Raw genomic sequence first — 288,358 nt, 5'->3', positions numbered from 1 at the left:
TGTTACACAGCCTGATAGTTTCTACATCTGATTTTTCTTTTCCCACGTTGTACCCTCAGGTAATCGTTTTTGCATGCTACAGACAAACCTGTACAGTAATAGGCGTAAGTTCTACCTTCTGACGCAGGAGTTCATTCTGATTTGGACTTGGATTACTTACATGGTAATTATAGTGCAGTTAGAAATCTTTTTAACATTATTTTTTTCCTCATGTCTGTATGATGTACCTTCAATTTCTACTGCAAATTATTCCAAGTCACATTGTGATATAGATGAATATTCGAACATACCTGGAAATGGGACATGTACATCTCATTTATATTTTCAAAGGCCTTTAGATATCACTGTCACTAGAAAGGCAATTTCTGTCGAAGTGTATCTACATACCGCTATTTGAGACACTTTAGTCATCTCATCATCTTTGTAGAAAACGAATAGGCATGAAAAGCAGCTCTATTTTCAAGCAAGGATATTCAATGTAGTTTGATTGAAAACAAAAATTCAGTGATATGCAATATGTTGCATTTGTAATGATATGTTGTACTTGCTAGCAGCATCACAGTTCTCCAGTGTCGTAAAAATTAGAAGGACTTGTAATGACGAAAGGGCAAGATTTACAAACATGTAAAGCCCTATTTAATCCCAAGGAAAGCCTCCCTCAAAGCTGTTAGATGGGAGACCGTACATTTAATGCCTTTGAAATATAAAACCACGTCGGAATTAGCCATGTGCCCTTTGGGTACAAATTACCTTTCTTTCTTTTTTTATAGTTCGTTAGGGACTTCTTTCATTTTTCAAAGTGACATAATGCATGAGATTGCTGGACTTATGGAATTCATCAGTCATGTTCAAGTAAAGGGTGAACTTGCATAGACCAGTTGACCAGAATGGTCCATCGATTAACACTCAAGAAAACATCCATTTCATTGTTTTGCATTGAATGAAATAACTTTTTGGTTCCATTGACAGGCTAAATGACACTTTTGCTGTCAGATGGATGTGCTGGCAGGCACCATTAATTATGATTATAAGGATTACTTGAATAATTAGGCCTATTACATCACAAATGCTTATCTCTGTGAATTTAAAATCCAACATACCCTAGCTTGATACAGTTTACCCTTCTTCCGCTCATACGCAAAAAGGAGCCCCGACTGATTTATCGGTGCAGGTTCTATCTCTTCGTGAGAGCAAAAGGTCATATCATGAATATCCATCGTCACATTCAGTAGTCCAAGGCAGATATGCATCACGTGATTGTACAGAACTCGTGCATGTAGCGACCGACATGCAACGCTTGGAAAGTTGCCTCTTTATACGTCGTCGTACTCCTATTACCAGTGTGATTCCTGCTCTTTGAATACGTGCATTCTTCTTTGAAGTGTATTCTAATATTAGTATAAATACATGTAAGGCCCATTGTTTCAGTGCACCATGAACCTGATGCACTTGTGTTAGTCACGTGAATGTCATATCCCTTGCATTAAATTACTTTGTAGAATATCATTGTTGGTATATCATTCCCCATATATCACACTACTTCCTCGAAAGACATGCATATTTTTACCTTTGTTGACGCTAACGTGAATGCTCATCGCAGGAAACTGAAACTATGAAGAGTTTGGTCGCAAAACGACTTCATTCCATTCTTGTTTAATTTGAAATATTTGCAATTAAAGCTGCTTGAACGAAGAAAATAATAGAATACAGAATTTCTTAAATCATAACTAATAATCATGATAATTGTATAAATTTACGTCCTGTATTGCCCAGTCTCTATTATATAGGAATATACTCAACTACGAATGCCCAGAAGTATTCCATTAATTTTCTTCGCGGAGAGAAAGCAAGAGATACGCTGTAGAGATAGAGATAGATAGATAGAGAGAGAGAGAGAGAGAGAGAGAGAGAGAGAGAGAGAGAGAGCGAGAGGGGAGAGTGAGGGAGAGAAGAAAGTACAGAACATAAAAAACGACCATTATAGACCAAAAACCACAAAGGCGACAGCGACAGATTGATATGCGTCTTGGTGTGTCGCGTATTGATAACAATTTACGGCGAACTATTATACAGATAGTACAATCCACTGGTCTTGTCTTATCTAACCCTCAAAGTACAAAGCGCGGAGCTGTCGGAACCATAACGAGAGATTTGCCCTTGACAAGCGCTGTCGGGAAGAGGCGAGCCACCGAGGGAAGTGGTCTACATTTATTGACTATTATCACACCTCACCTCAGCACTTAGCAAACAATAATGAATTGTGGTTCAAGTTCAGATCCAGATCGTGGTAGAAAAGAAAAAAGAGTCGGATCCCGGTAGGCATGGCACTTTTTCTCAAAGCATTGTTGTCCTTGTTGGGTTGTTTTTCTTTTTCTTTAACTTTTTCGGGGGGGGGGGGGGGGTTGTCGGCCGTTTTGTTCCCCCCCCCCCAAAAAAAAAAAATGCCTTGCTGTTGACTACTCAAAACGAAAGCTCAGTTCAGCTGAGCTGTTAAAGGTGAGCTGAGCTGTTAAAGGGGCATTCCAGACGATTTTCATAATTTCACATCACGTAGTATAATAATCATAAATCGACAGCTCCATGTATAGATTCGTGGAATTTATTTTGGTCCTAGAGCAGAGAAACCAATAAACTGAAAATCTTCAACAAATTACACTGAATAGTGTTGATATGACATCAGAGTCTCACATATTTCAGAAATGTAGCAGTGTAATTCCATTACAATATCTCCTGCTTGACAAGTTCACCTGTGAAGAATCTATGCATGCCTTATTCTTTTGTTCTGCTTCCTTGAGCCCCCAACTCATGCATTCTTATGGTGAGGCTGCCATGTCAACGTCCTTGTTCATTGCAATTTGTTATACATTTTGAAAACATTCTTCTTCCTCATCCTAATCACTATAAATTCTGCAACTCTATACTCAGTATAACTAATTTATAGTTGTTCAAATGTAAAAGTCTGAAAATCATCCGGAGGTCCCTTTAATAGCGGTTCATTCTGCGTACTTACTTCGTTGTGTAGGCCTATAATATTATTGGCCTTTCCCTTGCCTATGGATCGGGGGGGGGGGGGGGAGTAAGCTAACAGCGATACATAAGGGAATTGTTAACGGGGGCTTCAAGAGAAGTAAGGACAGTTTCAGCTTGGGTGGACATCGACGGTGAGGTTGATTCAGGCTCCTATTAGAGCTGAAATTAAACCTGATCAACATAAATAGTATCATGAAAGAACATTCCCAAGTCTCCTCGAATAGCAGTGCTAATTGTAGGAACTAGGATTCTGGAAATAATCATTGTGGTTATTAAAGTTTCTCTAACTTTTTGTAGTTTTGTTTTGTTTTTTCATGTAGGCCTACGTGATCATAAATGGAGAGAAAATTTTTCCAATTATGTGAAATTCAAGAAATGCTTGTGTGTGTGTGTGTGTGTGTGTGTGTGTGTGTGTGTGTGTGTGTGTGTGTGTGTGCGTGTTGCATAAAATTAGCTTCACGGTACATAATGTGCACTACTTTAACACATGGATACTAATGAGGGTTGAAACTTAACAATTCAGACGATCTTTCTGTCGTGTGCGAATATTGAGATGTATAAATAATACACACACACACACAAATATTTTTTTCTTTTTTGATTATTCATGTGATTAAGTCAGTTCTTTATGCGTTCATTCACATCTATACTGAATTGATTAAAATTGATAACACTTACCCAAAAGATTAGAAGTATTCGAAGCGGACATCAATCTCGATAAACGTTTCCTTACTAGTATACATGTGTATATTGTATTTTGTGAGCTTCATCTCAAAGTTACTCTGAGATTCTCCACTTGGCCAGTTGTAATGTAACTGTACTTTAAAATACGAGACTTTGACGGTTGATCAGACTTTGCAAAGAAAGACGCCCTCTTCAGGATAATTATAGTTATCTTCAAAGTTCAACTACAAGAGATACAAAGTACAAAGATACTTGTTCCCTAGCTCCTGTCGTAGGGAAAAAAGATCATTTTATGGTGTGATTCACCAATCATGGGGATACGTAGGAATAAACAATTTGGAACTTTCTCACGGTTTTCAATTTGATTTTCTCTTTCGGCCCGACAATCTCCTTGAAAATTAACTTCCAATCACTTTCAATAACTCCAATAATTGTCAAAATAGTCTTTGATCCAGTCGTCATGATTCGGTTAGTTACAAACTTCGTACCTAAGAAATAGTACCCGATTTTTTTTTTTAATTAAAGTCTGAGAAGATAAGAGTACGTTACAGTTATGGAGTGGATTTTGATAGCGCAATATTTTTTTTTTCTTTCGTTCAAAACAATGAAGGAACGTAAGAGAAAGAAAGACAAATAGAGAGAGAGAATGAAAGACAGAGGGAGAGATATGAATTACGAAGAAGTGTACATTCCGTCTAGACTACTCGCAAGCCTCAATATTTCTCAGTCTTAGATTAATTTAGCTTCTCAATATCTAATGAATATTTTACTCTCACTTCGACCCGGAAGAACGCCGTTAAATCATTTACTCAAAATACGTCTGCCAAAGTCATTGTCAGCGGGATAATGACAATTGAGTGTTTAGTTTCCCGTTCTCGATGCCACGTGGGCTTAAAGAGTGCAGTACTAGGAGTGACAGTAGCCGATCTGAAATTCTGTCATTCATGGTTCACAGCAATGAACAGGGTTTACGGGAGCTACGAGCCAAGCTTTGAAAGCAAACACAATGTCCTATTGCATTTCTCACGACTTAACAGGACAAAAAGTATGATGGCATTGGAAAGCATTAAAGGTACTGTATACCTTTTGGAGCAGTGATTTTAAAGATGTTAAGGTATCACATTATGCATATGACTGTGTAGGTCAGTTGTATCACAAAACATCTTACCATACAAAAATTTCGCAGTAAAGCCTAAAATATAAGGAGATGTCACTATTTTTCTCAATAAAACCATAACTGTAGATGGTTTAGTATAGAAACATTCTCATTATACTTATTGTTCACATTTTGTATATTTAAGAATACTTAACATTGATTATACTGATTCAAATTTTAAATTGGTTGTAAACTCACATTTTAGAACTGTTTTGAAGCACTAAAGCTGGGTTTTTGGTTCATCTGCAAATGGTAAATTATGCCTTTCAAGGACAATTCTTTGTCAGTTACTATTAAGTCCGATAAGAAAGAGTAAAATTAACAAGCACAACAGTGAATACTGATCAAAATAAAAATATATTAAGGTAGGTACATTTTCATTGGATTGTGAAATTTAGCCAATTTCACAAGACAATTCTTCAACAGCCAATACGAATTAGTCATGCATCGCCGCACAACTTGCCATGATTATAATTTTTTCACGATAATCTTGATTTTTTTTTGTCACACACAATATATGCCTCAGTATAAAATCTTTTACAGGTGACTGATCATTATTTTGAAGTTATTCAGCCAGTAATAACAGTACATTTTACATTTTTATAGAAGATACATTCTTTTACATAATGGAAAATATATGGTGATGACATCGTCAGCTCATTCATTTGCAAATTCACGTCAACTGTTCGAGAACTTTTTTGTGCACAAAACTAGCAAATATTTGAAATTTCATCAAATCTGATTGTGATAAAATTTTCATTATTGTGTTTACAAATTTTTTTCCCTTTTTGGATTATTTCTATTCCAGAATTATCCATAAATTTATATAGAACACTTCCTCAATTTGTTTTGTCCTCTGCTGCACAGACGAGAGACATAGTTACTTTCTTAGCATAATATGTATGAATCTCGGAGAGCAAAATCGTGATAATAAAACTTTTGTTTTACCATTGTTTATGCCATTTTTCTTCTGCCCTTTTTAGTTTTCTAGTTTTCATCATTATTATTACTTCTCATCCGCCCCCCTTTTTTTGGGGTGGGGGGAGGGGGGGTGGGGGTGGGGGATGGGTGATCCGGAAGAGGGAGAGGAGGGGGAGGAAAGAGGAAGGGGGCGCGTATTCCATAATGAATTGATGCACCAATACAGAAGCGCACTCAATTAACGAGGATGTTCAAATAAGACCCTTCCGTCAGTCAACTTGGTTAATATTCAGTATTTAATATAGGGAGCGGAGAGGAGAGTGAGATTTCTGAAAATTCAACTGAAAATTCAAAATAATTCGTGTGGCAGAGCGGGTAACAGTATAAAGTAAAAAGATGTACACAAACACATCTGTCTCGAAGAATCGTTTCTAGTGGTGAGAGTGAGAAGCTGGCAGCGGAAGTTAGAAAGTTGACACATGATTACAAAATGAAATTCCATAAACCTATATAAACACACATGCACACAGACACATACTCTCTAAAAAAAAATCGAGTGAAAATATTCACTCTCAAAGTAGTGAATACAAAAAAAAAAGTGAATTTAGAGTGAAATTGGAGTGAATTTTGAGTGAAAATGTTCATTTTCACTCATTTTGGAGTGACCTCAGTGATCACTCGAAGATTTAGGAGTGATCCCTGAGGTCACTCTAAAACGAGTGAAAATGAACATTTTCACTCCAAATTCACTCCAAATTCTCTCTAAATTCACTCTTTTTTGTATTCACTCCTTTATTCACTCCTTTAAGAGTGAATATTTTCACTCGATTTTTTTTAGAGAGTACGCACGCACAGACGCAAACAAACAAACAAACAAACAAACAAACAAACAAACACACATGTTAGAACCATTGCAAGTTATGTTAATTCCCTTTAATTCGCCGGTTTTTAACAAAGGAAGAATCTGCGAGAAAGATTTCGTTGTTGCACTACAAAATCCTTGGGTGTGGTTCAAGGCGGGTGTGCGATATACATTTCCACCCGACGGAATAAAATATTAACATTATATGACTTACCTGGTGAATCGGATACTGAGGTTGTTGTTTGTTTTGTTTTGTTTTAGCACTCTTACACGTTATCAATTTCACAAGTAACGGAAATGAACAAATCAGAATGAAATAAACCTGTATGTTGTAGAGTATGATAGACATGCTATAACAAGTGTGGAATTCCCAGGTACAATGGAAAACACATTTCCGTTACCTTCACTACAGGTGATAAAATAACTATTTTCTTTTCTGTCTGTGTGTGTGAGTTTTTGCTTTGTTTCTTGTTCTTGTTGTACTTGTTCTTGATGTTGATGTTGTTGTTGTTTCCTATTCAAACGGAGGTCCCGAGTTCGAATCCATCGAAGGGCTTACGTCCGTGCGAGATGTCCCTTTGGACGCATGCAGGTGGAAAACGAGTACCTTGACATTGCTGAGGTATGCGCCTCACGGCAGGTGTGAGCCTTAATGGAAGAACAGTGCTATCACTGAAGGTTATACCCTCGATTAATACGACCATAATCATCATTATGTAACGAAGAAAAGAAAGCAAAATTAATGTTAACACTAGCTAGGACAGACAAGTGAAAACTTTGAAAAAGAGGATTAAAATAACAATAGGAAAAAAGTTGAGAGAATTCAACGAAATCACGGTAAGACGTATAAATTATCCAGTCAGCCACCTGATAGAGCTTCTTGTGAACATAATCGAGACTGCAGTCAACTTGAAGTGGTCTAAATTAGTAATGTCACTATAGAATGAGCTTCTATTTCCCTTCTAAAGTTGTATACCATCTGTATACTATAGTTGTATACTATCTTGTATAGAAAAATACTTACTTTACAATGTCAAACTGACTCATAATGCGTATCATGCAACTGAGATGAGTGAGTTGTATCTTATACATAGCTTAACATTGGAAATGACCTGCTCATAAACGAATGAGATAACTCTTAAACTTATACCCTTCTTATATGAAATGCGTTGATTTGGAATCATGCTGCTAAATATCCCCGAACATTCTTATGCGACAGTATTTTGATGTTAAAAGTGCTATGGAGAGTGCGTTTCACCTTTTGTAATACACCAAAAAAAAAAAGTTTAAGAGAAATGAATACAGCTTTAAATTCAGTTATATGAATGGAGAGAAATAAAAAGATGTTTGAGAAAGTGACGAGATTTAAATGGATAATAACTACATGACCATTGTCTTAAATAAACAAATATGAATATTGGTGGTGTTGTGTAGGCCTATAGATAGTCCATAGGGAAGCCTGACATTCCAGAGTTACAGTAAGGATCACTTTGTGGCCTGTTAGATGATTATTTGTTTTGTGTTCTGTTCCGTTTGCCTGCTCGTTGTTAAGTAAATAATGTCTGCTCGAAAGGTTGACGCTTAAAAATAATATTATAAAATCATCAAATTTTTTCTCCCATGGAAATATTAATCAGAAAGTAATATCGGCTTGAGAAAGTGACAAGCGACGAAAATGGGAACATGATGAAGAAGGGGTGATAAAAAAGGAGAGTATAACACGTTAAAGAAAAAGGCTGAGAACTAAAGAAGACCAAAAAGGGGGAAAAGATGAGAAGAGAAATAAAGAACAAAAAAGGGTTATGGAAAAAGGATGGTGCAATGAAAACAAAATAATGAGAGGAAAACCTGAAAAGAAGTGGCACTTGATAATTTGGCCGTGCTCATAATTAATACAATGAATCTTATCTCACCATAAAGTGCAGTCACAAAGGAAGCAGTATATCGTGTCTGAAACGCAATGGTGGGGAGAAAAATACGAAAGTCAATGTCAAATGTTTAGGAACATTTTGCCCTTCCATGCTGCCACATTGAGGTTCAGGAGGTAGTTCCCGCCCTGAAAATTAAGTTTATGTATGTGAATGGAAGCAGAAATAGTAAAGGAACAAGGGACAAAGTTTGAGCAAATTATGATCGAAACTAAGAAAGTTATGACTACTTGAAGTTGTAATCAATCAAACCCAAATTAGCAATTGTCACAAGTACTGGTATGAGCTTACTCTTATGTGCTCTGTAACTAGTGAAATAAGATATTTTCATATTCCCGTCAAGTATACTTTTATAATTCCCTTCGTGTGATGTAATCGTTGTATACAATCCCTGAATGCAATATTATATAAATCGTCATTAAAAGATACAAATTAGAAGAGAAAGGAAAGAGATTTTCAGTACAGGCACAGGACAAATAGAATAATATGAGCTCACATGCTACATTACAATACAGTTTCATTTCATTACTTTCTTCTCTTAAATCATAATTTCGTCAAACTTTCACTATCGTGATCTTGTCATTTTTTCTAATTCTATTAAGCCTTTCTATGCCAATGAGTTAAATATGCACAAACTTTTCATACATATATACCAATGGACAAAAAGTAATTGTGGCACTCAGAGGGTTAAGCGACTTTATTTCAAGGGTGGACTTCCACTTTAAAGGAACTGTACAGTTCTGGTTGAGGTGAGGATTTAGCTTTTAACGTTTTGCGAGATATTCAGAAACCGCTCTATGAGATGTCAAAGAGAATGCAATTTTAAGAGGCATCAAAGGTTTATTTGATGAAAATCGGTTTTGAAATGGCTGAGATATCCAAAAACAAGGTGAAACCAACTTGAGATCCTATCAGTAGTGGCCTGTTGCCTTTTATTATTATCACCTTTTTTTTGATATCTCAGCCATTTGAAAACCAATTTTCATCATAATAAACGTTGGATCCTTCTTAAAATTACATGCTCTTTCATATTTCATAAGAGGTTTGTCATTATCTCACTTAGGAATGTTGTAAACCTGAATCCTCACCGCAACCAGTACTGTACAGTCACTTTAATACTGTTTTCAACCCTACCTGCAATGACTGAAGTAAAACAGTATATAGACTTCTGCAAAGCAACCCGTGTTGCGGTCCACTGTCCTGGATAGCCTAGATAATATAATCAATCAAGCATGACTGCTGCGGCTGGGATTTCACAAAATTTGAAGAAAATAACAGTTTTATGGAATTGTAAAGATTTTAAAGATACACTGACAGCAACACAGAAAGAAAAAAAAATCAGATCACAATATCATTCCAGTCCCAGTGACCTGTTCACAAACCTTAACCAGTTTTTCTTTTTCTTCTTCTTCTTCTTCTTCTTCTTCTTCTTCTTCTTCTTCTTTGAGGGGGGATATATTTGATCTACACTGAAAACTATTGTAGGTCTGTATAGAGGTTTCATATGTTAAGGAGAGTATTCGTCCTTCACCGAACTTAGAAATAATGACTTTCCTGAGGAGAGGTTACAGTTGCTATCAAAATTATCATTATCTTTAAAATTTCTTTCTAGTAGAAACCCAATCAACTTATTTTACGTCTTGAATCTTGAATAACATTTCTCACCATTCTGCTTGTGTGATTCGTCATCTGACTTGTGATATTTGACATCGCTGGAATCTTCAGAGTTGTTAAACTATTAAACGCAAGTTTGCTTCGGAACTTTGGTTGTTGTTTTTCTTTCTTTCTTTCTTTCTTTTTTTTTGGGGGGGGGGTGGGTCCATGAAAGAGGAGAACAATGCGTTCAGTGACAGGTTATTTTTCTAGACAATTGTAACAGACGGGAAAAAGCAACGCGTTGCACCCATGACACATGTCACTGCTGCAGTAATGGTTAGCCTAACCCAAATTCACGGCAGTCCCGGCAAGACCACATCCGCAGCCTTTCTGCGAGTGGGGACCAAGCCTTCCCCTTAATAATCCCAGATATTGGTTTGGGTGTGGGGGTCTTTTGTCTGTTTACTACACGGGAAACACGTCTTTCGATCAGGCCTGTCCAGCCTGGCAAGGCTTCCCCTTTGGAGGGTGATCACTTGGCAAGTCTTGGAGCGAGAAAGACTCAACGTGTCAAATGTCGCACGCAAGCCAGGTGGATGGGAATACCACTCTTTCTTCATTAGCCCGTCCCTCACTGCCAAATTCAAATTTAAAGGCACAACTTCAAATCTTCAAAGTTTAGCTTTAAATGTAATGGTGCAGGCCATATAAAGTTGAATATTTACGCAAGTAAAAGCTGTTTTCATCATTTAATGCAGGAAACTACTTGTGCATGACAATAAACGGACAAATCAAGGTCCTTTATGGGAGTTAAATCATTTTTGTTTAGCTATGTTTAAATGCAATGACGACTACAACTTATCATCTAACAATGTTTCTGGGTTGTTGTAGTTTTTTTTTTCCACAAAAACCCCTAAATGTAAGATAGGTCTACATATTATGAAAAAATGAAGCTATAGAAAAAACATGCTTCAAGAGCCGTAAATATTTCTTAATGACCCGATTAGTCTTACGCAATTTTCCTCTTAAACTATTATCATGTGAGAATCAACAGTTTCGTAAACGGAATTTATGTAATCGAATTTTAAATTTACGCTTACTTTAGTGCATACGGGAAAGTCAGCAAAGTTCAACGATACTTGATAAGGAGACAGCACAAAGTAGAGATATACAGAGTGATGTTCGTTATTCCCAAGGTTCTTTTAATAATCCGGAAGTAAAACGAGGTTCGTTATTCCGAAGGTTTCACGACAGTTTTTTTTTTCCAAAACGCACAAATTTCCCGTAACTATACACTGTTCGTTAATCCGAAAAGGAAAAGAGGCTTCATTAATCCAAACATTTATGGCGTTATTCCGAAGGTTCGTAATTCCGAAAGAGAATTATAGGTTCGTTATTCCGAAAGTTTGTTAAATCCGAAAGTGAAAAGAAGGTGCGCATTAATGAACCTTCGGCATTAAACGAACCTTGCTTTGTTGTGTCTTTTATAACATTTTCCATTGTAGAAAACCTCTATTAAATTTCAAACAATAATAGCAGAGACAGGAGATTATTGAAATGTCCAATGCTTAAGTTATAGCCTCGGCACAGGGGAGGATCTCTTCCTTGATTCTTTCGTCGTAATCGTCACTTCATGTTTTCTCATTCAAGACACGTCTTCTTTAACTATGTATAGGTTCATACATCCCTCTTATTTCATGGCCAAAATATGTGTGTCATGGCTCAATTTTTCAATCTGGTATATCGGTTTAAGTTACAACTAATGGTTTTCATGTAGGCCCTTCTGTGATACTTCCACAGTATTTCGCGATTAGATAACTTCATTCCTTTTTACCGGTGATTTGTAAAGCAATTTTGACTCTCTTTTACCCAGGCATATTATTCAACAAATAATCAGTTGATTAATTGAAACGCTAAAAAGAAAAAAAAAAAACATAGATATGATTTATAGTAAATCAGACTCGCTGCTGATACAAAATAATTTCACCAATAATCCTTGCGGGAAAGGACACAGTGCGCATGAATCGAAGTGATATTAATAATACAGCATTCATAGTTAACAGTGTATCTCGGTGTGTTCACACAGTCGCTCCGTAAACACACTTTGCAACCATATAAGGTCCAAGGATCGACGCAGAGTGTTCACATTGTCAACTACTACAATTATCATATAATATTATGAACATGAACATACTATTGTATACAGTTCAAGAATAAGACACACTTCGATTTGCAGTTTATTGGATAATAAGCTACATTTACTGTTAGAGAAATGAATTTTGTTTCTTCAAACCCACTTCCTGATAATCATTCGGTGTATAATCAGTCTTGTACATATTGTAAGTTGTGTACTGGTGTAGTGATGGGTAAACTTGTGTGTGCGCGTTTTATCGAGTACAGGTATAAAGAGGAGAAACTGCGGATGACGTAGAGACACCGCGAGACAAATCATCGTTTGTGTTGTCAGGGATGTTGTTTTTCTCAATGTAGCACTTGGAATTCCAGAGAGTAGCTATACTTAACGGTACAGATGACTCCAGGTAAATTGCAGTGGCGGATCCAGGGGAAGCGCAACGCCCCCCCCCCCCTCCCCCTTATCTGTTGTTGTTGTTGTTGTTGTTGTTGTTGTTGTTGTTGTTGTTGTTGTTGTTGTTGTTGTTGTTGTTGTTAAAAGAAAAGAAATACAAAATGGGGGCGTTCGTTTTCTCATTTCACATTCACATTCATTTCACGTTAACATTCTTCATTTTCTCCTCTTTGTCGATGTTAATGGATTCTTCTTTGAAGGTCTAATGAGATCCTCACGCATGTTACTTCACTATAAAAAAAGGGAAAAAAGATGCAATTTAAGTTTTTATCATATAATGTCGTGTCAAACAAACAGTCTGAGTAAGCAGTAACCCGGGAGAGAATATTATACACTATTCTTTGAACGTGGTTTGTAGGCCATGCATAACATAAAGTATGTTCCATTTTTATTTTTTTTGATAGGCCTACCATTTCACAGAAAGATAATACGCGAGAATTAGTATAGATTTGTTTGTTTCTAGTGCAAATGATATTTTTAAGGGATATCAATCTTCCTCTCAGCTTTATTCTTTAGCCATAATGAACCCAATAAAACACCGATTGTATCGTTATCTAACATCTTTTACTGATATCCAAGCTACGTAAGTGATGTCTTGCAAAAGACCTGCAGATACTGGCAGTCTCAACGTCGAAGAAGTGTCCAAACACCCACGATGACAGGGGAAAGGACTGGAGAAAACAACCCAAACGACTTTTGTATCTGTTCGTTCCCTCCTTTCACAGAGATTTAAATTCCATCTTGAACCGCCGCCGATGATAACACGCTCCATCTCCGCAGACAGTGCGCACGTTGTTTTCGCCCGAGTGAAGAATGTCCGTGATGATTCTGAAAGAGTCTTCGCGCGATGCTGCGTCGATGGTTGTAACCCTCAAGGGTTCATACAATAACATCCGGGTCAATCCCGGTCAATCCAGGACAAGTCAAGTACATCGTTGGGCAGGTGAGCTCAGGCGCTTACTGTTTAGCCTGAATTCAAGGTGTGCAGCAGTTCTCTTAACAATGACATACATAACATTTTGTAAAGCTTCTCTTCCGTTCGATTTTATCCTTGATTTTCTCGTAATGATCAGATCCTTCTGCCTATGTTATTTTTGGTATCACTCAGTTGCAGAGGAGGGTTGTTGTGATACCAAACAGCGAACGGCCTTTATTTCCGTTATCAATGCTGATTGATTCGGTGGGAAACTTTGTTTGCTGTCCAGCAGGCAAAATTAAAACCATGAGATTCCGTATATTCGAAATTTGTATTCTGAACGAAGCGTGCATATCAGGGGGAACAGATCATCCACGGGTGCCCTCTTCACAACAATGTTGTTTATTAGAGCCCTCCGGAAAACAAATTTTAATAATAAACAACCGAACACAAAAACAAAACTCAATTATCTCTCTGTTAAGCCCCCCCCCCCCCCCCCTACAGAACCAATTCAATCACTGCAATTACTCGCATTCATCACCACTACTCGTTAAAATAATGTTCTGGGTTTGCAAGATTAATCTCTCAGTTTGAAATCACCTGCATCTTCTATTGTTATTTGCTCTCAAAGTCTGAAATAGAATGCCCGACCAGCAGTCTTTTTTTCAATACTCTTTTTATCCCAAAAGACTTGAAATGTCTTTGACTTCTTAAAGATTTAAAACCCCAGTAAAAAGTAGTTACCTCTAAAAGTGCCCCCTATACTTTTAGACGTGTTACATGATTGTATTGTATGAAATAAGAAGAAACAAAAACAGGACAGAAGAAAGATAAACGTGCGATTCCCCTATCATGGTCTGACGTCACAAACGAACAGAAATTTGAAGGTTTCATCGAGATCATAATAAATGGCAAAGGATAACGATGATATACGTGAACAAGTTGAGGTAATGAGAGCACAGGCTCATACCTCTTCCACTGTTGTCTGCTCACAAATAGAGTCCTATTATCTTTAAACAGATTCTTGTTTAATAATGTTAAAGTAGAAATGAACTACAACACTTTCGTTCCTGAACATTGCTGAAAGTCATTCTTTCCAGGCTATTTGTAGAACAGTATTTTATGCGAAGGGTATATATTTTTTAAATCTTATTCATGCCGGCAAAGAATTTCACAAATTTGAATGCAAAAACTGTTTTTTATCGGCTTGAACATTTGAGATTAAAGTTTCTGAAAAACAAAGTAAATAATTGCAAAACATGTGATAATTTATTTGTATATCTTCCACAATATTTCTTGTTATGCAACGGGGGCAGTATCATTGAAAAAACGAATGATTTTCTCTATTTAATGATGGCCTCACTGAAAAAAAAACTTTGAAAATGGCGTTTATCTGTTTTTGCATTCAAACTCTTGATAATTGAGGGGATCATGCTTTTTGATACAGACATAGGCCCAAAACTTTGAAACAATCTTCCAATATCTCTTCTCATCTTCTCATTGATGCTGTCGCATTGAACCTCAGAGCCTACCTTTTTAAATTGCATCGACAATCGTTTACATATATATTGTGTATATGCATATATCGTTTGTTTGTTATTGTTCTTATATTCTATCTTCTATGTTTTTATGTTGTACCGTAGCATGCCTATTCATTGTGTTTCCACAGCGTCATGAGTATCTTCTTAGGTAAAATGAGCGCTTTATCATTATTTTCGAGTTTCATAATTATTGAGCTTCATTTTGGCCTATGGGTGACTTGAACGATGCCATGAAATTTCTCCCCATTTAATTCATATATCGGCATGGTTGTAGATAAATTCAATGTTTTACGAAACTTGTAAGGCTATAAAATTCCACGTCAATTTTGTTGAACCATCACATTATTATGTTAATTTGGATTTCACTAACTTCATGTATACAACACCAACTTGAACACGGTGCGGAATTGTACGTCATCAGTCCTGAATTCAAAACTCAGGTTTCCCCCTCAAAAACACAATACGGGGGAGGGGGGAATTGTACGCGCCCCGGTTACACCCAAAAGAAGAGAAAATTGACGTGGTGGACTTGACACGTCGTCGCCACAATAGTTTTTATGAATTTTGACAATGATCAGATTTCCCGTTATAACTCGTTCTCTACGGGAACCTGGTTACCTGCGTATCAAGTCAATGGGGATTTAATAATTCAGTATGGAATGGGATAGCTCCCTTAATCATCGATAACCGCATTCCATATCCTTCGAAGCAATTCTGATTTGCAGATTAGGCTCTTTACCTATATGTGTAAAGGCGTTGTGAAAGAGTCGGGATTATCCTTTGCAGAACTTGGTATGTGCTTACTTGTTATGAGTATAATGACCGAAAACATACAGCAACAACTCTCAGCTATACGCATTATTAGTAAAAACAAATCTGTAATTAATTTCTTTATTTCAGATATATAATTCTAGGCTATGTATATGTTTCAAGGAAAATGCTTCGACCTGCATTGAATCATAGTCAAACAATATTTCAAATACTCTCATAAGTTGCGCCATCCCTAACCTCTTCAACACCTTGCCGAGGAGGAAATGTCTGTTATGTTGTTATATCATTATAATATACAGCATTCTTGCTCTGGTTTCCAGCGTTCATTCATGTGATATGTAGCGCTATCAAATTTGATTACCACAGTATCTATCCTTAATTTACGAATTTTGCTGCTCAACTCTGTGTGGATTATCACGTAAGCTTTGTCAGTCATTAAGTAGAAATATCTCGATCCAACATCTTGACTCGCCATGGATTAATAACAGAAAAATGATTTGCTGAGAGTCATTATTACTAATTTTGCATTCATGGAAAGTTCCACTACCTTCCTCCTATCCGGGAAGCCGCCAATACTATAGCTTCACGTCCTGGTTTTTTTTTTTTCCCTCCCCGCGCACCTGCAATAGCACTGGTAGCGATTTGGCAGACGACAGACGGTCCGGCGCCTGAAACATTTCCGACATCCGAAATATCGACGCCAGCCACATCCATCGCTTCAGTCGAAGACCATGCAGTCCTCCACCATCGCAGCGTTATGGTTATGATATAACGATGAATACTTTTTTTTTTCCTATGGAAACTACACACCAGATGCTGCAAGGATTATACAGCCGATGGATAACCTCCCGGTAATGAGTATACCAAAGGGCCGCCAGTCGTGAAAGATGTCGAAGATTCCAGGTGTCAAGTCAGCAACCCTCCATCCTGCAGTTCGCAACACCAAAGATTCTTGGGAGTACAACATTTGCATTAGAGAAATCTACTATTTCTCCGTTCTACCAATATCATTTTTTCCTTCTTGGGATTTCTTGTCAAAACGGTGACCGAGGCTGAAAAGAACAGGAATCTATTTCGGAAGTATTTAGAGAGTAAAACACATTAATTATCTATTATATGAATAGAAACACCAGTATAAAGCGCCATATAAATGCAATTATTATCATATATATATATATATATATATATATATATATATATATAATTATATATAGTATTACTGGTCGACCAAAACAGTATATATATTTATGCAGACAAAAGATTTGTATACTATAAGGCATAGATAACTAATGTATGCCGAAGATCCCTTCCTATTTGAATCCCTTCAAGCATGGCGATGGCAGGAAACAAACTAACACAGTCATGAACAGATAAACAACAAGAAGAAGGATACAGCGATTTTTCATGCTACTTCATCACTTTCTGCATCATGAATGAGCCAGTGTTCGGTGTCAGTTCCCGAACATCGCAGATACCTATCTTCTCGATGGTTTTCTACTATTTCCGTGACTCTGCTCTTATAACTATTTATATAATTATTATGTTTGCTTATGTCATACCTTCCCCGCAGATCTATTATGAACACGCTCTGCGTTACCACTGTGCCTTGAGTGAATACCGCGTGTAAAAACGACGACTAATGAAATAAATTGTAGTTTCTCATCTTGTGGCCCCGCAGTGTATAGAATACTGTATACTACCAAAGTGATTCCGCTGGTCATCATTGGGAATTTTGCTTACAAAATGTAATTGCAAAAAAAAAAATTACTCTCTTAATGAGTTTGGTGTTGAGTATGATGTCAATTCAAATTTGCAAAGCACTGCAATCGTTATTCCATATACTGTGAGCGTCTTGTATCTGTATGTGTGTGTGTGTGTGAGTGTGTTTCCGTACCTTTACATTTATTCTATTGTAGGTTTGATGTATTGAGTGGCCCACATTCCTACAAGCTTGTCTTTTACGTGGGTCCCTCTCTTCCATTAACGCAATTATTTTGAACAATTATTAGTTCCATAATGTACAATTTGTCATATTCATTTGTTAAGATACATTGTACGTTCTGTTTTCTTTGAATCTGTATCGATAACAAACATTTGTTATCGGAAATAAAGTTTCATTTGAGTTGAATTGAAAATTGAATTCGAGATGCCCTACAAAAGTCAACATGAACATGATGTGGCATAACACTTGAATGGTATAATGTTTATCGTATATTGCACATCATCATGATCGTTGTATTATTTGAAATTGCGTTGACACTGTATTCAAGAAGAATGTAATGTGACATTCGGAATAAAATTTGAATTGAATTTGATTCAAATAATTATGTCTCCATACACACGAGATATCAATAAACAACTCCTCGATGGAAAGAGAAGAAGAAGAAGAATAAGGATCTGTGGATGCCCTTCGTGGAGGACCAAATAATTCCCTCGGAAGGACTTATATGGAGAGGTCATGGTCTAAATTGAAAGGAAAAAGATGTCCTTCAGAACTACAAAAGACCGGAGCAAACTCTTACCTCCATGCAGACAATCAGCAGAACTGTTGGTGTTTATATCTTTGACAACTTTACGGGAAAGGTAAATGAGCAGCAGCAAACCACTTGATTAGTGTAATTGGGGACTCTTCCTCTTTAATATGCAGCCAAATGCAGGCCATGTCTGAATTAGCTATTTTGTGCTTTTGCACAATTTATACAACAGCAGCGACAACAACAACAACAACAACAGCAACAAAAATGCCATGCATATCGTATCGATAGAGGATGAAACAAAGTATTGTAGTAATCAATGACGAAAATAAATCAACTAGACTAGAGAGAGAGGGGGGGGCGTGGGGGAGAAAGAAAGAATCAAAATCAAGCTTTCTTTTCACTCCTCACAACAACCTCAGGAGAAATGACACCCATGTGCGGTAGCTATTCCTCTGTATTCATTCAGGGGAATTTAATAGTTGGTTTCATTTCGATCTAGTAATTACAGTTGGTTAAAATCTAATCCTCGTAAACACAATGGAATCTCTATATTCGGCTGGGCATAACTACGACTTCAATCACCATAACTTCGGCGGGTCAGAGTGATTACACGAAAGGTAAGTGCGTTTAAACAGCAGCAGGTCTGGTTCATTAGACACAAAACTGATATTGTCCGCGGTAGCATGAAATAAAGCTACCCTGCCGCCAACATGCGGAGACGTATAATCCCATTTAAGCCAGGTTTGGAGCTCATTCCAGTATTGGATCATAGATATCCAGTAGCGCCGTGGAAACTACAAGTTAATTGAGTGACAAGGAACTTAATATGCTACTGCACAGTGCTAAGGCTGCGATATTTCGCAGATTTACAGGCCTTTTTTAAACAACGGTCGTATTCATCTGTGTTTTATTTCATTGCAACTCTTTTCTTTTGACACAGCGCCAACCTTGCTCACAGTGTAAAGTGTAAAGGACAACGTATTTCATTTTGTAACTTTTGGTCCTCAATACGTTGTTATTCCTCACTTTCACGTGGATCGTACAGCCCACACCCGAATCGAAATCTCAGTATAAATCGATATGCTTTGCCACCTTATATGAACTCGATTGTTCACCACTTGCGTTGTTAGTTATAAACGGCCAACGTCAGAGCCCACCCCTCTCAAACCCAGCTACATTATTTGTGAACTAAGTGTAAGTTCAATATGTTCCGTCAAAACACGCGATCAATGCATTATAATATTGAAAAAGAAAATCTGTCATGATCCTATAATGTAAAAGAAAAAGACAAGACTTGATATCCAGAGAGTCAAGTTGGTCGTGAGACGCAGTCTGTTCTCTTGGAAATGAAGTGTGTGTTGTTTTTTTTTTTTTATTTGCCATGACATACTATTATTGTTTTATTGTACATAAGCTGGAAATTGCATACCATTAAATCCCTTCACGTACAGATGATTACAACAGCGTATCTTATTAATTGGTCTTTAGAGTACAGAAATTAGAATGATAATGATGTAATGTCATTTCCTTCGATGGTCTAAATAATATGAAAACAACCATCAGAACTTATTGTATACATTTTTAATAGATTGCTGTTGTTGGGTTGGACTTTGCTTTTTACTCCGTTGTTGCGGCGTTTTCGTTTAGTTTAGTTTAGTTTAGTTTAGTTTTTGTTTTGTTTTTATATGTTTGTTTTGAGGTTGTTTTTTTTTTTTCATTAGCTAGAACGGACATTGCTGATAACATACCGGCAAATGCGATAGATACTAATTTCAATCATTCAGCTATAACGAGTTGCCACGGTCTCGGGATTATGAACATATTTATGCTTTGTATTCATCATTATTATGGCAAGACTGCGAGTTCGACAATTTTGTGTTGGCCTGTACTTTCATTATAGATTTTGGTTATTTTCTGTAGAGAACTACATATTTTATAGGTAAATATACTGACATCACGTGCACCAGTACCACCATACCTGACCTCCAAGCTCATTCAAATGAAATGACTTTCCGTGTATAAAAATGTAAATGTTTCATCGCAGTCTAAGTTACAAAAGAAAACGTTTTAGATGCTTTTTTTTTTCAAATAAAAGCAGAGATACTGATATTTGTCGCAAATGTTACATAACCTCATCTAATTTGCATAATGTGGTTGCACCCAAAACTCACTGCTTCGCGCTAACAAGTCAAACGTTTCGATTCCATTCTTGTCATTAATCTTAATTTACTGAAATATCACTTTGTCTATTTTCTTTCTCTCTATACGCCTATTGTAACTTCATAGGCCTACATGAAATGGTAATGCTGCAAAATTACAGTCATTGAATAGTGTACGTGTTGCCCATCTTCTGATGAATGGATATTGAGAAAAAAAGCCTAAACAGTGCTTCCTAGGATAGAAAACCACTCAAATCTCCTCTAAGATTTGCTCTAGTACCATACTCCACCTGCTACCCACCCCCATCCCCACCCCCAACCAACCATACACACACACACACACACACACACACACACACACACACACACACAAATACACAAATCCTAAGCAATCTCATCAAACCACATAACCGCAGTAATCCGAGCGCGTGCCCGGAAATAACTCAGAGATACAGCTTGACTGGAGGCTAGCAGGAGATCTCTGTCAGACAGTTGCCTTTTTCGAGCGGACGAGCCTGATGTTGCACCTACCATCAGCAGCAGACATCTGCGTGGACCTGATTTATGGTCACAACACTTGACTTTAGACGGCGGGGGATCACAGTTGGTAGGAGTTCTCCTTCCATCTATATCGAGCACCTAGTCCTATAATACCAGCTCGCTCTGCTGCCAGAGAGAGAAAGTCGGCCCCAATATTTCGGACGTGGAACGGTAGCTGGGACCGTCCAAGGCCGCGGCATCTCATCATTAAATCGTCTTTACTGGTGTCATAATACCACTCGATGATATCTGTTTCATTTTCAGTTTTTGTTTTGTTTTTGTCACATTTTATTATCGCCAGCCTCCAGCCGACGCCGCACAGTACAGAAGCGGATCAATAAATATTATCTCTCATAGATTAGGACAGGTTTTGAGGCCAGCGAAATCTCGGACTCATTCGCCTGGTAATAGCTGGCCACATATCGACGACGAACGGTGCTTAGGTGCATTCTTGCCAAACGTTGCAGTTGTGACCACACTTCACCTCCCTTACTTACCATACCTCATCGATTACGGGAATACCTTGGTAACCCAGTCCACCTCATTCACGTGACTGATCGATTCTCGACATTTTCGTTGAAAAGCTAGCTTATTTTCCTTAGGATCTTATCAGGGAAGAAAATCGCGACTTGTGGAGCGGAGTTTTCAAACCATGCCAAAGCGTAAGGTCCAGGATGCCTTCTCCGGAGCGAGTGGGGAGCGAGTTGACTCCGACAGCGAGAGCTCCTCATCCACGGATAGGTCCGATGCAGATTGCTACCGCCGGGACGTGGCGGAACACGAACGCCGAATGTCTGCCGTTGGCAACTTTAGCAGCCCGTTGATGCAAGGCGGCTACGAGATTGATAGTGTCACAAATATGCCTCGCCAGAGACATGCAGCCAACGCCCGGGAGCGCGACCGCACTCACAGCGTCAACAGCGCGTTCGTGCAACTTCGGGACCTCATACCAACGGAACCCCGTGACAGAAAGCTGTCGAAGATCGAAACTCTTAGGCTAGCGACGAGCTACATCAACCACCTCGGGACCCTCTTGCTCGTCGGCGACGAGGAGATCGAACAGCCATGCATGCACAGGGCCATGCTCCGGCCAGGCAGTGAAGCGGGGCCCAGGATTATCTGTACCTTCTGTCTGCAAAATCACATGAGCAACGTGAGGAACAGGGCTGCCATGAACGTGCATCATCAGGTAAATTCTGAAAGATTATTTGTTTGTTTTCTTTTTATCATTTATGTAAAATTCCTTCAATGAGAAGCACATATTTCTCTCTTCTATCTCGATCATCATTTGCTCCTATTGTCGGATTGTGCCTAAATAAAAATCGATAGTTTTGATTCGTTAGATTCGTCTATGCTTGTCGTTGGCGTACTAACGCACGTTGAAAGTTTCAAAAGGCATTCAAACAAAATTCCTTCACTCCCAACATGTTTTGTTGTGTTGTTGCTGTTTGTTTCTTCCGTTTTTAATACTCGAGAGGTCTTCTTGTGAGTTCTTCTCATTTATTATAAGTCGACTACGTCTAGTTTTGGTCCCAAATGGCAATTGGGAATATTTTGTCACTTGTGTATGTATAAACGAGTTTGCAGATATGATTTTCACACTACCGTTTCTAATCTGCATCAGGTGTATATTGACTATAGGCGCATATCATATTGATGATTTGCGTGATAGTGTTATGTTATTTCATTTTCCCACAATGTTGTGTAAAGAGCTCTTGTTCATCGTTGCTGTAAATGTCATATTTTTCACTCGAGGTCTCGAGTGTAGCACTGAATAGCACAAGGCGATAAGTGCCTAGCTTCTCAATATAACAACCCTTATCAATGTCGACTAATTAAATCTATAAAATGTGTCCTGGAACACGGCATATGCACGCGGTTGTGATATATAAAGAATTCAAAGAGTAATTGAGTAAACATCAGGTAGAGAGAGAAAAAAACACGTAAATTACCTGATCCAAATATATATACTTGTCTCGTGTGTCAAGCTAATTTAATTCAGTTCAGTTCAATTCATTTGAAATGAGATTTTAATAGCCACATTTTTGTTGATACGATTGAGGGAAGGTCATAATAAGAGCACGGTTAACAGAATAGGGCTGCAATTATCTAAAAATTCCCCTAACCTTCAACTAGTTAGATAATCACAGTTCACTGCTGTCAATGTATAAATGTCTTTACTACAACAACTGTTGTTGCTGTGACAACATGTAAACGCGCTTGCCCACCCCATACCACCGCAATCATTGCCACTTATGCTTCTGATATTCGCTTGTTGTCACGTTGTATTGATAGTGATTATTACTGCTAAAACAGCTGGTATTATTGTTGATAATGCTGCAACTTCTACTTCTACTACTTCTAACACTTCTTCCTCTTCCACACACTGCTAAAACAGCTGGTATTATTGTTGATAATGCTGCAACTTCTACTTCTACTACTTCTAACACTTCTTCCTCTTCCACAAATATTTCTTCTGATACTACTGCAGATAGTACTATATAACAGCGATTCTTACTGTTTCTTACCACGTACTGCCACAATTGCACAAATTCCTCAAATATTGTCCACTGCTTTCTTCCATTTCTTGCTCCACGATTTTGTATTCTATACAGAATTGCAAATGTAGGCGTCCACATACACAAACACCACAGTCACAGCTCAACCGAGTTAAGTTTATCCCTGACTCAATGTTTGTTTTCATTTGAAACAGTTGTAAAATAGCATGTGACACCTCTCAGTGTAACCTTGTGTAAATTCCCACGGTCTCTTGGTTTGGTTTTTACCCGATTTCTTTCATATTCACTTTTAATAGCGGTGTTGTATTGGCACCTTTTTCCCGACGCCAATAATGGGTGACCGTAAAACAAACTGTAGCAACGTAAAGTATATACTCAAATCAAGAGGTCTCCGAACTAAACACGTTGTTTCATTGGTCAAGGATTTATGCCACACGACGGATAAAGTCTGGAAGAACATACCCGGCAGTCTCGCGACCTTCAAGCGTGCAAATACCTGAGTACTCAGAGTAGAAACACGACGTCTGAATTAGGTCAAATTGTCTTGGTATGCAAACAGGTATGATTATGCTCAAACCTCATAATAACCATCATATTCATAGAGGATATTTCCTGATTAGATTTTATCTCTGTACTTCTTATTATTTTTTCTTTTCATTTGCAGAGCATATTTGGAAGCAGAAGATTGTAAGAATGTTTCTCTTTTGGCAGAATTTATCATCACCATTATTGTTATTATTATTATTATTATTATTATTATTATTATTATTATCATAATCATTATCATTATTTTGTATGCTATTTACAAGTGCGAAATCAGGGACCGAACACTAAATTGTAAAATGAGGGACTCGATAATGTCAAATATCGGAGGAAGAGGTTTGCTTTCTAGTCCCAGGTGACAAGGATTTGCATGTCAGATATGTAATAAATTCGTACAAACAACGAAAGATGTAACTTGGGTGTGACATTACGCATAGCCGAAGCTTACAAGATGAAGTATTATTAAAGAGAAGCATGTTTACTGGAAAATGCACGAGATAGTGCAAATAGAACAGAGAAAATAAATCGCCAATCACAACTCATACGTATAAACTATAACTACAATTTGTTCAGTATAAACTCCACGTGCTTATCATGACTGTGCAGTTACGAAGGCGCCGAATTTACTGACAGTCATGGTAGCTTCAGAAAGTAAAACAACGATATCGTACATTGACTGGCGAGTTCTTGAGAAATCCTGGAGTAACCCGCTCTACTCTCATCCGATTTCGATTAGGCCAGAAAAAGACCGGAAACCACAATACATCGAGTTAGAGGTGCTTGACCAAATCTTCTAGAAAAAAAAAACAACCGATGAGAACCGATGAAAAAAGAACCTATGCTGAGGCGCATGCGCACGGCACTATTTCTCTTGTACTCCATGATATTTGCATGTCCCTGCTGTATAATGTGGTGTGTGTGTGTGTGTGTTTGTGTGTGTATGTGTGTGTTCAACGTAATTATGCAGGATCAGAGACGTGCAACAAGGACAGGAATGTGAAACACAGTAAAAGGTTTCCACTTTCCTAGTTTACCTCTCTTTCTCACATGCGCGTACAATTTTCTGATTTTTTTAGTGATATTCTTTATTTGAATTCCATTCAATATCAGGCCCTTTTCACAATGAAAGTAGTTCGAACAAGAATAGGCAGCTATTCTTCTCACTTGTGCTGCTGAATCACAGTCTCTATTTTTTTAAACATACAGAGATAAGTACACAGATTGAAATGAAAACAGTTTGTCAGAGAATAATATAGGGCCTTATACATTATATATACATGAATGCATGTGTGTGTGTGTGTGTGTGTGTGTATGTGTGTTTGTGCAGCTGGAGTTGTCACGACCCTGGTTTGTGTTTATGTGAGTGTTACGTATAGGTACATTGTATGTATTTTATTACACTCTTAAATTTTCCTCCAGAAACGTTGCCACTTCTGCAGAGAGAGAAATTTTCATTTAGAGTATAGATACCCGTAATATCATATGGGAAATGCAATACCACCATCTGGCCAGCTGCTCACTTCGAGGCAAATGTTTCTAACCCTAGAGCTGGCTTTTTGTTCTAACCAGTAGGCCTACACGAAGTCGGACGGACTAGAACCAATCTAATAGACATTAATGAACTATGGGATTCATGCAGAAACAAGCTGACCACAGTCACTCAATAGTAAATTCACCAGAAACTCACTCCCCTCGCCCAATCTTTACCTAAAGATGAATAAACTATTATGACAAATGTGATTAGAATTCGATTGCGACTGATGTGACTGTGAGATGTGTAACTTGTGGAGTAACTTTTGTTTCTCAATGTAGGGCCTAATCTTTCACTAATCGTCCTATAGTATTGTCTCGATCATTGCCTCTCGCTTTGGATATACAAGCACAATTCTTATAATTATGTTCCGGGAACTCTGGTTGCACATGAGAGAAGGCTGATCTAAGGCCGTTCTCCGGACCGGTCCCGGTCCGGTTGGGTTGGGATTGACAGCACAAGGCTTTCCGGGGGTTTTGACCAACGAGTTTACACATCATGTTCCTTGCTTTGAACCACTCATCCTCACCAGTAAACATCACAATTTTTGTAGTTTTGTGTGTGCTGGGGGAATTGTTTATCGAGTTTTTACCTATTCTACCGTGACCTGCTTTATTACTACTATTTCATTCTTGGTTGGACGAAATAGCTGGGAGTCGCAGGCATGAATAGAGGTAGCAATTATTCCAGCCATAATCCTGTTCACAATCAACGATTCGACAGGGGTCTCTAGTATTAGATTTTGTAAGGGAAAATGCAAAGAAATCATCAGAATGAATTCCATCTCCCGTACCATACCTGAGGAAAAAAAAAAGAACAGACGAAAAGAGGAGTTTTGTGTATGATTGACTGGGTCGGCTGGATGATGGTGTCAGTGTTACGTAATAATGTTCTGATATCTGTCCCCCTCGTCTTCCGCCCGTGGATACTGGCAGCGGCGACTCTCTCCCGAGCCGTGTCTCAAGGGTTGTCGCCACGGTGTCGGAAGTCCTTTGAGCAATGTGCGGTGGAGATAATTTAATTTATGTTTATAAAAGCGCCGAACGTCATATCATGCAAACGGAGCTCGAGGGCTATCGTCCGTTATCGCATGTCTGTAGTCCTTTCTTTGAGCCGAAGGTATGGGGAAATCCTCAGTTCGCTTCCGGTGATAGCAGCGCAACGTGACACTTTACACAGGTCGTCATCAATGCTCCAATAATATTGGGCACCCCCCCCCCCCCCCCAAAAAAAAAGAAAGAAAGAAAGAAAGAAAGAATAGAAAATGATCGTGGAGTTAGGAGAAATATTACGTACCCGCCCCCCCCCCCCCGCCCCACGCTACTAAATTTTACAAGAATAATATCACGACATTTTTTTCTCTATGAGGGGACTGCATTCTACAAGCTCTGCTTTTTAGCAGTCCCCTCCATTTCCATCAATATTGTTTATGCATTTACCACAGTGACGTAACAGTTATTTTTGTTGATAATTTACCTGTATCTCTTTTACATGTTATTCTGTTCGTCGCATTGTGGTACTGATTTCATGACGTCTGTGTATATGAGCTTTTCTTTGTATTTCTTATTATTTGTTTGTTGGAAGTGAAATAAATCAACTTGAACTTGAACTTGAACTTGAACATCACATGCACTCGCAGAGTTTTTCACTGCAGCAGTTTTATGAGATCAATTTTGTGAAGAGGTCGTTAATTTGGACCACTCTCCGCCTTCCCTTCCCATGTCATTCTTGGTCAAGGGGAATTCCGGATCAGTGAGAATGTAGGGCCTACTTTGAAATGAAGGAGTAGAATTGTATATGGGTACAGCATTCAAAATTTTAATCGAAAAGGATCAAAATTTTAATCAAAATGGATCAAAATTAGGGAAGTCATTAAAATTTGAACTTAAAGTTTCGCTGATTTTTGCAAAACAGTTTTCGAACAGTTCATATGAATATGCAAGTGAGATAATCATAATGCTGTCATTATCTTACAATTTGGCATTGATCGATCGTGTATTATAAACATATATTTTCTGTTTCAAAAGCGTAAATCATGATGTAGTACTGGCTGAATAACTTCAAAATAATGTTGTGTCAGATGTATGAAGATTTAAAACCGGCATAATAATTTGCGTTAGAACAAAATATCGGGACATTACAAGACTTTGAGCACAAACTAATCCTGTTCGTGTAGATTATGGCAAGTTGTGAGAGGTTAGATGATGCTTTTAACGAGATTTCTCGCGAAGACTGCATTATTGTCTGAAGGTCGCATTTTCACCAGACGCAGACAAAGGTGAAAAACATGGAGATGTGAAACCACAGAAATACATATTGTTTTGTAGCATCCATGGTGAAACCAATTAATGACTGACTTCATTGGGAAGAAGATACAGTAGCTTCGATTCCCGAGTCTCTTTCCACCTCCCTGGTTCGATAGTTGAGAAGCCTGTAACTATAGCTCACATGCATGATGGCACCATATTGATAATCTCGGTAATAGCCACATTGCTATAAAGGGCTCACACGGGTAAATAATTCCCCATAGAGACGTGTGTTAAAATTCAAATTTCAAAAAATTCTGTAAAATAGCTGGGAGAAATGAGGTGTTTCATCTTCACTAACCTGAATAAGTGAGATATACCCTTTCATCCATCAGATTTCCAGGGTGGATTGTTCTGCTCTAATTCTGTCCAAGGGTCCGCAAAGCCAGACTACGAGTTCTTGTCACTCAAAAAATCACCTATTTTCCGTACACGTACCCAATGAAATATAGTCCCCTCAAATTCCATCAGAAAAGCTTTCATCTTCCAACCAAAATGCATTTTGTAGAGGAATTCATACTCAATGTCTACAGCTATTCAGTTTTTTGCCAAACTACATCATTGATTTTTAATTAATATTTTTCTTCATTTATTTTGGTATCTTTGGTACGAATTTGTGAAGGGGTCTGGGACAGTCCATTTTATTTACAGGTGTGAGCCCTATAGTATGATACGGCATAAAAAGTGTGAACTGCCCTATTACGTAATGACAAGTGCACAAGTACATCTAACGTAGCATGATGAGCATATATACGTTTAAACTTTCAACCACAACTATGCAAGCGCGGGAACTCAATTCGAGGAATTTTCTCACTTCCCGTAGCTAAGTCTAAGGTACAGCGAGGGAAATGAATATTTCACTGATTTACTTGTGAAGTAAATTATAATCTTCTCTGAGCGATGTTGATTAAACTCCATGGGTTTTCATTTGAGTAACAGTCTTTGATATAGTAAAGAAAGTCCGGAACCGCAGTGTCATACCAGGTAGGTGGAAGACCCTCCCTGGTCATACCATGTGTCTTCTTAGCTCCATGGTCATATACACTAAGGAAGTACTGCCTCCTTGATCATACCATGGAGCTATAGTAGCTCCATGATCATACCATGGAGGAGACAGTCTGTATGCGATGGCCCAAAACGCCATCTCTGAGTGAAGGGTGGTCCAAATTTACCAATTAGTGTCGCCAGAGCAGTATGTCGACAAGGTTTCATCGGGGTAAGATATCTCGTGTAGCATCGGCGACGTCGCTCGGCAGGCCTGTTCATGTTTCTTCTATTTTTGAAGACGCCATAATGATCTACAACATCATGTCCCACGCACATGCTCAGTCTGTCCGACGGAAGGTCTTTCGTCCTGTTTCACTGTCTCTCTCTCTGATTTCACACACACACACACACACACACACACACACACAAACACACACATTCGCATTCTGATTTAAAGATGATAAAGTCACTACATTCAAAAATGACTACTCTTCAATGATATTTGATGTCATCGAAGGAATATAGGAGACAATTGCATGTGAAAACTGTATACTTCTGAATGTGTGCTGCTATAATTACAGCATCTAAACTCCGCAATTGCTTTCTTGTACTGTCGATGTCTAATAAAACATCATGTCAGTTAAATTAATAAGAAGCATGATTGCTTGAAGAAAATTGTATGATGACACATTACAGTGTAGATATTGCTGATATATTTATATTTTCTTTACACATGTTATAATGTCGTTGTCCTGCAATTACGTCACAAACTTTTGTAGTCTTCTCATCCACTGATTGGTACGTGGCACTGAAGTTTAGAAATTCACGACTTTTGAGTGGAGGTTGTCCAATTTTCATCAAACTTTCACTGATGTGTTCTACAACTATTCTGCATTCACTCAGTCCACATAATGTATTTGAGTGAACTTGTCCTTTATGAAAAAATATTTTCAGTGTGGAAAATTTGAGCTGCATGGTCCAACATGCCTCTAGTGCCTCTAATATACCGTGTAAGAATGAAGCTTATAAAAATAGTGGTTGGACGTTAAATGTGTTTAAAAGAAGGTGGACATCTGTATAATATAGGCTAGTGATGTTGTGCTCTTCCAGTGAGCAACGTTTGTCCGTAACATGTTTTCTCTGGTTCCGCTCTCGTTGCACACGTGAGCGCTTGGCCGCGAGCTACGGATCCTCCAGGGGCCTGCTGTCCACCTCTCTTCCCCGAGACATCCCCGTGTAATTACTGCCGAGTCCCGCGAGCGTGAAACTCGTGTGTACCCAAAACAAAGTCGGTCCGGATCTGTCTTCGACCGACTGATGACTACCGTCTGTGCCCATATTTGATATTTTTCGCACGATTCTTCCCGCGACCCGAATCATCTCCATATGTCGCAAGTTTTAGCCATTAAAAGCATGATCTTTGGGGTCAACGCCCTGGAACAGGTGAATAAAAACTGCAAGATTCCGCAAGGCAATACGTAGCATGATATCAATACTGTGAATGAATAGCATGTAAACGGTGAGCATCAGCACTGAAGGTATTCTTTCAATTTCACTTTCTATTTCAATTTATTTCTGCAGATTTTTTTTCTTTCAAGAACGCAATTTACAAACGAAAATACAACAATAATATTGAAATTCTGGGTCAAAGTATTCTCAAGCGTTACTACGCTTAGTGATTTTTTTTTCACACGCTTTAGTTCCCTCAACTTTAATAATTCAGCTTCCTTTGAATGACGAAAGCACATGTCTATCTGGTTTCATGTTTGTAAGTTTTTTGTGTGTTTTTCCCACGTAGCATACTTTACCCGAATTATGTAGAATTTATTACGTTTAAAGTAGGCACGCTTGTCTACAAACATGTGTCGCCATCACAGCTCACCTTTCTCAATCGCCATTCCCGACCAGTTCAGCCCTCAAGCTCCAGTACGTCCAGTACAGTTTCGGTTGAGATGGGGTTTGTGGTTTCCAATTTTGTGACTTCATATATTATGTAGTATGACAGAGCATATAATTCTAAGATGAATTCAAAGTTTATTCGATGAAAATTGGTTTTGAAATGGTTGAGATATCCAAATCAAAGCAATCCTAACAAAGGTGGAACAGACCTTTCATAATGATCACTTTATGCTTTGATTTTGGATATCTCAGCCAGTTCAAAACCAAATTCCTCTAGAATTGCATACTCCTTAAATTTTCATTTAAATTTAAAGCTGAATTCTCACCTCAACCAATACTATATATAATACCTTTAAATCCCCGTTGTAAAATGCATGTACCACATCCGGTGACATGCCTTCATGTCATAATTATTAGTCATGATGTTAGTATACCCCCAAACTTAGGAATGCCCTACCACTCCCTAGCCGGTAAAGCTGCTAACAACTTACTAGCGAGCAAGCAAGCAAACAAACAAACAAACACATGAAACATAACAATTCCATGACTTTCCTATTGAATGTGCGCTTTCGATTTAGATCAGTATTTATTCATTTAAGTTTACTTGAACATCGTTTGAAATGGACTACACATCTCTATCCCACCCTTATACCTCGGATCAGGAGAATTCCTAAAGCAGAAAAGAACCTGTCAAACGGTGTGTGTATGTGCGATAGGAGCGTCTGTCTCCAGAGTGATATTCATTCAGTCACGGGGTTATGTTGGGAATCGTGAGGCAAAGATGAAAATGACCATAGATGTAAAAACATGACTAGATAAGTCGCCACATGTGAGACTTTGATCCCAAAACGGGATAAGCGCCATTTTGAAACAAGTACGTCCATCATCGATGGAGCAAATAAAACCTTTCCAACATGATCGATTACAAAGAAGATTCTTCGACGTTAGTAATAAAAATAATCCGTATTTCCTTTGTTTATTAGCAAGTCTAATCACAAATACAAACATTAATACAATGTATAGTAACTAAAATTGCAGCATGTGGTAAACACACCATGACCTTACTTCTTAGCCATCAACTAAAGCTATGACGCAGATGCCGACCAGCCGACTGCTCCTTTGAAACATTCGTCGACTAAAAGTTAACATCGCCGTTTCATGCCCCCAAACTAGTGTCAAATCGTAATGTTATCATATTAATTTATTTTACGAGCTAGACAGATAATTAGATAAGTAGATAGTGTGTGTGTGTGTGTGTGTGTGTTTGTGTATTTGTGTGTGTGTATGTGTGTGCGTGTGTGAGAGAGGGAGGGGAAGTTCGACTACTAAACAGACCCTCTCCAATAAAACACAAAGAATGGACAAAGCAAAAAGACAGAACTTTTCATTTGCTGAATCCAGCAGGTGATTTTTTTTTTTGTCCTCTATTATCTCTTCGTTGCTTGCTACAATAGTCCGCACTACAACAAGCATCAATGTCATTCATGGAGCGATCACTCATAATCTCTTTACTAACAAAAATATAGGGGGCCTATAGTGGCATTTCCGGGTTTATTTCCTGATAACTCAAGATATTCTAACTTTTTGCTTCATGAAAGGAAGGGGCAAACACATGATGACTTGGTGTTTGGTAGAAGACAGACCGAAACAGGTGTACGGTTCGGCTTGAGAGATGATAATATTCGAAGTTTATCCTCCGTTGACCAAGATCTTGCTATCGCCCTGCTTGAAGAACCACATTATTGCTCCCCATTGAACCGAAGCGGTACGGTAAGGTTCCTCTCTGCATCCCCAGCCCCAGCGCGGCAGTAACAGACGAGATCGGAGCTTTACGAGCGTTCGCAATTTGTTTGATGTGCGCTATGTAATGAAACATAAGGTCATCGTTTTCGATTAAATGCAGGTCCATAAAATGCAATTCTAGTTTTCGACCGATGTCACCCTCAGATCCAATACCCTTCAACCCAACACAGCAATACAGAACAGTTCATATTTCGAAACAACAACACTGGCAAAGGGACAAGAGCGAAACCCTGATCTCTCCAGTCAAAACTGAAAAGAACGCAATCAGGCCTTTTGAAATGAGATTCTTATGATAGCATGCAGTGACGAATATAGTGTCACTTTAACCCTGGAATTTAAAGTAAAGCTCCACTTTAGTTTCAATTCATTTCTTTCCCCCTTTTTTTTCAAGAACACAATACACAACGAAAATACAATATACTATAGAGATTGTTGTAAAGTTTTCCAAACAAATTCAATGCATGATTTAGATTAAAAAATATAAAGTGCAGTAAATTATTACATTTTCTCTTCCATCACATACTAGTAGGCCTATAGGTGAAATTGAGGGTCCTATTTGACACTAAGTAATAAAAGAACACTCAAATTTTTGAACGGAAACCAAAGTCTGCGGGGAGGGGGCTTGTCTTCTCTGCAAATTTGGTAAGTGAATCCATGGCTTGTAATCACTTTAGGTACTAACCAACACATATTTATTAATTATTTGTATTACATTTCTAATGAGAAAGAGCTCTTTACAAGTGTTTCAGTATTCAAGTTACTCTCTAAAAAAAATCGAGTGAAAATATTCACTCCTAAAAGAGTGAATACAAAAAAAGAGTGAATTTAGAGTGAAATTGGAGTGAATTTTGAGTGAAAATGTTCATTTTCACTCATTTTGGAGTGACCTCAGGGATCACTCGAAGATTTTGGTGTGATCCCTGAGGTCACTCTAAAACGAGTGAAAATGAAATTTTCACTTAAAATTCACTCCAATTTCACTCGAAATTCACTCATTTTTGTATTCACTCTTTTAGGAGTGAATATTTTCACTCGATTTTTTTTAGAGAGTAATCAGTTATACCCCAAAGTCAAATAGCTTGTTGACGAAGGTGTTTTCCCATAATTTCATTTCACTTCATTTCTTTTCATTTCATTTCATTTCATTTCATTTCATTTATTTCTTTTCATTTCATTCATTACATTTTCCAAAACGGTACAATTACTACGTAACATTTACACATGAAACTTATGCAGCTTATGTCTTACAAAAAGGGAAAATACATTGTAAGGAAACACATATACTGCGACCTTACTATTTATATATTTATGAAAGAAAAGGTGTTTTTGGAAAAATGGTGGTGACTGCTTCATAGCAGGGTTTGTAGTTTGCAATTCCCTCATGAAAAATAAGTAGGCCTAATAACTGAACAAAAAAAAAAATGTGAAAATAGATACGTAACGACATATATAGGCCTACGTTCTTTATAACAAATTACGTTCGAGTTTGATTTGATCTTACCCGCATTCAGTACTTGAAGTCAACGTGAACATCGTGTAAAATTTCACCTCGAAGACTCCATTTCCAACAGCTTTTATTTCGACAGTAAAGTCACAGTATGATTGTGTGTTCTTACAGTAAGATTATTTATATTCCTGTGACAAATGAGCTGCATTAATTTCGTATAACAATAAACTTATGTTTTGGTACAGTCACATTATGCAATTTATGCTATCTGATTGGTCAAACATCCACGCAATTTATCCCGTGTTATGTGAATGAGGTTATTGCTCCCGCTGTAAAGTGTTTCCCAATTCGGATTCATATATTGTGCATGCACATGCTTACAGATAACGTACATGTACATACGCTGATCAACCTTGTGCAGACACCATAGGGCACAAAGCCGGTGATTTGAACATCTAAATTCCCCGGAAATATTGATCAATATGTGCAGAATTTATCTAGGGCCTATCTAAATGATACAGTCGTTGCCTCCCTTGCTTGTTCTCACGTAATACGGGAAATATACTGTTTGGGTTCCTTTTCCATTCGCCCTTCGGCCCCAGGGAATGAGGATAATATGATGGATAATTGCCCAAGTGGAATATGGCACCAGACCGTATAGATATTTCCCGTATTACGTGAACAAGCAGAGGGTAACTAATATTATTTCCTTTCGTAGTAATTATATTCCTTTGTTACGATTCTGTATTGATTCTGTTTAACCATGTAAGCCTATAGGTATATAAAGTTATACTGTAATCGCCTTTTGTTGACAATGATATATTAATGAAATAAAATAAAATAATAGTGAAATGAATTGAAATGATATTAATGAACCCCAATTTCAAAGAATAGTGATATTGGTCAGTTACAACCTTATGCAATAAAGAGGGGGATCGTGCCCTCACCAGACAGAAATGTCATTGATGAGGTGAACTCAAATATAATTACTTCAGTTCCTCTGGAATCCAATTCATTGTAGACTATTGTATCTTTAAAAATTACGAGTAAATGATGAAGAGATATGGAATTAAGAAGACGATGTGAAATTTGTTACAATTCACTTTTACTCCAGTATGACTTAATGATATCAGCGAGGAAAGACATGTATTGGCCCTTTCACTACATTTTGGCCAACAACATTGTGGCAACAATCTCATGATTGCCCTTGTTATGTGGGAAATAATGATCACAATATGGATGGTATGAATAATTTCATTATGTAATATTGGTACACTGTTATTCATGTTATCAAATAGTATTGTATTTTTATCGCTGCTATACTGTTGGTATACAATGATAATGATTGTTATTATTCATACTTTTCCCCATCAGTCTCCGTTTATATCTATTGGATCCTTGAAATAGACTAGTTCCTTTCCTATCCTTGAACTTCTTCGACCGATCTGTATATGGCTCGTTTCACATATACGAAAACAGTTCCTGCTTTCCTCACTATTTACGATGATCTGGGGAGTTTTGAGAAGACAAGCAATAAATTTCCAGTGATTCCATGCCTCTCTAGGTGGAAACCCACTCCGAACTTGGAATTCGTACCAGTCGGAATCAAGCTCTCTCTACATCTGCTTGTTTAAAGGGGAAATTAACACCAGTGAAAAATTAGTCTGTAAAGAAAGAGTGAAACCTTCTAAGCACAATAGGGAAAATTTGATCAAAATGGGAGAAAAATCAGGGAAGTTATGAAATCGTGAAGTTTTGCTATAATCTCATTTTTGCAAAGCAGCTCTGGAACAGGAACAATGTGAATATTTAAGTGTGTGAGCTGATGATGTCATGATCTCACAATTTTCATCGATAACGGAAAAAATAAGATTTTTTTTTTCTTGCTAGAAAAGTGTAAACCGTGATGTAATTTTGCTAAATAGCTTCAAATAAATATCGACTCGAGATGTATTAGAGTTTTAGACTGGGGTATGTTTTAAATTTGAACAACCCCCCCCCCCCCCGAAATTCGAGGATTTGTTGACAAGCTATAATGGTGGCAAGTTGTGAGGCGATGTCATTATCAACTCATTCATTTACATATTCATAGTAAACTGTTCAAGAACCGTTTTGTGAAAGTTAGCAAGCCTTCAAAATTCCAAAGCTCTTGTAAAATTTTCAGCCAACTTTGATCCAATTTTCCACTTTGTACTCATAAAATTTTACTCTTTTTGGCCCGGAATTCCCCTTTTTATGTACACTTTGTACCGGTGTTACTTTTCTGTTGGATGGAAATATAAGGTCAATTGAATTGAATTGAAATGGCAGTCAATTTTAAAGTCTGGTGTTTTGGATCATGTTTTACGATCATATAGCTCAGTGCGTGTGGTTATATCGCTATGTATTTTTTTTTTATTATGTGCTATTATTCTACTTATTTTATGATGAGTTCATGCCTGTGACGTATGTATGCATTTCATTTCCTATCATTCTATACATGCTCATGATGCTGATAGCGGTTCATTCCCTGTCGTTTGAGATTTCGGTACCAGCGTTTGCGGTATCAATGATAACAATATGGACATTAACTTTGGAAAACCAAAAATATCATTCTGTGCCACTGCTCAATATCGACTGTAGGTTCTAAAGTGTTACTCTTCAGCATGACTCAAAATCGCTTAGATATTTTTTCCCTTCGATTTTTGCGCAAAAAAAAAGTATAAGTATATCTATAAAAATGGCAGACCATAATCTTTTCGTACTCTTGTGTGATAAAAAAAAATCGATCGTTTGTTCTTGTAGTCACCACTTTTAACAAAGGGAGGGGAGGATGCTCTTGATGACGCCTATAAATGTTCCATTTGTCTTAGTAATGTTATTTTGTTGCACTAAAGTCAACTTAAGCATAGAGTAGAATAATATTGGATTTTAGAGAATTTTTATATCGGTATATCAGAATTTCGTGATGAATGTGCGAGGCTTGGTGAAACAATAATTATTGTAGTATATTCAAAAATGGCAAAATTGGTTAGGCCTATATAGTCAAACAGAGAGGACTATGTAATTTCCCTACTCAGAAGCTAACGTATGGGACTGGGGCAGCAACACATGGCAAGATCCCAACGAAACCAGAGAGATCGGTTTCCTTCAGCATGCCACGCATTTCATCAGATTGAAAGCTTGCCTTGTTCAAATATCGCCGGACACACTCGTGTTGATGTATTGCCGTGCAACATGAGAACGAATAATATATTCATAATATTAGGTTTTATTTTATCTAGGTGAGCTAGCAGTCTTGTACAAGCCTCGCTGTACAAGTCGGATGGATTTCTTTCCATTTTTGCTTTTGAACGCATTTACGAGACTTTTGTTTTCTCACCATTCGGCAACCAGTGATGATCAGATGATCATATCAAACTTGTAATGCCCGTTCATTTTACTTAAAAAAATAAAGGTAATATATAGCAAACAACATGATAAAGTAACACGATACTGGATAAGTCGTTAGGGAACAGGAAAAACAAAAACTTCAGTGAGCACGGATCTGGTTGATTAATGTCCTTTCGTCAGAGCGTCAAATAAGTGTTGTTTGCATCCTTCGAGCTGCATATTTGCATTTTATGTCAGTCTTTTCACATACCCGAAGATCACGTCGACCACCCAAATTAAGTTGAATCGAATTCAACATTTAGGATACATTATACACTATACGTATCTTGTCAAGGCATCATTTGTGAACTCGTTCTAAACAGTTGTTTCACTGTCTCACGAGTGAGTATTGGCTTGCTGCCAGTGTGTGCAAAGGTTGTAGATTGAAAGCTTGTCTTAGAAGTTAATAGAATCTTAGAAACTTAGAATCTATAATGTGGTCAGATGAATCTGAACAGGCAGAAAAGGATGAAGGGATAAACTAAAATTACGAGAATTCATTCTTTTATCTGACATGCTCTTTTATGCGTTTTCACCATGAAATTATTCTGAGAAGAAAACCGAAAAAAGTTGAAGACAGATTCCATCAAGGCAACAAAACAATCATACACAAACTTAATGACCATATAAGGACAAAATACCAACTGCTGTTTGATTTTCAGGATTTCTTTTGTAGTATCTTCTTTTGCTCGTCTTTCACTGACATCTCTTATTTTCACTGTCCTCATCCGAACAGAAACCATTGAATTGTCGTCACTGACATATCCCATGAGGAAGCTAGAGCGTCGCAGCCGCTGTGAATGAACACAAACAAATCACACGGGGGGGGGGGGGGGGCGAATTCCAAACTGTGTCAAAGCAGTGTCGGCCATGATTTCTACTTCGAATTACATGTATTTCTATCTCGCGTTCGCCTTCCTACCCCACCCCATCAGCCTTTGCCCCTCCCCATTTCCCCTTCTATCCCCTCCCCTTTTCATTCTGTTTTCTCCCCTTTTCTCCAACTCCACTTCCCCTCCCCTCCCCTCCCCCTCCTCCAATAGCAAGGAAGTTGCGCACCCCCGATTTCTCTCGACACGAAGCTAGGTGTGGAATACTTCCCCGGTCCAGTCCCGCTAAGTGGCGGTGTAATGGAATCTTGAATGAAAGCACAACACCCGATGACCCACGGGGTCAAGTGAAAGCAAACAGAGAAGAAACTCACACCACGATATCTGCCTCTCTCTCTCAAAAAAGAAAGAAAGAAAGAAAGAAAGAAAGAAAAGAAAATAGTAGTAGTAGAAGACGAATGCTTGTCATGTGACTTGCTGTCTAGATGATGTCGAGTTATCAAAGCATGATAGTCAAGGGTTACCGTATCGACTGTGGTCAGTGTCTGGCCCAGTTTCTAAAACTTTTAAGACCCTGCTAAGTGTGGATTAAGCTATCCCCAGAAAGTTATTCTGGTGTGTAGGATGCGAGACGAAAGCGCAAGTAACCCTCTCGACCGAAACTGTCAGAATAGTAGCAGCTAGGTTTAGACATAGATATTTAATTTCTACTGTGAACAACAGACAAATAAAACCTGTATGAAGTACATTCATACATGTACTGACTTTGACTTCGGTTCCTGCACCAACAACACAGATATCATAATTAAAAAAAAAATCAGTTTTTTGACAATTATTTTTACCACTTCTTCCATATACACGACAGTGTTACAGTAGGAACATGCCTATAACGTCTCTATTCAAGTGCTACATTGCTATTATTAATGTCACAGCTTATATAGGGTCTTGTACTTGCTCCACTAGGTATACTGCTCCATCCACCTGCTGGTAAGTTACCACCAGTAGTTTTTCTTACCAAGGAGGTACTACAGGCGAGCTCCTACCAGGGAGGTGGTTCCACCTCTGTCCTACAAATTTCAGATTCTGCCGTTACCACCACTATAGTTCTACCCGACGGCGACGCCACTGCTATACTTCTTCAACTGCGCCAGTCACCCCTGGCTAGCTCTTATATACAACCTTTTGCTACAACAGTGTTCCTCGTATATTTCCAGTGCCCATAAACATGTATAGACGGCTTTTTTAGTGTATTAATCCTATTTTAATGAGCAACATTATTCAGTAACCATTCTTTTTATTTCCACTGTCTAATTCCGTGTTGGGATAGTAGGCCAGGGAGGTCTTTTCACCTCCCTGTGGGATAGACTATTTCATAGCCTCGAATATATGGCTACCTTATCTCCTTCGGCTGCTTACAGATATGAGTCTACAATCTTATTTCCTTGTCGGGATATTTCCGTTGTTTTGTTTTGTTCTGTTTGCTGGTTGTATTTGAATATGGAGTCGGAAATAGTTTGTTGAAGCACAAATTACATATTAATGGAGAAAGATTCCGTAGTAAATTGATAGGCAGACACAGATAAGATACATGTAGCAGTGGCGGATCCAGAGGGGGGCGCAACCGGCGCACGCCCTCCCCCTTTATTTCTCATTAAGAAAATAATAAATAAATAGGAAAAAAAAAGAAATGAAACCCGGAAGTGGCACCAGAAATATTAGTTGCGCCCCCTTTACAGAATTCCTGGATCCGCCCCTGTGTAGTGTTATGTCCTACTGTGTGTGTATGTGAAACAGAGCTGGAGGAAGTACGTTTGTGCAAACGTGTTTGTATTTGTTAACTCTTTGTTGTTGTTGAAGCTACTTTGATGTATTTTGAGCAAACGTCAAAGGGTTGATTTGTCATAATAAACGCTGACAAAAAGGAATCAAGTATATATGACGGTCAATTTGGGCCAACAGCTCATGTTGGCCTATACGGACTATTTGAACTGTGAGAGGGGAATTCATGCATAGGTGACATGAGTATAATACAACAATGATGTGCGACATCGTAGACGGGCCTGTGTTTAGGTGTACCTCCACCGTTTCCATCACTAGAACGATCTTTGACAATCGGAACACTTTCACCACTGCTCCGACACCACCTAGACGTCCTGACAAGTAATATATGGAACGCGGAAAGCATACACGTATACTCCCTCCATCCCAAGGAGATGGGAAGCCCACCTCCCGAGTCACTCTCATCTCCCCCCTCATCGCCAGCTCTCTGCGTGGTGAGGCGACCCGGGCGGCCTGGCGCTGTCGTTCTCACGGTAGATCAGACGACGTAATCTCCCGCCCTAATATCTGAAATCCCTCCTAAATTAGGACCAGAAGTTCCGCCCCGATAGCCATCTCAGGTCCCCAATTCCCTTTGTGGGACCACAGAGCATTGGACGGGGTTCCTTTCCCTCATTAAGTTGAGAGAAAGGCTTAATTATAAATCACAATAATCGGGAAGGAGACGATGGAACAAGGGTGCGTCTACTGTTAAAGGAACACGAAGGTGAACATACAGATGTTGTACAGAACAGGTTCCACACTCGTGTTTGAAAATGGAAATAGTGAAGCGCTTTATGCTGTTAATGTATTTTGTTCTGAATATTTATTTTTACTTTTGAAATAATCTTGTATTATCGTGTATGAGATTCTGTGTGATAGACAGACAACGACGTAAAATGGAATCGAAAGAGATTTGTCCATTGCCTTTATAAGTTGATGCCCCTCGATGAGGGTTAGGCCTACCAGGGAGGTGGCCTACAGCTCTCGGCATGGCTTTGTAATCGTATTACTGTAGTTTTGTCAGGTTTGGTTGCTCAAATAATGAAATAATGCAGTCTTGAAATGTGCATTTATCTAAATTTAATTCAATTCAATTCAACGTCCATTCTTTGTTGCGTTTTGAAAGCATTTCTTTTCTTTCTTTCTTTCTTTCTTTTTTTTTTTTTTTGGGTTGCTTTGCTTAATGGAAATAGGAAGCACCGGTAGTCAAGTCCTTAATTCGTATCATTATCTTTCATCTTCATCTCTATCTTCAATTCTGTCACCACAGCTACCGATTATAATGCATACAATGTCTTCTGTATCTTTTTTTTTGATTGTCCTGAGACTAACGAGGGGGTTTGACCGATTCCCCGAACATCAGTGGGATTTATCAGCTACGAATTTTGAATTTATTGAAGCGATCAAAAACTCCTTGCCTGAAAGTTGCGATGTTTTTTTGCAGTGACATTTACAAGCGATTGTTTACGTATTTACTAGTCACCAAATAAACGGTACGTTCAGAAATTGCGTGCATTCATCAGTTTTGATGATATTGTAAATCATTATTGCCCACGGCGTTGTTGAAGTACGCAGGATAAAGCGCTCGCGTCCTCAAGCGCCGTGCTCCATATGTAACGTATTACTTCCTGTGTGTTGATACAAGCCATAAGCCCCGCTTCCTCTATTGCCTAAATCGGTGGTGCTCTATCCACACCTCATCGCAACTTAATTTCGGTCAGGTCCCATGCAAATGAATAGTTTCCCATAGAATAGAGATAGGGAGAAAAGAAAATAACTGCATAACAAACAAACAAACAAACAAACACTGCGTGTTAATGAAGAATTTGAAGAAGAGTTCCTCATTTTATGCCTCATTTTCTTTTATTTGCTGATTGATCAATTGACAAAGAATTTAGCCCATCTTTTTAAATGATATTGCCCTTGTTCAATACTTGCAAAACTTAATTTAATAATTATCATTGTAATATAAACACCCATTAAACGTGACAATTGGAATATCAACTGAGCATTCTTGAGCGTTTGTATGAAATGCCAATTGCTGACATTATTCCTGAAAAATGGGCATCCGAGCCCTCAATGAAAAGAATGTTGTAAATCAAACCTTTCCCCTCAAACTCCGTTTGTATTTTACGCTCAGCTACCAGACTTGGACTGGCTCCAGATGCAGCACGCCATAAGTGAAAGTGTTTATTCGGAAGTAAATATGGCGGTTTATACATCTTCGATATGAGATGCCTTTCCATCAATAGTAAAAATGATATTATAATCATACTATAAGACAGGATCTATTGTGATATTACGGAAGTGTTGCTGTCCTTTTTTAATTTTTGTATGCCCCGATGACTGTGATTTCAAGTTTCACCTGTTCAGCTAACTTTTTTTTACGCTATAGAAGTGAATCACTCCGTGACACCAATGGAATGGTTAATTTTTATTCATTAGGCCTACCTGCCCTTGTGCGCCCGCTTGACTTCGTAAAATACTGTTCACAATACTAGAATACGAAGTAAAAAATTATAGAATATTCTTATATCGTAATGTTCGGGGGAAAAAAAGGTTTACGGTAGCGCCTGAACCAATTTTCCTTAGTCTCGTTCCTGGTACACTCTACTCTATGGAGATAAAGCTCACACCATCAAAAAATGAGTACGATATAAAGTTATGATCGCTAACGTTTTCTCAACTAGAGTGATGTTGGTTTGGATGATAATCACTTCAAAGCAGTAATCCCTTCTGTTTCGAAATCTTGTTTTGTTTTACTGTGTGTCCTTAGTTAGTTTTTGAGAGACGTTTTCATATCCTGTAGTTCTGGAGATAGCGTTGCTCTGTCGCCGAGAAAGGAAGTGAAGGAAGCCGGTGATCACGCCTTGGGTTTCCCGTCAACAACCGCCCAGGTGCCCGTTGGGAGGAAAAGGAAAAGCATGAAATGCCATTCACTCAAACATCTCATAAATAATGATGATTTCAACCACCGGACGCGTTGCAGTACCAAAAACAACAATGACCGCGACCCTTACAAAGAATTAGGTTATTCTGAAAAGTTGTCACCTACACGTGTTTCCAGTGATGCAAGATATTTGACACCAGAAAGCCAAATTATAGGAGATTTCTGAGAACATACGAGGAAGATCACTCATGTGACGGATTGTCGACGGTTTCAGCTTTTACAGTAAATCACGAATTTCTCTGTACCGTACCGGGCAGCGCCTCTTTCTTGCATCCGAAATCGATATTGATTTTCCAATTGAACATACATCTTTCAACAAATTTTTGTTTGTTTGTTTGTCCGAATGACTGTGGTTTAATCAGCTATTCGCGGTTCCTGCTGTTTGTTTTGTTTTCGCGGGGTTGCAAGTACTTATTAGGAGAAATCTTCGGCTCCTCTGAAAAATTGCACCGGAACCATGACGAAGCCTCGAGGATTTTGATTAAAAGTATTTAAGTGCGATCGGATGATATGCTCTTTTGCTTTAAAACAAAAAATCTATACATGAATTGTTCATTCTTCTTGGTATAGGGTTGGCTTCTGTGACCGTTTTAGTGGTTAAAGGGAACTCGGTATTCACTGTTGTGGACGAACATGCCATCGGAACGATTCTTAGATAGTTGCATGAACTCCCTGAAGCGCTCCGTCAAGAGAAAATGAACGATGAAATTTTGATCCAAGTTTGAAAGATGTAGGCCTAAATAGTATGATAAAATGTAGATTTTAAAAATGATATCTTTGTGAAGAGAAAGAAGAGAGGCCATTGTAGCAAAAATGAAGAACTGTTGGCATCTGTTACGGAAGTTGAAATTTTTTAACATGAATTATTTTGGAAATTCATATAACCAATGATTAGTTTGTTGTTGTTGCTGGTTTTTCTTTCTTTCTTTCTTTCTTTCTTTTTTTTTTTTTTTTTTTGGGGGGGGGGGGGTCATGAAATGCTAATCGAAAGTAGTGAATGGACTTGTATGCCAGTATTCATGCATTTCATTCATATCGCACCCCAGTATAGATGAGAACGTATAGAGAAATAGCCATAGAAACCACCAACACCTACCCCATGCAATGATTAAGCTTGAGTCATCCTAATTCCTTGAAATTATCCAAAAATGTAAAAACAGTAAATGAAAGAGAAAGTGATAATGGTAGAAAGTGATAATTGAATTATCAGGTCCTCAAGTCTATGCATTTTGCCATGACTATACATATATTTTCTAGTTTAATTGCGTTAGTACCCTATAGTGGCATGCAGCGTATTGTTTCTTTCTACTGCTGTTGTTGATGATGGTGTCGAGATAAAGTAGAAGTGGACTTTGGGGGGAAAGTGTTGTGACCTCATTTGACCCTCAGGGTCACTGGAATGAGTGACCGGGTGACGTGTAAATCCAGCCGTCTGGTTGGCGGGGGAAAGTGCAGTGAGGTCGGGGCGGAAGGACCCGGCGACAGAAGAGAGGAGCGTACTGTTTGCAGTTTCAGTCCCGTATTTTTGTTCGGAGGCTGTAAACACCCTCTTGCACATTGCCAAGCGGAAACGGCTTTGGAAATCAAGTGCTTTGTGGTGATGACATCAGCTACAATCACGCTGGAAAGAGGTTGCAGGCCTTTCTTTCAGGATTCCTTAAAGTAACGACGATCGTCGAGGATGAAAAAAAAAAGTAAAATGTGATGTTTACTCATCAGCAGATGGAGGAATTGATTATTGTTATTGTTATTATCATAACTTCTGTGTAGACACATAAGAAAAAGAATATTTCTTGGTTTACTTTACTATCGGAAATGGTCTTAAGAATACTGGGCATACACACGGGATTCTTTGTCTTTATTCATTACCTCGATGGGTACACCAGAGACACAGCAACCAGATGTACAAATATATAAATCTCTATTCCAAACAAACAACGAAGACGGAAAGAAGGTTGTGATTGATAATGATTAAGGTGGAAATAGAAGGAAGTTTTTATGAAAAGAAAAAAAAATCGTTATTAGGCCCTATAGTATTGTCTTCTTACTTTGGTAGAAATGATTTACATGTAGAAATAGAGTATATACTTATGAGATTGGCCATGCTGAGCAATTAGAATGTGTCTTCATCGAAGATGACGATTATTTGCACCATTTCGGTACGGTGAATGAACACTGGTTTGAAGTAATTTGTTAAGTGCTTCTATACTCTTTTAAAGTTGTATTGTACTTTTGTGATAAATATATAACGTTTCGAGGGATTTCCTTTTGTCACATACTGTAAAGTCTTCATAAAGTTTCACCCATTGTGAAGTGCTCAGCTTTATGCATGTATATTAGCAAATCAACTCCTCTTGAATTATCTTCACCTTCCTCGGTCTGGGACCATACCTATGAAAGTGGGATTGTGGTGCACATTTGTTTTTTCGAAGATGAGTTATTTATTTATTTATTTATTTATTTATTTATTCATTCATTCATTCATTCATTTATGTATTTATTTATTTATTTATTTATTTATTTATTTATTTATTTATTTATTTATTTATTTATTTATTTATTTATTTATTCATGCATTCATTCATTCATTTCATAATAATTTGATAGTCCATAATATAGAGTTCCTTAAAAAGTGCAATGATCCAGAGCCATTAGGCATAAATAAATTCCACCGAACTAAAAATACTACTTGCTTTACCTACATCGTGTGATGTTTCCATTCGTAGTTTGGTATACAATACATTGAAATGAAAGCCAACTCTTTTTCTCCGAGATTCTTAAATTCCTAACTGGTAAAGTTATAACTGGCAACGGGTTGAACTAAGAAAAAAAAGAAGCTGTTGGTGCAATATAGCACTAAACATACCAAGGAATCGCAAGTTAATCTGAAGGAATGTTGCCCCGCCGAATAAACTGTATGGAGGGATCATATTCTTTTTACGTATTTATATAATGGATTAGCCTCTTTGCTTGTTTACTTGTTCGGAGATTACTGTTAAATGCCATACACTCTGAAGGCATTCCACCTCAAAAATCGACGGTGGTATACAGAGTTATTTCAATCAGACATAACAAATAAAGTTTATTAAAGTAGTATAAGTGTACATGAATCAATTCCTATGATAGTTGTGGAATATTAGGGTTTCACATGATTTCACACAACAGTGTTATCTGTAGCAGCCACGTTGTATAATGCATATCATGTTTATATTTATGTAAATATTCCATGAATGATATTTCGGAGAGATGACTTGGGAACAACATCCACTTCTCAACAATATAATAGATTGCCAAGTTATCACAAGTATGCACCATTTAATATGATACGAAACATGATTATTATATCATCACTCAAGGAAGAAATTGTGATAAATGCTTGCGTGTATTTCTGTTCGAGCTTGTGAGGCTATATGACGTGATTACGTCATCAATTTACATACATGTACTTCGTACAGCTTTGACCAATATCAGTGCTGCGCGAAAAAAAAATTAAAGAAATACCATAGCTTCCTTTCTCCCTGTCTGGGGCCTGTCTTATAAAGACTTGTGATAGAAATCAATCACAAGTTTCTTGTGAGCTGCAATGCAAGATGCGATTGATTTGGGGACTTGTGATTGATTTGAAGGCTTTATAAGACGGGGCCCTTATCTCGATGAAAATCGATTATTCACTTCCTTCATAATATCATTTCGAACATAGGAATAAAGGGGCGATTCTGTTTGTGTATCTGTTTTTCTTTTTCAACATTTCCCAAGCTCGTTTTAACGATACATACAAACATAAACTGAAAACAGAGAATTTGCTTTGCTTTTCCTTTAGTTTTAATATTCAACACGATTATATTTAGCCTTGTTACAATGTGCTATGACCATGTCCTTTATGTTTATTGTCAATTGTGTGTGTGTATGTGTGCCACATTCCTATCGTGTCCATACATGCTGACATCATACCAGTACTTTCCCCTTGTCTCAGTATCAGTCTCTACGGACCAAACACAGACTCTGTGAATAATACATTTATCATAATAAACAGATGTAATCATGTGTTATTATTCATTGTCATTACACCTGATATTGCTAACCTTTCATTTGCTTTTGTCTTCTTCCGGGTCACAGCACATGCGCCCGATGGACATGGAGGCCATGATGGCGCATCGCCACCCCGCTCACATGATGAGGTGAGAAGGCTCCGTTATCTACCAGTCATCATGGAAAGCGGGAAAGGGAGACACCCATATCACGTGACCAATGGACACCTCCCACTATTTCCACGTACAACAAACTTTCGTCTAATCCCATGGCTGCTCTCCCCACGTTTTCGTGAGCGGCGTATTCCGGTCCTCATTCACTTGTGCAGTACTCCGACTGGCTGGAAAGGGGCGCAAGAAAACGCCCTTAGCAGGAACTAGACAACGTATCTAGACTGACCATTGCACCTGTCTTTTCGTCACGTGATCGCATGACACTTAGCTGCCCGGATCGTCTCTTTGGCTACTACTAACACAATAGTTGAGGAATATTTCTATCAAGTCGCGATGGCATCAAGCAAAACAAAGGACATGACGTCACGGTCACAGTATAGTAATAACATTGTACATATTATGACGTTATGAGTGGTTTTTTTTTCTATGGTACTATGATGTCATCTGAAAGACAAATTTCAGTCTTGTAGTTGAGGCTTTGTTTCAAGAGCCTCCTTGACTGATCTCATATTAAGCTACTTTGTACTTCAAATCAGTGGTGAGGGGAAATCATCATTTCGGTGATTTCTGTACATTTTTGTTACCTTTTTTCCTTTTTTTCCCGCAATAAGCAGCTTATATAGTTTTGTAGAGATACAAGTACATCTTAGCACACGTGATTAGCAAAAGTAATTGGAAGTGTGTTTTCACATCGTCAGGTTGAAAAAACCGTGTGATCTAACTCTGTACAGTTTACAGAATATGATAATTATGTTCTAAACATTCAAAATTTTCTGGTGATGGAATCTAGGTATTTTTTTTTTTTGTTCGTCATCAGAATGTCAAAAACCCCGATTACATTTCTGTGCTTAACTCTTTCCTTTATGGTTTCCGTTATCTGTGCTGTAAAATCATACTTCCTATATGGTATCTTCAGAATTTCCATATTTCTTTACAACCCATCCGTGAGTAGGTCCAACATGCAGCTACAGACAAGTACGCGTTACCACAGATGAGCTAACCATACGATGGACCTTTGACACTCATTTCTTAGGTTCGTCATAGCAACTGTGTACGTCTGCTATGCAAGAAATATTGTATGAAATCAGTAACACTCAGTGCTATGTGCAGAAAAGTAATGTCTCAACATCATATCGGAGCTTAACTTTTTTATCACTTACTATATCGAAAATAAGTTTGCGCTTTCTCCTAACCTGCAGACGAAGAGGGACTCGCACTAGCTTATTAAACAAGACGCTCTTGTTTGTCGAACCTACACAGCCTCAAAAGATCACACAAATAGTTCATTTTCAGTTCTTGCAGATCTTATGTAGGGTGGTTTTTAATGAGCTTAACATTTGTATTTCGCCCTATTTATTTTCTTATGTCTGTATAGGGAATGTTAGGGTTTGTGTTAGCTTGAAACAATGTAATGATAATGGTGAACATGTCAAATGTACAATGTCATCATGCACGATCACATTTTGTATGGTGATATTTTCATGAACGCTTTGGTCATAAGAAATAAAAAGTTATCTGGAAAATCCTAACAATCAAACGCAAAATGTCTTCAGTGGTAAAAGCAGTGTGAGAAACAGGGTATTATGTAAATGTGAAGGGAGGTTTTTTTTTTTTCTCTCTCTCTCTCTCTCTTGAGTGTCGTCCATATCTTTGATACTATTCAAACTTGCACAAAGTCCCGTTCTTCATGACATTGTTCAGATATCTAGTCAAGTGGAGGCAAGAGATTAAAGGAATATTGGAGACGAGTAGAAAAAACAAACAAACACCCAAGATAGAAGTTAATGGCATCAACTAAATAATAGTATTTCCACAATGTCACAAATAATCAATACCAGTACTGGCACACTAGTATTTTTTTTTTTCATGTACAACAGTTAATGATGAGTACCTCAGTATCACGTTGTTTCTTTGTGATGTGTATTTCAAACAGTACTTACGATTTATCCTAATTATACATGATTACGCCAATTGTTCTACCTGCAATCTAAGCATTTCTCTACATTTTTATCGTATTTTCTTCTTCAGGCAAATTCGGACTTCAGCAGGGTAAACTTACCTGGATTTCAGATAAAAGCTCTTTTGTAAACTTTTGAGACTAACTGCACTTACGCTTCTTTGCGTTTAAGCCTGATAGTGGTGCTTTCGATCTCAGAACCATGGTTATGATTAAAGGGTGTGTACAGTTTTGGTCGAGGTGTAGATTTAGCTTTTAACATTTTGTGAGATATTCAGAAACCACTCTATGAGATGTAAGGGGGAATGCAGTTCTAAGGGGTATCAAAAGTTTATTCGATGAAAATCGGTTTTGAAATGGCTGAGATATCCAAAAACAAGATGAAACAAAGAGATCCTAATAAAGTTGTGGCATGTCGCCTTTTATTATTAGCACTTTTTGGGATATCTCAGCCATTTGAAAACCAATTTTCCTCAAATAAACGTTGAATCCTTTTTGAAATTACATGCTCTTTCATATTTCATAAGAGGCTTTTCATTATCTCACTTAGGAATGTTCAAAACATGAATCCCATACCTCAACCAGTACTGTACAGTCCCTTTAAGGTTTTGTGCTGCTGCGGAGCGAGTCTTGGTACCTTTAATTGTCACTGGTATCTTTCACGCAGCAAAGCTGTAAGTATGCTATCATGTCTGAAGTATATCCCACGTGCATGTCGTGGGAGTTTCTTATACAGTGTAGTATGAAAAAGTGTCAAACTAACGTCTCATGAAGGCAGTTTGTATGCCATGAATAGGGTTTAAATAGTAACAAAAGGTAATGACGTAATGGTGACGTTATCTTGCATCCATAAAATCTACATTGAGCATGAAGGTCAGCATAGTTATATTTGTGATGCGACATCAAAGAAAAAAAAAAGGTTCTTTCTCCATCCGAACGATTGCTTCTCCGAATTACGAGTAGAAATAGGTCAACGAACGCTGGGGAAATTTGGGGATATTCCCTTTAAGTTAGTCAGTGAAATTAAAGCAAAACAAAACAAAACAAAACATGGAGGGATGATGAAAGCGTAATTTGACAAAATACCCTAGAACACGATTTGGGGGATGAAAAAAAGAATACAAGAACCCTGCCAACTCACATAATATGCAATTGGGCTTGTTTGCTGTTGTTGTTGTTGTTGTTGTTGGTTTTTGGGGCATTTGAACATTCTTATGCAATAGGAAGTCATACCCTCATGAAAGCTGTTCTTAAAATACAGGTAATAATCTGCGTATCGATATATCGAATGATTGTTACCAATAAAATCATTCCTATGAGCTGCAACACTAATTGTACGTTTACAGCGTTTGCATACATGTATACCATATGCTAAGGAAGAGTACGGAAATATAATTTGTAAACTGCCAAAGTTTGTACTTACGTCACTAAAAGCAGTATTACTCCGTAAGTATACAGTCACAAACCAAGAAAGCAAAGCTTCGTGTATTTGCATCGAATGTGTACCGATATTTTAAAGCACTTATCAAGTATACGTTTCCACGTCTTTATACCTAGAGCTATCTGATCTGTGTCCAGTTCAGATCGAGCGTAATACGAGATACTGTACACGAACACTATAACTCAAATTAATCAACTCAGAACCCCGCAGACATTTTGCGTATTTCTCAATTTATGATGAAGCAGAAAGTTTTGTCTCGATTTGCTTTCTTCTTAAAGTCAGTGTAATGTGTAGCGTACTGGACACACGAGGAAAGATGCAATTGTAAATAGTGTCAGTTTATTGTGATCATGTTTAAAAGTACTCGAGAAGTTTTGTAAATATCTTTGCGCAAATGTAGTTTCTCTAAACTCGAACTATTAAATGCAGTGTTTCTTGTGACATGAAATTGATGGAGTTCAGCTGATGATTTGCCTTCGCTGTGAGATATGGGGAAAGAGGAAAATTGTACTGGCAGAGAGAAGAAAAAAAGAGAAGTGAGGTCGAACAATCAATGGCAGACAACTCCAAAAGGAGTTTGGGAGAAAGAAAAAGAACAAGAGAAAAGAAAAGGGCATTTTTATCTATTTATGTATTAATTTATTCATTTTATCAATTTATTCATTGAATTTCTTTATTAATGTGTTTATTATTTTATTTGTACATTTTGCTCATTATATCTAATTACATTTACTTAAACTAAACACGTGTTTTCATTTTTTCCTTCAATTTATTCTCAAAGCAACTACAAATTTGCAGAAATACTATTCATGAATAAATCCTTTTTAACTACAATGGAGAAAATAATATGAGAATAGACTACTCACAGTCTGTGTTCATGGATGAAATGTAATTTCTTTGAATTTTAGGCAATGTTGTATAGATATCCTCTCTCTCAATTCTGTCCCCTGTTTGATATACTTATTCACTTTCTTCAGGCTAGTCGGGAAGTAGATTTTCTAAAGTGCATGTTTGTGTCGACTTTCTAGTATGGTAATAAACTAAAATAAAAGTGGCCTCTCAGAAGTCCCTCGAAAATGATACTCATTGCACTGCTACATAACCAACAAGACCTTTACATTATACAATTATATGAATATGAAAAACAATAACTTATTCGAACAAATTAAATACAAAGACAAACTAAAAGTACTTATACATAAAGAAATTGATGTCAAAACTAATGATACAATAATATGTGACAAAATTGGATAAAAAGTAAAAGTCATACTTCATTATTAGTCAGGAATTAAGTATTAATTAAGTTATTAACAATTAAGTATATGTAGTTCTTAAAAGATAATGTAAGAATCGACTTTCACAATATCATTTGGTGGTATCGACCACACCCGAAGTAAGTGATATCGATGGACGATGCTTTCTGAAATGGTGATCAACATTTACCACACCGTCCCTCTTTCAACAAAGCTCCAGTGTATGATGGGATGACGAGTATAAGACCCTCTCCTCACCACCTCTCTCCCCCTCATCTGGTGGAGGAGAATTAGGTCCAGCGACTCTCATCCGTCCCTGTCGTACGTTGCCATGGCAGCAGGGTCGGTGATGATTTAACCGGCTGTTATGGTCAGAGTGGTAAGATTGTGAGAAATGCGAGAAGCCAACATGATGACAGATTACTATCATCTGAACTGTCACGGCTTTCTTGCTCATCAAGTAACAGCCACATGTCGGGAAAAGTACGTAAGATACGACTTTGAGTGTGGATAAAAAGTACAAAGCGAGACGGTTATACCAGTCAAGTATGAAGATCTCAGGCTGAAAGATTTATGCCTATATGCATGATATACATGGCTTTGTTTACAATGCATCAAGGAAGAAATCAGAGAAGTTTTATGTGACTGAGGTATGGAGGTGCTAGTGATGTTTATGATGATGGTGATGATGATAATGGCGTGTGTGTGTGTGTGTGTGTGTGGGTATGTGTGTGCATGCTTGGATGAGACACTGATGTCATTTATGTTTATGATTTGTGTGGAATTTAAGAGCGTATATGATTGGAATCTTTGTAAAAATAAAAACAAAATAGAAACCCACAATAATAATCAATTTGAACGACGATGATAAGGGGCAATTATCAGGCTAGTTTTTAGTTGTTTGGAGTGAATATTATTATGAAATCAACTTTCAGAACAGTGAAACACATGTTTAATAATATCAAGGTATATTATGTTGCGTCGACGTGTCGTAGCTTGCCCATTTTAATTTGATTAAGGATTCAACTTGCCCTATGAACCTGATGGAGCAGGCATTGATGACGGACGTACGAAATGAAAAGTCTATTTTATTTGATGAAAATAATATGAATACTACTACCACAAGATAAAATAATGATAATAATGATATTAACGATTACAATGATAGAAGTAATGTGTATCTACATATTCGTTTTTCTTTTGTACAATTCAATACAATGCGCTGTGAAACAACGTGGCGCTACGTGAGAAATGTGGCTTTCGCTACGACTTGGCGGCCCAAAGCTTGCCCGCTGCTACAGCTGTTGCGAAGGCAGCAGCAGGCTTTCGACGCGTGCCAGCAAGGTCGGTCGTTAAAAGTAGAGTCTTCTCGATTTCAGAAGGGTATTAATTCTTTTGGTGGCACATGGGTACTTAAATACACACATAATGTTCCAACATATCTACATCATTATATATATATACGCGTACAGTAAGTCTTTTAGTTGAAATCTAATGAAAATCGGTGACACAACCTCGGGCATCGAAAAGGTACCTCTTAGATTGATAAATATGGCATTAACCATGCAGCCTATGATGTAAGAAAAGCAGAAAATTATGTGCATATATTGACGATACAAAGGGTACATCGTATAGTCTTAGATTACATCACGGTCAATAGCGATGACGACGTCGAAAAGAAATGAGTATAAAGTGATGCTAATGATCACGGTAGAAATAATTTGATGAAAGGATGATAGTTTGGTTACAAAGATGACAGTGCTTTGTTGCCCACTAGTGGTAAGAATGATATGGAAGTGAAAACTGACTGTAATGTGCGAATAGTCGATACAATATTGCCAAAATAGGCGAGGTTGTACATTATCTCGCTATGTTGTACACAAAATTTTATTTACAACCAATTTTAGTTCGCCATTTAAAAGCTCAAGACGGACAAAACTAGCAGAAACAAAGGAAAGTGGTAATTCCCATGTTTCAAAATAAGTTTGTAGATGATTTGGAGGGAGGAAAAAGTTTAAAGCAAACACTTGACGCAGTTTAAAGACAATTTCATATCAACGACGCAATTCAAGGAGAGAAGAGGGGATCAAATTCCCCAAGAAACTTGAACTGAAAAGTGGTAATTTGATCCCAAGATTGTATATTGGAAACCACAATTAATATCCTCAGGAGTTCTAACAGCCTCTCGGATTGCATGTCTTATGTGGGAGTCATTTTCGCTGCAGCATTGTTGGAGTCGTCGTCAGGAGTGCCATATTACAAAATATCTACCTCCTCAACAGTCTGTGAAACAGTATAATGCAGGGTATGAAGTACTTCGACTGACAATGCTGGCACCTACTCATCATAAAATATTATTCCGAATCATAACATGTCCATGACGTCATGGTCCAAGATGAGAATACCAGGAGGTTGGCGGATGGTGTATGTCGACACATATTTGAAACCGATTCTATTCCCTCCCCCTCCCCTCCAGTCGGCGAAGACGCAACCGAAGCACTTTACAGCGCGACTAGAAGCAGAGCAAGATTTTTTTTATGGCTTTGTGTGTAAGATCTGTTTTGTCTCCTCTTCAAATTAAAAAAAAAAGGATTAAAGAACGAAAAAAAATGTCTTTCATCACAATTGTCTGTCAATATTGTGTATCATTTGCTCTGCAATGACTTTGGTGGACCGGAAATTCTCCATGATGCTATCGATTACTAGTACCTTTTTTTTTTTTTCAAACAAAGTATTTTCTATGTTGTTCTACAACATTCTATGAGCCACATTTGAACTGAAAGTAAAGGTGGTTTCAACTTTACAATCTTATCGACAACAACAACAGCAGCAACAACAACAACAAAAACAACAACAACCAGCAGCAGCAGCACTTTAAAAGTCTATGAGCATATATTTTGCGTCACATAAGTGTTCAGTAGCATGCTTCTTTTTGTCAAGTTCCAGCATGTCGTAATGATAATTAACAGCTCCTCCTTGATTTAAAAAAACAAAAGCAAAGCACGCTTGACAAAATATGACTTCACAAAAAAAAAAAATGTTCTCTGGCAAGTACAATCATAACACTCGATGATGTGTGTTGAAAGAAGCGTCATTTCCTCGACATTAAGCAGTGACATATAAGATACTATCCAGTACTTTAGTACGAAATGTTTTTGTATTTTTTTTTCTCTCTTTCTCATGTACACGTAGTTGAGATTGCCGGCATTATTATAATTTCTGATATCTAGCGTATGGTATTGATGGGAAAAGTAGGGGAAACAGATGGAAAAGCAGAGCTCGGGCGGCAGTTGTTGGCAAAAACAGACACGCTTGATCATGTGGTTCTCCCATTACCGCTGTCGGCTGCAGCGGCGGGGCGGCGGCAGCGACGGCGGCGGACGCTGGCTGGTCGTGTTCTGAGGAGGAAGGTGGAGAGGCACGTCTGTGCGATCGGCCAGAGGATGGGACATGGAGAGTCTCGCGTTATTGGTGGTGGGTTGTCATCGGCTTTGTGCCAAGCAGTCAGTCCAGTCAATGTCTCGCAGTGTTCTTCTCGTGGGTGTCAAAGGTCATGAGGAAGGTTTTGGCGTCCACCCCAGCCCACAGAGGAGTGCCAAATAATAACTACCCTACACAATAAACATCATGACACAAAAGTAAAGGAAACTTTGTGGTGTGAAAAAAATGCAAGTGAAGAAGAAATAGTTACATATCAGATTATATTCCACATACTATACCTCTATTCTGTACGTATTTCGATATATTTCCCGAAATGTGATTCTATCCCAAATGGGCACCTGCAGTAGGCGTACTGTCTCTGGGGCAGATATCACCAGCTTCTTTTCTATTTACAGGTTTTGTATAGGCCACACTTACATAGTTTACATAAGAATGAAGTCAAAGTGTTGAAAATGAAAAGCGATCTAACCCTCTTAGCAGTATCATATACAATCCGTCATGAACGTCGATATGCATAAGTGAATAAGATCATTTGGTCGCTGTTTCTTGTGTTGTTGAGATGTTTTAAAAATAAAGATACTTTTTGCGCTGCAAAAATCATGAATTGTATTTTGGTTATCTTTAGCAATATAGTTAATGAAACACCACGTAGTATACATTATAAAATCTAATATTATCATAAATATTCTGTGGTATATCTCGTCTAAACAAAATTTACAAATACAGGACAGTGTGATTACTATTGAAAAGTGAATCTAATTGTTTATTTTCTAAATATTTGGCACATCAGACGAGATTTACGCAAAGCTTGTCAGACACCGTGTGTATATCCAATTATGTAACTGCAACAGATGTATCATATATACATATGACCATGTATATATATATATATATATATATATATATATAGATATATATATACCTGTGTCTATGTGTGCTCAGGAAAAAAAAAAACTTTTGGACGAGCCTGCTTTTCAGTTTCCGTCGACAATGCCATGTACACATCTACCGCCGACAGCCCATCTCCTCGCGCGCATCTTTCCCAGTCAACGAGTTTGATCGGTGAGTCATAGGCTTTCCTCTAAATTGACCAACTTTCCAGACCTGAGACGAGTTTCACGCTCTTCTCGATTCAATCAACCATTCTGAGCTCTATCCATGGCACCACATAAAAAAATAAGGAAATTATGCCAAATGAATTCCCCCTGCGTTTCCACGTTTGTGTGAGCGTTTGCATGTGCATAATATAAAGGTGTTGATCCAAGGTGAAAATCTCCCAAATAGTCTAGGTATTTCAAAGGGAAGTTCTTCTACAGTCAGATCTTACATTGAATAGTAATCCACTCAAACAGCTGCTTTAGGTCGTAAATTTTCAAATCCAAACTTTAATGAAACACGATAATACATGTACTATTTACACAGCACATACTGCACATAATTATTATCATTTTGACGCTCTATGATAGTTTATACATAAGTACAATATGTATATTAAAGCTCTATTATCATCATCATTGCTCGTTTAATTTCATGATTATTTCCTAATCATCCTAATCATGGTCACTATTATAATTATCATTCACACCACTGTAACAGTTTTTGTAGCATCGTCATTGTTACTATTAACGTGTCTTCAAATCAGAATTGTTGCCAGTAGGGCGTATAGTGACTTTGTTGAGTCCCGACGGAGGCTTAGAATGTGCAAAGGAGACTAAGAAGAAGTAGAAAAAAAGGGGGGACTATCACCTCCCCTACCCCTTCTCGCGACCTGATGTTTATCAATACATGCTGAAGAAAGGTTATCCCAATGGGAAATAGCGTCTAAACGTAAGAAACTGTTACAAGAAGTATTGAGCACAAACTTTCGTAAAACAATGCCAGGAAATACGAGAGTCAAATAGCCAACGTCACTAATGTCCTCCGTTTGCAATGGTATAGTAGAAAAAAAAATCATTCATGCTTACAAAATCCACCTGCTGAACCTGTTGGTATAAAAAAGCAAGAAAGTTGGAATATCGGTAAATGAATAAACGCAGAAATGAATTCACTAGAGGGCGTTTTAATCTCTGAATGTCCACAAAGCGAACAGGTGATACAGCTACTTTCAGCATAAAACGCCCCCTTACACGGGGTCATTATAACTGGAGGGGCGTTGTGGGAATGATTATTCAAAATGGTTTGCCTTAACTAATTCATGCCGTTGTCATTATTCGTGGACAGGATGCACAATCGAATGAAGAAAAAAAATAACACTGTTACTATCTTCTTCTTTTCGCTTTCTTGTCTGTTATTTAATATAGTTAATATAAATCAATCAGACATAAATTGAACTTATTACACTTTTGGTGACTGGAGCATTATTCGGTTGGAACAATAAAAACGATAATTACAAAGCTCTTCTCCTTGATTTATGACAAAACAGGAAATTAATTTTCCAGATCAACGGAAGATTTATAAGTGTGTAACTGACTTATACATAGATTTACAGTTATAGTGAACTCTTCTTTTCAACACACGTTGTTCAAATCAGAGGGGAGGGTGAACCTTCCTGTTACCTCCCTGTGCAAAGTCAGCCTGAACATCACAGAAAGGTGAGCTTTCATCAGGAATGTCGTTTCATACACACAATTTATTGTATGGCATTTCACAAAAGTGTACACTGGGGCCAGCAATTATTATCCCAATCCCTAATTTGTACGGCCAAGGAGGTACTAGGCAAAGTACCTCCTTGGTACGGCATCCGTCCCGAATTACAAAAGTCCAGGTACATTGTACCAGTCAGCTTGCCGCGACGATCGTGTGTTTGTATAGCTCCACGCCTGTACCATAAGCGTGGAACTCGCTGGTGACCTACGGGTCAGATGAGAACTTCGGGTCTCCTCCCGAAGTCTGTGAACAGGTGTTTGGCGTGGGTGATGATGATGACAGACTGGAAAAATGCGGGATAATGTGCGTTGATACATCGATGTGAACGAGAATAGGAAAACGAATGGGGATTTGGCAAGAGAATAGCCTCTACTCCAGGCGTCTGAACCTTGTACAACGTATCTCATCCTTGAAACACGTACGTGTATCTCTTTGTCTATCTATTTCCTGTTCACATATTCCCGCCTTCTTTCTTTGGCAGTTAGCCATTAAGATGTCTGAAACGCCAAACTGAAAACAACAACAACAATAACAACAATCGACCAACCTTTAATGACACAGAACTGCGCCGAGAAAATAAATGCAGCATTATCTTAATATGGCAACAATACAACGACAACAATAATCGCCCTCTTCAGGAGGCACAAAACCTTCTTGTCCCAGGCCTCCGTATCCTGGAAGACAACACTCCCAAGAGGACTAAGAATCACAAAGCTTTTCAAGTTATCGTACATGCAAACTAGGCCTATAAGGAAGCTAGCTGGGATTTAAATTTTTCTCATTATAATGACATGTGTCGGGTTATGTGATAAAGTGGAAATAACTCTTCACATTAAAACGGAGATACAGACTTCGAATACCTGGCCAAGTTATACCAGGGAGGTGGAAACTTTCCACCTCCCTAGTTATATACCTAATACATCCTTCACTGAGCTGTTTTTATCCATAATGTCCATCGCGATCCAGGTGTCATATAGTGCGTACCTGGCAATGCTGCATGGTGCAGTCAGACACTAATCTTGAAGAGACCGTTTACCCTGGGTATAAATTATATGCGATCGAATTCTCTAATATTCTTATCTGTCTCCTGTGAAGATCCCTACAGCTGGCATAGCAAGGACTTCTTCACCCGTCTTCCAGGTAAGTAGGATGTTGAGGCTTTCTCCCACGGGACTACCCTGGATCATAAGAGAAACGTGTCAACATAATCATATTGTTATTATTACCCCATAATAGCAAATATGACCGTTATTCCATTGGATTAGGCGGGATAGAGTGGATTATCCATCTTCTTGAAGGGTGAAGGGGGGGGGGGGCTGGGCGGAGTCACAATTTCCCGCTCTTTAGAGTCCAAAGACTGTCTGTGAACATGTCATGCATGTGAGAACTTCGATGTCGTTACAAATAATGTTTTCTACGGAGTGTTCCACTCTATTCATGATAGTTAATGTCAATATAAAAGGGTGTGGTCTTCGTAAAGAAGATAATGAAACATTTTCTTCTTCTTTTTATTTTTTTTTATTGATAACAAGAAGAAGAACAACAACAAATATTATTGAATTTGATTATGGGAGCCTCTGCACCACATCATATCACTAACTTTTCTAATTTCCTTGCTAGCACGCTTATACGTAAGCGTTCACGAAAGAATTAACACACACAGAGATAAATCGTTATCTATTTATTTGACTTACTTGTCAAATATTTTCTATACCAGCGAAAGGTTGTATACATAATATAGAATTCGCATGCAAAATTTATATTCAACAACCTTAGATCAACAGATTTATTATCGGAAATATCAGGCTTTACGCAGTCGTCCAGCAAAAAGAGAAAATTTAAGAGGAATGTCGAAAGTAGAGATGTTTTAAGAAGGGCAGGGCTAGATTTCGGCAAATACTTGGTGCAATGAGTAATTTATGGATCCTTTAAGATATCTGATGTTCTAAATTGCAAACTTGGCGAACAACACCGTCCGGCAACTAACAGCCGCCAGCTGCGCTATTGCACGGATGAGATGCGCTTAAATTACTGAATAACTGCTTGGTTTCCCATCCAGAGAGCGACGAAGAAGCCGGGATGTCTGCCGTCCAACACCATGACGAGTAACTTCTCTTTATTTGGACCCAAATATGGGGCTTGAATAACCAGCCCCGGGGGTAAAATAATCCCCTAGCAAGAATTATGTAAAAGCCCAATTCACACAGGGCAATTTATTCACGAAGTTCTTGATCCACTAAAAGTTAGGTAAGTGCATAACCTCCGTTTTGGCTTGTAATTATTATGATATTTGTAGAAATGCGCCTGACAAGCACAAGATTCATGCGCCCGCATGCTGTCACGCCTGATGACTGAAAGGACATAAATGCCATTGAGGTAGATAATAAAACAGTGTGATACATCACTGTACCGTTGTCATTACTGTCCAAACGAGTTGATGAGAATGATAATAATGATGATAGTCAAAGACATATTAATATCATTCATTCCTCTCATCTCCATAGTCATTTTTTATGATTATTTCATAAATTATATTTTTGGTATCATTGTTAGTACCATTATTCTTGCCAACATTATGTTACAACAGTAACATTTTTAAGATGCTTTTCTGCATTTATTTCAAAATAAAATGACACAGTAACCTGGTAATAAAGACACAAAATATACAGTGTATGATACAAAATCGTGTTTGATAAAGATAGATACAAATTTGATTCGTGCAGCAGGCGAAAGTATTATAAGCAATTGCTTTAAAGGGATCGTACAGTTTTGGTTGAGACTTAACTTCAGGTTTTTATCACTTTTTGGGTGAGATAGTGAGAAATCTCTCATGAAATATGAAAGAGCATGTAATTCCATGAGGATTACAAGCAGATGCTTGAACACGTGGCAGCACAGAAAAAGTCCTTTGTTAACGATGTCTGTAATTCAGCCTCCGTGCTGCGATGGATATTGATGAATAAAACACCTTTTCAATTCAATTTAATTGCGGTATATAAGTAGGCCTAAACGTCGTGATTATATATACGATTGTTGTCCACAGGTTTTGCTATGCATGTTGACACGCAGTGTCATCAACGATACATTTGCGAGGCCTATCTGCTGGATTTTTAAACATAGTGTATAACTCGGTTCCCATCCGTCATAAAGGTAAAACTAGATTTCCAAGGCATGCGAGTGTAGGAGCGCTGCACAATTAACTAACCTGTTGCCTGATGAATGAATGAATGAATGAATAAATAAAATGACTTATTTTTTGGCAGTAATGTTGCAGGTTTATCGCGATGTCAATACGTGGGGATGTAGGCCATGAGGAAAGGGTGGATCGCGTCGTATTGTACAAGGTTACATCGTCTAAAGGGCTTACACCCGTAAATACAATGGAATATCCCAGACCCCTTCACAAATTCGTACCAAAGATACCAAAATAAATGAAGAAAAAAATTAATTAAAAATCAATGATGTAGTTTGACAAAAAACTGAATAGCTGTAGATATTGAGTATGAATTCCTCTACAAACTGCATTTTGATTAGAAGATGAAAGCTTTTCTGATGGAATTTGAGGGTACTATATTTCATTGGGTACGTGTACGGAAAATAGGTGATTTTTTGAGTGACAAGAACTCGTAGTCTGGCTTTGCGGACCCCTGCGGACAGAATTTGGGCTGAAGAATCCATCCTGAAAATTTGATGGATGAAAGGGTATATCTCACTTATCCAGGTTAGTGAAGCTGAAACACCTCATTTCCCCCCGCTATTTTACAGAATTTTTTGAAATTTGATTTTTAACACACATCCCTATGGGGAAATGTTTATGGGTGTGAGCCCTAAAAATGCGACGTATTTTTAGCGGGCATTTTTAGCCATGATAGTCATTGAACATCCGTCACTAGATGGCGCGATTTAGACCGGGGGCCCAGAAGATTTATTCAGCTGAAAAGGGTCACACTTTTTAATGGTCTCATCATATAAGGATGTGTCCAAGGGTCAATAAAATGAATTGCTGGCAAGTCACATCCTGTACCGTAAGCCTAGGGACCACAAAAAGGGACCCCGAAAAATGGATTTATTCAGCCGAAGGGGGTCACGGACAAAAGTTGGTTGATATTGTTCCTTTGGGTGTACTTATCATGAAAACAGCAATGCCAGCTATTTTATCCTGTACGGGGCCCCAGACAGTAGCCCCAAAAGGCCCTACAAATGTGGTGTTATTCAGCTGAAAAGGGTCACAGCTAATTTCTTTTGCAATGGAAGTAGTTCCCATCAGAGATATCCAAAACACCAATGCCAGCTATTTTATCCTGTACGGGGCCCTAGACAGTAGCCCCAAAGGGCCCCACCCCCATAGGCCTGCGTACAAACACACACAAACATTGATTTTATTCAGTTGAAAAGAGTCACGGCTAATTTCTTTTGCAATTGAAGTAGTTCCCATCAGAGATATTCAAAACACCAATACCAGCTACTTTATCCTGTACGGGGCCCCAGACAGTAGCCCCAAAGTGCCCCCCCCCCCCCCATAGGCCATACGTACAAACACACACAAACCTTGATTTCATTCGTGCAGCTGAGAAGAGTCACGGCCAATTTCATTTGCAATGGAAGGAGTACCCATCAGAGATATCAAAAACACCAAAGTCAGTTATGTTATCCAGTACGGGGCCCCGGACAGTAGCCCCAAAGGAGCTCCCCCCCCCCCAACACACACACACACACACACATTACTTTCATTCAGCTGAAAAGAGTCACAGCTAATTTCTTTTGCAATGGAAGTAGTACCCATCTAGTAGAGGCTACTATGTAATCCCGTGAGATTTTCGTGCCAAAATTGATTTTTTTTTTCGCTAACTTTGTCAGTTTGGGGGTGCTGAATCCAAAAAACTTTGGTTCCATTTTTTCTGACCACGTCTTCAGCCGCCATTTTGAATTTCAAAATGGCCGCCCTAGCAGACTGTATTTTGACCCATATTTCACAAAGTGAGCATTGTAGAAGCTTAAAATTTGGTGCGAAATACATGGGTGCGATGTCACACACTCTGATAATTCTTTGTCTGATATTGTGGATTGTTTTGATACAATTTGTAGGCTGCCATTTTGATTTTCAAAATGGCTGCCATAGCAAGCTGTATTTTTACCCATATCTCATAAAGTGAGCGTTGTAGAAACATCAAACTTGGTGCAAAATACATCGTTATAATGTCAGACACTCTGATGTATCATTTTCTGATATTGTGGCTTGCTTTGTAGAGTTTGTAGGGCGCCATCTTGAAATTCAAAATGGCCGCCATAGCGTTTTTACCCCTATCTCAGTTTGCAATTATTGTAGAAGCATCAAATTTTCAAGAATGCACATGCTTGTGGTGTCCAACGGTCCAGTACAGCTGTTTCCTAATTGTGGATCATTAGATAGGCCACCGTGTTGAAATTCAAGATGGCCGCCATAGACGACATAATTATAATACTGTGCTAAGCGCCTTAGATGAATGTGCCAAAATTGTCCTAGTTAGACTGAATTTATTTCCAGTTCACGCAGAATGACAGCCATCTCTCAATTCAAAATAGCCGCCAGAAATTCAAAATGTAAGGATGAGGTTCTAATTACGTCATCACGAGATGCTGAGGGGCAAAAACTGCGTAAGGGGGGAGAGGGCATACCACTGTCCGATAGTGTGGGCAAGCGTATAAGCGTTACATCCCGTATAGCCAAAAAAAAACCCGCTAAAACGGTTCGTTTTTACCTCTCGTGCAACACGCTATTTTGCGTTGTGTAACCTCGTTAATGATTATAATCCCAATCAATGAATATTTGTACAAAAGCAAGCATTGATGCAATTACGAAGGTGATCTTCAAAAACTTGATGCTGCCTCAAGAGAATGAAGACAAACAAGGAAAAGTCTCGCAATGGCAAGAAATGCTATGGTCACCCTACCATTCATCCCATTCACAAGCTTGTTTGTTGGCCATAAACTGAAACACTTAAGGTTTGTTTGATATATTTCTGGAATAACACAAAATGAAGAAGGAATATAGGCTTTTTCCTGATTGCCCTTTAGTGGGTCACCTTCAATAATCAAGACTTCCAAGATGCTTACTGCTGTACAGCCAATGATTCTAAAACTACAAAGGAGTAATGATAGCTCAGTTTTGTGGCGCTTGCATCCATCAGAATTCCTCCACAACTTAGAAGATCATCACACGAGGGTAATGTAAGAAATTGTCACTGCCTTGAAGCTGACGAATGTGGTGTTTGGCAGTCAGGTGTCAGAAACATTCAAGGGAGATACTCTAGAAAGAGATGAAAAGGGCAGTTTTAATGTTCTGTACTAAGAATTTGTATCTGAGAGAATTATAATATATTAATCTCTGGATTATTGTGAGAAAGGCCAGACATTCAGCTCGTGCAAAAAAAAAAAAAAAAAAAACACCATGTAAGATTGGATCCAAAGTCATTAAGCTTAAGGGACGACCAATTCTTCATAACATTTCTACTGGTTCTACAGCCTGATAGACTTGTCATTATCCAGTCATTTCTGAACGATACAATTATTGAAAGGTATAAGTTCTGAGCAATTCCACAATCACTCTTCATCTCATTGTTTCATGGCCTTCTCGTCATTCCTACCCATGCCTTAGAAACTCACAAAACTGAGCCAAATAATCAGCCTGAAAGTTGAAATACTGAGCAGTCAATTCCATCTGACACAGAGACCACATCATGGAAAGAAAATAAAAGAGTTAATCAATGATGCCATGGGAATTACTGTCTCCCGTCACTCACAACAGATCGTACCATTGTATGTATTCGAGCAACGGGAAAATCAGAGATATTGATGATTATTACGTAGACTCTAACATTTCAATTATCCTGATGGATCTTGGTGGTTCGCTTCACTTACTGCATTGCACGTTGTCTGCTCCATCACTGGAAAAATAAATGATAAAGGTACAATTGACAATTTTGAGAGATTATGCTCTGCAGTTTGTTGCGAAAAAACAGGAACAACTAAAGGTCTGCTTTTTCATGCCTTTCATGGTGCTGGCTGAAGTTAGAAAATTTGAGGATGTCTCCAAGAGCAGATGGACCAAGAAGTATCTAAACCTTGAATCATGCAGAATGTGCTATGACACAGTCTGTTCCTCGAGAAGTTTGGCGTGGATGACTTCAATCAGGACAATTTCCTGCTTTACCCTCGTAGAGACTTGATACAATATATCCAGAGAACGAACCTCGTAAACTCTCACAACCTAATTTGTGCCTCTGAATATGATATATTAGATTGTAGATATTTCCAAAGGGTATGCATAAATCGTTCAATTATTATAAAATGCTTCGATCTTCCTACACCAACGGTAGCCACAAAATTCATTATCATGCTCAAAAGCAAGAAATGCAAAAGTCATTATTTCTGGAAGAATTTAGAACTAATTCTCCCCTGTGTACAGCTTTAGGGTGCTGTTTCTTTGAAAACATGTGCAGGGAATGAGCCTAGAAAACATTTAATTATTTTTTTTTTTATTCAATAATTCAAAGGTTTTATTTTCACTTCTTTCAACAGAATGTACAAAAAATATAAATTCGACATACGTTTGAAGGAATGATACATAGATAGCAAAGGATAGCATTTGTCAATAATCATTACAAATTTAGGCATTTTTCATACAGACATATTTATACATTCTGCCAAAAAAAGTGGAGGTACCCACTCAAAAGACTATGCTTGTACAACGTGGGCACCTCACAGGAAGAAAAAAAAAGGTGAAAACTTAACTACAAGTGTGCGGGATGAAAAAAGAAGTGGAAAAGGGAAAGGGAAGAAGCATAAATACAAGTAAAGAGACGAGACAACTAAGAACAAAAAGCCTAGATCAATCGGTACATTCAAGATCAAACCAACAGAGACTATTAGCCATATTAGAAGTGTAGAGCATTAAAAGCGACGAGAAAGTGATATATACAATTGTATGGAATTGCTGATAGCAGAACGCATTATCTGTTCTGTGAAGGCACGTAAGTTTGCAATAGGAAAAACAGGGGATGCGATGCGGAATTCCGCGAAAGACGCGACCTAACAAGCCTATGAAAAATCAATAGCATCCTGGTGCTTACAAAACCTACTTACTGAAAAAATAAACAAACAAAATTAATTTCTTTCTGTTGCATTATAAGACTTAAAAAGGAATGATTTCAATCTTTTTTTGAATGAAAACAAAGAAGGAGCATTTTTTATGTCTGGACTAAGGGAGTTCCAGAATCTTGGGCCTGTATATATATATGTCTGCTGAGCTAAAACCGTTCTAAGCAGGGGCAAATGAAATTCATTAGACTGTCTTGTTGGGTAACTATGGTATGTCAGGTTACGAGGAAACATAGAATCGAATATAAGCGGAAGACAGTTATTATTATAACTATACATAAATTGTCCTAAATGAAATAAAAACAAATCCTTAATTTTCAGAATCTTATTTTCGGAAAACAAAGAAGCTGTATGAGAGCAAGGAGCGGCATTACAAATGATTCGAAGTGCCTTCTTTTGTAACAATAAAACCCTATCTAATAATGTTTGATGCGTGTTTCCCCATGCCAAGATTCCGTAATTTAAATAAGGTAGTATCAAAGACGAATACAGTATGAATAATGAATGTTGGGGAAGAAACAATTTGAACCTGTTAATGACGCCTATATTGCGCGAAATAATTTTACAAACATAATCTATATGAAATTTCCAAGAAAGTTTATCATCTACTGTGATTCCAAGAAATTTTGTATATGAAACACTTTCTAAAACAGTGTCATCAAAATAAATATCCATATTCAAATTATCTAAAGTGTTACTAAAAAACATATACTTGGTTTTATTGATAGTGACTATCCCATGAATTATTAGAGTATATAGGTCTAATATTGTAAGTTCTTACAACCAAATCGTCTAAATGGGGCATTATTTAGTCACTCAGACACAGTCTTTTTTTTTAAGTCATTTGTGTTTAACATCAAAATCACTTGATTTATTTCCCATTCACAAATTTTACCCAAACGCTATGCTTTTAAAGGAATATTTCACATGGCAGCCTTTTTGCATTTCAACACAACGGTGTACCTACAGGACAGGAAACACTTCCGCTCACGCAATATTCAATGAAGTGATTGACTTATACATGATCGTTTCACCATGCTTGGGTCATTACAGATCTTACAGCACCAAATATGGTCAAAACACTTCTTGAATTTCAAGAGTGGCGACCAATACAAATAATCCAATATTACAGAATGTATAGGCCCTATGTGTGTGGATGTGTTTTAAAGAATGTACACTGTACACCACCATAAACAATGATATGTCTAAAAGTTGCTTGTAACCAGAGATATTAGCTGAAAAACAGCCATTTTGAATTTTAAGAAGGCAGCCTTGAAAATGATCTGCAATTTTAGGGATGGGAAAAGTGCATCTGAATGTTCAACATCATGAGCCCGGTTTATGCCCGAAATGTGAACTGTCTGTATTGCGTACAACATGAGATATGGGTCAAAATATACATTCAGTTATGGCGGCCATTTTGAATTTCAAGATGGCCACCTTTGATATCAAAATGAACCATCGTTTCAGAAAAAGATGGTTCAGAATGTCTGACAACATATGCATGCTCTCTGCCCCAAATTAGAACCTTACACAATGCATACGATGTGAGATACCGGTCCACTTACATTTGTTGTGGTAGCCATTTTGAAATTCAAGATGGCCGCTAAGGAAAAAGATCCATCATTAAATAAAAGAATGTATATACTAGCATGACTGACATCATATGCATGCTTTTTGCCCCAAATTTATAGTCTACATAATGCTTACAACTTGAGATATGGGTAAAAATATATTTAGCTCTGGCGGCCATTTTGAATTTCAAGATGGCTGCCTAAAAATTGTATCAAAGCTATCTACAATATTAGAAAATGGTATATCAGAATGTCTGACATCACAAACATGCTTTTTGCATCAAATCTGAACCTTCTATGATGCTCACATTATGAATATTGGGTCAAAATACAGTTTGCTATGGCGGCCATTTTGAAATTCAAAATGGCGACTGAAGACGTGGTCAGAAAAAATGGAACCAAAGTTTTTTGGATTCAGCACCCCCAAATTTACCAAGTTAGCTAAAAAAATCAATTTTGGCAAGAAAGTCTCACGGGACCCAATGTTTCGACATAGTAGACTGTACTAATCAGAGATAACCAAAATACCAAAGCCAGCTATTTCATCCTGCACGGGGCCCCAGTCAGTAGCCCCAAATTGCTCCCTCCCCCCCCCCCCCCCCAATACACACACACACACACACTGATTTTATTCAGCTGAAAAGGGTCATGGCTACTTTCTTTTGCAATTGGAAGTAGTAGGCATACTCATCAGAGATATCCAAAACACTAAAGCCAGTTATTTTATCCTGTACGGGGTCCCAGACAGTAGCCCCGAAGTGCACCCCCCAACACACACACACACACACACACACACACACACACACACACACACACACACACACACACACACACACACACACACACACACACACACACACACACACACACACACACACACACACACACACACACACATATTGGTTTCATTCAGCCGAAAAGGGTCACGGCTAATTTCTTTCGCAATGGCAGTATACCCATCAGAGGTATCCAAAGCACTATTTAAAGCCAGTTATTTTATCCTGTACGGGGGCCCCAGACAGTAGCCCCAAAGTGCCACCTACACACACACACACACACACACACACACACACATATATATATATATATATATATATATATATATAGGTTTCATTCAGCCGAAAAGGGTCACGGCTAATTTCTTTTGCAATGGAAGTAGTATCCATCGGATATCAAAATACCAAAGTCAGATATTTTATCCTGCACGGGGCCCAAGACAGTAGCTCCAATGTGTTTTGCTTTATTATCTTTATTGTTTGCATCTCTTCTTCTTAAATATGTGCTCCTTCGTCTTCATTTTCGCGACAACGACAAAGCGTCCTCCTCCTCATCATCATCAGTAGCCCCAAAGTGCCCCCCTCCACATACACACACACACGCACACACACACACACACACACACACACACACACACACACACACATTAGTTTCATTCAGCTGAAAAGGGTCACGGCTAATTTCTTTTGCAATGGAAGTAGCACCCATCAGAGATATCCAAAATACCAAAGCCAGTTATTTTTATCCTGTATGGGGCCCCGCACAGTATAGCCCCAAACACGGGTAATTTCTTTTGCACTGGAAGAAGTACCTATCAGAGATATTCAACACACCAAGGCTAGTTATTTTATCCTGCACAGAGCCCCAGACAGTAGCTCCACAGTGTCCCATCCTTTATACATGTACTGTGAATCAGCTGAAAATGGTCTTACAAATTCTTTTGTAACGTTAATATCAGGGCCTACTGAACAGAGATATCACAAACACTAAAGCAAGTCATCTTATCCTGTATACGGGGTCCCATAGGTTACAGTAGCAAAACACTCAAGAAATTTGCACAGGAAGCATACTTCTGTATAGTGCACAACCAAGATGAGCATATTACGAAAACCAGTCATTTCATCTTGTACTGGGCCCAGGTTACAGTAGCCATAAAGTGCCCCTCCCCCACATAATTATTATGACATCATTTAGCTGAAAAGAGTCATAGTTGTTTTTCTTTTACAATCGAAGTAGGCCTTAGTTTACATCATAGATACCCAAAACATCAAAGCCAGTTAGGTTTTCCCAGCCAATTTCGCACTTTTGTTGGTTCATTTGATAGAAGGTTCGAATTCGTAAAATGGGTATTCAAATTGGCTGGTACCCTACGTTCATTCAAATTCGCCTTGACTTGCCGAAAAGGGTATTTCAGTCATTAAATTTCGCGAAAGACAGTCAAATTCCAAACGTGTTCATTCAAATTCAAATCATGCTATTTCTTTGTTTCAGATCATTTTAACATGTCTTTCTATGTGTGTTTTCGTTTCATCTATAAATTACTGTTATAAAGCAGTATATGTATCATATTTCTTATCTAGTATAACTGGATTTGGTTATTCTGTAACCAGACTGGTAACGCTCCTTCTCTTTCATATACATGTCATTATAGGCCTATACGTGTACCAGTAATGCAGATTAACTTCATTTTTATAGTCATGACAGCACAATAGATACAGACGTATATCTCTAGAAGACATAGAAAGAATTATTTAAAAAAAAAAAAACATTTGAGGATCATAACCTTTACTTCTTGGAACTGGCCGACCGCTCGTAATAAAGCGCTCGTAACGGCCGGATAATTTGTGGCTTCTTACTTCTTTGGATTCAAAAAGCACGTTTAAAAAAAAATGGTGTCAAAGTCTCTTAAACGAAACATGAAATGCTATGATGCTTACAAAACAATAACTACGACGAAAGAAAATAAGGAAAGAGGCCAAGCATGAACATATCTGTTTAATTGACTGCAGAACATGTTAAATTAGATGGCCAGAAATCAATTTGAATGAACGAGCGCAGCATGTAATCACGTGACTATATCATTATGAATTTATGAATGAACGGACAGAGGAATGGTACTTGTCTTATGGATTTCAGTTGAAAAAGTGTTATTTAGAATAAGGTTAGAGGTAATGTAAATGTTTCAAAATAAATTTGAATGAAGAGATTAATATGACATTGAACTACCATGTCATCTAGGCGAAATTTTTGCTAAATTTGATTCAACATTAAAGAATTCGATTAAAAGAGGTGCGATATTGGCCCGGATGCAGGGCCCTTGACAGGTATAGCCCCAAGGTATTCCCACCCCATATGAATTAATTGTTTTTAGGTGAAAAGAGTCATGTATGCCTATTTTCCTTGGCAGTGGAATCAACAGCTGAGATATGTAAAACACAAACCCATCCAGTTAAGGGGCCCCCAGCCAGTAGCTGGAAAGTGCTCCCGTATTATTTTATTCTAAGTGAAAAGAATCACTGCTGTAATTTCTTTTGCAATGGAAGTAGTGCTCAAGGAGGTATCAAAAACACCGAAACTAGTTATATAGCTGTACGGGGCCCCACGGAGTGTTCCTAAAGACAGTGTCCCCACATGTAATTCCACTACCAAGATCTGCATCCCGATCTATTCAATCTGTCAGATCGGGAGAGAGCGGCAAAAGTAGTGTACGGGGACCGGGAGCATCGTAGCAGCAGCGTTTGGGTGATGGGATTGGATCTGGCAATTTTACAGATCGGGAAGAAATTTTGAACTGGTTCAAAATTTTTTCCTCATCTCCCCATCAAGATTGACCTATTTTGAATCGTAGCTCAAACGGGGAGAGAGCAGTGACAGTGTAAATACCGCGGGATGAGCGTAACAATTCCAGGTTTTTCTGACCGTAGTAACAGCGGCACAAGAACGGGAAATAAAGTCTATAACTAGACACCGACGACATGGTCCCGCTGCTGCGCCGCTTTCTTGATCAAAGCACGACCTTCCCGCTTTAACGACGCTCTCACTATTAAAGTTCTCTACTCTCGTATAAAATCAAGGCCTGTTCCTACGACGCTTCATTCCTGCTTCGATAACGCTGTTGGCCGCTTTAGCTACGCTGTTCGTACGCTTTCCCAGACTCTTATTATGCACGTCTTCCACTCTCGCCGCTCTAAAATCGAATGTAGCGGATACGCTGGAAAATATTTGCCAGAACAGCAAAACTGATGATGATGAGGAGGACGCGTTGTCGTCGTCGCGAAAATGAAGACGAAGGAGCGCATATTTAAGAAGAAGAGATGCAAACAATAAAGAGAATAAAGCAAAACACTTTGGAGCTACTGTACGGGACCCCGTGCAAGATAAAATATCTGACTATGGTATTTTGATATCCGATGGACACTACTTCCAGTGCAAAAGAAATTAGCCGTGACCCTTTTCGGCTGAATGAAACCAATATATATATATATGTGTGTGTGTGTGTGTGTGTGTGTATGTGTGTGTAGGGGGCACTTTGGGGCTACTGTCTGGGGCCCCGTAAAGGATAAAATAACTGGCTTTAGTGCTTTGGATATCACTGATGAGTACTACTTCCGATTGCAAAAGAAAGTAGCCGTGACCCTTTTCAGCTGAATACAATCAATGTGTGTGTGTGTGTGTGGGGGGGGGGGGGGAGGGGGAGGGGGTAAGGGGGCAATTTGGGGCTACTGTCTGGGGCTACTGTCTGGGGCCCCAGGCAGGATCAAATAACTGGCTTTGGTATTTTGGATTTCTCTGATGGGTACTAATTCCATTGCAAAAGAAATTAGCCGTGACCCTTTTTCAGCTGAATGAAACTATTGTGTGAGTATGTGTGTTGGGGGGGGGGGGCACTTTGGAGCTACTGTCTGGGGCCCCGTACAGGACAAAATAACTGGCTTTGGTGTTTTGTATGTCTCTGATGGGTACTACTTCCATTGCAAATGAAATTAGCCGTTACTCTTATCAGCTGAATAAAGTCAATGTGCATGTGTGTGTGTGTGTTTGTACGTAGGGCTATAGGGGGTGGGGCACTTTGGGGCTACTGTCTGGGGCCCCGTGCAGGATAAAATAGCTGGTATTTGTGTTTTGGACATCTCTGATTGGTACTCCTTCCATTGCAAAAGAAATTAGCCGTGACTCTTTTTAACTGAATAAAATCAATGTTTGTGTGTGTTTGTACGTAGGCCTATGGAGGGTGGGGCCCTTTTGGGCTACTGTCTAGGGCCCCGTACAGGATAAAATAGCTGGCATTGGTGTTTTGGATATCTCTGATGGGAACTACTTCCATTGCAAAAGAAATTAGCCGTGACCCTTTTCAGCTGAATAACACCATATTTGTGGGGCCCTTTGGGGCTACTGTCTGGGGCCCCGTACAGGATAAAATAGCTGGCATTGCTGTTTTCATGATAAGTACACCCAAAGGAACAATATCCACCAACTTTTGTCCGTGACCCCCTTCGGCTGAATAAATCCATTTTTCGGGGTCCCTTTTTGTGGTCCCTAGGCTTACGGTACAGGATGTGACTTGCCAGCAATTCATTTTATTGACCCTTGGCCACATCCTTACATGATGAGACCATCAAAAAGTGTGACCCTTTTCAGCTGAATAAATGCTCTGGGCCCCCGGTCTAATTCTGAGAAGCTGTTCGCCACTGTGGCAGTCGACCGTCGGTAGACCTAGGGAACTTACCTTTAGTGGGCCCTATAAGCTGTTGCTATAAACCGTGATAATGATACTCTAAGGAAACTTTATATCTGCGGCATAATCTGAAGGGGAAAAAACTGTTCATCACATTTACAAGACCGCTTATATTATCAAAATCGATCTTTCGTCGTCTGAGGTTTTTTTTTTTTTTGTTGGTCACAACGGTTATGTGCCATTTTAGCGTCCGCTACACATTTTTAACACTGCCACGAATGACGGAATGGGGGCGCTGTTTTACTTTTTATAGATTACGTCTTTGGGATATCTCAAACTAAAGTCTATCATTAATTATGTGTACAATGCTATACATTTTATTTTGTTATTAAAAACACCACGATGGATTTTGTTTTTTCACCAAACTGCGTCCGTAGTATCGCTAGGAGATAAGGATATAAACATTAAAATGCGCAATATGCTTCCAATTAAGGAATAAAACTATTAACAGTATATTTAGTATGAGTTAGTGCATTGATGACTGTCAATATAGCTTCCGAAGTCTGTGTACAAGGCGGATCCAGAGCCCACCTTGGAGCCCCCCCCCCCCCCCCGAAAAGAAAAAATAATAATAAATAAATAAATAGAATAAATAAAGAAATAAATAAATAAAAAATGTATATACAATATATATACTTTTGAGAATGCATGGTCAAATAATTTTCACCAAACTGAAAGGGGAAATCCAGTCCAAATATAAGTTAGTCTGATAAAGAAGAGTAAAATATTATGAGTTCAGCAATATAAATTTGATCGAAATCGGATGAAAATAAGGAAATTATGACATTTTGAAGTTTCGCTATTTTGGGGGAATAATTCTTGAATAGTCAATATGAATATGCAAATGGCAAAGTGAGCATGTCATTCCCTCACAAGTTACCATATAGTTTGTACATAAAATTTTGAAATTTCCAGATTTTCATTAAAACGCAATTATTCCCTGGGCTCAAATCCTCGTATATCTTCCCTGATCATTATTCTGAAGTTATTCAGCCAGGAATAACGTCATGTTTCAGACGTCAATGACAGAAACAATGAATTTTTGTCATTATTTATTTTGTACACTATCAATAGAAAATTGTGAGGGTATATATGACATGGTTGGCTCACTCATTTGCATATTCATATCCACTGTCAGTACAAGAACTGTTTTGCAGAAATTAGCTAAACTTCAAAGTATCATAACTTTCTTATTTTTCATCTGACTGATTTCAGTCAATTTTTTACCATAGAAGTCGTAAGATTTTTTACTCTTTTTATCAGACTAACTTATATTTGGACTGGATTTCCTCTTAAATTGGCAAGTATACAGTAGTCGTTTAGGTGATATAGGTATTTGATACCCTTCCTCAAGGGTCCCCTGGAGCACAATGCCCAAGGTGAAGGGGAAGGGAGTGGGGGTGGGGTGGGGATGAGGTGGAAAAAAACACACAAAAAAAAAACAAGGGCCATGCAAAGTGAGGAATCGTTAAAAAAAAATATTTTCTCAAACCTTAAAGAGGAAATTCACCCCAAAAATGAATAAACTTCAGAAGAAAGAAAAAAAAAATTCCCTACAGAGCGATACAGAAAATGACAAAAATCGCAGAAAGATTTTGTATACAGAAAAAACACAAAATCTCATATTTCAGATGTAAGTTTATATGAAATCCACCCAAATAAAACAGAACAGATAAACTCTGATGTGTTGGTATGGGAACGTGCTTTGACTTGTAGCTAAAAATAACTATTTTTCCTATAATTTTCCGAAAAAAAGTGAAGTTTCAAATATTATCCAAATTTTGTATTTGTATTTGTATTTTGTATGTTCTGTATAGGGAATATTTTTCTCTTCCTTTTAAATCTAAAATTTCCAAGGTAGTGTCATGAATTTGATTAGTGACGGTAGTTTCTAGTTTGTTTGTGGCAGATTTGGGGGAAGGGATAAGCGGAAGCTGGAGGAGGGAGAATTGAATTGAATTGGAATTTGGTAGTGGTTATCCCCAGGGTAAGGGGAGGAGGGGGGTGGCACACTTTTTTCTCTTGAAAACACTTGGTTATAAATTCGTGACCAAACCCAGCCTAGAATATCAATGCGTTTTCGAAAGGTTATCAGTTATGAAGAGCTTTAAAATACTTGAACCCCCCCCCTCATTTCAAATGAAAAAAAAAAGAGGGGACAAAGTACTTTTAACTGTTTATGGAAACACTCTGAATGATTTATGATACTGTTGCGGGAAAATGTGTGTGTTGTGACACTGATCGAACTACTGGGGGTTTTGCAGGACGTTTACCGAGCGGGAATTACCCGGCAGTAGACAAGCAGATTTTCCGCAATGGAGGAGAGTAACTTATAGTAAGATATAAAGTTGCATCAGGTACATTCACGCAATTCACCATCACGATGAGAGTTACAACATATTCCGGGCACACTGCTAGTTTATTGGCAGATCTATGCAAGTCCCCTGATTCAAGAAGTCGCTCCCCATGAAGTAAAGTTCTCTTCGTCAGAGCAAGCGATATTTATACCTTGCTTAGTGTATTTCTTTAAACTTACAAAAGTATTCGGGTGATTCAAATGATTTATGTGGAAGCTATATGAGAAACATAAAACATTGAATTCTTCAGTGGACTATACAGTATGTCCCCCCAAAAAATTACAACGGGGCCCTCCGCAATGATATCTTTAAAAATAGAGAAATCAATCTAAATACAAATTCAGAGTATGAAACTATAACTCATTGCCCACATCTTACAAAAAACCCCACTCGATTTGCTTCAGTGGTCAAAGAGAAATACCAAATTTTGTAGAGGATGTCGGGAATCTCTTCTGTCCAAGTTCTGTCTATCATTCACACACAAGATCATCGAAATGCTAAACTCGGAAGAATCCGATTCTCTATAGCTCTATTTTGCAGAAAACCCCATTCAATTTGGTTAAGCGGTCACAGAGAAATATGGATTGTTGTAAAGCATGTCATGAGTCTGCTTCTTCCAATTTTAGCAATTCAATGCTCTTGTATGTGAATAATAGACAGAATTTGGACAGAAGAGATTCCCGACATCCTCTACAAAATTCCATATTTCTCTTTGACCACTGGAGCAAATCGAATGGGGTTTTCTGTAAGATGTGGACAATGAGTTATAGTTTCATACCCTGAATTTGTATTTAGATTGATTCACTATTTTTAAAGATATCATTGCGGAGGGCCCCGTTGTAATTTTTTTGGGGACATACTGTACACAACATTGAATTCCAAACGATGAAGTGCGAGGAATGGACAGAATTTAGGGAATGTGTAAGGAATGTGAACAGGGCCCCATTTCATTAAAAAAAAAAAAAAAAAAAAAAAAAAAAATGATAATATGGCGGGTATGACAGCAACTCTTGCTGAAATGGCAATTGTCCTGATTGGCTATTGCTATGGGAAGTTGACATTCTAGCAAGAGTTGCCATCCCAGCATCTTTTATGAAACGGACCCCAGGGCCCTGTTTCATAAAGCTATTCATAAAGTTACAAACAACTTACGAGCGACTGGTGATCAGTTCTTGTGCTCACTTATGGAAATTCTGATAAGTATAGCACATAAAAACTGATCACCAGTCGCTCGTAACTTGTTCGTAAAGTTACGAACAGCTTTATGAACCCCCCCCCCCCCCCCCCCCCCCCCCCAGGTCAGTGGTTTTCTGCTTATCCACATTCGTTAGTAGTGAGTCAGTGCACAGGAAACATACAGACGCCAACAACGTGTTACACGCGACAAAGCTGCTATCGCGACTCTTGTGTTCAGCGACGTTACACTCACACTCACAGGTCTAGATTAGCATGCTCACATCCAGGACCTGTGATAGGAAGGGAACGACAACTCCTGTCAATTGTAAGTACATGACATTAATAGAAAGGGAATATTACTATTACAACTTCAAAGTTAAATGCACTGTTCTCATTTATGCGTACAACTCGGAAGTAATTTGCGCAGGTGATACTTTAATAGTCCCGTGCACGCATTTTGAGCGGACATGTATTTAATGCAGACTATTTATTGCAGGAGCACCGGTTAGGTTTTGCGCACTAGGCCAAAATTTGACCGACAAGTTTGTCTAATTCCGCGAAAAACTTCTCATTTATAATAATGACATTTGCTGGGTCAGTTTTTCACTGACCCAGCAAATGTATAAATTAGAAGTTTGTTTTTTTTTCCGCGGAATTAGACAGACTTGTCGGTCAAGGCCTAAATGAATTAGCTAGAGCTAACGTTTACATTTCAGACCTCTGGCTGCTCTCAGTTCGGGAAACCCACTCACAAGGGGGGCCCCTCCTTATAAGTAACCCGTCCCCCTTATAAGTAACCCCGTCCCCCTTATAAGTAACCCCCGGGGCACCCCTTATAAGGAGTCTCCACGCTTTTTTGCAATGCAACGCGAAAATGAAAGGACTGCGGCAATTCGCTTGATTATGTCCATAAAGCTTCACAAGTTTCCTAGTTACTCACGAAATTTGAGCAATATCGGTTTGAGGCATCATATCTAAAATCATGGATTTAAATGCGATGTCAAACGACCCATGCGAATGCTGAAATGCGAGCGATTACTGGCGTGAGTGTCTCCAGGCGCGGCGGCGCGGCAATGCTTGAGTGCAGACGTGGCGACTGAGTACGGAGACTTTCGTACTCAGTCGCCACGTCTGCACTCGAGCATTGCCGCGCCGCCGCGCCTGGTGACACTCACGCCAGTAATCACTCGCATTTCAGCATTCGCATGGGTCGTTTGACATCGCATTTAAATCCATGATTTTAGATATGATGCCTCAAACCGATTTTGCTCAAATTTAGTGAGTAACTAGGAAACTTGTGAAGCTTTATGGACATAATCAAGCGAATTACCGCAGTCCTTTCATTTTCGCGTTGCATTGCAAAAAAGCGTGGAGACTCCTTATAAGGGGTGCCCCGGGGGTTACTTATAAGGGGGACGGGTTACTTATAAGGAGGGGCCCCCCTTGTGAGTGGGTTTCCCGAACTGCTCTACGCCGCCACGGCTCGATCAGTGTACAATGTAAGTTTCGAATCTAACGTTACTGGGCTGTGCTGTGTGTCGTTAATCAATCTCGTGAATGCGTGTACGTGTGTGAAGTCCTGTCTGTCAGGCTGCCTCCCGAGGCCTACACTACAGTGTTTACACCCTTCGGCACCAGCAGTTGGAAAGACGTTCTTATGACACTTTTTCCATACTGAAACCACTCCACACTACCTAACCTACCCTTGTGCCCTTGCTTGGCCTTGCTTTAATTATTGCAATATTGGCTTCTTTTTTTTTTTGATTGCGCCAAGATGGATCTTCTTCTTCCGGGTGAAGTACTGACCTCTGGAAAGAGTATTTTCGTACTTTGTGCAGTGCTGAAACTAGTGTGCCACGCTGCATTGTTTGATGCTTTTTTTGTTGTTGCAATTGATGTAATATACACTATAAAAAGTAAAAAGTGCTCTTTGTGCAAGTAAAATGGATGCATGCATTCACACACGCACACTTTCAACAAGTGATGGGGTACAATGTACATATATGGGGGGGGGGTACCCTGTGTATGTAAGGAGGTCTTGCCCCCAACGCAGTTTGGTAGGGCCTATTATTTTCCTTTCTTTTCTTTTTTTTGAATTTTTAAATGAAAACTGTAAACATTGCTTTAATTTATAATCCTAGTTAAGTAGAGGAGATTAACACCAGGCCTACTACACATCTGCACCCTACTGTAAAGATGGAATGAGAATATTTCTTGATACCATTAGTAATTACTTGAATAAATTGTTTATTGCTTCCTTTCAGCCGCAGCTTCCTTGCCATCATAAAACAGATCAACATGGCAGTCTCGGTGATAAAGATGGAGGTAGAAGATGGCGACCAAGAAGCAGAACATCCATCGCAGTCCAAGGAGGTCCTTGGGAAATACATCGCTGGAGCAGGTGCTTTTTTTTCTGCCACACTGAAGCAGTTTCTGTCAACTTTTGTTTGCTTTGCAGTACTGTTAGTTATGATATCTAGTAGTTTTTGGTAGAAGTATTAAAAGTAAAAAAATAAAACAGGGTTTCTGCTGTCATGAAACAGCTGGAAAAGTCATGGAATTTTGAAAATGTGTTTCCAGGCCTGGAAAAGTCTTGAGGAATAAATTATATACAGTATGGTTGGGGCACCACCTATCGGCAGGGCACCTTCCCATCGGCACCCTGCGTATCATGGCTGTTTGCATATAGAACGAAAAGGTACGCGCGGGATTAAGTGTCATTAGCTATAAAGACAATAAAAACGAAGAAACAAAAATCAAACTCAAACAAACCAAGCTAAAAATTACACATCTGCTCAGTAACGACGCGTGGCTGTGAAATTCACGTGTATTACCTATATGGCCTGTGAAATTCACGTGTATTACCTATGCTGTGAAATTCACGTGTATTACTATGGAGGGGAGGGGGTGCCGATCGCAAGGTTCCCTTTTTTAGCAGCGCGAAGAAAACGGAACGCACGCACTAAAATTGCGCTATTTTAAAACGGAGATTCATAATCAACGAGACGGTCTCAACATTCAAAACTGCAGTATTTATGGCATATTTGAGGTAAGAATTAGGCGGATTTGTGTTATATTTTTAGAATAAACAAGCTACAGATCCTTAGGGTGACGATAGGTGGTACCCCCAACCCTACATATCATGGAAAAGTCAAGGAAATTTGTATGTTTTTACCTTTTTAGTGATATTCTTTCTTTTTAAATGTAATTTTGTTTTTGAGTAAAACATTTCATTGAATAAAATTGGACTGACATGTTCTTTACAGACAGTGTTGAGGTAATATGATTGTACATACTGTTCCTTTACTGTACATGGACACTCCTACCTAATAGTAGATTTTAATTTATCTACCACTAACCTCTTAGGTTTTTTTGAAGTTATTGTTTGGAAAATGTCCTGGATTTCAAATTTTATTACATGTATGGAAATGTCATAAAATTTATTTATGTAAAAGATGGAGGAACCCTGTAAAAAATCAGTTATTAAAATATCATGGGCATTGCAATGGTAGTTGTTAGCTTTTTCTAGCTGGAGTATTTAGTGAAAGCATCCTTTCTTCAGGACAGTTCATCTCTGTTTTACCCACTTCCCAGGTCTGTATATTCCAATATTGAAATGAGTGGGCTAAATGATGTACATCTCCATGAATGGTGCTAGTAAACTTCTAATTCCATACAATGTAGGCCTACATGTATCTGTTTCTCCCAGTTGCAGAAGAATGTGATGTTACCCGCCAATGGTTACCTTCCTCCATTCCAAAACTTGAGATGGAAAAAGAAGTCGTGGTCAGGACTTACAAGTTACCTCTATGTGAAGATTGTGGGGAAGTGTTTGAAAGCAGTGAAGATTTCAGACAGCACCTGATGACAAGACATGGATCCAGACACGCCCAGGAGATCCACACCCCACCAGGTGATGGTGATGATCGGAATGTATGCGACAGACTTCATTCTCCTACCGCATTCACAGTGTCTGATGACAAAACAGTTGTCATGCAAAGAGAGCAACTTCCTATTTACAAAGCTGATGGTGAGACCATCTCCACTGGAATGGTAGAGTATCCCATGGAGGTAACTATCAAGGTGGAATCTCCATCTGGACTGGTAGGTTATCCCATCAAGGCAATCATCAAGGATGAACCTCCATCTCAAGGAGACCCCCAGACACAAGCAGTCAGCCTTGACAACAATTACAGTGACTATGATGGTAATGAAAGAGCAAAGAAATACCCCTTTTGTGTAGTGTATATGATTCCAAATTGTAGGTACTCGGAAGAATTTCAGTAGAAGGAGACGAAGAGGCCCAAGTTGACCCAGAATGCATATATTGCGACATGGTTTTTGTACTCGAAAATTAAACTCTGTTATGACTTTTTAAAGAAAGTGTTCATTCCCTTGTTTTGAATGTTATCTTTTGTGCTAAAGGTATCATATGTTTGTTGTTTTACACTCAACAAAAAAAAAATAAACACCTTTTCAAACCCATATTTCTCATTGAATTTTAGGTTAAATATTGGTGGTTTTTATCCCATATTAAAAGTAATTTAATTGGCTATCACCCTGGTAGGTCAATAAAAAGGGAAACGTTACACATTCATGTGTGAACACTTTTTTTTTCTCTCTCCCAAGGCACAAAAGTAGAAAGTGCAAAAATGGACACATTCTCATTGATGCGTATGTGCTCTTCCATATAACAAAATGAACAAAAGACTTATCCAAAACGATAGAAAAGCAAAAATTGATGTGAAAAATTACTCATTGGTGTCATTATTTAGAAAGACAGAAAATGATAGAAAAAATGAAGAATTTTCTGTCAAATCAAAATTCAAATGATAATAGAGAAGAGGCAATATCAACAAATATGGTAAAAAATTTATTTACTTTTTTTTTTTTTTGCTATTTGTTCATGTCTCTTATTGTGTTGAATCCATCTTTTGTTATTATTGCTATCTTGAAGGGTATTTGCAAATGAATGACTAAATGTCAAATTCTGCAATTTTACTTTTGCGCCTTAAGAAGACAAAATTGAATGTGCTCACTCATGCATAAATCTCATTTTTTTGTACCAGGTCAATAGCCAATTGAAAAACATTGATATTGTTTTTTATATGACACAAAGATTTTTATCAAAATCTTCTTTGAAAAATATGCAGTGAAAAAAGTGATAACGTTCTTTTTTTTTTTCCTGTGTGTATATGTTCTTGGACTTGAGCTCTTATGAAATGTTTACTCTATCTTCTAAAATAAAAAGATAATAAATGTTTTACAATCATTTATCTTGTGTGGTTCAACAGAATTATCTTCTTTAAGTAAGCACATGTTCGGTATTGTTACCATCAGGACTAATGCTCAGCACAGCCCAACAGACACAACAAGCTCCATCCAATGAAGGTGGCCCGGGAGATGCCCCTCCTACACAGCTCCAGCCACAACCCCCTCCAGACCATCAGCAGCAGCAGCAACAGCAGCAGGATGAGGGGATGTCTGGTTTGGCAAGACAAGTAATTAGATATTGAAATTTTCACTTCCATGAACACTTACAGTAAAGATTACCTTTTGAATATTAGAAAAGAATTAAACTTCAGGGTGCCCCAGAATCATGCCATTTGGCCCCTGGGAAGAGTACAAGTGTGGGGGAGGGGCCTCCTCATAGTGACAGCTACATTTTTTACCATTTATTGAATAAACATGTCTGGATTGTAACAAAAATGTGCAAGAATTATCCTTAGGGTAAGGGGGTCCAAGTAGGGTACTGTATGCCACCCCCCCCCCCCCCCACCTTTTTTTTTTTTTGGGGGGGGGGGGGGGGAGGGGAGGGAGTTCAGGGGCAAAGTCTCTTACAAAAATACTTTAACAGTGATTTTTAGAAATCTTCTCTAGATCCAGGCATGCCAGAGCCTATTTTATTGTGTATCTGATGATGAGGATTAAAATGGATGAAAAAATGAAAGATGTTTATGGGAGCTGCAGGGTCATGCTGTTTGGCCCCAGGTAGGGGTGCCTGTGCATGTGGACGAGTGGACCGTAACAGCGCAAAATGCATTGATCATTGCTGCTGGAAAAAGCATGGCCAAGTGTTAACGAAACTTAGAAAGAATCACCTTTGGATATGAGACGGGTTATGTCATCATGCATGAATGGGGTGGGATGGGGGTGGAGGGTTAGGGGTACATGTCCATGGGCAGTCAATATCAATCAAAAGCTCCTTACGTAACTCTCTTTCCTATATACCTGTGTTCCTGCCAAAACATTGTATTGTATTACTGTATAAAGTACTATTTGGTTTGATTGACAGCTGGAGGAGTACAAGCTGAAAATGCAGGAATATGTGGAAACTCAGAGAAATCTTCAGCATCAGCTAGAAAAGGCCCAGAGAGAGGCTCAGGAAGCACAGGCAGAACTTGCAAGGGTGAAGCAAGATGGTGGACCCAAGGTCTCAATGGAGGTAATATAGAAATAGCGCATGGCACGGAGTGCGATAGTGTAAGTGCAGTGCACGCGAGGTTTCTTTAGATAGGTGCCGCCTCTGCGTAGGAGTCGCTAGGCGAGTACGCAGTGCGCATCATCTGAAGAAACCGAGTGTCCACTGCACTTACATTGTTGCACAACGGAACAAGTAAGTGCGCTATTTCTTTTATAAAATAGCGGTGTTTGATGAATAACCCCTCCCCCACACAAAAAGCAGGGCTGCCAACTCTCATGCATTGAGCGTGAGACTCATGCAATTCAACCAATTTTGACTGTCTCACTCTGATAAACGAAATCTCACGCTCAACACCGAAAATTGAATATACATGACTACAAAAATAAATATTTCTCTAAATTCTCTGATATTCCGAATATCGATATGCTCAAGCCCAAAATTTCAAGATTTTCCCCGCGCGGGTGTAAAGCTTAACCAATAATAATTGTTTTCAGTTCGCGCGCAAAGACGAGCTATTGGATTACGATTGGTTTCTACCTATACCACGTGAGCGTAGCTTGTACTTTTGGCAAATTATAGTACATGTATGGCAATGACGTGTGCTTTACATCGCTTTACATACACTGACTGTGTACGTAGTACGTACGTACGTACGGCCGCACAGCAGGCTGCCAGGCGCTAGCCAGGAGGTCGCTCCGCTCCCTCGCAGTGTCTCACGCCAAACTCTCACTCAAGGTTGGCAGGCCTGAAAGAGGAAAAAAAAAACAGCATTGAAAGCAATGAATTATTTATTGACACGCAAAGGTAAATTTCGGCAACGCGATAATGCCAGGTAACAGCAGTCTAAAGGCCACCTCACGCTGCGCGATGCGCGATCACGCTGCGATTACGATGGGATGCATGTACGTAGCATCGCAAGCGTTCGGTACGGCATCATTACTCCGTTAGATGCACAAACTCAACGAAACTTCACGAGCGTGGTATATCACTTTTTTTGTGCGACATCTGCACTCCCATGTAGTGCGCCGAAAAAGTTGAATGCCCCGTGACGCGTTTTGACTAGTTACACTTGTACCATGCTTGAAATCTGCTAGCTATATTATAACAAGTATTCCTACATGTGAATGGTTTGCTGATTACAGAAAACACCCTGGATGCATGAAAAGATGACAAAAAAAATGGATAAAGCGAGCAACTATCCTCCAGTGGATGCTGAAATGTGATCAATATTAACTCTTTGTGTCAGGCTTTGCATGCCCGACTCAGTCAACGGTGTGCCAACTTCGCATATTCTGCTCAAACGCTCAAAACCCACCCAAACCGATCGATAAATCGCGAAATGCCACAGTGCAATGAAAACGTACGTCGCAATTTCATTCCTCTCACACATACAGTAGCGTGCATTTTATGTAATGATTGACCAACAAGCAGTATATCCTACTGGATTTGCATGTAAATTCTAAGTTCCTGTCACTGCTTTGTATAAAAGCTTTGTACTCCAGTAAGTAGCTACTGGTCATTTGAAAGAAAAACAATCAAATTTTTTAATGCAATTTATGTCAAAGCAAGGCTTGGTATTTTCTCTACAACTTTGCTCACTACATGTTTAACTTAACAGAAATCTATTGAGGTTACATAGATCATGAAAATAGAATAATTTTCTCAAAGCATAACTGCGTTGGTGTCCCAGAAAAACACAGGATGTTTCCACCATGGCACATTATAAAGAGTTGACATGTTTAATGTACATATAGGGAGAGAAATTGGTGGACATTATGTAAAATAATGGGATGACCATGACTAAGGCCTCAAGGATGTTGAAATACTGCAGTTTGTGCTACAAATATCCATATAACAATATTTCTATGTGAATTAGAAAATTTGACAATACTGGCTAATTATTGGAGATAATTATTGTTATCAAAACTGTAACTAAGAGATAATCTTTCCCCCCAAATCATGACAGCATATGATTGATTAAGAGCTCTAGCATAATGAGAATGAAGAATCTTCTAGTAACAGCCAGTGTTTGATGTCACAATATTAGTCCAATTTAATTTTTTATTATTTACAGTTATAACAGTTACTTGTACCATGGACCTACTACACATATGGACTATGAGCGGAGGTCTTTCTTTGATCAAATGTTCACCACCCCACCTGATTATGTGCATCTTAATGAGTACATTCAGACATTTGGACAATGATGATCGTGTAGTCATGCATCATTAATGACAAAAGAACCATTTCCCTCATTTGGGTCATATTTGGCTGAGGTGCCTTTTCAGACCCAACTGCCTTTGAATAAACACCAATGATGGGGAGCAGCAAACCTCAAAAAAGGACAAATTTTGTGTCACAAAATTGGTAATTACTTAATAGCGGCCACTTGCGGCCACGCATGTAATGTCCCCAAATGGCGAGACAAGCATGTTATCTCCTGTTACTGTCCATGTTTACTCTGAAACAATGTGTGACAAATAGGGAAAAATAGATTACAAATCACAGTCAAACTGCCTAATTATTTCCTTTTTCGTGTTAAGTACCGGTACTTGTATTTCGCAAATGAAATTGCTTTAGCTATGATTTTTGCTATATACGCTACAACTGCCCATGCATTTTTCTTGATTTAAGAGAGTTATTACCTTCTGCGCATGTAGTTTTTAAATTTCTCACAGTGCCGTCTTGTTTTTATCCAGGCTGGCTGTCGGTGGACAACACTGGATCAAAGCAGGAACGCATGTTCAAAATGTTTTTGTGATGCTTTTGACAGAAGCATGTGCACAAGTTAATTAACGATGAATGTCCATGTGTAGTAGGTCCATGCTTGTACTGGTATGGTCATGATAGTACTTTCCCTCTCATTTGATTCCTTTGCTATCAGTTGTGTTGGCATTCATGTGGGCAACTCCTTTTCACAGATGACAAAAGAAACAATTTATGTGCTTTAAATTTTTGTATAATTTGAACTGTATAGGAATGTCAATTTTATGCATATTTTGCATAGTGTTTTCGATTGTCGTTTTTAATCCAGCAGATGACAGGGACGTTAGATAATGGCAGATCGGGTAATGAGACATCTGGCATTACACTGGTACCACCAGATAGCCCGTCTGATTCCGGCGACTCTGATGATGACCTGCCAGATCTGTCAAAATCTAGAGAGGAGAATCATGATCTGCCAGGTCTGTCAAAATCGAGAGAGGAGACACATAGTCCTATGGAAGAAAGCATGCAGGGACTTGACAAACAGGCAACCAGTGTACAAGTAAGTTCTAGTTCATTTTTTGTTTTGTTTTTTTGTGCATAGCATTTGCCAATAAAGTAAAGTTTGCATAAATATTCATACATTAGAAATTTCTCTTTGTTTTGACATTTCATTTGCCGTCCTGAGTTTGAGTCTGTAATGTACATAACAAAATTGATAATGCTGTGTGTACTAGACACGCAGGGTGTGTGCTACAGTACATGATACACATACAGCACAGGAGCCCGTAGCAAGCCATGCATACATTTCCCCTAGCTCAGTGTCTGTGTAGGTAGAAAGCTGCTGTAACCAGAGGAGTGCATTTAATATGCATACAGCACAGCAGAGACACATGCATAGGAGCTAGCCGGCTAGGGCTAGCTAGAGCTAGAGCACAGAGAGTTGGTGATAGGTTGGCATGAGGAGAGGTTGTACCGTACATTGTATGCTGTCCCTGCTCCCACAGCCTTTACTGTACAACTGAACATTGACGTGCAGCTCACACAGCTGTTGCACAAGATCATTATACTCAGAGATCGAGATATAAAAGTTGGAACGGTAATGTACACCTGTGGGCCCGAAATCACAAAGGTGGTACAATTGAAACCATGGTTTAAACCATTGACAAAGACCATAGTTTTGTATGAGGCACCAAGTGTCGCATTGTTTTTTCATTACAAAATGTTAACATGATTACATTGGCGAAAGGAGCATTTCAGTGACGAAATAGTCATTTCAGTAGAAATGAATTATTAGCTTGAGCCAATTAGGTACAGACTTCGCAAGGAGCCACATATGTCTATAAGCCATTTTGTGACAGAATTAGGTTGTGAGTTGCTCAGTGTTGATTCAACACTGGTCTACAGTACAAGTAGCACTGGACCAGGAACTGTTCGGTAGAATTGTTGAGTCACCATGAGTGAATCGGGTACTGTTGTAACGAGCCATTCGGGTCCATTTGACGTGAGAATAAGGCTGTAAGTTGCTCAGTATAGATGCTGTACAGGACTAGGGCCTACAAGTAGCCGTGAACCAGGAACTGTTTAATAGAAGTGGACAGTGAGTCAATTGGGTAGGTGTAGATGCAGCAAGCCATTTAGGTCTTTGAGCTATTTTGTGTGTGAATAGGGCCATTTGCTCAAGAGTGACGCAGCAAGCTTACACGTAGCTCTGGAACAACGCGTGTTCAGCAGAGTTTTACTGAGAGTCAATTGGGCATCTGTACAATGATGAACGTGGGCTAGTAATCCTGTTTATGAGCCATGTATCATTTCTTGTGAGCCATGAGTCATACATGAGTTTTGAGCTTGCGCTAGTTGTGAGCCATGAGGCATTGATTAATTAGGAACCATATGCTTTCCAATGTGAGCCAATTGTTTCCGCTAGTCGTGAGCTACTGTTCAGTATGCCTCATGTCATTAAATTTGAGCCACATATCACTGATTGTCAGCCATATGCTGTCTAATGTGAGCCAATTGTTCTGCTAGTTGTGAGCTGTTGTAGTACAATGCATATGCTATTAAATGTGAGCCACAAAGCAACAATTCAAAATTATGTGCTATTAAATATGAGCCAGAGGCTGTTCGGCAAGCTGTGAGCCATTCAGTAGACTGCATGCGTGTAAGTGTGAGTCATATTAAGGTATTTTATGGGAGAGCCTGATCATAGCATCAGACAACAGTGGAAAATAAATGCAGTGGAACAGATGAAACAGCTCAGTTTCTGAAGTTGAAGGATGAACTGAACTGTTCCCGAATGGAGAAGGATCTTCTGAAGTGGCAGAATGACCAATTCCACCACTACAATGAATGAGTTGGGAGATACAGTTGATGAGCTTCAGGTAAATGCTGGTACACCACCAGGAAAGTCTTCCAGACAAAGGGAAAATACTGATTCAGAAATAGGGTTGAAGTTGCCTAACCAGAGGAAATTTCATGGAGATGAGACATCAGGGCCCCATTTCATTAAAGATGTTGGGATGACAACTCTTGCTGGAATGACAACTTTCCACAGCAAACAGCCAAATAGGTAGCTGTATTCTTGTCATTACCATGACGATAGTCATTCCAGCAAAGAGTTGTCATCAAATAAACTCTTTATGAAATGGGGCCCAGATGTCTGGTCAAGGGATCCCACTGTGCCCTTTCTTGATGACCTACCTATGGTCCATGCTATTCCCAGAAATGATGGATGTATGGAATTCATTTCCACGCCCTCACAAAGGAATCTACCTGTAATTATCCCCAAGTGAATCTGAGATCTTTCCGATCAGGGTGTTAAACCCTTTTGACAAGGACCAAAGGTACAAGAGGGTGTAATGGCAGCAGCCATATCTGTTGTTGATGTTGAATCCATGAATACAGGTTCAAATCATGTGAAAGCAGCAGAGGTCTCTGAACATTTGGAAGAGCTTTTCAGCATATGCAAGGAAAATATTGACCCAAGATGCCACAAGGATGTCGAGAAATGTCTCATCAATTTCAAGGATGTGTTTTCAACCTCCAGTGATGACATTGGACAAACAGATATTGTCAAGCACAGTATCGACACTGGCGATGTAAAGCCGGTCAAGGAGAAGCCACGTCATCATCCAGCATGTAACCAAGAAGAAATAGACAGGTACAAGACCTACAGCGAAGAGGGGTTATTGAATCCTCAAACAATCCTTGGGTAGCGAATGTTGTCTTGGTGAAGAAAAAAGTTGGTACAAAATGCCGTATGTATTGACTTCAGACGGTTAAATGATGTGACGATCAAGGACGCCTACACTGTATCCTGTACTCAGGATTGATGAAACACTAGATGCCTTAGGATGAACCAAATGGCTCTCCACCTTGGACTTGTCCTCTGGGTACTGGCAAGTTGCCTTAGACAAGGATGCTCAAGAGAAATCAACATATTTGTCATGAGGGATGGACTCTACAAATGGAGAGTGATGCCCTTTGGGCTTGCCAATGCCCCTGCGACCATCGAAAGGCTCATGGAAAGGGTTATGAAGGGCCTACAGTGGGACATTTTGTTGATCTATCTAGATAACATCATCATCTTTGGTAGAACAATTCAAGAAGAGATTCAGTGATTGTGCATCACATTTTCCTGACTGAAGGAAGCAGGACTCAAATTAAAGCCAAACGATGTCACCTTTTCAGAAAGTTGGTGCTGTACTTGGGACTTGGTACTGAGATGACAAAAGTGATTGCAGACTGACCCATCCCCAAATACAAGTAAGAAGTTGGAAGTTTCCTCGGACTCGCATGGTATTATTGGCGTTTCATTCAAGTATTTGCCGACATTAACTAATTAACTTATTGTATTTTCGAGCATGGTGCTCAAATCGAAATTGCAAACATCACTATTACAATTGTATTTCCCGATTAAGCGTGCGTGGACAGCGTAGACATGTCACAAATCTTTTCACACTCGATTATAAATATTCTGAGGCCAAAATGATTGTTTGCCCAAAGCAATACTAATACACAACTTGCAAGAACAATCCCCCACACCTACAGTGTACCTACACACGTACACTGTATGCACATAGCATCCTTCTAATGTAGCGCCTATACTTGGCGCTACACTCTGCCCCAGCATCTTCTTTTCTGTAACCACTGTGTTAACCACTGTGAAATAGGCAACCAAGTCAATATTGGGTTTTTGTCATTTTCTGAAAGGGCTATCCTTCATCTACATTATTCTTGAGTTTGGGATTATAAAATGAATCTGGGAAAGAGCATTTTCAGCAATTTGTCTGTAATCCTTTTCTGGTGTAGAGTAGTGACATCAGATATTTCGTAGAGGATCCCTATTCATTTCTTTATTAAAACCTTAGCACACTCTTCACTTTCCAGTGTATTATCTATTGAAGCGATGAGTATGACACTACTGCTTTGAAAGTTGGCATTACTCATGGACAGAGTGTGTGAAGAGAGCAAACATGTTCAATTTCAGCTTAATTTGATAATCTCTTCATTGTAGTTGCTCCGGTAGTTTACACTCTGTTTTTTTGTCCCATTCATTGCTCAGCTATGTATAGCACAGTTTGGTAAAGATTAAACTCTTGAATAGACCCTGTCAGTATGCTTCATAGCCTCTTTTCTCGGATTACACCTTTCCTGAGTGTGTGCTTTCTTTCCAATATTTAGATAGGTGAGGAGAGTCCATTTCAATTGAGCTATACATCATTTTTAGAGCATAGAGTCTGCTCTTTCAGAACCTGCCTTTAACTAAAAATCAATGTCGGGCGACTTCTCGTTAGTTTTGTGATGCAGAATAATAAAGAATTCTATATGATTTAACAGCAGTTTAACCCTATTCTAACAGGGGGGGGGGGGGGGTCAATTTGACCCCGCCTCGACATTTCGCGATGTGATTCCGCAACGCGCAAAGATTTTGTCGCGTCGTTTCATGACTTTTTTCTTTGAAATCTCCCGCATATTTTGAGACCAAATTTGCAATGTCCGGGTACATCGTTCTGAAGTTATGTATATATAAATGTTTTGCGTATGCATGTCAACCCGTAATGGCTCAAATTCATGATATCATGCGCAAATCCAATGCAAATTGTGTTTTTTGGTTAAATTGATATAAATTAGATTATGTCAACTTTTAACCATTGAAATTAATCAATTTTAATGTAGATAAGCTTGATAAAGTGCCTGCAACAAATTTTGGCCAAAAAGCAATAGAAAACAAAAAGGTCAAAAAAAATGAAATACATAAGAAATTAACAAAACAATTAGAAACAAAAGAAACTGATTTTGATTGTGCTATTTTTTTACGAGAAAATTGTTTGATGTGTCTTGAGGAACTCTTAAACAAAAATTTAGCAATCAGTCAGTTGTTTTAATGGAGTTATTACTGTGAAAATATGATTTCATGCATAAATTTTCATAAATAATTTACTAAAAATAGAAAATCAAAATTTTTCTTTTGTATGACCATGTAATGTTGTAGTTGACATCCGGCTCTGTGTTTAGGCAAAATTTTGCGGCGATCGTGCAATCGGCGGCCAAGATCTGAAGGGGGGGTCAAATTGACCCCCCCCCCCCCCCCCCTAGTAAAAACTTGGTCTCAAATAGCCCAGTTAGAATAGGGTTAATAGATTTAGATGTTATGGAAAGATACGCTGCATGATTTTCACCCAATTATCATTTACATTACCGTTGTTTTTACTTTAATTTTATTTGAGTTTTCTATAATTTCAATTTTTCCCCTTTTCTACCACAGTCATATCGGCCCCCTAAGATTGTTTCTCTTTTTTTTATGCAAACAATAATCTTCAGTAAATGTTTATGCTGGTATTTTCTTTTTGTTGTCATGGTGAAAGGCGATCTAATTATGCATCAGGAAATAGCGTTGAAAGAAGAACATTGATTTCCATTCATTTCGTTCATATTCATTTTGATTCAATTCCAATTCACAAGCATGCAAACAGTCGGTATAGGCACTATAACAGAAACCGTTTTTAACATCGATAAATGTCGGATAAGTCGAAGAAAATTTGACGAACCATTTTCTTCAGTCCCGATTACTTCCAGGTATGCGAGGTTGACTGTTTGCTTATGCTAGGGCGGGAAGTCTACAGCCCTGTCGACCTTGCCATGCTCTCCAAACCATCCGAGGATGAGACCTTGAGTGATTTTGCAGAGGATCTAAGGACCCCCCTCCAGACAGCCTATTGAAGGGCAGAAGAATCATTGAAAAAAAGCGCAGTCCGCCAGAAATGGCAGTACGATCGACACTCCAAACACCCAGGGATCAACGGAGGGATGTATGTTTGGTTCTATGACTCCACTTGGAAGAAAGGGATATCGCGAAAGCTCAAATTGAGATGGACAGGTCCTTATTTGGTTGGGTCCGAACTCTCGGGTGTGTCTTTCAGAATACAAGCATCTGAAAGATCCAGACCAAAGGTGGTTCACAATGACAGACTTAGCCCTGACCAGGGGAAAGAAAGGTCAACTTGGAGGTATCTCAATCCTGCAGATGTGGTGACACATGATATTGAGGAATTGGCTGGCTCACAAAACCCAGGAAACAGTCTAGCAAGTAATGATGTGGGCTCATCCATGGCTCCTCCTGGTTCTCAGTTTATATATGACGAACCAGAAGGAGAGTCCATCAAAATTGTATAGGAGGAATGTGGCAGGTCAAGTTGATACCCCTTGTGGCAACGTTGCCAAATGAAATTTTTTAAGTAATCCATAAATTCTTTCATTTTGTCCTGTCAGATGGCAAACAGAAATGGACGTCGTCGCAACTATGCCTGCTGGATGTGTGGTAAGGATTACCGCGAGAAGAGGAGTCTGAATTTTCACCTCCGGAAGGTCCATGGAGTCAAACGCGGCAGAGAATTCAAGTGCCAGGAGTGTGACTACATATGTGGTAAACTCTTCAACCTGAAGCGCCACATAGCCTTCATACATGGCACCGACAGTGACCAGTTCTCCTTTTGGGAGAAAATGCCTCCCCGCTTCCCAGAGCCTGAGAAAAATATGGTATCGCAAACAGATCCACCATCTACTGCACGTAATCCGCTTATCCCATCTAACAAGCCCGTCAACATTACAAGTCAACCTCAGGTCCAACCAAGTCCACCTGCCCTCTCCGTAGCTGCTTCATCTACACCCCTCCCCATTTCTACTCCTGTGAGTTCAGGTATTAATCTGGCACCTCACCCTCAAGGGAAACCTTGTGCTATGCTCGCACGAACTGCACATAATGATCTCAGCTCTGCATACAACTCAGAGGACAAAAAGGATTCTGGCAAAGTCCCCGTCCCCACTGCAAGAAAGAAAAAGGACAAAGTCATCGCCTCAGTGGTGGAAAATTCCTCCATCACCTACTACATTGGCGGGAAGATAGTTCGCCAGTGCAAGCAGTCTGAGATATACACAAAGCTTGTGCCTAAATCGTGGGACCAAAACATTCAGTATCACCTGCCTAAGTAAGCCTAACGCTTACTTTGCTGTCTTCATTTTGTTTACCTACTGGTAGTTATTGCGATAAGTCTCGCATGTTTTATTGAAGAATGGTACACCATTTATTCGTGCCTTTCTTCCCTTGTTTCGATGACCTACAAAGTATGTTTCTATGTACAATCTTAACCCTATTCCCACCCTGGGGTGGGGTGGGGGGCAATTTGCCCCCCCCCCCCCCCCAACGTTTCATGTGATTATTCTGCATGTCAAAGAGCATGCAATTCTAATGGGTATGAAAAGTTTATTCGATCAAAATTGGTTTTGAAATGGCTGAGATATCCAAATACAAGGTGAAAAAAAGAGATCCTTATAAAAGTTGTGGCCTGCCGCCTTTTATTATTATATATATTTTGTTGATATCTCAGCCATTTGAAAACCAGTTTTTATCAAATAAACATTGAATCCTTCTTAAAATTGAATTCTCTTTCACATTTCATAATATAGGCTCCTCATTATCTCGCTTTAGAAAGTTCAAAACATGAACCCCCATCTCAGCCATTACTGTACAGTAATGATTTAGATACTTATTTCTCTAAAGATAATTTTATTTGAATACTGGGTAATGTATGTGCATTTATACAGTGCCTAAGCATACTCTTCACTGTATGCTATGCTACGCGAATATTAGATTGTGAAATTGCAAGGCAATTAGATGCGTCTGCAGAGTCCAGCGAGTCTGGGGTGACATCTGAGAATGCCAATATGAAATGGGTATGACTATAAACTAACAAACTAATGGTAACGAAAACATAACCCCCCCCCCCCCCCCCCCCCATTGATGGAGGTAATTAGAGGGGGATTTGTGAAACAAAATTGATTATGAGATAAAGTAACGTCAGTATTGGTCACTATGGTATACATCTTTTATTTCTGATGCTTTCTATCTCTTCACTCTCATTTCCTTTCCATCCCTCTCTTTCCCATTCTATTAACTCCCTCTTTCCCCGCTGTTATCATCTCTCTCTCTCTCTGTGATGTATGTGAGTGGCCTGTCAATTTGTATGCCTGGAATGACTAGTACATCTACTAGGTGTTACAAAAAACATTTCCCGCTTTTGATCCTTAAATTGTTCAAAAACTATATAGGTCCTACCAGATAACACTGATATTGATATGAGCAATAGCTGACTAGTGTACAATTTGTTGTGGATACTTTAAAAATGATAGCATAAATCAGTTTCATGAAATCTAAAATTTATTTTTAAGTTTGTTTTCAGCCCTCTGTACAAAATTTTAATTTTGCAGAGGGGTCAATTGGTGTGTATGGGAGTGTGTGGTTAACATCCTGACAATGGTCCTGAACAATGACCATGATTGGAATGCTCTATGTATTATATATTCATGAGAAATTCCACTGTCATACATGTAGCTAGTATTATATTCATCCTGACATGTAGTGTAACTGTATGCAAGCACACTGTACTCTTTTTTTTTTTCATGCATGCATTTAACCTTTTGCCATGAATTCAAACTAGCAGTGCCCGGGGCAATCCTTCTTAAATTATTAATAAAGCATTTGTGTGCTTTGGAGCAAGGGTGTGTGCTACATGATGCACATACAGCACAGGAGCGTGTAGCAGGCCATGCATGCATTTCCCCTACTAGCTCAGTGTGTGCATAAACTGTACAAGATACACTGTAGCTTCAGTAATCAGAGAAGTGCATGCACACAGCACAGCAGAGACACATAGGGCTATGGTTTAATAGCTATAGCACAGAGAGTTGGTGATAGGTCGGCACTAGGAGAGGTTGTATGATGTCCCTGCTCCCACAGCCTTTACCGTACAGTGCAGAGACTCCAACCCAAAGTACCTTCTGATCTGGAGATTCTCCCGCCTGAAACCCCTAGCAAACGGGAGACTCAAAGTTGATGTGTGCGAAGCGCGAAATTCCCAGGGTTCTAGATGCTCTCTGGTGTTATCTAGGGCTTATTTTTTCAACATATGATAGAAATATGTAAGAAATCCTTTCCAACGGGAGACAAAGAGCCAGAGCGGGAGAAATTAAATCTCAAACGGGAGAACAGGAGATTTTGCAAAAATGGGTTTTCGACGGGAGATCTCCCGTCGAAAACGGGAGAGTTGGAGTCTCTGACAGTGACATGCGGCACATGCAGCTGTTGTACAAGATATACTCAGAGATCAAGCAATTAAAGTTGGAACAGCAATGTACACTTGTGTTGATCTATGTCATGTATTCTGGAATCTGATTGGAATGGATATGTGAGGGAAAATGTGTGGAGATTTGCAATGGCATGACACAGGGTTTTGTACTTGAATCCTCGACCCAGTTCCATTATGTGGACACAGCGATGAAAGTATTACAAATGTATGTTAACTAAAAATCACAATGTACGGTACTGTTTTCCTTAGATTTGATCAAGCAAGTTTAATTATAATATGCCCGAAGTGTCTCAGTATGGTATGACACGCATCATCCATCGAGTGGCAAATTCTTATATGACGATAAATTCTGTTTTGTTTGATGAAATTTCTTAACCTTGCATAAAAATGGATGAGACCAATCTGGAGATGTGCGTGAAATTGAAGTAACTTTGGTAGGTCTGTTGTCAAAGGTCAATTGAACAAAGGTCAAATTTCATATTTCTGAAAAGTTAATGCACATTTATTAAGATAGCGCAAATCCAATTCAAGACATTAACTTCAAGCATGATAAGGTATGCAGTGTATACTTGGTATGAAAGAGGAAACTATGAATGTGATGATTAAATTATGCACTTAAGAATTCAAAGGACGCATAATGATTCATATGCATACCTGAAAATACACTGTCTTTGTGATGTATTAAGAACCATTTGAGATACTAGCTTCAAGCATGGCAAGTGCGCTTTTAGTATTAAAGTCTGAGGTAAGGATGATATTATAATATCATGTGGTCAAAGGGCATAGTAGGTATTCAAGCATAGTACTGGTATACAAATACAGTCAAACCTGTCTATAGCGGCCACCCAAGGGAGACGGAAAAAGTGGCCGTTATAGACAGGTGGCCGCTATAGACAGGTAATCCAACTTTGTGTGCATTGCTTACATGTACATGTATCATCGTTGTATCCTTACATGTACATGTACAGTGTATGTGTGTACGTATGCATACACCGTGTGTTTCATGCATTTAACCATGCCGGTGTATATGAAATTGTTGCACAGTAGCATGTTTATTGTCGTGAAGAATCGTGCTGAATCATGCTGAATGAGGAATGAGGGATGAATGCAGCGGTGTCGATCACTGAACGTTGCTCGCACGGCTACCAAACAGAAAAATACGCTGAATTATCGGCTTGGCTACGGCTCCATTGGGTTTTTGGCCGCTATAGACAGGTTAATATCTCCCGCGGGAAACACAATTTGTGGCCGCTGGCCGCATTAGAGAGGTGGCCGCTATACACAGGGTCTTTAACAGGGCTTTTCTCTCGGGGGGATTTTGCAGTGGCCGCTATAGACAGGTGGCCGCTAAGGCAGGTTTGACTGTACATAAAAAGAGTCATTGGTAAAAACTTTCATACCGAAGGCTACATGGACTGAACCATTTACAGTTGTACCTACAATGGGGCGCAGCTCTGAGGGGAAATGGTGTGTCAGAAGTATGTTTTTCAATTTTATTAATTGATTTGAAGTTTAATAGTGATAAAAGTCAGCTTATTATATTCAAATATGATGGAAAAGAAGTTGCATAAGGCAGGATAACATTTAATGGAGAGTGAATCTGTTAATAGACACAAAGAATCAGATAGTCTCCGAACTGAGGAATGAGTAGATTTGGTGCATATTCTGTACTAGGTGATAATAGATTTTTGAATAGCAGGTACCCCTTAGATATGGTGAAGATACAAATGTAAATGAAAGATGGATTATAATTATGTGGTGAAATTGATGATGCTAAAAGGAATGTTGAGCAAATTAAGGAATTGATAGGCCAACATATGAGGGACTTCAAAGAATTGTTGTTAAGTTCTGAAGAATATGTGACCCGCTACGACAAAAGGATCTGAAAGTCGGGATAGGGCAATTTTCTGAAAATGACATGAAATTTTTCCCTTACTCTTCTACTTTAATGTCATATAACATGACTCATAAAAGTACTCGGTTGCGGAGATATGGACGTTTTTATTAGCTCACGTCAAGTGGTTGAGGAAATCAGAGTTTCGAGAAAAATGCCTTCAGAGTTTTCTTTCCGATGCTATCATGATCAAGGGGAGGCGAGACAGTTTTCACCACTTGACAATAGAAAGCATGCTCCTAGCTACCTCCGCGACGTTCATTCAAGCTTAGCGCCAGCGGTCTACGCACGACCGAGCAGCAATCAGGATGCCACGCACTGACCAATAAGATCACTCCCTCGTTGCTAGGGGCGGAGTCTAGCTGCGGCGCTTTATCCAAATCTTCGGACAGGTTTCTGTTACGTTGAAAGTCGAAAAATCATGGCCCAGAAAAATGCTAATTTCTTGTCTTTCCTTTGATCATTTAGCTTCGAAATTTCAGCAGATGACAGACAAAACATTGGACTACAAAATTATGCCAAAAACAGAAATCCAGTTGTTTTGACCAATTTTGATGATGTGACTTCAAACTTGATTTTCTCGGCTCAGCCGTCAGGGACTTTAGGATCCTTTTGTTGTAGCGGGTCACATATAATGAGTTGATTTCTTATCTGTGTCTGCATTAATCTGACATCCGACATAATTGGAATGGAATGCTGTTACAGGGAGAAGGTAGCTTTATTTGACACATATACAGTATATGCTGCTGTAACAGCAATTTTACTTTTCATTATCGTGGTTGTTCAGGGGACAGATATGGAATTTGTGCCCATGTCATGCTGCATGCATGTACATGTACTTCATGCACATTGTAATGATGGGTTGTGTGTTTGTGTGTGTGTTTTTGGTGTGAAATGTGGGCAATTACCAGAATACACACCAACAGAATGAGGATACACCTCTAGTACTCACGGACGTCCATGCTGTGATTCCAAATAGTTTGGCTTTACTGGGCCTGGTTTCATAAAAAATTGATATGATAGCAACTCTTGCTTGAATGGCAATTGTCATAGTAACAACAAGAATCCAGCTTCCTGGTTGGCTGATGCTATTGGAAATTGCCATTCCAGCAAGAGTTGCCATCCTATCATCTTTCATGAAATGGGGCCCTGGTCTCTAATGACCTCTAGAGGGGGCTACTTTGATATGGCACTTTTTGGAGTAAAATCCTTGGTGGCCGGTTATGCAGTACATGTATGCTATAATGCATAATTTCATGTTACTCCCAAAGCTTTGGTGACAAATGTTCTTTCCTGGAAAGAGCTTTATCTATTGTTGTGCCAGCTTGTGACTGCATGTATTTCAAGACAACGGTATCTTCTGTGAAGGTACCGTAATTACATACAGTGGCAACTACAATGTAGGTACTAGTGGCAAGTACCTACGTAGTAGGTTGTAGCTTGTGGGGGCATGTGGGCGGGCAGTCAGTCATCTGTTGAGACTGCAGCAGCTAACGTTAGCTGGTTCGATGCTGTTTAGGCCAACAGGGCTTGGCGAACTGTGGTCTTGTGATGGAGATTAGCAAGCAAATAATCATCGTTGGTGACGGTGATGGGACAAACTACAATTGTATCACTTCGGAGTCGATCTGGATGTACAGTGTAGCAATCTTTCCGAAGTGCAGCGTGCGTACACATTCAGATTGCCGAGGAAGTGATAAGTTGGGATGCGTTACAGCTGTATGAAGTTGAACTGAAGAGATCAGCAAAACAAAAAGGACTATCACCATAGAGTGTAGCAAACTTTTTATTTTGATGTAATGGGCAAAAGTATGCTTTATCTCGTGATCAGCTCTTGACCGATCCTATCACAAGAGTAATCTTAGTATGTGGAATATACATGTAACATAAAATAAACAACTGTATTTAAATTCCACAAGTTGTCAGCTCACTGACCAAGCTAATAATATGTGTGTTCATATCCATGTGGTTATCTCAAATTGTATGCAACAAAATTACACCAAAATCACAGAAGGCACTCACTGACTTTCTTCCAGTGACACTTGTAAGTGTGAACAAAATTAATTCTTGGAATATGTCGATTCTTGTCACTGATCAGTACATCTCACTTTTGCATGGACAATCAATGCTGTCATGCTGCCCAGATGAGACTGAAGTTAACCATTAAATATTATGCTACACACCATATTTGAAAGATGTCTCGCATTCTAGTATTAGTTAACTTCATATTCAGATTGTGCATTGCTATATAGCAATGTTTGCTGTGCTAAGACTTGAGCACGACATGATAATTGACGTTGATATCAGCAATTTTGGTAATTTAACTTATGAAAATATGTAATTTCGTAGGAAATGAGCTATAAAGTATTTCTTGTAAATGTGATGATGTTGTTCAATTCTCGATATCAACATGTACCAGTAGACTTTAAACATACAGGAGTTTGTATTAAGAGTCAACTTGCGTCTCAGGGGATTGATTGTTGCATCTCAGTGTTTTTAAAAATTTTTCTTTAATACCATTAATGCAGATACCCCATTCATTTTTGCTGTTGTTGGCTACACAACTCTTCAAGCTCTACACTAAAAACTTTCAAAATATGGATAACAGTCAATATCTAGTACGACTGCTTTTATACTGTTTCTGGGCTTATGCAAGATCTAGTGTTGAAAGACCAGGCACTTTTAACTGCGCAGCCACCTGTGTGCTGATGAAATAATCTTAATGCAAAATTGGAGGTAGGACATAACACTTACATGCATGCTCTGCATATACCCAGTTCTTTCCTTTCGACAAGTTGAGTAATGGCTGAGTGACATCATACAAGCCTCGTCTATAGTGCAGTATATTAGCAGACCTGTATGATATGATTTATATGATACATCTCAAAATACAAATTTCTGCCATACCATATGTGACCTTGCATCACAAAACCAACAAAAAATCTCCAGACCAGGATTTTTACTTAAAGGACTGGTCACTGGAAAAATAGCTTGATAGGGCCTATTCATAAATTAAGTGAAATATATATTTCTGGAAAGCTTATAGTATTTAGGAATATGAATAATTAAGTTTAAGAATGTGAACGCTGGAGAGATAGTGTTTTGAGAATTTTTTCTGAATGCCAGAACCCGATATGACGTTGAATTTTGGGGCCTAAAGAATTGTGACATCATGCAAGGGACGAATCATCAGCCCTGCACTGATGCGCTGTTGCTACACAACAAATCTGTTGCTGTTGCATCGTGGTTCAAAATGAAATACTGCATGATCCATAGGCAAATTTCAGCCAGGTGTCTTATTTCCTAACAGAATCAGGTACATTGTATGTGAACATTGTTCGAGCTGTAAATAATTCTTTTAGATTTTTACTCATTGAATCTATCTTGCGTTAGAACAAAGAATGAAATTACAGGATCTTCCTAGACTTTTGCGTGTGCTTTTGTGTCTCGATGCAGGAGCAGTCATTAACTCCTCCTAGAACCCATACTCACCTACTATAGTGTACCTTACATGCACCTCCGCTACGTTTATTACACAGACCTCAACAAGGAGGCCTACATGTAGTAGGCCTACACGAACTGTTAAGACCAGTTTTACTGCATTTCCACCATCATTTAGATATAAAGTCGGCATAATGTGTAAGGTGATTATTACAATTGTACGTATTACGCATTATGTAGACCCCCTAAATAACCTTTAGGTCAGTTTCACTGCATTTCTGCAATCATTAAGACATAAAGTCAGCATGATATGTAAGGTAAAATTAGATTTCTAGTAGGATCTAGTCCCTTTTGCACATTACGTAGACCCCCTAATACCGGTATATGAATACGATGGGGTAGAAATGGTCTACATGCCTCTTCCCGCCATTATTACAGTAGATCTGTTAGTAAGCAAATAATCAACGTTGGTGAAGGTGATGGGATAAACTATCACTTCCGATGCGATCTGGATGTAGCTATCTTTCCGAAGCGCAGCTGAGGAAAGATAGTGTACACATTTAATCGCCAAGGAAGTGATAGTTCGTCTCATTGCCTGAAACTAAAAGTTGATTATTTGCTTTATATTCCACATCTAGGGTCCTAGAAATTCCCATTTTATTCCACATTTGAAACCGTTTTAGCTGTCTTTAGGTATCCTTAGGGCTTAGGCTACGTGTGCGCGTAGATGACAAAACAATGAATTTGCTGCGCGCTCCGCGAGGCACTGAAGTGAAAGTGAGTTGCACTGTGTATTATCAAGTGACCTAGTAGGTCACATGATAGTCCACAGTGCAATGCACTTTTATTTCACACGTACTCATCTTGCGTTAGGACTGTGTGGACTGTGTGGAGATTAGCGAAACAAAAGGGACTATCAACATAGAGTGTAACGAACTTTTCTTCTCAGGTGATGTGATGGGCAAAACTATGCTTCATCATATGATCAGCTCTGGACCAATCCTTTTGCAACATTCTTAGTATGTGGAGTGAAATTATCCAGCTCACCAGCACATCATGGGTAGATTGTCAGGAGCTCCAGTATGAGAGGATGCAATGTATCAGAATCAACCATTGTATTTGTCAATAAAATTGTGGTTATCAGGAATGTTCAAGTTCAAGTTCAAGTTCAAGTTTAAGTTTATTTATTCATTTGTCTTTCTTCCAACAATAAGCAATATAACAATAGCATAACAATAACATTGACACTTTCTTTCAGGAGTATATAGGAGCAACAACAACTAACACTAAAATTTTGCAAATACATAAATATATAATTACATGTGTATGTGAAATGATAAGAAAGGGTAACAATATTTTGAGAAAGGCAAACGAGGAAACCTAAATGAAGCATAGCTTGTAACACAAGGTCCCTCAGGAATAAAAGAGAGAAAAAAAATACATGTATTTATATATATATACATAGTGGAAGAAAAAAATAACAAAATACACAATCTCAAACGAAAACAGGGAATAGACAAGGGAGGCTATGTGCAATGGGGTGAAGGGAGATTATTATACCCCCGCCAAACGAAGTTTGAAGGGGGTATGTAGGAATCAGCGGACGGTCGGTCGGGCGGTCGGTCGGGCGGTCGGGCGGGCGGTCGGTCGGGCGGTCGGTCCGTTGCAAATCTTGCGTCGCGAACTACTTCCTCAGTTTTCAACCGATTCCCATAAAACTTGGCACAGATGTGTGCCTTGGGTTGTAGATGTGCAAGACGTATTTTTTGACATTACTCAAAAGTACGTTGCCATGGTAACGGCATATTATGGGCAAAAATGGGTACAAATCTTGCGTCGCGAACTCCTCCCACAGTTTTTAATCAATTTTTATGAAATTAGGTACAGATGTTCATCTGAATATGTTAATGTGCAAGACATATATTTCCGCAGTGGCAAAAAGTGCGTTGCCATGGTAACGGCATGTTATTGGTAAAATATAGGGCAAAATGCTTCATGGCAAAACTGCTTCATCAGTGTTCTTCCAATTCTCATGGAATTCATATTGAATGTTTGTCTTAGGATATAGGTCAGCATGACACATTTCTTGACAGTGACAAAAAGTATGTTGCCATGGTAACAGCTCACATATTATGAGCCAAAATGATGGAAAATTTTGTGTTGCAAACTACTTCCTCAGTTTTTGCCCAATTTCCATGAAACTTGGTACAGATGTGTGCCTTTGGTTGTAGATGTGCAAGACGCATTTTTCGACAGTACCCGAAAGTACGTTGCCATGGTAACGGCATATTAATGGCAGAAGATCAAGGAAAGATCTTGCGGATTTAACTACTTCCTCAGTTTTTTGACCAAAGCTTATCAAATGTTGTTTTGACCAAAGCTTATGAAATGTTGTTTGGCGGGGGTATAACCAGTCGCTGTAGCGACATTTCTAGGTTTCATTTACATAAAACAAGGGTAGGAATGAGAGGAGGGGGTGGAAAGGAAAGATAAAGAGAGGGTTATGTGAGACGATAAAATACATACACAAACACACACACCCAACAAAAACAAAACAAAACAAAAATCAAAACAAAAACAAAACAAAGCAAAACATAAAACAAAACAAAACATGACAAGAAGACTACTGGGTTTCAATAATATTATACATCGATACTTTCTTTCTTTTTTAAAGGGAAGTCTGACATAAAAGTATGTTGAGATGGACCATGCCTGACAGTTGCATAGAATTTCAAGAAGTCAATTACGGTTGTGAAACAGATGACCTCCTCCTCTCAAAAGTACATTATACCTAGAGTAATTCTATGTGACTTTATGGGTATAGTTTCATTCACTCCAAACACCGCTCCCTCTCCGCTTACCAGGGGAAAAAAACGTTACAGAATTTCAACAGGTTTAATACGCATTTAATGTTGTTAAGGACCTATAACAAAGCACACTTTTTATTATTGTACAGGATGTAGGCCCTTAACCTGATGAGGACAAGTCCCAAGTATACTCGGGTATAAGTGTCTATGGGAAATGCAAAATCAAACCGTCCTCAACCTTTCCAGGCCTGTTGTAAGCTTGTTGAACAAGTCCCTACGTTTTGGGTAATCTCATTGAATTTTGCTCGTCGATCTTCGTTGGCCATTTATCTGTAGGCCCCTTCTTTAACCCTAAAGGGGCCAGGCTTTTTCGGCTATGCTCAGACCGGGGGGGGGGGGGGGATGTATTCCACCGCCCCCCGAGATCTCGGCCATCGGTGGTGCGATCGCGATGAAATTTTGCATGCGTGAGACCCGCGTCATAATCTACAAGATTGTGTCATAAGATTTTTTGAAACAATTAATTTCTAATTTTAATGAATTAATTATGCAAATTCAGCTCAAGATGATATTTTAGCCTAATTAAAAGCAATGATAGTCTAATTTTTGATCTGCAAATCTGTTTTAGCATATTCAACAAGTATACATCACAAAAACTCCCAAAACTCATTTCAATTCTTATGTATTTTATTGTTTTCAGAATTTCTTATGTATTTCTTTGCTTTTCAACTTTTGTTTTTCTTTGTTTTTTCATTGGAAATTGTCACTGACCACTTTTCTACCATAATTAGCACAAAATTAATCCATGAAAGTGATTAATTGTAAAAATAATCAGGGTTTTATGACTTTCATGACAGCTAGAGCACTGTTTTCCATAGGAAATGTACACAAATTCACAAAATTGTGCCCGTTTTGGGGCAACGTTCCGTTACAAAAATGGGCTTGGCTTCACGAAAGTATGCGCGGACGTTGCAAATTTGGTCTCAAAAGTTGCGCGAGACTTGAATGAAGAAAGTCAAGAAGTCTCGCGACGAGGCCTTCTCGCGTTACAGAATTATAGCGCGAAACGTCGAGGGGGGGCGGATTCCGCCCCCCCCCCCGGCCCTTTTAGGGTTAAACAAAAGAATATAGGCTAGATCTATAGAATCTATAGACAGACCCTATAGATCTAGAAGTCTAGGCCTATATATAAAAATATGCTCAAGATACTCCCCATTTTGGGTTGCTGGGCCTATAATTCTTGGGGAAAAAACAAGCACCCTCTGAACCGTGACAGTTCAAGAATGCACAATTAGATAATCTGTATTCGTACATTCAAATCTGGATTGTTTGTAACTTATCTTTAAGTTCCATATATGATGCAGTCTGTTCTCTCTGAAATTCTTGAAGACAAAAAAATGGAATGGAAACTGCCGTTGTGTGACATTTCGCAGATTAATAATCAGTTTTATGTAGCCAGTAGGTCGTAGATGCTTAATTGTATTCTGAACTCTAATCAGTTCCGACGCTCTCGTGAGACAGCCTTCACACCTAAATGCCACGTGTTCTACAAATGCTTCTGCTGCTCGCTGCTAGCTAGACTACATATACACTTTCTGTAGCACTAGCAGTGCTAGCTGCTTGTGTAAATTTCAACAGTTCAATGAGCACTTCTCGAGTGTGCACAAATATCAACATGAACATAAAAACAAAACAAAAAATGTAATTATCGTGCTCTGTGTCACTGCCTTGCTCTTGCTTCTTCTACCTACCCAACTTTGCCGCTGTCGCTATCAGAGTCATTGCAATTGTCATCACTCAATTCACTCTCGACATCAAACTCAAAGTTCTCTCATACAATATTATGGTAAGGTAAGTAGGAATTGGACGTTTTAATGGTTCAGCCGATGAACTGATGCGAAGAAACAAAGCCCAGATATTGCGTCCGCTCGCCCGGAATAAAGACATGATTCAAGAATGCCTGTTTCAATAAAACTGCTGCATATAGGGTCGTATGAGGTTTGGATCCTTGCGTGACGTGTGATATTGGGCTTGAAAAAGACGGGCGAAATTGGTGAAGCGAACATATCAGTTTTAATTCTCAATTTCTCAATTGTGTGAATATGTTGTAATAAGTCATATTGATAATCCGTTTCAGGAAATATTTCTGTCTGCTCTGAGACCATTTTTCATGTGATTTTCCTAATTTAAATCTTTTGTTTCCAGTACCGTACTTTAAGAATGCATTCTAAAAGATCAGACTTTAAGCGTCAAAATGAAATTTAGCATGCTCTTCAACTTTCAAGGCTAAAGCATCATTCTTCCTAAAGTTTTAAAATTAAAAGTGAAGAATGTACCGGGTTTTTAAGAAATGAAAAAGGGGACTCTAAGACACACCTCATCATACTATACGGTAGTAAGAGAGAAAAAAAGTTTACAAGAAAAAGCTGCTGAGAACATGCTTTCCTGTTCATGTTATTATCCCAACTTTTAGCATTATGTAGGAAAAGACTTGCTCTTTTGGAAAATAATTGTGAAAAAGTCAAGATTGGCTAATTAATCCATTTCACCTTTATTCAGTCCTCACACAAAATCAGTGCATGTGACATTTTGTTGGTTTTTGTGATGCACAGTCATATACGGTTTGAAGCCTTTAATTGTATTTCACCTGTTATTTCTCTTTCTCCTATGTCTCTTCATTATCATTTTCCTATTAAGGGAGCTGACAAAACTGCTGCTGATGAGGTGTCATCTGGATCTCCAAAGAAAAAGGATTGTGCTGGATTCAGAAGTACAAGTGACATTGGTGATGATTCATTGGAGCCAATTCCCCGCAAAACGCGTTCCAGAATGAAGTTTCTCCCATCGTCAAAGATCCAAGTGATGACGACATCCTTTGAAAATAACAAGAGAAAATATGACAAGGTACAGTTCTGTCTTTACTGCTCAACCCCACAAAAGAAACTGTCGCGACATCTTGCCACCAAACATGCAAATGAGACCCAAGTGCAAGAATGGCTGGCATGTGAGGGCAGTCAAAGGACTAAAATGCTAACGCTCATCAGGAATCGTGGAAACTTTCTGCACAACCGTCAAGTCCTGAAGTTAGGAGAAGGCACACTTCTTGTGGTATGCAGGCCAATGTGTGGTGGAAAATGTGATCCTGATGAATTCTTGCCATGTAAAAACTGCCTCGGGTTCTATTCCAAGAAGAAAATTGGGAATCATAAATGTGTGTGCGAGGATGAAGAGCTTCGTGAATGGAGCAGGAGAGTTAGGAACCCAGGGACAAGCGTACTGCTGCTCTCAAATTCTTCTGGAAACAGTTCCCAAGCTAGTCGAATTTTGTCAGACATGCATGATGATGACATTGCATGTGTAGTCAAATCGGATCAGTTGATCAAACAATTCGCCAACATACTCTACCACAAGCATAGTCGTGGTCGGATTCCGGAAGGATCTATCAGACGAAGGGCAAGAGAGATAGGCCGAATGGTATTACACTATAGATTCATGAGCGGGGAAGATATTTATCTCTCAGAAATGATTGATCCCTCAAGGTTTCATCAGATTGTAGAGGCAACACAGAACACAGCTGGATTTGATTCCTCAACAAACATGTTTTCTAGTCCAACTTTAGCTATCAGAATAGGCCACAGTCTGAAAGTCTGCACTGAAATTCTCATCGGAGAAGCATTGGGGTCCTTGGATGATGGAATGGAGAAATGTTACAAAGACTTCATGAAGCTGTTCAGTTTGCATTGGTCAGATAAGATCACCTACCATGCATTGAGAAGTCTCGAGAAAAAACGGGGGAGTAAACCAAAACTTGATCCCCTCATCGAAGATGTGGTGTGCCTGTCCAAACATTTTGAGAGAGAAATTGAAGACACAAACCAAGTTCAAAACGCCAGTGGCATAAATGAGACAGAAAGAATGCCATCTTCAAACAAATCAACAGGTAAGTACACTTAGATGTTTTTCTGACTAGGAAAATGTTAATTTTCCTTTGACAATATTCCATGTCCATTTATTAAGCTTACAGACTCAAAGTTAAGATAATCTATAGTTATCCAATTCTCATGATGCATTTTTGCTGGAGGATGTAATTTTTATGAGAGCAAGGTTTATCTTCTTGGTCATGAATACACGTATGAAAAGTCGTGAAAAGGCAGTGTCACACCTTTCTTTGGAAGCTACCCAGGCTTGTTGCGAGGATGGATTTTCCAGCATGCAGGAGAATTTTCTGCAGGTGGACAAGAATGTTTGCATGTTTTGCACTTGTTTCTTACCTGCTAGACACGTGATACTTACCTTCTAATTCTGTGTGACCTACGTGAGAGCTTTGAAACAGATCCATTTTCTGTTAGGAGTGACTTACGGGTATTGAGAAGTACCTGCGTTGCAGTTGCCTGCAAGGTGCTGCTGGTAAGGGTCTCCTACTGGTGTTCTGCATGTACCTCTGCGAGAGAACCCCCACAACTCACTTGGAACAAGTTTTGAGCATGCTCAAGGCCTTGTCATACTGTATTTGGGGATTTTTTGCGGATTGACTTGAGGGAAACAAATTTGCTACCCGGAGCTCTCCACAGTTGGTCCGCACTTGACAGTACCTAGCGCGTATCTCACCTGTAGTTGCCCGGAGGTGAGTACGTAAGCCTGTTTTAACTGCAGCCAAGTTTTGAGCATGACCAAAACTTTTTCCGGGTGAGTCGCGGGGATGCCTGGAGAGGTCCATGCAGAACGCCAGTAGGAGGCCCATAGCGGCAGCACCTCGCAGGCAACTCCCACGCAAGTACTTCGCAGTTCCCGTATGCAGCCAAGATAACGACATTCTGTGGGAGTTCTGCCATTCCTTCAGAGGAATTCCTTCACTGAGTGGTCCGCCCCCACGCGCCTGGCACACAGATCACACGGCATACCAGCAAGTAGAATTTAAGTACGTGTAGAATGTGTCCAGCAAGTAAGACAAGTACGTGTAGAATGTGTCCAGCAAGTAAGACATGTGGACTGACTTGTTCGTCCTCAGAAATTTTGCCAGAGAATACCTACATGCAACAAGCCCGCGTAGCTTGCTCGGAAATGTGTGACAGGGCCTAAACATGGTTGCAGGTAATATGATTTGCATGCGCACCTCCGGGCCACTACAGGTGGGATACGTGCAAGGTACTATCATGTGCGGGTCATCTGTGGGGATGTCCCTTCAATAAAAATTGTTCTTCGCAAGAGCACGCAAGGCTTGCAGGGAAAAGTTTGACACAGCCTTTAATAAGTGTGATAAACCATAGATGATGATTATATTACAGTACACAATGTAGACACGATCTTGTGCGTAGTTACAGAAATGTCTCCAGTACAATAGGAGAGTACAATTTCTGGCACACTCCGTTAGTGTTTGCAGCCATAACTTACATTTTGAGAGACATTCAAAAGAGACAATGTCTCAAAATAAACTCTCCCTTGATGTGGAATGTCAGAAAAGATTCTTTTTAATATTTAAAGCAAAAAAAGTCTCCCCTTTGGTAGCCCTCCTACACTTATGGAATGTAAAAAAATTGAAAAAGCTCCCTACCGTGGTAGGCCACAGGGGAAAAAATCCCTCCCACACCCTCGCTCGCGCACACATTCACATGCCGAGATGCCGAGTCATGAAAATCTCACTCATAAAATCTTTTTGAGCTTGGCATCCCTGAACCAATGATAAGACAATACGTAATAATTACTCAAATGATGGCATGTTTTCAATTACATCTTCTTGTTGCTTTTTGTAATTCTTTTGAAGTCATGCGGTACCATGGATTTAAAAAAAAAAAAGATTCTTTTAGTGAGGGATGAAACACTTTGGAATTGTCTGCTATTTATGATTTGTTTGACTACATTTAATCTTTGTATATGAACTTTCTTTGGACATGCTATCAATTGAATTGCAGCCACTTTTATTTAGGACTGCAGGATAGCCTGTGCACCCCCATATTTACTCAATATTGGCACACCAGTAGATTCTTAGTTCCACAAATTTCTGTAAATGATTGTGTGAATTCTGCTAGTGCTGGATTACAAACTGATGTATTTCACTTACCAAAATTTGTTTACCCACCAACAAATATCGGTAGTGTGTACTGGGTACACAGGAATCACTCTGAAGTTACCAGTGGCCTGGCAGTTAGTCAAGGAGTCTGTTTGCTTGTTGCAAAATATCATTCCTCGAACTACTCACTCATTTTTCGAGCAATTGACGTAAATTTGGCTTGGGGTGACCTCCATTAAAGCTGGATGTGCAAGACAGCTTTTTTGTTGGTATCGAGTTATCTTATGCATTGCCATGGTAAAGGGGAAAAAACAAATACCCAAATGTTGTGGATCAAACTACTTTCAAACCAACTCATTTAGCTTTTGAGTATTTGACTTGAAATTTAACCCACATGACCACCATAGTACATTGTTTGTTAATGTGCAAAGCACTTTTTTTTTTTCTGAATTCGAGGATATGTTGCATTGGCAACATACACCCATAATCTTGTGTCAGATGAATGCTGAAATCTTACTTGTTTTCCATATTTTTAAAAGTATCTTGTAAGTATTGTCATGAAGCTTTGTGTATGATCACCAGATAATAATAATTTGCCACTGTCTTGAGTGCCTATTTGGAGAATAATGCGATTTGGCGGAGGCATACACCCTTGTACCAGTTGCCATAGGGACATTTCTAGTAAATAAAAAGCATACAAACATGTTATCATGAACTGAGCTAACTCCCACTTGAGTTTGGCAAATACAATGTATGTGACCAACATTAAAGGGATAGTACAGTATTGGTGGAGATGAGAATTGGGCTTTTAACTTTTTGCAAGATACCAAGAAAACACTTATTATATAGTAGAGAGCATACCAGTTTAAAGAGGAATTCAAAGTTTATTTGATGAAAATCGGGTTTGGAATAACTGAAACATCCAAAAACAAAGTAAAACAAAGCGATCGTAATAAAGTGTGGGTCCCACACTTTATTAGAATCGCTTTTTCTTGGATATCTCAGCCATTCCAAAACCAATTGTCATCAAACAAACGTTGAATTCCTCATAGAATTACGTGCTCTTTCGTATTTTATAAGAGGTTTCTCATTATCTCACCAAAATATGTTAGAAACCTGAAATTATGTCTCAACCAGAACTGTACGATCCCTTTAAGTTCTACATGAGCAAATGCACTTTTTCAGCAATGTTGAAGAACGCATGCTCATGTTTGAACATTCTTCCAGAAAAAAACCTTGTGGATTTACATCATTCCCCTTCAGTGAAAGTTCTAGGTTTTAACTTTAGAAATCATCAAAAGGGTCGCCTTACACTGAGGTTTCCAAAAGTTGTGGTAGCTATATTTTACATTTTTTGTGTCATTTTTATTGCAGGTGTTGCACGACGGGCAAGGAGAAAATGGACTAAGCAAGAAAAGGTCGCCGTTGCCAAACACCTCAGAAAATATCTTCACAAGCGCATGCGTCCTAGTAAAGACATCATTTCAGCTCTTATCAGGGCAGAACCAGTTGTTTTTAAAGATCGTTCATGGACAAGCATCAAATACTTCGTTATAAACCAAATTAGGAAAAAAGACTCCCTGAGCTTTCTCTCGATGTAGTCTGGGAATTACAACATATCGTCCTATGGTGTGTGAATACTGCATTCTTTGAAATTAGGGCATATTACTGATATCCACATAAGGAAGACAGTAATCCTGATGATGTGTTATCTATGAGGCTCACAGTTTGCAAATAATTAACATATATCTGATGTCCACAGTTTGTAGGCAGTATCCTTGATAACTATGTTACTTTTGATTTCCATACTATTTCTTAAAATGCAGTATTTCTGATGATGTGTAAATACGCACATGTATTCCTCAGGTCAGTGTCTTTTCAGTCCCGACGATATGTGAATGGTGCTAAGATCTTAGCTTATAAACAGTTTTTTAAATGATGCCTTCACATTTCCAAGGTCATCCTTTTTAGCTCACCTGAGCTAAAGGCTGAAGTGAGCTTTGTGATTATCCATCATTTGTCATACATTGTGCATCATACGTCATGTATCATGCATAAACTGTTAGCATCTTAATCATCTTTTCATTGAAAACCCAGGGACAGATTGTGACTGAACATTACACATAGCATTCCCAGATGGGAGAAGACCACAAGTCATTCAAATGGATCCTATGCCTTAACTGAGGAGCCCCCTCAAGTGGTCTTAAAGTACCAAATTAAGGAAACTAAAAGTATGAATAAAAACTTTCTTCTCTATTATTAAACCAGAAGTGTAGACCGAGTTGTCAATCACGCACAAGAGTATTTCTCCCATGGGGAGCAGTCCGCAAAGGTCAACATGGACTGGGTGCCATGGGTGGGGCGACATAGAAGATGGCTGGAGTGGTTGTTTTGGTGGCTGATAACTGTGGATCTGGCAGCTGCGGCAACCATGAATCAGATCTTCGATGTCCTGGTCGATCTTTGGGCATCAAACCTTTGTGATCATCTGCTTCGTGTGCACAATTCTTATTGGTAAATGAGAGTGTACGCTGACTGGGATTCGAAGGCATGACTGCTCATGTCCCTCTCAGGATGATGCTGTCATTAATGGCAAACTCACTTCAACAATGAGCGTAGTCAGTGATGATGGGGTCAGCTGGCTCCCAGCGACCTGAAACTATTCTCTCTTTCAGGATTGTGAGTGTAGTGTCTTTTCTTGTCGCAGCATAGATAGCTTATCAGGTCATGGCCTATGGCACTGCATACGTTAGAACCCCATCGATGTACTCTTCAGCTACGTTACGCTCACAGTGGGGTGTATCGCTCACAGGGTGGCGGGAAAGCAGGTCTGCAGGTTAGTTTTCCCTGGAATATGTTTGACTCCAAACTTGTAAGATTGCATGCGCAGTGCCCATCGCTTCACTCAGGCAGGGGGCTTCCCTATTGGAGCGTACGTACATGTATTGAAGTGGCTTGTGGTCAGTCAGCTAATCGAACTTCATGCCGATGAGATACATGTGGAAGGGCTCGCATTCCCAGATGACAACTAGCACTTCTTCTCTGTCTGGCTATAGCGTGTCAGATAGCATGTGACTGGCGTAAGCTACAGGGCGTGTAATACCATCTATGGTCTGGTTAAGAATAACACCTACAAAGTTGTAACCCAATGGGGCTGTTGTTGACTCAAAGATGGGGGGTTTCGGCGGCCGTGACTAAGTGCGGGATCACAGTGTTGCTGATCAGGGCTCATTACAAGACATTGAAGGATCGTCGCTCTCTATCCGTCCATTTCCACTATGCATTTCCTCTGGTGAGCTCACAGAGAGGTTCTTCCATTGTAGCGAGATTTTTGATCAACCGGGCACAGTAATTAACAAGTCCCAAAAAGGAGCAGACTTCATTCGCATTCATGGGTGTCTTCGCATTCTTGATTGTGTTCACCTTCACATCATCAGCAGAAACACTGTCCCTAGAGATTATGTAGAATGTACTATTATGTATTATGCAGTAGAATGTACATGTGCAGTTGTATTCCTGATACTGTAGTAATGCTGCCGAGGTTCACACTCTGTTCTAATAAAATGTACATCGTTACTGATGATGCATAGCTATTTTTCAGGTAAACACCATATAAATGGCGTGTTTCATTGGTTCTCCAATCCTTTGTAAAGTTTAATTGTGTCGTCTGTTCTTTAGAGGACATGAACGATGCCTAGAATATACCAAGGACAATATGAACTGATTGTTTTTTAAGACCGCTTATAAAGAAACATCAAGGACTTCGTTAAAAACCAAATAAGGTGAAAAAAAAATATGTGAGATTATCAGAATTAGAACAGGATGGCATATTAATTGATGATACATGAAAGCTACAGATGTATGCATCATTACTATCAATGTGTAAGTATTTTAAGGTGAACAGCATTTTTTATTTGTCGGTTCTTTTTAATGTGTAACTATTATGCATTAACACCTGCTACCACTCGGTACATAGCGATTTTATAGCAAAATCATTTTATTCTTATACAATATCCAAATGGAGCATGAAAAAATGAAGCAATTTGCCTTTAGAGTATTCCCTTCTCGAGGAGACAAGAGCACTGTACAAACCTTGAATAACTGGCAAAGAGAAATGTGAAAGGAAAGGTCACCATTGCCAAGCAGCTTGGAAGCTTTCTACTAGACATACAGTGTATCCTGGCAAAACCAATACTGTAAAAAACGATTCGCAGCATGAAAATTTCGCAAATTGGAGCCGATGGCCTTTCTCGCTGCATGAAATATTTGCGACTTGCCACTGGCATCCTGCATCCAGTGCATATTGTGTAGGCAAGAACCATTCGCATGCATTTTAATTTGGGAATGTTGTCATTTGCGAAATTCATGGAATTAAAACGCACGCGAACATTCCTCATTTTACAATATATCAGCAATCATGAAATCAGAACAGTTTTTATTTTTTCAAGACTGCTCATGGAAATACATCTGTGTCCTCAGGTATAAGAAAATGAAAATGCATATGTAATAAAAAAAAAAAAAAAACCTCCATGAGCTTTTCTTTGCGTATTCCGGAAAAGAAAACATCACAGCTTACATGTGACCATTTGATGGCGTACAAATATAGATGCAGTCCACAATTTGCAGATATCATTCATAGTGATACACTGTATGTATAAATATACTGAGTGTGAACAACTGAAGAAAATTTTTCATGGGTTCTCATGTTCAAGACAGCATTCATGATTATGTGGAAAAAGTAAATGTACTCATGTCTGCAGGTGATGGTGTTCTCTGATTATGGGTATACATGCATGTATAAACATTTCTGATGTCCAGTTTGCAGACAGTATTCCTGGTGATGGAATGTGTATTTCTTACTTTCACATCTTGTAGCTAGCATTCATGATGTCGCATGCATATTCCTCATGTTAACATATGCAGACGTCGTACGTGTAGGGCCTACTTGTAATATATATGTGAATAAGATTGAGGTAGACAGCATGCAGGCAGCATCCAAAATAATGGTAAAATACTGTTGAGTATAAAAGTACCTTCGTTTCTAGATACCGTATACAATGTATTATATACTATTGTGTTTATTCTATCTTTCTGTTATGTCCGTTCTTCTGCATATCGGGATGTGTACACAATTCTTTGCAATACACGTACATGAAAGACATACTGAGTGCCGAGTTTTGTAAAATGATGACTTGCTGAAGGACTTGCTGAAGGACTAGCTCATGTGAAACATTTTCGAATTGAGCTCCAATTTACCATGCATGATCCCGAGTCCTGACCTCTCATTTTCATGTGCTTTCGATTGGTGAGAAGGTGTTACTGTTGAGAGTATGCCTGCAGTGCGAGCTGTACAATACACCCAACACAATTTATGTGTGTGTATGTGTGTGTGTGTGTGTGTGTGTGTGTGTGTGGGAGGGTTCTTTTTTTAATGCATTCTGTTTGTACTGTAGAATTAATGATAATGATAATGATAATAACAATGATGATTTAGCGTAATCTGCATCCCTTGTTGTTGTGGAATTCTAAATCCTTTTTTTATGCCTCCGCCACGAAGTGGTGCCGGAGGCATTATGTTTTCGGGTTGTCCGTCCGTCCGTACGTCCGTACACGTGTACGTCGGTATGTACGTCCGTCTGCATTTGTTTACGCGACAACTTGAGTAATATTGACTGGAATTTCACCACACTTGGTCCAAGTATAAAGTATGATGGGGCAATTTAGAATTACTTGATTAGATTTTGGGCGAAATCGGCCAAAGGTCAAAGGTCAAGGTCAAATCATTAAATTGTATCTGTTTACGTGATAACTCAAGACTGGATTCAGCAAATTTCACCAAACTTTGTCTGAGGATGATGTATGATGGGACAATTACTTGATTAGTTTTTGAGTGAAATCGGACAGAGGTCAAAGGTCAAAGATCAAGGTCAAATTCTCAAAATTTATCTGTTTACATGATAACTCGAAACTGGATGAAGCATCTTTCACCAAACTTGGTCCAAGGATGATGTATGATGGGGCAATTAGTTGAGCAGATTTTAGTGACATTGGCAAGAGGTCAAAGGTCAAAAGGTGAAGGTCAAATGCTAAAAACGTTGCTATTTCCCCCATATCCATGCAATGCCCGAAGGTATTTTCTTGAAACTTCATGTAGGTATGCACTACTGCGTAAAGATTCTCCAAAGAGAGTTTCATGTCATAAGGTCAAAGGTCAAAGGTTAGGTGAATATGTCACAACTTCACTTTTCTTGCAAATAGTTCAATGTATCTTCATGGAACTTGGTACATACGCATGTACTGACTGGCAGGGATTTTCTAGGGAATGTAGGGGTCATGGGTCAATAGTCAGGGGGTTCAAAGGTCAAGGTCAATTTCTCAAAATTTTGCTATTTCCCTCATACTATTATATTATATGCAATGCTTGCATTATTATTTTTAAAACTAAAACTTGATATATACATGTATTCCCTAATAGAGATTCTTTGGGAAATCTCCTGCCAGAAGGTCAAAGGTTAAGGGTCAAAGGCCAGGTCAAAATGCAATATATATATATATATTATACTGTAATTACACTTTCTTCATACCTTGAAAATTACTCAATGCATAAACTTATAAAAGGGTCGGATAGAAGTCAAGTAGAAATTCTCAATTCCCTAAATACAGGTACCTGCACTTTTGCACTGCACTGACAATTATAGCAAACCTAGTTCAAGGAAAATGAACATTCAAGATATTTCTGACAAACCTGTCATTTCAATGTTTTGTCAGTTTTGTGAAACTGTCATAACACATTGTGAAGACATTGTACCATACACCTATTGGTAGAATCATGCATTATGGCGGAGGCATCAGTCGCCATAGCGACATTTCTAGTTTTTTTTTCTTTTCTCAGTACACTGTCTTCCAAAGTTTCTGCCTTCTTTCCATTATAGGTATTGTAGTATAATTATAGTAGTGAAGGAAAGTCCATTTGAATTTAGTTATACATGTCCTGCTCGTTTAGAATCTGCCCTTCGCTTAAAATCCATGTCTGGTGACTTTGTGTCAGGGTTGTGTGATGCAGGGTCATATACATGTATAAAAGAATTTTGCGAGACTTGGTCAATCAACAGCTGTTGGGGCAATGCATACAATTGATATGAATGTCAGTAAATCCACACGGGTGAATGGGGAGGAATTGAGTATAATGGTCGAGAACATACATGTACATTACATGTAATTCTATGTTACATATACAATGTGTACACTGTATGTACAACCATAGATGTTCTGTCAGCTGCTGTACAATTTATGTGAAAATGGCACCCAAAGTGTGTGAGTGAAATGCTGCAGATTTGATATCATCTAACTGGCAGTTTTAGTTGAATTGCTGAAAAAGTAGAGGGATTTCCGTGAGAACTGCATTGTAATCACTTGTTTTTTTTCAAGTATACTTACGCACTGTGTTTGCCCCTGTACCCATGTCCTTTATTCCAGAAGATAAAAAGGACATTGATTAATGACAGCCCAGCCAAGGAGGCATTGGCCAGTGAATGTGTTCCAGAAGGCTCATCTGATTTCTTAAACTGTGCTGATGGACAGTCAGATCTGTCAAAATCTACAAGTGAGACTGGTGACTCCTACAAAGAGAGCATGCAGGGACCGAGCAGAGAGTCAACAAATTTTAGTACTGGTAAACAAGATGCATTCCAAAAACAAATTTATATCCAGAAGATAAAAAGGACATTGATTAATGACAGCCCAGCCAAGGAGGCATTGGCCAGTGAATGTGTTCCAGAAGGCTCATCTGATTTCTTAAACTGTGCTGATGGACAGTCAGATCTGTCAAAATCTACAAGTGAGACTGGTGACTCCTACAAAGAGAGCATGCAGGGACCGGGCAGAGAGTCAACAAATTTTAGTACTGGTAAACAAGATGCATTCCAAAAACAGACAACACATTGGATTGGATCTTCGAAAGCTAGAGGTGTATGAAGGGTGAGAGAGTGTATGACAAAGTCCACTATTGCAATTTTTGTAGAAAGGGATATAAGAATCTAGTGAAGCACTGGTTTGTGAAACACAGTAATGAAGTAGAGGTTCGTAGCATCACGGTGCTGCCTAAAGGAAGCAAAGAGCGGACAAGCCGCATCGTTACATTAAGAAAAAAAATGGAGACTATGAGCATAACTCTCGGGTATTAGAAGGGTCAGAAGAAGGTCCATTGGTGGTCCACAGAAGGCCAAACTTTGGGGGAAATCACAACATGAATATCTATAATTTCTGCTCGGGATGCAAAGGCCTGTACAAGAAGATAACATTGGACCAGCATGCAAAGAAATGTAAAACAAGAGTAGAAAAGGAGAAAACCATCAAAGATTAGGAGCAGCTCTGATGCCCGTAAACGGAATACACGTAGATGCAAAAACACTGCCAGTAGACTAATACAAATTGTAGATGCAAAAACACTGAAATCAGTGTCTGGGGTAATGCGCAATGATGACTTCATATGTATCATTCAGGTATATGCACTACTGCGTGAAAGAAAAACGCGTAAACTTCACACTAACATGGGACATCCAAAAAAAGTCAAACTTAACTCTAAGAAGAAGTGGCCTGTGCAACCTCTGCCTCGATGATTCAGGCCGCAGCAGTACCCATTTTATGATTTTTATTGTTTATTTGTTCGGTTATAACACAATTTTGATACAGTGCCCTCCCGTTATAACGAACAAGGTTATAACGAAGTACCGGTTACAGCGAAGTTTAAATTCAGGCCGCAACATTATCCACTTCATGATTTTTATTGTTTATTTGTTCAGTTATAACGAAATTTTGCTATTGTGTTATGAAAGAAAAACTGTCGGTCCCGAGGACTTCGTTATAATGGGAGTCCACTGTACATGCATTATGATCACCTCATAACATACAATCCATGTCAGCAGATGGCTAGAAGTCACAAAGTATTGAGTTCACTGTTGAATGGTATAGTTTTAACTCCAATTGAATTTGATTGCATTTGTATGTACATTGTACTTTCATCGTCATTTGAGAAAAAAAATGTTTATTTTCATATGTCCAGTATTGATATTATTACATGAACATAGTTTTTAGTCTACATATTCAGTCTTTTTTATGTATTTAAATAAATAGAAAAGAAAAACAGCTCTCATTTGCAATTTGCATCTCTCAGTCATTTGCGTTTACTAACTGTGATTACATAGTGAAATGAAAGTGTTTAAAGGAAACCAAAACCCAAAGAGTAGTGTGGATTGAGTGAAAGCAGCAACATTAGAAGAACACATCCGTGAAAGTTTGAGGAAAATCAGACAATCGATGCAGAAGTTATGAATTTGTAAAGTTTTAATGTATGAACCGCTGGATGAGGAGACTACTAGAGTTCATGACGTCATGTGTGGACAATATAAAGAAAAAAAAATCATTTTATATTTACAAATTATACGTTCCATCAACTTCATATTGACAAAATAAGGGTAGTAATTATTATTCCCCCTTCTTTCTGAAAGAGGTTACAAGTGCTCCTCCATTATGCTAGAAAAGTGAAATCATTTTTAACTTTCTTTCATTTGTCGACACAGGATTTCAACTCAAGTAGTCTCCTCATCCAGCGGGTCCAACACAAAACTTTAAAGATTCATAACTTTTGCATCGATTGTCCGATTTTCTCCAACTTTCACTGATGTGTTCTCCTAATGTTGCTGCTCTCCGTCAATCTACATTTCTGTTTGGGTTTGGGTTTCCTTTACCATGACACGAAATCAATTGTAAGTTCCAAGTTGATATCAACTTTGCAACCAAGAGACATATTACAGTAATTAATAAGAACTTATGAACTAATTTGCTCATGAAATGCATTTGACATCATAATTTATGTTTATTTTTTTTTGTATCGGGAAAATAAACTTATAATTTACTTTGATGTTAATTGGTATGAATCAGATTGGATGTGCTTATAGATAAACAATATAGCATACGTAAAGGAAACTTAATTTTCACATTATTCTTCTACATGTTTCTTGTAAAAGGCATCTGAAGATGAGCTATACACAATCAGTAATGTTTAAGAAGATTTTAGTTATGCCTTTATAGAATGCAGACACAATTACAGGTAGTGTTCATTTTTGCTTAACCTGAACATTTCAAAGGTATATCACATGAATTTTGTATTCATTCATTCCTTCATACATTCATATCGCAAGAAATGCATGATGTACATGTACAACTTACCACCTGTTCACACACAAACCAATTAATATCTTTGTTTTACTTTACATGGAAATAAAATCATTTTGAATTGAATTGCATTGCACTGAATTGCAAAACTCGATAAAGAAACGGCATATAAATGATTACCATACAGTAGCCGCTGACAGATCTTTCAGACGCATAACCTCGGCCTTCTAAACTAGGAGTGCCTCTGTTTTTGTTTTTTAGCACAAAAAAAAAAGAAGCTGCTTTTTTGTCTGTTTTGTTTTGATTATATTTCATCACATACGATCGTAATTTTTCAAAATGAAAAAGTTTACATACTTTAAAATGTTCCAAATGTTTCCATTCATATGACTAGTATCATTTCCCTAGCCTGTGAACCACGTTAAATCTGTGGACACAATCATCAAGCCGATATCATCTTTACACAATGGAATATTTAGACCGCAAGAGGGCGCTGTAATGAATGCGGTCGAGAAGTAATGGTGGTTGACGGTTTTTAGTACATCATAATATTCCATTTAGGATTTGGGTAAAGCATAGTACAGTTTTGGTTGAGATGTGGCTTCAGGTTTTCATTGTTTTTATGATGTTTTCAGATAATGAAAGACCTCTTATAAGATATGGAAGAGCGTATAGTAGTAGTTTTAAGAGGAGTTTAAAGTTTATTTGATGAAAATTGGTTTTGAAATGACTGAAATACTATACTTGTATGCTAAACAAAGCGATCCTAATAAAAGGGGTGGAACCCACCTTTTATTAGGATCGCTTTGTTTCATTTTGTTTTTTGTATATCTCAGCCACGTCAAAACCGATTGTCATCAAATAAACTTTGAATTCCTCTAGAATTGTAAAGTGGTTTCTAAGTACAATGTATGTTGCAAATAGATAAAGAGGAAATCCAGTCCAAAATGCTAGTATAAGTTAGGCTGATAAAAAAGAGTGAAATTTTACGATTTCAACGGTAAAAATTGGACTGAAATCGGATAGAAAATAGGGAAGTTATGAAATTTTGAAGTTTTGATAATTTCTCCAAAACAGTTGTTGTATAATGGGTATGAACATGCAAGTGAGTGAGCTAACATATCATACCCTCACAATTTTTCATTTATCATTTTACAAACAATGACGAAAATTCCATATTTCTGTCATTGAAATCATTGATTTCTGGTTAAATAACTTCAGAATAGTGATCAGTTAGATATGTATGAGGATTTGAGCCCCGAGCATATTTGCGCTTGAAAAATCCAAATTCTATGTACAAACTATGTGGTAAGTTGTGAGGGAATAACATGCTCACTTTGCCATTTGCATAATTCATGTTGACTGGTCAAGAACTGTTTCCCCCAAAATAACGAAACTTCAAAATGTCACAACTTCCTTATTTTTCATCCGATTTCAATTAAATTCGTACCGTTGAACTCTTAATATTTTACTCCTTCTTATCATACTAACTTATATTTGGACTGGATTCCCCTCAACCAATACTCTACTATAATTAGCTCTTTAACATTGTACTACGTTTCAAAGCCAGCGATCGAAGATCGAAGTTAATTCTCGAACACCAAACTGCTGTTCATTCAATCTATCAAACTTTGTCTACAGAGAAAAGCTTGACAACACTTAATTGCCTTTTTTCTTCATCCAAGCCTGTGCAAATTCGTCTTTATATCACTCTTTCATTAACCCTATAGAACTGCATCGACGAATGTACGCATTACAATTAAAATATGAATGCGTTTATACAACTGCATTTCATATACTCCTAGTAGGTGAATGCCGCCATCTCTTGGGCCAGTTCGAAGCAGCAGCGTAATCTGGCACATTTGTACCGACGTGTATCGGTCTTTGCACGTACTACTGTCGTCTCTTTTTCTTTTCCATTCTGAAATTAATGTTCAACAGCAGTTATATGCGCGCTAGGCAGACCGATCCTTATTGGAAAAATGAGGATAATAATAATAATAATAATAACAATAATAGTAATAATGATAATACTTGAGTTTCACTCTACAAACTGCCATCAGTTTGTATGTTATGCTCAGTGGCACTTACTGGAATAATTTGCCATTGGAGACACGCTGTTCCCCTAACTTAGGATTGTTGAAAGGTAGATTATGATGCGTGTGCCTTATATATCAAGAAATATTCTTATTCAATGACTAATACCCACACAATTTTATCTGTTGTTTAATTTGTGCAATAGATGGTATTGTTCATCGTTTTTCCCAAATAATTTCATTTTTCTTTATCAGAAACTGTTGTAGTATTTTACATGTCTTTGAAATTGTATCAACGTTATATTTTTTTGTTGTATTTAAATGTATGCATTTTTTCTTTTTCTTTCTTTTTCTTTTTTTTTCCTTTTTGCTTAGTAACTGTAATTCTGCAATGATTTATGTGCTGTCTATTATAGGGCCCCGATGAAACCCAGCCAATGCCGACTTGGGTCACCCTTTTTAAAGATGTGAAATAAATAAAATAGATGAATCACATTTAGCACGGACACCTCCTCAAAAAAACAAACAAACTTTGAATCTGAGGGGATTCTTTTCTGTGCTCTTCAAACGCATGTTTTCTTAGGGAAACTACCTGGGTGACACACTGTAAACTACAAAATTGGCACAATATCCTGTCCCCACCCCCCCCCCCCCCCCCGACATTTTAGTGGTACAATGATCAGGTTCTCTCAATGACGGACGAGACCAAACTGGAAAAACGTTTTTGTACAAAATATGTTAACACAAACACATGGCGCGTGTAATACGAAGCCCACAAGAACGTTTGCGCACAAGACTACGTGTTCATCCCTTAGGCTATTTTCAAGACTCGCTGGTGACGTGACAATCGAGAGAGGATGCACGCCATCCCACTCTCTACTTCTCGCCGGGGAGTCCGCTGTCCACCTGTGGCAACATCCCAGGGACACGGACCAAGCTCTGAAGGGGACATCCTCTTCCTCCCTCATTCCATCCCTCCTCTCCATCTCAAAATTTTCTTTCCTTCCATGCCTCCTCTTCTATCTTCCCCCCTTTCTCCTCCTCGTTCCTCCCCTTTTTGGTCTTCTTTTTTTCTTCGTCCTTCCCGTTGACTTCCTGTACGAGAGGAGGAAACTAGTCTACTCCCAAGCCGCATGTAGTGATGTAAATTAATTTGGAGCGTTTGTGAAGTTATAAGATAATAATGGGGCAACGTAACAGTTAAGGTCTGTTACACGTCACAGCAAGAAGTAAACAGAAAAATCGATAGAAAACAAAGGACACAAAGATAACCATGGCATCTAGCCTTACCTCTTGTGAGCATTTTGAATGCTTCATAATACCAATGTCTCTTATACCTCCGTGTATTCCCTATGGAACGTGTATTAATGAACTCGTAATGAATGCGTTTATATTAGCTGTTCAAAGACCCCTTAGTTTTTAAATGACCTCAGCACTAAGAGTAGGCCTAGAGTATATAGAATACTTAAATTATCATCTAGCCTACATTTACGCTTCTGCCACAGTAACGCTCTTCCTGTCGAAGTAGGCCTACTAATTCATTTGGGTTGGCTTATCAATTTTTAACGCCATGATATTCATCTTTCCTTCTCTGAAACAAAACACAATACTACCGGTAGCTGAAATTGATCGAGAGAGAGAAAAAAAGAAATACAGAGTTCCCTTCTACATTAGTGAGATTCGATTACAAGATAGGATTCCCAAAGTTACCGACTGCTCAGCTCTCCCTGCGTGTTTTTAGACCCGGCCGAGCTCCCTCTCTGTGGAGAGGCAGCGAGTCCGTCACGGCGTACGTAAATGACTGGCGGGGATGTTGGCCCCAATTGAAGTCGACGCTCGCCGAGTCGATACTTTTCTCTAAACTTGACCTTTAACCTCGGTCACCCGGTTTCAGGCCAACTTCCTGTCAATCACGCAACTTCCATTCATTCATTCGCTTGATCATTCATTCGTTCATTCATCCTTCCACCTTTAGCAACAATTTCCGCAAACGGTGGGTGATACGAATGTTTTCGCGTGGTTAATACATTGACAGAAAATATTCTTCTTGATGACTTTACTATACAAACATTGCATTACTTTACATACATCGACTTCCAAGTTGTTTTCAAGTTCCATATTGTTCCTATATTGGATATTACCGTACAATTTGTACATGCGTGTCATGATTTGCATGTATATTGTTGGATATGTGGCAAAGTGAGATTTGAAAAGTAATTCTATAATGTTTCTGCTATATTTGGTATGCTGCAACAGATATTCCTGTCAAATTAATGTCTCTGCTGCTAATGCCACGAATTCCGTATTATGTTCATAACAAAATGTTGTTTTTACCTCCGCGTTTATTTCTACTCCTTTTCTCCCAGATATACAGATTTCGACTCTCCATCCATCAATTCTCTCATTCAGTAAAACGTTGAAACATACTATTATCTATAACTATAGTTAGTGGTTGTTTTTTTCTATTGCTAATCTTGCGGTTGTAAAGGGGATATCTCCCTGAGCTGCGAATGTTTGCGAACCTAGAGAATTTAAGCAAAGTCTAGGTGTCGTCACTCGTCAGGGTTCGTAAGCAGTTGCAATCAAATTCGTAACTGTTTTCATTGTCGCAAACACTTTTTCATGTCGGAAAGAAATCTTCAGCTATGTTCAATTCGCTACGTTCGCCAACATCCGCTGCTCTGTGAGATCCTCTTAAATCAGCATGTTTGTAATCATTATAAAAGTATTCAGCCTCTCAGGACCAACAGCTTAATGTCATATTCAGGGGCGGATCCAGGAATTCTGTAAAGGGGGGCGCAACTAATATTTCTGGTGCCACTTCCGGGTTTCATTTCAATTTTTTCTTTTTATTTCTTTTGTTTTTAACTATAGATAAAGGGGCCGTGCGCCTCTTGCGCCCCCCTCTGGATCCGCCACTGATACTGATATTGTCTGTAGGGCCTAAACATGTTGTCCACAGGACTTGAAGAGTTAAGCCCAACTTCATGCACGGTGAATCTGATCGCAGAGCGAGTGATGATGCGCCACGACTTGGCTTCTCTTCTGAAATTTTGCGCGCCTCTTACCGTTCATATACGTCGGCACAGAAATAGTGCTGGTTCTATTTATCAGAAGTTTTGCTCTCATATTAGTTGATAATCGATTGTGTTACTGAAGTCTGATAGCCCTTCTTTCATCCGACCCCTACTCTGCTCTTGTACCAACGGTTTCCATTCCATACCTATTTGACATCTTACTCCGCTCTGGCGTCTCTCTCCACCCCGGCCGGTGCGGCGTCAATCACTGCGCCCGCTCGCTGGCGTACCGCGGGGCCGTAAACGATCGCGGGGCTACACCTCGAGAATGCTTTGCTGTGATATCATAATTACACGTTATTGTACACGAATGAAGACTGAGGGAGTCCGTCATGAACGAAAATGTCACTTGAAAAGCCAGGACGGGTGTGGATTGTGTCCGCCTACATGAGAAAGGCCAAGACTGTATCCGCCATACATGCACCTTTATTGAGAGGACAAACTAAAGAGGTGAGGATCAGAACGAGGAGACCGCCAAGTCTCGGCAAAACTCACTTACTGGACACCAATTTGTCCTCCTCATTCGATGGATTGGAATGTGATTTGACCCCCCCCCCCCCATGCCTATACATGAGCAAATCGATTTGTAAGATGACGTTTCAAAGAAGTTTAATTCCGTAATGTTGTATAAATTCCTACATGCAAATATATTTCCTTGTCAAGCATCTACTGCAGACGCCTCATCAAAACATTAAAGAAAAACATGACAACAGCAACCGCCCATCGTACTTCAGAGAAACGCACACAAATCAAAATCCAGGAACACAGAAACGCACCCCCCCCCCCCACGATATAGCACACACAGATAATAATTGAAATTGATTTATACGTAGATATGCAGACAAATCAATGCAGAACTGAACAACGATTGAATTTATGAGTGAATGAATGAATGGATAAGGAATGGATAAATGAATGAATGAATGAATGAATGAATGTGTCCTCATTCTCATTATCCAGACAATGAGAATGAATGAAAAAGAAACGAACAGAAATGCATATTTAACTTTATTTTCACTCTCTCCGCAACATTAAATTCCGGCTTATATGAAAAACCGGGTATCCATGATAATTATGACGTAGTCCAGATACGCATACAGTAGTTAGACATCAAACGAATTACTCTACCGCGTAGCAAAAATAGTAGTAGATGTAGTAGTAGTACTAGCAGCAGCAGTAGTAATAAAGTAGTAGTAGTAGTAGTAGTAGTAGTAGTAGTAGTAGACGTAGCAGCAGCAGCAGCAGTAGTAGTAGTAGTAGCAGTAGTAGAAGTAGTATTGTTTGTTGGTTTGTTTTTTGTGCATTTTTCATCTGAGAAGATGGCTGGATAGCCCATATGTTCAGCTATGCTTAAGCTGGTCTTCCATGGGGTCCAGTTGGATATGAGGCGGGACCACTTCACCGGGTTCGTTGCGATAAATGAATAGTAATTGTAGCATCGTTTTTCGTTTTTAGAAAGCAGGATGACGAGACAAGGACTCTTATTCCTTCAAGGTGGCAGAAAATGAGATGACAACGGAGACTTTCAACTGTACATAGCGGTCTCTCTTTTCACTATTCCCCGGTGGGGGGAGGGGGAGAGGGGAGGGGGAGGGGGAGGGGGAGGGGGAGGGGGAGGGGGAGGGGGAGGGGGAGGGGGAGGGGAGAGGGGGAGGGGGAGGGGGAGGGGGAGGGGACTCCCATACAGGTATCTCTCTTGGATACAATGACCGACTGGCTGGTGATGGACCAAGGAAGGAGATAGAAGAGCTAGTAGGGATGGATGACGATTGAAAGTCCCAATGAAGCAGAAGAAGAAGAATATGAGAAAGAAGTTGAATTTACAGGGTATATTTTTAAGTGCATTTGTAATTGTGATTATTTGTGATGATGAGAAGAGTGGTGTTAGAAACTGTAAATGTATAATGTGTGTTTGCTTTGCTGTAAATGTTAATATTGTGCAATGAATATGTTTGATATCCTTTTTTCTTCCATTCTATGTATCTATTACAATCTTGTACATAATTATTCTATAGTATATCGTACATATTTCTGTAAAATGTCCGCAATTCAGCCTGCGGGCTGCAATGGATGTTTCTCAATAAATACCCTTTCAAATCAAATCATATCCCTGCAGAATACCATTTGGTTTTTGTATCTATATTTTGACTTTTTTGTTGTTGTTTAGTTGAATTTAGATGATTTGATTGGATTGTACAGTATTGGTGGAGATGAGAATTGGGCTTCTATTTTTTTTTTTGCGAGATACCAAGAAGTGATATAGTAAAGAGCATACCATTTTAAGAGGAATTCAAAGTTTATGTGATGAAAATCGGGTTTGGAATGACAGAAACATCCAAAAACAAAGTAAAACAAAGCCATCGTAATAAAGTGTGGGTCCCACACTTTATTAGAATCGCTCTTTTTTGGATATCTGAGCCATTTCAAAACCAATTTTCATCAAATAAACGTTGAATTCCTCATAAAATTACATGCTCTTTCATATTTCATAAGAGGTTTCTCATTATCTCATCAAAAAATGTTATAAGCCTGAAATTAGGTCTCAACCAAAACTGTACGATCCCTTTAATGAGTGTGTACCTTTATTTTTTTCAAGGGCACAAAGAAAATACAAGTATAAGAACGTAAATCGAAATGTACATTTTGTGGAGAATATAAAGAAAATATAAGTATAAGAACATAAATCGAAATGTAAATTTTGTGGAGAATATAAAGAAAATACAAGTATAAGAACGTAAATCGAAATATAAATTTTGTGGAGAATATAAAGAAAATACAAGTATAAGAACGTAGATCGAAATGTAAATTTTGTGGAGAATATAATAGTCCACTTTTCACGACATATATAGATAATTATGATATAAAAATAACAATTGTATTGAAATGAAAACTAGAGTAATGAGGTATACATTTTAAGCTCACTTCCGAGGTAAGATTTCCAAGGTATGATTAGAAATTGAATGTCATTTGAATTCCTCTTACAGCTTTCAACAGATATCAAAACGCTCGTATTAAGTTACTTTTATGGCAATACATTTCAAGAGACCTCATTTAACCGACGCCAGGTTGCATACAGATTAATCATAAGTATCTATCAGGAAAGAATGCATCCGCTGTTTGTTCATACAACGAACTTTCTGAGCTCTTTAAAGAAAAAATCCACCCTAAAAATGAATAAACCTCACAGGGAAGAGAAAAATATTCCCTATTACAGAATGATACAAAATAGCAAAAGTCTGCTAAGAAATGAGGAAGATATGACATTTTGAAATTTCAAATTTTTTCCCCGGAAAACATTTCTTGACCAGTCCTTGTGAATATTCAAATGAGTGAGTCGATGATGACATACTCTCACAATTTTTCATGTATGTTTACTTATGAAATTGGGAAAATTGTTATTTTTAGCTAATACAAGTAAAAGCATGTTCCCATACGAAGATATATCACACTTGTTCTTTTTTATTTTGGTTAGGACAAATGTTATATTTATACAGCTGAAATATGAGATTTTTGTCATATCTGTAAGTGAAATGAATAAGAAATTGTGAGGGCATGACATCGTCAACTTCCTGATTTGAATATTCATAAGGGCTGGTCTAGAAATGTCTTCATAAAAAATGGGACATTTTAAAATGTCATATCTTCCTTGTTTTTTATCCATTTTGTGTGTTTTTTCTATCGTTCTGTAGCAAGAATATCTTTTACTTTCTTTGAAGTTAATTCATTTTTTTTTTGGGGGGGGGGTGGATTTCCTTTTCAAAAAATTATCTTGTTAGGGTCCTGACAGGGTCATGTAACTGTAAAAAAAAAAAGTACGACTTTGCTATCATGCTTTGGATTCCCTATACTCCATCTTGTCCTTGAGGACAGGATTATTGTCCACTACACACTTTCTTTTTCTCCTTCGATGGTGGCACCTTTCCGCAGCAAGTCTATATTATGATTAATGATTCTTCTATGAAAATGGAATATTCATTTTTTTCCTCTAATTCTTATTTTTTCCGCCATGGTTGTCTTCAAACTTGAAAGTAAAAGTGGCTATAGATAATGATGATACAGGAGCAAGTCTTTAAACTTTTCTGCGAAGACACAACGTCCTTGTCATAGTTAACACATTGCAATGATGACTTTTTTTCGGAAGCTGACATTGCGTGATTAAAGTCACAAGAAATTAAGATCCTCTGAAATCGCAAATGATATATATTATTTCTAAAAAGCTCCAAGGAAGTGGTTTTCACTTGTCATTTTTGGTTTCTTTTCAAAATACTCCAGCCTTAATAGACGTATCATCCATACAGACCATTTTCCCCCAGTTCAATTATAGCTTACTTTATTTCCATCCAGAAAAAAAGGTGATACATCATGCATGGTATACATTTTGACAAATACATTTTGACAAATACATTTTGACTAATACATAAATTTGATCTTGGCATCAATCGTCTTCTGGTTCCAAGCCGACGATTTGCTTCACCTTCTTCTCTTATCTTTCAAACTATTTTCATTGCCTAACGAAGTCAAAACTGCTCAGAATGGAAAAGTCAGTCACACACTTTGGCGCCAACGGAAGTAAAATCTTTAGCGTATAATTATGATCACCACATCAATGTAAACAGGGTGGAGAAATTGAACATGTGGAAGTAAAAGAGAGAAGACGAAAGATGAGAGGAAAGAAAAGGTGAGAGCAACAGATGAAATAAGATATTAAAAATTAAGAAACACTGGAGGCAGGTGAACTAGGAGACGTCGAACCGAAGTAGGTGGCGGTGAGCCTGCTGAAAGAAAAGCAAATGCCCCGGCTGTCTTGCAGGTTTATATTCTGATTTATTGTATTGTTATGAATGTTTTTTCCAAGGCTAAAATATCAAGGAAGAAATCGTGGACACTTCGACGATCACTCCTTCCCTAACACCATCACTAATTTGTCCTAAGTGGCATGAGAGCAGCTGCTTGATTATCACTTCTCATTTCCTCCTAAATTTTGCTTCTATTTCAAGCTCTCGTTCCGAAGGACAGTCGTACCTGTGTTCACCTGCATAGCGCGATTGATTTATCAGGCAGGACGAGTTTGGGATGGAAAAATTCCTCAGTAATGACGGAGCCCAGAAAGAAAACCACATTTCCGTGCACCTGTGATGACGGGAAGTCCCTCGGGCCTATCGTGTTTTATTGTCGTTTTGCGCCCCTGCGATCCGGCGGGAGTTGGCGGAAGGTCTCCGCTGGAAATCCAGCATAGCTGCCTTCTCGGGTTGAGCCGTGTCTTGGCGGTCGTCAGATAAGATGAAAGGCGGGCCGCCGGAGCCGGCCCGGCGGCGGAGCCGTCATGGTAGGGAGCGAAGGTATAATTTTGTCATCGTTCCTCCGTCGTCGCCCGCCTATCAAGGGATGCGGATGCACTCGAACGTCAATCATAGCTTGTCAATTTTGAGATTTAAAGACGAAAATTGAAAGATCCAAAGCTGCAGATCCAGGGTCACACAATGTGAAATTCTGGTCTGCAAGAAACCTCGCTGTTATTGTTGGCCTATTCCGGTAGTTTCTTTTTTTTTCTTTTCTTTTTTGTCACAACGGAGTTTAACCTCTACTTTCTCTTAGTAGCGCAACATCTTACATGAAGAATACAATGATATTGATAAACCTCAAAAGTTTAAACAGAGGCAATGGAATATGAAGACGGAATTTAACCCCAACGTTGTCATATCTAAGCAACACTTTCGTCTCCTCCTGTGAGCGTCAAGGCTTGCCAAAGAAAGGTCTGCTCAAAGGTATTTCATTGCTCCCCATCCCGATTTTGACGAACAAGTGTAACGAACATGCATGTATGTTTTTATACTTCACTCTGTGCCGATGTAAAGTACGGCTAATATTAAAAAGCTTAGTTAAATTCAATTATGTTTAGAAGGGGGTCGTTCACTTGCAAAATATTTCGTTTTCTTCTCTAGTTTTTTTTTTTCATTCTGATCCTTCTTCCCCTTCTCCTTCTTCATTTCCTCCTCTTCTTCATTATCATCTTTCTATTTTCTTCTCTATCTATTCACTTTCTTTCTCTTTTCTTCTCCTCCGGCCGTCATAATGTTAGGACACGACATTGTATGCTTTTTCCACACTGTACCGCATTCCTCCTGAAACTCTGAGGAACAATCCTTCAGTGGCTTACCTACTTTGTGCTTGGGCAGTCCCACTCCAGACACCACACCAAATTAGTGTACACCATAGGGTAACACTCAGTCTCTTATCGTGTTCAAGAGTTAGTTCAGCCGATGTTTAATAAGCAGTCGAGATAGCAAGCAGAGTCACATGGAGTAAAATGTAGACTTGAACAATATAGGCACTAGTTCCATATAGCCTGCTAAAAATCGAGTCTTGAATGAAGATTATGTAGGTTTCGTCATCAGTCCCTCTCTCCCTCTCTCTCTCTCTCTCTCTCTCTCTCTCTCTCTCTCTCTCTCAAAAGAAAAAATGTCTTAACAATACAGGAGACAGAGTTTTGACAATTTTCTGTTCTACAAAATTATTGTTGTACAGAAACGTGATCAATATCATCAGAGCGATGCGCCGGCAAAGATGTTTAAGGGTTATTGCAGGTGATCGGTTTGATATCATGACCGCCATAATCATAAAGGCTGCTCTTTCTTGGCTGTGTGAGATTAAAAAGCACATTAACTATCCTTAATACTTTATTCAAAGTTATAAAAACAATGACACTTAAAAAGTGATTGATTATTTTAAAAACAAACCGTAAAAGTAACACACACAAACGGACATGTAGATACAGGGGCAAAATTAACAACATCCTTACAATTACAGTTGTTTGAAGATATTAATCAAATTAAATTCTATGCTAAAAGTGAATTTCGTAATGCAAGTCTAATGCTGATTTCGCTTCCCCTCCGGGCACGTATAGCCCCTGCGTAGGTGCAGTCAATTCTTCGTCGTAGAGGGCGTCGCTACGCTTCGATGTAAAAAGTTGGATATCACCGATTGTGGCGCCATATAGTGCCGATTCCTGAACAGCATGAGAGGCATGAAAAACAAATGGATGAAGTGGACTTTTCAGACCCTGTTCAGTCTGCAGCACTAAATGTATTTTATTAGGATGTGCGGAATGCCAGCTCGGCAAGATGTAATTGTGGTCCATGATTGGACTGGAAGCCGAATGATAGTGTTATCCTTCTCATCATCCGGTGGATCTATAACTTTGTTTAGACATATAGGACCACAAACGGGATGAGTTAATTGTATGTTTAGAGAGTGGATTTGGGTATTTTGGGAAAAGGCTGTCTCAGATTCGACTTTGCAATCAAAGCTACAACTACATGAACTTCCACTCGTTCTTCGGATACGGATCTTCGCGCAAGTACATAAACAATAATCACTGATTTATTTTTTTTTTAATTGATTATAACATCTCTTTTGAACAAGGCAACATTATGTTTCTGTTCCAGTACCTCGATAGACATTAAAGGCAACTTAAACCTTCCTCGTTTTTCACAGTGGCTTGTTTGCTGTTCAACCCACCCTAACAACATATTACAAACACTTTAATTACCGACATCAAAAGAATAACGAGAATATTTGTCATCTACCTTGTCTACCACCAGGCAGGAATATGTAATCGGGATGTATCGCTTTGATCAGCGCCAAAAGGGTTAAACTTTAGATACGAGATGAACGCGGCTGAGTGTCAAAGATATTGAGTTTAACGATTGATTCACCCCTAAGAGCAATCGGGCCGGTTGAGGAACACAGTGAAACGCACTCTGATAATAAACAAAGGAGTATAAACACGCCTGGAGAAAATACCACTGGAAGAATCGAAGCGACTTACGGAAGGAATCAGGGGAAATTCCTCTGCGTGTTCCATTCCTTCTTTTGTCTTTGTGTACAGTTTTTTGGTCGAAGTTGTTTGTCCTTAGAAAATAGAGGGTATAGAGACGAATTTGGGAGAATAATCACGGGAGGAAATATGCTGAATATATTTTCCTTTTGCATTCCGTGGCGGCGCTGTTTTTTGATGTTGCTCCGAGCCGCTCCGACGGAGGTGATCATAATTGACTGAGAGCGGTCGGGGATGAGAGATGATGCCCTGCATGGCATTGACGCGAAAGATAAATAACCAAATACGCCACCATCGAGATCAATAGGTCAGCTGAAGTCACCCATAACGGTTATAATTACACGTACACATACCCATACATACTGTACATACATGCATACACACATACATACTTCATATACATAATTATAGGCACAAAGATTGCAGACATTTTTTTTTCCTTTAATAAAATCATTTCGCGGCTTCGTGTCCAGGTTGCCATGACAATTTGCTGCATTTCCTTTCCGTCGGTCTTTCATCTTCATCCTCAGAGCTCAACGAAATCGTCATTCTGGTCTTTCAAGGTAACATAATTATAAAATGAAATGAATTAGATAATATTCGGGTCGACAAATTTTGCAAAGCAACCATTTACGCCTTAGAGTCATGTTTGCTTAATCATTGTTATTAGACTACAATCAGATGATGGTAAGGATACAACGGATTCTGGATAAGTTCATGTGGAAAACAAGGTTTTGTGGAGATTTGTGCAGCGATCAATAGGGAACGACTGGTCGAAAGATGATAAAATTAATCATCACTTCCTGAGGCTTCTGATACCACAGGTTTGCGAAGATTTTTTTCCTATCATGATGAAACATTTACCATTCGATTAGTTTGATTGTATTCATACTTAATTTTATAAAGTCTACTTCACATGACTGAGAATAGAAGTAACAATCACATATTGATATGCAAACTCATGAAGTCATCGGGGTTCTGGGTGCACGTCCCGAGTTTGACACCAACGAATCTTACAGCCCATGAGTCATACATCCCATGAATTCGACAGTAAGCAAGAATAAAGGCCTATGAGTTCGACACTCCTAAGGCAAAGAAGGCCCACGAGTTTGACACTGAGGAAACAAGACCCGCGAGACCGACACATTAGGCCCTGTGAGGAAAGTTCGATTCCACGGGCTCTTTTTGCCTATTGTGTCGAACTCGACCATGGGCCTTTTTTTTTGCTTAGTGTCGAACTCGTGGGACTAGCTCGTTTGCCTAGTATCGGACTCATAAATCTTGGAAATTTGCCTGGGTCCCGTTGCATAAAACTTTTTTAGCAACCTTAAAAAATTCAGGTTGGGATTTACCCAACCTGAATTTTCTAAGGTTGCTAACATAAGAATGTAAAATCCGTTGCATAAAAACTCTGGTTGGGAGCTTCCAACCGGAATTATGTGATTTCAACCGGAAAAAAGTCTGGTTGGAGTTTTATGCAACGGGCCCCAGGAGTTGAACTCATGCCCTGTGTATGTCCAGGGAGGTGAGACAAAACGTACCTCCCTGGTATGTCTCACGGGCTGTATGACTCGTGGATCGTACGACTCGTGGGTGTCGGTCTCGTGGGATGACCCCGGGGTTCTAAAGTAGGGGCAGGACTGGTGAGAAATGAGGATTGATTTCATGTCTGAGGTTTAATACTCCATGACACTGGCAAAGAAATTTGCAAGAAAATCTCAAGTAAAAGAATGTGGAGTGGTGATTTTACTGTTATCAGTTATGTTGATCATGGATCCTCTCTTATTGTAGTGAATCTTCTTTTTCTCCCACTTTCTATAATCTTCGTTGATATATGCTATCGTCAGTTAGAAGCAATATCATTTCTAGGTTCGTTGTTACAGCCTATGATAATCTCGGTTATGATACATTGTACTACTGATTATTACAATAGTAGAGCAACGATGATAACAACAGTAATGATAATAGTAAAATATGATAGATTTGTGATGATGATAATGAGGTCATGATTATTGTAAGTTTATCATTGATATGATTTGCATTTTTGTTGATATCATAATTATCATCACGATCAAAAGTAATATCGGTACAATTATCATTATTATTACCATTACTGTCGTTATCATATGCGGTGTCATTGAGTGGAATTTCGAAAGATGTAAAATAAGGTACATGAAATAGTAATAATTTAAAGAACTGACTATAAGCAATATTCATTCCATCGGCCTTGGCTACCCGGAGGTAGATAAGAATTACCTTATCAAAAATGTAACAATCAAATTAATCTAATTATGCATCTATTCATACGCAGACTTCTTCTCAACAGGATGCATGTCTTCCGCTTAAGACTTGAGTGACGTGATGCCTGAAACGAAATAAAAATATGAAGCAGTATAGCAACAACAACAACAAAATTAGCAAAAAAACTAGAGATTGTAATTTGTCATCACTGACAAATTAAGGTGATCCGATTTTTTTTTATCAATGATTCGAGTCCTGATCGCAATAGGCATGACCATACAAGTTTCATCTGTGTTTAGAGACATTGGCCGTGTGATGTTTGCATTCTCATTTAGAAAAGGGAGTCATATCTGCCATCTTTGGTACCAAATTCTGTATACACTGAATAACGAAGATACAGCAATGAATACATATGACCTTTGACCCACCTTTGCACTCCCAAGATTGCATCTGATGAAATAGTGGTTATTTTGTGAAATGATTCTCGCGACATCGTCTATACGTGTGGAAAATATGGGAAAGATAGGACAGGTATTCACTAAGATACAAGATGAAACATTTATGACCTTTGACCCTAATTTACATACCCAAGATGTTGTCCGATCTAGTAGTTGTTATTTTATGAAATAATGTACGAGACATGAACTAAACATGTGCAAAATATGGGGGTGATAGGGCGTGTTTTTCTTGAGTTATTGCAAAGAAAGTTGCAGAAAGAAAGAAATATCTCAATACATAGAAGATAAGCTTTAATTTCAACCAATTTTTTATCGTAATTCCGACATCGTATGAAAAAACGAAGGAAATGAAACGATAGCGCAAAGTCTCAGCTACAATATATTAAAATCTGGGAGAAATTCACCGAAGGGTAAGTGAGCTAGTGCTCGATAAAGACAATCATGTCAATTTTCACATTAAAGAAAATTCCCTCCCATAGAGATAACACGTCATAACGAAGATACAAAAAGAAGTACATATGACCTTTGACCTCAATTTGCACAGACAAGATGGCATCTGAGTAAAAAGTGATTATTTTGTGAAATGATCCTTGTAACATGGTCTTTGCGTGTGCAAAATATGGGAAAGATAAGACATGTATTCACTAAGATACAGGGTGAAACACCTATGACCTTTGACCCTAATTTACATACCCAAGATGGTGTCCGATCAAGTAGCTGTTATTTTATGAAATAATTCACGTGACATGAACTAAACATGTGCAAAATATAGAAGTGATAGAGGCCGTTTTTCTTGAGTTATTGCAAAGAAAGTTGCAGAAAGAAAGAAATATCTCAATACATCGAAGATAAGCCTGAATTTCAACCCAATTTTTTGACGTGATTTTGACATCGTATGAAAAAACGAAGGGCACACTTACGGTAGCGTAAAGTCTCAGCTACAACATATTAAAATCTGGGAGAAATTTACCGAAGCTTAAGTGAGCTAGTGCTCGATAAAGATAGTCATGTCAATTTTCATTTCCAGAAAAACTGCACTCCCATAGAGATAACACGTAAACTGGTCAAATTTGACAAGATTACTTTTAATCCATTTTTACGAGGTGATACCGTTATCCAATCAAAATATTGTAATTCTATGTTTGAAAGAACATTAAATAAGCTACATCATACTGAAATCTGGGTGAAAATTGACTAAGGACTAGTGAGATATGCTCGAATGAACTTGAAATTTGATGACGTCATTTTGAAAATTTACTTTTTTTACTTTATTAAGAAATTTGATATCTTTTAATCATTTTGTCAGCATTGCCACCCCATGAAATGACATGTACAACTCATCAGCTTTCAAAATATGTACAGAAAATGGGGGGTCACCGTCCATCCTGACGAGTAAAATCGGATTTAAAATTGGCAGTTTTTTGGCATAGTTGCACTGTATATCGCCATTGACGCGCGCGCGGAATTTCAACTTTGACGGGCCCGTATGACGTCATATTGAGTCGGATTGATTTGAAACTTGGTATAAATATTCCTTAACATTTCAGACATCCGATCAAAGTGAAAAAACTGGAAATTTCAATTGCACATGAGCTGTGCGTGCGTATATGCGCGCGCGCGTACGCGTCCGTCCGATTTTTTCAATTTTTCAAAAAATGCTCCAAATGGTCTGAAACGTGTGCAAAAAAATTTTGAGCTCGATTGGAGCATACAAATATTTCAACGCGCGCGTACGCGCACGTTTTAAGAGAAAATATGAATTTTGAGAACATGAGTAGAATGCGCATAATTTGAAATATATGTGACGTAAATTTCATTGAAAAATTTCATTCCATTAATGAGATATGATTGAGAATGTGTTTTCATATAATGACGTCATAGTGACGTCACGGTCGACTGATCACAATGATACATTAGATTTGTCGTCTTTGGGACATGATGCATACATGGTATAAGTTTGAAATTGATAGGCAGCGGACTTTCTGAGCTAACCTCTGCACAACTTTTGCGGAGAAATAAAGAAAGAAAGAAGAAGAAAGAATCCGTACAGATACAGAAGGTGATCCGAAGGATACTCGGATCACCTAATAAAATAAATCGATATAATAACAACAAAAAGCGGTACAAACTAGGGAGAGGTTTTTGGGGGGCGAAGGGGAATCGAGCTGGTGACAAGAGGCGTCCCTTCATGGGCCGTGACGGTGCTTTCGAAACCCTTTCAGCTGAGCCGCCCGCGTAATTGGGGATGATTACCCTCGACTCAAACGCCTTATCCTGGGACTGAAGAGGGGTGATGTGCGGTCACAGACGTGTTGTGAAATCTCTACCTTCACCCGCAACTTGAAACTATAGCGAAGTTCTGGCGTTGCAATGAATAGAACGGGGAAGGAAAAGGGGGTAAGGGGGAGGCACTGAGGTGCTAAAGATAAGTTGGAGACAAGCCTTCTTTCTTTTGACCTACTGAGACCCATAATCCTCTGCGAGCCCATGCATCCTTCCGAGCATCCACCTGGCAGCGCATTTTTTATTTACACGCAAGCCTGTGGCTTTTGGCAATTAAATTCAATGAAACCGCTCCTGATGCGTCTATGCTTACTCCGCTCGGTTTGTGTGTTGCAAAGAGTTCTGTGAGTATTTCTGTAGTACTAATACCCTCCGCTCGCGACGACTCGATTCGTACACGTGCATCGGTGAGTGTGTGCATGCGCTGTGAAAGTTTTGCTTGCCGTGGTATAGACCTGCATCCAAATACTAGTAGTACATGTATAAATACGTATAAAAACGGGTGAGAGTGCGAAAAACAAGACAATACAAAAACATCTGACAAGAAGGAGAGGGGGAGAGAGAGAATCATAAGGAAAGAGATTAAAAAAAGCAATAAATATTCTGTGATATATCTCATCAATCATGCACAACAGTGATCAATATTATTGCGGGTTCCATGGAAGACCCAAACTTTATTGGTGTATGATGGGGATGAGTAGGCTCCTAATGGGCCTGCTAATGGGCTACAGTGACCAAAGTTTATATAGTATATATATATATATATATATATATATAGTCTATAAGTTCAAACATGTTGCGAATTCACGTATTGGCTACAATATAATTATGTGGGGGAGGGGGGGGGGGGGGGGGGGGACCGAAGGTGAAGCCAATCCTGCCCGACCCCTTCCCCCCCCCCCCCCACCGATATTGAAACGCATATCGACCAATAGGCTTACACAATGTCATGACGAGTAATGTATAATGTAACACTTTTTCGATCTCCGTTGATTGGTGATTGAAATATTGACAGGAAAGATTGAAGGGAAAAGGAGTGGAGAAGAAGCGCATGGATGGAAAGCTTGAAGGGAGAGTAGTGGAAAGTTATGGAATAGGCTATACAATGGTATATGTACGTGTATCAGAAAGTTGTGAAATATCATGATCGCTTAAATCTATATACATTATGTACATACATTTATTTCTCAGCCTCCAATCCCCTCTGTTATATCTGTTGCTATTAAAGGCCCTTAAGTTAATCTTCAGACTGATGGTAAATTATTTTGTTTCTCAAACCTGCCCCTCTTTCCTTCATACTACTTTACACTCTGCATATATATTTTCCGACCTCTCTCGACCTCCTCCTTTTTCAAATGCATAATTATGACTCCTGCATTTTTTCCCTTCCTCGATCACTGCTTGAATTATCACACAATTTATTTGTTTCTCATACTCTCTCTGTCTCTCCCCCTTCTCTCTTTCTCATGTTAAAACTTTACAATGTTTGTTTACAAGACAACTTTCTACTCTTTAAACGGTGATCAGTTTGTCTAGAAACATGTTTAGTCAGTGCAAATATGTTATGAAGGAAAATTACACCACTATTGCGTGAATTCATTATGCATTTTATTCACTTCTTTATGTTCAAGCACTTTTTTTTTCATGAAGGTATACTGAGTATACAGATGTAATCTGATCCTCCAATATCCAAGAAGTATTCTCAATACAAAATAGAACTATCACTCAATGTTACTAACACAGTTACTGACATTTGCCAAATCTCAAGTCAATTGCTCAAAACCTGAGTGAGTAAGTAAATAAATCAACAATTTCTATGTTTTTCATTATAAATAATGTTACCATGGCAACACAATGTTTGACATTAAGAAAAAAAATGAAGTTTGCCCAGCTCTATCATAGCTGTCACATGTGCCGAATTTCAAGTCAAATGCTCAAAAACTGAGGGAGTTAAGTTAATCCACAATATTATTGTATGATTTTTATTCAAAATAAAATTATGCTGTCACCATATTATGTTGTGTCGAGCCCACTAATGTCAATAATATTCGACCACTAATGTGGCTGTCGTATCTTTAAGCTATATGCTTATTTGACGACAGTCTTCTGCATTTACACTCCCGATCTTGTGCCATAATTCAGTGAGATCATTTATTTCGAATGGTTCGTGTTCTCTTGTACACGTATATCTCAGTTTTATATTCGAATGTACACACTGTATGTTCCATTCTCTTGTAAACAACAAGAAATGACTACTTAGTATTTCATTTTTGTAATAAATGATCGATGCAGAAAATTCCTAATAAATTAATTTAAATTTGGATCGTGTAATGTCATAACCACCACTATATGTCATAAGACGTCGACGACAAATGTCATAACGACCACTGTCACAACACGTCGACGACAATGTCATAATGACCACTATAATGTCATAACATGTCGACGATAAATGTCAAAATCGGATTAACCACAAATGTCATAACACGTGGACCAAAAATGTCAAAATTTCAATTTTTATTGCAAATGTGATAACACGTCGACGACAAATGTCATAACGACCACTGATGTCATAACATGTCGACGACAAATGTCAAAATCGGATTAACCACAAACGTCATAACACGTCGACGACTAATGTCAAAATATAAATTTTTACTGCAAATGTCATAACATGTCGACGACCATGTCATAACGACCATTAATGTCTTAACACCTCGACGACAAATTTCATAATGTCATAATGACCACAAATCACATGGGACAAATATCAAAGTCTGATTAACCACAAATATAACACATCGACGACAAATGTCAAAATTTCTGTTTTTACTGCAAATGTCATAACACGTCGACGACAATAATTGTCAAAATCGAATTAACCACAAATGTCATAACGCGTCGACCACAATGTCAGAATTTCCAAATTTACCGCAAATGTCATAATGCGTCACAGGGGAGGATCCAGGAATTCCGTAAAGGGGAGGCACCTTTACAAAATCAAAGGTTGGTGCAACCTCCTCCCTTTTTTTGATTTTATCAAAAATAGAGACGGGGAGGAGCGCCGCGCCCCCTTTAGATCAGCGACTCCGTCAGCCACAGGTTAATGGCAAAACCCAATTCTTGCATTACAAGGAGGCGACTTTTCAAAACTATACAACTGGCGCAACCCCCTATTTTTTTTCTTTTTATTTCTGTTGTTTTAACAAAAATAGAAAGGGTCATCAAAGGGGGTGCGCCCCCTCTCAACCCGCGATTGCGTCATCCACAAAATGTCAAAACTCATTGCTTGCATTTCATGGGCGGATCCAGGAATTCCGTAAAGGGGAGACACCTTTTCAAAATGAAAGGCTGGCGCAACCCCCCCCCCCCCCTTTGTTATTTTCCTCTTATTTCTTTTGTTTAAACGAAAAAAAGAAAGAGAAGAAAGGAGTGGGTGCGGCAGTCTTTACTTTTGCAAAGGCGCCGCGCCTTTTCGGAATTCCGTGATCCTCCCCTGTAAAATACAGCATTGGTTTTGCCATTAACATTTGTGGTCGTGTAACACATCATGTTATGACATTTGCAGTAAAAATGGAAATTTTGACGAAGCAGTCGCGGATCTAGAGGGGGCGTGGCGCCCCTCCCCGTCTCTATATTAGCTAAAACAAAAGAAATAAAATTAAAAAGGGGGAGGGGGTTGCGCCAGCCTTTGATTTTGTAAAGGCGTCTTCCCTTTACGGAATTCCTGGATCCTCCCCTGTGACGCGTTATGACATTTGCAGTAAATTTGGAGATCCACATATTTTGTAGTCCATGTGTTATGACATTTGTGATTAATTCGATTTTAACATTTGTCGTCGACGTGGTATGGCATTTGCAGTAAAAACGGAAATTTTGACATTTGTCGTCGACGTGTTATGACATTTTTGTCGTTAATCCGATTTTGATATTAGTCGTCGACGTGTTATGACAGTAGTTGTCGTTATGAAATTTGTCGTCGACGTGTTATGACATTTGTGGTTAATCCGATTTTGACAATTGTCGTCGACATGTTATGACATTAGTGGTCGCTATGAAATTTGTCGTCGACGTGTCATGACATTTGCAGTAAAAATTGAAATTTTTGACATTTGTCTTCGACATGTTATGACATAAGTGGTTGTTATGACATTACACGATATATTCAAATCAATAAGGAATTTTCTGCATCGATCATATATTACAAAAATGAAATAGTCATTTCTTGTTGTTTACAGCGCTTGTTTACAAGAGAATGGAACATACAGTGTGTACATTCGAATATATAGAATTGAGATATATACAGATTAAAGAAAAGAGTAAGAGAACACGTCGATTGGGAACCATTCGGAATAAATGATCTCACTGAATTATGGCACTCAAGATCGGGAGTGTGAATGCAGAAGACTGTCGTCAAATAAGCACATTTTTGATACATAGCTTAAAGATACGACAGCCACAATAGTGGTCGAATATTGTTGACATTGATGGGCTCGACACAATATGGTGACAGCATAATTTTATTTTGAATGAAAATCATACAATGATATTGTGAATTAACTTAACTCCCTCGATCAGTTTTTGAGCATTTGACTTCATCGATCTTCAGTCCCCCCCCCCCTCCTCACATAAATTGTAGCCAATACGTGAATTCGCAACATGTTTGGACCTAGACTATAAGCGTTAACTGTATAATCTTTGGTCACTGTAGCCCATTAGGGGCCTACACATCCCCATCATACACCAATAAAGTTGTGGTCTTCCATGGAACCCGAAATTATATTGATCACTGTTGTGCATGATTGATGAGATATATCACAGAATATTCATTGCTTTGTTTTATCTCTTTCCTTATGATTCTCTCTCTCCCCCTCTCCTTCTTGTCAGATTTTTTGTTTTGTTTTGTATTGTCTTGTTTTTCGCCATCTCACCCGTTTTTATACGTATTTATACATGTACTACTACATGTATAGTAATTGGATGAGGGTCTACCACGCACGGCGAGCAAAACTTTCACAGCGCGTGCACACACTCACTGATGCACGTGTACGAATCGAATCGTCGCGAGCGGGGAGGGTACAGTACCCACAGAACTCTTATGTACAGTACCACAGAAATACTCACAGAACTCATCGCAACACACAAGCCGAGCGGAGTAAGCATAGACGCATCAGAAGCGGTTTCATTGAATTTAATTGCCAAAAGCCACAGGCTTGCGTGTAAATAAAAAATGCGAGGGGTCACGCGCGTGTCAGAGGTCAACATATTGGCAGGGTGAAGGTCGATGATTGGGTCACACGAGCTCATTTTACGGTGCATTCATCTAGTCTATTATGTGCGTAATCATGCGTCATGTGTCAAGACGTAATGGCGTGCCAGTGTCTACCAACCCACTTTTACGCACTCGGCACGGCCGTAAATGCTAGATGCCTCTCGAGTCTTTTGCCAGTATTTTTAAATAATCTATTTCTAGTGTTGATATTCTGTTACCACTGTACAAAGTTACAGAACTGCAGCCTTCAACCTCATTTAATTCGGCTGTTTCCGTCGCCACTGTACAAAGTCACAGAACTGCAGCCTTCCACATTTAATTTGGCTGTTGATTGGATGCTTCCTTTTCTATATAAACAATTAATACTAGTAGTAATTTCAAAGGGAATATTGCAGAAAGGGATGTTCATTTTTTTTTTGGCCTATGAAGTAAGAGAGAGAAGCAATGAAAATCTAAACCTCATAAGACGCCTCTCATGTTATTACAGAAATAGCTTAGAAAAGTAGGCATAAACTATGACATACTATTACGGGTCATTAGATGGTTTTCTCTGGTGTTTCCTGTTGAAAATGTTTCATTTAAAGAAGAATTCGGTTTCATAGACAGAATCAAAACACCAACAATGGATCTAAAGTGAAAATGACTTTGATATTAAGACACTTTAACGTAATTTCAAGTATTGACTCTGAACACTGACTAAGAATTAATAGTGTGTCTCTAAATACGTTGCCTATTACATTTGTCTATACAGTATTGTTATGCGATGTTTCGAGGAGCGTGTCATTATACATTTCCGACAGATGTGTATCTATTGATACACATCTATCCGAAGTGGATAGGACACCAGTGGCAAAAAAAAAACCCATTAAACAAAACATCTCAAAGGAAAAAAGATAAACAGAAAGATCGCACACTTCCTCTATTCTGCATTTTTATCTTTTCTCTATTTCTTAGTGTTTCTATTCATTCCCATTTACCTATTTTTTCAGCCTTTTTATAATTCCCTCTTTGGACTATGTAAGAATAGATACATTAAAGTCTGAAAGTTTGAGTTCAAAGGAACATGGATTAATGCGAAAACAGCAGAAGTTTAAACTATACGTACGCTTACCGTTTAGTCAGAATTGTAAGCATACCAACAGAAGCACAACTAGTACTCACTATTCGAATATTAGGCTAAGCAGTAAACTAATGGAGTATAGCGATATATAAACGGAATCCCACACCACAAACACAACGGAAATCCTGGCACGCACGTCTAAAGTTCGCGTTAACTTTTTTACAGTCGGCAATGCCGATCACTATCCCGGTCGCGCAGAAATTTTTATCGAGTAAAAAGGGGTTATCGTTCATCTCGATGGTCGAATTTCAGGTTATTTCATTCCCCAACCGAAATTTTAAAAGGGTTGTAAATTGGCGGAGGAAGGCAATCGAGAGTTTCAGAAGTTTCCATCATACTATGGCCAACACAGTCGCATCACCAAACGGCGGCGGTGCGGAGTGCCCGTTTCCATGGTGATGAATTTCCCCTAAAAATAGTGCGCTCTGTTGCTCGAGACAGACGGTGCATATGAAATTTTTGTTAGTTTCATGCATGTGCTTTTAGCCTGATGAGGAGTAACTATATTCGTGTTTGTGTACTTTATAGGTGCGTGTGTGTGTTTGCGAGTATGCGTTGGTGTGTGTGTGTGTGTGTGTGTGTGTGTGTGTGTGCGTGCGTGTGTGTGTGTGTGTGTTTGTGTTGTGTGTGTATGGATGGATGTCGGGGTAGGTATGTTGTTTTAGTCGAATAAAAAAAATAAAGAATATCAGGGGCTTGTCGACTTGAAGAGGAAAATCATATGAAGTGTTGTTTTTTTTATTATTCTGATGTGAAATCAATGCTGCGTTTAGTTTGAATTTTGGGTTAGGACATATCAAATTATCGTGACGATGAAAACTCTATATTGCAATCAGACATTTCCCACAACAGTGATGTACTGTCCACCTTGTCAAACTCGGCGATGAGGTAATGATGTAATGGCCTCATAATGCGTCTATTCTATTGACAATCTGCTCTTGTACATATCATTTTATAGATGTGAGCAGAACAGTAGAATGTGTCAACCCTCCTCTCTCTCCCATCTCTTCATATACATCTACCGATGGCCTGCACAGAAATTCTTCCCACAATTCCTCTCGTGAAATCAAAAGTGTTTTTTTTTTATTGTTGCCTTCAGAGGTAAATTCATTATTTTCTCTCACTCCCTCTTCTCTCACTTTCTCACGTTCTTACCAATTTCTTTTCATTTTAAAATGGGGCTGTTAAGTTGCTTATAATATGGAAATGTAACTATAAAAACCAATTTTAGAAAGGGACATCAGTGATCCAAACAACTTGCTTTTGTATTTCTGATTGATAACACAGGGAAACATGTGGAACTTTAAAAGTCTACAAAGTCTGGATGATTTGCCATACGGTTATTAAAATTTTCTTTGCTGTTTGTTAAGTGTGTCGTTAACTTCGACGCAGAGTAGGAATTTCACTTTAAAGGGATGGTACAGTTTCGGATGAGATGAGACTTCAGGTTTCCAACGTTTTTTGATGAAGATTTTTCATGATAATTAGAAACTTCTTATGAAATATGGAAGAGCATATAAGAGGAATTCAAAATATACTCGATAAAAATTAGTTTTGAAATGACTGAGATATCAAAAATAAAGCAATCCTAATAAAAGATGGGACCCAACATGAATCAAGATCGCTTTGTTTTACTTTGGTTTTTGGATAGGTCAGCCATTTCAAAAGCGATTTTTCATCTAATAAACCTTGAATTCTGCTTAGAATTGTATGCGCTTTAACATAAAGTGATTGCTAAGTATCTCGCAAAAGTTAAAAGCTGAATCCTCACGTCAACCAATGCTATATCATTCCTAGACTTTGATCTCATTCTAGGAACCAAGGAAGGTGAATAGGGATGATGCGGAGGATGAGATGAGACCAATCAGATGACGGTATATAATCCATGGAGCTTTTGTGGTTCATTGCTAATGATACCAAGTCACATAAAATGTAACTCATGCTGTAAAGTTGTCAGCAATGACAAAACCGACCAGACGTTTAATGTTGACGCTGACTTTTGATGTTGGCATGATATGCGTACCACGGCCGATGTTTTAAGTGTGAAAGGGGTAATGGAGCTAAAAGATACAGAGAAGAGGAACGGCATGGCCCGATAGTGACAGCGTTAAGGTGCTTTTCATCGCCACCTCAATATGGCGGGGTCACCATTCGTTTGATATGCCGCGCATGGTGGAAACTCTGTGGAAGCGAGTCATAAATCTCCGACGGTTGGTAACTAATATGACGTGAACATGACCCAGGTTTATTCCTAATTCGGGGTCAAATGGGGATAACTTGTAAAATATGTCGGTCTATTGATGTACACGGTAACCATCTTTTTTTCCTTCTTTTTCTCGGGGTAACCATCTTATACTCACTACCACCGTTAAATCCTTCCGTGATATAATTATGATGGGAGAGTAGGATTAAATCAACCTACAGGTATATAGATAAGTTAATTGTGGAAAAAAACTACCTAATTAGATAAAGCAATAACATTGGATACTTCGCCTTCGCGTCATTTGACCCTTTCAGACGTAACGAATGTATCTTGGATTATCCCGTTCAAAAGATAAACAATCGCAGCTCTAACGTGATAAGTCGCTACTTTTGAAGAACAAAAAGACATCCACGATTACATTTCTCTAATTGCTATGTGAAATATTCGGCATAAGAGGGGTCGAGGGTTTTGTGAAACAATCATGTATCTTTATGTTCTTGTTTCTTCATTATAAGGGTGTCACACGTTTACTTACCTTTTCGCTTAAAGGCATAATTTACCATTTGCAGATGAAATAAAAACCCAGCTTTAGTGCTCCCAAATAGTTCTGAAATGTGCGTTAGGGATAGAAACAACCAATGTAAAAACTTGAATCAGTATGATTAATGTTAAGTATTGTTAGATATACAAAATGTGAACAATAGTTATAATAAAATTGTTTCTAGACTAAACCGTCTACAGTTATGGTTTAATGAGAAACACAGTGGTATCTCCCTATCTTTCAGGTTTTATTGCAAAATTGTTATATGATAGGATGTTTTGTGATACAACTGACCTACATACAGGCATCAAATGCAATAACTCGGAAACTTTTAAAAATCACTGCTCTCAAAGGTAAACTGTGCCTTTAATCTGAGAAGAGGAAGACGAGAAAGAGATCAGCCAATTCACATTCTTAGAAACCAAAATGAAAACAAAATGGATATACGCATGCGTGAGATGTATTCCCACTGAGTGTGTATTCCAAATCGTGAACGCTCAACGGGTAGGCAGTCCAAGCTTCGATTCGACACACGTTATTTTGATGATACAAATGTCAACTACTTTATGACGTTTGCTCAGGGAGTGAGCGTGCTTACCGGGGAGATCGGAAAAAAAGAAGGAGGAGGAGAAAAAAAAATCACAGGAAAAGAGGAGAGGGAGAGAGAAAATGAGTGCGCCACGAGGGACACTTCTCTCGCGTGGAGGCGGGGTTTGGGCGAGGTGGGATGTCACTGCGCCACTCTAAACTGACCGAGGGCGACAGGGAAAATGCGATTTGCAGTTCGGGGTCCATTTCGTGTGATTTTTGGTCAAATATCTGAAGCCGCCGTGAGCGCTTTTTTGAGGCTATAGACTGTTAAAAGGTAAAGGGTGGATTTGACCTGACGTTGATCCCACTGAAGGGAATTCCCTTTGGTACGAACAGAAAAGTGCTCACAAACTCATGTAGGGCCTATGTGTATTCGTATGTATAATATGGGCATATGTGTGTTTGTTTGTGTGTGTGTGTGTGTGTGTGTGTGTGTGTGTGTGTGTGTGTGCGCGCGCGCGCATATGTATGGGTCTGTTCTTACGTTTCGCAAGGGTAATGTATTTCAGGGTAAATGCCGAAAAGTTTAGTAGGCAAGACCCGAGTACGAGCCTTTGGCGAAGTGAACGATGACTGCATCAGATGGCAACGCAACTGGTACATTGTACTTCGCCTTCGCAACAAATCAGGCCTTTAGCGCTTTAACCAAGACTACATGTCAAGAACATCTATAAAAGTTGATTTGACTCTGAGATTATTCTTACGAAAGGTTTGGATGCAGATGGGAGGGGGTAATTTGTCGGCTTGCGCTCCAGCCTTGCATTTTATTGTCTACGTATTTATGATTTATTGTCATTATGTTTAGATATACTGGATGAATGTAAATGCGTCATGGAACAGCAACTGGCGCGCATTTTCTTTAATCCGTTACGATCCTCAACATGGGAGTAGGTCATTAGGTAATGAGTGAAGAGTCCTAGAAGCCATACTCAGCTCAGGAGAAGAAAAAAAGAGGGTGGGATAAGTAGTTGTGACGAAATTCAGAAGCATTTTTCTCTTCACCTTCGTGAGAGATAACAATCGGAGAATTGATGGGGAGCAGTGGTGGGCTTGGCATATGAGCCTCAAGGAATGAAATATTCTTTATCATCTTGCGGTGCAACACCGTTTTCCTGTCGACAGTCATCCACTTACTCCCTCTCCCTCCCTTCCTCCCTCCCTCCCTCCTTATCCATCCCCACCCCGCCCCTTTCTATCATATCGTAACGGCTAGAGCGTCTTTTTTTCGGAATTGGTGACCACTACGAAGAGCTAGCGGTCACGTGGTCATGAACTTTCGGCATCTTTGGCACGCCCCCTTCATGCGAGTCGAGCATTCCTTTCAACCTGTTCGTTATCACTACTTGAAATGTATTTCTTCTCAACCTGTCGTTTTTCTGCTCACTACCTTCACAGTGTTGTTATACAAAACAATGTCATTAATGATGTAATGATCGTGGTGAAAATAACAATAATGATAATGATAATATTACCTCTTAGGACTTCAACACTATTACGAAGGTTTGTTGCATATGGCGGTCACGTGAGAAGTAACATCTTGATGCATTTTAATAGCATGATACTCTCGCATTCCTCTCTTGCATTTTCCCTCCTCATTAAATCATTTAAGTTCTCCTAGATGGAAACTATTAAGTTAGAATTGATTGAATTACACCCTATCTGTAGTATCACACTCAACCACATTCATGCATCGATATCAGTGTTACATTCTTTGTTAATTCCGAGACAAAGTGAAATAAGATGAGGTATAATTCGCGAATATCCAATAATACTGGAATGCTTAAGTCACAGAAACTAATATCGTAGAACCAGATCTTACGACTTGCCGAAGACTATAAAAGTCAAGAACTCTTAAAATGAGTATGGCGATGTGAGACGAAACATGATGACTGAGCTTCTTTTTTTTTGTCAGTTTAAGCAAAAATCATGACAAAATTTTCGTGGTTTCCAAACTTCAGGCTGGGCACTTTATCACCCATATTTTGATGACATTCTATCTTTTTTTTTTGTCATTCCTATCCAACTTTTTACGGTGTGCAGTTATAGCGAATAGAAAGAATGTCAATGAGAAAAAGCCACGGTGCAAGATAGAGTACAACCAATCACTGCACGAGAAAATGTAATTGTCGTGTTGCCTTTACAGTGGCGTCAGGTAGGCCCTACATCAGAGGAGCATTAAGGTAATATGGAGTAGATTGTGTAATAAATAGATAATTTCTCTCGCACGAATGGCTTAACGAATTTGACAGAACTCAGCAGATGTTCAGTGCAGGGATTCAATAAGTGCACCAGTGCAATTGTTAGCAATCCTGTTGAATTACCGGAGCTATCCCCATTTCCGACACCAATCAACAATCATTATCACGTTTCTCGTAACCCCTGTCCCTCTTCCCTCTCTTTCTCCCCCTCCGCCCCCGCCCCCCCCCCCCCCCAAGAGGGTTGAAAAGTTGTAGCAGTAAGTGCTTGCACCATACGGGTGTAATAATCAACAAACATTTTTATTTATTTTTTTATAACCACGCAGAAATGTAAAATTAAGCCGGAATTCGGAAGAATAGTAGTCGGGAGTCGCGGTAAGTGATTTCGTTGTAATCATTTAATAATCTCAATAAATCAGTTTCAGAGAAAGAGAAAAAATGGTACTGAACATGCAATACGAGTCAGTATGGCGTCGTTGGGTTACAAGCCTTTGAAAGATGGTCAGAGTGTGAATCGCATCCCTTAAATCCGATCCCGATGTCATGACGAGTGGTACGGGATTCCCTTAATGATCTTGCTATCTCTCGCCTTTGTCTTTTCACACTCGGCACAGTCATTGCCACCAGCATTCCCAATGCAGCGGACCAAGGTGGTGTCAATTTGGGCGTACATGTTGCAGTGATCAATTAATAGGATAATGGCCAACTTTGCCGATGGAGGTATGGGCCGCGTCACTCTAGCAAACAGCCTCCAACTTGTTCGCACTGGCGTCACGGGTAACAGCCGATGACAACTCGATATACGCAACAAAGTCCTCCTTTTTCTTCTTACAAACGCTGACTTCACTGATATACACTGCTCTGTTTGATTTTAGTTTTGAACTCCCAAGAGCCTACTCTTCCCAATATCATTATAATTTGTTCCAATTCACATCCAGAAACGGACGTAAAGAACAGCAGAATGGCTGACCACCAGATAAAAAGAAAAGAAGAGAAAAAGGGTTTGAATAAATCGATGTTGAAGAGTGAATGCGCTCAAAAGTGTGCTGGAGATTAGAGATTTTGATGCAAGTAACCGGAACAAATTAGGTAACATTACAAACAGCACTCTTACAGTCTTTAAAGAAACCAGCAAAGTTTCCCATTTTAGATCAACACGAAACTTTTACCCTACTAAAAAGTCCCCCATAACACTGCACAACCTCTTGAAGTCGTGCCGTGTTTACCTCAGATGATGGGGACTTTGAACTGGAGGTACAGCTGAGAAATAAAACTTTCGATTCTTAAAAGAAAAAAAAAAGATCCAAACCCAAAATCATGTTCCATTTGTTTTGCCCAAATCAGCAAATATTGCACTTTTCACTGAGTGTTAGTGTGTGCGACTTTCACGGGATAACATTCATTTTCAACATCAAGACTTAACATGCTTGATGAAATCTTTAATTCTCATGAAATATATTAAAGCGTTTAATCGGAACTGCCCGATGAATCCCTCTCATATACTCTTCTGGTCTGTTGACAAATCATGAAGTTCAGCATTGTTGACTTAGAATACACGAAAAATTCACTTCACGTGGATCATGAAGAAAGAAAATAAATATTTGCTGCACAATAACATGCATGGCTTCTTCCAGTTTTTGAAGTGAAATTCCATCCCATGGTCTAGATGACTTTATAACATGTTATAAAGCAATGCGTTATCACTTTCTTAATGTATAAACAAAGGATAGCATTGACAGACGTAACAAAACAATAGAGATAACAAAGGTACATAAATAGGTATACTTTATATACTAGATAATACTTTATAACAACAGAATTTATATATCATTTGGATTTTAGCTCAAAAAACAAACATACAAACAACCACACAAAAGAAGGTGAATGGCAAAATTTTCATGCGTAATATATCTTTTATTACAATATTCCATTGTTGAATTGTGTTAGATAAACAAGGAAATCAACCTCAATATGTTTGAACGGGTGTGGACGAATAGTGCATTTAAGAAAACAATGTAGAAAACATTGGAAGTTTTGCTAACATCTTGCCCAAAATAGCAGTTGTATAATTTGAAGTGCCACAGATTGTTTCTTATAATAGTTATAATGGTTGTGGTCACAGTTACATGATGTCTCCCATTCGCTTGAACAAATATATTTCAGTCAAATTCTTTTTTAAAATTGACTCAATATGAACGCATCAGGCCTATACTCCTGCACATCAATCTCTATCAAAATTGTGAACATTCAGCAATAGTGACTTTATAAAGGAGTGTGTGAATAACTGTCAACTCTCTTAGTCGATATTTCATGTCTAAACCATTAGGTGTGTCTTAGATTACGAAAATTACATCCCTGTCTAATTTACAAACTGTTCAACAACAAAATTCACCTTATTTATTCATCTATCTATTTAGTTAGTTAGTTATAGTTAGTTAGTTATTGTTTGTTTGTTTGTGACGAGGCTTTCTTTCGTTCTGTTTTGTTTTACTGTACTCTTCCTATTAACCTCAACATGTTAAGGATTTCACTTTAGTTCAGTTGATTTTTTTTTTCATCAAGCAAAAAACAACAAGAAATGAAACAAAGTATAATACAATATGAAGCAAACTTAAAACAATCACATACTTTGATTAATTTCAATCAAGGAAATAGAAATACCACACTAAAAGTGAATCGCATAGTATAGAATAAGATATGATATGAGTATAAGTATAACTGAGAACACCTATAGGCATGCTTTGAAGGACAACAATAAAGTAGGTATGGAAAAAGAGTGGTCCACTAAAAGGCTAAGCTTGCCGCTTCAATACATGGATGAGCCGATGAGTCGTGTGTACCCAACAGAAGAATGGTGAAAAACAAAACAAAACATAAGAAATTTACAATAGTGAAAAGGAGAAAATAAAAGGTTTTAGCATGACAGCAAGAAGCAATCGAAACGAGACATGAAAACTCGTCACATTGAGGACGAGTTAGGTGATACGCTTGTGGTCATCAGATGACAGTCATCTGTGATCGACAAAGAAAAGAATGTGATATAGGCACCTTGAAGTTATATTGAGCGTGCATGCGAAACCGTTTCTGTAACCACTCGGCCACGGGTCATCCACGGAAATGGTAAGACAGAAAAACAACAACAATGTATAGATATAACGGGGGGAAAGTCAATGCCCACTCAACTAACGCGGCCGTGTGAACATCTATTGCATTGCTAGACGGAAAAGCGGCCTTGTAACGACTGAGGTCGCTATACCATTTCTGGCAACTTGGGAAAAATACGTCCCGCAGACATAAAACCTATAATCGGCTGGTTTTGATACCTTGCCTTTAATCACAATTTTCAGTGTAATGACGTCATCAAATTACAAAACAATGACATGGTCTTGAAAGAAAATTGTTCAAAGTACAACACCTCAGTCGTCGTCATTACATACTATGATCGGTTTGACAAAGTCAACCTGCAAAATTTTGCTGCAGTCGAAGCAATGTGGTCTCCAACACACAAAAAAGAGGGATATGGCGTGTGTGTGTGTCTGTGTGTGTGTATAGGTGCGTTTATATACGAACGTGATTTCTACATGGACGAATATGTAATACAAAATTGAAGAAAAAAAAACAGTAAAGTAGCTAAGTATTTTGTTTCGTGATCTTGTGAGGTTCGAACCCGCAACCTCACGTCTCTGAGACGTCGCCTTTAACCACTCGGCGACACGTCTCGACGGGAAAATATGGGGAACGTTATGGACTTGAAAGACAGTTGTTCAATATATAACACATTCATCATACGTTGTCAGTTTGCTATTGACATGACGATCTATCACATGAATATGAGGGAGGCATTAGTACCTGTATGAAATTATTATAGGCATGGTTATCAAATTGCCCTAAAATATCCTTATAATTGCCTTATTTTTACACACAGTTACGCTATCCCTTTAAACTCGTCACAGTTTAATTAGAATCATTAACATCATACATTAGTACCATATTCAGTTCCATAGCTGATCACGTTTGCTAATCAATTAAGAGTAATTGTCTAGAATGTGTCAAATGGCCAACCTGTATACACACGTATATACACACACACAATGCTAAATGTATGTATCAAACATCTGTAACACAGCTTTGAACTAACTATAGGAATTATCGCTGCACTTATCATCCATACTTTTTATCACTATCTGAAACTCCACAAAAACCACTAATTGACAAATAATCATCAATACAGAAGACTGAATACCTTTTTTACAATGTATAGCTTGTTACATGTATAAATCAGCACAAAGTAACCACGACTACATTGTGTTACTGAATTGATATGAACAAATTTCATTTTGTTACAGTATACTGTATCAGTTTGAAAAGCCCAACCTGCAAAACTATAATTTTGCAGCAGACGAAGTAATGCAGTCTCCAACGCAAAACAAAGGTATACTGTGTGAGTGTGTGCGTATAGGTGTGTTTACATGCAAACGTGATTTCTACATGGACGAAGGTGTAGTACTCCATTGAAGAAAAAAAGTTAAAAAAAAATTATTATTTTCTTTCGTGCTCTTGTGAGGATCGAACCCGTACGTGTGCAACCTCACGTTTCTAAGACGACGCCTCTAACCACTCGGCCATACGTCTCGACGAGAAAATTAGAGGAACGTAAGCTTATGTACGTGAAAGATGAATCACGAATCGTTTGGTCCGCATTCCATTCTCATTTTCAGTTTTAAATTGCAAAATTGTCAACCTCATGAGGAGATTTCAAAGAATAAAATGCATGATTACTGCAGCTTATTGTCACATCTACAACATAAATAAGTTTCAGAGGAAATGAAGCAAAATCAGCTGAGATAAAGGTGCTTAAACGTTGTCAAGTCAATGCATGGTTTCTAAAAAAATCACCTCCCATAGACAATACACGTAAACTTGTCCGATTTTGCGTCTTTACCTTTAAACACAATTTAAAGCATGATGACGTCATCAAATTTCAAAACCATGACATGGACTTGAAAGGCAAATGTTCAAAGTACAACATATCTGAATTTGGGATAATATTGAGCTTAAACAACAGAGATACGAGCAAATGAATGTCAGAAACAGTACCTCAAAAAAATTAATTCCACTTTTTTGATTTCAGATGACGATATGATGACGTCATAATGTAATTATGGAAATAATGATACTTGAAACGTCAAGTCCAATTTATATGCTTTTGTAATATGCAATAAAAACATAGGGTCACCTGACGTTTTAAAGAGCTATGGCGAAATAAACAAAGACATGTTTTTTCACTATATTTGCACATAGACGCGCAGGCGAAATTTGAACTTTGACGCAAGTGCATTGCTTTGTTATTTGTAGGAATCGATTAGAAATCAATGGATATTGTTGCTCAAAGTATCAGGAATCCAAATCTGTCAAAAAAAGTGTATTTTCATGTTGCTGACGCGCTGTGCGCGCGAAAATGCGCGGACGGACGCGCACGCGCAAAATTGTTTGAAACGCATAAAATTGTCTGAAACTTCGAGATTTCCCATTGGAAAGTTGTTTTGAGCCTTTTAAAATTTTGACGCGCGCTTACGCGCACTTAATGATGTCCTAGGTAATTAGCATCAAAAGAAGTAAGATAGAACGTGACCTGAACTTTATGTCCACAAAAAATGATACAGAAATGACCTTTAGTTATGAAGTTATGATCGATCATGTAACATGGTCCAAAAATCACAAAATGGCGCCTAGACGACGTCATAGATATGTTACTGTCATGAAAACCTTATTGTGGCTAGATATTGTCATGAGACATGTTCCCTGAAAATGTCATGTTATTCCGTAATGTCATTCTTGAGATATTGATGACACAAAATTGTCCAGAAAGAAAGAAGAATAACGAGATATGAAACTCGTCACACTGAAGACGAGTTAGGTGATACGCTTGGGGTCATCAGATGTCGGTCATCCGTGATCGACAAAGAAAAGAATGTAATACAGAACCTTGAAGTTCTAATGAGATACTTAGTTGAACTTTTTTGGGCCTACATTATTCAGATCACATTTGTTTTTCTGTCACACAAACTAAGTGGAAATTCTGTGCGTGTGCGACTAAGTCGATTTACGGACTTTTTGAGTACTTACAGTGCATAAACTTAGACCCCGTTTACGGTGCGGGGCTGGGCCGAGCCGCGGCCGAGCTGCAATCAAGGACAACCTCAATTGCGAGGCCGAGCCCCGCAATTTAGTCCGTTTACACTGCCGGGCTCGGCCGCGCTTTTGATTCGAACCTTTCAATATTTTGTCGTAGTGGCGCTCTACCCTTTTAAACAAACGCAATTTGGTATTGTCTGGTTTTCAGATCCTTTGCCAACTGAATTCCGTGGCGACGAAGTCGCCGTTCGGGCAAAGGCCTTTGTCGAAGGAGAAAATCCTTTGCAGGACAAAACCACCTTAAACTATACTAGTTTTCGACGTTGAAGTAGTTAATATCCTGAATAGCGAAATAGTACAGGCGAGGGTTTGGAAGCCAGACTAAAATTGGCCGCGCATTTAGCCCAGTTTGCGCTTACACTGAGAAAAAGGCCGGGCGCGACCGCGGCTCGGCCGCGGCCGAGACCACCTCCAGAGCGTGGCCTAATGCGAGGCCAATTTTGGCCCCGCATTTGGCCTTTTGCGCGTTTACACCGAACGCGGCCGAGCCTCGCACTGTAAACGGGGTCCAAGTGATCCTCGGCACGTACAAATAAAACATGACAATTAAGTGTTTATAACCATCCTGGCTTTAACAGTGGCCTTTTAAAACATGACCTTTGACCATTATTTACATAACCAATATGACTCCCTCTAATCTTGCTATCACAATGATCAGTTCAGAGAGCTCTTACAACTATATACAAGCCTGTGAGATTTACCAGCAGTAAAACCAATGAAGCCTCCGATACAAAACAGGGGATATAGAGCAAGTGAGTCTGTTTACATGAGAATGTGATTTATCCTGGACGAAAGTGATACCTCAATTAAAGAGAAAAGGGCAAAACATCACCTTTAACCATGTAACTATAGGTCTCCTCCAACTAAGAGTACACTTTGAACGTAAGCTTATACGTGAATGATAATTTATGACGATCTCACGTGATCGACACACATTCAAAGGGGACAGTTAGAAGTGGAAGGAGTGCTTAATCGTGTCATTAATTCCTAATCAATGACACCACTACTTTAGGCATATCATAATTTCTCATCTAAAATCAATGGCCTATAGGACTCATGCACCATTACTTGTATCGTGCATAAACTTTGTTTTTTAAGCTTTGAGTGAAACGTGTCATAACATAATTCTGTAATTCCATCAGCAGTGATCGATATAATAAAGAAGAAAGATATATCACCGTATTGAACGCTTAGAACCTAACGGGGGGGGGGGTATTATAGCATGATACTCGGTTCTTTACTGCCCAGATGCCAACAACACCCATCACCCACGGCTACGCATAGAGAAACAGCCATGGCGAAAATAAAACTTTGCTTTCTCGTAGGCAGAATGACACAGAACCCCGTCAAACACACTTTTATTGGCAGGGATGGGCATGAAAAAGTGTATTACTAATACTAAACAGCGTATGCATTCCATTCATGTGGCGCGAGATACCTCTATAGCAACATAAAGCCTGTCTTCAACTCCGTTGGTCGAACAATGGCAACCTGAAATTTCAAAGAGATGAGCGAGACGCTATATACACCTGGCCCAGAGTTAATTTATTCAGTTCTCATTCCTACTTTAAGTTGGGTTATGCTATTGTAATCATTCCCATCTGCAGTATAACAAAACCAAAGTGAGGGAAAAGGGGAGAGAAAAACGAGAGGTGGCAAAAGGAAAACTGCATGCACAACTGCAATCCATGTCATTGCGTGTGACAGGTGAAGCAAATGTATTAGTTGTTATAGCAGTGGTTTATGAGCATAAACTGGCAAATAGACAGACAATGTCAAATATAAAAACCATCAATTTAATGTCAGAGAAGATGGTAAACAAGATGCATTGAAACTGTAACTAAATCGCTGCTCTTCTACTCGATCACGGAACGTCTAACTCTATATTCAACAAAAAACAAATGTTAGGGGAAAGAAACAAATTTAGATATAACATTCTTCAATTAAAAACAAGAAAAAAAAATGTCCACGTCAGGATTAAAAAAAAAAACGCCGCACGAACATGCATTATATTCTAGATGGGAATACGGTCTTGATGCAAAGGTCCAATGATTGTCTCATTACTTTAAAAGCAATCTATGGTTCCCTTACCATCACCAGTACCACACCACAATGACGTCTCTAAAATCAATGGTAGCACATTTATCATTGCATCATGCATTAACTCCCTTTGCCTAAACTACCAGTGGAACGTGTCATATTATATTGCGTATTTCGATCAGTAGTGATTGACTTTAAAGAAGAAAGATGATGCAAAAAATTGAACGCTTACCACATTGCTTATAGGGCTATTCCAGTTTGGTACTGATCTGTTCTATTCTCCCAGATGCCAGCAACATAATATCACCTATGGCTAACTAGTGAAACAGCCATGACGAAAATAAACGACAGAGAACCCCGTCATAATCACTACACTTGGAAAGGTGTTGCCCGAAATTCCTCATTATGAAGCAATATCAAGTCACTTCCTTCCCTGCCTGTCTTTAACTCCGTTATTTGGTCAAACAATAACCTGGAATTCCAAAGAGATAAGCGAGACGCCATGCACCTGGACTAGAGTTAATTAATTCAGTTCCCATTCATGTTAGTTATGTAAACGAACACGTTCCTAAATATCCTGCTACAGTATAACAAGAACAAATGAAGAGAAAAGGAAAGAGAAAACGAATCGTGGCAAGCGGGACACTGTAACAAGGGGAAATTTACAACATTAAGTGTGACAAAATTATTGAAGCAAACCCAATCTCCAAACTCCAATACAAAGCAAGGGAAATAGAGCAGCCGTGTTCACGGGTTACGTACACTTGATAAAATAATACGATAAATGACATCGGAGTAAAGCTGAACTGCCGAAAAAAAAAGAGAGAAAAAAAAAGAAGAAAGAACGGATAAAAGTCCTGCGGGGGTCGAACCTCTCGCCTTCCGGTATGGCGTTATGAAGAACCAGCGCGCTAACAGATTATGCCACATTGCTGTCCTGAAGATCGAGTGCAAAACTTAAATGTAAATACTATTGTGACAGTGTCGACTTGTGATGGCGCTATTCAATTTCTCACAAGTGGCAGCGTGGATTCGATCAATATACAGTTGCAAAGAAAAATTGGGAATCGTTCCGTACAGATTGCATTCTCATTTTCAGTTTTAAATTGCAAAATTGTCAACCTGATGAGGAGATTTGAAAACATAAAATGCATGATTACTAAAGCTTATTGTCTAAACTACAACATATTTATGTTTCAGAGGAAATGGAGCAAAATCAGATGAGGGAAAGGTGCTTAAACGTTGTCAAGTCAATGCATGGTTTAAAAAAAAAAAATCACCTCCCATAGACATAACACGTAAACTTGTCTGATTTTGAGTCTTTACCTTTAATCACAATTTCTAGTGTGATGACGTCATCATATTTCAAAACCATCACATGGACTTGAAAGGCAAATGTTCAAACTGCAACATATCTGAATTTGGGATAATATTGAGCTTAAACAACAGAGATACGAGCAAATGAATGTCAGAAACAGTACCTCAAAAAAATCAATTCCACTTTTTTCATCTAAAATGACGATATGATGACGTCATCGCGTTTTCCTGGCAATATTGATACCAGGAATGTTATTTACAATTCATATACTTTTGTAATATGCAATAGAAATATAGGGTCAACGGACGATTTAAAGAGCCATGGCGAAATAAACAAAGACATGTTTTTTCACTATATTTGCAGAAAGACGCGCACGTGGAATTTCAACTTTGACGCCAGTGCATTCCTTTGTTATAGGTCGAAATCGATCGGAAATCAATGGATATTGTTACTCAAAGTATCAGGAATCCAAATCAGTCAAAAAAATTGCATTTTCATGTTGCTTACGGGCTCTGCGCGCGGAATTGCGCGGACGGACGCGCACGCGAGAAAATGTTTGAAACGCTTAAAATTGTCTGAAACTTCGAGATTTCCCATTGGGAAGTCGTTTTGAGCCTTTTAAAATTTTGACGCGCGCTTACGCGCGCGTAATGATGACCTGTGTAACTAGCGTTAAAAAGTAAGATAGAGCGTGACCTGAACTTCATGTCCACCGAAAATGATACAGAAATGACATCTAGTTATGAAGTTATGATCGATCATGTGACAAGGTCCGAAAATCACAAAATGGCGCCTAGATGACGTCATAGATATGTTACTGTCATGAAAACCTTATTGTGGCTAGATTTTGTCATGAGACATGTTGACTGAAAATGTCATGTTATTTCGTTATGTCATTCTTGAGATATTGACGACACAAAATTGTCCAGAAAGAAAGAAGAATAAAAAACGAGATATGAAACTCGTCACGCTGACGAGTTAGGTGATACGCTTGGGGTCATCAGGTGTCGGTCATCTGTGATCGACAAAGAAAAGAATGTGATATAGGCACCTTGAAGTTATATTGAGCGTGCATGCAAAACCGTTTCTCTAGCCACTCGGCCACGGGACATCCCCGGAAATGGTAAGGGAAAAAAGAAATGTATAGATATTACAGGGGGAAAAAGTCAATGCCCACTCAACAATCGTGGCCGCGTGAACATGTATTGCATTGCTAGACAGAAATGCGGCCTTGTAACGACTGATGTCGCTATGCCATTTCTGGCAACTTGGGAAAAATACGCGCCGTACTGTAGACAGAAAGCCTATAATCGGCTGGTTTTGATACCTTGCCTTTAATCACAATTTTCAATGTGATGACGTCATCAAAGTACAAAACAATGACATGGTCTTGAAAGACAATTGTTCAAAGTACAACACCTCCGTCGTCGTCATTACATACTATGATCGGTTTGACAAAGTCAGCCTGCAAAATTTTGCAGCAGTCGAAGCAATGTGGTCTCCAACACAAAAAAGAGGGATATGGTGTGTGTCTGTGTGTCTGTGTGTGTGTATAGGTGCGTTTATATACGAACGTGATTTCTACACGGACGAATATGTAATACAAAATTGAAAAAAAAAGTAAAATAGCTAAGTATTTTGTTTCGTGATCTTGTGGGGTTCGAACCCGCAACTTCACGTCTCTGAGACGTCGCCTTTAACCACTCGGCCATACGTCTCGGCGAGAAAATATGAGGAACGTAAACTTATGTATGTGAAAGCTGAATCGGGAATCGTTTTGTCCACATTCCATTCTCATTTTCAGTTTTAAACTGCAAAATTGTCAACCTGATGATGAGATTTCAAAAAATAAAATGCATGATTACTGAAGCTTATTGTCTCAGCTACAACATACTTAAGTTTCAGAGGAAATGAAGCAAAATCAGCTGAGATAAATGTGCTTAAACGTTGTCAAGTCAATGCATGGTTTAAAAAAAAATCACCTCCCATAGACATTACACGTAAACTTGTCCGATTTTGCATCTTTACCTTTAATCACAATTTAAGGTATAATGACGTCATCAAATTTCAAAACCATGACCTGGACTTGAAAGGCAATTGTTCAAAGTACAACATATCTGAATTTGGGATAATATTGAGCTTAAACAACAGAGATACGAGCAAATGAATGTCAGAAACAGTACCTCAAAAAAATTAATTCCACTTTTTTGATTTCAGATGATGATATGATGACGTCATAATGTAATTATGGAAATATTGATACTTGAAACGTTATTTCCAATTCATATGTTTTTGTAATATGCAATAAAAACATAGGGTAACCAGACGTTTTAAAGAGCTATGGCGAAATAAACAAAGACATGTTTTTCGCTATATTTGCACAAAGACGCGCACACGAAATTTCAACTTTGACGCCAACGCATTCCTTTGTTATAGGTCAAAATTGATCGGAAATCAATGGATATTGTTACTTAATGTATCAGGAATCCAAATCTGTCAAAAAATGTGCATTTTCAGTTTGCTTACGCGCACTACGCGCGAAAATGTGCGGACGGACGCGAACGCGCGAAACGCTTAAAATTGTCTGAAACTTCGAGATTTCCCATTGGTAAGTTGTTTTGAGCCTTTTAAAAGTTTGACGCGCGCGTACGCGCGCGTAATAATGTCTTAAATAATTAGCATTAAAATGTATGATAGAGCGTGACCTGAACTTAATGTCCGCCGAAAATGATACAGACATGACCTTTAGATATGAAGTTATGATCGATCATGTAACATGGTCCGAAAATCACAAAATGGCGCCTAGATGACGTCATAGATATGTTACTGTCATGAAAACCTTATTGTGGCTAGATTTTGTCATGAGACATGTTCCCTGAAAATGTCATGTTATTCCGTAATGTCATTCTTGAGATATTGATGACACAAAATTGTCCAGAAAGAAAGAAGAATAAAAAGAAACGAGATATGAAACTCGTCACGCTGACGAGTTAGGTGATACGCTTGGGGTCATCAGGTGTCGGTCATCTGTGATCGACAAAGAAAAGAATGTGATATAGGCACCTTGAAGTTATATTGAGCGTGCATGCAAAACCGTTTCTCTAACCACTCGGCCACGGGACATCCCCGGAAATGGTAAGGGAAAAAAGAAATGTATAGATATTACAGGGGGAAAAGTCAATGCCCACCCAACAATCGTGGCCGCGTGAACATGTATTGCATTGCTAGACAGAAATGCGGCCTTGTAACGACTGATGTCGCTATGCCATTTCTGGCAACTTGGGAAAAATACGCGCCGTAGACATAAAGCCTATAATCGGCTGGTTTTGATACCTTGCCTTTAATCACAATTTTCAATGTGATGACGTCATCAAAGTACAAAACAATGACATGGTCTTGAAAGACAATTGTTCAAAGTACAACACCTCCGTCGTCGTCATTACATACTATGATCGGTTTGACAAAGTCAGCCTGCAAAATTTTGCAGCAGTCGAAGCAATGTGGTCTCCAACACAAAAAAGAGGGATATGGTGTGTGTCTGTGTGTCTGTGTGTGTGTATATGTGCGTTTATATACGAACGTGATTTCTACATGGACGAATATGTGATACAAAATTGAAAAAAAAAGTAAAATAGCTAAGTATTTTGTTTCGTGATCTTGTGGGGTTCGAACCCGCAACTTCACGTCTCTGAGACGTCGCCTTTAACCACTCGGCCATACGTCTCGGCGAGAAAATATGAGGAACGTAAACTTATGTATGTGAAAGCTGAATCGGGAATCGTTTTGTCCACATTCCATTCTCATTTTCAGTTTTAAACTGCAAAATTGTCAACCTGATGATGAGATTTCAAAAAATAAAATGCATGATTACTGAAGCTTATTGTCTCAGCTACAACATACTTAAGTTTCAGAGGAAATGAAGCAAAATCAGCTGAGATAAATGTGCTTAAACGTTGTCAAGTCAATGCATGGTTTAAAAAAAAATCACCTCCCATAGACATTACACGTAAACTTGTCCGATTTTGCATCATTACCTTTAATCACAATTTAAGGTATGATGACGTCATCAAATATCAAAACCATGACTTGGACTTGAAAGGCAATTGTTCAAAGTACAACATATCTGAATTTGGGATAATATTGAGCTTATACAACAGAGATACGAGCAAATGAATGTCAGAAACAGTACCTCAAAAAAATTAATTCCACTTTTTTGATTTCAGATGATGATATGATGACGTCATAATGTATTTAGGGAAATATTGATACTTGAAACGTTATTTTCAATTCATATGCTTTTGTAATATGCAATAAAAACATAGGGTCACCTGACGTTTTAAAGAGCTATGGCGAAATAAACAAAGACATGTTTTTCGCTATATTTCCACATAGACGCGCACAAGAAATTTCAACTTTGACGCCAGCGCATTCCTTTGTTATAAGTCGAAATTGATCGGAAATCAATGGATATTGTTACTTAATGTATCAGGAATCCAAATCTGTCAAGAAATGTGCATTTTCATGTTGCTTACGCGCACTGCGCGCGGAAATGCGCGGACGGACGCGAACGCGCGGAACGCTTAAAATTGTCTGAAACTTCGAGATTTCCCATTGGGAAGTCGTTTTAAGCATTTAAAAACTTTGACGCGCGCTTACGCGCGCGTAATGATGTCCTAGGTAATTAGCATTAAAAAGTAAGATAGAGCGTGACCTGAACTTTATGTCCACCGAATATGATACAGAAATGTCCTTTAGTTATGAAGTTATGATCGATCATGTAACATGTCCGAAAATCACAAAATGGCGCCTAGATGACGTCATAGATACGTTACTGTCATGAAAACCTTATTGTGGCTAGATATTGACATGAGACATGTTGACTGAAAATGTCATGTTATTCCGTCATGTCAATGTTGAGATATTCACGACACAAAATGTGCCAGAAAGAAAGAAGAATAAAAAGAAAGAAAGGAAGATTTTGACAAACACAATAGGTGATACGCTAAAAGCGTATCACCTAAAAATAAAGAGAGATTTTGACAATCACAATAGGTGATACGCTGATAGCGTATCACCTAACGAGACATGAAAACTCGTCACATTGAGGACGAGTTAGGTGATACGCTTGTGGTCATCAGATGACAGTCATCTGTGATCGACAAAGAAAAGAATGTGATATAGGCACCTTGAAGTTATATTGAGCGTGCATGCGAAACCGTTTCTGTAACCACTCGGCCACGGGTCATCCACGGAAATGGTAAGACAAAAAAAAAAAAACAATGTATAGATATAACAGGGGGAAAGTCAATGCCCACTCAACTAACGTGGCCGTGTGAACATCTATTGCATTGCTAGACGGAAAAGCGGCCATGTAACGACTGAGGTCGCTATGCCATTTCTGGCAACTTGGGAAAAATACGTCCCGCAGACATAAAACCTATAATCGGCTGGTTTTGATACCTTGCCTTTAATCACAATTTTCAGTGTAATGACGTCATCAAATTACAAAACAATGACATCGTCTTGAAAGACAATTGTTCAAAGTACAACACCTCAGTCGTCGTCATTACATACTATGATCGGTTTGACAAAGTCAACCTGCAAAATGTTGCTGCAGTCGAAGCAATGTGGTCTCCAACACACAAAAAAGAGGGATATGGCGTGTGTGTGTGTCTGTGTGTGTGTATAGGTGCGTTTATATACGAACGTGATTTCTACATGGACGAATATATAATACAAATTGAAGAAAATAAAGTAAAATAAAAAAAAAATTGTTTCGTGATCTTGTGGGGTTCGAACCCGCAACCTCACGTCTCTGAGACGGCGCCTTTAACCACTCGGCCATACGTCTCGACGAGAAAATATGGGAAACGTAAACTTATGTATATGAAAGATACATGAGGAATCGTTTTGTCCACATTCCATTTTCATTTTCAGTTTTAAACTGCAAAATTGTCAATCTGATGAGGAGATTTCAAAGAATAAAATGCATGATTACTGCAGCTTATTGTCTCAGCTACAACATACTAAAGTTTCAGAGGAAATGAAGCAAAATCAGCTGAGATAAAGGTGCTTAAACGTTGTTAAGTCAATGCATGCTTTTAAAAAAAATCACCTCCCATAGACATAACACGTAAACTTGTCCGATTTTGCATCTTTACTTTTAATCACAATTTAAAGTATGATGACGTCATCAAATTTCAAAACCATGACATGGACTTGAAAGGCAAATGTTTAAAGGACAACATATGTGAATTTGGGATAATATTGAGCTTAAACAACAGAGATACGAGCAAATGAATGTCAGAAACAGTACCTCAAAAAAATCAATTCCACTTTTTTTATTCAAAATGACGATATGATCACTTCATCGCGTTTTCCTGGCAATATTGATACTAGGAATGTTATTTACAATTCATATGCTTTTGTAATATGCAATAGAAATATCGGGTCAACGGACGATTTAAAGAGCTATGGCGAAATAAACAAAGACATGTTTTTTCACTATATTTGCAGAAAGACGCGCGCGCGGAATTTCAACTTTGACGCCAGTGCATTCCTTTGTTATAGGTCAACATCGATCGGAAATCAGTGGATATTGTTACTCAAAGTATCAGGAATCCAAATCAGTCAAAAAAATTGCATTTTCATGTTGGTTACGCCCTCTGCGCGTGAAATTGCGCGGACGGACGCGCACGCGAGAAAATGTTTGAAACGCTTAAAATTGTCTGAAACTTCGAGATTTCCCATTGGGAAGTCGTTTTGAGCCTTTTAAAATTTTGACGCGCGCGTAGGCGCGCGTAATGAAGACCTGGGTAACTAGCGTTAAAAAGTAAGATAGAGCGTGACCTGAACTTTATGTCCACCGAAAATGATGCAGAAATGACATCTAGTTATGAAGTTATGATCGATCATGTGACAAGGTCCGAAAATCACAAAATGGCGCCTAGATGACGTCATAGATATGTTACTGTCATGAAAACCTTATTGTGGCTAGATATTGTTATGAGACATGTTGACTGAAAATTTCATGTCATTCCGTAATGTCATTGTTGAGATATTGACGACACAAAATTGTCCAGAAAGAAAGAAGAATAAAAAAAAATAAAGAGAGATTTTGACAATCACAATAGGTGATACGCTGATAGCGTATCACCTAAAAAGAAACGAGACATGAAAACTCGTCACATTGAGGACGAGTTAGGTGATACGCTTGTGGTCATGAGATGACAGTCATCTGTGATCGACAAAGAAAAGAATGTGATATAGGCACCTTGAAGTTATATTGAGCGTGCATGCGAAACCGTATCTGTAACCACTCGACCACGGGTCATCCACGGAAATGGTAAGACAAAAAAACAACAACAATGTATAGATATAACGGGGGGAAAGTCAATGCCCACTCAACTAACGTGGCCGTGTGAACATCTATTGCATTGCTAGACGGAAAAGCGGCCTTGTAACGACTGAGGTCGCTATGCCATTTCTGGCAACTTGGGAAAAATACGTCCCGCAGACATAAAACCTATAATCGGCTGGTTTTGATACCTTGCCTTTAATCACAATTTTCAGTGTAATAACGTCATCAAATTACAAAACAATGACATGGTCTTGAAAGAAAATTGTTCAAAGTACAACACCTCAGTCGTCGTCATTACATACTATGATCGGTTTGACAAAGTCAACCTGCAAAATGTTGCTGCAGTCGAAGCAATGTGGTCTCCAACACACAAAAAAGAGGGATATGGCGTGTGTGTGTGTCTGTGTGTGTGTATAGGTGCGTTTATATACGAACGTGATTTCTACATGGACGAATATGTAATACAAAATTGAAGAAAAAAAAACAGTAAAGTAGCTAATTATTTTGTTTCGTGATCTTGTGGGGTTCGAACCCGCAACCTCACGTCTCTGAGACGTCGCCTTTAACCACTCGGCGACACGTCTCGACGGGAAAATATGGGGAACGTTATGGACTTGAAAGACAGTTGTTCAATATATAACACATTCATCGTACGTTGTCAGTTTGCTATTGACATGACGATCTATCATTTGAATATGAGGCAGGCATTAGTACCTGTATGAAATTATTATAGGCATGGTTATCAAATTGCCCTAAAATATCCTTATAATTGCCTTATTTTTACACACAGTTACGCTATCCCTTTAAACTCGTCACAGTTTAATCAGAATCATTAACATCATACATTAGTACCATATTCAGTTCCATAGCTGATCACGTTTGCTAATCAATTAAGAGTAATTGTCTAGCATGTGTCATATGGCCAACCTGTATACACACGTATATACACACACACAATGCTAAATGTATGTATCAAACATCTGTAACACAGCTTTGAACTAACTATAGGAATTATCGCTGCACTTATCATCCATACTTTTTATCACTATCTGAAACTCCACAAAAACCACTAATTGACAAATAATCATCAATACAGAAGACTGAATACCTTTTTTACAATGTATAGCTTGTTACATGTATAAATCAGCACAAAGTAACCACGACTACATTGTGTTACTGAATTAATATGAACAAATTTCATGTTGTGACAGTATACTATATCAGTTTGAAAAGCCCAACCTGCAAAACTATAATTTTGCAGCAGTCGAAGTAATGCAGTCTCCAACGCAAAACAAAGGTATACTGTGTGAGTGTGTGCGTATAGGTGTGTTTACATGCAAACGTGATTTCTACATGGACGAAGGTGTAGTACTCTATTGAAGAAAAAAAGTAAAAAAAATATATTATTTTCTTTCGTGCTCTTGTGAGGATCGAACCCGTACGTGTGCAACCTCACGTTTCTAAGACGACGCCTCTAACCACTCGACCATACGTCTCGACGAGAAAATTAGAGGAACGTAAGCTTATGTACGTGAAAGATGAATCAGGAATCGTTTGGTCCGCATTCCATTCTCATTTTCAGTTTTAAATTGCAAAATTGTCAACCTCATGAGGAGATTTCAAAGAATAAAATGCATGATTACTGCAGCTTATTGTCACAGCTACAACATAAATAAGTTTCAGAGGAAATGAAGCAAAATCAGCTGAGATAAAGGTGCTTAAACGTCAAGTCAATGCATGGTTTCTAAAAAAATCACCTCCCATAGACATAACACGTAAACTTGTCCGATTTTGCGTCTTTACCTTTAAACACAATTTAAAGCATGATGACGTCATCAAATTTCAAAACCATGACATGGACTTGAAAGGCAAATGTTCAAAGTACAACATATCTGAATTTGGGATAATATTGAGCTTAAACAACAGAGATACGAGCAAATGAATGTCAGAAACAGTACCTCAAAAAAATTAATTCCACTTTTTTGATTTCAGATGACGATATGATGACGTCATAATGAAATTATGGAAATAATGATACTTGAAACGTCATGTCCAATTTATATGCTTTTGTAATATGCAATAAAAACATAGGGTCACCTGACGTTTTAAAGAGCTATGGCGAAATAAACAAAGACATGTTTTTTCACTATATTTGCACATAGACGCGCACGCGAAATTTGAACTTTGACGCAAGTGCATTGCTTTGTTATTTGTAGGAATCGATTAGAAATCAATGGATATTGTTGCTCAAAGTATCAGGAATCCAAATCTGTCAAAAAAAGTGTATTTTCATGTTGCTGACGCGCTGTGCGCGCGAAAATGCGCGGACGGACGCGCACGCGCAAAATTGTTTGAAACGCATAAAATTGTCTGAAACTTCGAGATTTCCCATTGGAAAGTTGTTTTGAGCCTTTTAAAATTTTGACGCGCGCTTACGCGCACTTAATGATGTCCTAGGTAATTAGCATCAAAAGAAGTAAGATAGAACGTGACCTGAACTTTATGTCCACAAAAAATGATACAGAAATGACCTTTAGTTATGAAGTTATGATCGATCATGTAACATGGTCCAAAAATCACAAAATGGCGCCTAGACGACGTCATAGATATGTTACTGTCATGAAAACCTTATTGTGGCTAGATATTGTCATGAGACATGTTCCCTGAAAATGTCATGTTATTCCGTAATGTCATTCTTGAGATATTGATGACACAAAATTGTCCAGAAAGAAAGAAGAATAAAAAGAAATAAAGAGAGATTTTGACAATCACAATAGGTGATACGCTGATAGCGTATCACCTAATAAAAAGAAATAAAGAGAGATTTTGACAATCACAATAGGTGATACGCTGATAGCGTATCACCTAAAAAGAAATAAAGAGAGATTTTGACAATCACAATAGGTGATACGCTGATAGCGTATCACCTAATTACCATTCCTTCTTCGTCGTCTGTACTCCGGCCCTTCTTGCATGCGAAAATATGTGTAGCGCGAGACTTTCACTTAAAAAGTATAGTAATGAATTATTTGAAGACTGTATACAAGCTGACATGATTTTTCATTTCACTCATCACGATCCCATGTGACGTGCTTTCTGAATCTCTTGTTGTAAGCTGACGCCTAATACGCCTACTAAGTAGGCCTATATTGACAACAGAGGAGAGCTAAGATTTATACAGTGGACAAGCTTGACAGTGGAAATTCGATATAAAGAGAGCTGATAACAAAATAACTGATACTACAAACTAATTTCTCTGGTCCCTGTGAATTTATTTCCTTTGTTTTGTATTGTTTATTGGCTACTGATATGATAAGATATCTGATATAAAGAACAAATTATCTTGGTCCCAAAGATCTCGTTATACTGAGTTTCCACTGTATTTCTACCTAAAAATACACCAACATGTTCCTCTATGCATGTAAGATGTCATTCAATTGACAAATGTCCACAAGGACCATGCAGGGTTGGGAGCGATTTACAAAGAACAACACAATTCTCAGAGGTTCGTGGGGAACGCTGAGTTAATTGGTCCGAAAACCTTGACTTCTGCGATTGGGAGCTTCAGCAATTATGGTACTCGTCTTTCTTACCCCAATTTCCTACGGAATATGAGTGGCTGAAGCCAAACAGACTGGGGGACCTTGGCGCAATTACTGGTGGGGACACTTCCGTTCCGGTCGCCAAGAGGAAGAAAGAAAGAAGGAAAATGACGGAAAGCAGAAGTAAAATAGGAGATTTGTCCATCTTAATCATAAATGTAAAATGAGGGAGGTTATAAGAAACACAGAAATTGACAATGGAAAGAAAACAAAATTGTATCGCAAAGTAGACAACTTAGCTTTTGTTTAAAAGAATTCCATATAGAGTGTCTTATGTCGTGCAACATATTCATGAATTCTGTACTGATTTCAATGTGTTACATTTTCCCATTTATCTCTGTTTATAGGTTATTTTATAATCACTTGCCATGCTTGTGAGAGACAAACTTGAGCTAAATTCCCCATGAGGCCGTCAGCCCTGCCAAGCCACGCTTATGTTGGTCGTCTCCTGCTTCTTTGTTGAATGAAAGTAGGCCTTCTGCCTTTCATCATTTTAAGATCATAGTATTTTGATAATCATAAACGTTTTAGAAGAATTGTTGTAGTATTACATTAGATTGTTCTTTTCTTCTGCTCCTTTGTAATTTAATAATGAATTGAATTCTTGCAATGATGTGATTTTATTTTGTTCTAACTTAAAGAAACTGAATAAATGCAAGCAAACAACTTTAAGCTTTTCTTGAAATGTCATTCCATACCATGTTCAAGTTCCCTTATATGACAAGAACAAAGCCTGGGTGAACGGGGTAGTTAAGGCTTTATCAAAATCAGATTTAGGTATGTATCACTGTTTTGACAATGCAGTATAATATGTGACACTGTAAACTTCTGTTTTTTTCAAAGTAAGGCAAGAATAATTTTTTTAAAATCAATATGCTAAGTATTCAGAGTACAGTGCGCAATGATTGTTTTAACTCGTTCGCCATATACTTTCATGCATGTTAAATTTTGCTATCCAACAATACCCCTTGTTTATCGGCTCAGTCACGTGTCAGTAATTGATGATAGTAAAGTAACAACCTCTTTTTATTAAAATTGACAAGTATAGACTCCTCGGTGTTGTTAGTGTACTCTTCCGGCATGCTCTGCCAGTTGAACTCCTCCACCTCTGTCTTAAAGTTACAGATGAAAGTTCTGGTCAAGATACATTGGAAAGGGAGATGTGCACGACAGAAATAAAACCTAGAGCCCCCAACTGCATGGGGTTATAGTTCGAGTTTATATCATTGGGAGAGTTTACAGTGAAAATTTACTCCATGTTTGGATGGAACGGTGGCATTGTATGATAGAGTAAACTCTACCTATAAACGAACCATTTAGCATGCATGGACAAATCTCTCATATAGTCTAACGGCATTGTGAAACGCCGCTAGAATTTTTTTCTTAAAGCTCCAAATTGTAGATCAAAATGTAGATTAAACTTTTCTCAGCGAAACTGGACTTAAGTGGTTTCCAAAATTGCCAGGGAAAGCCAGTGCGATTTTTGAAGAATATGTATCATTAGAAGCATATTTGTCTCTTGAAATGTTTATACCATTCGGTTTAGATAGAAAGTTGACTTATTTTTTTTCAAGAAAAGTACGTGAAATCTACATAATATATCTTATTTACAATTACCGGCAATATGCACTGATATTGCCAATAGGGCCTACTTACAGATGAACTTGATTGCGCATACTCTGCGTGTACTTGGTTCATTTGTGTGTTTTCCAGTGTTTATGATATATAATACATAAATTGAGTGTCAGATTTTGACCCTTAAGTTCTCACTAAATCGGGATATTTGCCTGTAATTTGCGCCGCCATTTTTTTTTTTTTTTTTTTTTTTTTTTTTTTGCGGACCAAATGACACTTCGGCCTATCAGTTTTGTCGGTAATCTAACTGATCTTGCTTTACTGTAAATATACATGTAGTTGTATATACCATATTACTTGACTAATGAACAGCGTGCGTTTTGGAAAATGTCTGCCATAGCACTCTTGGCTTGAATTCTCAAGTTCTCAAAAAACCTAAATGTTTCGAATATGCTAGTATCAGTCTACAGGTGTGCAAAACTTGGTGCTTTGGATGAAACTAAACAATAGTTCTGGATTTGACTATACCTCTGGACTATCAGAACGACCAGCGAACGGAAAGCAGATAGGTACTTTACAGAGTAATGTTTCCTTGAAATAATTATAGTAATCACCGAAAGAGACGCCGATTAAATGAGTTGGTGCTGTCATGGTTTCGCAAGTCTCCCTTTCGCTGGCACACAATCTTTTATAAATTTTCTCTTTTTCTGTCGGCGAATTGCAGTAACTTGGATATGATGAAAGGGAAGGGGAACACAACAGCACTTAATCATCGCCCAAAATTGCGACATTTATATCTTGCTCGACAGAACTAGGGAATAGTAACCCATAAACTGCTGAGGGCCATAAAAGTGGTCCAAAAAGTGCATTTTGTACCTTTGTGATATCAGCTGGTATCTTCATGTATAAATTCAAGATATTTCAACCGAGGATATATATATTTTTTTTATCAAAGTAACACAGAAAAGAAAATAAGTTCCATCATAAAAATTAAATATCAAAGCTAAAATGGTGTAGGACCTAAATGCTTTATCTACAACATTAAATTTTTAAAAAAATCGAAAACTAACCTGTGAAATTTGAGAAATATGTTTTCACTAAAAATTGTAATATTTTTCAATTCTTTTTTAATTCTTAAATTTCATATTTGGCATTGGATATTGGCATGATTGTCATCAAAATAAGGTTATTTCATTAAACCTTTTACATTTATATTCTTCAGAATGGTATATAATATGTCATAGACACTGAAAATGTGATATTTTTAAGTTAATTTCAAAAGTTGGAAAGACCCCAAAACCAGAAGTTTCAAAGACACCTTTGGCAGTTCATGGGTTGAGAGGCAATGATTTAGAATTCAATAATTTTCTCTGCTGTCCGATTTCGATGAAACTTCTGCCATTCAGTGCGTGTTTCTTTTTGATTTTTTTTAATGCATGAAGTAAAGTAAAAAATTGCTTTTGAGTAATCATGTCGGCATCCTTATATGGAGATATGAATGCATTGAGCCTAAGGGGGTTATTAGCTTATCAGATTTAACTTAGATTCAAATTTGTATACACTAACCACCATGTCATGTAATCTTATGTTTTTAACATTTTCTTGTGCATCAAAGCTGGATAATATGCATCATTCTATTTAAATGTTATATCTGAGTATTTTCATTGCGAAATATGAAAATAAATTGAAATGCAATGAAGTGAAATGGATTAGATGAAGGAGGTAGCCGAAAACGCTATAATGTGTAAATGAAAGAGTCATTCATTAGTTTCTCATATGATTTATCGGGAACATACACCCAAATGCCACTTGTCTAGTGGAACCCCACTGGATGTATAAACCAAGGGGATTTTTAGCCTAGTATAACTCCTTGATACAACGAATGTTGCTTTAATAATCATTGCCCCGAAATGAGGGACACCACACACACACACACACACACATATATATATATATATATATATATATATATATATATATATATATGTTTATATATATATATATATATATATATATATATATATATATATATATCTGTGTGTATATGTGTATACATATATATATATATATATATCCCTAGTTGGCACCTTAGGGAGACATATTGGGGGGAAGTGTCTTCATTAGGGAGACAACTGGTCATTAAGGAGACAATTTTCGTGTCTCCATTGCGTAAACTGCCATTGAACATGTATACAACAAATTTGCATATAAAACAAATGGAAATGTCTTCCAAATGACCCATCTAGGAGTATATGTATATATATATATATATATATATATATATATATATATATATATATATATAATCTAGTACTCTAGGAACAATGACACTCTAGCCTGCAGCATTTTTCCCAGTAGCTCATTACTACGCTGCTAATATTTCATGGACTTCACATTTCCCCTTTCTGTTGAAATCATTGTTTCTCATCAATGTACAAAAATTATGTGTCTAAATACTATATAATCAATGAGTTAGTACGTGCACATTTTGTATCAGAATTATACAATTAATATATTGTTTGTATGGTCATTTACACGCACTATAATTTATTTTTGTATAATTATTGAATAAATCATATACAGGTCATGATTTTATTTCATTAATATTTTTCTGTAGTATAAACTTGAGCTTTGTAGCCATACTTACTTTTTGTTTCAAAGAGTGTGATAGCTATCATAAACGTGCAAAATAATTTGTTATTCTAATCATGTCTTTATTGATAAACAAAGACATGATTACAACAATCAAACAAATTATTTTGCATGTACATAATAACTGCCAAATTGCTTAAACAACAAACAAAAGCATTACGGTGTTATATCTATAAAGCTCACAATTATACCACAGAACAAACATTTAAAAACATAAATTCATAACCTGAATTAAACAATTATACAAAAATTATACCTCTACCATTATTATAAATAAATGTATGTACGTATTGACATGATTCTTCATCTGAAGTAATTTTAACTGAACACAAATAAGAAAGTTTTATGTTTTTTGAATGTTTTATCGTGAATATTAACATGTACTTTACACTGTTTTGTGGCTATTTGGATGTATTTTGCCTTTATTAATTTGAATAAAACTAAACTTAAGCCTTTGGCTGCGACGATGTTGTTATACCTTTTCAAAAAAATAAAACAAAATGTTCCATACACTCAAGTTTCTACAGTTCTTTTTATTTGAAATAATACAAGATGAAAGAACGAACATGTACAATTCCGACAACACTCTAAGGACAACTTAATTTAAGAACACTTCTTATATAATAAGCCCTGTTTTTCACTTCGTGGCATCTCCATAATCAATCCCGAGTCATTTTGTTTTACATGCGTGATGCACAAATCTATTATAATCTCATATTTTCTGTCAATCGCCTTTTCATCTCACACAGACAGAGAAGAAAAATGAGAGAAAATACTACATTCTTTGAATCAACAACATAGGACTTTGTGAATGCTCCTGGTGGGAAGACAATGACCAATAAGAAAGCGTCTCGTAATACATACATACACACACACACACAATCACATACACACATACATACTCTCTTTCGCTCTCTATCTCCATATTTTCTTCTAAAGTTTGCGCTATATGTCGCTTGGAAGCCATATAGGTAAATGAAAAAAAAATCATAAGAATAAATACACACCCAACTAGATAAATTCATCCTTAAAATAAAAAAAAATATACAAAACGCACAAATAAACACAACAGGTATAAACCAATAAGTTGAGACTAATGGCTTCATACAATTAAATTCGTTGACGTGATTAATTTGTACCTGTTTTCCTCTTTTCTTCTTCCACCCCGTCATTGATGATTGATTGACATTTTCGGTCAGACTTTGCCACTGTATTGAGTACGTTAATCACTGGGTTGAAAGCCATTCATTTATCCACGCTTCAGAAATACCTTCTATAACCAACTGGTAGTATCTGGTATTCAAACGTTTCCAGATGAATTCATAATGTTCCTCATAATTTTTTGTCGTCCTGACAAAATAAGTATAATGAAATGATAAAAATTTAGAGGAGAAACAGACTCTCATATCTATTGCTCTGACTAGGTCAACAATACACTGGGAAAAGTCTGATTTTAAACACTATAGTCGACTATAGAAACCATAACAAACTCATTGCGAAAAGGATAGTCATGTGTGAAAAAAAAAACAGGTTTGGTTTTTCTTGTTTGGCCCATATAGCATCAAACGTCCACCTGATTCATAATCAATTTTTGGACAAATAGCAATGAACAAGATTACAAATAGACAATTGATTGTAAAAACTTTGTTTTGTCAAGAAATCGATGTTCTTAGCATTCCACCACCCAAAATCACTTGCTGGACAGACAATGCATACCCTCATGGTTATAACATGAGCCGAGGATTCATAGTGTATAGAGTCAAATCGTCGGTAATACAAATACATAACCGATAATCAAAAGTGTTCATTGTAGACACTTCGTACCCTGCTCGACATCATCAAATGATGGTATCATTCAAACTCTCTGTACTTTGTTCTTAAAGAAAATCACCACATGAAAATAAGATGGATTCGGAAAAATAGATCTACAACTACATCTATAGGTGAAAGTTTTGCGTAGTGATAATGCGTTCATCGTAAACAAATAGACCGTTGAATATCTGACTTCAACTTTTGACTAAAAGATACTCTCATATTTTTTTTTCTGTCAGAAAATGTAAAGACAAGGAAAGACTACTGGTGAACTAATCAGTGTAAAGTAATTTCACATGAATAACACAGGCACAGATTCACCTGTCAATATTGTTACATCTATAGCCTTTTCCATTTAGCTCAGGAAACATGGGAAAAGCAAAGGCATTTTTTAGTCTTCTGTGATAGGCACTTTAGACACATGACGTCACAGTAAATCGATATGCAATCTGATGAGCATGGATGCATTTTTTAGAGGGCGGTTGTGAGGTGTATCACTTATCACCAAAAGTAATGTCATGAAAAGGTGTACTTACACTAGTACGAAGGTAGGGAAAATCAGATCAAATATCATTAAAATGTAAACAGTAATGCATTCAGGTTTTTGTTGCGACTTTGAATCGAATTGACAAATAGAATCATGAAAATACGGAAGACAAGGAATATTTCATAAAGAAGCCTTTTCATTTTTTTTTTCCTGGAAGAGCAAAGCAGAATACGATTCCGCATGACTGGCATGGAAATTCTACAGGACAGCGAATGATGCGAGTCTTTGGAGTTCAAAAAGCGAAAGGCAAGAGTGTGCAGCAAGTAGAACATCTCACAGTCTTCATTTAGCTTTGAATGGCTGGCAAAATAAGGTTGCAGATTCTGACCACTCTCTAATCCTGCGAAATGTCATTGAATTTTGCTCAGATTAATCTCAATGTACATGAGGACAGCGCTTAGATGGAATTGACACTTTCCTATTGCGCAGGCGCCGATGTTCACTGCATATTATCCAGTGAACATGAAAGGTAACTGGCTGCGCGGAGAAAAAAAAATAACACAGATAGGACCATGGAAGCACGACACACTCATCACTTGAACGAGCTATTGCAGGCATATCAATCGAAGTGTGGACATCATCCAAACAACAGTCAGTGGGAAACTGTCCATAAATAAGATGGCGGAGAGATGGCAACACATCCGTAAGAGCAGTTCGAATAGCGCTGTTACAATTCATCACCACAGTTCGACGCAGTCACAAGAATTCAGCAGATGCAACTCCGATGATTCACGATGCTCTTTGAAGTGAGACATGGTAACCATGGCAACTATTTTTGGCGTAAATGGCATCCAGCCGTGGAAGAGTCCCTGCCTCACGATCATGTGTTTAGTCTCATGGTTTGCCATGCTTTCCGTGTTGCACCTCCGCCAACCCTGTAAGTATGAAAACAAAGAGAAAGTATAGTCAATAATACATGATGCCCACGTGGATAGCATATTGCAGTAAATGGAGATGGATAACAAAGGGTTGAGCAGAAAGAACAATAGAATAAGATTTCAGAAGACTTCGAGAGTCAATTGAATATCTGAATAATTTCTGAATGAAACAGCTGGTACGGTAGAAGAATAATTAGATTTCTTACACATTCATCCCGCACCATATTAATTTTTATGCGACATTTATATCGACAACGGAAGAAGGAAAGCTTCTCTACACATTAATCTTAGGACCACCAAGTTTTTTATGACTTCCACGTCAAAACAACAGATGAGACGAAAAGGCAAAAAGGCATAAAAAGTACCCGTGGAACGAAAGAAGAATAAAACAACACAATATCCATGTTCAATCGAGTTACGACTGTCATAAATCCTCCTACTCAGGTGAAGAAAGCAAATTGAGGTACAGCCAACGACGCACAATCACCGAACGGTCAACGAACTTGTAGAGGCTGACCCGGGGAAAATGAGTGTTTGGTTCTCGGAAGGGCTGGAAATACAGAGCGAGAGCGTGTGGTACACATGCGTATTACTTTCACGACAAATATTCATTTAATGTTTTAATCGCTTTCTGAGAAAGTTTCGTTCAAGATACGGTGATTAGAATAAGTATAGATATTACGGTTTTAGACTTATCTCTCCAGTAGAAATATGACTGAGAAAATGCTGACGATATTTTGAGTGAGTAATGAGTGGGTAATTGTTGTGTTTGGCATGACTGCTACAAAGCATAGAAAAATATTGCACTGTCAAGAAAGAAAGACATTTCGAGATATTTGAGCTGAGCGAGTTAATCTTAAGCTAACATACACCTCTAGGCATGACTGGCAGCCGAACAAAAAAAAAAAAAAAACGAAAGAAAAAAAAAAAGAACAAGACCAAAATAACGATCGGTTTAAGTCAATAGACAATGTAGACAAAGGGAGATTTTTAGAACGTAAAAGGGAACTGGAATGTAAAAAAAAAAAAGGAAAGATGATAAAACTTGATGCGTCTGACCATTGGCAAAAACACGCTCAACTACTAAATCATGTAAATTCTGCAAGGTAAAAAAAAAGTGACAGGGAACGACACGATAGCTGAGCTGCGATGCGGTCCATCCCCCGTAGCTTCGGCACGCATTATGTGGGATCAGCATTGTATCTCGGTTCGCATTCTGCAGCCCTGGCCTCTGCAGTGATCCACGACGCTCATTCTTCTCCTGGCACGTATTCCTCCTCATCTCTTCTCTCTTTCTTCTCTTTTTGTCCTCTTCCTCTCTCTCCCTCTTTCTCCCCTCCCTCTTCCCCCGCTTTCAATCTCTCTTTCTCTCTCTTCCTCCTTACCCCATGATCGCATCCCACTGTATAGCCTGCGCATCCCCCGAACTTGTCTCGCTGTTCAAAAACTTAAACCCTACCATTCCACAGGCAACTGTTATGCCTGGGACGTCAAAGGTATTTTTGAAATAGCGGTTGTGACGGGGTTAATGGGGGACGAATGTCATTTGGAATCATTATTTCGAACCATGAACTGGATGGATAGGAGCGGAGCACGGCGGAGCTGGGGGGGGGGGGGGGGGAGGAGGAGGGCAGTGAGCTGAAGGTGACGTCACACCAGTCCTATTTTGTGATAGTCTTTCGAAAACGCCGAAGTTATCACCTGAAATCGTTTTGCTCTAAGAAACTAGCCTCCCATATTAAATATGCATATCTTATTTCTAGAGTTAATGTAAGTAATTCCTGGAGATGTAGCAACAGCATGAAACATATCAGCAGGCCTGTAACAATTGTAGACATAAAGAAGTGAGTGTTACTGAAATTTCTGGTCAATTCTTTTCAACGCTTGACGGTTCTCCCAACTGCCCAATTCCCATGTGATGAAATAGTCTCTTTAAGTTCACTGGAACTGAATGGCACGATACGTCTATATACCACATTGACGGTGCTTCTAACCGATTATAAGCCGATTTCGGTTGATAGTTTCTAAGAATGCTGCAAATGTGCATCTATCAACAGTCAAAAATAATGATCATGTTGTACAGCGGGCCATATTCATCAAAATCTTGCAACAAGACTACACATTATACGCAGGTAAAATTATGAACGGCATTATCCAATAAATATAGGCCTCCTTAGTTTTCACATGAACCTACAACGAACCATGGTTTTCACAATGAAATGATTCACACAGCACTGAAATGTTTACCACTTTCTACTATTTTAGAATGTATCTCGCAGTTTCTAAGCTTTAATATCTCACTTTTGTTTTCTCCTTTTTTAAGGAACGGAGTTAATATCAACATTTCTGGCTCACCCAAGGTTTTCCTTTTGTCCTCAGGAGCTCGGCCTAGTTTGACCCTAACATCTCTCCTGCTTTAGAAGTTTAGTTCTAGTAAGTCAACTGATAGGGAGAAAATTATCTTGACAAGCACCCTTTTCTTTCTCCAAATGCTTTAGCTTGTATAAATCTAGCTGCTCTAGCGAAGTTGTTATAATATGTATACTTGAATATTATATTTGTGAGCTGCAACAGTGTTTTTTATATTAATGCAAGTGATAATAATCATTTCGACGTGCTTATTCACTCTCGTTAGTATTTACAAAGGTTATTAAGCAATCAATACCCCAGCATTACAAGATACCCTTGCAATACACCTCATGGTCAGTAGATAGAAAGAGGGCCAAGAATCTTGTCCAAGGTTGCATGCTGGTGGCAGGATTCGAATCCACGTCCTTCTAGTCAGGATTCCTTAATCTTATCCTCTATACAATGGTACTTCCACAATAGACTACACATCGGAAGCCGGAAGAATACCAAGCTTTTGCAAGACGTCATTGTAACATCAAGTCGACAAACACTGTAAAGAACGCTTCACATTGCTCTGAATATGGATTTGTCAGATTAACTACGAGTGTTTTAAATTATTTATTATAAATCTATTTCCATTCACAGGTCGGAAGCCCTTTTGTCGACAAAGTATAAAAGCCACCTGAGCTGCGAGTATGGGTATCAACGAGGAATGTATCGAATTAAAGATTAGTAACACTGCAGACCTTACAACTGTTGTATTTTGGTACTTCATCATAGCTGGTTAAAATCTTCCCGTCTACAGCATGAGTAACATTATGAATAAAACCCCAAAACTTTGCAGTACATGTTTTTTCTGACCGCGTGTTTCCCATCCGTAAATTGAGGTTCCTTCCAGTTGATTATGCGACGGAATCCCCGACGAAACACACCCAAGTCAAATCCAGCCACACTTATGTTGTGGAGTATAGTGATTGTAACAATACTTTGGCTTCGTAACCATGGTAATTACCCACATCTCTTTGCCACTGGCGGTTCCTCACTTTGATGTTTGGATCCTTGCAATCATCGCTAATGGGACGATCGAAAAGTACTTGGAATATTTCCTCGTATCGGTTTTCGAATTCATCTTCTGCAAATTTCGGCCCTGGTTCAAGCATTGGGCCTTGCCTATCCAGTCATATCGCTATATGACTGTCTGTGAAAGTCACGACGACAAGATATATACGCTCAATCTGCAGTCATTACGATCTTATTAGGCCGAGCGGCCATAATTCACTCGCCCCGATCTCACGACGAACATAAATCTCGTCTGTCGCGAGACCCTACTGTCAAGCGGCGTGACCTCGATCAAGAGCCCGCGGTAACTGCCCCATCAATCTCAGAGGAGATTTCTGCGGAGAGCACATGCGATCCACCATAAAAACCTGGCACTTGGGGGACGCAGAAAACCACGCAGAGTTTTCTTCTTGTTTTCGCTTTTATTTGCCTACGAATTCACCCCAACACCTCATAACGTGTTCCCATGATATGGAATTCTTGCGGGGTGACTGTTCAATCAACAAGGTATTGCACAGACAACTCATCGAACGTGTATTCCTTTGGAAAGCAATATAATACACATATACTTCTTTTGACATGCATCCACGTATCTACACATCTTATCTCTCTGTTGATGCGCGCATGCATATCATTTTGTCTATCTGTCTGTCTGCGTCTGTCTGGCTGGTCATCTCTACCTCTCTATTGCGTGTGTATACGTATGTCTATTTGAAATGGATAATCACCAGACAACAACACAAAAGATCAAGAAAAAGGACACCTACAACTGAGCAAAGGTCAACTAAAGTACACTGCTCTCTAGTGGGTCTTTCAAAGGCCACATTGATCATGTGACTCTGAGCTTTGTGACATTCCCCCTACAGTACGTAGCTGTAATGAATAACAATCGAATATTTGTATTGTTACGTGACAACCAGGTCTTTTTGTTATTATTCTCCTTCATTAAATTCTTCTTAATTCTATTCATCTCCCTTCTCTTCTTTTAGTTCTTCAATTGTGAACGTCCCCACAGGACGAACTCAATATTTTCTTTTTGTAACTTCGTCAAAATTTCATGGAGATGAGGCATTTGTTTTCATGATTTTATTTGAAATGATCCCCTCCCATTTACTATAGGGAACATTCTCTGTTAACTGAAGTATAGAACTTTTATTCTTATGCACAGAGATGAGTAATGGGCAAGGCACACATTATTTTCACCAAGAAAAACTACGAATGAAAATAAGGAGAAGATAATGTTGTCAAATAAAATGTGGAAACTCAACACACATTCTAGATGCTCTGAGGATTAACGGTCATGTTTGAATAATTGCTACAGCAATAAAAACAAAGTGAATGCAAGGTCTCTCTAGTAATGAGTGTTAGTTTCAGTATTAACTGAACACGATAAAGTTAAGCTAGTTAGGTCCCCTACAATGTAACGAATTGCAAATGAGTTGTGCAAACAATTAGACACAACCCAAAACAGGATGTCACGTTCCACTTAAGAATACTCATCAATATAGATGCAAACTGGACGCACCATTTCATCTCCCAAATGCGGGCTGTAGTTGCAGAATCGAAACTGCCAATTAATGACGAATCCAAACAGAGGCAGGATGAAGCGGAGAAAAGCGAATGCATGCAATGTGGCAAGAGTCGGTCTCAATGTCCGTCAAGTGTGCTGATGTTCGTCAAATAGGGAGAAGGCTGGTAAAGAAAGATTGAAAAGGGAAGGGAGGAGGCAGCGGGATGTCATCATGCTCACCAATCTTCAAAATTCGACGTTTATCTCGCTGGAAAATATAGGCATCTCGGAAATTCAATGTGCTTTTTACTCACGCAGGCCGATTCTCACCAAGAGTCGTTTTAAGGCTACAGCCTTACCCGTAACCTACAATTGTTATCATTATTATTTTCTTTTTTATGAACGATTAAGCATGGCATAACACCAGGGCTCATGTATTTTCCTTCAATGCATCTCACTCGAGCTTTTTTTCCCTCTCACCACCATACCCAAAACTCTTGTAGTATCCGAAAAGTAGGTTTCACCGGGTACCAAACGCAAAACACACATCTTTTGTACAGAAATTCGGGTGCTGGTCGTTATTCCGAAGGTTCGCTATTCCGAAGGTTCGTTATTCCGAAGGGTCGTTAATCCGAAACACGCAAATTCCCTATACCTAGAGGTTCGTTAATCCGAAAATGAAAAAGGGTTCGTTAATCCGAAAATTTGTGGCGTTATTCCGAAGGTTCGTTACTCCGAAGATTAGTTAATCCGAAAATGAAATTCGGAACAATGAACCTTCGGAATAACGAATCTTAGGAATAAAGAGCCTTCGGAATAACGAACCTTCGGAATAACGAGCTGTAACCAGAAATTCAGCAGTTATTTAAATTATGAACAAAAATCCCTACGGAAAATCATTGTAATATATGAGACTTGCGCCACTTAGGAGTCACGTCGTATGTGGCAGGGAGGGAACGAATAGCTATGGGAGGTAATTCAACCAACAACTGACTAACGATGATCCAGAAAATCACGTGGGTAAAAATGGTTGAAAGCAGACAGTAACATCAACCGCCTCCATTTCAAGTTTGTCTACGGAGAGCCCAGACGTATTATCTGACTGATAATGCAGGACAAGGCTTAAACGATAAGAAATGTATGAACTACATCTTGCAGTTGCCTTGTAATTTACCAGTTCGGTAGGATCTGAACGTTTGATATTCAACTTAAACCATTCCATACTGAATTCTGAAATCCCCATAGACTTATTACACAAGCCACCAGGTTCCCGCATGGAACGGGTTAACGGTGTTGTCATCTATACAACGCTACGACTGATCACATCCAACCATGTTCCAAGACTCTGCTACAAGTAACACAGGCGAAGGCAAAAATTTCCGCCATGTTTTGAATGAATGTACCCAATCAGATACCCCTCCCCCCTTTTCAATGATGATTTTCCTGATCAATAAAGTTGCTTAGAAACACAACCGTATTTGTAGGGCCTACTTCGATTTTTTCTAAAATCTAACTGTAGGTGCCAATTCAGATGGGACGCCTGCAGGACAACATAAATGGAAGTTTCAGAGTGAACAGGGTCATTGACTGACACAAAGGCAAAGAAACAGAATAGAACAAAACAAAACAAAACAAAACAAAACAAAACATCACAACATTAGACAATAGGTCACAATGCAAAGTAAACATAGAAGATTTCGTTTTTCTGGAAACATCGCCAACGAGCGATTCGCTACCCAACACGTACGTCAGTTGAAGCAGAACGAGCTTCAGAAGAGTGCTAAGTGCCTTTCAGAGAACAATCACCCAATCACCTCGGTTATTTCGGAGGATATCTACAGAGATTTCCGTCAGAAGCTCCGATAATCTTGAATGTTTCCTGATTCCTCCCTTCTTCGGATTCCCTATTCCCCTATTCCCGCGGATGGATCAACCTGCTCAAACAAGAAACGCTCGTGAATCATTGTGAGAAATTTTCGTCTTGGTTGAGAGTCCCAAGTCTCCTCCCATTGACGTGCCACCCGAAGCCGGAGGAGTGGCAGAGCCATTAGTGTCGCTGTTCTGGGGAAACGGCTCTTCCGGTTCCTGAATCCGTCGTTCCCAGCTGAACCTCGACAACGTTACCGAGGATCATCGTAAATCATCCCCTTTCTACTGCAGCAATGATGTGGAAATGTTCACCTGTTGTTTTCATCATCTACGTGCATATAAGAATTCCTACCTGAGATATTACTATCGTAAACACTCAAAACAAAAGCCCACCGGGCTTTTCCGACATGATACTGATTATTCAAACAGCCAGACTATGGGTTGCTCATTTCATTTTGGATACATGTATATCTGTCTGTTACAAAATGTTTTGAAGCGTCATGTTTGAAACAGTTGTCCGTATAAAGGACATCTTTGCGATATCCAAATGTGATATCGTGAGGATATTAAAATCTATGCTGAAAGGTGAATACATTCAACCAGAGACTCATCTTTTTCGCTTTTGCCACACCATCATAACAAGAAGCAAAAGGGGATGACCAGTGGCTTTACCACACACTTATCACTCGGCAGCCATTGGTCTGACGCCTCTGTGATACTCAGAAAGAGGGGCCGAGGAAAATGTCTGCCGCCCGCGTAGTCCTTGTCACGAATACCTTGCGCCTCGACCTCCATGCAGCTCTTCTCATCATCACCTGTGCTCGCTTCTTACGATGCAGCTAGTGCGACAGACGCGCTCTTGTTTGGACTGAAAACCCGCACGGTTCTCGCCCAACGGTAGAGAAAATAAACACGAGGGGGCTCGCAAACATCGCGCTCACAACCAAGACATAACTACGCACTCTCACCCGCTATTGATATACATCTTCATAACACTGTTTAAAGGTGGGCATTCATATCGTCTGTCAGAAGTAATATCGTCCCATGGCATCCAAGTACCAGTGTGCCTGTACGTCCATGGGATGGGGAACTGGTGTGATGCAAATACGCAGCAAATACGAAATTCCTTTTCGTCTGTTTGCTGTTAGAAAGTTATCATCTCTATAGCAACGACTTTGCAGATACCGTATGGTAAATCATTGGTAATGTTTTGGCCGTGGTGTATGCTCTTCAGAGCATCCATCTTGATGTTAACACTCAATCACCGGAATCATTTTCGTGCAAGAACGTTACATTGTGCACCATCTCCCGATCCCTATGGAGTATTCCCGTCTCGCTCTCCGCTGATGGCCCCGCAAAGTCACTCGGCGTACGGTTATCACACAGAGCAAAATCAATATGAAAAAGTAATGTATATAAGGGCAATTCCACATATCATTTTCATACATAGAAGGGACTAATATAGGTCTACACAAGGAATAAGTAACACGTCGAGTAAATGCGTTCTTTTCATAAACATGATTTTTGTGGAATACAGTTTGTATTTCCTTTAAATTGTTACATTGCTGTGACTTCACGAATTTTTGTAGTCTTTGCATCCAGCTATACGGTGATGGCACATGGATTTGACCAAATCTTCAAGGTATAGTCCGCTTTCCCTCAGATTTTACTGACCTGTTATCATTTTTGCATTCACCGACTATACATTAATGTGTTTGGGGTCAATTCCTCTTTAAAAATAAAACACAGGTATACAAGACTAGTGCGGCTCCGTGATCGGAAACAGCTGAAGCCTGGGGTAACAAAACAAGAGGGTACTAGTGAGCAAACGTGAGTACCATTTATGTGAATCCAGGGCCCTGATCATTCATACAGAGTATAGAAGCACTTTGATGAAACTGACGGGGGTGGTGCAATAGACACAAACAGATTTATAGGTCTACAGGCATCTAAACATCCCAAATCAGACTGGTCTTGTGTTTCTACAGCTCAGATTATACGAGGAAATTTTCATCTGGCGAATCCACGTCGGCAAATCTAGCACTTGACGAGACCCTACATCGCCTCTCCCACGAGAATTGTCCCCCTGTAGTCGCCCACGACTTCTTGGCGGAAAACCGCTTTGATCACCAGAGAGTCCTGCTCGAAGAGAGCCTTCGGTTTAAATAATCGCTGCCAGAATGAATAGGAAAAATGGATTCCATTCAAATATGACCGCTCAAAATCGTCAAGACATTCAGATTTCCGAGCGCGGTGTATCACACGCGCGCGCGTTGGTTTGTTTTTGACGTGTGATGTTCTTTCTCGTAGTCGGGACATTGTACGAGGCGTTCAGAAGTGATTAATCAATCGTCTATTCTGACATCTGAGGACTCGCAAGGGACACAAGGGGAAGAGGAGGCTTGGAAAAAGCCGACTTATTTACTTGTTGATGACACCGGAATCTTCTTCCTTTGCGGACATTTACCAAGGATCAATTGTGATTACCATCACGTCAAGATAGGTAATTACGACGTTTTGATAAGTGAGTGTGTGGGTCCTAAAGTTTATGCGAGGGAGAATACAGCATCAGGATCATAAACTGATCATTATACTAGCGGACTAAAAGCGCCGTCGTGATTGCGACGTCCTGTTATCATGGTTTCTATAGCAACAGTCAAGTGTCACATGTAGCTAATTCTTTGTTCTCCTGACCATCTGCCGAAGATACAGTCATTCACGTTCATTGACGGTCCGGGATGCTGCTGGAGAGTATATCTCTCCGCTGCTACAACGTTAGAACATCTGATTACTTTCCAGTTTGTCTCTACACACAGCAACAAAGTTTTAACTATAACCAAAAGATAATAGTTTGTATTTTTCTGCTTTCGTCTAATCCACACAATATAACCAGGGGGTGGAGAGTATTCAATACAGAGCCATTCCCGTTGGGTCATCACGCCTCCATTGCCCGTCGATTATGTTGACCAGTCTCATACAATATTTATCACACAGCACTTCTAAACCTTTCAATCTAACTACTAGTATTATCCAGTGTTAAAATGCACTTGGAAGCCATTCTGGTTTTTAGGTCATCCACCACACACAAATCATAATCACTTAAAGTATTGCTGGGAAAGTCAGTAGGAGATTTAGTGTATTGATAAAAGACTGCCATTCTTCTTTGTCACTGACTCCTTTGTTGTAAATAATATTTGTTCTTTCTGGGCAACGTCTAGGAGATTTTTTTTCTAATTTTGAGAAGATGTACGGTCTCCATGGAGATTCTTATATATCATATATTTTTCTATCCGTAAAGTATTTCATATATGTCTGTAAATTCCAGAATAAAACCCCTATTTTGGAATCTTTCCAGGCTTACTTAAAAAATAATAAAGAAATGGAATATAGAATTTCCAAAAAGAAAGGTAAACTTGCTAGTCACTTTCAAAAATGGAGGTTTGACATTTAATTTGAAACTGTATACTTTTTCTACAAGGTATTTTTGTAAAATTTGATATGTAATGTTTTAAGTATCCATTTTTGTTATGCTGCACTTTTCTATTATGTGATTCTGTAATTCATTTGATTCTTTATTCTTTGCTGTAAATGGCATTAATTTTTTACCAATAAATACTGAATGAAAAAAAAAATGTTGTCCGGCCTGTCACAGTATAGGAGGGTTCCTTCATTCAAACACGATGGTGAGAGGGGTGATCCCCTGAACCATGGATCAACAACATGCAGCTCCATGCTCAAACCATGGAGCTACGTAGCTTATCTCCAACGCCATTTTAATAGGAGAGGTAGATGCGGGTATCAAAGACGCATTTGTCACAAACGTGCTGGCAATACACAGTCCGCAAATTGTCAAGTTTCGCCACCAATGAGCTCTCAATTAAAAGTCTGGGTGAGGAAGACAATTTTGATTCGTGGCAAGTTCATTCTCTCGGTTTTTTTCCCTCTCTCCGTCTTTCCCCCTCTCGTTCAAAGTCTCCCCAGAGACGAGATTTCGATGCGCGCAGACTGACGAGTGTCTGTGCCAATTTACCCGCGATACAAGGCGGGGGATTCTAGTGCTGAAGAACTGGAAACCACGAGTACAGAGTACGAGAAAATTATAATCCCTCTTGCTCGTTAAAAACTGTAGGCCTACACTCTTCGATCCAGTCCTTTCTTTCATGATAAAGGGTGTGTACAGTTCTGGTTGAGGTGAGGATTTAGCTTTAAACGTTCTGCGAGATATTCAGAAACCACTCTATGAAATGTCAAAGAGCATCCAATTCTAAGGGGTATCAAAAGTTTATTTGAAGAAAATTGTTTTTGACACGGCTGAGATATCCAAAAACAAGGTGAAACAAAGAGATCCTAATAAAAGGCGTGGCCTGTCACCTTTTATTATTATCACTTTTTTGGATATCTCAGCCATTTGAAAACCAATTTTCATCAAATAAACGTTGAATTCTTCTTAAAATCATATGCTCTTTCATATTTCATTAGAGGTTTCTCATTATCTCACTTACGAATGTTCAAAACATGAATCGCCACGTCAACCAGTACTGTACAGTTCCTTTAAAAGTTGAAGACTGACTGTTCAGATGAATATTATCAACAGTCTAGCTAGTGTCATCCTGCCAATGAATTCTGAGCAGCAACCGACAAATTTTATCAGCAAAAAAAAAAAAAAATCGCTACAGATTTGTTCTGAAAGGATTACGCAAATATAAAAATGCAAAATGAAAGAACCCTACAGACCATCTGAGTTCACACCAGCTGTGTCTAAGCTACAGGTCTAGCTTTCACTAGCATGCTAGAGTATCCACTAATAGTATGAGATACACATTGCACAGATGTAACATAATTTTTGTTATCAGCAAGATATGGTAATCCTCGTAGGCTGAATTCAGAAAGTATAAACGGTGCCTGTAAACAATGGTTTAAGACACGGTATTCCCTGTTTGTTTGTTTTTTTTTTTTTCTAAAAGGAGATAAAGAATAAGTGTACTAGTGTGCATGTCCGTTGATGTCTCGGGTCAAACGATCAGCAGTGACGGGACCTGTATTTCACATCCTTTCTAACAATGTGATTTTTATCATCAGGTTGTAGTAGTGTAAGGCTTTTGGATCAAAATGGATAACGGGTTTGTAGAGAACACGCATACAATCAAATCGGTCATTTCGATAGCAACTTCCGGTGCGTTGAACTTTTCCACGCAGCTTCTGAAACACCTGTGTCTACGCCAGTGGTAATTGGGCCCTCTCCCTATACCAATCCACTAATTCCTATCGCCTCTCTCCCCATCAAATTCATCTCATTATACAACGCCATATTACAGGCACGGCCGGAGTGCGAGGCCGCCGGAAAACCCCCGCTCCGTAAATGATTTGTTTTGGTCACCTCCTGTTTGAATACTGTCTCCTTCTAGAATGACGAAGGAAAACATCGACCGCTGAGGTGATCCTCGGGTGTGCAGAACCTCGACTGGATGCCAATTTATCGTCAGGAGACCACTTACAAACCTCTTCGAATTTGACGTTACATTACACGAATATCTATATACATGTACGTTGATTGGTGACTTTTTCTCAGCGATAAATTCATGAGATGAATGCGATGAAATGATGAAAAGTTTCGTTGAATCTAATGATAAAAAAGACACATATGGATTCTGTACCTCAACATTCTCAACGTATCTCCAATTAGCCCTGTGCACATCAATGCCTCTTGATCTAAACCGTTACTCATTGCGAGAATGAGAGAGAAAGAAACGTGTATGTATTCAAATTTTGCCTTTAAACAGAACTGCAATGCAGACTCCAGATATAATCAGTGTTGAATGCAACATGTCACGAGACCATAATTGCTGTGATTTGTGAGATGTCTCTTCTTCATGATTATCTGTTCACTTTATATCATAAGCAAAAGACAATAGAGCAACGACGGTTTTCACACAGCAGTGGCTACCCACTGCCAAACGGCAGTGGGTATGAGAGACAGTTTCAGAGATCAAACAAATCCACTGAAGGTTGTTTTCAATATTTGGAACATTGTCCAGCATCCAGTTGAGACAAGGTGGCCAGTGACTTTAATACGACATCAAAGAAGCATCTTAAAACATTTCACTGTTAGACGTCAACAATAAGCAGTTAGATACTTTGGTGAGGAATGAGGATACACGAAGTCGTCCGCAAAGATGGCGCTGGTGGCCGCGGAGAAGGCAATGTTATGATTGCGTGCAAAGCGTCTCGGATCGCGTGTTGATTTTACCTTGGAGACGAACTCAAAACGACCAGCTTCCAGGAAATGCTTGGCATCACGTGACCGAATGTTCCATCGAAGGGAAACCATTCTTGCAAACAACTTGTTGATGTACAGGATATACAGAGACTGACAAGGTGATCCTTCGGTGTCTTTATAGTGGTGTCGTGTAAAGAATCACACCAGAACTATTCTTTCGTGAACAGACTGTTTGTCAGACCCTGCAACACTCTGGCACGAATGTGAATCAACAGGACAGTCACTGCGCTCTAGAATTGCGGATTTGGTTGGACTTTCCTCAGATTGCGCTGTATTCAGTCCTAAAAGGCCGTATTAAGAATCAATTCCAAATGTCAATTCAAAAACAATAATCACCTGGTATGCGTTTAGTTAATTCTAGCGTTTGAACTTACTGTTCATAGAGCTCAAATCTTCGACAAACTGACTTGTTTATCGACGTTTACTACATACTATGGGAACGCCTTTGTGTCACAAGGTCATAGACGATAGACTCTGTTCCTCATTAGCAATGCTTGAGAACAAATGCTATAGATTGTTCTTCCATGCAGTGAAAACTCATCCCACGCACTGTATCTAATATGCAAATGAATTCGCGACCAATGACAATTAATTTTAATTTAACCCTATAAAGCCCAAGGGGGGGGGGGGGGACATTGTGCCCACTACCATATTTTTGCTTGCCACTCCTACACCTCTAACCTGATTTCAACCAAATTTGGTGACTTTTCCTAAAATCTTATTGCGAACATTTTGACATATAATTTAGATATGTCCGATATTCCTGGTTGCCATGGCAACTGCAAACTGACAACCATGTTAGTCAGATTTTGCATGATTTTCTGTTTCAATTTCAGTTAACAATGTAATTATGGATAAAAGGGGGTTTTCTTGGTTGTAATTTGCTGAAGGACCGAAATGTGAAGTAATTATTGTTGAGAATTACCCTGAAATGGTCTTCTTATTATTTCCTTCATTTTTTATATTACATAGGCATGAAACAATAGATATAATAGAAATAATCGAAAATATAGCATTTTTCAAAGAGTACCTTTTATTTTGTGTTATCTTCACACAAGCTTTGACTGTAATATCATTTATTTATCATAATATCCATCTGCAAACTCAAAATGTCAATATTTTGGAAATATGAAATGTGATATCAATATATGTACCCATTCCAAGCAATACATTATAGGTTTCATATATTTCATTATATTGTAATGAATTGCGCCCCCGTATGTTGACCTTGAGAAATTTCAACCATGACAAATAGTGAAGGTTGACTTGCTCTTCCTTTGTAGTAAATATGAAAATGATTGATATGAAATAAAAACATATATACTGGGGATAAAGAAATAGAAAATACATGATTTTAACGTATTTCCTATGTATTTCTTTATATTTTGGGAAATAGCGCCCTCAGTGGGTGACCTTGAGAAATTTCAAATGTTAGGTCATGTAGAGCATGAGTTGCTTTACCCATGTGCCAAATATGACGGTCATACATCATATAATGAAGAAGTTATGTAGGGGGGCACAATGTCCCCCCCCCCCCCCCTTGGGCCTGGAAGGGGTCAAAATAGCTTGGGCTTTATAGGGTTAATGATACATTTGGCTTAATCTGATATCAGCAGTTTTGATCTGTATTGTAACTTTAAATGCTATGTATGTTAATGACGTCATGTTTCGTTCATTCAAAGATGGCTGTCTCTTGGTGCACAGTAAGTTACCCGCCACCATGCTCACCTGATAACTAATGATAAAGAGTGCGAGAGAAAAACAACAACAAAGTTCTACAGAGCTTGTATCATACCATGAGCCAAAAACAATGGAGAAATACATACAGGATACATGTCCTTCATGATAAGTGCCTTCAATACACCCAAAAAAAAAAAAAAACCGGTTAAAAAACAAAAATGCTGCCTCTGATATGCAGCACAAAAAAAAAAATGGTGTCATTGTGTAGGACGGTTTCCGCGAGTTTTCGAACTCCACCTAAACTTGAAGGTTAATTGCCGCCAGACGATGAAAACTATCCGTGGTTGTAAGAAGCGCTTCCAGATGAGTAAGCTTCAGTCTCACCGTTTGTCGAATACATCACAGTGATTGTTGTGACTAATAGTCGAAGAGGTATTTGAGTGGAAATGACTTTATGTTCACCGACCTTCACCACTTATGGAGGCTAACTTTTAGCGAGTCAAGCTTGCAGGCCAGGCAGTCTTTATACCCGTTGTTAGAACTGCGTCTCTCATCGATGCACAAGTTCCCGATAAACATTGACAATTTACGATCTCAAGACCTAGGGGTAACAACAGATGAATAAGCTCTTCGGAAACACCAACTATGCCCAACAACGATGTCCGAAATACAACATAATGATTACAGTGCAAGAACTAATTCCATGACACAACATGATCACTGGAAGTATACTCAATAACCTTATACATTTAATTCAAACAGATCGTATCTTGCCCAGTTGTAATAAAAATAAAAATAAGCATAAAAAACAATCGAGCACACCTTTAAGCTTTACTGCTTATTTAAAAGTACATGTTATGTGCCAACACAAAACTGGTCCTTTACACGGTAAACTGAAACCATAGTTATTGCAAATTGATGAAACGAGTATGACGCAACAAGATCATTCACATCGAATTTCTGTTCAAATTTCAGGGTGTCTTGTTTGTGTTTAATTCATCAATTGGCTCAAAAAGCATCTCACGTTCCACCAGCGGAGGATGTGGCTGTTGAGCACATAATGCAAACACGATAAAACATTGTAAAACTGTTAAACATGACTACAAGACAATGTTGCCAACGGATCAAACGGCTTCGGAATCTTAACATTTATCATTTACTAATCATTTTTATTTTTCATTCTAAAAGGGATGTACGGAGGTTGACTGAAACTTTGGATCTTTAAAGGAGAAGTCCACTTTAATAGACATGTGGATTGAGTGAATGCAACAATATTAGTAGAACACATCAGTGAAAGTTTGGGGAAAATCCGGCAATCCGTTCAAATGTTATGAATTTTTAAAGTATCTGTGCAACCACTGCTGGATGAGGAGACTACTATAGTGTACGATGTTACATGCGTAGAACGATATAAGGAAAATAAAAAGAAAATTTCACAAAACTTTACTCTTTGAATAAAGTGCACATTTCTTCGACTTGTCACTGACGTATGTTTAGGGTAATATTATTCCCCCTGCCTTCTGAAAGGGAGAAGTCGAGTGTTCTTTTGCTATGCGAGAAAAGTAAAAATATGTTGAATTTTCTTTAGACTTTTTTTATATCGTTGTACACATGTGACATTACAAGCTATAGTAGTCTTCTTATCCAGTCGTGACTGAGCAAAAACTTCAAAAATTCATAACTTTTGAACGGATTGTCCGATTTTCCTTAAACTCTCATTGAATTGTTCTACTAATATTGCCGCATTCACTCAGCCCACATGTCTGTGAAGGTGAACTTGTCCTTTAATTCAAAATCGCCGACAGAATTGCAACAAAAAGGCATTGCAATACAATTTTATTTCCCCGAACTATGTACATGATGTAATTCTAACAGTCCCAGAATGCCCCTATGTGCGCCAGCCATAGTCTTGTGGTTTAAGTCGAAATATTTGAGAATTTCCTCGGCTCTTTGGAATAACGTTGAAAATAAACTTTATACTTTCCGTCAACAGCATTCAGACTCTTAACGTTTTCTCCGTAAATACATTTATAAAACCATACACTCAAAGCGAAAAAAGTGGCTATTCTTGAATTTTAAAATGGTTTAGATTTACCAGACATCCTCCCATGGATTCAAACCAACATTTGATCGGGAGATCACACCGTTTACATTAATTTTAGTCAATGGATTTTAATCAAATGTTGCACCATACATTAGCATACATTTACTATCTGATTGCCTGATCAATACTTCGGGAATGCTGTTGTTGCCGATTTGCTGACTGACTGAGGTTCAGGTTTGCCTTCTGCGAGCGACATGTGACAGACAACGATATATGCAAGCGCCCTCCGCCGTTCAAGTTGAAAACATAAAAACCCTTTTATTTGTTTTACCATGCGGAGAAGCCATGCAGCACCAACTTTTCTTTCATTTTTTTTTTGTGTACCTATATGTATGTATTTGTTAATATCAATACGTCATATTGTTGGTATAAAGGATATAAGCATTCCTATATGCATATATATATATATATATATATATATATATACATATATATATATACATATATATATATATATATATATATATATATATATATATGGGCAAGTCCAAGATAATGTCCCCTCAGATGCTCAAAATTCATCTTGATTTAATAAAAAAGTTATTGATATCATGTTGTAGCCAAAGAGTCAAATTATATATTTCCAGCAAAGAAAATATTGAATTATGCAAATTTATGCAAGAAATATGGCCCTAATATGCATAAATTAAAAACAAACCTTACGTATGGGACAAATTAAAAATAATCATCTAAAATCAGTTGGATTTGTCCTTGATCTAGTTCCTTTATGGGCATGATCCCTGTATGAGCTAGTATAATTTCTGATTGGTAAGACAAGGTCAGCACATTGATTATGCAAATTATGCACTTTCCCAGAATGAAGTGTCCCATACGTAAGGATTTGAGTATGTTTTTTAAAGTTTTTTCTTAAGATTTCTAACATTGACCAATCATACTTTAGGAAGTTCTAATTTATTCATTTTAACTCCAGATTAGCAAAACTAAATGTGGAAATTCAATTAGTCCTTAATCTTATAACTAATTAAAGTTTGCTTACGTATGGGACAAATGCCTTACGTATGGGACATTACATACAAAGTGAATGGGAAAACCGCCTTTTGACATGGATGTTATACATGTATGTCCTTACATTTTTTTGGTTAATGGTTATCTTTGCACCTACTCTGAAGGATATGTCTATATATCTGCCTCTCCTACTCAGTTGACCTCGGGGAGAGTGTAAGAACAGCATTATTGACTCATTTTATGGTTAAGAAATGAAAATGAAGAATATTCATCATACTTGTATTTTCTTATTTTCATTACAGGCTGTGCAGCATGGTCTTCAATTAACATACATCCTTTTAACATTTTGATATTGGACATTTTCTTAATTCAGTTATCATTTTCAACTTTACCTCTCTACAAAATGACTTTGTCCGAGAGAATGGGATTCTCAGAGTGTCATTTTAGGTGCAGTACACTGTTCAGCATGTACTACAGGCTGTACAGCCTCAAAAGAGAAATCAAAACAATTGTGCTTGTTGCGCTCATCAATGACATTACATGTCTTACTGAAAAAGAAAAATCACTTGAGGTGACAGCAGGTAACTTTGTCATTACTAGACTTAATAGCAAAGGAAAAAGCCCTACCAGAATACTTTTTATTTTGATATGATGTTTAATATTTCAATTGCACACCCTCAGAATATGTCATGACTTATCAAGGTCATGAACATGATTTCTGAAAATCCTGTAAAATGAAGACTATAGTTTACATTTGCCATGAACCACAATATCAATACTGGTTCTGTGGTTGGAGTGCTAAAAGCACAAATTACACAAACAAATAGGGAATTCAATTTTCTTTTCAATTTTGTGTTTGAAGAGACAGATGTGCTCTGAGACACCTTCATCAACTCATACTTACTTTGTGCCCCACATCTACACAATTATCAACATGCATTGCAATCTGATAGTGTATGATCAAATGAGGTTACTAGAATTTATCAAAATTGTAAATTTCATATCACTGAGATACTTAAGTGTTTCAAATCTAGAATTACATCTTCTCAAGATTTGAATGTACAAATGATAATCTTTCCTGTATCACTACACAAGCATGTATGTAAGTACAAAGTATAAACACAAATTTTGTCATCTTTGGTTTCATAGACCTGAAACCAAGCAATTTGAAAAAAAAAGCCAGCATCGGTACATACATTCTTCTATCTCTTTGTTCTACCACGGCTTTCAGAATCTAAAAGTTTCATTAAAATTTGATTGATTTTGCAGAAGCTAAAATTCACATGGCAAAACATGATTACAGAGCAAAATGAATTACTCTTGTTGTTGTTGTGTTTTGTGCTGCATTTCAAACAATTATAAAGCTTTATAAAAACTTCGACAATTTGCAAGGTAAGCCTAGAACTACTGAAAGTACCCACTTCAAACTGTATTTGCAAATTACACTGTACATGACATTTGATTTTACAGCTGAAATTATCAAGACTATAAATTAGTCATGGTACACGTGTATGCATGCTACATCAAGGTCGCAAGCTAGAATTCGCACATTTTTTTTTTCATTTGATAAAAAATATTGACAAGAGTAAGTAATGGGCTAGAAATAGAGTGTCAGTATATACTGTATCCGTATGTGTAGACATCATGAGGACAGTGTTAATACATGACGGAATCCAAACTAAGACATTTAATTGTAAATTGGTAATTACTTTTATTTGCCTTATTTTAGCTTTTGTTAGGTACCTGAACCAGGAAAGTACCACTTAGAAGTCTATTTCATTTGTTACATGTTGTAGTATGATTTGTGGAACTGAATATGACACTATGGGGAAATTTAAAGTCATTCCCATGAATACACTTGTGCACTAAAGACAAATGTCCCATACGTAAGTTGAACCATGTCCCATACGTAAGGTGTACTTTCGTTAATTAAACCAACTTCATGAAAATACGCCATATTCTTTTGCAGTGAAACTTTGCTGAAAGATACTTCAGTATTGTACCTTTCTTCACTTCTAAACAGAACTTGATCAGTACGGTACTTTCAGAGAACTTTCAATTCAAACTTTATTTTGAAAAATCCAGTTTTTCTCTGGTCCCATACGTAAGTTGCCATATTTTTCTTAATAAAATAATTAACCCAAGGTCAAATGACATCAAACTTAAACACAATATTCTTCTCAGGGCTACCAGTCCTCCTGATGATAAACAGTAAAATCCAAGTGCTCCTTCATTACTTTTAAGTGGTTTGAAATCTCTGAATGTCCCATACGTAAGGTGCGCGATATCTTGGACTTGCCCATATATATAATATACAATATGCATACATGCATACATGCATACATATTAGGATTAACGTATCAAAAACAAAGCAACACAGCAAATTAGTAAATACGACATAACACCATCACTTTCCCCAAATCCATGTATAGGCTCCTATAAAGGTAAACGTTACTATGTGTGGGTGCAAATGGCTGGTTGGGAGTATGTGTCATACTTTCCTGGACATCGCTGCCTAATTGACCCAACTCGTAAAGAAGTGGACAATGCAAGAGAGACAAAAGAACCACAAGAAGGAATGGTATTCATATCAGCATTTCATTCAAGTGTAAATAGGTCATACAGGCTATCAAAAGAAAGCGCGAAAGATGTCTGCGTTGAATGAGCGGAATATGACCAATTGCAAAGGCAGATGGATCGTACATCCGGGAAAGGGTTATAGGGGAAGAGAAAACAACAACACGATAAACAGTACAGGAAGTACTAGCATCTCTCTTCTTACGCCAGCTACTGCCCACTCTAAGATCATTGTTAGGGATTCTCTGTAAATGACAGGAAGCGAAAACGTGTTTCTTTGTGGACTAAATTCAGGGCACTATTTTACTGCCCTCAAGTTGACTCCCATTTCTAGAGAATCACTATAGTATCATAGGAGGTGTATATTATGCACTATAATGTGCTGACCACTCGTATTCCTATTTGAGGGACAAAGTTAAAACGAATAAACATATGAAATAGCACTAGGACCACTTTTGAATGTAGACGAATAACATCACTTAAATGTAAGATCAAACGAGAAAACCCTTCACTTGAAAGCTACATAGAACTTGGATGAAAAGAGTCCTTGGAATACTGATCTGTCTATCCTTGATTTAACTTACAGAAGAGAATATAGGAGGAGGAGGAGAAGAAGATGGGAAAAATAGACGAGAAAGGGAAGGAAAGGAGCAGAAAGATCAGAAATCATCATTTGGAAGGATCCAATTGTTTCCAAACGCATCTTGTGTTGGACCGTCGTCGATAAAGATTAACCATAGAACTCGACAGCCTGTTCTTTGATTCCTTGAGCTTAAAGTCTCCGGTGGTAGGTGGAACGGTCTCGGGGAGTGAACGAACCTCCTCGAGAGTTCAGCCGTACTTCTCGCGCGGAAGCACACGAATGAGCGCGTGCAGGATACACGGTCCCTTGCCTCGCTTCTTCCCCACCGACATGGCAGCCAACCGCGAGCCGAGCCGCAGAGGAAGTGAGCTGAGCTGTTTGACTTGACGAAGAAGACAAAGTGACAATTCAGGGCGGTTTTGAAGGACTACCGTCATGACCAAATTGGTCAGAACAGAACTCTCCTTTTGTGACCTTGTTCCAAAACCAGCGGATCATACCACGACCGGTCAATTTGACACTGCCATTCGCCAACTCACTTCATTAAGAGCTGAGGAAGTACAGAATTGTGCGTCAAGCATCAAGGAATCGTAGGATGACTTGTGCGATTGACGGAGAGAGAAAAAAATATGTAGAGTGAAGGGGAGGCAGAGGGGGAGATGGAGAGGGAGCGAGGAGACGCCAGACATAACAAGACAGACAGAAATGCGTAGTAAGAGAGTGGCAGACACTCGACTGAACATGATGGAGAGAAACAGGAGGAAATGAAGTATAAAGACTGAGAGAAAGATTACAGAAACCGAGAGAGACGGGAGAGTAGATAAAGCGGAATCCCAAGATACTTGCGTCATCCAAAGATGTGGAGGAGACAGGAGGTGGGAAGGGAAGCAGAGGGAGAGGGGGTAAAGGAGGGGGATGCCTTGTGCTCCTTTGTTTATCCTGTGAGGTATACATACATGGTGGGGATTGATGAGACACACAGGCGTGAATTCTTGGTTGGGTTTCCCCCTGCATGCATACCAGAGGTCGAAGCAGAGAAGGGGAACGAGGTCTTCGGTGGTATTCTCCACACCCTTTCTTTCTGGAACCCCTCTCCATCTCTTCATGATTATTAGGGTTAACCATCAGTCACAAAGACAAACGAGGGAGGTTTCAAAGAGCAATCATGGAGATATCTGGTTGGGTACAAGTTCGTTATTCTGGAGGTTCGTTATTCCGAAGATTCGTTAATCCGAAACAAAATAAGGTTGGTAATTCCGAAAGTTCGTTAGTATGCACCTTCTTATCATTTTCCCTTATATGAATCCTCGTAATAACACCACAAATGTCCGGTTTAGCGAATCCTCTATTCTAGAATTAACAAACGTTTAGGTATGCGAGATTAGTGTGTTTCGGGATAATGAACCTTCGTAATTACGAGCATCTCCCATCTGGTCGTTATTGAAAAATTCCCTAATCGGGGAGGCTTGACGTGTCATATTCTCTTGACTGGACATGAAGTGATGTTTGCATCCTGCAGAAACACAGTGACTCGGTAACTGTGGAATATCACCAAGACCGTCATCACATTTTACATATAGGCCTACTTTGTTAAATGCCAATGTGTACAAAAACCTCTCAGAGTGTAAGGTCTTCCACAATCAGTGTTGGTGAGTAATAGAGAAATGTGAACGTTGCAGTTGAGAGTTTGTTTTATTTACAAACGTCCGAGATATTAAAACGGTTTCCAAATTTGAACTTGATTGAGTAAGATCGGTATGACGTCCTTAGTTTGAGTATCGTAACATCCGATCGTTTCTATGTTTAAGATTGTGCAATCAAACAACTGTTTATTTTCATCTTACATGCCGTGAGTGTATTTGACATGTTCATGGCTCAGTCGTGACGTATGATATTTTAGTTTCTATAACTATAATCATCACTTCTTTACGCAAACATGTTTGTTATTGGTTTGAATTCGCGTCTTCCGCTCAGATCATTTGTAGAAAACTAAACCTACGAGATGACAAAGCTATAATACCAATCCAGTTGAATGCCACCTTTACTTTGCGAGTTTGGGTTTTTGAGACAAAACAAAACAAAACGAATCAATTGTCACCCCTAAGGGAAGTTTGATAATGGTTGATATTTGTGGACAGGGGGAATTAAGGCTGCAAATGCATAATCATTTTTTTTTTCTCTTCGCACCAGTAAACCAGGCGTGAAAATCTAGGCAATTGAAATGACAACCCTAAACTGTGGATTCCTGGCTAATCTGACTTGGACCATGGGGCTACAAGCAATCTTGGACAGAGCACACGGTAAAGGCACCCGCCCTTCAAGTTCTCCATTGACAATCTGTCTCCCATGGCGCCAAACTGTAATCCCTCATTTTCCAATCGCGGTGTAGGCCTAAACTGGCATGACTGGTGGTGGGTGTTTATTCCTGAAGAAAGCTCGCACGGCGTATGATTAATGTTTTCTGCAAAACTGGTCACAAAAACCACCTCGTAAATTTCAGTCTCACGGAAGCAATTGTTTAACGGCGGGCTTCATCTTGAACACATCGAAGACCAGCTTACCTCTTTCTCTCTCTTTCTCTCTAATCAGCCTTGACCGTGATGTCCATTCATTATGCGCAGTTGAACAGATATGGCACATCCTTAAAGGCTGTGCACCCAACAAAGTCCAATGACTTTCCTAGCAGGAACTCGAAATGTTTTTTTTTTTCTTATGTTTTTGCTTGATTGTGATTTTTTTTCGATAATCTCCAGTAATCATTAGAAATTATCATGGAAAGTGTTATGAAGCTGATTCAAACAAATCATAATGGCTATGACATAGCGCATTATTCCCTATCAGGCACTGCCGCATTTAAATGTAAATACACCTCGCTATTCTTAGCATCCAGAGGCGCTTGACAGTAACCCTGCTGGTAACATCTCCTGTAACAACATAGCAACAAACGAACAAACCCTGAACAAACTAAACACGGCGCAATATTCGAAGACTTACGTTTAAATGCTGTGAACACGGACAGTTAACAGTGCAACTATTTACTGATATCAATGAAATGAAGATCGTTCGCTGCAATATTTAGACTTTACCGTGATAGTCAAGGGTTAACCCACGAAGTACACTTGACTGCTCCTACTATCGAGATACCATACGCCAATGTTAGAACAAAATTACACGGCTTGATCTCATCAAATGAACACATCTGACATGATTGGAATACGAGTTGTCAAATATTAAAGATTAATGTCACTGTCTACTTGGGGAGAAGCCCAAACAGTAGTTTAGGAATACAATGTACCACTGTCGACCCTTGGAAAAGGAGAGGGCAAGATACCATTCACCCTTGGTAAGTAGGATAGGCTTATGAGAGCCTTGGTTTTTATGCACTTTGAGGCAGTCTTGAGCCTTTTCCAATGACTATCACTTGACCCCAGTCATCTCTGGATACATCCAATATCAGTTTGTGAAACAGTGATGGTAGAGAGAGAGGGGAAAAAAAGAGGGGGGGGGGGTTCACACCTTAGGAAAAAAAAAACCGACCCTACTCCTGTGATTCCTTGCTGTCGCTGGATGTCATGCATCACATTTTATTTGCATGTATAGTTGTCGAATATAGTCATTTGTCTAGTGGTCAGTCTTTGAGAAATTCGATTTTACAACCAACTTTACCACCACGATCGTCACCAGCCCTAATAACTAAACAACAATGATGACGAAACAAAATGCCTACATGATTTTCGCGACTTCCACAAGGGTGAAACCTGGACCGGCTGCCTACTAGTGTGCATACGCCTTGACGGAGACACCTTTCATGCCAAGTAGGAAAGTGACAGCCAACACTATTGTTGAATGACAGACCATGGGGTTAGTGTTTTAGCTCCGTGAACAGGTACGCCTCACACTGTCCTGGCAAGGAGGTGTCCACACCCCTGGCCCTGGGGATCACTATTAGCTGATGGTACACACTGCACGGATGGTCAGACCAGGAGAGGTGCCACTGGACTATGGAGCCAGAATGAGATGTGCTCTAGCTCCATGGTCAGACCACCGAAGATACACTACAAAAGGGTAAGCTAGTAAACCCAAGGCAGTGAGGTGTCTCACAACCCCTGCCCGAGGTAAATTACATTGAGTCTGACCATGGAGCTAAGAGCTACAGGGTCTGACTAACTAAAAATTACATGTAGGTCCTACAATCCAAAGAGAGTCGGACTACGACAGGTAACCACACTTTGGTCAGACTGGCTGAATGTGCACACTACATTGGAGTCATACTATAAACTGAAGGTACGTCAAGTGAGGTTCAAAAAGGGAGATGGGATAGAGATCCACCTCCCTGGTTCAGACCCACAAGAGGTGTGCCCCTCAAGAAGTGGAAACGAAGTTTTAAGTCATCGTATGTTACTCCTGTTCATACGTCCCTCTATTTTCTATTTCCTTGTCTTTTCTTCAGGCGTCAAAATATCACTTTTTCCCCACAGCTATCTTTTGTTTCTCTTGGCATGCTTCTGCCGAAGATCGCTGTTTCTGTTTCTGTTGTGCATTCTTGTCTGCTATTTTGTCTTCAGTTTGTTAGTCTTGTCCAACCCGTTTTGTCCTGTACAACCTTTTCTTCAGTAGTTATCTTGTTGTCTAGTCCTGTTTCATGTTTGTTCACATCTATGAAAGTGTATATCTGGTAATCTAATTTTCAGTGGGCTTCCAGACTTCTTCCACTTTGTTATTTTTTTTGTATCTAAGATGATTCAATTTATCTTTCCATCGATGTTCTTTTTCAGAGGGGCCCACACACTACAAGCTCTGTCTTTTTAGCGGGTCCCTCCATTTTTCGCACTTTATGCAACGGTATACATGTACTTCACTTTGATCACTTCTGTTTCTTTTGTACTATACTATATGTATGACTACTGTAATAGGTCCTCAAGTGTTGTACAGTCTTTTCACTTCTCTATGTTCTATTTACCTCATTCTCTGTTACCAAAAGAAGTGAAACATATGTTTTGTCGAAAAATGAAATAAAGTTTGAATTGAATTTGAATTGAAAATGATACCAAAATTCTTCCAACAGCTTCTCAGAGGAGTACAGGTCTGACCGACTAAGCACCAAATGATTCTCTTAAATGTGAATATGGTATTCAAAATGACATATCAAACTCTCACTAAATCTATTTTTGTAAATTCCTATCAATAATATCCCGTACAATCATAACAACAATAAAAACTAATGCACTTTACCTTTAAAGCCATGTTCAAGAATTTTATGTGAATTTCAACAAGAGAAGCAGCAACAAGAGCATCCACGGAATTAAGAACAACGACAACAACTACCACTACTACAGCGACTACTACTTCTACTACTACTACTACTATACTACTACACAAGTTCGACATGCCTTGCTTACGATGTCGTTTTCCCCCTTTAAACCCCGCGGGTAAGCCGTGAAATTAATCACCACCTCGCTCACACATACTCGTAACCTGGTTAGCATGGCGGCTAAATTGGGTCTCCGCTCTAATGGGTCCCGTGGGATTATGGGATACCTTTAATTATGACATTACCGCCTCCAGAAATCACGACAGGTCAACGCGCCGTTTATCACTCCAGTCACTTCAACATTCCGGGTTCAAAGGTCATTTGATTGTCAAAAAGCATGGCGGTATCGCTATTCTCGTGCGTTTCAGGAGTGTTCTTGGCCAATTTGGAAGTGTATGTTTTACAGACTTTTCAGCTGAAGTCTCGAATAATATTGTCCCATACAACCATGGCACAACTCAGTTTTGCAAAACTTTTTTTGCTCATCTATGCCCTGCACTCCTAGTTAAATATCTCGCAATGTTGACTCATGTAGTTATATGAAGATGTAGCGGTATATATGAAAAAATAGAAATAGATATGCTGACTTTGTCACGATCAGCTAAAAATCCTGCTGTCGATGTTGTGTTGGTGCGAACCAAAATATCAAATCAACTGTTTTTGGGTTGATCATGACAGAAGTTCCTTCTTGCTTATAGTCTAGAGGGAGTCAAAACGACCAAATTCCTTTTCTGTTTCAAGGTTTCATCGATAAACTCTAACTACTTGATCTCAGTAACATAGGCCTAGGCCTATATGGGAAATTCTCTGTCAATTATAGTCTTCGAAATCACTTTTCTAAAGTTACAATGACATGTCCTAATTGTGTGAGGCATCATACACGATATACCATTACTTCAAAGCTGCATTACAAGTAAATCGCAGTAAAGATACAGTATTAAAACAGGTGAACATTTTCGATCCCAGACATCGTTGATTATTATTGCCGACGCAGTATTGTAAGGAATGCCAGGGAGGGTAATTGTATAACTACTTAAGCTTACACTGGACGCGCATCAATCAAGCGAGAAGCCCGTGAAAATAATTTCTGTCGGAGAGGCAGCAGGTGTAGTGAAATCAAAGCTTGAGAAATATTTGGCCTCTAAAAAACTCCGGCTCGAAAATTAATGCTTTCCCCGGTCTTGTCCCCGATGATAAATCTTGAGCAAACATTACGCGATATATCGGGATGCCCCGGGCACGAATGCGTTGAAACAATAACTGCATCCAAGCTAAAGGATCCGAGACCGAAGCAAATTTGACAGTCAGAGTGGAGGAACTGTAACACGACAAGCGAAGCTCTCGGGTAACACGTCCAGCTTTGTAGGGACTATTCCCGCGGTAATCCTGCCGTCTTTGATGTCAGATTTACGATTTTAGTCGAGATTTCACGAAAATTACCCCTTGGATCATAGCGCCAGGGAATACAGGGTTTGAGAAAAAAATAAGAAAGAAAAAATGGGCCAACGACCATGCCGTCAATGCCGGCCTACCCAGCTCCAAGAATTGATAGCTATCAATTTTGTCACAAATTGTTATGGGAAACTGGGACAACTTCCTATTTTTACGACCCCCGATCGCTGTGGGTAATTCCCAGGACCCAGCTCCAGGGTAGAGCATTTCACCGAATACAAGCTCCACCACCAAGACCAGGGATCTCTCCTCATCTTCTCCCTCAATCAATGCAGCTCCCTCCTCCATCTATGCTCCCCAATCCGCCGTCCTCCCCGCATTAGAGAGAGCGGGAGAATTCGAGCCGAGATTATGTCTAGCGATGACGGCCCGCCTTCCGCCACTCACTCCTGACCCCGCCGCGCCCCATGGCCCGACTCGCGGGGGCATGACAAACGAAGAACGTTTGACGTGATAAAACCTAACCAAAACTCACCAGAGGATGCTTTCTGCCAGTTCAGTTCGTCTATTTGCTCCGCTGTAAATCCAGCTCATGGTGGAACAAACCGCAATGCCCTAATTTGTGACATCGAACCCAAAGAACGAGATGAGTTGGTATCATCTCTGATTGTGACGTCATAGACTGGAGTCACAAGTTTATTCAAAACTCTCACCCTGATTAGACTCGTGCTCCAGGATTTAAAAGCAGAGGGTGGATGTGGTACTCCATGCTTGCGTGTAAAGCTTGTAAGGGACTGAAGAACAGACTCGCATACCAGTTCGAAACAACTTCCAGCAAGGCATCACAGTGTCAGCTGTTGGTAGTTATTTCGCTGACCTTCTTCGTTTACTAACGCTCCTCATACCTTCCTGCCCAGCAAAAATTGGCTTGTTTCCATCCTGGTATCGTTCTCTTTATTAACATGTTTGACACGTGGGTTTCTTTCAATGCTGAATATTTTTATTCGCTCTTCGTGGGGAAATTAAAGCAGTAGCAATAACGACGATGACAACAGCAATGATTTCGCCAGTACCCATAAGTATTTGCTAGTTCCATCTTTAAGAGAATGATAAGTAACCCCCCTCCCACGTAAACACACACTCACACATACACAAGCTTGCAAATGGGTCTTTGTATATGCAGTCATATACACGCTATCGTAAACAGATCCTAAACCTTAGCCTTAGGCGATAAACAACCAGAACATGTCCCTTTGATAAATAATTAGGAGGGGGCTCATCTTCATAACAATATTTGAAAAGGAAAATGCCGCGTGATATCGTGTGTTACTATCATCATCATTATCATTTCTCACAACTCGATGTTTTCGGATTGAACTAAACACTCCAATGTCAAAGCGACTGTCAAAAAGCCTAGAACAAAGAAAGAGATGGCATTTTGCAAGATTATATCAGTGGGTGGATTCTCTCGGAGTTCAGCGTCAGTACTAAAGAAGTTATCCTTAAGATGGGAAGATAAGATATATTATCATCAATATTTCTGTTATCATTATCATCATCATTATTATCGTCATCACCACCATTTTATTATCATTATCATTATCATCATCATCATCATCATCAATGAACTAGCACATAGACAGGTCTAACAGACATGCATGCGGGCCCTTAGTTATTAGTTTACTTTACTAAATATCAATATAATTTTTCTTAAAGATGAAAAGATGACCTTAGTCTCCATTTCAGGTTGCAACGCTGTTACATAGCAAACAGGCACACAATTCACCAACTTTTTTTAAACTTTTTTTTTAAAGTGAACTTGCCCTTTCCACTTTGGAAGCAGTCCTTACAAGTTGAACGCTATAATGACGGATCATCGTTTAATAACACATTAATATAATAACTTTAATCACTTACATTCGTTAAATGTAACTATTTAAAGAATGTTTCAAACTTCACAGATAAGATGATATTATTTATTACTGGAGCAATGTCATATAAAATATTTTGTATTTCTATGTTAATCAATTTAATAACAGCTAAATTGTCTGGATAGATAGAATCTACAACGAGAGAACTATTATAATATTTCCGATCCACATTTTGATGATGACGAGCAGCCATAACGTTTCCAGAGGGCAAACACCATTTTGTATGTCTGGGACTAAGCAGATTTGGTGAAGTAAGTGTTGACGCATGGAACTTTTAAAGAAAAGGTACGAAATGTTCTACTTTTTTATACATGTTCCCCCTCTCTCTGTCCCCCCCCCCCCCCCCCTCCAGGCATTGTTTCTCCCTTCTAAGCGTAACAGTGAAAGTAATTTGCGGGGCTATCCTGACGAATAGTTGAGTGTAGATACGTGTTGTCCTCAGTGTCTGCCTCCCGTTTGTCTTTCTCTCGCGACTTCTCTGCGCTGTGAGCTCGGAGAACAGATGGCGGAATGGGCAGGCTAGATTGAGGAGGGATTCCCACGAGAAGGCAGCGGACTCAGACGTTATGATGGCACCAAACACAGTCGCATCGACTCAACATCAAGTCCAATGCTACGCTCCATTTTAAAGGGACGATCGTCAGATCAGCACTAGGTAATTAGGATGCTCGGGAGTTTCTTTGGTGATGACACACATAAAACAAGTTTTAGTCAACGCAAGACAAGAAAAACATGTGGACGGGACATTCCCTGTAGGACCGGTAGAGTGTGACAGTTTTACACTTTGATAATGCAGGAAATCCTTGTATACACATGAACGAATCTGATTAGAATAAAAAAGTACAATACATCACAGGCCTGTGTAAGGCATGACACTCGTTTTGACCTTCGTGGACTTTTGATTTTAAGAGAGGGAATGCGCAATGACCGAGACACAGAGAGAGAGAGAGGGAATAGCACAATATTCAACTAATCGGAAATACACCACGTGAAAACAACGAACGTATTTCACTTTTTTGTATTGTTTTGCTTATATTACGAGGTACAGCGAGACAGACTCTTAGAAAAGCATTTGCATGCGTGGCTCGCAAAACGGTGCCTGGCTTGAAGGCTTACTCTTTACATTTAGACCAAATAACGACCGTATTCTTACCTCCAGCTTGTTCGTCAGTTCAACACAGATTAAGAAAATTATAATCATACAGATCTCTCTATCACCTACACTACAGGTCTCAACAAAGATTTCTGCTATTGAGCACTTCGACATTTTTACTTCAGAGAGGAAAACCCAATAATACAGGATTTCAATGGCTTTCCAACTGTGTTTCTCCCTCGATATATCTGCTGCGCGAAAACTCAATTGAAATAAAGCGCTTTGCGAAAGTTTAACGTACTGTAATCGACATCTATTGTACATCGATATCATGCTTGTACACTCGTAAGTATACACTTGAAAAGATCAGACAGAGCTTTTGACCAACAAATAACAGGAAAATAGGTACAACATTCTATGCCATTACGTTCGTCAAAATTTATACACGTATATCTAGAAAAAGTATGATCATCTACGTCTGAAAATAAAGGCAATTTCGCATGGCTACATATCCAGCTCTGTGGATTTTTCGTACCTCAGATGTGAAAGGCATTTTAAGGTTTTCAACAGTAAAAGTCGCTGACGTCATGTAGAGTAGGGGTGATCCACATCTGCCCACACACTTTTCATATGTAAACACGTGATAAATTACCGAGTATCAGCTCGATGTACACCTCGATACCAGGACACCTCGACAATGCCAAATTCAGTTCGGTGTAATTGGTTGTCGATACCGGGGAACTTCAGCGGGCTGTCCATTTGTATTTTTCCCTCTGTCTCGTATGGCAATATGGCGGCAGCAGACAGAGCCCCATCGACACTTGTCAAGCCCTGTGCTGTCAACACTGCGGCCAAGATTGAGCGATGGAACACGTAATTCGACAACATGTTGCTTTTTCTGCCAGTGCTGCCTGCGAATGTACTTCACGCCCTCCTCGCTCGTTCTCTCTTGTTCACATTTATTTGGGCTACAAATGAGCGCTGATTGGATTTGGCGGGGTCTTTATCGAATCGCTTAACCACCTGAAAGTTTGGATTGTGAATGAGTTTAGGGGGCCAAGGGATGCGAATATACGGGGGGATGGGGGAGGGGGGTAGTCGAGCCTAGAAAAGAGGAGAGGACTTTTACGCTACGAACCGTAACGACTCGTTTCGTTTTCAAGAGGATGAGTGCTTGAGTTTGTGACAGGAGGCCGGTGTGATTATCACTCAGCTAGGATTGTTTCAATCGAATTTGCACTTAAAGGCGACGAGCCTGCTCTTGGCCCAGTTTTTCTCCAAGCATGCTGATATGCTGATGCTACACATGGGCACTAAACGCACGTCACTTTCACACCGACATGCTGGATCCTGATTTGAAGAGATCATCGTGATCTCGCCGTTAAACTGTGACGCCATGATGGATTGTGGCAGGATCCGAATTCATTATCATCACCGAGAAGTACTGATAGACATGGGTAACAGAAGAAAAAAAAAACAGAGAAGGAAATGAAAATATTTGTGAAGTAGTCATGCTGATGACGAAAGCAATGATGATTGGGGCGCTGTGGCTTCGTGGGTAAGACCAGAGACTCGAGACTCCCAATCGGAGGACCCGAGTTCCATTCCTGCTCAGTGCTTACGTCCTTGGACAAGACGTTTTACCCACCACGTCCCTCTCGACCCAGGTGTATAAATGGGTACCTGGCAACTCTGGGGTAATAATAAAGGCAGGGCCCTCTGGTAGAGCAGTGGCACTGAAGGGACTACCCTGGATAAAGAAGACTTTATGATGATGATGATGATGATTATGGTGTTCACTATCATTTCATCTCTAACATCAAAATAGTGTCATTATTTTATCATTACGATGAATACACATTACGAACAGTATATCCCACTACTATATGTGTTTTCTTTCATTGTAGTTACACAGCATTTGCCTGTTCATCTGACCGTCTCTGTTTTTAGCCACATTCAGTCTATCTCCGCCGCTGTCAAGTTTACCAGCGCACTTGATTGTTAGTCTCAGAAGAAGGAGTAAAAAATTTCCTAGCGCAACGATTAGAATTTGATAAAAATCGGATGAAATATTATAAGAAAGTTATGACATTTTGAAGTTTCGATAATATTTGATGAATCAGTTCTTGAACAGTCAATATGACAGGGCTCGACACTAACGGTGGCCCGGTGGCCCGGGGCCACCAAAAATGAAAGTCGGGCCACCAAATTTCAAAAAAGGGCAAATTCGGTGGCCCGCCTGGGGCCACCAAAATTTTTTGAAAAGTATGTGAATAAATTCGTAACTTTTTGCGCCGGAAATTAGCAGTTAAATTTGTTCAAAGGATGGATGAAAAGGACTGATTGAATGCCTGAGAGTGAGTGTTGCAAGTTTGTTGAAGTTTATTTATGAGTAGATATGTCCAACTTCTAATTCTTACTATCATAAATCTTAAATATTTGACTCATTAAAAAAAAGGTCTTTTAATGTTTTTTATTGGTTTTTTTCGGGACACCAAATTTTTCTCTCGGGCCACCAAAAATACGAAATTCAGGACTTTGGTGGCCCCATCGGGCCACCAAACAGAAAAGTTAGTGTCGAGCCATGAATATGAATTACAAACAGTGAAGAGATTATGTCATCCCATCACAACTTGTCATGTAATTTGTACATAAAATTAGAAGATTTCCAGTTTTTCATTGAAACGCAATTATGCCCAAGTCTCAAATCATGATATATCTAACTGGTCATTATTCTGAACAGGGAGGTAAGACGTCTCACCTCCCTGTTCTGAAGTTATTTAATCAGTAATCGCGGCGATAATATTGTATTATACACTTCCATTAAAAATACAACATTCAATTTCCGTCATTGTTTTCCTTTTGTAAGCAATCAGTGGAGAATTGTGAGGTATGATAGCATCAGCTCACTCATTTGCATACGGGTTAGTATTCATATCAAGTGTACGAGATCTGTTCTGCAGAAATTATTAGCGAAACTTCACAGTTCCATAACTTCCCTGATTTTCATCCGATTTTGACCAAGTTTTCACTGTTGACTCATAAGATTTTACTCTTTTTTATCAGCCTAAAAGCTTATAACTGGACTGGAATTCATCGCCAAGTAACCTTCCTCTAAAATGAGAAACACATTGTTAGCAGCACCTTGTCTTGTTATCAAGTTGTTTGTGACGTCTTTCTCTCTTTTTTATGTTTGATATTAGGTTTCCTTTCAGATTCTTGCGGTCGTTCACTTCGTTCCACTGTTTCTTTAAACATTTACCCCTAACTCTTCATAGATTCAACAGAACTACGTGGTATTATAGCCGTATTCTTCATCTTTTGATATTCTATCAACGGCATGAAAACTGAGTTGATGTGTGACGACAATCTGCTGGCATCATGCAGGGGTTGACGACGATAGGATAAACCTTTCGTTCTTTTTGTTTAGTTTGTTTGTTTGTTTGTTTGTTTCATTTCACACTGTGTGTGAATTGGAATATGGTTGACAATGACTGACGAAATGAAGGAAGCGAAGCAAAACACACAAATTACGTTTATATTGAGAGACGTTAATGTGTAATTAATCTTCTACCAGTATAGCGGTTCTACGAAGATACCAGGTCCTGTTGATGCATTAAATATGGAAAGAACGGGTTAAAAAAAAGATGCTGGCATTTGACGTCATCATAGGATGATTAAACTTTTCGCGATATAAATACGATAAAAACACATTGCAATGCTCAGGTATACACGACACGTGAAACCATGCTGTGAAACAGACATACATAGAGTTGACGTGGACCAAGGGATGCACTCACCGATTCTCCTACTCGTATACCAACCCACTATTTCATCACAGGGAGGATTGTACGGTGAATATTCTAATTTGGGAGACAATACGGCAATAACTATGATAGTTTGAGATATGTTTAAACAACTATATAGGTTTAATTGGACAAGTGGCTGTACTGTTTAAGAGAGCAGATATTTGGTGTTTTAAAGGCATTATAATTTGCAGATGAAACAAAAACCCAGCTTTAAGTGCTTCAGAATAGTTCTAAAATGTGAGCAAGGGATAAAAACAACCAATCTTAAAAAATGTTAATCTGTATAACCAGTGTCAAGTATTGTTAAATATACCAAATGTGAACAATAGTTAGGCCTATAATAAATTTGTTTCTAGAATAACCCGTCTACAGTTATGGTTTATTGAGAAAAATTGTGATATATTTTAGGCTTTATTGCGATTTGTTTAAATGGTAGGAAGTTTTGTGATACAACCGACCTACACATATGCATCAAATATGATAACTTGGACATTTTTCAATCACTGCTCCCAATGTAAGGTTTACGAAGAGGGAAAATTTGCACCGTAATCAAGACAGCAACATCCAGACGAGATAACATTGCTTCGGGAATTTCGATGAGATTAAAATGATACCTTAACGTTCCCAACATCATATATTATATCGGCATGCACAACCATCATGCTAGAAGGAAGGACTGGCAATGTTTTACATCATATAGTAGTGATGTGTTATTAACCGTCAATGATTATCAACAAGCTGGCAAGATTCGGGCTGTATAATTCTTTATCAACATCTCTATTCTTTCTTTATTTCTTTTTTCCAGCAGCGACAACTAATAAATATCATTATTCTTTATCTATATTTTTCTTCCAGCAGAAACGACTGATGAATTCCACCCAATTGTCACAGCTTAGAACGAAATGAAATACAAGAGGCAGGTGAAACGAATGGCTTTAATCGTCAACGCGTTTGTGTTGGAACGTGTATATGCCTGAGAGTTTTAATCTTCGATTTTTGTTGCTCCGCTAAAGACCAAATGAGGGGGCGTTTTGACTGGCAAGGTCAGATATGGAGTCACTCACTCATAATACTTTATTTGGCGATCGATGATGCCCTTGGCTGGTTAGATCTAAATTCAGGTTCAAAGCTATGTTAACTAAAAGCCTCTTCGACAAAAATTAATGAAAACAAACCCTCAAAATAATAATAAAAGTGCAAATTTCATTCATAACCACTTAGGATTTTGTTCCTTGAAAAGGAAAAAAAAAATCGTTGGACTATTCCAGCCATGATTCAATCTCGATCACAACAAAGTTGAATAGTAAATTTATCTTTATTCATGCTATCACAGGAAAAGCAAAATGGCGGTTATATTTTTTGCCTACTGAAGCGAAAATGTCTACATAGAATTTGGGACATTTGTGATTATAGTTTACTATGAAATCGAGACTATTTCCGTCAACGTCTCCTATGGCAAGTGTCTGGAATACATTGTGTGCATGCTCATCTAAAAACCAACGCATAAAAAAAAATAAGGAAAACAAGAAGTTCCGAGATATGTAATGCATAATATCGAAAAGGGAAAGGAGATCGATGAATAACAATACTTATAACACCAGACTCTATCAGATGTGCACACTTTAACGCCATTGGTGATTAATGTAATATGAGGGGAAGACTGTTGGCACAACGGCTCAAACAAACGCTGCTATATGGCACAAGTATCTCCCCATCACTCGCTATAGATGTTTTCTTTTATTTTTGAGTTATTTCACGCCATAAACAGTATCAAACTCCGGGGGGGGGGGATATGTCATTTTCGTCAAGTCTTGATAGGGAACTTTGTATTAAGAGCGTGATAACATTGTTGGGACATCACTATACTTAGTATTTGACGCGAACTATCTAAGATATGGTTCAAATCTCCGAACGATAGATCTAGGCCTATCTGCTTCTCTTCGTTTCTATTCAGTACTTCGGTAGATCGTTAGAGTGATCATTCGATACTGTGTCAGCGCGTAGAGCATTTTCCTTTCCCTAACGTAGTATTATGATCTTGCTGTTCCTGTTCATTTTCAAACCATAAACAAACGCAGAATTGGGTCCAGATGCCTGAAAGTTGAAGCTCCGATGATGTTTACAGAACTTCGAAAGACAAATGCATATGAGGTTACATTGTATGAAGAGAAAAACAAAATTGATTTCACGAATCAGTGAAGAAAGGTGGTCAGCCAGTAAAGTTTCATCACACAAAAGCGACACAATACATGAATCAAAATATCCCAAACCACATCCTCAGAAGTCGGTCATGTTCTGCAGAAGAAGTCAAGTGTCCAGAGTGGACATGTCGCCAATTTCCTCGAAGGAAAACCAGCAAGAAATGGGCAACAGAAAAAGCGTCTGTACTTATGACAAAAATAGGAAGGAAACTGTGTCAGAGCCCAGAATGGGGAACATGTGGAGAAAAATTGGGCGCGCAGACAAAAGAGGACGGTTGCTAAGCAGAATCACATGTGAACGACCAAAAAATACTAGATAAAATCAAGGTTTCGGCAACATGAGTTTTTCATTGTTTAATTGCCTGCGCGATACTAGGAAAAAAAGAAAAGAAAAACAACAACAGAAAAACATGAAATATGTAGAGCGCCACAACAAACAACTGACGATATCCCGATGGTGATTACTGAATGAACTTGTCATACATCTTGTCATACTGGCATAGCAAAACAATCTGTTTGTTTACTCGTGGAATTAAAAAAAAAAAAAACAATCTCCATGGAGATTATCACTAATGAAATTTTAAATTTGGACATCATCTACGTACTTCTGTCATGAAGCTTTTACTACTGAACTCAATTTAAATGTGGACACAAAGATTAAAATATCATACAGTTCCGAAGGCAAATTCAGGAGTTCTGTTCTTTTGATGTCTAATTATCAAAGGCTGGTTGGGTTACTGATGTAATCATAAATGAATCACTTCCGTTTATTATGACCCATCAGGTTTAGGATAAGGTACAACAAAAACGAACAATTAAGAGCAAACATAACCTTGAATCAGTTTATTATTACACAACAGCAAATTCTACCGCACGAAACGGTTTCAAATTCTTATAATGCGTCTCTCTCCAAAATATATACATGTATCATGACCAACATTACGGATTAAAAACAAACAAACAAACAAACAAACATGTAGTTCACTAAGTCTTGTTTGCCCGTTTGTTTGTTTTGAATTTCGATTGGTTTGTAGGTTGTTTATTTCATTAACACATCGAAGGATTACAAAAAATGTGATAATAGCTCGGGCAAAAACTATAAAGGCAGCAGTTAGGCAGTTTGGGGTTAAAGAACAATACCAAGATTTGAAAATTCTCAGTTGATAAGTCTTTCATGTTCTCACTGATCACAACTTACGACTGTATGGTAACATTATTGCGGAGGTCCATGTAGAAGGGGATTACGTTGGATATTTCACGACAATCAATTCTCGGTATGTTTTTGTGAAAAAGCGCTGGAAACGAATGGCGGCAGCTGCGCTGTATTACGCATCCCATGTGGCTTGCGAGTTGATTTATCGCCCTCCAAATTTGCCGAAGCTGTAATTGTTGATTTGGATGGGTGTCCGTACTCGGTCCTATGCGACCGGGATTATAATAGTGACGTCACAAAGCATTTATGCTCAACACAACATCCGAAATTGGCCCCTTGTTGACGATTATGTGGGACTATGCATGACACGGGCCCAGCGGTCCGCACACAAAATTAGGATTGTTTGTAACTAGGAAGGTATGTGTAATTGTGCTGAAGCAGGATACTAAATACTATACAAGTACTGCTATTTTGAGTGTTATTAGCCTAGAAAAAAAAACGTTTGTATTCATTCTTTTTTATATTTCCCTATACTAAACAGAAGAGTGCTAACGCAAGAGAAATTATAATTGATAATAATCACTTGGTAAACTATACGGACGAGAGGAATGATGATTATCCAAAAGCGGACAAACTTTCATTATCATTGTCATTTAGTCATTACTGCTATTACATTGACACTGTCACTCCCAAGCCCTAAAACCAACATCATAACATAGTATCAGTGGATTACCATTATCATCGTTTATATCTTCATCATCACTATTATTTGTGTAGCAGCAGATAGAAATAGTAGTTATGGCAGTAGTAGTAGTCGTAGTAAATATTTAGTACTGTCATGCTGCAGTGTATACGCGTTCTTGTAGCATAGGATATGTTGTTACTTTGAAACTTTTGGTGAAAAAGCAGATGTACATTAGTCATTAGTAGGGAGTAAAGATAAAAGTATTCCCAGTAAACTTCACTCCCAATTGGCACCGTCTATAAAATAATTACACAGAGTGTATTAAAGCGTATACTTATTTTAAAAAAAATACGTATAATATGAGGAAAAATGAAATTGCCTTCCATAAAAGAGTACTTTCTTAACAACCGAAATTTCGTCAATTCGCTGAAGATAGGGTCAGAATTCATTTTCCAACAGCCAGACGGAATAATACAATAAACTTCCATCATCAGCAGTGTACCTGCGTCTCACTTTGGTATCGTAAATATTAATAATACACAATACAAGAGTACTTGAAAATTCCTCAGTATAATATAGAGCCTATTTTCATGCATGACAATGATGAGAAATTATGCACATGGATAATCGCTTAGCTTTGAAAAGTCCACATCACAGGAGTGAAGGAATTCAAGCTTTCCTAATAAAATTACGTTTGGCAGAAAGTAAACTATAATGTTATGCTTACCTAAAACAATGAAAGTTTTTCTTATGTTTTTAATATGGTGTTAATGGCGGTTTTCACAACTTCTTTGGAATAATAACACCTTTAGAAAACTCGTACTCCATGCATTAACGTCATCATTCCACGTGTAGTAAGATGTTTTCTTCGCATATATAGCAAGTGAGAGAGATGGAATATTATGAATATGCCTTTTCATTTATTATCATTACACTTTCTCTCCGAGAAGGTCAAGGGCATAAGGTGAGCTCGAAGTCTTACCTGTAGAAGCCGTGTTTTATCGGTGGGCTGCCATGCTATTCCACGCGCCTTCCATTCGCCAGACGGAGAAGGCATAACTGAGTCTTTCATGTGCCATATACGTGCAACTTCCGACCATTTTCTGGTCCTCCTCGTCGCTCTTGAGCACTTGGAAAAGAAAATCAATGTAGCGCGACGCCAGTTTCAGCGTTTGAATCTTGCTGAGTTTGTCTGATGGTAAGGTAGGGATTATCTTTCTCAGATTGGCGAAGGCCTCGTTCAGGGATTGGGTGCGTTGTCGCTCTCGCACGTTTGCGAGAACGCGCTGGTTTTGGAGTTCTTCGTAAGACTGAGGTCCCTTCCGCCTGATCTTATGGTGTGACATGCTCCCGCTGCCCGTTGACGAACCATCGTCGCTGCTGTCCCCGAGTTGGGACTCGTCCTCGCCTTCCGAGCGGCGGTATCGTCGTTTCCGGCCGTAGCGATGCTGCTTCATCGTCTCGTCGTCGAGATCAAAGTGGTCTCTCATTGTCATGTCCATTTCTGGCTCCCGTTTCACGCCGACATCGTCACAGCGTCCGTTCATGTACTTCATGCCGCCTCCACCATTCAGCGCTAAGTTTTCGGGGTTCATTTTCTGAGCGTGTACCATGTCCCCACCGATGTACTCGCGTGGGTCGTACTCAAAGCTGCAGTAAACCCCACCGAAATTTGTCGCGGTTCCGTAGCCGGTCTTCCAGCGGGTATCGTCGTAGGCATAGACGCCGTTGCCAACCGTAACTCCTCCACCTCCACTTCCGTAGCGCACGATCTGATCCGTCGTTGCGAGTCCCGTAGAAGTCTGGTGTCGACTTGTATAAGGGTGCACCGTCGTAGTCCCAGTCAATGGATTCACTGTAAGTAATAAATAGCGTAACGAAAATCAGCAGGTTGCCTGTTAGATGGCTGATGTGTCGCGCGCATGCAGTAATACAAACTCGGCGTGGTGCTTATGAGCGATGCGTGTCATGGGGAAAAGTCGGGCGTGCTGTATGGCAAGGTGATGCTGTCACCACGCTGCGTGCTAGCTAGCGGGACTTGGGGGCGGGGCCTGTACGCCACACTGAACCGGAATGCCAGTCTTGTTTCTACCAATCCCATCGGATTCGCTCTTCTTCTGCCCGCTGTCCCTCCCTCTTATTGCTAACCATTGTTTTTGAAGTTTTTGAAAACAACGCCACAACTTTTTTTGGTTTTGCTCTATACTTTATCATTTTGACAATGCTTCGTAGCTATTTACACGCTAGATAAAAAGGCACGAAACAGACTCTTGAATAGACACAAAAATGTTCGTTCGAATTCTTGGCGTTTAAACTGCGGCAAAGTGGATAATCTGAGTCCCCCTATCTATGAGGGAAATTAGAACCAGTGGCGGATCCAGGGAGGACCGCAACCGGCGCACACCCCCCCCCCCCCCTTTATTTTTTTTTGAAACAAAAGAAATAAAAAGAAAAAATAGGGGGAGGGGTGCGTGCCCCCCCCCCCTGATTTTGTAAACGCGCCCCCTCTTTACGGAATTCCTGGATCCGCCCCTGAGAACGTTTGTTCTTCAAATACATTTCACTATTACTTTATATTCTGATATTGTAATCACATCAATTTTGACTCACAAGAATCATCATTAATCGCGAATGCTAGAGCGTGAATCAAAACAACATTCCCAATGCGCAGAAACACTCATCTACCGAGTTGTTGCGAAGCTTTCAAGAGTGTTGGTCTAGAAGTACCCCGAATATTCGTAATTCACGCTACCTCGAGGACAAGTTCTCGGTGAACTTGGGGCCCAGGCCAAGTAAAGAAACGATACAAGACGGTCCCCGAGGGTGATATTTTCCGCTATCATTATTGGTGACTCATCTCGGGCTATCATAGCCCTCTGAACAAAGCGGCTGACAGCATAGATTTATTGCGATACGTGTATTCTATTTATTTCCCCTTCTTGGTTGGTACTCACTCCCATTTCACGTTAGTCACAGGATTAAACAGTCACGATTTTACTGCACTAACGTTAAAGGGAACGCTCTGACTTGATGATGACCATCGCTTATCATTTTTAAGGGGATTTTCATCTGACTCAAGATCAAAGTAGTTCATTCGTCAATGAACTTGGACCGAACTTAGTTATCAGACCGTAACAAGCTCCCCCTCCCCGCAATACCCTTCGCAACTTTTTTTGTTAAGCTTGTATAAATGTGATTGTACGACAGGTACAAAAGTTAGTAGAATGTTATTTACCAAATGCAAGTAATTTTTTTTTTCTTTCAAGATATGATAATACATTAGAATAAAATACTGCTTTTTATTCGCTGAACAAATCAATTTTGTCATCTTTTTTATAGTCTTTACTTTGTATAATTTTGTTTTTGATTTACGTGTGTGTCAAAGAATATCTAACGCATATAAATGCGAATTTCTAACTTGCTGTAGGCCTAAATGGTTTCCTTGGCAACCATCTACCGGGTGTAGTGAAAATAGACAAACGGATCAGTATCAAAAGTATACCTTAATACCTTTCAGCTGCACAATCAATCATAAAAAGCAAGCTCTCGGGAGCTGAGGTTTATGATTGTATCAATATCGAAAAGTCTCTATTTCAGGATCATTTGCCTTGATAAATATTATGATGATTACAATCAAGGTTAGCAGATTGTCTAGGTCGATTAGCATCTTAAGAGATATGATGATTGTGAAAAAAAAGGAAGTTTTTTTGTTTGGTTTTGTTTTTTAGTTTTGTCTTCTTCACGCAGGTATACTTAGGAACTAAATCCTCCCCCCCCCCCCTTACTTAGTCTCATGCTCTCTCCTGAATCCTTAAACTTACCACGATGCGCGGCATCCGCCTTGAGAATAATAGCAAGAATAACGTTGTTCAAAAACTTGATTTTTTCTGTTATTCATTGTATTAAAAAAAAAGAGCATTCTTTATACACACATTCCTTCTCTAAATTTGTTGTTCCCAAATCAGTGACGAAATTTCATATTGACCGGAAAATATCATTGCAAGCCTGATGTTTTGTGAATGATAGTATTTAGGTCAAACTTAAAGACGTGAGAAGCAAATCATGCCAATGCGTTTGAATGGGATATCGTGGTTTGTTTGTGATTTCACGTGGGAGCTGGCCTTTAATGGGTAAATGTATCATCTGTCTCGTAAAATAAATATGAGTTCATCTTTCCCCTAGCACCCGCTATTGTGAAAAAGAAAATCAAATTATTTCGACTGTTTTTGTGGTGAAGGAGTTTCCCTAATCCCCAATGGCAGTAGCTAGAGTTGGGCAGGAAGGGCATATAAGGGCAAAGCTTTCTTGCACAACCTCCAGCTTAAAGTCACCTCTTCACGTGACTCTAGGCGAGCCCAAAGACACATCGAAAGTTAAACTCTTGTTCAGAAAAAGAAAGACTGGAAAAAAAAATGGGCACTTTCCGTTCGGCATGTCAGTCCTGATAGATTGACTTTTTGCCAAATTGTATTAAACTTTTTACTATAATGGACAAATTCATGAGGACAAGTTCGGAACTTCTTTGAGGCTCAAAATTCAAGGAAGAATAGGAACTGATGTGGGAAAGGCCTGTCTACACTCGTAAGGTCCTGCCTCCCGCCCATACACCAACAATTAAAGGAAAGGATTAGCAAGGTTGTGGAGCGGTGTCCAAGTTTGTTTGCATGTACTGTACGAATAGCATCAAATGGTAATAGCTCAAATCTCCCCCCGCCACCCCCCCCCCCAAAAAAAAGAAAAACAAACAAACAAACAAACAAAAGTAAGCGAAAGATAAAAAATAACCAAAAATAATCTCAGGAGTCTCACACAGAAACAGCAATGGAGTAAAAGTAGCGTGAATAATTATTTGTCAAGCAATGTTTTACAAAAAATGAAATCACTGTCTGAAAGATTAACAACCTCAGCGCATCGATGTTCTCCTTTTTTTGTGTGTATTTGCTGCAACCATAAAAACGCCACAGACGGACCCCGTTGAAACAGAGCAAAGGGTGATATGTCTGTGGTGGATCCGGTCCAATCTTAATTAACAGAAATGCAAAAATTTCCTTACACCGAATGTCAGTTTAGGAGGAAATCTTTTGGAGAAAATTGTGATTGGAAGGAATTCACCTTTAATCTTGTCTGTATCACGCGAGCCAGGCGTGGGTCTTACTGTCAGAACTAGCCAAAAAATTCTCACTCTGTCATTTCCAGCGTTACGCATTTTTTTTTTCCAATAAGTGTTTGTAAGTTTGCATAACTTGAGGAATAAGGATTTGGATAGAGAAAGTTTGCAGGTAACTACCTTAAATTATCTGGATGTTCTTTATCACACAACTATTCCGTGTTTCAGTCCACTCAGGAAGAGAAAAACCGCCAGAGTAACGAAAGCCATCCCGGATGTCATATTGTGAATAAAGCAATGGCAAGACTGCACCGTCGTGGCTCAAGACCAGTGTGTATGTATTCTGAAAAACACGCGTTTTAGTGTGTTGCTTATTGTATAGTCATTTTCCATGTTGCTGCCTGGTTGCCTTTTCCCTTAATATTCAATTAAACTTAAAGCTCAGTTTGTAGCTGTTGTTTTGTTTTGATAGTTTTTATACTTAAAGCCCGTGCAGCAATCTCGAAGATTTCTCGCTTCCACAAAAGATGGTTTCAATTCACGTACGTAATATCAGAACAAAACATATTATGTTATAATATATATATATATATATATATATATATATATATATATATATATCATTATCTTCAAGTTTTTCGCACATAATGAGATCTGAGGCATTGTTATCGTAGCTGTGGGACTCATTGCCATGCCTTGTGTTGTTCTCCGTGTTTGCACAGATAATAGGTGAGAGATTTTACTTGCGTCGCGTGGACAGACCAGTGGAGCGAGCTATCACGTTTCCCGCCTTTTTTATATCACAAATGGCGGGCTATTAGTATTGTGATGGTATATGTTTATAATAGTCTGCTATGCGACTCATATCGAATGATAAAGACGTAATCGCGCGGTGAGAGATGGCCATGATTCCCTGGCAGTCGACAACTTAATCACGTTATCAGATGTGACCCATATACTGATATTAGAAAGTGCTCTTCTTCATAGTCTGGTAAAATGGACAAGAAGTCAGAAATATGAAATGGTACTGAAGCAAAAAAAAAAACACCAAAAACAGTGATATCAAAAAGACAAACTGGAGGGCACTTTGGGCGAAATCAGACGAGATGGTGAGAAAAAGTATTAAAAAAAACCAAACACCCCAACGTATATATGCCTACAACGTGAACAGGGCCTACATGTAGGGCCTATATCCTGGTTGGTGACTCAGTCATTACGTGACTGACAGGCATTCCATTGAGTTTTTCCCATATGTTCTGCAGAACATATCTAGACCGAATCCATTCACCTTCAGGTTTATATACATACACACATAGGCCTACACACCGAGGTCTATATTTCAGTGTATATTATGCTGGACCGTATAAGTACCTTTAGGGCCTATGCATTATGAATGACTTGTATGACCCAACATCCGAAGGGATCACTGAGAAGAATTGAGGCCCACAAAATCCGTTTTGGTAATGGCACTTCTCTTGGAAAGTTAACAAGTTCATGAAATTTTGTTGGTAACACTAATAGCTTGTTTTCAACTCTCTCATGGATGTTAGAAAAAAAACCTTCAACATTACTTGCGAATTTATCGGTCGCCTATGCCCTCAGTCGCGACAGTCGAAGAACTATTGTTCTTTGTTCAAATACGTTTGTTTTTGCTTGAATCGAACATTATAGTTGGATTTTTTTTTCCTGGGGGTGTTTTTCAAACAGATGAAAAAAAAAAATCAAGAACTGATATACGCAGCCATATCAAAATTACCTTGATATGTCATTGTTATTGCCCAAGAGAGGAAAAACCCGTGTTATTGAATAACTCAAAAGATTTGCATCCATTTTTTTTTCGTTGTCCCTCGTTTGAAATTAATTCAATGAACATTCATTGTCTACGAGAGAAGACGCTCCGTCGTCATTGGCGTCTCAGCTATACCTTATAATTTCTCTCATTTTCAGGAGGAACGTATCGTGTAAGTCAAAAACTAGTCTGCGTTATTTCCGCCTCAACTACACGCAGTTGCGTCGGAAGGCGTCGGGTGTACGGCACGCAGCTCCCTACCACCATCGCCACCGCCGTATCGCGGCCCTGCTTCGCCGCCAGACCCCTAGCGAGCAACCAATTTAGCTCACTGCTGCGAGTCGGTTATTTTCGGGGTGAGCCCTGATAGCAGCACAAAGACATAGGCCCTCTCTTTCTAATGTTTTCTCTCTTCTACCTTCCGAAAACCTCACCACACGTCCGACGGGTATCGACGCCAGAGTGCGGGCTTACTAGAGATGTCTCCAGCCCGTGGTCTAAGCCGGTGAGGACGTATACCCTATCATGCAGCTACCATAATTGTCCCACACACACAAAAAAGAAAAAAAAATCAGAGTAAAAGAGCGTCTCACATTTTCGTGTCTTCAAGAAGCCGAGGTAAATAGACAGACAGATAGCTACAGATAGATACAGATAGATGGATAGATAGATAAATGGATGAATAGATAGATGGATAGATATAGAGATGGAAAGATAGAGAGAAGGGGGGGGGTAGACAGTATCTAAAAGAGGGAGAAAAGGAGCTATCTGGTAGCTAATCTGGGAGGTTTACGGCGAGGTCTTTCTAACGGCCCAACCTCGGGCGCCTACCCCGCAGGGCACTCGCAGCAAGAAAGGTCGGAGTGGCTAGTAATTGGTCAGAGAATTTGATTTTTTTTCCATCGCGAGAATTTATTTCTGCATGAGACTTCTTGGAAATATTCCGGCATAATTATCATATCACGATGGAACAGGTCAGGCAGATGAAACCCTCACAAAAGAAGGACTTTTTTTTTTCTATCACGATTGTAGAGAAACGTCTTCATGTATTACAATAAATATACATTCCTGCCTATCCCGGTATAGTCGTCCTCGCTATGTGCAAACATACAGCCCTAATCTGTGCTGCGCTGTCCCGATCCATATACTTTAATTTGTCAATATATCGCTTATGATAGTCCATTTACTATTTAATTGTTTAGTCCTAGTATCTGGGAACATCCTTTATAGAAGGATATTTGAATACGTCGCCCATTGACATAAGCACACAACCCTAATATCGAGAATCTCCTCTCATCTTGAAAATGTAATGTATATATTCGACAGCCTAAACCTTTAAGGGAAACTTGCTATTTATATACATAATACACACCCTGATACATAGGACAATTTTATCACAATCATGTGTATCAACGATCTGCACGTTTTTATTACTTTATCACCAGTTAGGTCTAATACGTAGGGAATGACTGACATCAGATGAACATTAGAAACATTAGAAAAGAGAAACATTAGAAAAGAGAAACATTAGAAACGCTAGCATTATAGAGCAATGCATCCTGTATAAAAGTGGAATAGAAAGTGAGAAATCATCTCTTACGTTTCAACGTATGAGTCGGATTCTCAGAAGTTCGGAAATTAGAGCTAAGTCATGTAAGTCGACACAGCGTAATATTTCGTGATTCACTCACACATGGCGAAAATTCAATCACCGGAGCTCAACTATCTTGTGCCAACCTAGCTGCAGCAACTCAAAGCAAATACAATTCAAATGGCTGTTAAAGACGGTAGCTTTAAGTCACAAATCATAGTTAGGACTGGCGATTAGGATTACTTTTCACAGCTTCATTGGAACTGACCATGCCAGCTCGTAAGGATTGACGATAAAGTGTCCAAGGTAAGAGATCATGAGAAAAGGTTCGCACAAAGCAGTACGAATCTAAATCTGTAAAAGCAACAACAACAAAACTTTTTTTCTCCTCGATGCAAATTAATCTGACAGTCATTACCATTAACTATCTATTTATTTTGTCAAGGAAATAACACAAATTATTCAGCTCAAATGATTTGAGTTTACTTCTTAAGTACCGGAAAACTTTTTTCTTTGTTTGAATTTCTAATTACTTCGGTGACATTTATTTGCTCTTTCCTAGATGGGGGGCTTTCAATAAAAGATTGAAAGAAATTGAATCTTTCCACACAAAATAAAATGGCCCCAATTTTTTGAATTATCGTTTTTAAAGCAATTCATCCAAAATAGTCATGTCGTACAGGAATTACTGACGTTCCAAGCACCAGCAGACAAACAGCGCAGTGTTGTCTTTCACTGGCACGTCAGTCACACATTTTGAGTACCAAGTGTGTATGAGATTCTGTTGCACTTTTGTATACGTTAATCAAAACTGACATTATTCTTTGCTTCTGTTATTTAACAACAATTTGATTTATCTATTGACCAGTCATCTTCTTATCTTCGTCATTCACAACTCTCATGACTTTAAAAGTTGCTATGACTCCTCCTTTTAAAAGAAAACTCCACTCCATTCTGAATTGAACATTGAAGCTGACAATGCTTGTTAATGTTTCACGTGTTCTTCAGTGCAGTAATTTCTGTCAGAGTCACATGTGCAACGGGAAAGAAATGTTTCTCGTATTGCATCATCTTTCTCCCATTTGCTTGCACACAAATGTGCAAGACATTGTTTATTGTTATTATTATTGTCATTTTTTTTTACGTGGACTTAACAATGAACAATTAAATTCAGCACATTCAATCAGGCTAGGTAGTGACTTCTAATACGTAAAGGGCAGGAGGTAATAGCTTAAGTGGTAGAAAATATAAAACAAATCTGAAGAAGACAATAATTCTGTGCCATTTCTATATATGTACAAACCAGCCAATGCCAGCTGTAGACCTGTTAGGCGATGACATCTTTGCTCTTGCACATTGCAGCTTTGCATTATTGTGTGATCATGATTTTTATCACTGCTTCTTCAAAAAAGCTTTGAATAAGCTTTGAATTATGTAATTTTTCTTGTTTTCTTTGTCTCATTTTGATGGAACTGTAGTTTGACTTCACTCTTCAACGGGGAACATGGAAAGAGTTTTCATTTCCCGTTGAGGAGATTCTAGGGGGCAAGAGTTTGTTTGACAGAAAGGGAAAGCAGCCTTTCGTCTAACGAAGAGCTGGGTACTACGTCACAATCACTCGTGTAATGCGAAGCTTTGGCTCGTGTAGTCATCATTTTAAGTAAGTGTCCATGTACTTCTTCTCAAGATATCGTGAAAAAAAGCACGCAACAAAGGTTATTGACTTTCAATAAACAAACCACGTTTTGCTCCGTATTCATTTATTTTTCTATCGTAAATATCAAATTGCCCGTGAGTTTGAGGTCTACAATAGCTTGCGTACTTTCATCTACTTCCGACTATCTTTAAGTCAGCACAGCGGGTTTCCTTAGAAGATTCCTGTTTATTCAGTACTGTTCAAGAAAGTACTTTGTCCTTTATCCTCGGCAGTGGTTCTGTCGCGTGAGTAATTAACCAAAAGGTACCGGAATTCTACAACCGGAAACCAGCGTGCCTTCTCTTTCAGTCCTTCTCTCGAACTCTCCCAATCTCTGCTCTCTCCCTCTCTTAACCCTTCTATAACCCACTTTCGTTCCCGGGTTCCCTGTTCCAACTTGTCACTTCCGAAATAACCCTTTTTTCTTCTTTTTCTTTCTTTCTTTCTTTCTTTCTTTCTTTCTTTCTTTCTTTCTTTCTTTCTTTCTTTCTTTTGTATAAAAAGATCTGTTTTTCTGACTTCTGTCTACTGTTGGTCTTTTGAGTGACGGTTCGGTGAACTCGCGCTGCGAGTCCGCGGCTGGGCATCGAGCCCGTTTGACGAGGCCTGTGACGGAATCCGGCACGTGTTCACGGGAAAGGAGATTGGACGAGCCCCGCTCTCCGCTACGCGCGGTAATTGGTTTCCCACGCCTGACGGGACGGCGGGCAGTGGGAATCCGTCTCATTAAAAGCAGGCGGGTTGATTAAGCACTCATTAGGCCAAGATTGGAAAGTGCTCCGTAAGCACCCATCATCGCCGGGAACGGAATCATTTTATTCATTTGAATTCTTACTATTTTTCTTCGGTCGATGGTGGTAAACAGGAAGAATGCTCTTGCGCGACGAAACAAATAATCGCATTCTTTGACCTCGAGCACAGTCAAAAGATATCTGTCAGATGAGGAACGGCGAAGGGAGATAAATTTGGCGCATGCGTCCTTTACTTCTATCGCCTCACTCATGTACGCATAACATGTGTATAAATAACACAATTTCAATAGCAAGTGGACACAAATTCATGGATGTTTTCCTCTACCTGATTTTAATAACTTGGCATGGATGTGATAATCTTTAACGTACTTTCGTTTGGCATGGAACGTTAGAAGGACAGATCTCTTTGCGCTTTTAGAGGCAGATATTATAGAACATGTTACAGTGTGACATATTAGATGAGGTCGTTGAAAGGGAAGTATACAGTTGGCAATAAGTCTTTCCTCGGCATGACATCCCGATACCTTTTACGTTTCACTCGGCACAAGTCTTAGAAAAGTTCTGAGAGAGCAAACCACCTGCCGATTTACCAACAAAAAAACGAGGGATTTTGAAATATCGTCTCATTTGCTTGATGTGTCTAAGAAAGGGGAAAGAATTAAGTTCTGTACCACCTGACGCTATATCATTTGTTGTTTTTTTTTCTGACCTGATTATTTTTGGTGTCAGCGGCAGAATTGCTTAACATTTAGTACTTTGTAGGTTTAGATGAAAGATTTCAATAAGCTTCAAGGAGGAGCAACATTTTATTGTACAATTTTCATTGTTTAATTCATATGGCCAGTTGAATGAATTTTGATTTCTTTATTAACAGAGTTATCTTCTATTTCAAATTTTGGATGTGTATTCATGTATGTTGTGTACATGTATATGTCTTACTTATGTAGTATTCTCTACTCGGGCAGAATAGAGACGATTCAGTCTATGGGCTGACGAATTACCTGATGCATGTACTTCTTCATTAGAGAAATAATAATCACCTGACTGATTAATTTTGAGGCAACCATGAAAGCCACATTATGTGATCTGCAAAGTGTCAAGCACATCTTTCCAGTGATTAACTTTTTCCCTTCTATTTCTTTTCAAACCCTTCAATATGAGTTTGGTCTTTCCTCACTGCTTTTCTTCAAACTTAACAAGTATATCATGTTTATGTTTCATGTTTATTTTGCACACGAGGTCACATGAACCGTATCATGGATTGAGGAATAAAGATTTACAAACAGTTTTCTCTCTTCCCACCGCACGTAAATATAACGAATTCTTACCATGGGTGTCTGTCCATCGGCACATCTGGTAGTAAGTATATCAAGGGGACAGACATTGCAAACTTTTCTACTTACATTCTAACTGTCTTTTCATAAACACAGAAAGATAATGCTAACACAATTCTCTCATTCCGCGTGCCTCCCCTATGAAATGAAATTCTACCCATTAAAGTAGGTCTACAATGCCTGGTCACTTTCAGTTTTACTACGTCATCTTCTGTTCAGGGATGTCCAAGGCTTATCTCTGATGTGGAAGATAAAATCTGTCATACTATACTGCATGAGGTACACAAATATCATCGGAAACAGAGCGTCTTGTATAGTATATCAGGGAAACAATGTTCGTGAAGATTTTGCACGAGATCTGTTTTTTGTTGTTTTTTTTTATATCTGGAGGTTGCTCTTCGTATGCCTACTTGTTCTCATTACGCTATTGCAATCTTGCGCATGCGTGAACTATGAATATAGTTTCTACAGAGCTAGGGCATATTATTTCTTATACTTTTTTCGGTTACCTAAGCGTCAGTTTCAATTCAGTGTTGTCTATGCATCTTCACCCTTGAGCTAACTATTTGAAAAATAGAGAAGTTTACTTCGCTTGATTCACTTTCCGTCAATTGGGATCCGAGCTAAAGGAAGCGCGAATGTACACAACAAGGGGTGGGTCCAGTTCCGTGAGAGAGCCCGTCCAGCGGGAGTTGGTTGTCTACTCACGCTGAGCCACCGGCTAGTCGGGCCGGCAGGGACGCGAGGATTCCCGCTGGCTTCATTGGCTGTCAAGTTCGTACAAATGAAATGTTTCCGAAATAAAACACTGCCACGCAATCCTTATTCTTCCATTGTTAATCATCAAAACATCGTCTCAGCACTCCTCACTCCAGTCTGAATTGAGCCAATAAAAAGTTAAACAAAAACCAAAATTGGTGATGTTGCACATCATGAGCAAATAAGGCCGTCGATGTCAACATAGTTCGTTTGTATAGTGTGTGATTTTGCTTGCGGTATTTCATGATAAGCTGGCTAGCTATTGAACAGAATAAAACTTTATGTTTTGAAATTTTCCAACTCCCACATAAGTCATGATAGATAATTATAATGTTTTATATAAGACAAACCGTCAGTTCAGCTTTTATTTTCCTCACCCTTTCCAATATTGATTTGATATCAAACGTACATGAATAGGGCCTACAAAATTTTCACATAATTTTGACACTGTCTTTTACGCTACCTCATGTCTCTTTATTGACACCATATTTCGTTTTGCATTTATCATTTTGTCCACTTATACTCCTGTTATTATACTTCAGCTGTTGCAATGCACTTTAACTGCTCCTACAACTCCTACGTACTCTTATAGGCCACTATTACTAAATCCAAATACTACTTCTCATACTACTATAATTATATACATCTACTTTTACTACTACTACAACTGCTATTACTACGCTACTACCACCACCACCACCACTACTACTGCTACTACTATAGTTATTAATGCAATTATTTTTCTTTTTCAAATGCTACTGCTTCAATGTGTATAAAAACAAAATCGAAACTTTTTCATCGAATGATAGTAGTATTTCCCAACGTCAACGTTTAATGTCACCGACAACTGTATCATTTGGCTATTCACGAAGTTTGGCTGAAGACCTTTCCTTCTATCACTTGACTATTGTTAGTGTACACACTTTATCATCATCGCCAAAAATTTTCTGAACATTTCATCTTTGTCCTCCCGACTTTCTCTCCTCCATGCATTGTTTGGATTAATTTCTGCCATAAGATCATCATACTGTCATCATATTGCTCTGCTTGTCATTCGTTGACTTTTAAAATCTTCCTAGTGTGTATACTTCGGAAGAGAGAGTGCATTTTGCACTTGATATTCATGATAAGAATTGTTGATAATGATAATCTAATAATAATGATGATGTTGATATAACCATAACTATGATTATAATAATTGAGTAAACCATGAATTGATTGTCTAATCATTCATTGGTGTATTTGTTACAGCAGGTAAAGCGGGAAATGTATGGAGAATGTCCGAATTGTTTATGATTATGGTGTGATGCTATAAGAACCTAACACTTAATGAATACATAAAGTGAAATATGTAGTTGGCCTGTCCAAAACACAACATCAGAAAGTTAAAATTAGCGGAAGCGTTTAGATAATGAAAGAATTTATCTGAAAAAGAAAATTCAACATCATCGTTGGAGTGATCATGGACCATCATATAAACAAAGTGTGTTACATTGTTTGTAAGCATGTTGGGTTATTGTTGGACAGAGTTGGACTGTTTACAAATGATTTGCATGATTGAAATAACAAAATTCCAGTTAGCGGAGGGAAAAAATAAAAGAAACTTAAAGTGAGAAAACAACCCAGAACATTCCAAATCAGATATTGTTCTAGAGCGAGGTTCCGAGATTAGAACAGTGAGCCCATTATAAGGTTTGCTACTGACCCCAAACCACAAAACAAGCGACCAATTAACAGCCTCAAACTAACCGTCAACCTGACGAAAACAAGAGCAGATTCAACCACATTAATTCTTATTGGTCGGTGGTAAGGGGAGCTAGATTTATCTCGATCGTCTCTATTACGGCAAAAGACGGCTGTTTGAGCAATAATGATTTTAAAATTGTATATATCTGAGTAGTAAAAAAAAATAGTAGTTTTTGCTCTTGATTTGATATTAAACTGATTATCTCATACCTATAAGGATTATTTATCATTCTTAAAAGGGAATTCAGGACCAGAAAAATGTTAGTCTTATGGGGAAAAGTAAATTTTAATGGATGTATAAGAGTTTCTTTTATATGAATTAAGGCTCATATATTTTGCAAAGGATATCTAATAAGCATTAATTTTCTAAGCTAAGCAGTTTAACGATTTATATGTTTGATTTTGAAATCTATTTGTTTATGATGTAAATATTTGACAAGTAAATAAGATGTATTATGCGTTTGTGCTTTTGATCGCAGATAGTTTCTCGGGGTATAATAATCAATAGTTTGAGCCATTGTATATGCCTACATGTTTTTATCATTTCATTTTAATTTTTAATGTTTCAGACATTGTTGATTTTCCTTTAAATGTAGGAGCCTACTTAATTCGTGTTTTTGAATTATTCATTTGTATTGATGAATTAATTTATTCTTTCTTTCGTCATTTCGTTCATTTATTTCAACTGCCAAACACACGGTAACTGAACTGACATTGTCGATCTCTATAACAGAAATTTCGGTCAGCATACAGCGAAATTTCCAAACCACGTGCCTTCTTGTCAAATTATAGTAAAGTTAAGATCCCTTGAGGAGCGTTGAACTACCAGGTTTTATGAAACCAAGTTCTCATGGTTGATATAGGTTACCGGTCATTCGCCCTTAAAACTTCCGTTCTTTCTTTAACACGTTACTCTAGAAAATGGACTATTGGCTCAAGTGTACTTTGCAACCTCTTAGATGTGCTTCCGCAAGTAGAAGAAATTGTTAAGGAAGGGATTTTCCATCAAGATTTGACCTATTTCCTCTCTTTTTCCCCTCAAGATGAACCACTTCGAAGAATAAAAACAAAATGAATTCTTTTTCTAACAGTGAATCGAGGTCACTGAGTTCTTTTTGTAAATTGATTTGTTTAGATTATATTGATTATTTAGGACAAAGTACTTCTTCTTTTCTTTTTCCAGAACGGAGAAATTGGGCTAATTTTGAAGCCAGACCCAAACAGCGTTACACGCGAAAGTTTTCATACTTACATACAAAGAATGGCCACCCAGTCGTGAAATTAAGCAGTTACAAAGTATAAAACCTATCAAACCTGAAAAGTTTGTATTGGTTGAGTCGAGAATTTAGCTTTAAACTTTTTCGAGATGCTTAGAAACCACTTTATGAAATGTTAAAGAGCATACAATTTTAAGAGGAATTCAAAGTTTATTTGATGAAAATCGGTTTGGATATCCGATGGCTTAGATGGCTTAAACGGCTTAAATATTCGAATCAAAGTAAAACAAAACGATCCTAATAAAAGGTGGGTCCCACATTTTTTGTGATCGCTTTGTTTTGAATATCTCAGCCACTGCAAAAACAAATTTTCATCAAATAAACTTTGAATTCCTCTTAGAATCGTATGTTCTTGCATATTTGAAGAAGGGTTTATCATTATATCCAAAATATCATCAAAAAAAAAAAAAAACGTTGGAAACCTGAAGCCCCGTCTCAGCCCTGTATAGAAATTCGTCACCTACGAAAAAATCAGCATCATGACTCAAAAGTTTGTGATAAATCTCAGATTATCAGCTGGTCAGCATGTTTATCATGTTCTTGTTTTCTTGTTGCTATTTTTGCTTGCGGGATTTGGTAATGAGAAAGTGGAAGGGACAATGCACGCCATAACTGAAGACTTGAAAGGTCGTTGTCAGGAATCATGAAGGATATCATAAAACTGCATAACTCTAAGTAGCGTACCTTATCGGACGTCGAAGACTTGAATTCACTGCGTGTATTTTTCTATCAATGAAAATGTTTATTGTTTTATGGTCATTTCCTTACTTTTCTTAAAATAATCCAATCTACTGACTAAACTGTTCGTCTTTAATTCTTTATGTTGTATGCATTGAATGAAAAACATTTTAGCAGACCCAGAGAGAAACTAGAAAGACCTTCTTGGTATTTACAACCATGAAGATGATTTTATACACTTCAAGACACACATAATACTGTACACAACGCACCGGATTTCAACTTTGAGTTCCAATTATATCTCGTTTCACGTTTGAACTCAGTATGTGAGCAGAATCCGTACCCCATGAGTATCTTATCTTAATAGTTCATCAGTCGCTCAATCTATAAAATGCCAAGTTTATCGGAGTTTCTTTTACCATGAGTCACTGAAAAAACAACTCCTCCCTCACCATCCCCCTCCTCTCTTTAACACAGATCTGTTTTTGAAGATAGCATCGTCCCGTGACTTCATCTCAAAATTAAAGAGCTAAACAATTGCAATCTCATCGGAAACTCTGTGGCGAGAACACTGAAATAATGGTGTTCTGACAACTTACTACTAACCTAAAACTTTACGATGATTGATTTTGAGGCGTTTGTACCCATTGCTGTAGACGTTAATTGTATAGAGCCTACTTATCCTTTTCATGTATCCTTGAGTATGGCATGGTATCTTTTCTTTAGAATCATGTGACATCTAACAAAATCTATATCAATAGGCCTACGTTTAGATAAAGTAGGATCATTGTGTTTCTAAACCTAATCCGAAATGGAAAAAAAAAAGGAGTTCTTTACTCCGAAGGTTGCTTAGTCCGAAAACAAAATAATTGCGAAGGTTCCTTATTTACTTATAGAACGCACCTTCGTTTCATTTTTGGATTTACGAACCTTTTTTTTTTTCATTTTCGGAGTAGCGAACTTTTGAAATAATGAACCTTATTCCATTGAAAAAATCACGAACCCGCCAAAACGCGTAACAGATGACCGATTAACGAACCCCTTTTGCATTTTAGGATAAACAAACATCTAGGTTTTCGGAATGTGTGTGTTTCGGAATAACGAACTTTCGTAATACCGAACATTACATAATTTTCGGATTAATGAACCTTTAGAATAACGAACATCATCCAACTCTACACACTTGTGAAAAGACGCAATTCCAGATCTCTCTGTTCTAAAGGTCTCTTTCACTCTCCCTCACACATTTTTTTCCCTTTTATTTAGATTTTAGGAGCTGGTTTGTTGACTTTTTACCATCTCGCCCGGACCTGGGTATCAAGCCATACCTCAGCACCCGTAATTATCAGATTGCAAACCGCCACACATCCGACAGTCCTAGCGACAGATGACCGTCAGCGCCCGTAGAGGAAGCACACGCCGGCAAAAAACCACTGTCACCAACCGATACGCACCGCTTGACGCACTCCGATATCGTGTGATCGATACCTTAAGTTGCTGACTGATTCGAGAGTTTTTAACCTATTTTCTTTTCACAAAGCTGTCCCATTTTTAGCCGCCGTCGTTGTTCGTAAATAAGTAAACATTTGAAAAGGCAACAGTAGATAAGAACTGCGCAAATAAAATGCAACTATTGCAGTGCCAAAGAAAGGGGCTTCATGTAAAGAAAAGGTAACAATCCATTAGAGTTTGCTCGACTCAGTTATCACGAATTATATTTATTACCACAATGATACGAGAAATATGTTTCACGTTTGTTGAGTGAGGGCTCTGTGGCATAGCGGATATAGGGATCTGGAATCACAAGCAGGAGCCCCGCCCAGTGCGTGTATATATGTATATATATATATACCTCCTTGGTTTATCCTTGGACCAGAATTTTTTTTTTGTGCTAAATAGCCCGCTTGACGCAGGTGTATATGAATGAATATCTAAACGGAAGAGGCTACCCTAAATGAGGTAGTGTTCTTATTATCGTTGCTATCATTCTGATTATTATTCCGTTGATGATTATTATCATTATTGTCATTACTATTCTTATTATTATTATTATTACTATTATTATTATTATTATTATTATCATTATTATTGCTATTATTTTCATCATCATTATGAGTTTACGTTGAAATTTTTACTTACATCGTCATTATCACAAGCACGTAACGACTTCTCAGTTTTTGTACGCTGGGTAGTAAAGAATATAAATATATGTACTCAAAATAAAGTACGAAGAAGGATTCCTCAGACTGCAATCTCAATTGTACAGGGAGGAGTAGCACATAACGCAGAGTCCAATTCTATATTTCTTTGTGAATCAGAGCACTCGTGAATTTTGCATCGAATTGTATCTTTTCTTCCAAAATTTTGAAGTCAATTTGTTAACCAGACACTGTATTTTTGACATTCCAGTACATTTTATGAATCAGTGGCGAGGTAAACCGTCATCTGACTCGTTATACGTCCACCCAGACATGGTGCAATATATGAGAGCATGAAACATATGATAAAGGCAATAAATGAGCTCACCTCTTTTTCCATTGTTGTTGGTCGAAAATACGCCGTTGTGAATCGCATTGTCCCACAGTCTGCAATGGGCGTAGGCCGCCGTATCCATGGTAACCGCAGTATGACTCTAAAGTTGGCGGGAAATATGTGCGGAGACAGCTGCCTGCTCGCATAGGCTCCACACATGCGTAACTCGGTGATCAGTCAGATTAAAGCGTTTCCTGTCGAAGTAAAAACCCATAAATATTGCCCTTTATCTCATGTAAACTTCGATTAAGCGATTCGTCAAATTCCTCTGTGTGTGATGTGTCCTAGCATTCCACACTAAATATGGAGAAAGAGGGGCATCGCTTCAAAATAGCGCCAGGGGAATAAAACCCTTGGGTAGTGTAACCGCGCGAGGGAGAAGAGAGTATTTTTTTTTAATTCATGTTTGAGGCATGATTAAAATTGATCGGAACGATAGAAAATGGTGTGAAGATATTGTCTGACACAATAAACCCCAGCGTGTACAAAGCATACACTGAGATGATATAAACTACTGTTAAAGAGACTCTTACAATTCGAAGAAAAAAAAATCTTTCCAAAAAGAGACATATGATAGGAGAAAACAATGTTTCCTATGATGATGTGGTCGATGAAAGTGTCACGAATGATACGTCTATTGTAGTAAACGACAATACCCACTCCAGCCGGATGTAATCGCAGAAAATGTATCGAGGCGTGAGATCCAGGTTGAAATCTAATCCACCAGCGTGGCGCACTCGAATTCACCAAGCAAAGACTGATGGGTATGCTTCTCTGTAGGCTGGGAGATTGTACGGCGAACATACACAAACGCCCGGAGCGACAACTCATGTTCGACTGGTTGCTTAGAGGACCAGCACCTCCCCCTATAGCGATTTCAACATTTATTTAATTTTTTCCTCCTTCTCCTTTGGATCGACGAGGAAAAAAAAACTCTCGGGTATCGCAAATCATATCTAAAAAGAGAGCAGCGCATCAGGCAGATCGGGGTTAAATTTGAAGCGTAAACGGCGGCGCGTTAAACTGTCGAATATGATTCCATTTATGCCTTTCACCGCGCGGTTCGGAACGGCCCCCGTGCGGACGCGCCAAAAGAGAGAAAGAGATAGAGAGAAAGAGAGCTAGAGAGAGAAAAGAAAAACATGATTGGCGAAGACGCGGCATATAGGGAGCAGGAAATAGAATAATTTGGCTATCTTAAACATCGTCAGCTGAGCTAAATGAGAGGTTGGTCCGCGGATGAAGAAGGGTTTCCGATTTGGTCGGCCTTCACGAGAAGTGCGATCGGACGACCTGGAAAAAATATATAATATATATCGGAAGATGACACATGTGCAGAAAAGAGCATCAACCTCTCCATGAGAATGATTAAGATTGTTTTTCGCATCCTTGTTATCACCTGAGGGGTAGTTACGAACAGTGAGCACACAGAAGTATTTTTTTAATCGTCAGGCAAGCTATTGACATTTATTTCCTTTTTGTCAACACGCCATCAAAAGATTGTCTGTGCCCTTTCAAAATTAAGAGGCATTATTTTACGTTGGTTCTAACTGTCTATGATTATCATTCGAGTTATGCCACGCTTGTTTTCCTAAAGGGAAACAGCACGTCACGGAGTTAGCTTCTACATCTGCAAATTGGCAACATGTCAACTCACTTCCATTAAATGCACCAGGTTGAACGCTGAGGTATGCCTATAAACCATCCCTCGATTAATCATTATCTACGTGACTGGCATCACTACTGTTTAAACTTTCCATGAGCGATATATCGACTACTCTATCGCCATTTTCGCACAGTGAGATGGCAAATAGCGGTCAAGTTGTAATAAGCAATCATGACAAAAGGTACCATGGTAAATATGGCAGAAATGCTGAAACTCTGATATTGCTCATTCTCGTCATCATTATACTCACTGAAATGTCATCTTCCACCATACAGTCTATGCCTGAAAAGCAATAATCAATTCGTCTCGTCTCATCATTAGATGCTGTTCACCCTTTTCCCCTTTCATTTTGCTTTTCCCACGGTTACAACAACATTCTATCTTCTTGACAAGGTAGGCGTGGTCCCGTCAACTCAAATTGACGTCTGAAATGTTCGTGCATCGGAGTGTAGGATGGCAGGTCGGGCTGAGAGAGATGCAAGGCTCTTCTGGTAATTGAAGGCATCAGTGGGATAAGGATGAGACATCTCCACCCCTCCCCCATCCCCATCCCCGATTGCGTTGTGATGGATAGATGTCACCATGGCAGCATCTCGATATAGACTTGAAAATGTTTAGTTTTCCCATGGAGGTTCTCTCTTCCAACTCTCTGGTTTCCTTGATAAGTAATTGTTGTGTGTGATAATATAATTGATAAAGTAAGTGTGTGTGTAGGTGTGTGTGTAGGTGTTTGTCTGTTGTTGTTTGTTTGTTTGTTTGTTTGTTTGTTTGTTTGTTTGTTTTTGTTTTGTTTTGTTTTTTTTTTGCCAATATCAGCATTTCCACTACCATGACTACGTCATCGTCAAAAGAGAAAAACCCAACAGTAAGAAGTGCCTACGGGTAAAAATCAATCAACTCGTTTCAACCCTCCTTGCGTTTAGTTCCCATTATTCTTGTTTTGATGGATATCTTGTTTAATTTGACTTGACCAGGCTCGTTTCCAACCCATTCCTCATTTCTCACTATCCTTTAATATTTTTCGTTGTTTTCCTCTTAAACGTTGAAGGTAGCCCAAGCAATCTAACTCAATTCAAAATATCGGCTTTCCACATCATATGGAAACGCTCAGAGCTAGCCGATCTCCATGGAAAAGCGGCAAACCAGTTTAACATTGGATGGCTTACGACGTGAATCACAAGCTATGATATTTGAGTTTTTCTCATGCCGTGAGCAGTGAGTGTGAAATGTGGAAGTCTCTATTAAACTGAACGAAAATATCTCAATAAGAAACGCATGGAATATAAAAAAGCAAAAGTAAAAAGAAAGAGCGAAAGAGAATAATGATGTTGGGAGAAACATATAGGGAGAGAGATGGGGGAGGGGGTAACAAAAAAAGGAAGAAGAGAGAAAGAGGAAAGACATAATATGGATATATGCATTAACGATCATACCATTAGTTTGTGTGTCTTACAATTCATGTAAGGTTATGTTTTACCGACTTAATCAAACTTACAAGAGTGTAGATAATGTACAAAGACAATATCGTCTGTTGAGAATGATGATTGGGCGTTAAGTGGCCACCAAGCCCATAGTGTTCAAGACAACTTAATGCCCTTCTTATTCTCAACAGACGATATTTGAAAAATAGCACAAGAGAATTGCCAGAAATGTAGGGAAAAACATATGTTAATGATATATATATTTATAATTCATTTTATGTATATATATATATATATATATATATATATATATATATATATATATATATATAGGGAATGAGAAGGGAGGGGGAAGGGAGAGAACAGGTTGAAAAAGATATAGAAATATGGATAGACATTGGCCATCATGTTTTTAGCTCGTGGTTATTTCTATTCACGAAAGTATAGGTGTGTAGACTTGACCGATTTACTAAACATGCAAGAGTCTTTGTAAAAAGACAATATTTGATCAATGGCGCAATAGAATCGCATTGAAAATGGTCTTGATTGATTAATTCAACATTTTATTCAATTTATCACCCCTATGTCATGTCAATAATGTGAAAAATATCAACATGCATACATTCTAGGGGATGTTATTTCAAAACGAAGTGTTTCATTCGACCATCATACACTTTTTAAATTTCTTTAACTTTTTTTTTACATGTTTTTAATTATGCGAACTAAACAACTGTTCGTTGACTTTCATTCATTGCTTGACCAATCGAAAACACTTTCATTAGAACATTATTACCAGTTTCAGGACTTCCAGCTTTCATTCAGAAAAAAATGTAAGCCTCGATAATTTGATACTATACTGCTGTGGATTGATATATGAAATCATTTTTACGAGAGCTAAAATAATTCGCGTTATATTCTAATTGGCGTTACAGTGCAGTGGCATGTTGTGTTCAAGTTCACCACAGATTATCAGACAATCTAATAAGTATAGAAAGTGTAAATAAGTTTCATCAAAATCGGATATAAAACTCAATAGAGAAGGTTAGGGAATCTTGATGTAACTCGTTGCAATCTACGCATCATCCCATTCGATAAGGCACGTTTTCTTTACTGCACTAAATTGTTTTCAAAAATATATCCATAAATATCAATTTGCTGTACTAATTTGCTCAACATAATCTCATTTTGTCTAATTTTATTTAGATTGATTTATTAAGAACTAACCTGTTTCACGAAAACATAAAGGGTGCATTATTTCTCTTTAGCCCGACATAAATGAAATCCATGATTAAGGTAAATGAATGATTATTGGGCAGTACTGTTGTATAGATTGAAGATATTTCACAAATATCTGCATGCACAAATCATTCACAATGATATGGTATGTCGTGCTCACACAAGATAGGCTAGAAAAGTTGTGCAAGGTGCAGTGCTTACGTTTCGTGGACGGGCGTTGCCCACGCAATTGCAATTTGTTTTATGCCTCAACGTGATCACATTTTGACGAAGTATCTGGGTCGAAAGCGTTCGAATTGAGTCGTTATGACGTAAGTGACAGATATACGTGAAATCAATCGTGTCAGCTAGTAATATTTTTAGGCATTGGTGGCTTATGAGATCAACGCGGCCCTAAAATCTGGATAGCGAAGCATTGATGGAACGTGATAATGAGTGACACGACTCAGAAAAAGTGTCCATAATCACAATGATTTAAATAGTTATTGTTATTTCAGAATTGCTAGAATTACATTCACTATATCTTTTGTCATCATAATCATTACCATGATTAATCATCATCCTCATTTTCATCACCACATTCATCATCATTATCATCATTGTCACCGTTGCCATCAATAATGAGTGAAAAAATGACGGAAAGCAGACAGGGTAGAAGTAGGAGGAGTAGAAAGAGCAGCATCTGTTGTAGCAGTTTATCGAATATGATAATAATGATAGCGATAACCATAATAGCACGACTTAAATCATTAATGCCAATCCATCATCATCGTCACCATCATCATCACCACCGTCATTACCATCATCATCATCATCACCTTTCTATCATCAGCATCATCATCACCATCACCATCATCATCATCATCACCACCATCACCATCATCATTCCCATCACCATCATCATCATCACTGACCACCACCATCACCATCATCATCATCATCATCACCATCATCGCCATCATCGCCATCGTCATCATCATTAGCACCAGCAGCAGAAGCAGCGTTCTTATAGTGTCAGTGTTGCAGCGCAGCACTAAATCAATTGTACAGTTTAATAAATTACGTACTTTGGCGATAAAAATTGGCTGTAGAAATAGACGAAACTGAGACAGCAGGATCAGTACTGCTTTTGGCCTGTGAATGATTCCTTCTACGATTTCTTGAAGTGACAGGACGTTGCGAAAGTGGCGTTGATGTTCTTCATGTGGCCAAAAACATTTTCTCTAATTGCTACCACAAAATCTAGCATCTCCTCCGCGATTGAACTTCCTCTTCGGATCGACGTTCACTTCCACCTCTGAATCAATGCCTGCTTCCTCGTCGACGACACGGTAGATGAGATGAAGATGAAGGGTGGTGAAGAGGACGTGGGCTCGTGATTGAAGATCGAATCCGACGAGGAGGAGGTATGTCATTAATTAAACTGATAATCTCTCCTGGCCGCCGCAAATGAAGGTGATTACGAGTAAATGTGGTTTGTGTCATGCAAGCAAGTGTTTCGATATAATTATCCTTACTATCTGCTTGCAATGGCTCTCCCTGTGGGTTCGTTTATCTTTATGTCTGTCTTTCTGTATGTCAGACAGACAAACACACATACACGCACACATATCGAGAGAGAGAGAGAGAGAAGGAGAGAGAGAGAGAAACATACGCACACAAAGTTGAGCGTACACTCCTGCATGTAGTCACCCTGTTATACCAGGGAGGTGGAAGCTTTCCACCTCCCTGGTTATACAATTTCTTAAATACAACGGTTCGGCATATAATACTAGTAAAAACAATGAGAGAGCTAAGAATGTTGCAAAAATAAGAAACAGTGTTGATGATACCCACACCTTTGGAGATCTACAGCCAAGGCAAACAGCTTTACCAATTTAAGATAAAGAGAGTCGTGGGGATAGAGGGGAAAGTACGTGAGGGCTCGTCGACGGCGTCAAAAACAATTCAACTTAACTTCGCAAGATAATACAGAAATAACTTGTCACAACGAACGGTATCTACGTTACTTTTTTAAAGCCGATATCATGGCGAGAAGGAGGACAAAACGGGGTACCTTTCAGTGTCACTGGTAAGCGCCAAAGGGGATTGAAACGAATCCATTACCTGTAAGAATCTTTACCATTCTTACTGAGTTTTATGAAGATGACTCCCTTGGCATGATTGTGCTATATAGGCAAACTTAATCTGACAGACTGAAAATTGATATACACAAACATAATTGTATGGAGTAGTATCAATGATTTAAAAAGAAATGATATCCATTTGTGCTTACCTGGGTATGATTATTTTTCGTGTGTTTTCTTTTGTGTTTATTTGTTGCTGTTTTTTGTTTATCTTATCATGGCTACTACACATACAGTACACATAATATTAGGTGTTAACGTCGTCGAAGGACAATTTGTCAATCAGTTGTAGTAAAAACAACTCCACGAAGAATCATTAGTTTAAACATTACAAGTGTCAACTATCAAACGTTGGCAAGTTGTTGGCATTTTATTATACGCTTGATTACCATGGTACAATTAATATGAAATTACGTTTTTTAGTGGTGTCATATCTGTGTGTTTGTTTCTACTTGTGTGTATGTGAATATTTTAATGTTAGTTTTCAAACGACTTTGTATGATTATGAAAGTTTATACATTTCACATTTTCACCTTTTCGTCGAGAGGGTGGGGATGTGCAAAAGTAATGACGGAAGACTACGTAAAAGACAGAGTGATATGATACTTTAAGTAGAACAAACCTAAAATCACAGTAACACTGTAACATTTTACTATACGTCGTAAGATCTGTTCAGTTATCGGTTTCCTTGCTTTTTCTTCATTATGCATCACATCCTATTAAAGCTGACTGTTTGCCTTTGATACCTATTCTCGGTTACTGAGTACGTTGTATCAGGTTATGGACTAATTACATCATTCATCTGCTCTATAGCTGATACAACCGTGCGAGGCAACTGTTTGTTTTTCAGTCATTGGGGAAAGAAAGGTCACTTGTCTTAATCATTTGTTGCGGTTCATTTAGTGATATTTCCTTAAGAGTAAGGTCTTGTCTTCGATGCATCTACCATTGTTGCGCAATAAGACAAATGTATGTAGTTCGACATTACGTCATTCCATGTAACCAATTAATGCTCAAATGTGAAATCGTTAAATCATTCCCTGCTCGAAACGCATTCAGCATGCAGTAAAACAAAAATAGCGTTTTCAAAGCTGACGGACGCGGCTGAATCACAAATATTTTTAGCTTGTTTGTAATTGTGTGAGTTTTCCCACATATTTCAATTCAGAAGTCTTCTTCGTTATCTTCGTCTCCTCCGCGCTCTGCCACTGAAACATTTTCCTTCTAATTACAGGGTGGATACCATCTCCGCGTTCAATCGGGAAAGAAACGTTCTCAGTGACAACACAAAAACCAAACTTGCCGCGGCTCAACCTCTTCTTGTTTTGAATCACTTCCGGAGTGCCAAAATTGAATTTGCTTCTCATCCGACAATCGCTGAGACAGTGCCCCTGAACCTTTCGGTGCTTCTGGACGGCAGAGGGGCACTCTTCTTTCGGGGATTTCGTCCAAATTAAATCAAGCCCATTCTTGCTACATCATGTTCATCACGAGGACTAAAGGGAGCCCATACACTTAATTCTGCGATCTTGAGTTGACCAAAGACATCCTCTTTGTTCACAAAGGTACTTTGACAATCGAGTTCATGTAAGGTTATGCGCAGGTGATTCGAGGAGGGGGGAGGGAGGATGCAGAACTGCGTTTTGATGTATTGCGGGAGGAAGAAACATTAACGGACGTACAAGGATAAGAGTGGGTACTGATGATTTAGTTGATTAACAAGACACCATGGAAGGATGTATTGACACCTACTGATTACAAGGATGAGCATTAAAAAAGAACGCTGTGTCTTCTAATTCATATCCTTATCTTTCCGATGACATGCAAATCTATAATATGCAATGATTACGAAGGAACAGAATGAGAATGTCATCAAAAAAGACCTATGAGGAAAAAGTTGGGCAGAAGTATAAGGAATTGAGGAGAGGATGCGAGGAAAAGTTGGAGATTAAGGGGGAGGAGGAGGATGAGATGAAGAAGAAGAAGAAAAAGAAGAAGAAGAAGAAGAAGAAGAAGAAGAAGCTGAAGAAGAAGAAGAAGAACAAGAACAAGTAGAACAAGAAGAAGAAGAAGGAGGAGGAGGAGGAGGAGGAGAAGGGGATTAAATTCGAAAGTAACTAAGAAGAAGCGGAAAAGCATAGAATGCTACAGTGAGGAATAATATTGAAGAGAAAAGGAAAGAAAGGAGGAAACAGAAGTAGTTGCATTTCAATTCAATTCAGTCATCGCGAATTTTATCCAACAAAAGAGTGAAGCAAGATACAAAGCATGCCTTACACAAATCATTTTGTTTTATCAACTTGTAAGAAATACGTAAAGCCGTATGGATCGTAGAGTATTCAAAAGATATATGTCCAATTGAGTAGAATTACCAAGCAATATACAAAGAAGAGTAAAAAGATAAGAATGCGAAGAAGACCAGAAAGAAACAAAAAGTCAAAAAGAAAATAAAACGAAAAAAATGACGGGAAGAGGAACAAAGGGAAGTAGTAAAAGAGAACAAAGAGGACGAGTATACATTTGAAGATGATGGAAAATGGAATTTAGAAGACCCGATCGACTGACTGATATATTAACTTATTCATTGATTCACTGACTTTTTTATCGTTTCTTTAGCTCTTGTTTGTCTAGTTGATTTGTATCAAAACGAACGCAAGTAAAGAATTCGTCCTTTGACATCAACTCTGATTCATTAAAACGCTAGTTCCTCTTTTTAAATCGTAATAAATATCAAAGGGGAAAATTAAACGACAATGAGGGATTAAGGTAGTTATCGTGTGGGCTCGCCGATGGTATTGAATATCTCTCCCAATTTTCAAGATTTTCTTGGCTGTCTTCCTGTGCAGGTGTTCGTGGCCGTGATAGGGTGAGGAGGGTATGAGGGGGAATCAATGACTTCAAGACTACCCTGTCTCCTCAGAGACCGGGTGTCAGCGGGAACTTGCCCGAGTGGTCGTGTCATTTGATGACGGCTCGCTGACAGGATGATTTTTTTTAAGGCAAGCACCGGGATTCGATTACCTCTTGTAGTTGTTGCCCATATTTCGAATAGGTCATCGCAAATCACCGGACAAATTGCCGATCAGCTCGGCGAGCTGCAACCGTGGAGAGGTGTCCAGGATAGGACAGTCGGACTCGTTTAGCGCTTCATCATCTCACTAGACTGCAAAAATGACTCATACACGTTTGTCCATTTCCAGGCTACATTTTGGGGTCTGGTTTTATATCGATGTTTGTATTCTAAGAGGCTATACATGGCTAAAACTTCGACCGAGTCTCATCTAGTACTCTCCGTCATTTTGTCCACGATTAGAACAAAACGATGTTTATACAATTGATAAAAACTAAACGTCGCAGCGTAATAAACATAAATGCTGTTTGTTTTGCAACCGCTAGGTGCTCAGGTGTGAATGAAATGTGTCAACGCAATCTAATTTGACCATCGCCATTCATTTCATTCGTCAAAGTCCAGTTGGATTAAATGCAGGTGCTGGTTGCGTGTCACTGTGCCTTCCGCGTGTAGTCAGCAAGGGACCCACGTGACTTACAAAGAGGGATTTACAAAGAGGGATTTCCCCTTAAATGTCGATACTGTGAGAGACTGTCCGCTATAACAATAAGGCGTAAGGTAGAGAAACATAGTATACTCTCTTTACTCATTGTAAACGTTCTCATCTAATTCTGTGTTTTCATGTGAAATACACAATCGATGTAAATCCTTTGTTAGCTGTCACTTTCATTGTTATTCTTTGTGACAAGGTCGTATATCGGTGACAAAGAGAGATTAAGATTACATGCAACTAAGAAATATGGTAAAAAGATTAAAATGACGACGAAACTTATCCTGTTTTCATCATTGCGAGACAAATTCACTAAAAAGTGAAATAGAATGTTAATCTCAATGTCAAAATGTCATATGTAAATGTTTTTACTAATGTTGCAAGTTACATGAATCTGAGGAAAGGAAGAAAATAATTGTAAAATGTGGCCTTACATCTCCTACAATTTCTTTATTACATTTTACACACTTATTCATCTATTTATCATTTACTTATCCTACCAATTCATGTGACCGTTCATCTATTTCATCTATCAATTTCATTGTTGGTGCGCATACTGCATTCTTGTGTAATGCGGATCAGCAGTCTTCTTGCAATATTTCCGAAATTTGTGTCGACAATTTGAAATATGAAAAACGTTCTTCATTCGAAAGATCAGTGGCCCGTTGCATAAAACTTACCGTTGAATTTCAATGGTAACTACCGTCAAACTTAGGCACTGGCAGCCAATCAGCATCAAGGATTATAAGCTTTACCGCTGATTTGAAGACTTACCGCTAGAAAGGAGCGGTAAGTCCAGCGGTAAGGGTTTTATGCAACAGGGCACAGAGGATGATTTTAATGAATGAGAAAGAAAAAAGAAACCTCAGTCCCTTCATGATAGGCCTACTTGTTTTGTTTTGGTTTTTTTTCTTTCCGATATTGATCACATGTTTCTATCCGGCTTTTTCTTCTCCTTGCCGCACCCTAATATTATTCAACGTCACCCTGAAGAATAATGTTGGCATCATGAGCTGCATTACAGGAAAGAAACAACATTGACCAATGACAACACACATCACATATGACGCATAAATGCTCAGCAATCAAAGTATTTTATGCAAACGGTTTGCTGTGAGGGATGGAAAAACAAAGAGTAAACTAATTTGAAGACAATTGGAAAGTGCGCACGCGCAGAATTTCGCTGCGTCACACCAGGGAATCGCTCAAGAAATATCATTTGGCTCGGGCGCGCGTGATATGCGTGCAAGCCAATCGCGCTGCCATGTATTAATACACGGAGGGGACCTATACGTGTCATATCTGCGTTTGGCAAGAGGATGTACCCGCACCAGATGATTTGGGTCTCGAGCTGTCCCCAGCGACCGACCGTTTCCCTCCGAGGCAGCGATGTCATCATCACTTATGAAAAACCGAGCTATTTCTGATATGGTCCAAACTTTTTTCGTCAAGACAGCCATGATTAAAGCTGACGATTAGTCGCACGCACTATGATGTTGTTGTACTTTGATGAACTTATCCACAGCTGCATGAAACAAAACAAAACAAAACAGAAAAAAAAAACAACAACAACAGCGTACATGAAACAAAGCGTTCCCTTCTCTTATTTGCTAGACTACGTGGAGTTTCCGTATAGGACACGTGATGCAAAAGTTTAATCGACGATTCTATTGGTTTAGCAAGCAATTATGGAAGACAAGATTATTCATTTAAATCGAATCATAACGACTTGTCATCATCACCAAGAACCTTCAGTGCAATCTTCACACTCGAAATCTTATGTCGGATTAACATAACCAGAAACGCCGAATGCAAACATTGACATCAAGTTAGTGTCGAAGACACCAGAGCGCCTGACAGACGAGATCAAATGTCGTTATGACTTACAGACAACATCCACTTCGTCTACTGCTACCTTATTGGTCGACTGCTCATCACATGACATTCTCTTAACAATACGAGATTATAATAATAAACTGCATAAGGTCTAATTCTTGGTGTTTCTTGTCTGGGCCGGGATTCGAACCGTGACCCCTATACAGTTGATTGCACTGTCACACACCCACTCCACCCGCCATCTCCTGCTCCCCCCCCCCCCACCCACCCACCACCCCACAATAGTCTCCGAAATGGCGCCACTACTTATGGCGTCAAAAACAGTTGGTTCTTCAAACTCGCTTGCTCCATTCGTATATTAGTCCCTGAAAGCAAATCAGTGCATCAGGGCTATCACGGCAAAGCACCCCGCCGAGAATGCCCCCCTCTCGATATCAGAGGAAATCTCTCAGCCCGCCATCGGAAACATGCTAATCAATGGCCAATTTCCCCCCGGGAATTGCCGCGATGGGCGCTGACTGAAGAGCGCTCCTGTGTCCTTAACGATGTGTTGCTCGTTGACCACATTTTCCACCCTTTTCAATCTCATTCACGAGTTTGTTTTGCTTTGCTTACTTGGCGTGCAACGTAATAGTGACTGACAACTTAGTCCTTACTTAGTCTTTACATCTTTCAGAATGCCTACTGCCGTTGCGTTACAAAATGATGCTAACTCATTCAGCTAATTTACAAGTGCCGGTTATTCCCATTAAATTTGCATTTTTTGGAAGAAACATTAAGCCCTAGTTATAATAATACCAGCAATATGAAAGAAAACATACTAAAGAAAAGTATTATCACAACTGCAGTAGCATAAGATATAACCCTAATAATCATAACAATTAACAAGCGCGCCGAACTTATGTACATAACGTATTCTTCTGCGCAGCAAGAGCTCCTGATAAGCTCAACATCATCCGGTAAACAATCATTAAACAATAACAAAAATGTTTTACATTTTGATTTATATATTTATACTACAGTTGGGAATTTCCTGATTTCTAATGGTAGCTAGCTGCACAAGCAAAATGCTCGATCTTCTTATTTTATTTTTGTTTTACGTGTTGGGATTTGTAAAATGTTATCTTCAAAACTGTGCAGGTTGTGAGTGTGGTTGTGAGATTGGAGTAATCATAGTTCAGAGACTCCAACTCTCCCGCTTTCGGCGGGAGATCTCCCGCCGAAAGCCCATTTTTGCAAAATCTCCCGTTCTCCCGCTTGAGATTTGATTTCTCCCGCCCTGGCTCTGTGTCTCCCGCTTGAAATGATTTCTTATCAGTGTCATCGCATGTTGAAAAATAAGCCTTAGATAGCACGAGAGAGCATGTATATAGAACCCTAGAGCTTCCAGGACCCTTCAGCGGGCCCTGGACCCCGGCCGTGAGGAACTTCGCGCTTCGCACTCGTGTTGGAGTCTCCCGTTTGCAAGGGGTTTTTAGGCGGGAGAATCTCCAGATCAGAAGTTGCTTGGGGTTAGAGTCTCTGATAGTTGGGTAACATAACCAATAACCAGTCCAGGGGCTAGATCTTGTATGATGTTCTTTAGCGAATTGGAAGCCAGGAAATTATCATAACAGACATGCGCTGCCCGGCGACACTGACAATGGCTATATACGATAAATTCAAACATTATTTCAACAGCGGACAGTGTTTAAGGGCTCCCTGATACATCGCGGGAAATTGCAATATTCAGGAAAGGTCATATTTTACAATTCACCAACGTTACAATCGGTTGCTTTGCATTGCAACATCCTAGTGAATGCAACTATAAAATGACGTCATTTTCTGCTCCATATGAGTGATGTCTCAAACTTGGTGCATGCGTAATAATGTTCTCACAGAAGGTACAAACAAACAAACAAACAAAACTTGCCTCTGGGGCCTGTCTTATAAAGACTTGTGATAGAAATCAATCACAAGTTTCTTGTGAGCTTCAATGCAAGTTGCGATTGATTTGAGGACTTGTGGTTGATTTGAAGGCTTTATAAGACGGGGCCCTGATCTCTCCGTGTTCATATGAAAATGACACAGAAACAAGCATACAAACAGTAACTCATTTTAAATGCAGGCTTGCCGGTAAGGTATATATACCTTGAACTCCACTGTACATTGTTTGTCAGGTTTTGCTGAAGCACTGTCACTGCAATTAAGACAACAGTGCAGGCTGATACAGGAGAAAACAACAACAACAACACTATACAGACTGGATCTAAGAAGACCAAACGGCATGACAATCTTCAGTATCGCAGGAATATCGGATGTTATAAGTTACGATATCAACCAGATCTTCTCGCAAGGGAAGCGTTGAATTTATCGCCTGCAATCCCAGCCATTGTGAGCAAGAATTTTGTCCTTTCTCCGATTATTTTCTCCCACCCCCTTTCTCTCTCTCTCTCTCTCTCTCTCTCTCTTTCTTTCCCTCCTTCCCTCTCTTGAGGAATAATGAGGAATGAATCAGCAAAAAACTCACTTGTTGGGGATCTAGGTCACACTCTTAGATCGATCAACTCTACCGGATTAATTTTGTTACAAATCGCGAAGTATCCTCTCCTTTGTCATGTTGTCGAATTAAAAACGAAAACAGCAACAAGCGAACAATATGTAACATCACCACTTCGTAATATCAGTTAACGTCATGACTCGACTGGATTATATTCTTTATCATCGTTCATTGATTTCTACAATATTTCTCTTGTCAAAAGTTTACTGAAAAGACCAACTTGATATAAGATGCAGGGAGTTTGATATTCGTTGAAATACCCCCAGAGAGGATTTAAAAAAAAATAAAAATCAGACATCTTATATTCTGTAAGGATAATCATTTATTTTGAAACACAGTGAATTTCTTTTCATTCTATATCCTCTCAAAGGTTCCTAAGATGGGCTCACCAGAAAACAAAGCTTCGAAAAAGGGACAGCCATGCCGTAATCTATAAGATCTTCAGTGTAAACTTTTGTCAACTCATTTACAAGGTTAGTTGTTTCTTTTTCACACAAGAAGGAAGTCGACCTCTTATCGATCCTTTCCATTTTGGAATACCTCCAACGACAATTCCCTTACTGGTTTTAAGAAAATTGAAGTTTTTATGTTAATGCCACATTGAAGCGTTCATTCTGCATGAAGCGTCTGACTTTGTCAAGGATAAACATCTTCCGTCTCACGTGTTTGTACGTGGGGATAAATTTATTCACACAGTCTGATACCTGTCAGAATTCATTTGAATATTTCATGATGGAGCTGAAGCAGTCTCCTCCATTTCCAACAAGTTTTGATTCGTTATAAAAGTCACAACAATTAATGTCCTTATACAGTTGCAGTATTTTCTCTGATAACAATGTTGTACTGATTTTGTGTAGCTTTATGTATTAAAATGTCTCATTGCAATTGTATTTTGTCGGAAATGAAATGAACGAAATAAAAGGAAAACCGAAATGTTGGTGTAAACTTTGGTTAAAAACTTGTCTTATTAGTTGAAATTAAGATGTACGTGTTTATGTATGTTGTTCCTTTGGTGCCGTCTCTCTGTATCAACACGTTAGTTCCTCTGGATTATGTCGTCATTTCGATCCCTTCCATTTCATCCACTCAGTCAATGGTCATCGTGGAGGAGTAGTAGCTTTGATCACCGGGCTGAGAGAATTTCATATCTCGCAGTTTCTGCTTTGATTGTAAGCAGCTTAGATTTCTAGGATATCAACCCATGGTTCGCCTTTCGTTTAAAAAAAAAATCCGCTTAAGTAAATTGAAATCACCATGGAAACCTGATAATCAAAGAGGTGTTTGTTATCGGAAATATTTCGTTCATTATTATGAGGTAAATTGCACGTTTTGGTTGTGATATTTAAACATTACCAGCTGATCTTTAAAGTCAAGGTTGTTTTTTTTTTCTTTTGTAAGCTATGAGTGATGACTTCAATTTTCCTTTTTTTTTTTGTATTGAATTTCCCGACAATTTTGTGAAACATTTGCCCTATCATGAACACTTAAATGCGGAACAACAACAACGAAGATAATGGCGCATCATGAGAACAACTAGCGAAAAGTCCGCACCAAACCTTATTCAGAATTATTCAGAGATTTCGAGAGGATGAGATCGCGTCTTCGTGTGAGTTTTCCACCATGACAGGTGGGATGTCATTACTCATCTTGATGGGGAAACTGTCTGTGAAATAGACATGAAAAAACACCCCGAAAATTGTCTTCCTGTAAGTAACTATTACGAAAGTCCATGACTTCCAGAAAGACAATCAAAGTTCGTTCGATTTTTCATCTTCAGACATCACTGAGGCAGGGGAGAGAGTCTCGCAGAAAGCAACGACCCCTTATATTTCCTGCCGGTCTCGGAATCCGCTTCCTAATTCAAATTAAAAGAACCCCTTAACCTTTCTATCAGGAGCAGGGATGGCAAATGAGAGCTGTCATCTATCCCGCTCACTCACCCGCCCCGATCTGCATCCAATCACGGCGGCCGAGTCATCCCCCCGTCTTCGGGCAGAGGCAGTCACTGACCCGCTCGTACCAAGACCAGTCCTACTTTATACTCTTCTGTATATAAGAGAAGGGTCATGGGTGGAAGACTGCCATGAACAGAAGATGAGGAGGAGGATGAGGAGGAGGGTGGAGGAGGAGAGAGGAGGAGGGGGAAGGGGGTGAGAAGAACCCCTCTGGGACTCATAAAAGGTGATGATCATCTTATGGAGTACGCAATCAGGGATAGAATTACACCTCTTCGACTTGAGTCAGGATCTGATTGACAGAAAGTGTCACAAAAACTCTGCGTCAATTACTTTGACGAATGAATAAAATAAACATGCCCGGACTCTTTTGGACTTTTCTGACACTTAAGTGATATCGCGAGATTCGCCGTCTGTAAGCATACCAAAACACAATGCGTCTGTACGATGTCGTCTCGATGCCTCGATCGGATAAAGACAACATGAAAAAAAAATCCACGTCAGTATATACTTTATGAGATTAATGGACGAATATATCCGTATATTTATATAATATATAATATGTAGGCCTTATAACATGAACAAGGCCGATCTAACGATATGAAATGCGTCACCCCCCCCCCCCCCCCATCACGTATCAAAGGGAAAACATTCTCCACTTGTTATCGAAGATTAAATCCCTGGACGTGTATACTAACATTTTTTTTTTTGCATCCAAATGAAGTCTTTCCCCGATCACTTAAAAATAGAAAGTGACTATGATGTTTCGTACAAAAAAGAAAAAAAAAACACGTCGTTGCCTCTAGCGCAAGTGAAGTTACAGCCACATGACCCAAACCATTGTACTTGGCGCCGACCAAAATGCTCTATTACAAAGACTCTAAATTGTGTTTTACAGCGCATTCCCCTTTTACTGTCGACGAAATGTCACCATGGTCACTATGATGGATTTAATCATGTTCGAGTTTAGTTTATGTAATAATACTCGGAACACTTATAATGTTGCTTTAATTTGCGTAACAGAAGAGTCAGAGTTTGTATGTCGATTTGCCTCGTTGCTAAGCGTCTAAAATTGTTTTGTGGTTGCCACCTAACAACATCATTTCACGCTTCAATGAACCGCTTTGTCTTGGAGAATCCCCGCCCTTTTCCCTTATCCACCCTCCACACAATGATTTGTAAATTAGGGTTGAAACCTTTAGCTTCGCTCACGAAAAAAGGTTCATTACCAGCGGTCCGGTAAAACAGAAAGTCATACCCCCATTCCCGTCCTCCAGTCCCCGTTCCAAGGACCGTCCTCGTCTCACTTCGAGTCCCATCTCGCATCCTCCTTCTCCTCGTTTTCTAATTGATGTCAGACCATGGAAACCAAGCTCGTGTCTTTGTACCTGCGAGGATCGGTCATCGGTCATACCTGGGAGACATTGGAGAACCCTGACAATGATTTGCCGCGCTGACTCCGAGGCCCCAATGTCACCCCCATACCTGCAATGGCATGGAACAAGATATTACCCTAGACGTCAAATCATGTCCTCGGTTTCTTAAGGACTGCAGGAAAAGAGTCTGTCGAATGATTCGTGAAATGAACACCTTGATTGTCCCGAGATATTTTCTTGTCGCCGTCTTTTCGTCCTTCCGTCTGTCTGTCTGTCTGACCGTCTTTTTGTCCCTCTTTCTCCATCCCCCCACTCCGTCAGACACACACACACACACACACACACACACACACACACACACACACACACACATACACACACAATTTGTAAATGTTGGTAGGGTCGAGCTAACAGATAATTTTTTTTCGCAAGACCTGCTGATGTAACAATCAGTAATGCAAAAAGAATAGTGTAGTTTGTGCCATCAAATAGAAATGTTTTCTTCCCATCTTACTTATCACTGTAGAATTTACTTTACTTTTGCTTACTTCATGTTTTTATTTCTAATGAGATGACTGAAGTAACATAATTAATTGTGAAATGCAGCTAAACAGATTCGTTGAATGAAATCAATTGTGTAATGCAGCTAAACAAATTTAAATTGAAATTATTGAATTTCAATTGAATTTCAAATGAATTATTGAATTGTTGAATTATTCTATTCGAATACGATATTTTGATTAGACCCTTCATAGCTTTTGTTTTTGTCTTTCAGTTCTGCGACTGGCAATTTATTCTTAGTGGACAAATAAGGCAGACAAGGTATAATTACAGACTTGGAGTGTTGTTTTATTTATCCGGCTACATTTCGTTATTCCGAAAGCTCGTTAATCTGAAAATGACAAAAAGTTCTTTATTCCAAAGGTTCGTTAATCAAAAATGAAGTAATGTGCGTTATTCCGAAGGGTCGCGTCTTCTTTTCGGAATGACGAACCTTTTTTTTTTTTTCAGATTAACGAGCCTTTGGTAAAACGAACCTTATTTCATTTTTAGAATTACGAAGCTACGGAATATTGAATCTTATTTCATTTTCGGAATCACGAGCCTTCGGAATATTGAACCTTGATCCGTTTTTGGATTAACGAAACTTTAGAATAACGAACTTTTTCCCCTTTTTTCAGATTAACGAACCTTCGGAATAACGAACTGTAACTCTTTATCAATCTTTTGTCTAAGCGTTTTTTGTGTCACGCAAGATTCTGTGTTGCCAAATTCCGACATTTGATACGGACTGTAGCAATAATGTACCAATAAAGGAAGAAATAAAAATCACCAGCTTATACATGAGTGACGTATAAGAGCGAAGGGTAAACAACGCTCGTCTACCACTGCTTGCAGCAATAACAATAAAAAATTAGGCTGATAAAAATGAATGTCGGTCGAGTCACTTCACAAGTGAGACCGTGCTTGGGTCGGACAGGATTTGACGCGACATGGGCGTAGGGACCAGTGGGACAGGGGTACCCCTATGTGATTCCCTCCTTCCCCCACCCATCCCGTACACCCCCGGGCTACATGTGGATCGAATTCCAAAAATGGAAGTTGAGTTTTCGTCATTTTGGGGTTAAAAACCGGAAAATAATGACGCGTCTGATATTAGGCAACCCCTCTCTCTTTCCCTCTCCATCTCGCCCTCTCGTATCTCTCTCTCTCTCTCTCTCTCTCTCTCTCTCTCTTTTGCTGTCTCCTTTTTTATTTTTTCTATCTCTTCGTCTTCACATCGACCCCTCCTTCATCCCCTCTTCTTGGCACCTACCTTGGCCGCTGAGTGTACTTTTAACTAGCCCTTGATTTGTATTCTGCGGACTAAACACACTTTTTTCCTCGAATGATTGTGCGTGTTTTGAATTATTTTTGAATCATGAAGTCATTACAAGCATCCCTTTCTAATCGCCGCTTTTGACTGTCTACGAAAGGTAATTTATTTATGCCCGATGACTGTATCGAGTAGCTTTCTTACCCACTGAGTTCTGCACTCGGCATGTCTTTCTTAAGATGTCTTGGCAATGAAAAGCACTGCAGTTCAAATAATGATGCTTAATCACGAATTTTTTGTACACAATAGTGAGACAGCAATACTGGTATTCCTTGAATTGTATGAAGTTGACGTAGTCATAGTTTCGATAGAGGTAGCACTAGAATTAGAATGAACGTGTCTAGTAGTACTAGAAGTGGTTGCTGTCGTATAGCATTTTTTAAAAAGTTGAAGATAAAGAAGTATACAGTAAGTGAAAGCAGTGGGAATACAGGCATCGATACCAAAAATGCAAATGATAATTTTATGCCTTTTTATAAACTGTTTCCACTGAGATTACAAAGTTTGCATTAAAAAGAAAAAGAATGCATGATATCAGGCATGCCTGACGGTGTGAATTGCCTCGATCATGAGAAGTACAGAAAAGGCTTGTTTTATATGCAATCCTGGTAATGAACATAATACACTGATGATAAGGTTTATGAAAATGATCGAGATGAAACTAACAATGACTATGATGATAGGAATGACAATAGTGATAATGATAGTGATAATTGTAATGATTTTATAAAGAGAAAACAGTGGTTATATCTGTCAAAGCATAATCGATAAGCGATAGTGGCAAAAAAAAGTGTTGGAATACTGTTGAAACTAAGGAATTGTCATCTAAGTACTGAATCAGAGGCATGCCGAGCAAATGAAATCTTTTGCGCTTTTGCACTCAAAAAAGAAACAACAACAAACAAAAACAAAACACACACACATTATGGAGCATCTATCTAAAGATCTCAACTTTGAAAAAAACCCTGAATCATCTGAGATGAGAAATGAAAATGCATTTGATGTCTGGTTGAGCGCATTTTCTTCAGTAGATATAGATCATTCATGGTATACATCTTGAACTTATGACGCTTATAACATCATGACAAACATGCAATTATGTTAACAGGGGTGGGGTTTTAGCGCATAAGAAGTGGGTATCTATGATGATAAACTAAGTCTGTATAATTATGTTCTGTATCTCAGAATGACCGCTGTTTGGAAGAGGTACAATGTTTATTATCAACTACGTAAACTTTGTAAAATTCTTCATTTGTTTTTAAAGGTAATTTGGTACTTTTAATCCTAATCATTCTCAAAATTCATACTATTTTTGTTTTGTTGTATATATCCAAACTTGACATTCTGTATTATTATATTTTGTTATATTTTATGTATTTTCCATCAAGAAATGAGAAAATAAAATTGAAATTGAAATTAAATTCTCTTTCCCTCTCTCCTGTCTTTCCTTCGTTTTTTATTTCTTTTGTTAATCCTCCACTCCATTGTCCCCTTTTCTTTCTCTCTTTGTATTGCTGTGTTGAATTTGATGCACAAAATCGAATCACTATGAAGAAATCAGCAAATATACAAACATAATTACCGATAATGTGATGATACGCATCAGAACAAGAGAGATATGTGGCTCTCAGGATTACATCTGAACTAACTTAGTAGTTCCATTTCTTTTAATCCGCAAATCTATGTGATACACCTTTGTATGCTGAACGACAAGATTGTAGAGAGAGGGAATCGACAAATGAAGATGTCAGCGCGAGGCGTATTAAAGATAAGTTCGTACAACTCTTCGTTGGATAAAGGTCGCCATTGTTTTCACACACACAGACGCGAATGCTCACGTCGGAGATGACAAGAATAAATATTTGGATACGCCGAAGCGATGTGAAAGAACCTTGCACCAGGGTTCAATGGGAAATTGTGTAATTGTCTCCGAATGTATGGTGCGCTTTGATGGAGATAAGTTCAAGCATGAAAATCTGGATCCCATCTGCAGTGATTCGAGCTGTCCGAAGGCCTTTGAAATAGTTCTTTGCATGATCTAAGCAGTTTATTATCTATTCAAACGATCTCTCTTATAGATATCATTTATATCAGTGCAAAATTTTGTATTCAGAGCATGATAATAAATGAAGGTGATTACAAAACCTTCATTACGTCATGCGTTCTTCATGAATAAACATTCAGGTCTGTCAGTGTGAACCATTATTTTTTTTTCTTTTGAAGCTTTCCATACTTGTCATCAAAACCGTAACTACATCCCTGAAGTTTATATTCGTATTTTACACGTTACCTGATTACCAGTGTTGGTTTTCAGAGCATCTATACGTTGTATTAAACAAAGATATTTTTTTCGCACCGCTTAGGGGAACTTTTAGGTGACTGCGGTCATTTTTGTGGTAAGGACTCTTGACCCTTCCAACACAGATTCTGAGTTCAAATCGTGCCCTTCATGGGCGATGGGCAGAGTATTTCACCCACGAAGAAACGAAGAAACTCATGGTCCTGGTGAGTAAATGGGTACCTGGTAATTTGGTAATGATAGGGAACCCTTTACCAACAAAGAGGATACACGAGGTAAATAAGGCATTAATATTGTCATTACATGCCTTACGGGTGATTTATTCGTTATTCCGAAGGTTCATTATACTCCGAAAATGAAAATAAGGTTCTTCATTCCGAACACTCGTTATTCCGAACAACTAATTCTTGTATAGCTAAATGTTCGTTAATTCGAAAATGAAAGGGGGTTGGTAATTATAAATCCAAACATTGTGGGGTTATTCCGAGGGTTCTTAAAGGGATGAAGTCCTCACGAAATTAAAAAAAAAAAATGTGTTGTTGTTGGTACCTCCAATGAACTACTTTCATCAAAAACAAACTTTCAAATCACCAAATAAGCTCGTACATTTCGGTTAAAAAAGTGTGACTCTGCAAATGAGCAAGTCTTGGCGGAGAGTCATACGTCATCGATGCACAACTCTTTCCAGCGGTGTTCTGCTCGTCATCCCTAGTTATTTATAAATACATGTTTACTATTTATTTTTATATTAATTGTATATATAAATAAGCTGGAAATATTTTGTTTGAAATAATAAAACCACATATTGTCACATTTTATGAAAAAATCAAATATGATCATTCTGAACACTTAAATTGGCTTTCTGAGGCACGGCTGTCAACTTGAGAGTAGGGCATCAATGACGTTGCACCTTTTGGCAGGCTCTTACACGATCGCTTGCAGGAATTATTTTTTAAAAATCGCGTACGGAGACAATTTTTGATGTCCACGCGTATAAATTGGTGAAAGGTTATATTTTTTACTCTTCTTAATTATCAGTACAGTGAAAATCTCAGGACTGCTTCCCTTTAACTCCGAAAATGACTTACGGTTCGTTAATTATATGAAAATGACAGAAAATGTTCCTTGTCCAAAGGGTTCGTTATCCGCAAGTGAAAACGAGGTGCCTGCTATCGAACCTATATGCAATTGTGGACCATATTTCTTTTTCGGATTAAGAAACGCTCACAATAACGAACTTTTTTTTTCAATTTTTCCAATTAAGTTTTTTTTTTTTTTTTTCCGGGGGGGGGGGGGGGGGGCGGAGCTTACGAGACCCTTCAATCACTTCCGGAAAAAAATCCGCGCTTTTACACAGGCTACAAGAGTGACTGACGGAAACTTTAAAAGAAGCCACACCTCCCCTCCTCGCTCTGGTATTCAAAAACCGCAGAAATCCGCGAAGATTCTTCCTGCGTGTGAACGGGCGGTGATTTGAAACTTAAATGCAAACAAGTTTGTAATCAAGTTTGTGATTAAGCAGCTCGGTGAACGAATGCATGATAACATACGTACATGAATGCAAATAAATGTGTACGGCAGGGATATATTTCTTTAATTTGATATTGGCTGTTTGTAAACAGATATCTAAGTTACTGTATAATCTCATTTTACATGAGACTGTTAAAGGTGAATTGAATGAAACTTTTTATTTCGAGAAAATAATAACACAAAGAGTTAAAGGTGCCACCTTTTTTTTTCTTTTTTTTTTGGGGGGGGGACAGGGGGGGGGGGGGGGCTCATAACCAAATCAAAGCCCTATCAAGAGCACAAGAGTCGCGAAATTCACACAGGAACACCAAGAGTAGCTGTTGATCGACGACAGGTTGGACGGTTATACGAGTTTCATGTGTGTATAAAGAAATTACATGGGCAGACTTCCCCGCTCTCAACCCAGTGGAAACTCAGTGGCATGACTGGGATTAGGCTTAGTAAGGCGCAATCAGGGAGGTGGAAAGAGTTATGTTCCACCTCCTTGGTGCGATGTATCCCCTCCCCTTTATTAGCGGCCCCTCCCACCTACGTCACCATGGTGATTTAAAAGCACTGATTGTTTCAGATGAAAGCTGGATGCTACAACCATATATGTTTTAAACAGATTAAATAATAACAACAAAAACAGTCTCGAAACATCCCACACATTTCCACACCATCACCTATCATGAACATCATCACAGCCACCTACATGCTCCCTGCATTTTTGTTTGTTTGTTTGTTTGTGTATCTCCTTGTATTTCTCTTTATAAGGCGACTCTTCCCAGGTCTGGGTGCTCACAAGTTTCTGTGTTCACAGGTGAGTCATCGTTTCAGTCTTAGGGTATACTAGAATCGAAAGGAAAAATGATCAGTTTCAATCAATGTGACAATTCTAGAAACAAAGCCGCCAGAGATGAAGTGACGTCACAAACCGGAGCATACGCTGATGATTTTCACGTGGACAGGATTAAATAGCACGCGGCTGGTGCCAAGTGTTGGCTTATGAGTGAGAGAGAAAGAAAGTGAAGGGGGTGGGGGGGGGGGGGGCTGGACTCATAACCCGTCTCCCTTCTCTAATATTTTTTTTTATTCTTTGCATTATTTTTGTATAGTCATTCCTTCAAAGTTTCAAACATTATATACCTGCCCTTTAACTTGTGTATGTTTGTTTCAATCTTTCTCTTCCTTTTGCTTCTATATACCATCCCTTGTATTCTGTTTGTTTGTTTGTTTGTTTGTTTGTTTGTTTGTTTGTTTGTTTGTTTTATCCTTCGCAGCTCTTACCATTCTCCCTCCTTTCTTCTTCTTTTTCTTTGGGTGGGGGGGGGGGGGGGCAATCCAGGGTACAACTGAAAAGTATCTTATCAGTCTGTGATAATCAACCTGTCTGTTATAGTCCAATTCACAAGCCATTGTCATTTCAATGACGATCAGATAATGTTTCTAGCAACTCTGTTAAACTACCGTAAACATGTTGTAGCCCAACAGTATTGATTAGAGTGCAGTATTTCAGTTCTTTCAACTCTTAAGAGCCGGATAGACTCCATGGCATCATGACGTCGACAATAGCCTAACTCACACGCTTTAAACCCTCGCCACCACCATCATCATCACCATCATCCAACATCACCATGGCAACGAGCACCAAAGTCTGCATCACTGCTACCACTAGCACTTCATCACTGCCGTACAGTGCATCACCGTGCCATGTTCGAGTTGATCTTATTAAATCATAATGATAGTCCATACAAACAATTTGGTAAAATTACACGAGCAGAATTTCATCTTATTTGACCATAAAAAACAAGACAGGTATTAAACATTTGAGTTTCATCACATTTTTCCTCAAAGTGAAATTGGTCGCAACGACACATGTAAATCAAATGCACAATGAAGTCATCAACTCGCTCATTGATTAGCTCACAAATACATCATAAAAATCATGTTTGTGGTCGATATTTAAGCAAAGACAACCCCTTCCCCCCTCAAAAGTCATCTTTGCTACATATTTACAGAACAGCAAAAAAAAAACACCTTTAGTGACTTTGCTGAAATCTCTTCCATTCTGTTCGTCCCCGTTTAGTCGTTTTGTAGAAGCAAACTTTACGATGTAAGTGGTAAAATAGCATTTGAAGAGCTCAAACTTATATTTATCACTCCCATGGTTTATTGTAACTTGAATCTATGTGTTGTAGCGTATATCGTGAGTTGGGAACAATGAAGTCATTAGTGAAAGACTAAGGACATGCTTTAAAGCGAAATACAAACAAACAGACCAACAAAAAGCTGTGGCAATATTTGAGGTTTCATAATGAAGCCGAGCCTAGTCAGTTTGGGCAAAAAAACACTACTGGCTCTCTACTTTCTGTTTAAACTACACCAAAACAACAGCGAACATTTCATATACATACAGTGACAGGAAAATTATAGAAAAAATCATATATTTTCACGATACTGTGATACTTCTCATAATCATTTTTGTAATTATTTACTCACAAAACGATGATAGACTTCTGAGGTAGTAATATTCGATTCAATTCAATAGTTTATTTATTTCCATCATCACAAAGAAAAGAAAAGAAAAAGTTGACATAATCCAAAGTGATACAATTTTTTTTTTCATTTCTCTTACACTCGTCTGATAAAGGATTTTTTCAATACAATATAAAGTATATTATACACGAATGATGTCGTAAAAAAGAAACAATACACTTTGTCATGGCAACAAAAATAGTAAATAATCACAATGATGGAAAACAGTGTTCCACTAAAAAAGCCACGCTTGTAAAACGTGGAACACTGCAACAAAACAACAACAGCACCAATTTGTTTTACCAATAAGACATATTCATTTTAAATTCTTCTATATACTATTGTACACATTTTACTCATTGATATAATGATGTTGATACTATAATGAACAATACTTACTAAGATTTTAGGATGCAAACGTATAAACTATATAACATATCACATTTGTGGCACAGACACTATGGGGCCAGGTGTGCCAGGAAAATTGAACGGAAAGGAAGATATGCAATCGGCCACAAAAAAACATAACAACGACAACATCAAAAACAACACAATACACAGAAATAACAGAATTTGAGGAAATGCACTCAGACAGATACTGGACAACGAAGAACGAGGAAAAAGGAGCAGGGAAGAATAGAGAAGGAAAAGGAGAGGGATGGAATATTATACCTCATCTTAAATTGACTTTATCTGAAATTGTGATATGAATATTATACCTCATCTTAAATTGACTTTATCTGAAATTGTGATATGACTGTTTCATATACCAATAATAACTTTTTTTTAAATAATGCTCTAACCCTTTTATGCAGGAACGGTTGAGATGAATATATCCAGATTGCTCGACCACAAAAATCTTCTTTAAATCAATAAAAACAGATAAAGTCGATTAAAAAAAAGAAGAACATCCTTAGCATTAATGCACTGTGTTGATAATGCCCTAGTGTAGTGGTTTTTTAAAGGTAGAGAAAAATTGTCCCTTTCATAATCATCGACAAAGAGAGCAGAGGGAGCTTTCTTTTTATACATTCGCCATTCGTAGAGTTGATGTAAGATTATGACATCAACATGTCCTTCACTTTGTATTTGAGTTACATGACCAGTATCACACGTCGTTAAAACGTCTTCAAGTTTTACAAAGTTCAATAACTTAGTAATCGTTTATTAATCCTTTTTTGATAAAGATTTGGTTTGATTGATTTTAATCTAAAGCTGTTAAAATTAGCTTAAAGAGGATTGGATTTTTACCTTTTAAGAATGTATGCTTCTCCCGAAATTGATAAGCAAGACTCGGTATTAAGACACATCTACATCACGATTAACAGCATTACACTATATAATTCGAGAATCTCTCAAATCTGTATTTGAAAAGGCAGTCAAACTAGGAGAAAGGAAGTAGAAGAAGAACAAAAAAGGGGGTCTAGAGAAAGGTATTCCCACAAGCCCTATAAAGCGACAGGAGGGGGAGGATCCTTGTATTCCTCGGAACAGGGCACAAGATGGACTGAAAAACATCCACAAACTTCGTAGCCCTTGTTAATAATGGTAAAATCTAGACAAATTATACAAAAGAATGTCAAAATATATAAAGTCATGGAATTTCACATATTTTAATTGGTTTTCTGAACGTTAGTTAATCCGAAGGTTCACAATTTCGTAATGAAATAAAGTCCGTTATTCCGTAGGTTCTTCATTCCGAAAACGATATGAAGATCGCAATTCCGAAGGTTCGTTATTACGCACCTTTTTTTTTTCCATATTTGGATTAACGAACTTTCGGAATAATAGACTTTTTTTTTTCATTTACGGTGTAACCAACCTTCAGAATAACGAACCTTATTTTATTTTCAGATTACTGCCACAAAAAAAAAAAATGTTCGGATTAACGAATCTTCAGAATAATGCCACAACATTAATGTTGCAATCAACGAATCATGCTTCATTTTCGGATTAACGACCATGTAGGGAAATGGAATATGTGTGTGTCGGAATAACGAACCTTCGGAATAACGAACCTGATTTCATTTTCGGACTATAACGAACCTTCGGAATATCGAACCTTTGGAATAGCAAACCTTATTTCATTTTCCGATTAGGGAGCCTTAAGAAATAGCGAACCCGCGGAATCACGAACGACACTTGTTTTTATTTGCATTGAAAGTGTTTGCAAATACATTTGTAAATTACAGAAAGTGCAAGTGTCATCAATTTACACCCATCACATTGGTTTGTGCATAAAGCTATTATGAGTGAACATGTTATCATTTGGTCGATGCTTTGGCAGCTGCAAACCACAGAAACTGAAAATCTTTAGAAGATAAGTTAACATATGCCAAGGGGAGTCTCGTGAGTCCATGATATCATGATAGCATCACTTATCTGTATATAATCATCATAGTAACGTGGTCACGACTGTAGTGTCATAAGGTTTCGTTTCGTTTCGTTTCGTTTATTTCATTTTCAACAAAGAGTGGCAACGTACAAACATATCACGAGAATCGAACAATAATATGGAAATAAAAATACATATTCGCAATACGTCAAAGGTTAGGGTCATCTATTTCGTAAAACCTTGTTAAAGTCTCATAACTTATCGCATGTTCAATTTTGATGACCTTTTTATCATTTCCTTTGTCTGAATTTTCTCTATCATTATTTTAAGCACACTCCAGTTTGGACGGTAACACTCTTGCAAGAACTCAGTCCTCTATGCAAAACTATCTTCGTAATGGACGAAAAACAATCTCAATTTCTCATAGGACCAGTAGGTGTTCAATAAGAAGTGAAACCACACTCTAAGTTGAATTCTTGGAGGCGAAGACAATGAAGGGTGCGATAGTTCACCTTGGTGAACCAGTTAAGTTGGGTGACACTATATCGCGAGGGGGGGGGGGGGGGGGATGAAAATGATAGATGAAAAGTAGTGTTGGCGTGTGGAATACAGTGAATGAAACCGAAACTTGGTGCTAGGGATTAAGTCGCGTTGATCACGCTTCTCCTTAATCTACTCCACGAGTCTCTCCCAGCCTTAGCATTCAGCCCCGGGCTGAGATATTGCTCATCTACATGCAAGCAATTGGCAGTCACTAGACCATGGTGGTTTCCTTCCATTCCTAACTCCAGGCAAAACAGGGACGGAGAAACTGATTTGGGAGGGGGATGGGGGGGGGGTAGACTGAAAGACAGAGGTGGAGAGGTATAAGGGAGGGACAGAGGGAGAGAGGGAAAAACATAAAAAGGATAAAATGGAACAGGAGAGTGAGAAGAGAGAGGGAGGGGAGGGGCTTTGCAAAGCCGGTTATCGATCATCAGAAAGAGAGAAAAGGTTAATTAGCAGAAAATGACGTATCGGTACGCGGAAGAATGTCATGAACGATGGTTGTTCATGAATGAAATGGTCTGCTGTGGTGCCAGGTGAATGTCAGTGGTACAGTTGGCACGGGTAAATATGTTGGACTTAAAGCCATAGATCGAATTTCCTAAGGCAAAAATATGAGACGTATAAACGTAAAAAAGAGAGAAAAAAAAATGTCTGAGGGGCAATTTCAAATGCACATGCAGTATGCCGAAAGAAAAAGTCGGAAGTACAAATTGCAGAGATAAGAATGTCATCTGCAACAGTGACAGCGCTAAAAGTGTCAGAAGATTCCTATTCTGAAAAGAAGAAGTGGATTAAGAAAGTATTTGCAGGTATAAAAATCAACTTGTAACTTGTGATCAGGGGTGGTCTACAGCCACTGCGAAATTGGAATGCATTATATATGTGTCTCCAATTGACATTGTTTGGTGGCGTGCAGTTTTGAAACCAACGTCGGACAAGTTACTGCTATCCGCGAAGCTTCTAACAGACCAAAACAGACCAAACAATACTAAAATGAATTACCATTTGTGTGTGTGTGTTTATTTTCTTTGAGTACGAAGAGATAGAGAGAGAGAGAGAGAGAGAGAGAGAGGGAGAGAGAAAAGGAGAGAGAGCATAGGCAAGATACCACGCAGAAGCGCATGCAACATTATCAAGTTCCTTGTTTTTCAACGGAAGGAACAGATTTGTAGAAATGTTCGTTCATAATCCCTTTGTAATCCCCTAAGACATTCAAACGAATTTCGCGTCTGCTCCTTCCTTTAAAAGATACCCCCGAAAACACAGTCTCCGGAAAAAAAAAATGCAGGAAAATAATACCAAACAAAAAAGCAAGAATACACTTACAATAGCCAGTTTGGCCGCAGATTCCACACAGCGGAAATGGCCGACAAAGAGAGCGTCGGAAATTCACATTTTCCACATCACTTATTGCCAACTCTAGCCAGGTTTTTGTTTCCAATCTAACTGGCCTTCTACTTAATGAAAACATTGCGTGTGTCTGCCAGCTTCCTTTCGTGCAAGATGACTTTGACAGAAGGGATAAAAGTAAGAATTATTGTTATTTTTGGTTGCCGTGATCTTCACGAGATTCTTCTAGAGACAATAAAAAAGTTCAAGGTTCTGCTAAACTTTTAGAAGGCTACCAGACAGATAGTAATAATTAATAGGCGGATCATGCCGCCTGATTAGTTATACAACCAGATCTATCGATTGGTAACACCGTGGTAGGTCAAGGAAATCTGATTATGAAAACAATTAAAGAAGAAGAAGAAAAAAAAGGGCAGACCAAGTGTCGCTATGCATTCCGGCGGTTAGGCCAAGTTTAGATGAACAAGAAAAGAACAGATAAGTGGCTTTTGAAAGATATCATACAATTGCTGAAACTAAACTAGTGTTTTATTGTCTTTTGATGGTATATTCGTGATTCGTTTCTGCAATTATATCATCATGAGTACATAATAACTGACAGCCTCTCTACACCATTTTAGTCCACGTAAACCATTGTGAATGTAAAACCATTGATTACGTGAAACAAGTGAGCCCTATGCAAAATCTATGGGGATTTCAGAGTTTTGCAGGGAAATGCGTAAGTTACAAAGAAGACAAGACTTATGCGACTATGTAGAAAAAAAAAACATCCACGATGTTGTAATTGAGTTTCAAGATTGATAATGTACCATACGATAGTTTATTTGTCTGATGTAGTGACATTATTTATGAGGCATCTTCGTAGTCAAGATTATAATACTTATGAAGGTAGTCCCTTGTTGCATTCTAGTTATTCAATTAAAACTTTACACTAAATTGTTCACTTTTTTACCTAATGTATGTTCAACGTGTCAATCCTTTATATCTTTATTTCAAACGGGTTTTTTTTTTATCTACGTCCTACATATTCTGTGTGTTTATTTTACGTAGGGACTATGTGGACACCCTGAAAGCTTTTGTATCAATGTATTGACACTGGAATGCAGAATTAAACTGAACTGAATTGAACGAGGCTGAACCGATGTATTTAGCGAGGTTCAGTTTGTTTAGGCATTATACAGCTGTGCATTGAATATAATACTCAATGATTTTGCAATTTCCCTCGTTTTGACTAGACCTATTTGTCACAGAAGATTGCTTAGTTAGCACATAGTCTATTTAACTTATTGGTCATACACATCTATTATGAAGCTCAAATGAAATCGAAAAGAAAATCAAACGCCAGCCCTATTAAAGGTCATCCGCATACATGAAGCTAAAATGAAATTGAAAAGAAAGTCATATGCCTTACCTTTTGGGGTTCCTTCGGCAGCGTACCATTCGCAATTCGTGAATGAGCATTCAAAACGTATTGGATTGGCAAGGTAAGAATTGTATGAAAACGCTAAAAAAACCGAAAATAAAATAAAACGTTCTAATGTGAGCACAAATTGGTAGAAAATATTTTGTGTCACCATGCACAGTTTGAAATCATAACATCTGCTCTACTGTTTTGCTTCAACTATTTATTCAGGACAATATTGTTGCAGTAAAGATCGTTCTTGTCGTCTTCTTCTAGTGCTGGAAACGAGTTTCTCACACTGATTTTATCGTTGAAAATTATGGTACCAACTCTGGCGTCGGTGATTTGCTGTGGATTTGTGGATCTCAACTTTTTTAACATCTCTTGTTTGAGGTGAATATCTAAACCAGGTGTGGCGCCTTTGAATTGTTTCATTTACACGTGCGTTAGGCGTCATCAGGAATATGTAAGCCATGTAACAATGACCACGCCGAGGACAATGATGGCGCTATACCCTTCAATACCCAAATAAACGCCCGATCCGCCATGAGACGAGAAGTGACAACTAAACTCCGGCCTATACAGATACCATAATGGTCTTCACTTGGCAATCATCTTTTGGGTTGATTACCTGTGAGATTTACAGAGAATTCACTCTAAACTTAAATGACTAATTAAAGTCAGTAAATAGATTTGTAAATGGATGTAGGTTTAATATCAATTGTAAATATAACAGTGTATTGAATAAGCTAATAATTTTTCAAATGCCATCGAATCATTAGGTATCAGAAACGTATTACGAAGAAGTTTATAATCATTGTCATATTAAACTTTATAACACGACTTGGAGGCAGCCAGGTCGCCTTGGATTAAAGAGGAAAACCACCCCCAAAATAATTTGACTCTAAAAGAAAGAGAAAAAATATCCTAACTGGAAAAAAAAATCGGATTTGAAACAAGGAAGATATGACATTTTGACATTCAAATGTCTTCGGAACACATTTCTTGACTAGTCCTAGGGAATATTCAAATTAAAGAGTTAATGGTGGCATGCCCTCACAATTTTTCATGTATGGTATATAATATGAAAATCAGAAAAATTGTTGTTTTCAACTAATACAATTAAAAGCATATTCCCATACCAAAATATATCGAAGTTAACATTTGTTCTTTTTCTTTAATTTGGGTGTTTTTTAAGGCAAGTTTTATACTTATATACAACTGAAATATGAGATTTTTTTTTATTTCTGTGTGTGAAATGAATAAGAAATTGTGAGAGCGTGATATCATCAACTTGTTCATTTGAATATTCATATCGACTGGTCAAGACGTGTCCGTCAAAAAAAAAAAGAAATTTCAAAATGTAAAAATGTCTTTCTTATCCGAATTTGATCATTTTGCCTCTGTTCCGCAAGGATTTTTTTTCTCTTATGAAATCAATAGAATTTTGGAGTGGATTACTTCTTTAAAGTTTTAATAATCAGAGTCTTTAAACAGCTAAACCGCTGCATTTTAGCTGAGAAGCAGGTAACGTATGGCTGGTTCATCTTTATACATTTTTTTTTTCAACGTAGAGGACGTGAAAATGGATAGAATAGCCAAATATGAAAAGGGGATCAGCGAAATATTTTTCTTTTTATGGTTAACGATGCCTGTAGACTGAGGGTATTGAATATTGCTAACAATTGTCCTTAATAATTCTTGTCCTGCCTGTACTGACGCTGACAAAAGTTATCCCTCGATCGGTATCTACTATCGCAATAAGACTATAAGTGCCTGACTGACAGGTGAATTTAAGTGTCGACATTTTTTGAAGTCATTGAACGCACATCATTTGCGAATAGTGACTTGATTTTAGGCGACGCAAATTCTTTGACATGAAAAAAAGGATTGTAAGTTTCTGCATCCCGGGATGTTTTTTATGACGGTCGCAATGCTGACGAGAAAAGAATGTTCTTTATTGAGATCACGTTGAGAACATAAGTTTAACAACCAATTTCAAAATGTTCTTCTTTGTGTGCGTGTGCATATTAAGTGTTATGCCAGTATACCGTTTTCAGCGCAGACTTAAAGACACTATTGTCTCATTCGTTTATTCGATATTGCTTTTTTCTTTATTTTTCGTTTTCATTATGTAGAAAATGATGTGGGAATATCACGTACGAATTAAATGCATAAAAATGAAGTCTTGTTTCAATCATTACGAACACTGTTGTGTTTTAAACTTTGTCTTCAAAAGTGAGACCGAAGTGAATTCTGACCTATTTTAATGTAGTCTGCTCGTTTTATTAGATGAATGACAGGAGAGACGGATTTCTATGTTTTCGTTGACGGATGTAAGTTTTGCAGCAGATTTGAAATGCAGCAAAGGGAAAGTAACAGCGTACTTTCAGGTGTGATGTTTGTTTGTTTGTTTGTTTGTTTGTTTGTTTGTTTTTTTTGGGGGGGGGTTTGCACTCAATGTGTTCATGCTTGTGTCTCAAATTTGAAAATACAATCATGGCATAGTGTCTGTGACACAAAATGAAAGATTCAGAGATCGCACTAAAGTGCTTATCATCATGATCTAGGATTAGTGGAGAAAGTATTTTGGTTATAAAACTATTACTGTTTTAAAGTCTCACTTGATATGGAACACAATGAAACAAGTCTACTGTTCCATTTGTGTCAACAATCTATGAACGTGATTCATCCAATACCTCAGACGATGGTAGCTGTACAACAAATTCGAACGACAACATCTGCAGAATTATGGTGAGAAAAAAAAACGGCGGGAATATAAAAAAAGAAGAAAAAATGCGTCGAAGATATGACTATAATTCACTCCAATCGTTGTAGATAACTATCAACGTCCCCTCGGACGATGTTTCAATTCACACCCGTATGATTTCAATTGTTTTGACCATACTTAACACAAATTTGAACATATTGTAATACCTTATACTCCCCCTGTCTCTCACTCTGGTTTCTTTCTCTCCCTCCCAGCAGCCCGAGGGGCAGGATAGCCCAGCTTGTAACGGCGGAAGCGGGAGGGCTCGGCGGCTGCGGGCTGGACGCTTCCCATTCTTCGTGTGACTCACGTCTTACAGCAGAAGGGGGATCACTGTAAAACTTCAAAGAGAGGTTGTACCCCCATTTGTGTTCAAAGTGTGTTTGTTTTCACCCCAAATCGAGGAGTCATAGTGCAACACATAGCAGAAACATGTAGTGAATTATTTACTCTCACATATAGTGACATTTGCATGAGTAAATCAACGGTTTTTATCTTGAAATGACGCGGAAACAACTCATGTGTTTGGGTGAGGACTGGGGGATGTTCGGAAAATACGTTTATAATACCCATAACAAACAAACACAGCCTAAATTTAGAAGAGAAATTTTTACACATCCTATTATGACGCTATTTGTAGCTACATATCATACTTAGAAGAAGACAAAAAAAAAATCTAAAAGTGGTAGGAGAGATGGAGGAGAGCATCGAAACGAAAAACCACCTGTAAGCTTCATACGAACTGCAATGACTGCCTCTCTGAGCTCCCGGAAAGAGCAGGAGTGATTTTTTTTTTTTTACCACTTCCAAGAGAATGATTCACTTTCGGGACCACAGGATGCCCCTTCTGATTGTCGGGATTCCCTGACCCTGCAGCGTGTTAACCCTGTTCCTAGGAGATTTTATAATTTTGGAAGAGTCTTTGCATAATTCGCGCCATCGCCGCAAAACGGAAGGGTTGCAGCTATTTCGAACGAAATATTGCTACTGAAGTGGAAGCGTTTTAACCAATCATACTTCTCGTGTCTGGTCTGCATGGTCCTTGGAGACCAATAGGAACTTGACTTAAGGTTGAATCTCTTTTCTGATCAGAACGTCATTTCATGTAGTTTGGCATTACTTGTATTAAAACCACACTAATTCACCAATTGAATTCATCGTAATATGACAAGATTATACGTTGATGTAGTAATACTTGAGGGCGCACTGCTTATGGATTCTTGTCTACCTGCTGCCGTGTTCGCCGCAGTAAATGATAGCTACACAGTAAAAATTGGTCGATGCATTTATCAAACTTAGATTTTTGCCTTCTGCCTCAATCACGCTTTCATTAAAGGTGACTTACCAGATACATAATGTATGTGGACTCAATGAATGCAGAAATACGAGTAATACACGATAGTGAAGTTTGAGGAAAATCGGATAATCCGTTAAAAAGTTACAAAGCTTTACAGTTACAGTTTTGGTTAAATCCATGTGTAGTCATTGCTGGATAAGGATACTACGACAATTCGTGGTGACACACGAGGACAACGATATAAGAAAATATATAGAGAATTCAACGTATCATCTTAAATTTTCTATGAGCGAGCATTGATTTATCTCGTTGAGAAAGCAGGGGGAATAATATCAACCTTACTATGATTATGTCAGTAACAAGTCGAAGATGAAGTGAATTTTTGTGGAATTCTTTTATTATTACAATATTCACGTGAAATTTTGGTGTCCATGAACTATTGCAGCTGGCTAATTAAGCAACAGCGGCAACTTTAGATTTGAACCCTTCATTTATTGCATTACTGGTCACCGGCACTGAAACCAGTTGATGACCGAGACAAGTATGACGAACTCAGGACAACACCATAGCTTTTGGCCATATTTTTTCCTTATCATCCACTTTATAAGTTTTCCAGGAAGGTCATGTTACATAACTAGAAATGTCGCTATGGCGACTGGTATGCCTCCGTCTTAATGCATGGTTCTCCTAATAGGTCTATAGTACAATGTCTTGACAATGTGTGATGAGTTTCACCGCATAACTGGCAAAATATTAAAATGACAGGTTTGTCACAAGTGTGTTTAATGTTCTTTTTCTTTGAACTAGTTTAATTGGATGGATGGCTACACTGCCTAAGAGCTCAGGTATTAGGGGATTTGAGGATTTTTACTTCACTTTTGACCCTTTTATTTATAAGTCTACGTATTGATAAAACGTTCAGTGTACGAGAAAAAGTGTAATTTCACTATCAAATAGTAAATTTTTGCATTTTAACTTGACCTTTGACCCTATGACCCTAAAATTCCCAAGAGAATCACTGTCAGGTAGAACATGCATGCAGAACTGTAGATATGTACTAAGTTTCATGATGATACCTTGAGTCACCTTCGAGATATGGACCAAGAAATGAAATTTAGCACTTTCACTTGACCTTTGACCTTTGACCTTTGGGCAAGAAACTTCCAAGAGAATCTCTGTTGGATTATACATATATATATTATATATATCAAGTTTCAAGAAAAATCGGGCAGTATTTGTATATGAGGGAAAAAGTGAAATCATGAGGAGTTGACCTTGACCTTTGACTCATGACCTTTGACCCATGACCCCTACATTCTCTAGATAATCACCACTAGTCAGTACATGCATATGTACTAAGTTCCATGAAGATAGCTTGAACCATTTCCAAGATATGGAGAAAAAAGTGAAAATTTAACATTTTTACTTGACCTCTGGAAAATTTTTATTTGGTATTACATGAATACACCAAGTTTCAAGAAAAAAACCTCCAGGCATTGCATAGATATGGGGGATATAGTAAAATTTTAAGCATTTGACCTTCACCTTTTGACCTTTGACCTTGAGCATGTGCCCCCAAAAGTTGACAGGCACAACTTCGTCCACTCACGCATACACATACCAAGTCTCATTAGGATACCTTAAACTTTTTTTTTTTAGTTACGCTGTCCACAAAATTAATTACGGACGGACGGACGGACGGACGGACGGACGGACGGACAACCCGAAAACATTATGCCTCAGGCGACACTTCGTGGCGGAGGCATAAAAAAGAGTCCACTAGGAGACCGCAAAATACAAGCCTGGCTTTTCCAGCACGTCTCTTCCATTTCTTGCACCTTCAATTTTGATTCAATATTATCTGAAAGTGATGGGTAGTATTGTTAATTTCACTGTATTTTTCTTCGTTATACTATGTATTGTTATTGTGTTATTATGTGTATGGTCATGTTTTGCACTGTTGGAAATGAAATGAAATGAAATGATTATCTACGTGGATAGATTGTGTAATTATGAATAGACGTCTACAGGATCGCATCTGTATTATCATGGACCAATTAAGATAAGCAAGTAAAAAGAAGGAGGTATACCTGAACCCTTCTGATAATTTGATTCTTTGACATAATCCTCATAGGAGTCAAATGGTATTAATTTCATATTCCACGTACTCTGATAATTGCACATATCGGGGCAAGATCTGCATTGGAAGGTGAAAAAAAAAAGGCGTCTCTATTTTGCATTTCATTTCCATGGCGCTTAGGTACCGCAGTGCAGATGGATCAGGATATTGTAGACATGTAAGAACTTGGGCGTTTGTTGTTGTTGTTTGTTTGCTTGTTTGTTTGTTTGTTTGTCTGTCTGTTTGTCTGTTTGTTTGTCTGTGATCCTAAAAAAGATGGGACTCGCCGTTTATTAGGATCGCTTTGTTTTACTTTGTTTTTGGATAATAATTCAGCCATTCCCAAACCGATTTTCATCACATAAACTTTGAATTCCTCTTAGAATTGCATGCTCTTTAACTTTTCGTAAAGTGATTTCTTCAGTATCTAGCAAAAATTTAAAAGCTGAATCCCCACCTGACAACTACCATCCATGCCTTTAATATGCTGAAACAGTAGGAGAACTGGCATGATCCTGTATCAGGGCACAACGTCGGGACCAGAGCCGATTAACTAATATATGGTCCCCTGATTGACTGAAATGCAACATAATGGGGTGGCCTTGGGTTAGGGTTAGGGTTAAGGTTAGGGTCAGTGCGCCTATTTCGCCTGTTTGACGAATAACAAGGAAGGATGATGTACGGGTTTATCATAATCTGAACGTTGGTTCCCCGCGTGGTCCCTATGATTAGGCTGTATATAAGAAGAAATCTAATGAAAGAATAGCAGATTTTCATCAGAAAACATCATTAGTATTTTCTTTCATCCACCGTAAAACATCACGCAAATATCACGAATCGTATCATATATAATTGTCAAAGTGATCAATAAGCTTTTAGCAACATTCCCATAAGACCTTTCAAAGGCTCATCAGTGGTAACAGCCGATCATTCGTAGTTTTATAGGGATTTCTGGCAAGAGACCTCTACAGGTTTAATTCATCAGATAAAGGTTTGCGTTTGAAAATACTACAATTTGCGAAAGAGATCCTCCGTCTTTAGAGCTTTGATTACAGCAAAATGTGCCAATATCATTCTAGACACTCATCCGCCATCCACTCTGGATGCGTTTGTTCCGTTCCTGATGTAATTAAAATCAATCTCCTCCAACTGTCTGTCAGTGAAACTCAACCCGTTCCTTCCTAACCTGTCACGTTTGATAGCCGCGAATCAGACCTAAACGCGCATTGATATTTGTGGAGCACGGTAAATATCAGGCAACATGGCATAGTGATAGGCTGGGGCAAAATTTATCGGCTGTGGCGGTACAATATGGAAGGAGTTATGAAAAGTATACTCCACGGACCCGCCGAAGAGATTTCGCACAGGCATTCTTAATTGGACGCCACCGTAGAAGGGTAAGTATCTAATTTGCGCTAATTTTAGCCATCGATGCTCATTTGCGCATCGGTGATATCAACGAGAAGTGAGCTGAACATGGGAGCTCATTATCAAGAACATACCGAGTGATAAATATCTCTAATTACGGCTGCTAGAGCGCTAAGTACAGATACTTTCGTCAAGGAGCTGGATTTCAGATTTATTTCAGATGATCAGAAATGATGGGGGTAAATTGGAAAGGCGGGCCCTTGGATTCTGCGGTTTCTTCTCACTACCAGGGGTGTCAAAGATATGACTAAGATCTTTGTTTTCTCCGAAGGTTAGATATTAATTGTAGGATTCGCAGAGTATTGACACTGTTTCCAGCGGGTTAAGAAAATGATTCAAACCACAACTGGAATATTTATTGCCAACACATTTGGAAAAAGCAGACAAATGGATCGCATATTTTTTGCCTCACTTGGTTAATTATTTTGCCTTGTGCATCAATGATAATTAGTAAGGAAAAGGTACAGCAATAACTTATTCAACTTCTGAAGAAGTTCACTTGTATTCTCTCTGAAGAACAGAGTCTGAGATTAGATTACGTATAGAAGACTTACTAATGTTTAGTATTGTCCAAACGGAAATAAATTACTGTAAAGAGTGTTACCTTGCATCTGAATGACAAATGTATCTTCATTAAAAAAAAGTATCAAGAGTCAGGAATGCCTATAAGAAATTCATATGTGCGTGATTTTTTTTTCTAAGGAATTAACCGTCAGTAGAAGTTGGAAGAAAACATGCAAACAAATAGCTAGCTTCGCCTTTAATCCTCTTTAATTTTGTACATTTTATAGTGCTCTCTTGGAGAGCACGTACCGTTGGAACATTGCAGTATAAGTGGCATTATAGCATTCCGTACCAGTTAAACGCTATAGTCTGAGAAGAAACAGATGGATCATATTAGCACAACAGTGAAAAATTGATCAGAATCTGATTAAGACTAAGAGAGTTAATGAAATGATGAAGTTTCGCTGATTTTCACAAAATACTTCTTTGAAAATGCAAGAGAGTGAGTTGATGATGTCATCGCCTCACAAAATCTTGAAATTTTCAGGTTTCTGGATTGTATCAAATACAAACATGCCCAAGGCTGAAGACCTTATATATCTGACTGATCATTACTCGGATTATTTTGAATTTATTCAGCCAAGGATAACGTTATGTTTGAATAAGAAAAAAAATAGAATGTTGGTCAGTTTTTGTTTTTGTTTTTTTACAGATTAATCAATGGAAAATTATAAGGTGATGATATCATCTGCTCACTCATTTGCATAACATATTCATGTCAATTGTTCAAGAAAATAAAACGAATTTTCATAATTTCACAACTTTCTTAATTTCTATGCGAATTCGACCAAACTTTTACTGCTGTAAGTTTTTCGAACACAAACTTTCCCCAGTCTGAAATCCATTATGTATATCTGACTGATTATTACTCGGAATATTTTGAACTTATTCAGTCAAGAAAAGCATTATGTTTTACATTTTTTGAGCAGAAAAAAAAAGAGATTGGTTTTGTTCATTTTTTTAAACAGATTAATCAATTGGAAATTGTAAGGTGATGATATCATCAGCCCACTCATTTGCATAATATATTCATGAAAACTGTTCAAGAACTCTTTAAATAATAACGAAACTTAATAATTTCATCACTTTCCTAATGTTCATCCGATTTCGATCAAACTTTTACTGCTGCGCTTATAAAATTTTACTTTTTCTCTTTTAAAGACTATCGTTTTACTGGTACGGTATAGTGTCTCCTTCAAACGTGAAATTTTGTGTTCGAATACTGCCTGGCACGTACATCATTCTGCAAGATTTTGTACCTGTACATGATGTCACATTTCGTCCGGTCGAGGCGAATAGATGCTTAAATTAATTTCATTTCATTTCATTTCATTTCATTTTTTTTCCCATCGCAACATAATCAGTATGCACAGTGTCCGTAAAATTGGTGGGTAATGAGAGGCGGGGTCACCTAGTAGTTTCATGCTAAACAAATTTATGATATTGAAAAAGTAAATGAAATAAAATGACTAATATTTAATCATTATCAGTGCATTAACATGTACGCAAGTGTTGTAGTCAGATTGCTTACAGGGACTGTGATTTAGCAAGACTATTCTTCTAACCTGAAAGGTCATCAAAAGTTGAGCAAATAATATTTCGCTATGCTTTTGTCTACAATGATTCATTTCAATGACTTTTCTTTCTTTCTTTTTTAATTTCAGGAGTAAAAAAATCAAACGGAAAGAGGATTTGTCGAATTCTTCAAAAGTTTTCGAAAATCTTTCAAAATTTAATATCAAGTCTTACGAAAAGTACGCGTTCCTTCCACTTATTACTGATATAGTTAGAGTCCTAAATCATTCACCCTGCTTTCTGAAACAGGTAAAGCCAAATGCTCCTTTATTATGCTAGAAAAAAAGAAAATGTTGAATTCTCTTCATATATTCTTTATATGGTTGTCCTTATGTGACATCACGAATTGTTCTATAGTCTTCTTAGCAAGCAATGGCTGTGCCAATACTTTAAAAAATCATAACTTTTTAGCAGATTGTCAGATTTTTCTCAAACTGCATTGACGTCTCCTACTAATATTTCTGCATTCACTCAATCCATACATTCGGGTTTCACTCCCCTTTAAATTCATTCCCTATAGGTAAACAATCTTGACCATATTCATTCCCTATAGGTAAACAATCTTGACCATTATCATATGACCAGTCTCACCAGGATCTTCCAGTTGTCATGGGATCAAAAATAAAAAGCAGAAGGAGGACATGGTTATAAATGGTATATGAAAATATTTTCCTTTCTTTTCAAACATACAAATGTAAGGGGAGAAATATCAACTCTGGTGTCTTTCGGGGTCAGTTTACAAGTGTTGTATGTTTACTCCTGTGGGGCTTTCTTCCATACCATTCTATTCATCTCATTCTCGGGGTATAAGTTTCGGTGTTCGGACGCGGATTATGGCATCATTATCAAGCTGGGTCATAAAAGGATGTCACGCTCCGATGTCCGCGTGTCAGCGCGCCATAAATTACAGCGCGCTCACAGCTCCCTCGCACCGACACCTCTCAAGGGCAGCGGTGATTGACGGGCAACGCGGCCGTGACCTACCGGGTCAGGGCGGTGGGCTTTTGTGGTGGTGGCCCGAATACCTTTCTCCGCAATCTTCTCTCACTTTGACATGGCGTTTATGACATCATCATCATTGGCAGTGTGTATCGTGAAAGCGGCACTGTCTTTTCATCTTGCCACGTATAATTACCATCGATACGATAGAGACATGTCTCTCCTCGAAAGACACGAATGAAAAATCGCGAAATGAGAGAATTCAATATCTTCTTGTTTATAATTTATGTGGACAATTTTGGATTTTTGTAGGGTTACGGATTGATGATACACCTCAATTAGCTCAGATCAAATCACAATGTACCAGATATGCGTTGCTTCAAGATCCATACACCATTTCAATAGGTGTTTTATGGAATCAAATAAAGGCCGAAAATCAATAAAGGGACTGGCAAGCAGTTGAGACATATCCAGGCCTCTATCTCCCTTGGATATATTACAAACCGATAGTTTTTCATTCGACTACTACTAAAACACTGATCAATTCAGTGCTTATGTACGTCGATGTAGGGCAATTTGTCAATCAGTTGCAACTAAACCATTCAGTTTATTCAGACATGTTCTACCAAAAACCGACTGGGCAAACTAACTACACTTCGGACTTATAGGTCTATTCTACAAAATAGCATCAGGCATTAGGAAGGGGGGGGGGCATTTTTAAGACATGCGGAGTGGGGCAACTCTTTATCAGATTTTCCAATGCATTAGATCATACAATGCTAAACGTGTTCAATATTCCTGAAAGATATATCATTCCAGAACATTTTCTTTCTCCATGTGGCACAATATGACTGCTTTATACCGTTTGCTGACTATGGTATTATGAGTCGCCTATCACGAGGAATGGGGTGGGCATCATTCGTCCGTTTTCTGGTGTGGGAATAATAATACGGAGCGGACTACATCGACGGGTTAGCACCCTACTCCTTGCAATGAAGTGGAGTGGTATATTCAATGTGCGTGGGTCGTGACTCTCTCGTACACGGGTCATCTTTAAAGGGGAATGAAATCAAAATATACGAGTAAAATGACTGAATACAGCAATGTTAGTATAACACAGCAGCGAATTTGAGAAAAATAAGACCATCCTTTGAAAAGTTGTGATATAGATAAAGTTTCGTTGCAGCCATCGCTTGATGAGAGGACTACTACACTTTATGACGTACTGCATGTATGTACAGCGATATACAGAAAGTTAAAGAAAAATCAACAAAATTTCACTTCTTATGAAAATTACACATTCCTTCGATTCGTATTCCCCCTCAACTGCTTTTTGAAAGAGATGTCAAATGCTCGTTCATTAAACAAGAAATGTGGAAATATGTGCGTTTCTTTATTCTCTTTATATCATTTTCCATGCATGGTGTCACAAAGTGTTGCAGTCTTTTCATCATGACTGCAAAAAACAAGCAAACAAACAAACAACGAAATCATAGCGTTATAACGAATGGTCCTATTTCCTTCAAACTTCGCTGATGTGTTCTGTTGTATTGCTGCATTCCCGCAATTCACATGAAGTGGGCTTCATTCTCTTTTACCATCTGAGGGGAAGAGTGTTTTTGCCTCTCACTCCTTGGTTTATTGCCACTTGGTTTACTATCAGATGGCCTACTTCCAAGTTTGTCTAACACCACTACGGCTAAACTCACTTGGTCTACTATCAATTTCGTCTAATGCCCGCTTGGTCTGCTTCTCACTTGGTCTAATGCCCAGTTTGGCTCGTACTTAATATCGTTTCGTCTAATGACCAGATGGTCTAATTGCAGTTTTGTCTCCTTGGACTTTTCTCTCATTTTGTGTAATAAACTGTAGGTATTAAACGAAGTGGGCATAGCCCTTCTGGCAATAGACCATCTGGTAATGACGCCAAGTGGCAATTGGACTAGATGGTCATTAGACGAACTGATTGTAGACGAAACAGGATTAGACCATGTGGGTGGAGCAAAAAAAAATGGCTATTAGACAAAGTGGGGGTACCTTAGTGATAGATCACCGATTTTACACCTAAACTCAACGCGGGCATCGAACCCGAGCCACCTAGATACGTGCACGTAATTGGAAGACAGACGCTCTATGCCGACTGGGCCACATCACACCGCCCTTCCAGAACACTGGTATAATGTAAGAAAGGGTGTGGGTACTTTAACCCTCTGCGTACCACCAGCAATCCTATACAATACAAAGTGAATGGCGCTTTGAGATGATGATCTTGAGGGGGGTTAGCAGAAACCTTTGGTTAGAATCTTGCTTGATGTCAGCATCTTCAGACAAGATGTTTCTCTCCTGGCCTATGTGCATACATTTTGATATCACATTCATTATAGGGTTACATCTATCTTTTCTTTCATCTGTATCACTTGTAAGTGTAGACCATACATATAGTTGGACGAACATGAAATGCATTTTTGTTTTCTATAATTATGTTGCCAAAGATAAAAGAAACCAGACACGATTAGCACTATTGTGCTACGAAAGTATCACATTTCCGTTTGTAAAACATTGACTTTCAATCATCATTCATATTGTAACACCTCTATAATATGTTTGATGCTGATGTTCGATGGCGTATGGCCGTTTGATGGGTAGTACCTATTACATCCAATAGTTATTATATGTTACCTATCATCTTCACTGGATTAGTGTCATATAAGAGTTCTACAATCGTTATCATAATGATATATTCGTATATGACTTTGGAGCGGATACTCCCTTCGAATAAATAAAGAGCCTGAACTGGACACTGTGTGAACTTGCATCTTAGTCTCATCTGTCGAGCGGTAGAGAATATACATCATCCATGTAACACCGACATACGCCATCGAACATCGACACATCAAACATACATGGTGTTACAACATCATTATCGTATGCATGTATATGTCATGTTCCTTTTTGTAAATGTATTGCCATGTATTGTCGTAGGTATATCTTAGATTTGTTGTTGGTATTCAGTAAACTTTAACACTGGTACTTTGTTCTTAGTTTTGATATTGTTTTAATAAATTAAAACTCAAACTCATGTCTTCTTGGAATGGCTATATATCTGATCACCATGGGGTAATGATGACTGCATGGCGGGCCTCATTCGGAGAACAGTGTGTTCACTGATAAGGTCATTCAGGGAGGTGGTCTCTCCAAGGAGGTACTGGGTCACCTATACTCCTTGGTCTCTCTCACTCCTCCGACCTCCTTGTTATAAATTGCTTCAATAAGTGATTATAAACTTTTCTCTCTTTTTTTTTTGCCGATCTCCCTCTTTGATCCTGATTATAGTTTAGTCCCATTCCTTTGATTTTAGTGCCGTGCTTGTTAATTTATTCTTTTTTATATCTCCTTCAAACTGTGATATACATGTCATTGCCCTCATTTTCACGAGGTCCAAAAGAGAGTGAGCGAGAGAGAAAAAAGCCTGACACCCAAAAACATTGGCCAATTTGCATTGACAACCAAGACAAATTACCCCCTCATGTCGCTCCTAACGAGGAAACTAACAGCTGACACAATTAAACGCGATAGTCGTCTCATTACCTATCACTGATAAATGCTGCTGACTCCCCCTCCTCACTTCAAATTCGATCATTTTGATCTACTGAACCCGTGCCCCGCTTTATTTCCCCAACTCAGACATATCACCGATTTCTCCCACTTGATACGATTTTCCCCTCCTCGTTTTTCTTCCTCCCCTCTTCGCTCATGTTGCCATAGCATTCGGTCGAGAGTCATGGGCGAGATATCACCGGATGTGAGTGTCACGCTACCCTCGACACACCTAATTTTCTCTCGATCTGATTCTATATCCTGTGACGTAAGCACCTGTCGGCAAATCGCAATTCGACCAGAAACGATATTTGTCATGTTTCGATAGGACGGTCCCGCCCCCTTTTTATTGATGAAGAGAGCGGTTTGAGAATGCCGCCAAAGTGCAACCAGGTTCCTGAAAAAATTGCATTTCTCTTTCTTCGCACAGAGAGTCACGTCTTGGGGAAAATACTTTGAAAATATGGCAATGAACGAACAAACGTCAAAAGGGGGGAAACCCCCCAAAACGCTGGAACTTGCCAAACTTGTTAACGCTTGACTTGCATCGTTTGGTCTCCACCCTTCATCAATGTTACTCCACCCATAACATTAGTCCTTTCGTCATTATTGCTGTCCTGGATCAAAACTGTTGCTTGTAGGTCCTAGTAAAAGATACATTACCCCAAAATAAGGAAATTATTTACTTTCTCTGGGTTTTCTGTATAAACCACGGGATGATCTCCATAAAAGTGTGAATTCAGCGCTGGGTATACATAATTGCGAATTGTTGTTAGATATTCATGTCAGCATTTAAGCTTTATGGGAGAACAGTAGATATCTTGAAAAGTTAAAAAGTCATGTCAAAAAAATAAAGTCTCCATCTTCATGATAATTTGGATTGTCATGAGGGCTAGATGATGAACCCTATACGGAAGGCGTAATATTATATATAATCATTTTAGTTTAATAAAAAAATCAAAAAGAAAAATAACACGCCCTAATCTGTAAATGGTTCGAAACTGGACGCTTTAATGCCGATCATATACCTCGACGCTGAATTGAGCACAGTTTTGGATATGATTTATTTATCTAGCTTTTTCCCTTTTTTTGCAATACTGTCGCCAAAACTATTAGCTGAGTCAAGTCAAACTACTTCTCGATTGGATAATTTGTCAAAACTAATCGACTGTGGACGAGTGTGACTCGATAACTTAATGTCAGTCCGTATGTTCTGTACGGATGGCCAATGTGCGCCCGTTTGGCCTTGCTCCACGCTGTAATGACTACCAGCTACTGCTCGCTGCTTGAAGCTGTTAAAATAAATACATTCCAACTGCCCTAAAACATTACGCGGGAAGATGATGCATCTCTCGATGGACCCGACGGAGTGTGAAAACTCGGTAACTTGAATTTCTCCAAGTGACACACAACACAAACGGTAATGTAATCATCATTGTTAGCAAACAAATGCAGGATTTCTGATACCCCATATCTTGATATCGGCATATAGATACTTCTCACATACACGCAAAATAATCATCAGTTGTTTCTATATACACAGCCCTTACTTCATTTATAATTCAATATTCTACCTGTAAATTCCAATAGTTTTTTCAAAATGTTTTCATTACTTTTGTTTCATATTCATATAAACGGTAATTCATGCCTGTGATTATGTGTTTATGATTTGTAATAATACAATGTGTATGTGTGTGTTACGTATGTGTGTATGTATTTGTATGTGTGCAGGTACTATCGTCTTTTTAATTTTTCGCATATTATCTTTATTTTTTCGTATTACTGATAGATCATAGAGCTAATGAACTTTTTGTTAGTGTTACCTGAGACTACAGTCACCAATAGATGCCGCCTTTATACATCTGTATAATATTGTGACTTTCAATGTTGCTGTTATTGTTATAATTGCTGCCATTACAGTCATTCTACGACTGAAACATCGATAAAATTGCTACCCCTAAAACAGCAGAAGCTGATGAAGAAAAGGAAGAAGAAGGAAAATGAAGGGGAGAGGGGAGGAGGAGGAGGGGGGGGGAGAAATAAGATGAGCTGGAGCACAGAGACCTGTTACTCTCATCTTTTGCCTTTGATACACATAGGCACATTGAGAATGGGGGTAGTCGGCAAAAAGAAGGTATAAATCTGTGCAAAATAACAATAAGAAAGAACAAATCAGTAGACTTAGCATCAACAATAACAACGATAGCAATAGTGAAGAAGAAGAAGAAGATGATGAAGAAGAAGAAGAAGAAGAAGAAGAAGAAGAAGAAGAAGAAGCACTGAGCATCGACGGAGGCCTAATGTTTGTACCTCTGTAAAGACGCAGCGAACAAAAAGGAAGGCAGAACATAAAAATGGAGAGGACATTCAAGTAAGAAGAAAACTGGTAAGGGAGGAGGAATGAAAAGAAAGGAGGGGGAGAAAGAAGGAAAAGGAGAAAATGATAACGACGGATAAAGATGGGGGAGAGAAAGATAGGATCTGGAGGATGAGAGGAGGTAGAGGAGTGAAAAACTGATACTAGAAGGAAGAGGTAGACTGTATACGAGTGGTGCCGAAAGTGCGTTTACGATGCTACACCCGAGTGTCCATGCAGTGAGTGCGCAACACTGCATACCCGTTCGCCACTGCAGAAGAATGAGGAATCGCTTCTCTGATGTATTATACCTTAAAGGTCATGGTTACCTTTGGGAGCAGTGATTTAGAAAATGTTCAAGATATCACTTTTGATGCATATGTGTAGGTCAGTTGTATCACAAAACATCCTACCATATAACATTTTCACAATAATGCCTAAAATATAAGGAGATATCACCGTTTTTCTCATCAAACCTTAACTGTAGACGGTTAGTCTCGAAGCATTTTTATTATAACCATTGTTCACATTTTGTATATTTAACTGGATACTGGTTCAAATTTTTACATTGGTTGTTTCTATCCCTAACTAACATTTTATAACTATTTTGAAGCACTAACGCTGGGTTTTTGTATTATCTGCAAATGGTAAATTATGCCTTTAATAACCAACGCAGCAATGAAATGAAGGGGAAAAAAAAGGGGGGGGGGGAGTATGCATTTCCCACCAGACAGAGAAGCCCGCCCTCAACCACCGTAGCATTCAAAGAGAAATATCGTTTTCTTTGTCTTTGCCAATTGAAGATTTCCTCGTCAGGGTCTATCCATCCAATTGAGCGTTACCATTACTGACGTTTGCGCGCAGGAAAAATCGGCCAAGGCTAGTCTCGTAGAAGACGTTAGATTTAATGGGAGGGGACAGGGCTTACGGTTCTCAGACGGTCATTGATCACTATCGAGGGAAATCGCGCGAGATGTCTGACGACGAAATTAACCCGTCGATTTCTGACGAACTTTTCCACAAAAGAGAATCAGCCCTCTCTGTGAGGGCTTGTTCAAAAAATAGAACAAGAAGACAAAACTAGCAAAGGGAAACAAAGCCAAACATTGATGAATTTCTGCAACCTCCCCCTATCCCCCTCCCACACCCTCATGTCCCCTGGGCCGAATCGTCAGGAGATAGGTAGTAAAGATGAGCACTTTCAGATGACAGAATTGGAAGAGGGGGGGGGGGGTAGGATTAAAAATTCTGCCCCTCCCGTCAGGAGGGTCTTTCTCAAAATGCTTTCCCCTTTGCTTACATGCCTCTTCGTAGGCGGCAATCGCTCCGGAACAGCAATGTCAGCGTATAGAGCAATATCGCCCCTGGTTTTGCATTAAAATGTCATAATAACCCGCTTTTTGTGACATGTTCACGGCTTCAGTCCCTTAGACGCTTGAACAGTTGAAGCTATGACCCAAGATCAAGATCCCCACAACTTTTTGCATTCTTTTAGTCTTTCCTTCTCGATTTGTACTCGGAGAGTAGAATGATAAACCTTATCAGGCAGCAATTCATTAATTTCTAATGCCCCGAAAAAAAAAATGTTGAAAGACCATGGTGGTCCGCTGTGAAAATCTTGGAGCCATGGAATGGCTTTAGATCAATCAATCGATGGTAAAGAAATGAAAAATTAAAACCTGAAAATTCAAAAATATATCCTCATGATGTCATGTATAGACTTACAAGAAATGTGCTCGTTATTTTTTTTTTCCATTTTCATTCAAAGCCATACATAAATCTAAGCACGATACTTGAACAGGATGTCATATATAGCGTTGAGGAAGCCAGGAATCCAGCAGAAAAAAAAAACAGAGAGAAAATAAATTCAGCTGCGTTCAGAAAGTGCGGAGTTGCAAAAACTGGAGTGACAGTTTATTCCTAAAGTGTGTCAATGAACCCACGTAGACAGCTTTTTTTTCTTTTTTTCTTTTTTGCAGTGGGAATGAAGACGGATTTACACAAAGAGTAGCCGAATCTGACCAAATCTGGCTGTAGTTTGGCGAAGAATGTCAAAAACATAAGAAAATGAGCTCTGATATGTCCAGATATCAAGCAATCGTTTGTTTCAATGTTCACCTCTCTCCTTTACTCCACCACCTGTCTACAGGCATGTGGAATGGTCACAAACAAATGAAATAAAGGGAACAAAGCTTTTGTTTTTCGAAATACATCAAATCTACCCTGTTTTCTTTATTGTTTTTAGTATCTTGAAGAGGAGCTCATCAGTGCATCATGGTGTATTTGTCATAGGTGTGAGAAAAGTATTATTTTGTTATTATTCTTTTTGGTTACATATCCGTCAACTCTCCATGGAACTTCCAGTTGATACACATCCATCTAAGGAACTTTGTTGGAAACACCGATACAGTGATATTCAAGACGAGTCTTGATTATCGCCAAGTGAAAATATCATAACAGGAATAATGTTTTTGAATAATTGTTTCAAAATACATGGTAAGCAAAGGCCTCCATAAAAGGACATAAGAAAATTAAGACAAAGGATAGACAAGTTCATATTTTAGCAAAATGCAAGTAGACCTTTGCAAGCGTTATCTCCAAAGTTGCTGGAAGGTTTGTGAGGCGAGTTGAAATGTTAAACGGGAGAATTTGACATTAACCGCATGATAGTCGCAATAAACTCTGAGGAGGAATTTCACACACATCGGATTATTTCTCCTGGATCCCTTGTTTGGTGTTTCCCCCCTTCAAATCTCAGCTTTGATACCCAACACACAAAAAAGAGCAATATCCCGCTCAGCATAAATTGTTGACATAACTGAGAAAGATGACATCTTGGAATAATAATTTGCTCGAGAATCCTCTACGCCCTGGTATTCTCCGGATCATCCCGGGATCGGGACGAGTCCAACAACGGGAGAGGAAACCCAATACGAGAAAGAATCACTCCAAATTAGAACCACGCCACGTTTTCGCCTAACCTGCCATCGTCCCCGGGAGCTAAGAGAGCGGCACACGTGTGAAAAAGTCGACGCGTTCGCCGGCTAGGGGTTGATACCCAACAATCCGGTAATTTTAAAGGATAAAAGCAGTCCTGCGAGAAGGAGTAAGAAAACGTTGTACGACTTACCACATGGATGATGCCCTGGATTGTTGCAAAACAGGATGGTTTTAGGCGTTAGTCCACCGAATTCATGGACTAATTTTGGTCTCGCGGATTGGGCTTGTCATCCCGTTGCTCTAGGTGTTCGGTTTGGTGCCAGCCGGAATCTCATCCGAAATGAATGAAGAGAAGACTGAAAGGCGCATCAAATTCACGCCACGGAGAACGACCAATCTTCTTAGAGGAGATTTGTCTTTATATCAGAAGCAGATTTCCCTTGTATTTTACGAATAGTTCGACAGTTTTAAGGTGAAAATAACAATAAGACCACACCTAGACTTCGCGCCGAGGCACGGCAGATGTTCGCCCGTGAGCGAGACGGGCAGCTTCCGGCGGAGCGATGATGATGGTTCGAGATGATGTTGGTAGACAGGAGGAGAAGTTTTCTTACCTCGTCTCTGATTGGCTCGACTCGGCGTGACAATTCCCTCGGTGCTTAAAACGCTGGCCGTGATTGATCGAATTTATGTTTGATTGACAGCAGGTGAGATGCGCATCGAAACTTACCAGTGATGAACAATCCATCACAGATTACATCAATTTCTCGGCGATTTTTAACCATCCCCTCCTTTCTCTCTCTCTCTCCCTCTCTCTTCTCCCTCCATCTCTGTCTTCTATCCCTTTTTCTGTTCGTTTTCCTTTATATTTCAGACAGAAATTTAAAATTTACCGTCTGGGAGTCAAAAGAAATTAGAGACGTCCTCATGGTGGAAGTGTAGACTCGTGGGTGTTTAATTGGAATGAATGGTCTTTCTGGTCAAGTGAATATGATTTACAGCTCTTGTGGTGAGTAATCGCGTATAGGCGTTCCCTCTCCTTTCAGCGGGATCACTACTAGTCTGGGCTCCGTCCCCTTTTCCTTGGTGCGATAAACCAAGAGAGGGCGCAAATTTTCTTATTGCGATAATCGAGAGACTGCGCGCCCAACGAAAAAGGGTCCGGGAAGAAAGTTTCAGTTTTACGACTTTCCGATCGGATTTTGACTGAACGCGATAAATCATTCGCTCTGACAGGTCCCGCCCACAGAACTCTAGAGTTCTGTGGTCCCGCCCACCGAGAATGGTACTAGTCTGTTGAGCCAGTCTCAGTAAATGGAATTTGCATCTATCTGATTTCGTATGTGATCTATATTAATGACATGTAGATTCATATAGGTCACAAATTGGTTTCAGAGTATTCAATTCTTCTGTAGAAAAGATAAAGTACCTTTTTCTTCACAGTAGGCCTAATACGAACACATGATACTGAATTTTACTGCTGAATTTGGATTAGACTAGTCATCGACTGTTATAGGTATTCCACAGTTCAGTACCTGTCTCCAGGGA

General features: G+C 38.7%; 3 protein-coding genes across 3 annotated transcripts; 2 read left to right on the top strand and 1 right to left on the bottom strand.

Annotated features, from left to right (window-relative positions):
- Positions 1–21,820: 21,820 nt before the first annotated feature.
- Positions 21,821–47,397, top strand: LOC139741018 (basic helix-loop-helix transcription factor scleraxis-like). Its single transcript, XM_071651609.1, has 2 exons — positions 21,821–22,357; positions 47,332–47,397. Exons 1-2 carry the CDS (start codon positions 21,821–21,823, stop codon positions 47,395–47,397), a joined length of 603 nt encoding a protein of 200 aa, XP_071507710.1.
- A 33,281-nt stretch (positions 47,398–80,678) lies between these two features.
- On the top strand, positions 80,679–205,972 carry LOC139740404 (uncharacterized). Its single transcript, XM_071650999.1, has 7 exons — positions 80,679–81,117; positions 82,251–82,411; positions 83,206–83,355; positions 86,369–86,602; positions 92,812–93,527; positions 198,963–199,180; positions 205,764–205,972. The coding sequence occupies exons 1-7, from the start codon at positions 80,679–80,681 to the stop codon at positions 205,970–205,972; spliced, it is 2,127 nt and encodes a 708-aa protein (XP_071507100.1).
- On the bottom strand, positions 177,123–218,141 carry LOC139741008 (twist-related protein 2-like). The gene is made up of 2 exons (XM_071651599.1): positions 217,374–218,141; positions 177,123–177,839 (listed from the first exon to the last, which is right to left on the bottom strand). The coding sequence occupies exon 1, from the start codon at positions 218,002–218,004 to the stop codon at positions 217,390–217,392; it is 615 nt and encodes a 204-aa protein (XP_071507700.1). The 5' UTR covers positions 218,005–218,141; the 3' UTR covers positions 177,123–177,839; positions 217,374–217,389.
- Positions 218,142–288,358: the final 70,217 nt, after the last annotated feature.

The sequence above is a fragment of the Diadema antillarum genome, unplaced genomic scaffold (assembly GCF_040938485.1).
Source record: "Diadema antillarum isolate AM-2024a unplaced genomic scaffold, OU_Dant_1.0 scf00000030, whole genome shotgun sequence".
NCBI lineage: Eukaryota > Metazoa > Echinodermata > Echinoidea > Diadematoida > Diadematidae > Diadema > Diadema antillarum.
Note: the sequence above shows the minus strand (reverse complement) of the source record. Positions and strands in the feature narration are given on the sequence as shown.

What these genes read in the sequence shown, in the direction of transcription:
- LOC139741018 (XM_071651609.1), top strand. Translation starts at nt 21,821, where the DNA reads ATGCCAAAGCGTAAGGTCCAGGATGCCTTCTCCGGAGCGAGTGGGGAG. An exon ending in CCATGAACGTGCATCATCAG is followed by an intron (nt 22,358 to 47,331) that starts GTAAATTCTGAA and finishes TCCGGGTCACAG; the next exon opens with CACATGCGCCCGATGGACAT.
- LOC139740404 (XM_071650999.1), top strand. Translation starts at nt 80,679, where the DNA reads ATGGAAAAAGAAGTCGTGGTCAGGACTTACAAGTTACCTCTATGTGAA. An exon ending in GACCCAAGGTCTCAATGGAG is followed by an intron (nt 83,356 to 86,368) that starts GTAATATAGAAA and finishes TTTTTAATCCAG; the next exon opens with CAGATGACAGGGACGTTAGA. An exon ending in ATTCAGTATCACCTGCCTAA is followed by an intron (nt 93,528 to 198,962) that starts GTAAGCCTAACG and finishes TCGTCGATAAAG; the next exon opens with ATTAACCATAGAACTCGACA.
- LOC139741008 (XM_071651599.1), bottom strand. Translation starts at nt 218,004, where the DNA reads ATGGTACACGCTCAGAAAATGAACCCCGAAAACTTAGCGCTGAATGGT.